This window comes from Canis lupus, chromosome 6 (genome assembly GCF_011100685.1).
Source record: "Canis lupus familiaris isolate Mischka breed German Shepherd chromosome 6, alternate assembly UU_Cfam_GSD_1.0, whole genome shotgun sequence".
Lineage (NCBI taxonomy): Eukaryota > Metazoa > Chordata > Mammalia > Carnivora > Canidae > Canis > Canis lupus.
The window spans coordinates 62,993,311-63,237,103 of NC_049227.1; the positions used below are offsets into that span (position 1 = coordinate 62,993,311).

Below are 243,793 nucleotides of genomic sequence, written 5' to 3' on the forward strand. Positions count from 1 at the left end.
TTAGGTCACTTTTCCCGTCCGCCCCCCACTGTTGACTCGTCCTCCCGGCGGGGCAGCGAGGTGCCGCGCTGCCAGACTGCGGGGTACGCCCAGGCGCCGGGGTGCGTGTCGGAGGGGGCGGCTGCTGCCACTCGGAGCCCACCCGGGAGCTGGGACGTGCAGCGGGCTCTGGGGAGAAGTCCCCAAGGGCTGGGTCCTTCCATCCCTGCAGGGAGGGAGCCCGGAGCTCGCCCTGGTCTCCCACGGCCCCTGGGCCTCCTTCTCATCACCGAGCTCCAGGCGGGCGCAGACACCCCCCCCCCCCCCCCATAGGAAGCCCCAGCCCTGCCATCCCCAGCCTCCAGCTTTCGCTAAGCTGCTCGTCCTCCCTGGAACGTGTATCCTTCACCCGGAACTTGGGAAAGGAGACCAGTAGGTAGCAGAGCAGCAGCAGCCCTTTTCAGGGCCAAATAGCTTGCCATTCTCTCCTCCTAAGAGGAGAAGCAAACGCTTACACCTGTCCATGTCAGGCAGCGTTTAGAATGCCTGCTGGATGTTGACTCCTTTAATTCTCCAATCCCCCCCACCCCCGACTAAGGCAGATCTTCTTGTTGACACGGTTTTCTATCTAAATGAAGAAGTGGAGGCCCAGAAGCGGCTGGCCCAAAGACACCCACCTAGGAGGTAGAATTGGACCCAGGCGTCTTGGTTCCAACAAGCCTTGTACTTCAACATTGTCCATACTGCCTCTTCCCCATCTCTTCATTCAGGCCTGTCTCCTTCTCCTAGAATTTTACCTTTATTTAACTCTATCACAGCCCAGCCAGATGTTCCAGGATAAACGTACCAGATAAAGAAATAGTTGATATGTCCACTGAAGCTGTGCCGACCTCTGAGAAATTGCCTGATGCACCAGCTCTTCCGGAGCAGGGGGGAAGGGATGTTGCATTTGAACAGGAAAAGGCTTCATGCAAGTAAGTTTATATAGTGGGCTTTTAAGCACCTGGGCAGGCCGGTGGAGAAGATATCCAGGACCTTTGGGGTCCTTCTGATACCTCGCAAGCCACACTGATCAAGGAGTCTCAGTATCTGACATAAGGCTTGAGCCGGTAGGAATTGCATTTGTCACAGAGATAGAGTTTTCAAGGTCACTTGGTTGATAGTTTATCAGTTTGAGCGTTCCTTATGGATTGAATATGCTATTAGCCTGATTTTTCCACTAGACATTATGAATATGATTATGTATCTAAGGGCAAATTGTTTATCCCCTTCAAACCCAGGATTTATACAGAGCTCATGGTGTGTCATGGCCCTGTGGTAGGCGGTAGTGACATTAGAAGGAGGGCTTCAACACTGACCTTCCCCCCCCCGAGGACTCGGCAGTCTGTTGCTAAAGTGGGTACAAAGTGCTGTGTGGACGCTTCTCTGCCTGGGGAGTGAGGGTGGAAATACTCTGAGTCTGAAAGGATGAGCAAGAATCTGATACAAGAGAAGACTTTGGAGACAGAGAACAGAGCCTTGACCATGCATGACGAGGATGCACCTGGTGTATCTGGACCATGGGATTCATTTGGGGAACTAGCAAGAGAAGTTAGCTCAGCCATCTGTCGTGACACTGGGATGCTGGCAGTGGTGAGCCATGTGAGGTTTTGCCTTGATTTCCTCATCTCTAAGATAATGGGGTTGCCCCAGCTCAGGGTAACATGCACTGAAGGGCTCACCGGGGTCAGCCAAGCAACAAAATGCTGTTGCAAGGATTCATGGTGGCTGACACCCGGCCTCAGCATTGGGGAATCGTGGTGACAGCGGGCACCAGCCCTGGAGGTTGGAGAGGTTGATAGGTGAAAAAGGACCAGTGTTTGCCTGTTTTCTCATTTTTTTAAAGGCTACCAAAGATGTGGATTTTTCTGTGAAGTCCTTTAATTTTTTAAATGTTGGCTATTAATTAAAACAATGTTAAAATGCCATCTAAGTTAACCCTAGGAAAATCAAAGAAGGCGGTGTTTGGGGGCTGCCAACGATCTCTGGCCTGAATAACTCTAGAACCTATCCTGCTCTAGCATTCTCTTACTCCCAACCACTCACAAAATATCAGGTGATAGCACCCTGGGTTCCCTTTAAGTGTCAAGTTGACTAGACTTTCACTTGCTTAGGAATCAGGGCTGCCACTTAACTGAGTTGTGGGAATTCATACTTTATAAACAAAACTGGAATGTGTCTTTTTCTTATTTGCCACTTTACTCACTCCCAGACACTACTGAGTTTCCTTCTTCCTTCTCCCTCTGAATTTATGTTATAAGCAGCTGGCATTGCCTTGGCAGCATGATAGGAAACGCTATTTTTTAGGGCATCTGTAACCAAGGGAACTATATCTGTTTACTTCTTCCACCTGGCCTCTGTCCACAGGAAGCCAGGCACTTCTAACCCCCTTACCTTACAGAACTTATTATTGATGATAACACAGAAATATTTCATTGGAACAGACTGGAAGGCACCTCTCCAACTCCACCCTGCAATCCATCTTCTACACATGATTAAGCAATATGATATATATTAATTATAAGTCACTATCAAATGGCTCCAAATTCAAACAATTAAGAATTAAACTTCTCCTCTTGCGTTTTATTAACAAAGCTCCCTGTCTCTTAGTTGCCCACTTAAAATCACACACACCACATTCAGGATTTAGAAAAGATTTGATTTGGGCACAGTACTTGAGCACACAGACAGATCCTACAGAAAAATTGAAGCAATTTATTATTGCCAGCTTTTTGCCGGTTCAAGGACTAACTGCAAAGGAGGATTCCGGCTAATGGCCTGATTATGTGAAATAGGACATAAGACATGTTTAATGCTCAGCAGGATGCTTGGGACATAGTAAGTGCCTAATAAATTCCAATTACTGCTACTGCTAAACCCCATCATTACCTTCACTTTTACTACAATTAGCATAGAATGAGCTAGCTTCATTCTCCAGAGAATATTCTGTATTCTTTGGACTAGCTGAACTCAAGTTATAAATGGTACATAGATGAAATGATTTTTTAAAAGTTCCATGCAGCCCAGTTCTCTGGCTTGCACTGGAGCCCCCATGACCATGTAAGAAGGCACTTGAGCTTTGCCTCATGGAATTGCAGATTGGCCTATAGGCAGTGGTGAGCCATGTGACATTATGCCTTGATTTCCTCATCTATAGAAGCTAATGGGGTTGCCCCAGCTCAGGGGTCATGCACTCAAGTGCCCCAGGGACCAGGCAGGTACAAAACACCATGCCTGAGGAGTATTGGCAGCTAACTCTTGGCCTCAGCATATGGGAGCCATGGGGATAGTTCTATCTGTGGGGCCTGGGTTTTGCCTGCCAAAGACTAGGGAGTTAGCATATGTAGATGGGTTAGTGATTTTTTTTTTTTCAAGTAGGATAACTTTTATGATTTCATCATCATAGAGTTGGGCCAGGTTTCTTTTCTTTTCTTTTCTTTTCTTTTCTTTTCTTTTCTTTTCTTTTCTTTCTTTTCTCTTCTTTTCTTTCTTTTCTTTTACATTTTTTTAAAATTTAAATTCAATCTGCCAACATATAGTATAACATCCAGTGCTCATCCCATCAAGGGCCCTTCTCAGTGCTAGGTTAGTGATTTTATCTAATGTATATGCCCTTGTTGGTTATAGTATTCCATTTTATGTCCCTTTAAATGATGAGAAAGCTGAGGCTTAGCTAGCCAAAGTCAGTAAGTGGTGCAAGGGCACACAGCCCTTAAGGGAGAGCAGAATGTCTGTCTCCAAAGGCTATTCTTTTGAGGGGGAACATGGGATTTGCCCTCCATGAAGTCCGCCTTAAAGTTTAGAAACGTGTCCTCAACTTCTTGACCTTCCCTTAACAACTGACTGTGGGTGTTACTTGAACATATTTCTTAACGTGTCTTGGAGTAATTTGGTTGTCATAATCATGGGCCCCACCTTCTTCATAGGAGTCTGGTAATGAATGAGTTAAACAATAAAAGAGGGCTCCCTCCACGAGGAGACCCTTGCCTAAGCTTGCTCCTATTTCCTCTGAAGAAAGAGAGATGTGTCAGAACAAAGGAGGAGCTCAGAGATTGAGAGATACTTCTACTGTAACTTAGTCATCACCATCTACTTAGTTACTTGAGGCACTGAGCAGCCACCTCCCACAACCGTGGGTCACCCTCACAACAGTTACTAAGCACGGAGCCCTGCAGGCACCCGCCTCGAACACCCTGTGTCTCTGAGACTTGCAGACTTGCACAAGTGTCTCTCAGCTCTGGATGTGAGGGTGGGGGTAGGGTGCCCAAGGTTCTGACAATAAGTAAAAAGCAAAGAGCACTTTGAGTCTAGACCCAGGTGTTTCTTTTAAATTTTGTACCCCCTTTCCTTTGAGTAACTTTTAGCTCTCCAAAGGGGGGAGGGACATAAAACCCTGTTTTTAAACAGCCAATCTTTCTTTTTTGGAGTTATTTCTAGCTTTTTTTTCCTTTCTTTTAAAATTGACATACAGGTGACATACAGCATTATATTCGTTTCGGGTATACAACATATACAATATATACTTGTATATTGGGAAATGATCGTCACAGTATGTCTAGTTAACACCGATCACCACACATAATTACAATTCTTTTTTTCATGTGAGGTGAACTTTGAAGATCTACTCTCCTAGCAACTTTGAAATATACAATGTGGTATTATTAAGTATAGTCACCATGCTATGTGTGACATCCCTAGGATTTACTTATTTTATAACTGGAGGCTTGTGCCTTTTACCACCTAAACAATCAATTCTTTATTTTTTGTTAAAGATTTTATTCATTTGAAGACAGGCAGACAGACATTTGAAGAGAAACAGAGAGAGAGCATGAGTTGGTGGGGGGCAGGCATTACCAGACTCCTTCGTTACCAGACTCCTGCTCAGCCTATGTTGGGCTGATCTGAGGACCCTGAGATCATGACCTAGCAGAAGGCAGACACTTACCCATCTGAGCCACCCAGGCCCCCCCTAAACAGTCAATTCTTAATGGACAAAGATAATATGCGTTCAATGCTTGAATTTCTGAGATTCTGGGAAAGGCTCCTAGGGAATTATAAAGCACAGAATATATACTGAAGCATTGCAGATCCAGAAGCTTGGTAATTCAGGTCAATCTGATAAATACGGTGTGTATGCCAGGCCTTGTGCTAGGTGGCAACACAAAGAGGAATAATATCTAGACTTTGCCATCAAGGCTCTCACAGCCTGGGGAAGATGTAGTTGTTCGTGCAGATAATACAATACGGTGACTTATGCTCTACATGAAGTGCAACCAAATTGCTTTGGGAGTACAGATGAGGGACATCTAATTTAGAGTCCCACCATTTAAAGATGTGAGGACTTGTTCAGTTTGTAAGTTTGGATGGCTGGGAGGGCTCAGGCACAGTTATGCACAGGCACTAACACACACATTCCCTTTGAAGCTGGTAATTGCAGAAAACATGTGCATCTTCTTGAGACATTAGGAAAAACACCTAAAAGTGAGAATTTTAAGATGAACCTCTCAAAATGCATTGATTACAGACAAGAGCAGCCCTTTGGGTGCTGGTGGAAATTCTCTATCACTATGGATCCTTCTTTCTGAGAAGGGAGGGAAAGGAACTGACATTTACAGGGCACTTGACAGGAACCAGATGCCTTAAGGGTTATCTCATGTAATGTTCAAGAAAATCCTCTAAGATGAACATTTTGACATCTTTCTTTTTTATTTATTTATTTATTTATTTATTTATTTATTTATTTATTTATTTATTTATGATAGGCACACAGTGAGAGAGAGAGAGAGGCAGAGACACAGGCAGAGGGAGAAGCAGGCTCCATGCTCCGGGAGCCCGACATGGGATTCGATCCCGGATATCCAGGACCGCGCCCTGGGCCAAAAGCAGGCGCCAAACCGCTGCGCCACCCAGGGATCCCTTGACATCTTTCTAAGCTTGAGAAGTGGGGGATTCAGAGAAGTTAAGCAACTTGCCCAAGACCAGGCAGTTAGAATGGGACCAAACAAGGATTCTAATCCAGTTCTGATTCCAAAGCCTGTGCCCTTTCTCCATTTCTGCTGCACTGTCCTGACTCCCTGAGTTTCCAGTCCCTTTATGAGTGTTTGCTCTTTTTTCTGTTTTCTTGTATTGCTACCGTCCCACCTTTATAGAGCCAGCCTTTTCTTTTTTCTTAGCATTTTTGGATTTATTGATGTTGAAGTCTTTGAACCACTGGTGAGTCTGGCTTCTAAAAGGAGGCACAGACTGAAGTAAATGGGGTCATTACCATCTTGTCGACATCATCACCACATCATTATAATCCGAGAGCAAGCATGGTGACATTAATCTCCACTTACATTTGCCCCCTTGCTGGGCACTGTATAGAATAATTTAGATGTGTGTGACTTCTGTTACCTAAGGACAGATGACAAGCTCCAGCGGATGTAGAGTTTAATGAGAAATAACGAAGCAAGTATTATTTGGGGATTCTGTGTTTGAAAGATAGAAGGAAAGTACAGTCAGAGCCTGCACTAGAGCGCTGCACAGTCTCTATAAAGGCAAGGTGGTAACAATAAAAGATAACAGAAAAAGAGCAAATATAGAGAGTGGAGACTCAGAAGGAAGGAAGCTAGGTGACTATATGAAGAGGGTATTGGTCCAGTGCACTGAGGCACGTGCACATTCATGTGCTCCTGTGTTGGGGAAGGTAAGGATGGAGGGTTGGAGTGAGAAGATCATAGTGAATTATGACATTCCCATGGATTCATTTCCTTTTCTTGTTATCATAATTGATCTGGATTTCACTCATCTTTCTTTTCTCTGGGCTTTCACCACTTTCTTGGTCATCATTCTGCTATTTTGAATAGAGAAATCCTTCCCTCTTAGGCCAGGAAAGGTAACCAGAAAGGGCCTACTTTCATAGCTGGGCCATCTATTTTCAAGGGCTTGCAACCCTAAAAGCTGGAGCCACAGAATGAGACAGGGGTAAGGGAAGGGTAGGAAGGGGAGCAAACTCAGGGAAGCCTTCTGAAGTGGCATAAACTGAGGATTGAGACAATTTCCACTTGAAGTCACCTCTCCACTTATGAGTCATTAACCATCTGGAACCAAGCGCAGTTAATTTAGCACCACGTTGGAAAGCTTATAACGTGAACTGCATTCCAGGGCCCGGGCATCCAGGTTTTAATCCTTTGTAAACGCCTCTCTTTTGGAACACAATTTGGTGTCAGTACATAGGAACTAAGAATTGTGCCAACTGGTGAGTCATCGCTCTCTGCTTTCTTCCAGAGCACTGTGGGAAAAGGATGGGCAGACTGGTTCAGATAAAACCCAGTCCCACCCAAACTCTCACTGAAAGCTGGAAACAAATCCATTTTTTAAGTGTTTTTAAAATCTAATTGAACTCAGAAAAGCGATAATAAGCCTCTGTTCTTTGATTTCAACTTGGATCTGAAGACTTGTTTTGTTTTTCTAAGTCTCTAGGCTATCACACTGAGTTTTAACCCTTTAGTTTGTGCTTGCCTTTTAAAGAATATTTAATAAGTGATCGCACTGTGCTAGGTTTTGGGGATACAAAGCTATGGTCCCTGACTTTGAGGGCCACACAGGCGAGAGCAGCGAGAGCATGCGTAAATAATATGTGCGTAAATACCGTGTAATAAATCCCTTCATAAAGGTACACCATCTTTTCTGGATCTCTGTCTGAACAGGGACCCATACTAAGGGTGAGGTTCTCTCATTGCACTGGACGGTGTTGCTCTTGGAACTTCCAGTACTTCCTCTGCAAACTTGGAAGAACCAAGCAATGTTTTTCTCTGCTTGAATTTAATGGACTCTGCTTATGATATAGTATCAGCAGAAACCTTGGGAGTCCTCTGACAACCTCTCATTAGTAAGGGGTTGGATATTTTTATCTTGAATGCCTTTCTACTTCCCTTTGATAAGTTATCCAGGTGTTTATAGCCTTTTGGGTAAACTTATGTCTTCTGGTGTTCTAATGATAACTAGCGGATATGTGAATTATATTTTTGGCCTTAGCTGAAATGGTGCCTGGTGAATTCTCAAGAATTCTGTTATATAGTTTTAAAGGTGAACCCAGTTATGTGAAGCTTTTTTTCCTAGGCGGTTGACCACAGTGGGAGTGGGCAAGAAGGGAGAGCATAGTAAGAGGACTGTACGCCAGGATTCTATTACATTGGTGGCATTTTAGAGAATTGTTTAATTTGATTCTACCATTGTTTGTGGTGTGCCGTCTGGTGTTATTTCCTTTCCTCTATTTACTTTGGCTTTAGTTTTCTCTTATTTGTCAAGTTTCTTAATGTGGAAGCTGAAGTTACTGATTTAAGATTTTCTTTCTATTATAAGCATTTGAGGCTATACATTTCTGTAATCTGGACTTCAACCGTATCCCGCAAATTTTGATATGTTGCTTTTATTTTCATTCAGTTCAAAGGACTTTCTAATTTCCTTTATGGGGATCCCTGGGTTGCTCAGTGGTTTGGCACCTGCCTTTGGCCCAGGGCGTGATCCTGGAGTCCCGGGATCGAATCCCACGTCGGGTTCCCTCATGGAGCCTGCTTTTCCCTCTGCCTGTGCCTCTGCCTCTCTCTCTCTCTCTCTCTCTCTATCATGAATAAATAAATAAATCTTTAAAAAAATAATTTCCTTTATGATTTCTTTTTCACTTCTGAGTTATTTAAATGTGGGTTATTTAGGATCCAGCTATTTGGATAGTTTTCAAGTATCATTCTATAATTTCTAGTTTGGTTTAATTGTGGTCAGAAAATCAACTGTATGACTGGAAATCTTTTAAATTTATCGAGATTTGTTTTATGGCCCAGAATATGGTCTATCTTGAAAAGAATACTTATGCTGTTGTGGTAGAGTGTTCTGTAAATGTTATTTAGGTTAAGTTGTCTGATAGTGATGTTCAAGTATTCTATATTCCCACTGATGTTTGTCTACCTATTCTTTGGATAATTAAAAGAGGAAGATTGAAACCTCCAACTGCAGTTATGGACTTGTCTATTTTTCCTTTTAGTTCTGTCAGTTTTTTGCTTGATATATTTTAAGCATGTTATTAAGTGCATAAACATTTAGCTTTGCTAAATACTCTTGATAAATTGACCCCTCTCTAGTTATGAAATGACTTTCTGTGATAGTTAATTTTATGTGTCAACTTGACTAACTCATGGAATATCCGGATATTTAGTCAAACATTATTCTGAGTATGTCTGTGAGGGTGTTTTTGATTAAGATCAACATTTGAATTGGTAAACAGAGTAAAGTGGATTGCTCTCCCCAGGGTGGTGGGGGGGGGGGGCGGTTCCCTCCAATCAGCTGAAGACCTAAATAGGACCAAAGACTGAGTAAGAAGAAATTCCTCCTACCTGAGTGCCTTTGAGCTGGGAACATCAGTTTTTGTCCTGTTTTGGACTGGAATTGAAACATCTGCACTTCCTGGGTCTTGAGCCTGCTGGCCTTAGGATTGGAACTGCACCATCAGCTCTCCTGGATCTCCAGCTTGCTAGCTGCCGATCTTGGGATGTGTCAGCCTCCATACTCCTAGGAACCAATTTCTTTTTTTTTTAAGGATGGGAGGGGCAGAGGGAGAGAGAGGGGGAGAGAGAGAGAATCTTAAGCAGGCTCCACACATAGCACAGAGCTCGATCTCACAACCCTGAGATCCTGACCTAAGCTGAAACCAAGATTTGTATGTGTAACCAACGGAGCCACCAGGTGCCCCTAAACTGTGTGTGTGTGTGTGTGTGTGTGTGTGTGTGTGTGTATCTCATATTGGTTCTGTCTTTTTGGAGAGCTCTAGTACATTCTCTTTAGAGAATACTATTAGGGGGTAATACTCTTCACTCTGAAATCTGCCAACTCTAGCTTTCTTTTGATTAGTGTCAGCATGTTGTATTTTTTCATCTCTTATTTTTAATCTATGTGTGTGTTTAATCTGTGTGTGTGTGTTTCTTGTTTTGCTTGTTTATCCAAAGTAACAGCCTCTGTCTTCTAATTAAGCTGTTTAGACCATTCATACTTAGTGTGATTATTGATACAATTAAGATTAATTTCCCACCTTGCTGTTTTTCATTTGTCCTCCCACCTATTCTTTATCCCTTTTCTCGACTTTTCTTCCTTTTTCAGACAGAATTTTTTTTTATAATCTTTTTTACTCCTTTTATTGGCATATGGGCTAAAACTCTCTGTTGTTTTATTTCCTGGTTGCTTCAGGGCTGACAGTATACATTTTAAATTTATCAGAGACTGCCTTCAAGTGATGTTATACTGTTTCACATACAGTATAAGTACCTTATGGCAGTGTGACACTACTTCTCCCTGAAGCTTTCCTTTTACTGTTTCTTGTGCAGGTGTGCTGGTGATAAATTGTCTCAGCTTTTGTGTATCTAAAAAAGAATTTGTCTCATTTTCTTTTTTTAACTTTTTAGTTTTGAAATAATGTAGACTCTAGAAAGTTGCAAAAAAAAATATTAGAGTCAGTCCCATGAACCTTTCACTGACATTTCTCCAGTGATGGTATTTTATAACTGTAGTACGATAAAACCGGGAAATTCACATGAGTACAGTACTGTTGACTAGACTACTGACCTTATTCAGTTTTTATCCGTTGTTTCCTGTACTTGTTTGTGTTTTTTACCTCCATATTTAAAATTATTTTTCCTGGATATTGGACTTCTATGTTGCCAATCTTTTCTTTCATTAAAAGATGTCTCCCTGCTCTGACTTGTGTTGTTTCTGATGAGATGTCTTAGGACATTCTTATCTTTATTCTTCCCTATGTATCAATGCTGTGGCTGCTTTTAAGAGTTTCCTCTTTATCACCAGTTTTAAGCAATTTGATTATGATGTGCCTTGTGCAGTTTTTTTTTTTTTAAATGTTTCTTGTGCTTGGGATTATTGGATCTATAGGTTTATAATTTTCATCAAGTTTGGAAAAATTTTTCAGCCTTATTTCCTCAAATATGTTTTGGTCTCACATCACACTCCCTCTCTGCATTTAGGAGACTCCATAGTAGGTCACTTGAAGTTTTTAGCAAGTTACTGGACTCTATTTTACTTTTAGTCTTTCTTTTCCTCTATGTGTTTTAGCCTGGATAATTTTTAATGCTATATCTCAAGTTCATTAATCTTTTATGACAGGCATATAATCTGCCATTAATCACATTTATTGTATTTTTTTACATTTATTATATTTTTCATCTCAGATATTCTATTTTCAACTCAAGAAACTTGATTTGGGTCTTTAAAATATCTCCAGGTAGCTACACAGCAGAGTTCATCTTTTTATGACCTGCTTGACCTTGTTGAATATATAGAGTATAATTATAATAACTCTTTTAATGTCCTTTGCTATGAATTCTATCATATATGTTGTTCTTGGGTCTGTTTCTACTGAATGATTTTCTCCTCAATAGAGATCATATTTTTCTGCTTATTTGAAAGCTGGGCAATTTTTGATTGGATGTCAGGCATTGTGAATTTTATCTTGTTGGGTGCTAACTGTATTTATATTCCTTAAATTATTCTTAGATTTTGTTCTGGAACATAGGCTACTTGGAAGCAATTGAATCCCTTCAAGTCTTGTTTTTAAGCTTTATTAGGGACCAGAGCAGTATTAATCTAGGCTGAATTTTTTCCCACTACTGTGGCTAAACCTTTCTGAGTACTTGAACTGCTGTGCCCTGACTTAAGTTTTTCACTCTGGTTGGTAGAAACACAAACTATTCCCAGTTCTACGTGTGTTCCAAGAATTGTTCCCTCTGCTCCTTTTATTTATTTATTTTTTTGATTTATTTTTTTTTCCCTCTGCTCCTTTTAGACAGTTCTTTCCCCAGCCTTGGATAGTTTCCTCACCTGCACGCACCATTCAGTAATTAGTTAATGACATGAAGGCTGTGCTTTTCAGATCTCTGAGGCTTCCCTAAGTACTCTGCCCTATTTTCTCTAGACACTTTGGCTTCTCTAAATACCTACCTCTTCTAAGCAACTCAGGGGGACTGCTGGACTCTGTCTGGGTCCCCCTGCCCATACTGCAGCCTGGATATTCTTTTCAGGAAGTAAGCTGAGGTAACTAAAGGTCTCAACTCTTATTTTCCTACTCTAAGCAATCACTAGACTATACTGTTTGATTCCTGTGTCTATAAATGTTTCACATATTTTCTGATTTTAGTATTTGTTGCAGGAAGGAAAGTAAATATAGTCATTTTAGCAGAAAATGGAAGTTCTGTAATTGGAATTTTGCTGAAGAAACTTTATAGGCTCCCTAGGGCTGCCGTAACAAAGTATCACAAACTGGATGACTTAAAACCACAGAAATGTGTTCTCTCATAGTTCTAGTGGCCCAAAGTCCAAAATCAAGGTGTCAGCAGTGCCATGCTCCTTCCAAAGACTCTTCCTTGCCTTTTTTAGCTTTTGGTGGTTGGCTGCAACCCTCAGTATTCCTTGGCTTTAGATACATTACTCCAATTTCTGCTTTCATCTTCACATGGCCTTCTCCCTGATGTGCTGTATCTCTGTGTCTAAATTTCGTCTTCTTATAGAGGCACCAGTCATTGGATTATAGTCCACCCCAGGCCAGTCTAATCTCACCTTAACTTGATTACGACTATGTCTTAGTTTGGGGTGCTGTAACAGAATATCGTAGACTGGGTAGCTTAAGAAAAAAAAATATTTCTCACAGTTCTGGAGGCTGGGAAGTCCAAGAGACCTAGCGAGCAACTGATGAGCACTAGTCCTGGTTTGCAGATAACTGTCTTCAGTGTGTCCTCACAGCAAAGAGAACAGAAAGGTTTTCATCTCTCTTGTGTCTCTTCTCATAAGGGCACTGATGTCATTCATGAAGGCTCTACCATCATGGTTTAATTATGTCCCATAGGCCGCATTTTCAAGGCTTCAACATGAATTTGTGGGGATGGGGGATGTAAACATTCAAGCATTCAGTCCCTAAAAATCTGCCAACACCCTACATCAAATAAGGTCACAGTCACAGGTACCAGGAGTTAGCACTTTAACATATCCTTGGAGGGGACACAATTTAACCCATAGTGGAAATATTTATTCTTCTTTGCTTTTTAAAAGCTCTCTCTTTTTTTAAAGTAAGTTGTATGCCCAATGTAGGACTTGAACTCATGACCCCAAGATCAAGAATTATATGCTCTACCAAATGAGCCAGTGAGGCATTCCCTTCTTCATTTTTTAAATTATTTTTTTACATTTTATAAAGTTTTTTAAATTTTCATTCCTGTGTATTAACATACAGTGTTATATTACTTTCAGTAGTACAAATATAGTGACTCAACATCTCTGTACACTGTCAGTGCTCATTACAGTAATTATACTCTTTAGCCCCCATCACCTATTTCACATATGCCCCACCCTATTCTCCTTCTTGATTAAAGTATATTTTAAATGAAACAAAGGTGACTGACCAATCTTTCTGGGAAACTGTTAAAATACTCTGTGTTATTATTTTATCTTTAGATATCCTCAAGTATTTATAATGGTTTCTAAATCAATTCCATATTTATCTTCCCTTAATTATGATTTCTTAATACAATGAAATTATTGCTTTAAAACTTCTCATATTGGCTTTAAAAAAATAAAGCCATTATATATTTTTTGGTCTTCTGTTTCACCCTGAACCAAAGGGATTATTAGGGATTAAAAGGGTTCAAATTGGAAATTGTAGGAATCAGCTGCTGTGATGTTATCTTAAAAATAGCTTCTTGCCTGAGGATTAAAATGTGTAGTCAATTAAATCTTCATTATTTGGAGGGATTAGAAGAAATTCTGTCAAATAGACAGACCCTTGGTTCCATTTACAATTCTTTTTAAAGGAAAGCCAGAAAGGAATCACTCACATACTCATCCAATCTCTAATAAATTTTAATTCCATGAGCTAATATAATCAATGACAGAATCATGCTCAAAATTAGAACAGGACTCATAAAGGTCTACATTCTAACGGGACTTTCCTTAGGGTGATAATAGGTATTTAATCATCCATGTGCCTATGGATCCACAGCCTTTCTGAGGTGGAAGGGAATTCTGACATTGCCATTATCATATATGTTGTATTGTTTTAATTGTCTGTTTATGTGACTTTCTCCCCCAGAAAACCTGAAGACAACAAATACCTTGATACTTAACGCAATGTAATGTAGTAGGTTTTCAGTAAATATTTGTACAAGAGATGACAACATGAAATGAGGAAGGAAGGCCCAAACAAGTGAATGAATGAATAAGGCCCAAAGAAGTTTAACATCCTGTCTGTGGCCACAGAGATGATGATAGGCTAGAATGAAAACTTGCTTTCCCAGTTCTCAAGTAATTTTCTTTACAACATTTCCTATATTTATTATCTCTTTAAATCTTAGTTCTTAAAAATAAATAAATAAATAAATAAATAAATAAATAAATAAATAAATAAATAAATAACTCTTAGTTCTTTATCCACATTTTACTAATTTTCATGAATAATAATAGATAGCACTCTTATGGTACTTACTATCTTCCTGGTATTTTTCTAAATGTTTTCAATATATTAAGTCATTTGATTTTTTTTTTAAAGACTGTATTTATTCATGAGAGACACAGAGAGAGAGGCAGAAACAAAGGCAGAGGGAGAAGCAGGCTCCCCACGGGGAACCCAATGTGGGACTTGATCTCAGGACTGCAGGACCACAACCTGAGCCGAAGGCAGACGCTCAAGCCACCCAGGTGTCCCAAGTCATTTGATTTTTATACCAACTCTACAAGATAGGCACTATTTCCCCTATATTACAGGAAACTAAAATATGGAGATGTTGAGTAATATACTCAAGGTCACATGTCTAGTAATTGCTAAAGCTGAGATTGGAACCCAGGCAGTCAAACACTGGAGTCTGAATATACACCATTGTGATACATTTCCTGAAATAAAGTCACATTGTCTTTTTTGTTAAAGTTCGGTGAGGATAAGTCAACTGATATTTAGCAATACAAAATAGCAAAATACAAATTTTATTGCACAAAGAACATATATGTTTTAATGTGTCAATTGAGTTCAAGATGCTCAATATTTTTTCCCCCTGGAAGATACAGAAGCAATAGAAAAATATAATGTTTATAAACTAATATTATTATTAAGAAATAAATTAAAGATATTCCTTGGGTAGTAGTTTGACAGGGTTTTTATAAATAATATTCAAAAAGTTATGACTGATTCTTTGTTTCTACAAGATAGTTAAGACTTACTGTTTTTAAACTTGTCTGTATAGTTCTAAGGTGAAAGTCATTCTAGTGCTATTCATTTTTTTAATTGATTACTTTAGGGTTTGCAATGTACATTGTTAAACTTATCCCATTCTTTCTTCAAATACAATTACATGGCTTCATACATACGTAAAAAACTTAAAATGGTATAATTCCATTTCCATCTCTGATCCTTGTGCTATCACATCATACATTTTACTTCTATATATGTTTTAAGCTCTGTAATGCCTGGTAATTCTTTTTACTTAAGTCAACTGTCTTTTAAAGAAATTTTAAAATGAGAAGAAAAGTACTTTATATTTACTCACATATTTATCATTTCTGACACTCATTTTTCCTTTGTGTAGATCCAATTTTCCATCTGATATGATTTTCCTTTTGCTGGAGAAACTTCCTTGAATGTAATTTTGTAGCCCAGGTGTGCTGATGATAAATTCTTTCTTTTATTTATGTAAGGCAGTTTTTATTTTGCTTTAATTTTTGAAAAATATTTTGCTTCTCCCACCCCCTTTGGCACTTTAAAGATTTTATTCCATTGGCTTTTGGCTTGCATGTTTCTGAAAAGAAATAAGTTGTCATTCTTATTTTTGTTGCCTCTAGGTAATCCGTCTTTTCTTCTGGCTGGTTTTAATATATTCTCTTTATTGTTGATCTTCAACAGTTCGGTAATCATGTGCCTTGGTGCTGTTATTTTTTTGTTTTTATCCTGCTTGAAATCATCAAATTTCTTTCTTTCTGGGGGCTTATAGTCTTTGTCAAATTTGGGAAATTTCTCACTATAACGCTTTTACATATTTATCTGTTTTCCTTTCCTCTCCTAGGACTTCAATTTCATGGCTATTAGACTGCTTGCTGTTATTTCAAAAGTCATGAAGCTTCTGTTCATTTTTTTCTTTCTTTCTTTCTTTTTAGTCTTTTTTTCAACTAGGGCTTAATTTTGGATATATTTTAAATTGCTGTACCCTCAAATTCATCATTTTTTTTCCTTCTGCCGCGTCCTATTTGTTGTTAACCTCATCAGTGAAATTTTTATTTCAGATAGTACAGTCTTCATCCCTAGAAGTTCTATTTGGTTCTTTTTTTTTTTTTTTTCTCATTAAACTTTTGTTTTAATGGGTCTCAAAATTCTGTGAGATTTTTGGTCAAGTTGTTTCCATTAAAAAGTACTGATTTTAAAAACTAATAACTTAAAACTGCCACACACGCACAAAAAAAAAAAAAAACAAATGGTCCACAAAACATTCTCCTTTCCTTCTGAAGGTTTTACGATGCATTGTTATCATTAACCAGTCTTTTACTATTAAACTTAAATGGCCAATTGACACAAACAGTTCTGAGACCGTTCTTCCACCACTGATTAAGACTGGGGTGGCAGGTATTAGGGATAATATTCATTTAGCCTTCTGAGCTTTCTGGGCAGACTTGGTGACTTTGCCAGCTCCAGCTGCCTTCTTGTCCACTGCTTTGATGACACCCACAGCAACCGTCTGTCTCATGTCACGAACAGCAAAACAGCCCAGAGGAGGATAGTCAGAGAAGCTCTCAACACACATAGGTTTGCCAGGAACCATATCAACAATGGCAGCATCCCCAGATTTCAAGAACTTGGGACCATCTTCCAGCTTCTTTCCAGAACGACGATCTATCTTTTCCTTCAGCTCAGCAAACTTGCAAGCAATGTGAGCTGTGTGACAATCCAGCACAGGTGCATATCCAGCACTGATTTGGCCTGGATGGTTCAGGATAATCACCTGAGCTGTGAAGCCAGCTGCTTCCATTGGTGGGTCATTTTTGCTGTCACCAGCCACATTGCCACGACGAACATCTTTGACAGATACGTTCTTGACATTGAAGCCCACATTGTCCCCAGGAAGAGCCTCACTCAAAGCTTCATGGTGCATTTCAACAGACTTTACTTCAGTTGTAACATTGACTGGAGCAAAGGTGACCACCATACCAGGCTTAAGAACACCAGTCTCCACTCGACCCACTGGGACAGTACCAATACCACCAATTTTGTAGACGTCTTGGAGAGGCAGACGCAAGGGCTTATCAGTTGGACGAGTTGGTGGCAGAATGCAATCCAGGGCTTCAAGCAGTGTGGTCCCGCTGGCATTCCCATCTTTACGGGTGACTTTCCATCCCTTGAACCAAGGCATGTTAGCACTTGGCTCCAGCATGTTGTCACCATTCCAACCAGAAATTGGCACAAATGCTACTGTGTCGGGGTTGTAGCCAATTTTCTTAATGTAGGTGCTGACTTCTTTAACGATTTCCTCGTATCTCTTCTGGCTGTAGGGTGGTTCAGTGGAATCCATTTTGTTAACACCAACAATTAGTTGTTTTACACCCAGTGTGTAAGCCAGAAGGGCATGCTCACGGGTCTGCCCATTCTTGGAGATACCTGCTTCAAATTCACCAACACCAGCAGCAACAATCAGGACAGCACAGTCAGCCTGAGATGTGCCTGTAATCATGTTTTTGATAAAGTCTCTGTGTCCTGGGGCATCAATGATGGTCACGTAATACTTGCTGGTCTCGAATTTCCACAGGGAGATATCAATGGTGATACCACGTTCACGTTCAGCTTTCAGTTTATCCAAGACCCAGGCATACTTGAAGGAGCCTTTTCCCATCTCAGCAGCCTCCTTCTCAAATTTTTCGATAGTTCTTTTGTCGATCCCACCACATTTGTAGATCAGATGGCCAGTAGTGGTAGACTTGCCCGAATCTACGTGTCCAATGACGACGATGTTGATGTGAGTCTTCTCCTTTCCCATTTTGGTTTAGGTTTAGCGGTGGTTTTCACGACACCTGTGTTCTGGCGGCAAACCCGTTGCGAAAAAAGTCTATTTGGTTCTTTTAAAGATATCTTCCACTTCTCATTATATTTATGTTTTCCTTAAATACTTGTACATAGTTATAATAGTTGTTTTAATGTTATCTTCTAGCATCATTATCTCTGGCGTTCTTAGGTCTGTTTCTATTGATTAGTTTTTCTCCTGATTCTGAATCACATTTTCCTGCTTCTTGTCATGTCTAGCAATTTTCTATTGGAAGCTGAGTACTATAAATATGTTGTTGAGTTTCTGTATTTTCTGTCTTTAATAGTTTAGAGTCTTTGTTTTCGGCAAGTAATTAAGTTACATGCAGATTAGTTTGATTCATTTAAGGCCTTATACTTTCTAAGGCAGGTATAGAGTTGCCTTCTACTAAGATGTGACTCTACTCTGTCTGTACCAAATGATCTAGAATGTCATTGATGTCTCTCTACTAGTCAAAATCAAAAATCAGGGATGCAGTTTAAAAGAAGCTGGTCACGATGGCCTCACTGAGAAGGTGATGGTTGACACAAATGCTTTTCTTTTGCTTTTCATTGCTGGAGCAGTGGGTGTGAATTATTCTAATAATATTGATATATGATGTCAAACTTCACAGATCATAATGTTTTATACCTTCACCAGCAGTTTGGGAGAATGCCTGTTTCACAGTATCTTTGCCCAGTGTTTCCCTGGTGTAGTGCTTGTCACATTTGCCTCACAGTATCCTTGCTAGCATTGAGTGTGATGTTTAATAAATAATGATATAGTCTCTTGGAAGGACTATCATGCAGTCATTAGGATCATGTTTTTTGAAAACTACTTAATAACCTGGGGGAAGAACTCTCAAACTAATGTCAATAAAACAAAGGTAGAATAAAAAAGTTGATATACATCAAGATCTTACTATTAAATAAAGATCATATATATTCTTTTTTTTAATTTTTTAAAATTTTTTTAATTTTTTTTAAATTTTTTTTTTTTTTATAATAGTCACAGAGAGAGAGAGAGGCAGAGACACAGGCAGAGGGAGAAGCAGGCCCCATGCACCGGGAGCCCGATGTGGGATTCGATCCCGGGTCTCCAGGATCGTGCCCTGGGCCAAAGGCAGGCGCCAAACCACTGCGCCACCCAGGGATCCCCAGATCATATATATTCTTTGTTAATAGCATTTATCCATGGATAATGGCATTGTGAGAGATTTTTATATTCTCATTTTTTTAGTATAACTTTGATACTAAAAACTACTCTAAATTGTAAGGTATCTGATAAATGGATTATTCCAAACATGGAAATACTTAAGAGCAAGAAAGTCTGCCCACATGGAAACCATATGCCCTGGGACACCTGGGTGGCTTAATGGTTGACTGTCTGCCTTTGGCTCAGGTTGTGATCCCGGGGTCCTGGGATCAAGTCTTGCATTGGGCTCCCCGTAGGGAGCCTGCTTCTCTTTCTGCCTATGTCTCTGCCTCTCTCTCTGTGTCTCTCATGGATAAATAAATACAATCTTTAAAAAAAAAAAATGCCCCCAACAAACTAGAACTGGAGTCACATCTTTTAGTACATGTATTCATCAGGAATCCTCTAATAATGAAGCTATCTGAGCTATCGAAAGGAATGTCCTGACAGGTCCTCCCACCTAACTGTGAATTTATAAAAGTTATGTAATTGGCCAACTCTCTGTTTTGGATTGGTTTTATTTGTTTTGACTAATTTGGACCAAATGCATTTTCCTTGTCTCCCATCTTACCCTTTAAAACACTGAATGAAAAAAATAAAAAAAATAAAAAAAAATAAAACACTGAATGTATGCATTTGCTAGGATTGCCATAAGAAAAGATCACAGATTAGTTGGTTGAAACGATAGAAATTTATTCTCTTACAGTTCTGGAGGCTGAAGTCCAAGATCCATGTGCTGCCAGGGTTTCTTTCTTTTTTTTTTTTTTTTTTTTTTTTCAGTTATTTATGATAGTCACAGAGAGAGAGAGAGAGAGAAGCAGAGACACAGGCAGAGGGAGAAGCAGGCTCCATGCACCGGGAGCCCGACATGGGATTCGATCCCGGGTCTCCAGGATCACGCCCTGGGCCAAAGGCAGGCGCCAAACCGCTGCGCCACCTGGGGATCCCCAGGGTTTGTTTCTTCTGAGACATCTTCCCTTAGTTTGCAGATGTCCATCTCCCTGTTCTTCATCTGATCCTTACTTTGTATGTGCCTGTGTCCAAATTTCTTCTCATAAGGACACCAGACATATTGAATTAGGGCCCACACTAATGACTTAATTTTATTTATTTATTTATTTATTTATTTATTTATTTATTTATTTATTTGTTTGTTTGTTTTTAAGATTTTATTTACTTATTTGACAGAGAGGGAGAGAGCACAAGTAGAGAGAGCGACAGGTTGGGGGAGAGGGAGAAGTGGGCTCCATGCAGGGCAGGGAGTTTGATATGGGGCTCAATCCAGAACCCTGGGATTATGACTTGAGCTCAAGGCAGACACTTAACCAACTGAGCCACCCCCAAGAGCCCCTAATGACTTCATTTTAAATTATTTACTTAATTGCATCTTTATATTTCTAAATATAGTCACTTTATGAGTACTGGGGGTTAGGACATCAACATGTGAATTTGGGGAGGACACCGTTCATCCCATGATACAGAGTAACTTTAGCTCTTCAAATTCCTTATAGAGAAAACACATTTCTTTGCTCTCTGAGCATAACCTCTAGAACCCAATGTGTGTGGTGTTGAATTCTGACTCTTTCACTTTAAGAGCTGTTTGATGTGAGACAAGATATCTAGCCTCTTTACACTTAAGTATCATCATCTCTCAAATGGGGACAATACAAGTACATACTCATAGATTTATTGTAGCGTTCAGTGATTTAATTTATGCAGATTTGAAGAACAGTGTTTGTCACAAAGCTGTATAGTTGATGCTCAATAAAGATCAGCTGTTGTTATATCAAATTGTCTTATTAATATAGTTGCCTAACACTGTATTTGACATGGGAAATATAGCGATGAACACAAAAAATACTCTTTGTCTTCACCGAGGAAGGATTTTTCCCCTGGATCTATGTGTCATTCTTATTTCTGGTGAGACGACTTGTGTTCTTCTTTTAAAACTTCTGTGTAGAAATACGTTTCTAAGGGCTACTGAACAGTCAAAGCATGCTTGATCTCTGCCCTTGCCTCATTGTGGTTTATAGATTTGAGGAGAGGTAAAGTCTGAAAAAGAAGCCTGTGGTGATAAATCCTATATTTTCTTTATGATTGTCTCCTTTTTCTCTACTCTTTAGACAACACATACACACACACACACACACACACACACAGGCACACACACACACATGCTTATAACCTCGTAGCTGTGCTGGACACATTTTGTAAACCCACGTGCCCAGATTCTGTATGTAGATAATGCTGTCTTTTGAGGTTGAGGTACCTACTCCATTAAGAAGTCCTCGTAGAATGCTTTGATGACTAAAAATGTGGATGATGTGTCTGTCCTTTGTACACCAGCTCTCTCACCCTTCTGTGGGAACATGTGCTTTAGGTACTTTTTCAAGCAAGGACTTGTGCTGATCTACCTCATACATTAATTCTGGCTGTAGTAATACTTTGGGAAAGGAATATGAGCCCAAAAATAACCACAAGGAGAAGTGTGTCATGAAAGGTCATGGCAGTGGGGCAGAGGATATTGGACAGAAGAGATCTAAAAATAGAGAGCAAGAGATCAAAGAACCAGCAGCAGTGAGGAACCTTTTTTGGCTTTGATTCACTAGAGGGGGAGGCAACACTCCCCAGAGTGCCTCTCCCCCTCCTGCCACTCGCACCCCATTTGTGGAACTGCAGGGAGTAGCAGGATGGTGAGCAGATTTTTCTCCCCTGGGAGCTGACTGCCTTTAAATCATCTTGATGAAAAGTATATTTAAATAATACTTTAAAACATGTCAAAATAAGTCACTTTTTGAAGAATTTATGTTAACTGCTATATTCCTAATATTCTGAGTAAAGTCAAAGCATTCTGATCAAGAAGATTTCATTTCAGCTGTATTCTGGACCAGATCTTTGTATTTTACCACTTGACATAGATTTCTTTATTTTATTGTCTCCCCACATTGTACCTAATGATTAATTATTTGCAAAGCCAAGCACTAAATTTTATGTGCACGCGCTACACATTGGGTAGGTGGGTTCAGGCATGTCAGATTCCAGCAGCCACTGTTTGTGTTCTGTGCGGATGGGGTGTGGGAGTATTGGCTGCAATGGAAGAAACTGATATTTTCGATATGCTGTCCAATGCTCTGCCCTTGTATATATAATACAATATATATACAATTATTTGGTGATAATGAGGTGGGTAGGTTAAGACAAGGTTGAAAAGACAGAACTCTTTTGCATGAACTTTGACAGATGATTGTATTTGTGTGTGTGAAGGGGGTGTAGTTGTTTTCTAATTTCATAAACTAGAGAATCAGAACATTTGGGGTGAGTCCCATAATCTCTCTAAAAGTCAGTTTCAACAGTAAAATGAGCTTGTTGGCACTTGGTTCAGAGACAATATATGTGTGGAGGTGCTTGCAAATTATACAGCACTGTACACATATTCCTTTTAAACCACATGGGTGTCAGGGAATCAGTCTGTGCGTTTGGGTGGAATCCACCCTTTCCTATTCAAGGAGGCTTCTTTTTATTCATTGCAAAACTATTTACTTCACTCTAGTGTGCAAGGCACTGTGCCAGGCACCTAGGTGCATTCAGAGGTGAATCATACCCAGAGCCTGCCCTCAAGGGAATTAAGGGTACAACGAGGCAGATAAACCATTGAAAAACACACTGCTTGATTTTAAGAATTTAGCTTCAAATGACTGCATAATTGAGCATAATATCACATTTTAAAAGTGATTTAGCAACCCCTTTTAAATATTTAAATAGTAATGTACATATTCATCAACATGCATTAGTCTGCTAATAGACTAATTAACATGTATGCCGCTAGTCAAGGACATTGAGAAACACGTGAAAACAGTATCTTGACTCAAGACAGGCAATTTGGGGTACTGCAGCGATTCATGATAGCTGACAGGACACTAACCCCAACTCCTGTTGAGAGATCAGGCTTCATTAGTCTCCTCAAACCAAAAGTGACCCCAAAACAATCAATTCTATATGGTCTTAAAGTCAATTTCTCCATTGGTTTGATTCGAGGCTTTCTTAGCCTGAATCCATGAGTGAAAGGCCCTTTTGTTTAACATTTTAGTTGCAGTTAACAAATCTCTGACTTTATTCTAAAAAAAAAAAAAAAAAGAAAGAAAATTGAGATTTCTCCAGGAAACTGGGATTCCTAATGTTTCTGTGAAGGAAATGTACAGTTATGATCTTGAAAATTATGTAGTTTGTTGATTTAATGAAAATAAGATATTGGGCTAATAAAATTTCCAGCTATTTGAAAACCACCACAAAATCTGACTTTTGTAAAAATCTAGCTTAAAATACATTCTCAATCAGAATTATGGCTTCAGAAATATTTTGAATAAGAATATGATAGGTCTTCTGAAAAGATAGGACATGATTCAGCTCCCTTCTAGTAGAAGAAAGCTGCTTCAGAGATCAGAAATCTCACCATTTCCTTTTCAGGATAACTATAAGGGCCTGTACCTGGGTCTGGAGTCAGCCTCTCCTTTAGGCATTAATAGGTTTAAATCAGTGTGAGAGATCTTAAATATGGTCTTTAGGAAAAAGAAGCTATTGTAAGCTCAGAAAAGAGGGATGTTTCACTTAGTGCTCAGGATAATGGTTGAAAACTATTATGAACAGGGAGATCTGTAGGTGTTATTACTTAGCTAGTGAGTTCCACAGAACAGTGGGAAGAGGGATAGAAGTACTATGTGAGCAACAAGTGGAACGTTCAAGTGAAGATGCTCGCAGTAGGCACAGAGGCCTGGGTTACAAGACATGCAAGCCCCAGCCAGAATTCTCAGAAAGTCGCTTCACACAGAGTCCCGCCAGCTGGCCCCAGCCCTCCAACCTGTGAGCCTCTGACCCAGTGCCTCAAAAAGAGAACCCAGATCTGCATCCTATTTCCAATTACAGGTCATTAGGGAAACCTATGATGCCTCAGTTGCCCATTGCCTCTCAGGAAACAGTCCCACGAGTATTGCTGCCAGTCCCTGGATTCAGTCAATCCGTGCAATGGGTATTTATCGAGCATCTACTCTCTACCATCTGCCAAGCACAAAGACTCATCTCCTACCTCTACCCTCTGATTTGTGTTTTGATAAAGTGCAGTGAGCTTCTCTAGACCTATGATGGGATACCTTCAACTGGTCATATCAATAACATAGCCCTTTGCTGGGAGCCTCTGCAGCCCCAGTGGCTTCTGGCCTCATGTTCACAGTTAAGACCCAAGTTATTCAGTGGTTCTCACCAAGCATCCTAAGTGTTTCCAGGAGACTCTAGAAACTTTCATCTTGAAGTGACCAGTGATTACTACTCTTTCAGAAGACTAATCAGCTTTCAGAATAGAAGGCAGGGTCCAGATTTATTCCCTGCTTTTCTGGTATTACTACTGTATACCAAACAACTCTAAAACTTTGTAACTTGGGCAGCCTGGATGGTTCAGTGGTTTAGTGCCGACTTCAGCCCAGGGTGTGATCCTGGGGATCCAGGATTGAGTCCCACGTTGGACTCCCTGCATGGAGCCTGCTTCTCCCTCTGCCTGTTCTCTGCCTCTCTCTCTCTCTCTCTGTCTCTCATGAATAAATAAATAAAATCTTAAAAAAAAACAACTTTGTAACTTAAAACAGTTCCCATTATACCTAAAACTAATATATTTTATGTTAACTAACTGGAATTTAAATAAAAACTTAAAAACAAACAAACAAACAAAAACAGTATCCATTAAATTATGTCTCATAGATTCTGGAAGTCAGGAATTTAGACAAGACTTCGCTGGGAGATTTTTCTGCTCCTTTTGTGATGGCTGAAGTTATTCACTGGTACTCAGCTGGCAGAGGGGCTGGTTGAGAGGACATCTTATCTGGAGGTGGAGCAAGCATCCCAATAGAACCAGGAGGAAGCTACGTGGCCTTTCCTGACCTAGCCATCGAAGCATTACCTCTGCAGCATTCTGCGGGTTGCATGTGAGTACTAAGGCCGTCTCAGATTCAAGAGGAGGGAAACGGGCTCCCTTTTTAGATGGGAGGTCACATTTTAGGAGAGCTTGGGACACATTTCTGCAGCCATCGTGGGAAAATGCAGTCTTCCACCTTAGCCTCTGTGTCTCACTTATTGCTCCCCTGCCTCTGAATACCTGATACTGGCCTAGGACTCAGTTACTATGTCTACTCAGAAGTCAGCCTTCTTCCCCCCCTTGTTTTCCTTCTATCTAATTGAAATGCCTTCCTCCAAAGAACTTCCCAAAGACTACCTACAAGACAAGGCAGAGTAAGAAGGTGCTCGGCTGGTTTGGGTCACAGAGGAAGGACTATTCATGATGAGAACAATAAGGGAAGCTTCCTTGAGGAGGTGGCCATTCTGGTGGACTTTGATAGAAAAATAGAATTTTGACAGATTGAGGGACGCCTGGGTGGCTCAGCGGTTGAGCGTCTGCCTTCGGCTCAGGGTGTGATCCTGGGCTCCTGGGATCGAGTCCCGCATCGGGCTCCCCACAGGGGCCTGCTTCTCCCTCTGCCTGTGTCTCTGCCTCTCTCTGTGTCTCTCATGAATAAATATTTTTTAAAAAATCTTTAGAAAAGAATCTTGACAGATTGAGAGCAGTGGAGAAAGGTATATCATTCCCACGTGAGCAAAACCACAGAAGTGTAGAAAGGCATTTTGTGTGAGGAGAAGCTAGGACTGCTAAAGAGTTTGAGCTTCAGATTCTATAGCTGCTGAGAGGCCAGGTTTAAAGCTGTGTTTTAGGAAGATGACTGTGACAGCAGTGTGGAGAGGTGAGATTTGGGGGTGCGGGGAACAATGGCCGGCGTGTGTAGAATAGTATCCTACAGTGTATAGTATCCTTTTGAAAGGAAAGGAGATGGCTTTCTTTCTCTCTTGATCTATGAGAGAAATAGTAATAGTGACTCTTTCACCAGAAATGAGGGCTTTAACTGTTACAGTCCATCACTATGCTTGGACTTTCTGTCAGCAAAGGCTTGCCTACATGTGATTAGATTAGATAGTTTGTAGGACTAGTCATCCCCTTGGGATTTCATCCCACTCACCCTCCACCATCCTAGTGAATCTATGCCTCAGCAGCCTTGCAAGACCTGCCATCAATTTCCCATTATCACCTCACACTCTTGCCCTAGCTAAAAAGGTCTAGACTTTTCTGCTGTTTCTCCCCTCATTCCCTCAAACTCTTGGCCAGGGCCACGAGTTTCTTATCCTTCCCTGGCATGCTGTGGCCTATCTCACGGTCACATCTCTGCATATGATTTTCTCTCTGCCTAAAGAATTCTTTCTATCACCCTTTCTCCACCAGGCAAATTCCTAGTCATCAGTTCATACCCAAATGAAACATCACCTCTGTGAAGCATGATGCACTAGGCTGCTACCTTCTGGTCTCCATGATACTCTGGCTTCTATCTTAACACCTGTCCTTTTATAGTGTCATGTGCATCTCATGTACATTTTATAGATTAAATCGAGGCCTTTGAGGGAACAGACTGTGTCTTATCCTTGTATCAGTAGCATCTCTCATAGAATTAGGTAGTCAGTAAATGTTACCTGAAGGAAGGAAAGTGGGAACTTCATTTGACTCTTGTTAATGTAAATGTTGTATATGTCAGTCTGTGTTTCTGATCTAGAAATGCAAATCCCAACACGCAATGAGCAAGTAGTTGGTACTATTCTATGCAGAACAGTGGTGTTTCGCTTTGCTCCTAAGAAGCTCAGTTTCTGTTGACATAGGTTACCGAAGTAATCTAGAAAATCAACCACAGAAAGCCAGCGGCTCCCAAAGTAGTAGAGCTCTATTCACAAACCTTGTTTATTCCTAACAAACAGTTTCCCAGAGGTATCATGAACAGCCCAGTTGCGGTACCTTTCACACCCCAGTAACTATTAAAATGGGCAATTTCTTGCCGGGTTTCAGAATTGTGGAGCAGCCCTGTGTAGTCTCCTGGATTCATCAATAACATTCTTTTCTCTGAAAGGCTGACATTCACAGGTAGTTTAGGTCATTGTCAACTTCTGTGGTCTCCTTTTAAAACCTAAGGTCACACATTCATAAAATCCTTCCTGACATAGTGAGGATAATAGTGGGGAACTCAGCTTCCACATATACTAAGCCCTAAAGAATGCTCTGTGGGCAGAGCTCAGCTTACTTGCGAGAATTTTGTTTGCACAGGGTTTCAGAGTCTGGGTAGTTTCTGAGCCAGGGTAAATGGGATGTTTTCCCTTTCCCCAAGAACCCTGCCATGAACTGCTTTATGTAACCAAGGCAGTGCTCACCAGTTGGTGGTGGCGGTGTTTTCATTCTAGCTAGCAGTGCCATGTGCGCCTTCTTAAGGCCCAGATTTACCGTGAACGCCCTCCTGGAGAACTTTGACATTCTACCCTCCTTATTACCCCTTGGGTTGTTTGCTGGGCTTATTAAACAACTGTCTATAAAGCTCTAATGCTTGGTCTCCTTCTGAGAGAAACTTTTTGATTTCATTTTATCCATTAGTTAGCACCCCCCTTCTCCCTTCCTTAATCTCACATTCAGGTGTTTTTACCTCCGAGGTGACTCATATGTGAAAATGATCATTTTAGGACACTTGGGTGGCTCAGTTGTTAAGCATCTGCCTTTGGCTCGGGTCCTGGGATCGAGTCCCTGCATTGGGCTCCCTGCTCAGCAGAGAGTCTGCTTCTCCCTCTACCCCTCCACTCAGCTCTGCTCTCTCTCTCAAATAAATAAATAAAGGCTTTTTAAAAAATGATTATTTTAAAGCATATGGATTATGGGTAATTTATCCCAATGCCAACCGATTCTCCCCTACACTGCCCTTTAAAGAAGGAGCTCCCCTGTTTCATCAAAGGATCATTAGGGATTTGAAGCGGGTGAAGTTGGTAAGGAGTGGTGAAGGGAGAGGGGACTCTGGTTTGGTCTCCCTGGCTTATGTCCTAATGTTGCCTAAGTTTCCACTTAGGCAACATTAGGTGACTGGACCCTTTCCAGGCCTCGGCGTCTCTCAGGATCAAGACCCTGTCAGAGGTTTGATACAGATGAAAATGAGGTAGCCTCTAGAAGATGTGCAAGAAAGATTGATTTCTGTCCTCTTTTCCTTGACAGGTCAGTAGGGCTGGAGAGGGCAAGAGAATCCGAAGCTTCACACTGAGGAGTTAGGAAACAGTGTCAGTTGGGTGCATCTAAAATTAGAAAATATAAATATGTAAATAGGATCCAACTGACAGTAATTTGACTTGCAATTTTTGAGGAACACATCTATTATACCAGGCAGTGCCAATTTTGTGATTCTGTAGCTACATTTATAGTCACCATTATTTTAAAGGGTCCCTTGATTCTAAAGCTTCTTTAGCATCATAAAAATTTCTATTAGAGAAACTAAAGTTCTCAAAATAAAGGTCTGCAGGTTCCAGTGAATAGAGACCCAGCCCAGATGTCAGAAATGTAAAACTTGCCTATATTTACAAAACACTACTTAATCATTCCTCCAAGGAGATGAGAAAAAGTTCACTCTGCTGACATCTTATCCATATAATTAAATGAGAAATAAGAGATTTAGCTCTTAAATATATTAATATCATCTTCTATTAAAGCTTGATCAAAGATACTCTCTGTTTCCTAACTCCTTTCTTCATCTTTGATTCCTGAAGCTTTTGCAACTTGCAAGTAGAAAATGTGAAATACAAAGAAAATGCCATCGATATGTGGCTAAATATTCAAACTTACAGAAGCAAGAGAAAAGATAACAGGTATTGATGATGGAAGCAGAGACCGAATATCTTTCATGTTCTCTACTTCAAGGTCTAAACCTCATAGAAGAGGTCTAGATGAGTGGTGTAGGCCCCAGACCAGCAACATTGGCACCACCTGGGAACTTGTTAGTCCTGTAAATTCTTCATCCTCATTCCAGATGAGAAATTCATTCTCTGAATGAGAAACTCTGAGGCAGACTCAGCAATCCTTGTTTTAACACACTCTCCAGGTGATTCTGATGATGGTAAAGTTTGAGAACCATTAGACTAGAGTAGATTTTGAAGAATAGAGGAATATAATCTTCAGAGTATCATAAAAATTTCATTCCACGCTTGAAGAGAAACAAACAAAAATTACTGAGCTGTGTGGTGCTTAGAGGAAATAGCTTTCTGGAAGCCAACACCACAACAGAATAACAGTTTGGGGAAGATTGAAAAGGTCACCTTTTATAGCCTGCCTCGTTAGTACAGAAATGTTTTAACTGCCAAAGTTGGCTTATAACCTATGAATGGTCTTGGAACTAGTTTCATGGAATAGTTATTATGTACAGAGGAGATTGATGCCCAGATATTTTTAGGGTACTCTGGGTTACACAGAATGAAAAAGGTTTCTTTGTTGAGAAGTGCTACAAAAAGAGAACATGTTTAATTTTGTGTAATCCAGTGCTCTGCAGGATGTCTCAGAGATTTTAATATGTGAAGGTGTAACCGTGGGTTCTCAAAAGAAGATACGCTCTTTTGTGTATGGATGGTTCTTGAGTTTATGGTGTTTCTCCAACTGTTGGACTGTGAAAACCTTTTTCTATGTAGTGTCCTTTGGGAGCAGACTTTACAGAATCTATTTTGAGAAATGCTGAGTTTAATTATGGAATAATAGAATTTCTTGCTTGGAGTGTATCTAGAGACCAGTCGAATCCCTTAGTTCTAAACACCTGGCTTACCTAAAGTCACAGAAACTAATTATTCTGGAGCCACTTTTAGCTTCCATTTTGTGATGTAACCAACCATTGAAGATAAGAGGATCTTTTTTTAAACATAAGATTTCAGGGATAGACATCCACTTCCTACAAGGATGACAATAAGTATAATGTTTCACATCCATCAATTAGATAGTGGCCTAACAAAGGGTAGAACCACAAGCTTTGGAGTCTGATTCCAGCTCCATTATTCACTACCAGTAAAACCAAAGGGTTGAGTTACTTAAATTCTACAAATCTGTTTCTTGTGTAAAATGGGGATAATAATTGTACCTCCCTTCAGGGTGCTAATAAGAGGCAAACAACATAATTTCTATAACATGGTTAGTACTATGCCTGCCACACTGTAAATGCTCAATAAATGTTAGCCACTATTTCATTGATTGATTAAAAATATATGTAATGGACAATCATTACAGCCCAATCCACAGAGCCTTTAGAGGATTTGTATTTTATTAAACCACAATAGACTGCATATGCATTTGGGGAGAAATATTGTATAGAGGTGCAAGGCACTTATTTACAAAGTCTGATGTGTAAATCTGCAGATTCTTTTTTTTTTTTAAGATTTTATTTATTTCAGAGACAGCATAAGCAGGGGGAGGCAGAGAGACAAGCAGACTCCCGCTGAGTGCAAAGTTCTATCCCAAGACCCCCAAATCATGACCCAAGCCAAAGTCAACTGAGCTACCCAAGTGCCCCTGAAGAGATTTTTTTTTTTTAATTTTATTTATTTATTCATGAGATACAGAGAGAGAGAGAGAGAGAGAGAGGCAGAGACACAGGCAGAGGGAGAAGCAGGCTCCTTGCAGGGAGCCCAATGTGGGACTCGATCATGGGACTCTAGGATCATGCCCTGTGCTAAAGGCAAATGCTCAACCGCTGAGCCACCCAGGCATCCCAGCCCCTGAAGATTCTTTGCAGTAACTCTACAACATTTGAGGTTTACATGTTAGGAACCAATGGCTGTGTTAACCTATTTTTGTCTAAAAATAGACTGTCTATTTTTAAAACATTTACACAGGAGAGAACCCTCTGCCTGCCTTGTTCCATTATTCTGTGTTTAAATTCCCTTGCAGTTAATTTTTTATGTGTCTCTTTGGGCATGTTCAAAACCCATTTCCTCTAATTGAATCTTCTGCGGACCTAACAGCTGGTCAGTATCTTCCTCCCCGTAACATTCTACTCAGAGGAAAACCTCTTCCTAAAGAAACCACTCTATCAATCAATTAACAATATTACATGCCCCACACTTGAACAGACACCTTGGGACAGATAGAAGACATTTGAAACCTCTGCTGTCACTTCCAGGAACTTATTATGTAGTTGAGGGAACGGATTTATTGTCTGAGAGCATTCAAGTGCTATCCTGATAGTACCGGTTGAAAATGCAGCTGATGTTCAGAAACAGGCAAAATCAGTGCAGGAGAATATTTGCAAAAGCCCCATGGAAGCAGAGTGTGTTTAGTGCAAAAATGCTGTAATCAGGAATCAGGATTTAGATTCTAATCCAGACTTTGAAATGAACTCACTGTGTGACCTATGGCTAGATCTTAACATCTCTAGATCTTCCTATCTGTAACGTGAACAATTGGAGTGGCTTCTGGCTGTTGCCACTTAAAGATGGGGACCTGTATCCCCAGTGCACATTTCCACACCGAGCGCTCACACAGCCGGAGATACAGGTACTGTTCGTAGTCCCATTTTTCAGGTAAGGGCATTAATATAACTTACAACTGCACAAGTAGTAACTGGGTCCGGTACTCTGGTCACTTTTTTCTTGATCACAATGCCAAAGTTCTCTTTGGAGGGGCTTGGAAAGGGTTTAAGCTGGACCTTCTGAAATGGGTGAGGGCAGAGATTGAGTGTCACTGTGGGTCTAACTCAGTCCCCAGAGTACATGGTAATTTATAGTACGACTTCCTACCTGACCCCAGAAAACCTATAATATGAGGTTATTTCTGTCCCCAAACATCAGTATTATTACAGAGATTAGCTGAACATGAAGTTAGTTTGCTGCTTATTCATTAACTCTTTCTTTTGCAGGCATTTTTTTTTTTGAATTCGCCATCTTTAAATTGTTTTTTTCCTAAGTTCTTAATTTCTTAAATAAAGCTCTTCCTAGCATCATGTATATAGAAAGACTGTTTTCTCCCCACCTCTTACGAGTCATTAGCCTGTAAATAATCACAGGTATAATGTCACTTCAGACTTTTAGTAAGTTTAATTGAGAGAGAGAGGGGTGGTGTGCTCAAGCAAGGGGAGGGACAGGGGAGAGGATCTCACAAAGACTCTGCACTGAGCTGGAAGTTCAAAGTGGGGTTCACATGGGGCTCTTGCGGGGGGGCGGGGGGGGGGGTGGGGCTCAGAGATCATGACCTGAACCAAAATCAAGAGTTGGACACTTAAGCAACTGAGCCACTCAGACACACCATGTTTAGCACCCCCACCCCTGCTCTTTTTTCTTTTTCTTTTTTTTTTAAGATTTTATTTATTTTTTCATGAGAGACACAGAGAGAGGCAGAGACCCAGGCAGAGGGAGAAGCTGGCTCCTCTGCAGGGAGCCTGATGCAGAACTCAATCAGGGGATTCTGGGATCACACCCTAAGCCAAAGGCAGATGCTCAACCATTGAGCCACCCAGGCATCCCCATGTTTAGCTTTTTAATATAAGAGTGACTACACTTTAATATAAGAATACACTGACTTTCATTTGCTTCTGCTCCACTAAGAGTTGAGAAATTCTTTGACTTTTTCAGTCTCTAATTAGTGTCCTTCACCTTTTGTCTCTGCTTGAATCTGACATTTTAGAGGTGGAAGAGCCAATAATAGTAATCCTGAACTTCCACCGAGCATTTATTTGTTTCAGCTACGGATCAAGGCATATATCTGATGTGCACACAAACCCCAGAAGCTGGGAACTACTGATTGTTTCCATTTTACAAATAAGGAAATCGAGATGAAAGTAATTTGTCCAAAGTCACATATTCATTGAGCAGAGTCGAGAGTCAAATTCAGAGTTTGGCATCCAAACCTAAGCCCTTAAATTTGAGATTACACTTTTGTCTCCTCCAAAGGAAAGAAGTAGGACATATGTGGGAGGATCAGTTACCTTTTCTTCTTTAGGGTGAGCTGATTTAGGTGGAGTTTATTTGAGGAATGTAGAAGATTATTTAGGCTAGGAGAAAATTAGCAGCAAGGGAAGGAAATTAAGAGAGGGAACATTTTGGGTATACATTTACTTCTCATACACGCCTCTTTCCCGAAAGGAGAGTTGTTTCCTGACTAATTTTCCTAGTGAAAGAGGTCATTCACAGCTAGGAAAAGCAGGCCCCACGGCTGGCAGGATTCAGCTGCCACTGTGATCACAGTTAGTGGTGAGTTGGAGAAATTAATAGCTTACCGTCATTTCTAATGTATTTTAATAATTGACAGAATGAAAATTGACTCTCGCCTTTAGCAGAGCAAGAAGGGCTTCAGGAAATTACTCCCTCCATTTTATCACCTCTGCTTTTGTCTTATTTTCATGCTAAAATCACATGTCTGATATTTCCTTTTCCCTTGCTAATAGCATTATTAAAGAAAAAGAATGTCAAGGCCTCTGCTTTGCTGCTTCTGTCCTCTCTGCTGTGAGAGTTGGTTCACTTTGTGGAAAGGCTCATCTTCCATTGGGAGTCCTGTCCCAGCCCCGCTTCACGCCTGTGAACGTGAAGAGCGGGGTCTGGGCTGCTGACTGAAGCAGAGGAGTGTTTGAGTGGCAGGGGAAGGGGGTTGTTGACTTTACTTAAAATATTTTTTGAAAATATCTCATATAATGTTAGGTTTTGTAGCTCTCCTAGCTCTTCTCCGACCCCCCACTTAAATAAACGTGTAGAGTTATAGTGTGTACAGAGGGAGTTAGAAAATGAACCCCACTGTTCCTATCTCCACAGGCATCTGTGAGGGTGTGACAGGGTGAATGGGCCCTTTGGGAATTCTAAGGGGAATCCTCTAGAGCCAAATTCTTCAGCAGGGCAAACTTCCATCAGCTGTGTAAATAGTGTGGCAATGTGTGGAGGCCACAGGCAGTTTCCTGATAGTCAGCTACTGTGCCCAGGTAGTTGGTTGAAAGGATTCGTGTTCCATCCTGAGGCTCGCAGGATGTGAGTTGAGTCTTGTAGTCCCTGATGAGTGGGTGGGTAGAAATTTCCTCTTCGTTTTATTCAGTGCGAAGGCAGGCAGTCTGATGAGGAGAGGTAGGGCTGGTTCCTAAAACCACACCTAACGGAAAGCTTCTCCTGGGTGTCTGGCTGAAGGAAAAACTGTGACTGCCAATGGAGGACTAAATAGGGTACCCACTGGCACTTGTTCATCCCAGCTCCAGAAATTCCTGGGACTGGTCAGAGGACATGGTGCTCTGAGGACGTCGTACTCTGAGGTTGTTTATTAAGCTGCCCTTTAGAATGTGAACTTAAATGGAATTCATGTATCTAGTTTCTTTGCCCCACACCACCTGAACGCAGGCAGCAACCCTGAAGGCTTTCCGTGTGTCAGGCAGTCCGCCCTGCGCCTGCACGTGCCTCTCCTGGGGGTTGGCCCGCAGCTGCATTCACCTGGGCTCCTCCCGGTGTGGATGTCTGGATGCTTGCCTCAGCTCCTGCATCTCAAGTCCTTTTATTTTTTTCTTTGCATACTCTGCAGTCTTCATCACTCTGACATCCAATTTTTTTGTTCAGCTTAAACAAATGGGCATGGAGACAAAACAACTAGGTACAGGTAGTCCTCTGTGTACACCTGTACATAAGGCATTCCTCAAAATAGGCACAAATCTGCAAGATGCAAATAGTAGATTTGCTTGTTGCAAGCAGCAACCAATACCAAAGAACTCAAAATGCTTTAAAAAAAAAAATCCCTAAGTATATCTTGTTTTGTTTTGTTTTGTTTTGTAAATAGCTTTTCATTGTATATTTCTAGAATTTGGTTTGTGCTTCTTAATTCTTTCCCTTCACCACTGGACGGCTGGAATACTGGCTGAAGTCCAGCTACCATCCAGTTGAGGCAAAGGTTTCTCTGCTTTTGAAGTGGCCACTGTTTTCCCACCTTCATCTTAATCCTGTTAAGTTAGTGAGACTTACCCTTCTTATCGATAGGAGCAGTATTTATTTTTCCATTGCCAGCGCCACTTTTATGGATGTATGTGGATAAAACCCATCAAGATGTTCAAATAATTACTTACACAAGTACTCTTAGGCAGAGAGGGCGTCAGGGTGCCCACACAGAACAACTGTACCATCTGTCATCCATTTTCATCATGACCAATTGTAGTGCTAAGCTTCTCCTTTCTTTAGTGTCCTCTCAACTTGCCTAACCATTCTGGGAATGACTAGAAAAGGGGATTGCATGCTGTTGTGGGTATGTTTTATTGAAGTGAACAACTTTTTGGCATTGGTGAAGCATCCAGAACCACAGGAATTGGTGAAGGATAGGTTTAGAGCCAGTTGCTTGTTGCCTGTGTGCATGATGAACAAGTCTGCCTCATATCACTCTAGGAGAAACCTGTCACCTAGGTAGCTCTCAGAATATCCTTCCTATATTATTGTTTTCTTCAAAGTAGTAGAATGTTTGAGCTGAGCTGTTGTTTTGTTGTTTTTAAAGGTTCAGTGGTTAGGCATGCATATGCATTGTTGTGACTAAGAATTTAAGAGTAACTTCAGAGACAAGGGAAAAAGTGGAAATGGGGGACTGGGATGGGGGCATCTGGATTGTTCTATGTCTTTTTTTTTTTTTTTTTTTTTCTATGTCTTTTTTTATTTTTATTTTTATTTTTATTTTTTACCACATTTACTGGCTCCTTGCGGAGACAATCTAGTGAAGTACTATATTGGACTTCATCTCTTTTTTTTAAATATTTTATTTATTTATTCATGAGAGACAAAGAGAGAGAGAGGCAGAGACATAGGCAGAGAGAGAAGCAGGCTCCCCACAGAGAACCTGATGTGGGACTCGATCCTAGGACCCCCAAGATCATGCCCTGAGCTGAAAGCAGATACTCAACTGCTGAGCTACCCAGGCGTCCCTTCATCTCTATCTTAATATCACATAAAAATAGATCTGAGAAGCAGTGTAGTAGAATCATTAACAGCATAGACTCTGAAAGATGAGAGTTTGGATCCCAATTTTACCACTTTCTAGCTGTGGGATCTTGGATGAGTTGTTTTAACTTTGCTGAGCCTCAATGTATGCCCATTGCTCAAGGTCTTTGATTAAATTTATTAAAAATTTTATTTCATAAATTTTTTGTGAGATTACCCAGTGTTACTCAACCAACATTGGTTTGTTTCAAAGATTTTCTTGGTGTGGTCTGAACACCTGTGTTTCCCCATTTCATCTTTCACAATTATTAGCCAAGTAACAGTACTAATCATGGTTAAAAAGGGAATGGAAGACCGCTGGAGGGCATGCAAGTCTACTTTGGCCTTAGACAAGGTGGGTCAGCGTATTGGTGCCATCATTTTCTCCCTGTTTGTGGATGGGTTTTCATAAATCAATACGTTGGTTGAGGGGATGGATAGAGAGAGAACTGTTTCCTTTAAAAGACTGGAAAACCGTTGATCGAGCCCTTGGATTCTCACATCTTATCACCGTTTATCTGGGTTTGTGATGTTGAAAGATTTTCAGCAGTTGAGCTATGAGGTGACATAAACTGCCTGTTTGCTCCTGACAGAAATTCCAAGCCAGTTAGCTGGAAGTAGGAGAACTTGGAAAGGAGATTTGAGAGGGTAGAGAATTCTGATTTCCTCAGAAAGCAGAGGTAACATTTTAAAATCAGATTCCTGCAAGTCCACATGCAGACTTTTAGGATTATTCACTCTTAGTGTCTTTTCAAAGGTCAGGACATACCAGCGGTTTGTCAGACTCTTCCATAAATAGTGTCATGTTTAAAAACCCCAGTTTCTCATCTGAGCTCCCTTGTAGAATTATGGACAACGTGCAGACCCTGGAGTAAAGACTCTGGATTCGACCCTAACCTCTGCCATTATTAGCTATATGACCTTGGGTGAAAAGATTCTTTTAACAATTCTGAACCTCAGTTGATCCATTCCTAAAATCTGTATATTAATACCTATATCAGGGGTACCTGGGTGGCTCAGTCGGTTGGGCATCTGGTTCTTGGTTTCATCTCAGGTCATGACCTCACGGGTCATGTGGTCAAGCCCCACATCCCTCCCCGCACTCATAGGGAGTCTGCTTGAGATTCTCTGTCTCTGCCCCTCCCCCCTAGCGTGTGTATGCTCTCGCTCTCTCAAGTAAATAAATAAATAAAAATTTTAAAAATACCTTCATCAAGGGAACCAGATGAAGGGTTTTGGGAACCAGATAAGAAAATGTGTTTAAAATTTTTTGCAAGCTCTGCCACCAAAATGAGGAATTTTAGTAGTTAGATGGTCATAGGATTCTGCTATAAGGATTCTACACAAATCTATACAAAATCATTTACCCATTTTTGAGATTATAACAATGAGGAATGCAAACAAACGCTTGCAAAATACTTTTTCTTTTTTCCTGTAACACTTTCCTGTGAAATGCCAAGGCATGGGCCAAGAGCAAGAAATATTTAGGTTTCCCACAACAATTTCCCCTCTAGGCAATGGTAAGAACAAAATGACAAAAAAATTCCACTTTAGCACACAGGGCGTTTCTTCTGTTTTTTTTTTTTTTTTTTTCCTGCTTAGAAAGATTTTATATTCTTAAAAGGAAGGTGGGTTTAACCTGAGTTCCAAAGAGGCTCCTTCCAAAAAAAGTTCTTTAAAATTAGAGAAATAAAAAGTCTATCACTTAGAAAGTACAGCTGTGTAGGCCCTTCAGATTGTGACTTGATTATGGCAGGAGAATTAACATTTCTTGAAGCACTACACTTCAGTTCTTGGCTAAGTAGTGACAAAATGCTTGGGGACCATCAGTCTTCATTTGGTCATCATGGATGATAAAGGAAAATCACTAAGTGTGCTCTGATTAGACATCCAATCAATAAGTATTTTCTAAGGGCCTATTATATGCAAGAAGTTGCTGGGTTTTATGGGGGGTGGGTTAGGAGGATGGCTTTGAGTGTAATTGTTATTTATTTATTTTTAAAAATTGTATTTATTTGAGAGAGAGCACATGCAATCAGGGTGAGGGAGAGGGACAAGCTGACTCTCCACTGATCACACAGCCTAAAACGGGGCTCAATCCCAAGACCTTGAGATCATGATCTGAGCTGAAATCAAGAGTCATAGGCTCAACCCACTGAGCCACCCAGGCACCCCTGAGGACAATTGTTTAAAGACACATGAATTAGAGTCTTGATCTCAAAAAACTTATACTTTAGTGGAGAGATAAAGTACACACAGCCCAACCACACAGTACAAAGAGTAGGTTCATGTGAGAGTGAAAGGTGCATGATAGTTCAGAAGAATAAGAGGTCATTTTCATTTAGGAAATCAGGAGAGAGTTAATAAGGAGAGATTGTTTGAGCCAGACTGCTTGGACATAAGAAGTGAGGAGGAATGCAATTTCTGGTACAGGAGAAATGAAGGTTAAGGCAAAGGAGTGGATAAATGTTAAGGAACATAAAGAGAAAAGAGATAAATAAGGCTAAACAGTTGAAGCCCAAGCCAAAGAAAAGGGGACCACAGTATATTAGAAGGAGCATTGGCTAGGTACAAACTGGAATGATATTTCCTTTATTCAAAGATTCACATTCTTTTGTCATTTTAATGTTTTTGAAATCAAGAAAAACCTTACAGTCAGCATGTACATTTAACATAATATTTCTTTATCACCTAAAAGAGGTTATTAAATGGTATAATCACAATTGATGGAACAATTTTAATATTCCTTAGTTGTAATTTTCTATTTCATATACAAACACCCACTTGATCAGCTTTTTGGAGAAATAAGAAAATGACACATGCAAAGCACTCACACAGTGTTCTCAGTAAACTGACTATTTTTATAAAAGTAGAATTAAACTAACTTTGATAGGTAATGGAGCAGTCCATAAAGATTTCAAAAAGGATAGAGGATGAATCAAAACATGACTTCAAATTCACCTTCAAAGAAGTTCAAGATCCAGTTAAGGATGGAACCCATTTAGGATACTATTTGAATAGTCTAAGCAAGAATTAATGAAGGGTCAGTCTAGGGGGGGGACCAGTGGGAGTGAATGTGACCCACACCTTGCCTTGAGAGATGCTATCAACAGGACTTGCTACCTGGTGGGGTGCATCAAAAAGAAAAGTAGTCATTTTTTTAAAAAAAGATTTTATTTATTTATTCATGAGAGACACAGAGAGAGGCAGAGACATAGGCGGATGGAGAAGTGGGCTCCTCGCAGGGATCCCGATGCAGGACTTGATCCTTGACCCTGGGATCATGCCCAGGGCAGACACTAAAACGCTGAGCCACCCAGGCATCCCAAAAAGAGAAGTAGTGATGACTGAGAAGGTTGTACTATTAACTGAGATAGAAGACATGGGATATGATAATATACTTTGTAAGAAAATATAAATTTGGGCATCTAAGTGATGAAATATTTATTTTTTCCCATAGTTGGTCTGCATGATTCCTGGCTCACAATTCCTCAAACTTTTGGGATTTCCTTCATTAAGAGAAGCAAAGGTGTCTCTTGTTAGGTTAATGAAATGACTTTTGGGGGCACCTGGTGGCTGAATCATAAACATCTGATTCTTGGTTTGGGTTCAGGTTATGATCTCAGAGTCATGAGATCAAACCCAGCTTCTGGCTCTACGCTTAGCTCAAAGTACACTTGAGATTCTCTGGCTCTCCCCTCTGCACCCCCGCCCAAGATCCCCCACTTGCCTGCTCTATTTCTCCATCTCTCTCAAATAAATAAATAAATAAATAAATAAATAAATAAATAAATAAATAAAATCGAAAGAAAGAAAGAAAGAAAGAAAGAAAGAAAGAAAGAAAGAAAGAAAGAAAGAAAGAAAGAAAGGAAAGAAAGAAATGACTTAGGACTTCACCTAAGGAGAGGGGCTGGTTGCCAGGAGAATCAACCTTGTGGTTAGAACCTTGACACTTTCGGTCCCACCCCCAATCTCTGGGGTGGAGGAAGCCTGGAGGTCCAACCTGTCACCAATGGCCAGTGATTCAATCAATCATGACAATGTAAAGAAGCCTCCACAAAAAAACAAAGAGGAGAGGGTTTGGAGAGCTTCTGGGTTGGTGAGTGCTTTGGCTCTCAGAAGAGTGTGCACCAGGAGAGAGTATGGAAGCTCCTTGCCCTTTACTTATACCTTGCCCTCCTCATCTCTTCCATCTGGCTGTTCCTGAATTATATCCTTTTATAGTAAACCTATAATCTAGTAAGTGAAATGTTTCTCCGAGTTCTGTAAGCTGCTCTAGAAAATTAATAGATCCCGTGGAAGAGTTTGTGGGAACCTCTGATTTAGAGCCAGTTGGCTGGAAGTACAGATAACAACCTGGACCTGTGATTGTCATCTGAAGTCCAAGTCAAGGGAACCTCTAATGTATATACCTGGTTGGTCAGAAACACAGGTAACCTGGGCTTGCAACTGACATCTGAAGTGGTGGAGGATGGAGAGGGGGCAGTCTTGTAGGGCTGGGCAAGATGCTATCCTGTGGAATCTGATGCTGTCTCTGGGTAGACAGTATCTGAATTGAGTCAGATTGTAAAATGCCCAGCTGTGTCCTAAGAATTGCTTGGCAGCATGGAGGGAAGCCCCTTCACCCCCACACATGCTGAAATTGGTGATCTGGAACATCTTACGGGAGACACAGCAAGTGCAGAAGCAAAGCTGATATGTTTGATTTGAGGCACATCGAACCCAGCTCCAGATGGAGACATCCAGGAGCCATTTAGAAATTCCTGATTTCGTTTTGGGAAAGAAACTAAGGATGTCATTTTAGGGTCATGTTCATTCAGGTGACAGTTGAACCCATGCATGCAGATAAGATTTTTAAATGAAGGGACTATAGAGGTAAAAGAAAAAAATTAAAGAATGGAGATGCTAGAGAAAAACAATAGGTAACACTTCATTAAAAAGGAAACAGAAACCAGAGAAAGAAGAATTTGAGCATTTGGAAAAGAACTAGAACAGGACCATGATCTTGAACCCAAAGAGAAATGGTGTTAAGCATGAGCACATATTCCCAGACAAATTGCTATAAATAGATAGCTCTTTTTTTTTCTTTTTCTTTTACTTTTTCTTTGTAATTGAGATATAATTGACATATAATACATTAGTTCCAGGTGGACAACATAATGATTCGGCATTTCATATATAATGTAGGCATGATGACTATACTGATACTGTATATTTGAAAGTTGCTAAGCAAATATATTAGAAGCTTTCATCACAAGAGATGCCTCTCTGAACACCTGAATTGTCTTTGAGTATCTCTTGGTATTTAGCTGTCATCTTTTTGCTGCTTTCACTTCTCTCCTTTTACTTCAATTTCTGAGCCCTTTTCATCTTGACCTGCTTTTCTGTGGTTGCCTTAGTAGCTTTGCGGGATCCCCCCGCCTCGCTGCTTGCCAGTGTGCTTGTGGGAAAATGCAGAGCACAAACTATCTTAGGCAGCTCCATAGGGTAATCCAACACTGATGCTTAAGAATGTCCAAGAAATGAAACTAAGCCCTGGGGAAATCATGGAGGCAGGCCCCCGGTGTTCCTCTTTTACAATCCAAGACGACCACGACGACTACTACTACTACTACTACTACTACTACTACTACTACTACTACTAATAATAATAATATCATATGGTTTAGGATCCAAGCACAAACCTATCCTGATTCACTTTAAAATTTCCTGGAAAAGATACTCTCGCCTGTCACACAGAACCTTCCAACTTCTGTTCAGCTCTTCCCATTGGGTTGATAATTCTATTTCTATGTTGTTTTATACACAGTAATCCGTTTTTTCTTTACTTTGCCATTCAGGGTCCTTTAAATGAGCACATATCCACAGAAGCCAGCTTAAATTTTGAGGAACTCACCCTATCTTATATTGAATGTATGATATACTTGCAGACGGTTGTAGCCTGTATTTGCCATAACCACCACATTTTAAATGCGATAAAGTATAATATACATCAACAGCCTGTTGGCAGTGCAGTTAGTTCCAGTGTCAGAAACTTGTAAGCATAAATTAGGTTTGGTTTTGATTTTCTGGCTAATGAGGATTGTGATGTCAACGTTCAGTGCAACACCAAACATTTGACTCTGTTAATGTGTCAGTTTTAAGTGCAAAAGCAGAATTGGCTTGGGATGCCTGGGTGGCTCAGCGGTTGAGTGTCTGCCTTTGGCTCAGGGTGTGATCCCTGGGTCCCAGAATCAAGTCCCGCATCAGGATCCCCACAGGGAGCCTCCTTCTTCCTTTGCCTGTGTCTCTGCCCCTCCCCCTGTGCCTCTCATGAGTAAATAAGTCCTTAAAAAAAACAAACAAACAGAATTGGCTTTATCAAAAAAGATAGAGACACACTTATTTTCTTGTGGTTTTGTTTGTTTTTTCCAAATTTAATAATGGGCTTGATGACCTAACAAAAATGCTCTTGTTGACTAAACCAAATAAGACTTTTGAATGAGAGCAACTGAAAGATGTCAGGCCCTAAGGATGATAATTCACTAAGTCTGGGTCAAGACTGGGGCATCTTATTTTTAAGAAGCTGCCCCAATTTTCTAATGCACACCAAATTTTGATGATCTCTGTTTTTCTAAAATAGTTCTAGAATAAGTTACAGAAAACTGAGCATAAATAGGGAACTATCTAGTCAAAAAAAATTAAATCAGCTAGGTATACTAAAATCTGCAATCCCTTATAGCTTATATAGATATGCACCAAAATAATTGAGTAAAGCCTGTAAAAGAGGGACAGGGTTTTCTGAAAATTTGTGGAAGAATGGAGAACTTTTAGAAAACTGAAAAAGAGCCAATATCATATCTAAATATTTTTGAAGGAATAGAAGAGATCCAGCCAACTGCAGGCTGTGTGTTTAATTTCCATTGCTGAAAAAATTACACAGCACTGGAAATGTTCTCATAATGTTGGTTTGGTAAGTGAGCGACTGTTCTTCAACCCAACTTAGGCGGAGCGAAAGGAAGTGGACTGAAACCAGAACGTGAGGGATTTAGGTTAGAATGTAAGTTTTATGACTGGGAGGAATATTGGAAGAACTTCCTAAGAAACATTGTGTAACCTCTCTCTCTAGAGGTCTTTAAAAATAGGATAGATTTTCATGTCTGGTTTAAATCTGGTGCTGCCCAAAGGTGAAGGAAAGCCAAAGTGCTTTATTTTATGCCTCATATATACTTTGAAGACCTTTTAAAGTCTATTTCCTCATTTTAAATACTGGAAACTAAGGATTTGTGTTATAATATGGCATCATTAATTTTTTTAAAGGTTTTATTTATTTATTCATGAGACAGAGAGAGAGAGAGGCAGAGACACAGGCAGAGGGAGAAGCAGGCTCCATGCAGGGAGCAGGATGTGGGACTCGATCCTGGGTCTCCAGGATCAGGCCCTGGGCTGAAGGCAGGCACCAAACCGCTGAGCCACCCAAGGATCCCCAGCATTATTAATCTTTGAAATATTTTTCTACCTGCAGTAAATTCTGCTTTACAAAGATACATGTATATAACTTTGTTATATATATATATATATATATATATATATATATATATATATATATATATATGATTTTCATCTCCTTTCCATGGGAGAAAAACCATGGCACATCCACTCCCATCCTACCTCCTTTTTTTCTTTTGCTTTGGTACACTGTGTTTTTGGTCACATGTATACACAACAGAGTTCAGATGACTAGTCCTGAGAACCTTTTCTGGCAGGCTTTGGCAAATCAAGTATATGCTATATAATGTATAATAATTATACACGGAGAAAAGAGGCAGAGGGCCCAGAAGCTCTTGGCAGCTGCGCTGTCTGGTTAGAAAAGGAAGCAAGTTAAAGTTTGGACATTCAGTTCTGAGACATTATTCCTGAGTCAACAGGATTTTAATTATGTATGTGGCTTAGAAGAGACATTTACGCAAGAGGAACATATTGTTGTCGAATGTGTTTATGATTTTGCTCCTGGTTCAGAATTGGAAAGAAGCCGAAAGTAATTTCTAAAGGTACATAACTGAATTGAAGAAAAACAGCATAATGATACCTCCCCTAGTGGCAGGAAAATAACCAATATCCCGGTCTTCCCTTCCTACTCCCTCGCTCAGCACACTTCCTTTTCTTTTATAGTTAATCTTTTGCAAAAAAAAAAAAAAAAAAAAAATGAAAAAAATATATATTTTCACACGACATTCATATGTTTCAAATCATACTCTTGAGATGGAAATTAAATGTGTGTTAAATATAACTTCTTTGAACATCTTTTCTCTCCTGTCATGATGTTGAGGTCGCTTCACGTGTTTGTTTACAAGTTCATTGTGTTCTTGTGTGTATTTTTTTTTTTATTTTTTTTTTATTTTTTTTTTATTTATGATAGTCAGAGAGAGAGAGAGAGGCAGAGACACAGGCAGAGGGAGAAGCAGGCTCCATGCACCGGGAGCCCGACGTGGGATTCGATCCCGGGTCTCCAGGATCACGCCCCGGGCCAAAGGCAGGCGCTAAACCGCTGTGCCACCCAGGGATCCCTCTTGTGTGTATTTTACTTTAGTTTTGGAAAAAGTTGAAGATTTACTGCACTGAAACTGAAATGCTACATGGGGAATAGGAAGATTATTCTCAGTTATGTGGGTAACTTCTCTTGTGGAGAGAGAAGAGGGAAGCAAGGGGCCTGCAGAAGGCAAAGCATTTAGCTTTTCCGAAAAGAAGCTTTGCTTCCTGTGACTCTGTTCATTGATTCATTCACTGATTGATTGATTGATTGACTTGTTCATTCAGTATTTAGTGAGCACCTACCATATGTCAATTCTATCTTTTAGGTTTATAGCGGTAGAGCTATAATTATCTTTGCTTTGTTTTAACTTTTTAACTTACCTTCTCCACTCCCATTCATGTATGCAGTAATAATAGTGACATTTTCTGCTTTTGATAGCTAACAGTTCTTGAGCAATTACCAGACATTGTCCTACAGGCATTTTATAAATTATCTTATTTAACTTTCACAGCAAGCAACCTTATCAGATAGGTCTTGTTAACAACCTCATTTAAATGGGAAGGAAAAGGAACTAAGCACAGGGAGGATAGGCATTTTGTTCAAGGTCACATATCTAATGAGTGAAACCCACGCTGTTGGAATCTGAGCCTTTTTTTTAACCCATGCTGTACTGCCTTCCAGGATTTATTCTATGATTTCTTTGACTTTGAGATTTTTCCTTAAGTGAACAGTCTCACAGCTACCTCCATGCCTCACTGAATGACCATTTCTACTTTCTGTTTTCGCCTCTTTACCTCTTGAAGATCCTTCTGCGGTTGTTTTTTTAAAAACAGTTAACTGCGTGAATTCCCAGTTTTCTTAGATTTTTCAACACATAATGAAGTCTTGATTCTCTCTTGAAGCCTTATAAAATAACCAGATCAATGGAGCACATTCGTAAAGGTTAATGTAAAATAATTTTAGGATATAAAGTGACTTTTTCCTCTGGTGTCCATATTAGAGAAAAGCAATCCTTGTTTTGAGTGCTTCAAGTAACTAAAAATACTTAAAACCCTGTAAGTTTCTTTGGGAAAGGGAAGAAAAGTGCAGAATGTATCTACATCTGTACAGTATTGGTTTCCTCCAACTTAGTAAGGGATTATAAGACAGTCTTCAGCAAACCGAGAAATGACAACTATGATTTTATAAGCATGAGAACTTGAATCGTGTTTCTTTAATCCCATATTATTCAGTTATACCTTCCAAAAAAACTTCCTTTTAAGATGAGCCAGATCTGCCAAACCAACATATCATCTTGGAGCAATGAAAGGTTTTAGGGTTTCCCCCACTGGAATCCTATTTCCAGTTGACAGATTTTGAAGTTCCCCCAGGGTTTTAGTAGATGTTATGTACCTTTTAATGTAGGGCTTGAGAAAAGCAAATGATCACTTTGTTAGAACCTGGGGGTTCCTACTTGGCTCTGCTCTGTGCACCCCAGAGTTAACATTTAAAATGGCTAGAGACATTTAAACACTAGGTTCTCTATTTCATATCCTGGCTCCACCACTTGCTAGATAGTTGTGTGATCTTGGGCTAGCTACTTAAACTCCTAGTGCCTTGGGTTTGCTTCTGTAGTATGAGAATAACATCAGTATTTATCTCATAAACTTGTTGCAAAATAAGATAATCTATGGAAAGCACAGGAAAGAGTGCCTGACCTCTAATAAATACCCAGTAAATGTTTTATTTTATCCAGCCCAATAGTGGTGAAATTGAAGGTGATGTGTTGAACTCGGTTCTTTTACATGACCTTCCTAGAACTATTTGATATGCACACTGTAATTCAGAGCTTCACAGCCCTAGAGTTTGCAGTATTTTTGGTTGCTCAAAGCAAAAAAGATTGTTTTTCCTCTATATGGACATGGGAGGTAAAAGTCACTTTATATTCTAAAATCATTTATTTTATGTTAACCTTTACACATGCTGTATTGATTTGGTCATATTACAAGGCTTTTAGAGAGAATCAAGGGTGCAAGTGGGCCGTTTTTGACATCTGGCCTCTACAGCCAGGAGATTTGGTTAGTGAGGTATGCAGACAGAGACTCTGGGATCTTTAAGAGGCAGGTAGAGCACAGTGGTGAATGGCAAGGACTCTGGACCGGAAGATGCTAGAGGGCCTGGGTCAAGCAGAGGGAAGGCGGACCTGTGATTCCCAAACTATTTCTCCAAAGTGTTAACAGTTGTAACAGGTATGACTTACAGATGGTCTAGTCAAACAAGTTCAAAAGTCCTGGGTTAAATGTGGTTAAATGGCTTTCTTTATCATAGAACCAATCAATGATCAGCCTTGGTCTGAATTCCAACCCTGTCTCTCACTTCCTGCATCACTGAGGCAGGTTGGTTAAATTTCTTCAACCTGTTGCCCCAGTTGCAAAATGGGAACCGTAATAGCACCTTCATCAGTTTGTTATGAGTGAAATGAGTTAAAGCTTGGTGCCTGGCTTATAGTAAGCTTTATGTAAGTGTCAAGTCTTATTAATGCAGTGGAGGGAGCAGAGGACTTGGTGTCAGTAAATCCCAGCTGTGGACGTTAGGCCACACAATTTAACATCTTCGAGGCACTAAAGATTGTGAAATAAAGGAGCAAAAATACTTTCTTAGCTCATTGTGAGCAGGGTAATGTACACACAGGAGATATTGAAAATGTAAAGTACAGTACAAAAAATACATGGTAGATATACCATAAATGGCAGGTATTATTATTCCCCAAGACTATTAATATCATTCACTGAAATACATGATGGGTTGATGGCATTGGAGACCTGCATAAATCAACAGAAAGCAAATTGTGTATTGGCATGTAGACTTTCCTGAACTTTTCCCCATTGCTCAGAAACGTGAGAAGCTGAAATGAATCTCTGTCAGTGTTGAATGTAGTGGATTCAGGCCTTAGGAGTCAGGGTTGGGGGAGGCCAGAGGTGCCTGGATTATGGGGCTGGAATAGTCCTGCTAATCACAAACTATTAACTGTGATATTAGCCATTACATTCAAATAAGGTTTCACTAGTCAAATAAATTGGAATGTCGTGGATGAAACATGGGTAAATAACTTTATCTTAGAACCATTCCAATACTTTCCTATGCTAAGCAGATAGTTTAATATGAATTTGGAAATAGCAGGAAAGGAATACTGTTTGCAGCAGTTCCTAAATCCATCCTTTTTTCTTTCCCCACAAAGTGTCTTGCAGGAGCTTCAGAATACACTTGGGAAGGACTGGCCTGGGCAGTCCCGAGGCCCTGGTGTCCACTTCCTTCCTTAGTTCTCCCCAAAAGCTGCTAATGGCCTGGTCTACCATTCAGGCTTTCTTGTTATCAGCAGGATTCAGCTTTGACTTGGTTCTAGCAATGAGGTGGCTGGCCTGTAATAAACCTGTGATAGGTCGAACTATATGGCGATGATGATATTTGCTTGTCTTTGATCTACTAAAATAACAGTTTCATATGGTTCAAGCTCTCAGGAGAGTGATTGCAAATGCCATCTGTGTCCACCTGATTCAGGAACCATTCCTAACAGTATCAGAAGGGTAATTAGTGTCTAGCGACTGGGTCCTTCTGCTTTGTACTATCATTGAATAAATCCTCATGGAATAGCTTTTACAGTTGACCCTTGAACAACTTGGGTTTGAAACATGCGGGTCGACTGAAAAACACAGGTTTTTTTTTTCTATAAATACGACATAGGACTGTTAATGTATTTTTTTTCTTTCTTACAATTTTCTTATGATTTTCTTTATTTTATTGTAAAAATACAGTATGTAATACATGTAATATACAAAATGTGTTCATCTATGTTATCAGTAAGGCCACGGTCAACAGTAGACTATTAGTAGTTAAGTTTTGGGGGAGTCAAACATATGTAGATTTTCAACTGTTGTGGTTGGTAGGCCCTCGTAACTTCTACATTGCTCAAGGATCAACTATATATGTCTCAGACAGTGCTATCCCTAGCAACTTATCTATAAAATATTAACTTCCTCCCTCTGATTTTACCTGGAGGGGGCTGGAGGGGAGGCCCCTGGAAGTGAGCTACGTTGCTGACTTTGGAGATGAGGCTCCCCTGAAGAGTGCTTGGCACTTGCTCCACATCAGGCTGGTTGTAAAGAGAAGACTGGACCTTGAAGGGGGCTATGAGAGAAAGTAGGTGATTAATTTAAAATTCAATATTCCGGGGCACCTGGGTGGCTCAGTGGTGTCACCTGAGCCTTTGGTGATCCCCGGGGTCCTGGGTTGGAGTCCCAGGTTCCTCTCAGAGATTACTTCTCCCTCTGCCTATGTCTTTGCCTCTCTCTGGGTGTCCCTCATGAATAAATAAATAAAATCTTTAAAATTTTTTAAAAAATATATAAAATTCAGTATTCTTCTCTCCTTTACCTCACTTTATTATTATGGAGTGCCCAGTTCATTGTGTCAGTTTGGAGATGCAACAGTGGATAGGAAGACACCCCTGCCTGCCTTCTAAACCAAGAGTCTAGGGCAGCCCGGGTGGCTCAGAGGTTCAGCACCGCTTTCAGCCCGGGGCCTGATCCTGGAGACTTGGGATCGAGTCCTACGTCAGGCTCCCTGCATGGAGGCTGCTTCTCCCTCTGCCTGTGTCTCTGCCTCTCTCTCTCTCTTTCTCTCTTTTCTCTCTCTCTCTCTCTCTCTCCCTCTGTCTCTCATGAGTGAATAAATAAAATCCTTAAAAAATAAAAAAATAAAGAGCCTAGAGGGAGGCAGAGGTCAACAGGCACTTGAGTGTGGTGGGCAAGCCAGGGGAGGCCATATGAAGAAAGCCAGGTGGGGGCTGGGGATGGAAGAGCATGTTGAGAGCTCCGTAGTCAAAGTTCTCTGCTCTGGGTGGGGAAAGAAGTTTGTACAGTGTTTCCATCCCACCTGCTGCTGAGGAGGGCTCTGGTTCAGTAAGGCAGTCCTCATAGGGTTCTTTTATAAAAAGAGTCTGTCTTGATATCCAAGGAATCACATTGTGTTATTTGGGGTTTTAACATATCTCTATGCACACCAATTTATGAACTCCGTAGGCAGCATTAAGAACAAGTACAAGGAGGGTCCATTTTAATCCACATCATGCAAAAATCTAAATTTACAGCCCAGGTATGTTAAAGAGGAATATATAGTCTATTTCAAAAATAGTCTTCTCAGTGTTTTAAGCTTACCTAAATTCTGACCAGCCTGTCAATTTTATTGACAAAAAGAGGACCTCTGTATCATTACACTAGAGTGAGTCTCCATATTCACAGATAGAGTCACCACAAAATTTAATAATTATCCACTTTTGGTAATTAATGTCTGAATTTATCTTCAAAAGTTGAACTTACAGATCAATTCTAAGGAAGCATCGAGTGCCCAGAGCTGGACTCTGCATTTATCCTCATTCTGCATATGGCCTTTTTATAATTCTAAAATGATCTAGTAGAAATCTGTTATGGTAAAACCTAGACTTTTACTCTTAATTTTGCATTCTATTAAATATCATTATCTTTCCTTTAAAAATAGAGAGGGATGGGGAGGAGTGGGAAGCCTAAAGAAAGAAGGTAGCTTAAGTTTTAAGTTTGAAAGGCCGTTAAAAAAAGAGGAATTATGTGACTATTCTCATTTTTAAAAGGTAATATCTCCAGAATGTGATAACATAAAATAATAATCATAATTAGCTTACGTCAAAAATACAGTCCTTTCATTAGCACTCACTTATTTCCTTAAATTATTTCAAATAGATGCCTGTATTATTGAATTTTAATATTTTATTTTCTTTAATAGAATTATGAAATTATTTGAAGGTCCAGGTAAAATAATATTTCTCAAACTCCACGTCATGACCCGTTAGTGGGTAGAGAAATTAATAAAATGAGTCATGATTGACATTTTATACAAATGAAGAAATAGAACAGAAAATACCAGGGGCACCTGGGTGGCTCAGTTGGTTAAGCCCCTACCTTCAGCTCAGGTCGTGAACCTAGGGTCCTGAGATTGAGCTCCCTGCTAAGGGAGGAGTGTGCTTCTCCTCCTCCCTCTGCCCCTGCCCCATGCTCATGTTCTCTCTCTCTCAAATAAATAAATACAATCTTGAAAAGAAGAAGAAGAAGAAGAAGAAGAAGAAGAAGAAGAAGAAGCAGCAGCAGCAGCAACACCAGAAATGTATCACACTTTGTAAGGGCAGGTTTTGTTTCATGAAATTTTGTTGTGTATAAACACGTATGTTTATTCATACTTATATGTGTATATAAATAGCATATAAACATATACATGTAAGTGTACTGAATCAAAATTTTATTTTATTTTTATTCATTTATTTGACAGAGAATGCGAGAGCACAAGCTGGGGGAGTGGAAGGCAGAGGGAGAAGCAGGCTCCCCGCTGAGCAGGGAGCCTGATGTGAAACTTGATTCCAGGACCCTGAGATCATGTCCTGAGCCTAAAGCAGATGCTTAACTGACTGAGGCACACAGGTGCCCCCTGAATCAAAATTTTAAATGTATTTCTTACTGCACAACATAGACAAAAAGCTTAGGAGAAATCCTGTGGTGGAGAACATTCAAAATAAAAAGTAAAAAAATAAACGACCATGGTACCCTACACACTAAGTATGATTTTAAATGCTAAATATCTATGAAAGCAATGCCTTCAGCCTTAGCAAGTTTACAGTTCTAATAAACAAAAAGGGCATTCAGGCAAAATGTATTTTCATATATGTGTCTGTGTATACGTGCATACAGACACCTACCTATAAATGGAAACGTTAAAACCTTTAAATATATTTAAAACCTTTAAACTATATTTAGAAAGAGAACTTCCTGATTCCATGAATAACTGTTGTTAATAACATAAAATCAAAGGTGCAGTTATCTGATGTTTTAACAACCTTTGCTCATTCATATACTAAGCTAAAGGCCAGTATGAAAACATTGCAGGTAGTGCTGCTTTTTTCGCTGAAAATTGATAGCTGTTTAGCACCTACCCTTTCATTAGCCTGGAACGATAGTAGGTGGTCTGTGATACATTTGGAATCTAGAAAGAAATTCTGAAACTGCATTTAATGGTTGGTCAGGGTCTTTTTCTTCATCTTAATAATGATCCCCCCTGATTTGTCTCTGATCTAAATCATCTTGCGAACATTGTAATACTGCTCTGCCCATTTTTCAGCATGGACCATGCAGGCTTCCCCGGGAACTCTCAGGACCAGAAACATTCCAGACATTCCTTAACACAACGTTCCTCAAAAGGTTGGTTTCTTAGGATCCTGCGGGAAGCACTGCCGGCTTGATTCACAGAGCCGGCTGCACAGCCTTTCAGGAGCAGATGGGCCAGACCACTGCAGCTGCCTCTCTGCTCTGAAAGACTTTCTTTGCTCAACTGGAGTCCATCAAACGCGCCTCTGGAGGGGTAAATGAGGACACTGGGATTCTCAGTAAAGAAGAATCAATCAGTGGGGCTGAGTTTCCAGCAGCACAACGAAGCTACACATAGATTGTATATCTTGGTCTGATGTGTGTTTTCTTTGGAAAGAGGAGTTTAAATTAAGTTTCCTATAGCAAAGTCTTGGCCCCCCAAATCCAAGAGTCTCAATGTTACTCTTAATGAATTCAAGAACCAGAAATTCTACACCAGAGCTCTTATTAGCTGCCTTTCTTACACAAATAATTACAGGACACACCATTTCCCTCTTTTTCCCTATTAATAATTTCCAACTCTGCCCCTCTCTCCACCCTCCCTCCCCCGTCCTCCTTATGATTCTCATACACTTCATTTGAAGCTGTCTAATGCTCTTTTTAGACCAGGACAAATTGATATCAAATGTTCCAGGGTTGAAGGCTTTTAAGAATGAAAAGACAAAAACCAAAAACCTTTTTTCTCCTACGTTCTGGCTGATGGGCCATTCACAACCAACCTAAGGGGTTCAATTTGCCTAAAATTCTCTGTCCACCACCCCCCCTTCCTCCCAACTCAACCCCTCCTCTGGGTTTCCACATTCCTTGATAATACAGCTATACCCAGTGTCTTTCTCAGAAACACAAAACCCTACTGCAACCAACCTCTTACACACAATTCTCCATGAAATATGAGTTCTTGAGGGTTACAGGCTGGGCTCACACACCTGGACCTGGGTGATCTGAGCAGAGTTTGTCCTCAGGCTCTATTCTTTCTCAAATGACCCATGAGATGCCGAACAAATTAGAGGTGCTCTATATTCAGCATGTGATTGACTGCCAATGAGATATGACTCAGAGCCCAGAGGTGCGGCACAGACCAGATGATTAAGAAGCTGAGGGATCATTTCACATTCCAAATGTATAGGATGATCGCTGGAGGAAATAGTATTAGCCTGGGGCAAAGCATTTTTCTCTCTTCATCTCTTCCCTCCACGCAGCTGTGGGCCGAGGCTCCCAGAAAAGCTTGCTAAAATGAGAGTAAGGAGGGCAGTACTTTTCCCTCTGGCATGTATAAGACTCTTGCATTTCCACGTCCTTTGTTGTCATATTTGTTAATCCCACTCCTGGTCATTCAGCCAGGAGGACTTTGGAATATTTGGCAGAATTTACGACTGCCAGCTCTGAACCAGAGAAAGGCTGGACAAATCCTGTAGGATGTCGTCATCTAAAAATAGCCCTTCGTGGGTTCCTGGGAGCAGGAAATGAAGCAGAGATAGCAAGTTCACACTGACTTTTTGAAGTCACCATGGAGCATTTACAAGGATCCCACAGACAACTAAAATTAGTTTATTCTGCACAGCATTATCTACTGCTGACTCAAGATGGTGATACAAGCAGTGTTAAACTGTGAGCTCACCAGGAAGCTCATTCCCTAAAATTATTCTCTGGCTGGGAAAGGCCCCGAGTTCACATCAGTGGTTGGAAGATGGGGCATTAATAGCAACTTGTTTCACCACTACTCAGAAGCTGTGTTTTCCGCTTGCCTCCTATTCTCTGTTTCTTGCAGCTGTAAGCCTCTGGATCAGCCTATTGACGCTCTGTGCTCAAGGGTATAGGGTGTGTGTGTGTGTGTGTGTGTGTGTGTGTGTGTGTGTATGTTGAATAGTGTTCTTTTAGTTGTGTAATACAATAATTCGGAAACAGGGAGGCTGAGTGACCTTGTAAGGACCATCTGGCAATTCACAGACACTCAAAACTGAATGTCTATAATTTCAGTCCTTTAATTTTCAAAGACTTTTAAACATACCAAGGCCTTGCCATTTCTCCTACAAGGAAAAATACAGGCCCTATGAGCTACCTTAGTGTAGGTGGTCAACTGATTAGAAGCATGTTCTGGTAGGTGTAGGCAGAAAATATGCAGACACAGGTGCTGTTGTGGTTTTTCTGTTGTGGGAATAGGTTTTCTGCTTAAGGGCAAATTTATTAGAATAAAGCTGCATCCACACTCTCTCCTGTAAGTTACTGTTTTGGTTGATTCACTCAAGAAGTCAGTTTAATAAAAAAAAGTCATACAAATCAACTGTTTAACTAAATTGGCTAATCAGTCTCGTAAAAAAGTAGCTCCAGCATTTCTATATCAGCCCATACCCAGTTATGTTCTCTCTTCATGGCTGATTTTATATTCCTTTTCATACAGATTTTTTATAATGTTCATTTCAGGACCCAAATAGATATTCTTTAGTGTATGCCAGAGTCATTTTTGTTCTAAATCATTCTATTCCTCTGTAGGTGCCCATTCTCTGCCACTGATAACTTTGCCCCATCTGTTTAATCCATTTTTTTGGTTTATTAAGTACTGGGATTATTTCTTTGGTGACAAAGCCCTCAAACTATGCATCACTGATTTTCTATTTTTGAAGCCGTGGAACTTTCCTTGTTGGGACATTGAGTGCTTCATTTCTAATTAGGCTTTCCTTCTTACTCATATTTGGCTTTGCTTTATCAATAAATTACACAACCAATAATTGGGAACAGGATTTCAGAGTATGCTGCAAACATGAGTCCCAGTGATTTGTGGGAAAGAGGGAACCTTCAGGGAGAAATGAAATTGGAACTGCACTGCAAACAAGAGGACCATCGGGCTCCATAATGTAATGGGAGGTTGTTAATTTTTTAAGCAACAGCTGGACCTTACTCAGGTTGGGATAATTCTGTTTTGTAGCCAGATGAAAGTTTTTAGTAGAAACTATCCCCTTTTGTTGGCTATTTCTTTAATTTTTATTTTTAAAAGATTTTATTTATTGAGAGAGAGAGAGAGATCACAGAGGGAGAGGGAGAAGTAGACTCCCTGCGGGGAGCCCGATGTGGGACTCGATCCCAGGACCCCGGGATCATGACCTGAGCCAAAGGCAGACACTCAACCAGAGCCACCCAAGCGCCCTGTCCAACATCCTGTTCTAAGGCCCATCTCTGTGAAGTTTTTCCCGATCCCCCCACTCCAGCTCAGAACCATGATTCCATCCTCTCACCTCCCAGGCAGTCTGTGCTAAAGGCTAATGCTTTTAGCACAGAGCCTGGGGTAAACAAAGTATTCCCCAAGTGTTCCTCAGTACTACCTCTGCTCCTTTGCAGCAGGCATCACCCTCTGCTGGAGGGGCCGAGTCATCGTTTTATCCTAATCACCAGTGATCTGCACTTTCTGGATACTTGCTAAGCATGTATTGAACAAATAATAGATTTTCAGACCTACCCAGGTATCTTTGTAGGCCTGGGCCTGACAGTCCAGTGGACACTCAGTAGGCATGGGGCTAATGAATGCTCAGTGAATGGTTAGAAACAAAAAACTCCATTGTAACGTTTGAAAGGCAGCCAAAGGTCAGTCCCTGTGTTCACAGGGTTAACTTTTCTAATCTCCTTTTAGTGCCAAGACATTAAACAACAACAGTGTTACTTCAGAGGCCCCTTCCTATGCATGCCATGCTGGTTATTTAAATAACTGGCTAACTGGCCTTCGACGGCACTTCCCGTGTGTGCAGCGGAGTAATCATAGCTAATGCTTATTGGGCTTTTGTTTGGTGCCAAGCTCTGGTCTGAGCACTTTGTGTACGCTCACTTATTTCCTGCTGCAAATTCTTCTAAAGACAAGGCATTGAGACACAATGAGGTGAAATCCCTTGCCCCGGGTAATGCTCTTGCCAAATATGGAATTCCAGCCAGAGCTGGGCCAGAGTGACAAAGTTATGGTTTGATGGCACATTTCGCCCTACTTTGTGCAAAATGCTAAAATAGGAGTAAAGGCCGGAGTCGGTAGGTCCAGCCAAGATGCTGCTGCACAGAGATTTAATGTTTCTCTCAAATATATTGGAACTTTCAGCTGCCCTCTCTCTGGTAGGTGCTCCAGGTAGAGAGGGGGAGAAGGGCCACCGAAGCAGTGGCTTGTCTTGGCAGCACAGAACATTTTTAGTTAGAGTCTCAGATCCCATATCTTTGCAAATATCTGCCCTGACCTATTGATAAGCACTGTCCTGCCTCATCTTCTCCCATGTTCCTTTGTCATCTCATCTCTCCCAGCTCTTCCCCAGGCTGTGAATTTTCCACTTCCCTACCCTCCTTCAACTGCTTGGGCCCTATAGGTCATTTGAGATGCAACTTAGATGGCACTTCTTCCAGGAAGCCCTCTCTGACTTCCCAGTCAGGGCCCCTGGACCTCTGAGTACCCCCTGCCCTGGCTTCTTGTTCTGTAGTGTGCTTGTTGGTGTAATTGTCTGCTACTACACTGTGAGCTCATCAAGGGTGGGGACCCTGTCTTAATCACTTGTATGCTGAGAGCCTAGCACAATTCTGAGTACATAGGTTGTCACATAAATGTTTGTGGAATGAACAAATAAATGAGTAAATAAAAGTGTTCCCGTGCATATCCAATACTCTCAAATATTCCATAACCCAACTACAGGGACCATGCATCTCCATGTTCAGATGCCCATGACTGGCTAGAAGGACACAGCCAAGAATAACAAGTTAGAGATGTTATTTCTTTGTCACTACATATCAGAGAAAAAAAATCCCACTGCTCTCCAACCTAAGGCTATAGGAGTAAATAATCTCCGATGGGGCGGGGTGGGGGTGGGGGGGAGAGATGCCTGAAAAATTTGTGGCTGGAAAAAAATGTTGCAAACAGCATTTTATTTTTCCCCACTGTGGGCTTATTGTGTAAATTATGTGTGAGACAAATATGTGATAGAGAGATTCAGTGGTAATTACTTGTTCTCAAATGTTTGGTTAACCACGCCTCTTAATCCTACGTACAGTAGTTTAGCACAGAATTAAATTCTGCCCTTTAGGCAGGATTAGCATTTGGAATTTCTTGTTTCTGTAGTTTAAATGTTTTTATCCCAATATTTGTACTTTTCCATTTAGAATAAATGCACTGAGTGTGTGTGGGGAAATATAAATAGCATGGAATTCTTACAATTCAACTCATCATCCTTATTGGTTTGTGGTTGATTTTTATGGATACTAATTTTTTTAAATTACTCATCTGTAATTAGTTACAGGAACAGAGAAAGAATTGCTTCTAATGAATCTAGTGTCTTCTCTTTGCCAATAATCAAGGCCTTTAATTTTATAAAGGAAAAAAATTTCTTCCAGCCTTTACTCTCAAAATGCAAAGACTTCAAGGGACAGAGTTATTTGACATAATTAGGGAGAAAGGTTTTTCCCTGTTGCCACATATAGCAGGAATGGGGTGGGGGGTTGTTGATCTAACTGAGGAAACTCTGTAGCCCCTATCAGTGGTAGTACTAATTTTTTTATTCAACCTCCATTAATGTTCACTGTGTACCTAAAATGTACTAGAAGATGCTATTTACTATATTAAAAAAACTAGGAGGGCTCTGGGGGGCTCAGCTGGTTGAGCATCTGACTCTTGGTTTCCGCTCCGGTAGTGATCTCAGGGCGGTGAGATAGAGCCCTGAGTCAGGCTGTGTGCTCAGTGGGGAATCTGCTTGAGATTCTTTCTCGCCCTCTGCCACTCCCTCTCGCTCACACTCTTGTGCACTCTCTCTCTCTCTCAAGTAAATAAATAAAGCTTTAAAAAAAAAGAAACAAAACTACGACATAGTCTCTGTCCTCAAGGAGCTTAATAAACAATTGCAATCAAACAAGACAAGTCTTAATGTGGAAGTCTACAAAAAGCCCAGCAAGGCATTAGTAGAAGAATGTGAGCCAGCGGAGGAAGTCAAGACTATGGATTCACAGAGGAGGAAACCTCTGAGCTGAGACTTACAGGAAGAGGAGCCTTCCAGGCAGCAGAGCCAGTGACTGAGCGATGGGGGAAGGCATTCTAGACACAGGGCTAAGACAACTGGAATCTCTGGGGCTTTATTATCAGTAGTATGTGGTCTGTTGACCCAACTCACAACTCACAGAGACATCGGTGTGAGGCAACTCCACTGTGAAGCCAACGTTAAACATGGCAGGAATCTGTTCAGATTGTCGGGGAGAGCAAGAGAAAGAGAGTGTTCACTCTGGCCACAGTATGGTGGAGAGACTATACGTAAGCTGCCCAGTATTTGGGCAGAGATGAGGTCAGATCAGAATGGCAGTGGTGGGAATCAGGATGTGAGCAGTGATGAGGAGGCAGGGGCAGCAGGGCCTGCTGTTTGACTAGAGGGGCCATAGGGCACCCTATGTGCTCTAAGCCACAAATCTGGACTGGCTCAAATTTTCTGTTAGTGGTCATATTCTGTCTACAACCCCCCAGTAGAAATTAGGTTGAGACTTTCACTCAAATTAATTTGAAGGCAGAAAGGGGAGTTTAGCCTAACAGAGTATTTTGATGGCATTAAATGGGATATTTCAAAATAGATTGTCTTTTTGTGGGGAGAGGTTATTTGTCCATGTTAATCTATTAAATAATTATATCCAACCCTAGAGAGGTATTTCTAACTCTTCCAACAGAGAATGAAGGGAGGCTAACTCATGGTCTCCATCAGCATTCCCCTTTTCTCTTTCAAAGCAGTTCATAAATACAGGCTTCGCACTCTCCGTTTTTAACCATGGTTCCGTGGGAGCAAACACAGGGAAGACAGTGATTGTCACAGTCAGTGTACGTCTGTGATATCGCATCGGTTTTGCTGGTAGCCTGAATCTTCTATTTAGTTATCTATTGACATTTTTCTGTGTATACGTTCACGTAAATACCAGTATCCTGTTTTCAAACTCTTCAGAATTTGGGAAAGGAAATTCGGCTCCAGTCACCTTAATCTACTCCTCCTCGCAGTCTGCTGACAAAGCCCCCTTCTTTGTGACTCATCGTAGTCCAGCTTCCTATTTGAATTGTTCCTTCTTAGAAATTTCTGGGGAGCCTGGGTGGCTCAGTCGATTAAGTGTCTGACTCTTGGTTTGGGCTCTCATCATGATCTCAGGGGCATGAGATGGAGCCCCGAGTCAGCCCATCCTGGGCATAGAGCCTGCTTAAAATTCTCTCCATCCCTCTCCCTTTGCCCCTCCCCCATCCCACTCTTGCACACATGCACATGATCTCTCTCTAAAAAAAAAAAAAATTCCTTCAGAATCTGTCTCTAAAGTCCTCTATGAAATGTCATCACTATTCCAGTTCATTACTTCTTGACAACATTAATGGACCGCCTTAAATGTACATACATGCTTTGTCTTAAGTCATCTTAAACATTGTCATACATATTTTGGGTATTTGCAAACAATATCATCCTTAACCTATTATGAGTGTTCAGTAGGTATTAACCTCAACGGATGGACAGAAAGTGGAAATACATTTTCATCTGTCTGCCCTAACTTTATGTTTACCTCTAAAACTTTAGATTTTTTTTCTATAACCCAAAATACAGGTACCATCAGGAGAGCAACTCTATTTCTGACTTCTCCATCCAGTTCTTTAAAAAAAAAAACCTTTTAAACATTTTGTATACACGGAAAAGTACGGATTGTAACAAGCCAGAACTTTAAAAGGCAAATATCCTGGGGTGCCTACCTGGCCCAGTCAGTGGACTATGCAGCTCTTGATCTTGAGGTCGTAAGTTTGAGCCCCATGCTGGGCACAGAGATTACTTTTTTTTTTTTTTCTTAAAGGCAAATATCCTGTCATATGTCTCTGATGTTGTATTTTTTTAGAAAGGAAGTATTACAGATATAGCTGGTATCCCTTTTGCAAACTTCTTTTGGTATCCATCCATTTTCCCCTTATAGAAGTACAACTAACAAGTATTTATCGTTTTTCCTTTTTTGAAAGAATGGTTATATTATACATACTTTTCTATAGCTCACTTTTCTCAAATATATCTTTTGAACATCTTACTATGTCCGTAATATGGTTCTGTCTCTCTCTCTCTCTCTTTTTAGTGGCTACATAGCAGTGGTGGTGATAGCTAACATTTGCTGAGTAGTTACTATGTGCCAAGAGTCTGTCTCATCTGTAGTTTACAAGAACCACATGTTGAGGAAGCTCCATTTTGGAGATGAGGAATCTGAGACTTAGAGGGGTGTGATGCTAAAATAATGGCCCGCAAAGACGGCAATGCCTAAATCTCGGAAAGCTGGAATGCATTACCTTACATGGCAAAAGGGACTTTGCATATGGGATTAAGGTTTAGACTTTGAGATGGGGAGGTTAGTCTGGACTGTCTAGGTGGGCCAAGTTACATGCCTTGAGTCCCTAAAAGTGGAACCTCTTCTGGTTGAGTTAGAGAGAGATATGATGACAGTAGAAGCAAGTTCAGAGAGATGGCAGTATGGGGATTCTGGGCTCTGTTGCTGTTTTTGAGATGTAGGGGGTCTATGTGCAAGGACCAGCAAGAAGACATTAGGAGCTGAGGGCAGGCCTCAGCTAACAGCAGTCAGGGAAACAGAGATCTCAGTCCTACAACCAATGCGTGGGACTGAATTCTGTCCATACCTGAACGAGCAAGGAAAGGGATTCCCTCTGAGACTCGACGAGAAGGACACTGGCACTGCCAACTCTGGTTTTAGCCCAGTGAGACCCATAGCGGAATCCTGACCCATCAAACTGTAAGGTAATACACTTGTGTTGTTTTATGCTGCCAAAATTGTGCTAATTTATTATGGCAGCAACAGAAAATAATACAAAAGGCCACAATTAGTAAATTGTTCTGAAATGGGAACTCAACTCTGGTGGTCTGACTCCAGGGTGTGTGTATAGCTATTTATTTAACCAGTCCATGTTAACAGCCATTTAGACTGGTTTCAGTTTACAGTGTGTTAGACAATGGGATAGTAGATTTCCTCTTATCTAAGTAAGTTCTACTCCTAACATGGGCCTTGAACTCATGACCCTGAGATCAAGAGTCACATGTTCTACTGACTGAGCCAGCTGGGTACCCCAATTTTCTCATATCTGTATTTTCAAACACTTTAGTTAAAATTTCTATAGGAGGGAACACCAGGGTGGCTCAGTGATTAAGTGTCTACCTTCAGCTCAGCGTGATCCCAGCGCCTTGGAATGGGGTCCCTCATTGGACTCCCTATTGGGAGCCCGCTTCTCCCTCTACCTATGTCTCTGCCCCTCTGTATCTCTCATGAATAAATAAATAGTCTTTTAAAATGAGAATTTCTATAGGAAAATGTCCTAAATGTGAAATTATTGGGTCAAAAGATAATCATGTTAAATATTTTTATAAATACTGCCAAATTGCCTTGCAAAAAGTTCCCAGTGCGGCTCTCAAGCAAGAACTGAAATTAGCAGAAAAAGAGGAACAAAAGATACAAATGGATCTAGCTCATTGGTGACCATTTCAGTAAAGCGAAAAATTGAGGTGACCACAGAACCGAAAGTCCTTTCTCCTTCATTTTAAACAGAGAACCCATAGATGTCTATTCCAAAAAGAGTCCCCCTGGCTCTTCCTTCCTTATGTGTACTGTGGGTAAATTCATTTTGTGCTTTTATTTCTGGGTCTTGCTTTGGCCTTTGAGGCAACAAAGACTGACAAAAATAAATATCCTTTTTAGTAAGTACCTCTTGGGCTACTGATCTATTTTAAAATGCTCTATTACTTCAACTGAGGCTAGATTTTTCCCTTGTGCACAATTAGATACTTGTGTTTTTTAATGAATTTATGAAACTAGTGTTTCATTAATTTTGAGTGATAGGCTTCCCCGCAGGGTCCTGGAACCCAACTTTTGGAAAAAATGACTGGATTAAAGAAAATTAGCATAGCAACCTGTGCAAGTGTGTGGGCTCTGTGACCAGCTGCTGTTTTATGGGAGTCACGGCAGCAGGCCCGTCAGGATTTAAAGGGCAGTTCCTCATGTGACTCTATGTGAGAACAAACCTCTTCACGTTGTTCACATTAAGAGATCTTCATGTGAAAAACCAAGAAGTCTTTCTTGCTGAAGATAGCTTTTACTTTCTTGGGGCATCTTAATTCCATTTTTTTATCAGGAAAGTGGTCTCTGTCACTCTTGGCCTGTACCAATGCTTTTGTTGAGCTTATAGACATGATAGCACTCTTTCTTTTTTTCCCAGGCTCTTTCTTTTGTCTCAGAACTTCCTTTTCTCTTACTATGCTGCCTTGGAGATTTTGGGTTTCTCTTAGGGCTGTGATTTTTTTTTTATCTTTGAAGTTGTGAAACTTGACTCAACTATTGATGCTTGTGTTTGCCCTTGTGCTCAACTGCTAGATCCCAAAGCCTTGTAATAAAAACATCCTGTTGGCTGTGAAATGGAAAGATGTCTAACAATAATGTTCAATTGTTTAACTTATTTATTTTGCTTCATTTTTGCCTAGGAAACCAGAATGGAAATTTTGAATTCTGATAAATGTTAGAGTATTCTAATGAATACTGCATCTCTTATTAACACTTACCATGTGCCCAACACTACTGATATTTTTGTAAATGGCTTCAAGTTCCCAGGGCCACTCTGTGGGGTAGGTACTATTGTTATCCCCAATCCACTGTTGAGGAAAATGAGGCTTTAAGCAGTAAGACAACCTGTTCAAGGCTATGTAATAGCGAATGGTAAAGCTGAGATTCAAGCACAAGCTTGTTTGACCAGTCTGGATTCTTAACCACCATCTAGAATGTTCTTTGGCATTTCAAATCATTTATAAGCAATACTTCCAAGAATGTTTTAAAACAGAAAAAATTAAACCAGAGCTAAAGAGCTACTTACTTTGTGGTGAAGTAGAAAGAACACTGGGATAGGAGTCAAAAGGCTGTGTCCTTATTAGCTGAGCAAGTCCCTGGACAAGTCAACAAGTCATTCACCAGCTCCTCCTTAGACCTTTGTTTCTCCTATCTGTAAAAGTGCCAATCTTCTAGCATCCTTAAAAACAAAACAAAACAGAACAGAATAAATAAGCAAACAAACAAACAAAAAAAACCTTACTTCTTTAATTTCCCTATTCTAAGTTAGAGGAAACCTGCCTCTCCCATATCATTTGTGACAGTTAAGGCTGGTATTGGATGAGTCAGTTGGCACAGGGCTACTTGTCCTGAAAAAGAAGGAAAAAGCAATGATTAAATGCCACCCCCCCCTCCCCCCGGCAGAGAGCGAAGCTAAGCATAATGACTCAAGTTCAAAGCCTAGAAAATCTTGGCGGAAACAGGGTGGATATATTCTTCTGTCTCCAATTTTCCCTGTATATTCATTGTTGACCATAGAAATGTGGATGAATGTGTGGTTCATCATGTAATCATCATCTCAAACTTGCTCAAGCTGTTGTGGAGTAATAATGCTACCACACTGTCTTTGTCCAGTCAGAGATGAGACCCAGCCATAGAGAAGATTTGCTAACTTTCTCAAGCATGTATCTTTATTCTATGACAAAGCTTTTTGTGTGTGTCCTGAGCTGACTTGTGTCCTCTTAAAATTAATGTTTTGATATCCTAATCCCCAGACCTCAGAATGTGACTATATTGGGAGATAGGGCCTATAAAGAGGTAATTAAGGTAAAATAGGTCATATGGGCTCTACTCCACTGTGACCAGTGTCCTTAGAAGATATATAAGATATAAGATATAAAAAGAGATTAGGACACACAAATACAGACGAAGGAGTGAACAACCATGTGAGGGTGCAGGGAGAGTGGCCATCAGCAAGCCAAGGAGAGAGGACTCAGAAGCAAATAAACCTGTTAATACCCTGCTTGCTCTGACTACTGGCCTCCAGACTGTGAGAAAAAAAAAAAATTCTGTCGTTTAAGCACCCAATGCCAATCTCTGGTATTTTGTTGTGGCAGCCCTAACAAACTAATACAGCATGTTTTTATTTATTTATTTATTTATTTATTTATTTATTTATTTATTCATTCATTCATTCATTCATTCATTCGTTTATCTATTTATTTATTTTTATTTTCTTAAAGATTTTATTTAGTTATTCATGAGACACACAGGGAGAGGCAGAGACACAGGCAGAGGGAGAAGCAGGCTCCATGCAGAGAGCCTAATGTGGGACTCGATCCCAGGACTTCAGGATCACACCCTGGGCCCAAGGCAGGTGCTAAACCGCTGAGCCACCCAAGGATCCTAATACAGTGTGTTTTATATCTGGGATTGTTTTAAGGTTTCTCCTTTACTTCTTGGAATATCTTTACCGTTATGTTTTTCTTTCTTTCCTCCTTTGCTTGAGATCGATTTTCTTGCCCTGAAAAGTCATACTTGGGTATTAAGCTTTATCCATGTCCTGGGGTGCAGAGATTTCACAAATGTTTGAAGGATCGCCAATGTTAGATTAATCTTGACTGATACTGTGTGTGTATGTGTGTGTTTTTAAAGATTTATGTATTTATTTGGGAGACAGAAAGTGCACGCAAGTAGGGGAGGGGCAAAAGGAGAGGAGAGAGAGAATCCCAAGCCAACCCAGCACTGAGCACAGATCTCAACATGGGGCTTGATCCCACGACTCATGAAATCATGACATGAGACAAAAACAAGAGCCAGGCCCTTAGCCAATTGAGCCACCCAGGCACATATTTACTGATACTTTGAATACGGCTTACCTTTCTACACCTATGTAAAATCCTTGTCACTGACTCACCTATGTGTGTCAGTTCTTAAATAGATTTTTATAATCTATAATTAGTTATAATTTTATAACTAATATGATAAAACACTGAACTATATACAACTGATTTCTTATCCCTCACCCATACCCCAGGAACTTTTCTATTTTTTTCTTACACCTTGTCTTGATAATATTGCAGTAGTAGTGCCATCCATCCAGATTCAGATACTCAGTCTAAAAACTTAAGGAATCTTTCTTGTCCTTTCTTTTCCTTGCCTCACATATCCAAATCCTTATCCACTTCTGTTCATTTGTACTTTAAAACATCTAACAGCTAATATTAAACTCTAATATTAATAGTTAACTATAATATTGAATTATAATATTTAGCTATAATAAACTATAATATTAAATTTGAATTAAAAATATCAATATGGACTCATGAATTAAAAATATATATGTATGTATATCTATCCATCCTCGTTCTGTCTACTAAAAGAATATAGAATCAATGACATCCCTTCAGCAATAAACACATTTAGAATCCACATTTTGGGGCAGCCCCGGTGGCTCAGCGGTTTAGCGCCGCCTACAGCTCAGGGTGTGATCCTGGAGACCCGGGATCGAGTCCCACGTCAGGCTCCCTGCATGGAGCCTACTTCTCCCTCTGCCTGTGTCTCTGCCTCTCTCTCTCTCTCTCCTCTCTGTGTATTCTCATGAATAAATAAATAAAATCTTTAAAAAAAAAAAAGAATCCACATTTTGGTTTCTATTCATCATCCTACTAAAAAGAACAATGATCTTTGGAGAAATGGCTGATTCTTATTGTTGTTGCACAGGAAAACTACAAGCTGGAGCTTAGGATATCTCGTTGTGCCAAAAATCAAGGAAGTGCTCCATGATTAATGGGAGCATATTAAAAGGACCCAAAAGCTAGTTTTAAAGGACTTCCACTAGACAGATTTGGACAATATGAAGATGACTGTAATTGATTACAAAACATTGAATATTTAAAAATCCATGTCTATAGTGACACCCAAAAAAGTAATGGAAAGAAGAAAAAAAAATCATTTGCGTCATTAGCAGTAACAAATCCTTACTCTGAAATTGATAGTAAAAGGGAAAGAACTAAATATTTGCCTTACTTTTATAAGAGGAATTCTATATCATCTTAGTTGATGAGGGAAAACTCATCTTTAGACCACAATGCCAAAAAAAGGAATGATGTTATTTGAAAGTCACTCTTTTGCAACTGCCAATGAAACAATTGATTCAAGCAAGGATCATCAGTGGTGAAAGAGTATTGTGGAACAGGATATTCACCCAGTGACAAGGTGTCATCACGCAGGTGGCTTACCAATTGCAAAGGAGCAATCTGGTAGTCACTGCTTTGACTATACCAATTATATGGGATAACTTTGAATTATGTTCCTTCTGACATGATGCAGATGATTTTCACAAAATCATTTATGAACTATTCTTGCCAAAAGTGTTAAAATGAATCTAATTAAGCCTTGAGACCTAACCTCAAATATATAGAAATTACAGAGAATCACAGAACAACCAAATTACAAGGAAACCCACAGAGGAATCCCGAACATGAGATATTCTTTTTTTTCTTTTTTTAATTTTATTTATTTATGAGAGACAGAGAGAGAGAGAGGCAGAGACACAGGCAGAGGGAGAAACAGGCTCCATGCAGGGAGCCCGACGTGGGACTCGATCCCGAGTCTCCAGGATCACACCCTGGGCTGAAGGCAGCGCTAAACCGCTGAGCCACCTGGGCTGCCCCAACATGAGATATTCTATAAGACAACTTTTTTTTGATTCTTCCAAAAATTCTTATCATCGGGGGGAAAGAGTAGGAAGAAGTATCGTAGATTGAAAGAGACATAGGAAAAAAAAAAGAGAGAGAGAGACATAGGAGACATAACAACCAAATACAGTACATGAACCTTGATTGACCCTTGGCTTGATCAAAACAGCTAAACATTTTGGGGACAATTGGAGAATTCCAGATGAGCTACATATTACATGATATGATATGCGATATTAGGAAATTAATATTAAATTTCTTAGATGTGATAATGACATTGTAGTGATACACAAGAAAATTATTGGTTTCAGCTCAGGTCATGACCTCAGGATGATAAGATCAAGCTCCACGTCAGACTCTGCACTGAAAACTGAACATGGAGCCTGCTTAGGATTCTCTCTCTCCCTCTGCCCCCCACCCCTTTTCCCCCTTTTGTGTGTGCTCTCTCTCTCTCTTAAAAGAACAACAACAACAACAACAAAACAATTTGGCAACATTTTTATGTCTCTGCTCCTTTTATGCCTCTGCCCCTTGCCTCCATCCCCATCACCACTCTCCTACTACAAGTCCTTATCATCTCTTTCCTGGACTATTGCGGTGGCTTCCTAAGTAGTTGCCATATTCAGTTTAAATCCCCTCCAAGCCATCTGCCAAAGATTACCTCCTGAAACTCAGCTCTTACCATTTTCCTACCCTGCTTCCCCCTCCCTCTCCCCCATATGGTAAAGTCTGAAAACACTTTGGCAAGCAAGGCCCCAAACTTGTCACACAATATTCTCATTCAATGCTTTCTCCTGCCACCTCATAGCCTGTGCTCTCCCAGGGGTCACAACCACAAATGCCTGTGGGGAGGGCTGTGAAGAAAACAATAGGGGGTATGGGGTTTGGAGTGGACTGGGGAGAAGGATCTGCCTCTAAAGGGGGTGGCTATTATTCAAGATCAGTTGAATGTGGGCCCAGTGTTGCTAAAACTTTACATTTCCTTTTTTAAAAGATTTTATTTATTTGAGAGAGAGAGAGCACATGAGCAGGGGAAGGGGCAGAGGGAGAGGAAGAAGCATACTCCCCACTGGGTAAGGAGCCCCATGCGGGACTCCATCCCAGGACACTGAGATCATGACCTGAGCCAAAGGCAGATGCTTAACCGAGTGAGCTACACAGGTGCTCCTATATCTTTGCATTTCCAGTAAGTCAAAAATAAAGGTTTGTATATGAATTCTCCTCATTTTAAACACTAACAAGTAATTTTTAAACAAACACTCTTCAGGCTGAAAAAAAAATTGTGGGCTGCAGTGGGTGACTCCTCCATGAGTGAATGTTTATTTTTTTCATACTGACCTCTGTGTCATTCTTCCAGTACTCCAGAATGTTCTCCATCCTTTTCTCTCAAAATCCTGTGAATCCTCAAAACCCAGTAAGCCAGGCCATTCACCTTCCCTTACTCCCCCAGGCAGAGCCAGTGCTCCCTCTTTAGAGTGCCTCACCATTTGTACAAACCTCCATTCTAGGATTTTTTTTTATAATTTTTTTTAATTTTTATTTATTTATGATAGTCACAGAGAGAGAGAGAGAGAGAGAGGCAGAGACACAGGCAGAGGGAGAAGCAGGCTCCATGCACCAGGAGCCCGATGTGGGATTTGATCCCGGGTCTCCAGGATCGCGCCCTGGGCCAAAGGCAGGCGCCAAACCGCTGTGCCACCCAGGGATCCCCCATTCTAGGATTTGTAATGGAATTACATGTTTAGTTGTCTGTCTTCTCCTGATGGTTCTGAACCCTCGTGATTAAAAGCCGCATTTTACTTACTGTCTCCCCAGTGCTGTTCCTGGAGTCCAATATATCTCAGCATTTGATGAGCATCTGTCGATTGAATTGCAACCTGTTAAAAGTAATGCTGTAGAAGAAATTTTGACATGGCTTCTATGGCACCCAGTTGGAATTGTACTTAAGAATGTCAATAAACCAGGGACACCTGGGTGGCTCAGTCAGTTAGGTGTCTGCCTTTGGCTCAGGTCATGATCCCAGGGTCCCCTGCATCAGCCTCCCTGCTTAGTGGGGAACCTGCTTCTCCCTCTCCATCTGCCGGTCTCCCTGCTCATGTGCTCGCTCTCTCTCTCTCTCTCTCTCTCTGTCAAATAAATAAAATCTTTATAAGCTTGGATTTGGAGTCAGACTGATCAGGATTTTAGGTAAATTTCTAATACTTGTAGTTCTATGTAACATTAGGCAAGTTACCATGTCCAACAGCCATGTTTTTTTTTAATCCAGAAAATGGAGATGATGATCACTATTATAATCCTGTTCTGGGGGGAGTCAATGATTCCTGTAGAGCATTAGCACGGTGCCTGGAACATTCTAAGCACTCTGTAAAGGTTGACAATTATGGTTATATTTGCTTGTAATGTGCTTGGTTGTGTAAGTATGATTTGAGGTTTGGATGATGGTTTCTTTGGCTCTTCTGTAACACTGTGGTGATTTAGGATAGGGTGACCCAGATTTACCCTAGCCAGGGACTATTGTCAAGGTATCATCCTTTGTTTTCTTTAATTTTACCTGTCAGCTCTATTAAATTATAGAAAGGACTTTGAGACCATTGACCTTGTCATCTACTTTTGTCACATAGAAGATCCAGTATCTGGCAGCAGAGAGCATTATCTCATAAAATAAATTAACATTTTTATCTCATAAATACACACTTATTTCATGGAATTATAGAACCATCATTACTTACTTAGGTTACAACAGCTCCCAGTGTGTCTTGGGATCTTGTACTCTGGCCACCTTCCAATCAGGTCCCACACAGAACCAAAGTGATCTTGTAACACTAGGATCACAGAATGTCATTCTGTTTTGAATTTCCCAGAGTTTCCCACTGTACTTAGAATAAAATGCAAACTCCTTACCATAGCTTTGAAAGCACTACCTCACCTGGGCTGGATTGTCTATCTGACCTCGTTTCCTGTCATTCACACTGCATAGGTCATTGCATTCCTATAAATTTGCTGTCCTCCTGCCTGGGCTGCCTTTTCCCTAGATCTTCATGTCATTCATCCCTCATATCACTTTCTCAGAGATCTTCCTTCACCTCCCTATCCAGTATTTTTCCTCTCATTAGTTTCTATCCCATTATCCTACTTTATTTTCTTCAGATTACTAGTATTTACTAGTAACTGGTATTTACTGTATTTACTGTATTTACTAGTATTTACTAGCATTTACTGTATTTACTAGTAACTGGTATTACTAGTAATATTTTATTTACTGTATTTACTAGTAACTGGTATTATTTGTTTATTCGAAACTCCATGAGATCAGGCATTTTATCTATCTTCTATTCTTATCACTGGGAACAGAGCCTGGTATATTTCATGTTCTCCATATATATTTGTCAAATCGATTGGTGAAATTTATACACAAAGCACATCTATAGAGTTCAGTAGATTTCAACTTTTTAAAACAGAAGACTCTTATTCAAACATAATATTTGGCTTTAAATTATTAATTTGTGTGTTTGTTCAGATCTTTTTTGCTGATTTCTTCACAAACAATTGGAGTCTTCACACATAACAGGTTCTTAGCAAATACTTAGCAATTTAACAAATCTTTATTCAACAAGAGCTACCACCAGGGGGAAATCTGCCCTCTGACCAGTAGCTGTAGATGGTGAGAAAATCTGGTTGGAGAAGAAACAGACCCGAACTCAGGAGACAAGGGCAGGCAGGAGGCACTGAATGTTCTGGAAGCACAGCTCCTCCAGGACTTCCCCACAGCTCTGCAGAGAGAGGCAGTAGGAAGCAAAAGAGGCAAGGCCATCATTTGGAGCACCTGGAAGCAGCAAGACAGGGTTCTTTAATGCCAGCCTGGGCTGCAGAGAAAAGCTGTTTGGCCTGGAGCTGCCCTGGGCCAGTGGCTGAAAACACTGAAGAGATGGCAGTAGGGGTGGCAGTAGCAATGGTAGTACCAAAAGAACAACATCCCAGAGAAGTCCTGACATGTAAAGCCTCCTCCCCCCAGGATTAAGCCATGAGGGATTGGGAAGGAGGCAATGAGTGCAGTGACAAGCAAGTAGCAGTGTAGAGGGCATTTGATGCTTCACCCTCTCCTGGGTGACAGGAAGGGATTCGGGGACTTGGAATTCCAGCAGTTGAGCATGTGTGATCTGGGTCAAAACTATCAGTTTCGTTGTTGTTTAGGTTTTATTTCTCTTTCGGTATCATTTCCAGGGATTAAACAAATGTATGCAGAGATGACAGAGATGTTGGAATTCACACCCAAGGACTTCAAAACAGTTCTTATAAATGTGTTTGAGAATTTATAAGAAAAAAGGACTCAGATGAGTAGAGGAAAGATCTCACTAGAGAACTGGAAATAATAAAAGAAACCCAATTAGAAACTCTAGACCTTAAAAATAAAATACCTGGAATGAAAAAAAATCACTAGATGAGCTTAACAGTAAATTGCATTCTACAGAAGAGAAAAAATAGTGAACTTGAAGACAGGGTTATATAAACTATCTAAACTGAAGCACACATAGAGCAAAAAGGCTAGAAAAAAAAATGAACAGTCTCACTGAATTGTAGTGTAAATGAGGTGGCCTGACATCTTGTGAAACTGGAGTCCCAGAAGAAGAGGAGAGGGTGATTGGGATAAAATATATATATATATTTCAAGAAAAAAAGCTGGAAAAAATACAAATTTGATGACAGATATTAACACATGAGTTTTATAAGCTCAATGAACTACAAGCAGGATAAAAATGATGAAAACCACTTCCAGGCACATCATAGTCAAATATCTGAAAACAGGGACTGAAGAGAAACATCTTAATAGTGGACAAAAGGAAAAAACTCATTCTGCACAAGACCTATGGGAGCAATAATCTGACTGCCCTACATGCTAGAAGACAATGTGATAACATTGTTAAAATGCTGAAAGAAAGAAAACCTGTTAACCTGAAATTAGAAACCCGGTGAAAAGATCCTTCGAAATAAAGGGAATAAGAAGAGAGAGCAAGAGCAAGAAAGAAAGAAGGGAGAGAGGGAGGGAGAAAGGAAGAAAGAAAGAAAGAAAAAGAAAAACATTGCCAAATAAAAGCTGAGAGAATTTGTCAATAGTAGACATGTACTTTAAGAAATGTTAATGTCTTCAGGGTGAAGGGAGTGATACCAGATGGAAACTCAGATCAACATGAAAAATGAAGAGTCTTGGAAATGGTAGATATGTGGATCAATAGAAATTTGTTTTTCCTTGCTTATTATTGAATGAGTGTCACTCTTAATTGTAGAGCCGAGTTCTTGGTAGACACTGCAGTTTTCTGGGAATCAGGAAATCTGGGGTCTGGTCCATTTCTGTGACCTTAAATAAATGCCTTAATCTCTTATCTTGGTTGGATCATGCACCAAGTAGAATTCCAATATTTGATATTTTTCTCTTTTAGGTAAGCATTCAATAAATGTTTCCTTTTATCATTGCCTCAAAAGAGCTATCTACCCATTGCTTCTCAAATTTAGCACGCATCAAATGAATCACCTGGGAATCTTGTTAAATTCAACTGCAATAGTAAAGTCATTGCGGGGTTACCTGGGTGGGTCAGTGGTTGAGCATCTGCCTTCAGCCCAGGTTGTGATCCTGGGGTCCTGGGATCGAGTCCCTGTTTCTCCCTCTGCCTGTGTCTCTGCCTCTCTCTGCATGTCTCTCATGAATAAATAAATATAATCTTTTAAAAAAATACAGTCATTGTGGTATTGGCAAAAGGACATAAAAATAGGTCAACAATATAGAGTAGAAATATATTCTTTTTTCCTCTTTTACTTCTAACCTATTATTCTTTACATTATACCTAATATCCAAGCAGCTCTCTTTTAAACTGTACATCTCTATGACAATAGAGATGTTTATATACATCTGTCTTATAAACTAATTCTTATCTTTATATTCAGTTTTATAATCTCTGTCTTTTAATTGCAGTGGCTAATTTAATTACATCTAAATATCATTATTGATGTTGAGTTGAGTTTTACATCTACTTTCTTACTATTTGTTTTCTTCCATCTGTTTGTTTTGTCCTATCTGGTTTTGTTTTGTTTTGTTTTTAATTCATTTGTTTCTCCTTTCCTTCCTCCTTTTGGATTTGTTGAGAATTTTTTTTTTTTAAGATTTATTTAGGGACACCTGGATGGCTCAGTGGTTGAACATCTGCCTTCAGCTCAGGGTGTGATCCCGGGGTCCTGGGATTGAGTCCTGCATTGGGCTCCCCGCAGGAAGCCTGCTTCTCCCTCTGCCTGTGTCTCTGTCTCTCTCTCTGTGTCTCTCATGAATAAATAAATAAATAAATCTTAAAAAAAAAAGATTTATTTATTTTAGAGTGAGTGAATGAACACAGGGGAAAGGGACAAAAGGAGAGGGAGAGGGAGAGAATCACAAGCAGACACCTTGCTGAGCAGGGAGCCTGACATAGGGCTCGATCCCACAACCCTGAGATCATGACGTGAGCCTAAATCAAGAGTTAGATGTTTAACTGACTGAGCCACCCAGGTGCCCTGAGAATTTTTAAGTACTCTATTTTATCTCCTCTGTTGGCTTAAAAGCTGTACCTCTTTTATTTTTTTATCTGATCTAGGGATTGCAACATGCGGAGTCTACTATGATTTCATATTCTATCACTACCCATGTAGAATAAAAAACTTACTAAAGTATATTTCTTATTCCCCAACTTTGCACTATAGTTATCATATGTCATACTTCCTCATATGTTAAAAGCCCCACAACTGTTAACTTTTTTTGCTTTAAATAGCCAATTATCTTTTAAAGAAATTAAATAACGTCGATATTAGAGCAGTCCTGAAAAATGTCCTAAGTTTACTCTCTGTTTGCTGTATTTTACTAATGCCATGTGTGAAGTCCTTTATAGCCTCTACCTGCTGGGTTAGGTGAAGCAGTCCTTCAGCAGAATCACCTCTGCTGGCCCAGTGGCTATTCCTCAGAATTTCTTCACAATTCACACTAGAAAAACAGGAGAGCAGGATGCCTAAAAGGAGGCTGAATGCTGGCCAGGGGATTGGGAGAATAAAGCCCTTTTAAGTCTGTATTTTAAAATCTCATTAAGCTTCACTTTTTATGAAGTATAATTTGAAGAGATAGATTTGTTTTCAGAAAGCAAGTTATGAGGCATTTGGGGGTTAGTTACCCAGAGGGATGCTGAAAATTTTGAATTGTCAGTAATTCCAGAAAGCAAAATGCAAATACTAAAGAGTAATCTGTAATTGAAATCCCTAGACAAAGGAAGGACCTTTGCTTCCTCCCAGGGTCATCTTGTATGGGAGTAAGGAGGTTTGAAGAAAATGTGTCATTGGTGATTTAATAATATTTGACTTGGGAGTTTAAATTTTTGTAATTTTAATTTTTCTTACATAGAAAACAGAGATTGCCTTAAATCTGCTGGTGACATATTTGGGTTAAAATTGCTATGAACAACATTCTATACGCTTCCTAATCCCCTCAGTAGTTGCAATGATTGTGCCTCTCCATTAAAATATATGTTTGCATTGTACTTTAAATTTATATTTCCTTTGGACATTCTCAGGTTTTGTAGGAATTGAAAGCTTGTCAAAGGTTTCTCTATGATGGGAATAGAAACCTTGCTAATATCTGAATCACACTGAGCATAAAAAAAAAAATGGGGGCCATCTTCACATTCAGTACCCTTTCCTGGCATAGAATGACAGAGTATTGGTATGAAAAGGACTGCTTTTTTTTTTTTTTTTTTTTTTTTTATTCAAAGTGTTATAAGTATCATAGTCCTTCATCTTTGGAAGTACTGTGGCTTTCAGGGTCACTGGCTGTGTGTCATATTCCCATGGAGAGCAGATTTCATCGACTGTGGTTATTTTTTGCATTCTCGGTATTGTTCATGGCTGTTTTACCTCATGAATGGTATTACACTTTTCATTTTAAAAAGGCCCTCATGTTTGTGATTACTGTGGTCAAGTTATTGGATCTGTGGCTGGCCTTGCAGCTGTCCACCGGCTTGAGCTCGCAGGAAAGTGGACATAGTTGTCAGTGTCATGATGCTATTCTGTTTGGTGAAACACAATTTCCAAACTGATGGTTATCCAAAAAACTTCTGATATAAGAATTATTATTTTTTTGTTTTGAATTCATGAAGCAGAAATACAGACTGTGAATAATGACTGTGAGTAGCCTTCTGTGAGGAATGTCCTCATTGTTAGCACCTGCAGGAAGGAAGATAGCATGTGCCATACTAGTTTTATAATATTAGTATTTGCACAGAATGATGGCAGGAAGACAAACTGGGTTTTATCCCTTACTGGTTATTGTTGGTTGATTATACTCCTGTGAGGGCTTATGATACTAGATGAAACCACGTGAAATTGCTGTTTGCATAGGTGATTGTATGGCTCTAGGAAACAAGAAATATTTTAATTAGTTTTCTCAACATCATTGTGAGTCTGCCACAAATATTTTATATTAATACATATATTTGAAAATTGAAATTTGAAAGGCAAAATTCATTTGTTCTCACCCTGGTTGTGTTTTTACTCTTTATCATTGCCTTCTTGTCTTGAGGAAATGAAGATTCTATATACAGAAAATCTGACATTTGTCATTCTGTAGCCCCTTGAGAGGTAAAACAAGTAAAAATATGAATATTACCTACTCAGTCATGGGTTAAAGGCATCTTTGGATCCTTCTAACAATAATTTAAACTTGCAGCAGCAGTTCCTTTGTGAATGTTTATGAATTCCTTTTTCTATAGAGAAGACAATTTCATCTTGGGAATATATTGCAAGTATTGAAATGTCTTTCCCCTCCCCCTGCTTCATATTTCTCCATTTGCAGTTTCATCTGTAGAAAGAAAAAAAAAGGAGCTCTGATAGCTTCTGCTGAGACTTTTCAGTAGAAAATGCATCATAAAAGAAGAAAGAAACAGCTATTTTGAAGGCCGAGTTTCTGAAATTACGCGTAGGCAAGTTAAATTTCAGATGTCATCCCTGAGAGCCGAAAGTAAACACAGTTGATTTAATCATGCTAATCAAAATGTATTTGCATTCAAGTGTTCTTATGTATCAGTACTTCTGGCTGGATTTAAATTATATTGACAGAAAACACCCATTTCCTCACATTTTCAAATACCAAGCAGGTTGTAGAACCTGGTCTACAGCATGGTTGTTTTTGGAAAAAAAATGTAATTCAGCCAAGGCTGATCTTGTTTTTCCTTTATTCTTTAAGCCAGAAGCAATTACTTTTCATTTCAGGATTAAGCGGCTGTACCATTGCCATTCGTCGCCGGGGTTCCTGGTTTCAGCATGTCTCGTTGGTTCTAAGCCAGCCCGGGGTGTTCAGGTAGCAAGCAGCTGTAGCTGGGAGTGCCTCTCCGGCCTGCATTCCTTGGCTACGAATTTTGCAGCCCTGTTTATCTGATGAAGACCTCCCCACAGAGAGTTGCTCATGACACTGTCACACAGGCCTTAATGAATGATATGGAAAGATAGTGAATATTTTTCCTCCAGGAATGCCAACCAACCCCGAATGCCAACCAGTCCCTGCACTTTGGCCACTCACTGCAAAAGCCTGGTGCTGAGATCTGATGAGACCTGTCCCACATAAATCACATCCTACCGGGATGCCTGCAAGTCCTCTCGCTGAGGCTGTCACCCAAGCCTGTTCAGAGAATCCTTAACGATTTCGTCTGCACAGACGTTGATTCTCATTTCTCTGCACTAATTATTTACTTCAGTTTATGCTTTCAATCTGTAAGTATTATCGCCATCTTCAGCACGCAAAGACCTGTCTTCCTTCTCTTGAAACCATGACTTCACTTGAGATAACTTGGGGTGGCTTTAGAGCATGACTTTCTCACTATTTCGTGTGTCTTCATTTTGCCTTCCCAAACCAGACGGTAAATTCCTTGAAAGAGGAGACCTGAAAATTGGTAATACTTTATATAGACAGAAAGTACCACCAACAACATTTGGACAAAAAGACTGTTGTTGTTCTTAGTAATCGAGAAAATTTGCCTTAATGTGTTCAGAAGACTCTAGATCATTTGCTCTAACATATGTCTCTTCTCCTTTCCCCTGCCTGCCCTCTGCTGGAACTGCTAATGAGCAATAAGAGGGTAAAAGCAGGATGCTGTGTGGGAAACAGGAAAATAGGGACTTGTCTGATTGAAAAGCAAGTTGGGTAACCATGATTTGTGAGTTCACAACCTAGATCTTTGAAGCTCCTCGTTATTTGCCCTTGGATAACTAGCAGTCTCATTACAAGACACCTTATGGGTTCTGCTGTGCTTGGGGATGTGGCTCTACCTACTGGCATGAGATGGACCAAATGACCTTGTGTGTCTTCTACTCTTCTATGCTTCTTCCATCTCTCTCTTGCAAACTTCCAATAGATGGCACATACCTAAGCCAGAGAGTGCCCAAACATGAATGCCCTCCTGTTTACCAATCCCTCAAAACCTTCACCACCCTCAGGTGTAACAGACATTTTCAAGGATCTGGCAAGATTACCAGTTTGGTAATGCAATGCAGAAGGTAAGTTTGAAACTCTAGACTGGTTTCCTGTTTCAAAGGACAGCAGGATATGACAGCTGCTGAGGCAGCCCATTTGCCCTTGGAGAGGAGAAGCAAGAGTGTCTGATCTCTAGATGACCTCTCCTTCCTGCTGGCTCAGGGATGGTGTGAGCAGTCCCACTGCCCCTCCTGCTCTTGGTCTGATGGCTACATCTTATGAAAACAGGGAGGAAAAACATGATTTTTGCTTTTGTTTTATTATTAAAAGAGGCATTCTCTGGAGAGGCAGGATCCATTAGCTGAACCCATTTCAATATCTATGGTTAATTAATTTAGGCAGCTTTAATGTGCTTTTATTATGTAGCCTTTAAAAGCAATTCTGGTAAATGTCCATCCCATAAATAGTAGCACTACTTTATATGTATGATATCCTTTTTGGAAAGGTGAGTCTGAATTATTATCCAGATATTAATTTGCACACAACACTGTCCAGACAATGCAAAAAATGCTTCCTCATAGTTTGGACATTGTTTGATACCTTTTGAAATGGGAAAAACTGTCAGATATGACACTCCATGTTTTAGGTCAGTTAATAAGTTGCCTCCCAAAGCATAACTTTGAAAATCAGTTTTCTACAATAACTGAATAATTGACTTCCCCATATAATTCTGTAAATTAAACACTAGACTTTGAAGTACTAGAAGAAATAGCACAGTTAGCCAATAAACCTTTCTTATATAACGATAGTGTTTTAATTTATTGTATGCATTAGTGTTTATTCATGGCTAAGATTTCATCAATCAGTTTCCCATTTAAAAAAAGATGTCCCTGAAAAACAACAGTGGAGAAATGCTGAGTTCCAAAAACAATGTTGTAAAAGGCAGCAGGCTTAGCATTTTGGGCACATGTTTAACTCAATTATTATAGTCAATACTCATCTGGCTCCAAGTATAAACCCATGTTTTTTAAGGATCTACCTTATGAACTGACTTTCTTGTAATGTTAGGGTTTAAATAAGAAATTATTTAAATTTCGGGATGCCTGGGTGGCTCAGTGGTCTAGTGCTGCCTGCCTTCAGCCCAGGTCCTGATCCTAGAGTCCTGGGATCAAATCCCACATCTGGCTCCATGCATCAAGCCTGATTCTCCCTCTGCCTATGTCTCTCTCTCTCTCTTTCTCTCTGTGTCTCTCATGAATAAATAAATAAAATATTTTTAAAAATTAAAAAAATGAAATTATTTAAATTTCATTAAGAGGTGTGTTGTATTTGTTCAAAATTATAACAATGTCTGATATTATTTTATTTTTTGATATTATTCTAAAATATTTATTTTGCTGCTTTGATGGGCTTCTACACTGCTTTAGGTTTTTAATTTTGTTTACAGTGGTACATTTCAATAGTTGGCTTCAGATTAAATGAATACTAGTATTTTTATTGATATTTTTATTAATTAGTTCTTTCTGAAAATACTTTGACTGAAAATTACTCCACAATAGAACACTTAAGGATCACTAGCACGATAAATATTACTTTTAAATCATTTATTCATCTCATTCATTCAACAAAATTGTATTAACACATAACAGGACTGACTTGTCTTTACATAGGATAGGCATAGGATAGGAACCCATAATATTTTTAGGGACCTGTGTAATGTTTTAATTTCTTTTAAAGTCAGAAGGAGAAAAAAAGAAATTTTAGGTCAAAGAAAATGTTTAAATATATAATACTAATGTATTCATCTTTTTACTAACATGATCATAAAATATAATTTTTAATATTTTTTATAGCAGAAGAGGTCCATGTAGGCTAAAGTTCCCAGAACCCCTGAAAGTCATAATGCAACCTATGCCAAATTTCACCTATACTAGATTCTAGAGATAAGAGGATGAGTAAGACACAATTTTTATGCCCAGAGCAGTCACAGCCTAATGAAGGAAATGGACATAAAACAGTTCACAATGTGGTTTCCTTGAAGTTGTTTGAAATAGTAGTAATAGCTTGAGGAACACAGGTGTTTTACTACAAAAAGTCATTGTTTGAAATAGTTATAGCTTGAGGAACACAAATGTTTTACTCCAAAAGGTCACTTAGCACATAGACCTGGTCTTAACCTTCTTTCAGTTAAATTTACACAAAATAGGATTTGCATATACTTTAATGATACATAGCATGACTGCACGTTTGTTCATTTTAAATACCACTGATATTGCCATCCAGATCTGTAAGTGCAAATGCTCTCATTTTACAAGGAACTTCATTAACAGGGCCACAAAGAAATGCTGGGTCCTCCATATTGCTGGTTCAATGAAGAAAATTAGAAATGTCTCCCAAGCTTAGCAAAGCTTACTTATGTCTTTTGGAATTGTACTGAGGCTTCAGAAATGGAACAGAATCTTGGCTGCACTTTCTCTTTTCATATAATTTCTCGTTTATATGAGATTCATCATTTAGTTTTTCAGTTACTGTTTCTAATGTCATAATTGGGGTAGCCAGAATGTTCTAAACCTAAATCTTCCTCACTAATATTTGGGCCCACTTCCACATTTTTTGTTGTCAGTTGGAGAACGATTTTTGATTACTTTTTATTTTTAGAGCAATTTTACCTGCATTATCTGATTATATACACAAAAGCTTTTTGAATAAGAATGGTGTCATAGGACCTTGGAAAGAGCACAGGCTCAGACAAATCTGGATGTGAATCAGAATTCCATCACTCAAGCTGTATGACCTTGGTCAATTCATTTAAGCTCATTGCATCTCAGCTTCCCCATCTATAAAATGGCAATCATTATGCACGTGTTACAAAGTTGCTATAGAACTAAAATAATGCATATTAAGCATTAGGCCAGAACTTAGAATATAGTAGGTTCTAAATAAGTAGATGCTACTATTATTTGCCATAATTAGGAATTAGGAAACTGATACACAGTCATATTGGTCAGCTTTGAGGGGCTGGAGCTCCCGGTTATTACTGGAAAATTACAGCCTTACTTTTGATCAAGCCTCACTGAGAAAGAGATTGTAGGCAAAAAAATAAAATAAAATAAAATAAATAAAAATAAAAAACCAGCACAAAAGCAAAAGGCACAGAAAAATCAGTAATACTGAAGCAACCAGATAATCAATATGTATTTATTGAGCACCTTGTAAGTATAAGGTTTTTGTGCATAAGTTGGGAGTACTTTGGGTTGCAAATAGCAAAATCCCAACTTGCTGGCATGAAAAGAATTTATTGGCTGATGTAACTCAAACACAGGATGTAGGAAACTGGTCCTGGAGATGTCTGGATTCAGTTATCAGGAACACTTTTAGGACTTACACTCTTCATTTCTGACTTGTGTTTCTGATTCTGTTTACAGATAGCTTTCTCCATGCCATGGGGAGCATGGCTCCTAGTAACTTTGGTCTCTCATCCTATTCTAGCAGCTCTTCTACCAGCAAAGAAAGAGGATTTCTTCCCTTTTGGCTCCAGCCTGAAAACCATCCCAAGGATGACTTGCGTTGCATCAACAGAGGTTCCATACTCCATCTCAAAGCAAACGCCAAGCCAGGAAGATAGGTAATATCCCAGGGTATTAGCTCATAGAATACAAACTTGAATTTATTTCTTAACATACATGTCTTTTAATGGAGAAAGTTAAAACCACTTGGGTACTGTCTCAGAAAAAGCAGAACTCTCTAAAGAAGGTGCCTGGAGGCTGGACCACAAACTGACATCCCGTTGTTTGAAAAAGTCCTGGGGGAATGCATTATTCTAACAGCTTGCTTAATGTTTTGCTTCCTGTGGAGTGGGCTGGAGGTGGAAACTCAAAGCCGACTTCTACATTGAGTTCTAGAGTAGAAGAACTTCTCTTAAAATCTCTGCTGATGTTATTTGAAACATTGAACTGTTGGGGCGCCTCGGTGACTCAGTCCATTAAATATCTGACTCTTGATTTCAGCTCAGGTCATGATCTTGGGTCCTGGAATTGAGACTTGTGTCAGGCTCTGTGCTTATCAGAGTCTGCTTAAAGATTCTCTCCCTCTGCCCCTCCCCCTACTCTCTCTCTTTCTCTCCCTCCCTCTCTCTAACTCTCTCCTCCTCAAATAAATAAATCGTTTTTAAAAAAAAAAAAAAAAAGACATTGAACTGTCCACTCATGGTTCCAGTACCTCAGTGTCCTCTCATTGTTACATTCATGGGAGGACATGATATTATATTTGAGATCTGGGGAGCTCGTGACTGGGTGTGGATGCAGTGTTTTGGCTTTTTATGCCAGCATCAGCATTTCCCCACTCATCTCATATTTCTCCAGTCAGTTGGGCCCTCCATGCAAGGTTATCTTGATTACTTTAGGTCTTTTTGGTCATAAATCTTTCTTAACTTTTTACCTCAAAATGTTGTCTCTTACCCACTTAGGTTTTCTTTTTTCTGTCTCAAAATTAGAGGTATCCCTACCTTTTGCCAGCACAAAATTCTTCCCTCTTTCACTTCCCTTAGAAACTAACTGCATCTGCTGCTTCAGCTTCTATTCACATCTTGGATTACCCCTCTGCTGAATCTTTCTCCACATTTCTCCTATGGGACTATCCCTCGAGATATCAGCAAAAGAGAGAATGTATGTGGAAGCACTCTATGGCTTTAAAGTGGAATATAAGTTTGGAATAACATTGTATCCTGTCTTTCTTCTTCACCATCCTCTCAAAAAAGTACCAGTGTAGTGCAATTTTGGGGTTTACTTTCACTATTCAACTCATTACTTAACATCCTAAAATCTGATGTCTCCTAATGTATGTTGAGGGGCCCATGTCTTTGTTGACCCTTCTGCCAGCATGTGACACATTTGCCTTTGCCTCCTCTTTTGATGTCTGTAACTCACTGCCTTGGTCCACCTTTGCCTTCTCTGACTACTCTCTCCTTTAATGCCCATCTGTTTCCTTCTACCTCTGAGTGTGAGTGGTCTCCATCATTCTGTCCTTGCTCCTTCTCGCCCCGCCCCCACCCGTCTTGTTCTCATAAATACTTCTTAAAACAAATCCTGAATCTCTCTCTTCCCCTCAACCTGTTAAATGCCCTCTGATAATTTTAATCTACTTATCTCACTAGCCCCCAAACATAAGGTATATAAAATAAACTCTCACCCTATCCTAGATATCTTCCACTCTATCTCAGCCAACAGTGTTACTTTTCTACCCAGTCACCTGGACTTGAAACCTTGGTTCCCTCTTTGATTTCTTGCTCTCTTTCCCTGAATCCATGTGAAGCCATATTTTAAGAGAACACATTTTTCTATTCACCCACCTTCATTATGTCTCTCCCTCCTTCTTTCTCTTTCTTCAGGCAGCGATAGTTCAGGCTGCTGGAATAGCAATCTATTATTTTGCTTTCAGTAAGGTTGTCCAGAAGTATTTTGTGGCTATACTTTTTTTCTCTTCCTCATTCTTGATTCTTTCCCTTTCCTAAATTAAATAACCATTCAAACTTTATTCATAGAGATCACTAAATCTTCTTCTACAAATGCCTTTCTCAAAACCTAAGTACACGCATGTTTAGAACGGCATGTTAGGTAACAGGTGTTAAGTTGACTGCTGTCTATAAGCATTGACATGAAAAAGTACATTTCATAGCTATGTGTTTTATTAATATAATTTGCATCTTCAAATCAGAAACTTCATATTAGGATAACATTTCAACCGTATCTGACTTAGAAAGCCAATGTTTTGAGGATCTAATGATGGGCTAATGAATGTGCATTCAACATATTGCTTAAGTTTTGATACATTTACAGCAATCATCAGCACCTAATTCCAGTTTATGTGTAAACTCATCAGAAACATCACCTCAGTCTCTAGGACTCGTGTCTTCTAACTTTATTTTTGCAGATCCTGTTAATTAAGAATGATTAAGGACAGCTTTATTTTTCCCAGTTTCAACATTAAAGATGTATGTTGTAGCAGTAGCATACTGTGCAGCTATAAAAAAAAAAACAAAAAACAAGAGAAGCTCTTTATGTGTTTATATGGAAAGAGCTCTGTTGTAAACCGAATGTTTGTATCCTCCCCCAAATTCATAGTTGAAGCCTTAACCACCAATGTTGTGGTATCTGGGGCGGGTGGGGGGAGGGGTAATTAGGGTTAGATGAGGTCATGAAGGTGGGTGGGATCACTGCTCTTATAATAAGAGACACTGGAAGACTTGTTATCTCTTTCTGCCTAGTGAGGACACAGTGAGAAGGTGGCCATCTGCAAGCCAGGAGGAGAAATCTCTCCAGAACCTAACCATGGCTGGCACCCTGACCTCAGCTTTCCAGTCTCCAGAAATGTGAGAAAATAAATTTCTGTTGTTTAAGCTACCTAATCTATGGGGTTTTGTTATGGCAGCCCAAGCTGATTAATACAATCTCCAAGATTTATTTTTAGGTAGGGAAAAAAAAGGGTGCCAAAATAGCATACTGTTGGGGTTGGGAAAAAAAAAAAAAGGAAGAGTCTATACTTGTACTGACTTGTATATACATTCTAAAACTCCTAGGGATAAATGAGAAACTAGTAATGTTGGTTACTTGTTCAGGGGGTATGGGAGATTGGCAGATAGAGGGCAGGGGTGGTAGAAAGGAGATATTGCAGTATATCTTTCTATATTTCTTGATGCTTGAACTATGTGAATGTGCCACTTCAAACAAGTAAATAAATAAAATTTATTAAAAAAATAATAAAGCCATTTGGAAAAACAAGATTATATTGAAATAAGGAAAATATTGATTATATTAAAAGAAAATTGCTGATTAGCAGAATAGTTATGAAAGAAGTTGGCATTTAAAGATGAAGGAATATGAGCAGTTATATTAGATCGCTTTCTTGGTCAGTTATTTAATAATTGCTGTGACTATGTAGACAGTTACGATTGTCCTTAAATGAACTTCTGATCATTTTCTTGCTTTTAACTTCCATTAAGGATTTCTTTTCCATTGGTCGTCTGGCCTATCTCTTATTCCCATCAACTCTTTTTAAAAAAATATTTTTTTTAAAGATTTTATTTATTTATTCATGAGAGACACAGAGAGAGAGAGAGAGAGAGAGAGAGAGAGAGAGGCAGAGACACAGGCAGAGGGAGAAGCAGGCTCCATGCAGGGAGCCCAACATGGGACTCGATCCTGGGTCTCCAGGATCAGGCCCTGGGCTGGAGGCAGCGCTAAACTGCTGAGCCATCCGGCTGCCCTCTTTTTTTTTTTTTTTTGAAGTAAGCTCTGCACCTAGCATGGGACTTGAACTCATGACCCTTATATCAAGAGTCATATGCTACATCGACTGCATCAGCCAGCCACCCTCTCCCCTCCATCAGTTTATTTTGAGCCGTTTTGTCATGACCCCAAAGTGCCTTTGTTTCTGTCCCCACATTTTTATAAATGTCATCTCCGGGCAGCCCGGGTGGCTCAGAGGTTTGGCGCCACCTTCGGCCTGGGGCGTGACCCTGGAGACCCAGGATCCAGTCCCGCATCAGGCTCCATGCATGGAGCCTGTTTCTCCCTCTGCCTGTGTCTCTGCCTCTCTCAATCCGTGTTTCTCATGAATAAATAAATAAAATATAAATAAATAAATAAATAAATAAATAAATAAATAAATAAATGTCATTTCCATTGCCTGGACTACCCTTCTATTTGTTCCTTTTGATGAAGCTCCCCCAAATGGAGGGGAGTGTTTTTCCTGACAACACTCTAAATTTTTGAACAGCTCTGATATTCTCTATGCACTTTTTACCTCTTGTCAAATTCAAAAAATTCAGGGCCACACAACATATTCATTTTACATCCCTAATGCTGGCATCCAATAGGCACACTTGATGGTTGAATGAATGAATAAATATACACTCTGGCTGAAATGTTAAAGACAAAGATACCATAGTAGTCCATAATATAATTCTAGCCAATGCTCAGGGAAAATGCTTCACAGGAGGGTTTGAACTCTCTGCAATGCAATTGTGTTATTCAAGTCGTGATTTCCTTATAAGAGCTGAATTGTATCAGGACAATTTCAGTGTATGTGTGGCCAAAGCAAGTGCAGAATTCTGTCAGGACGATTCTCCATGAGCCTTTTGATTTGGGGAGGAAGGTTTCAATTTTGTAGATGTTTTGTGTGTGTTTTGAAAACTCTGTTGAGCATCCCCATACTAAGGCATCTCTTTGAGGATCTTCTCTGTTTAAGAGCATTTTATTTCTAATATTTTAAAGTATAGATGACAGCTCTCAATCTAGTGGATTTTATCCTTATCTCCAGAAAACCACATTTTTTATGCTTCGTGGTAAAGTAAGTTGTGTATCTATAGAAATCACCCTGTTTAAGTGAGCCTTTGGCTGGAACCTCAGATCTATGTTTGCTTGCCAAAGAGCAAAAAGGAAAGCAGGGTGATTTCTGTCACTTCATAGTAGATACCTTTTTCTTTTTTTTATTTTTATTTTTATTTATTTATGATAGTCACAGAGAGAGAGAGAGAGAGAGAGGCAGAGACGCAGGCAGAGGGAGAAGCAGGCTCCATGCACCGGGAGCCCGACGTGGGATTCGATCCCGGGTCTCCAGGATCGCGCCCTGGGCCAAAGGCAGGCGCTAAACCACTGCGCCACCCAGGGATCCCCTAGATACCTTTTTCATGCATCTGTCTCAGAGGTGTTCTTTTAAAATATTGTAAAATGTGCAGAAAACAAATCATTAATATTTTCTAGCTGAAAGAATTCACTTGCCACTTTTCGGAGGGTTTCGGCTATGTCAATAAGGCACTAGGGAGACAGATATTAGAATGAGGCCCATTATCTTTTGTTAATTCAGTTTGCCCTGAACAAAGTAGATGAAATAAATGCTTGAACTCCAACTATTCAGACGTGCTTGTATAAACATGGCCTCATGATAATTTGTCTTCAAAGTTCATTGACTTTAACTGTCTTACTGATGCTGTGAAAATGTGTCCACTTGTATATCTAACGTATTAGTGTTTATTTTCTATAATATCTTGAGATCTAATGGACAGCATGATGAGTGTAGTTAATAAAACTGTATTGTATACTGGAAATTTGCTAAGACAGTAGATTTCCGGTGTTCTTCACAGAAAAGAAAATATGTTTGGAGATGGCTATGTCATTAATCAGGTTAACTGTAATAATTATTTTGCCATGTATATGTGTATCAAACATCATGTTGTAACCTTTGATTATATACAATCATTATTTAAAAAAAAAAAAGATTTGCAATAATTGAATGCAGAAGCTATGAGAATCCAGCTGTCCTCCATTTTGCAAAAATGTAAAATAATGCCACTCAGTACATATTTCTCATTTTGGAGACTATGGTTATTTTTTTCATAAGAAATATATTATTTGTCTTCACCTAAAAAAAATCCAAAACATTTTCTATAGTAATGAGCACCTTCAAAGCCTCAGTTCAATATACATTTGAGCACAATCCTTATACTTGTCTCAGTATAAATAGCACATTTGTTCTTAGTGACATGTGGCTAACGGCAAAACTTAAATCCAACAGAATTTCCCAGACCTTAGTTCTGATGTCGTTTCTTGCAAGGTTTGAATATAAAAATGACAGGAATGTAGAATATTTCTCCTACCCCAGAATTTTAGTATTTTGCAGTCACCAAATGTGCAAAATCTCCAGATTTTCCCTCCTCCAGGAAAGAGTGTCTCAATTAAATAATTAATTAAGCCCTTTAAAAAAACCAGCAGTTCCCTGTGGGTTGCTTTTATAATTGCCTCTACATTCAACAACTAAAGGTCTACCTAAATTAATTGTCTCACTTGTTCTCAACATAACATTTTACCTAATTCTTGCAGTTGTTTATTGTATAGCTCATGTGTCTTTCTCTGTTTGTTGTCATCAGCTGTTCAAAATCATAAGGCCCCAGAAGCTATGACCTAAGTATCCTTAATTTATTTTCTGTGGGGCCTGAACAGCATTATATGATACTAAACAGGTAATAATTATTTTTAGTGTGATGCTGATGAAGACAGGAATCTAGAGTAGGCTGATAAAATGTGAATTTAACATGAAAACAGAAACTTACTGAAGCTCCAGTGCTATTTATAGCACACAGTAGTCTATCAGCTACTGAAAGCAGTGATGAGAATGTTCAAATAGCCAACTCCCAATAGTTCATAGGGCACGTGTGTCCCTTAAATTGCTCACCTGCTTTCACCCTACAGCCATGTTTCTGTTTTTGTGACTCCAGCCAGAGGCTGAGAAGGTGCACATGAGGTCAAATAAGCGACTTTTCTAATACTGATACTTCTAGTAATAAGGTTCCTCAGAGAGAAGGTGGTTAATGATCGCTAAATCATTATTGTGAGAGATTATTGTAGAATTTAGATCTTGATGGTCAACTTGCATTAATAAATCACATTCATTGAGTGCATGGTTGGTAGAAACATGGAAAAATTCTTTTTTCTGGCAGAAGCTCTGTAGGGCAAGTCTGACTGTGGAAGATCTTAAATCCACAGGAGAAAATCAAATGGCTCATCTTGATGAACTAGCAGTGCTTGGAGGAGCAAGCCTTAAGTAGAACTGAGGAATTTAACCTTTGTTCTAGTCCTCCCTTTTGTCAGCAAGAAAACTGTCAAGGTTGATTTCAAATGAATCATCCTTGGCATTTTTTCCCCCTAAAACCGCTTATCTGTCACTTCATAGAAATTGCTACTTGTCCTCAGTGTTATGAGTACTAGCTCAGACATTGCGGACAATTGATTATACCACAGAAGTTGAAGGAAAAAAAAAATATATATATAATAATTATATATATATATACATATAATATTAAATAAATAAATAAAATTTCCCTTGAACTGGCTATGTATCAATAAACTCAGCAGTTTTAGAGTTAAGGTCTGAAACCATAGCCATTTTGTCACTTAGCCACCAGTGTTCTCCAAGAAAGATTAGGAAATGTTTGGCTTAGAGACAATCCTTAAAAAATACTGAAAAATGCATTTTTGCCAGCTGTATTAATATTACTTTTACTTAGAACATCACATTTCTTCACATTTTTAAAATGTTTGTAAGGTGTGCTTATGATAACATTTTTTCCACCTTTCAAGAAAACCCAGACCCTTAAGCACATGTGTCTTTAAGACGCAGACTTGGAGGGACACTTGGGTGGCTCAGTGGTTGAGCGTCTGCCTTTGGCCCAGGTCACGATCCTGGGGTCCTGGGATCAAGGCCCACATGAGGCTCCTCACAGGGAGCCTACTTCTCCCTCTGCCTGTGTCTCCACGTCTCTCTGTGTCTCTCATGAATAAATAAATAAAATCTTAAAAAAAAAAAAGACACAGACTTGGAGCATTTTCGCTCCTGAAGTCAGTTCGACCTACCGAGGGAAGTGTTGAACTATCTGTAATGGTTTCATTCTCCCATGCTTCTGAAGATGTAGCTGTTTTGTCATGTGATTCTCTTTCATCTTTTAATTGCTTGCAGTCCTTCTTTTGAGAACAGACAATGTGCTTTTTGAATTTAATTGAATAGCCGCTCTAGAATAATGTGACAAGGAAATGTCATATTCTTAGATTCCAGTATGTGTTAAGATGGGTATAGTCATTTCTGGAAATTCCCATATCAGATCTATGTTAACTCTTCCAGGAAATGTGACTAGGGCAGCCCAACAGGACTCTTCCCCAAGCAGAGGCGAACAGATGGAAGCTAGAAGCACCATTTTCATCCTGGCAGGATTAAGACAGGACCTAGCAAACTGAACTAGCAATATTCAGTTTTCTGGTGTTTTGATGATATTCACATGGGCTCCTCCAGAATGCCTGTTCCCATATACCATGTAGATCTAACACTGCCTGTTTTTTTTTTTTTTTAAGATTTTATTTATTTATTCATGAGAGACACATCGAGAGAGAGGCAGAGACACAGGCAGAGGGAGAAGCAGGCTCCATGCAGGGAGCCTGACATGGGACTCGGTCCCAGGACTCCAGGATCAGGCCCTGGGCCAAAGGCAGGCGCTAAACCGCTGAGCCACCCAGGGACCCCCAAACACTGCCTGTTTTGATTTGGGGCCAAACCTACTCTGCTTTCAGACTATGTAAAAATTGTAGTAATACTCAATAAGCAATTAATGGTGCAAACAGTACTCATGGTATTATTAGAGTTCAGCAAATTTGTTTAATTTAATTAGGCATTTAATTTCCTTCTGGTGTTTTTTATAAAACAAGAGGAAGGAAAAATAATCTCAGTTATTAACTACTTTAAGCTATTCAGTTACTACCTCTTGGGCTGTAGCAAACCATGAATCTTTTAAAAGCAAAACAATTTAAAGTACAGTAAAAATTATGCTTAAATTTTCAAAAGGCAATGGAAATATAATTCTTTTTAAAAGGCATATTACTTTCACCATATTTCTTAGAATAAATATTATAAAGCAGTATAAAATTATATAGAATACAGTATTATAGAGAAATATATATCCTGAAGACTATACCCCAAAATGTTAGCCCATTCTTCATCAGCTAATATTCATCCGTGTTTCCTGACAATGCCCAGCCTTTTCTCCTGATCTCTTCCTTACCAGTGACCATTTCTGATGAGCATCAAAATATTACAAGGCATACAATGTTACAAAGCTCAAGAAACATTAACAAGTTGAAGGAAGGCTACAACTGAAAGGATAATTAATCCCTAAAATTAATTAGAATGTCAGAAAGAGTTCTTGGCAAGTTAATTAGAGTCGAAACTTCTTTCTTTTCTTCTTAAAGATGCATAAAAGTGTGATTCTTTTTTTTCTATATATTTGTATCCCCTTTCCTCCTAAAATGATGTAGCTATCACAGAATGCCCACAGGGTGGAAAAAATGCTTTCCAAGGTAATCTTCCTGCTTTTGTTTTTCTTTCTGTATTTTTGAAAAAAAAAAAAATCTTTCTTTAAAGGCTTTTCTAATTGTTTTCCACTTTTGAGTTGGCAGATGACATAGTTAATTAATTTTTTCTCAGTTATAATGAATACACTAAAAGCAATTCAAGAACTGAATGGAGAATTGAAGCCCATATGTTAGGATATAAAGCATAAAATATACCCTAGGCTAGTAAATTATTGATAATCTGTGCAGCATTTTATATTGATGCATATATTGATTTGCTGGGATGTTTAAATAAATTATCAGGAAAATTTAATAAGTAGCTACATGTATGACCTGTATGAACACAAATTCCCATTTTTCTCTGGGTTTCACATAGAAGGCGAAATATATATATATTTATATAATGGAGATAGTAGTGTGAATCACAAATCACATTTAAGAATTAGATAATCTTGGCATGCGTCATTCTTAATTTACATTCAAACTATACTCATATGTGTGATACCACCAGGATGTATATTTTCTGCAGATAATGTTTCCTTAAGGTAATTTTTCATGCAGATTTCTCTGAGTCCAGGTGACTCTCATGTAAGATATTATTAGGATTGTAGGGGATGCCTTTCTAGTTATAAAAGGCTGTAAAAGAGGCCTGAAGGCAGGTGACAAATCATTGGCAAACTCCCCATTATTGGGGAAATATACTTGGTGGAGCCCTTACCTTGTATGAGGCTCTCAGCTGGGCAGTGACACTCAATTTTGTCACTTTTAAAATAAGTTAACAGGGACACGTGGGTGGCTCAGTGGTTGAACGTCTGCCTTCAGCTCAGGTTGTGATCCCAGGATCCTGGGATCGAGTCCCACATCAGGCTTCTCTCCCTCTGCCTATGTATCTGTCTCTCTCTCTGTGTCTCTCATGAATAAATAAATAAAATATTTTTTTAAAAAATGAGTTAACAATATCACCCATATCCCAGCTGTAGTACATGGATTTCTCTCTCTTTTTTTTTAAAGATTGTGTGGCTGAATAATGATGGACACTCTTTCCATCAAGAGGTAGTGTCTGTTTCTTCTCTCTTGATCTGACCAGACCTATGACAGCTTTGGCCAATGCAGGATGCCAGAAATGATGCCATGCTAGTTCCATGTGTAGCTCTTAAATAGCCCAGCAGCCTCCACTTCTCCCCTCTAGAAAGCCAACCATCAGTTAAGAAGTGAGTCTACTTTGAGACCACCATTCTGTGAGAAGCCCAAGCCACAGGGAGAGGCCTTGGAGGAAGAGACTCAGAAGACAGAGAGGCCAGGGAACACTGAGGTATTGGTGATGTAGAGAGAGAACCTTCTTGGAAGTAAATCTTGCAGCTCCAACTGCCCCAACCAAGTCCACATGGATCAGACATGAGCCACCTAGACAAGTCTTTGCCAAATTTCTGACTTACAAACCATTGGCAAAATAAAACAATTGTTTTAAGCCTCTATGTTTCAGGGCAGTTTGTTATACAGCAATAGATAACTGGAACGAAGAGTAAGAAAAATAAATTCATGATGATGAAGAGCTGAAGAAAGATGATTCAGAGGAGAAAATATGTAAAGGGTGAAATAAGGAAATGTATAACAAGCACCTCAGAAGCAAGAGTTCAGGTAATAGAAATGATGAGGCTTTCTCCATAAAAACCACTAGAAGTTTGCCAGTTACCCACTGATGCATAGTGCAGGTCTCAATTTAAAGGACCCTCTACTATAATTTTATAATGGTGCTGGCAAGAAAAAAAGTGCAGGGAGATAATCTGACACCATTTTTTACATGATTTTATTTATTTATTTATTTATTTATTTATTTATTTATTTATTTATTTTTAAAGAGTTTATTTATTCATGAAAGACACATGGAGAGAGAGGCAGAGACATAGGCAGAGGGAGAAGCATGCTCCTTGCAAGGAGCCTGATGTGGGACTTGATCCTGGATCCTGGGATCATGCTCTGAGCTGAAGGCAGACACTCAACCACTGAACCACTCAGGCCCCTCTACGTGATTTTATTTATGAGTTGTCCCTTGGGATCCCTGGGTGGCGCAGCGGTTTGGCGCCTGCCTTTGGCCCAGGGCGCGATCCTGGAGACCCGGGATCGAATCCCACATCGGGCTCCCGGTGCATAGAGCCTGCTTCTCCCTCTGCCTATGTCTCTGCCTCTCTCTCTCTGTGTGTGACTATCATGAATAAATAAATAAAATCTTTAAAAAAAAAAAAAAAAAAGAGTTGTCCCTTACATTGTCAAGCATATAGAATATACATAACCTAAATTTATTTAAAATGCAATCAAGTTTTTAACCAATATTCAATACAAGATGGTTCCCGTTTGTCAGGGGAAGTTGGGGAACAATTTGTTGTAATGAGATTTGGCCCTAGAATGGGTTTGTAAAAGTTTTACCCGACCATGAAGGGAATGAAAAAAAAGAAAAGGAGTAAATTTCATTGAAAGCCTGTTATTGTCAGGTTTTGCATATTTTCTTCTTCCTCTTCTTCTCCTTCCCCTCCTTGTTCTTCATCATCATCATCATCATCATCATCATCATCACAGAAGTGATAACATTTGTTGAGTATGAGTGATAACATATGTTGAGTACTCTAACTGTATGCTATAAAGCTTATTTACATGGATCATCTCAATCTTTGTAACACCCTAAGGTAGACATCATATTCATTTTACAAATGAAAAACTCGAAGCTCTGTGTATCAAGTTGATTGATCAGGATTGTTCGGAAGCCAGGATTTGACCAAAGGACTATTTGAATACTGACTAAACCAGTGAGGAGGACAGGGTACACATGTGCCATATTTGTTTAAGATAATTTTATTTAATCCTCTTCATACCCATCTAAGGTCAATATTACTATTCCTCTTTTGCATACAAGGGCATTAGGGTCAGAAAGGTTAGGCAAATTGTACAAGATCACACACCTGTGACAGAGCCAGGATTCAAATCCAAACCATGAACTCTACTACTGCACAGCAATTAACAGGCATTTGGAACAATAGAATCATAGACTCTTGGCCTGGTATATCCTCTTCTAAGAACCAAAAACCATTCTTATGAAGGTGGGCTGATGAGAGGCCAGAAAGGAGTATGCTATCCATTGATTTATTAAGCCATTCTCTCAACACCTGAATTGACAATTCAGCAATAAAAAGATGTCTGTCTGCCAAGAGCTTCTCAACTGGCAAGTAGTACAGTACTGTGTTGGGAGTGAAAATAGATACAGGTCCACCACATCCAGCTTAGGGGGCTCAAGGAAGTCTTCTTAGAAGGAGTAATGCTTTCACTGAGTCTTAAAGGAGGCCTAGGAGTTACCCGAGTAGGGATGGGATCAAGCACATTCCAGGTGATAGAACATCATGTGTAGAGGCCCACATAAGACAAAGGATGGGGAAGTGACCAGAATGAGGATGTGAGAGGGTGTCTTGCAGACCATGAGAAGACATTTGGACTACATTCTTAGTGTACAAGAAGCCGCTGGAGGATTTAAGCAAGGGAGTGGCATGGCTAGATTTATAATTTAGAAATACCACTCTGGATAAGAGGACTGTTGCAATAATCCAGGAGACCGATAATTATATTCTGGACTAGGTGGAGTATTTGGAGAGATATGGATAGATTTGAGCCATTTTAGGAAGATTATCTATCAGAACATAATGATTGATTAAATGCTGAGGCAAAGGAGAAAGCTAAGCTAAAGAGAATATTCAGATTACTAACCTGAGCAGCTCTCTGAGTGAATGGAAGAGGAGAAGGATTCTGGGGGGAACATGATGTGTTCCTGTGGGCATGTTGAATTTTGAGTTTTTGTGGGACAGCCAAACAGAGATGTCTTCCTAGGCGATTCCGATGCTCAGGGGAGATTGCAGGACCAGAAATGAAGGTCTGGGCATTGCGGGCATTGAGAAGGTATTTGAGTCATGGACCTAGATTAGTCCACCCACAGCAGAGAACAGGAAAAGTTGGAGGAAAAGAGAATGAGGCTAGACAACTCTGGGAAACACTAACATTTAAAAGCAGTAGGACATGGGGCACCTGAGGGACTCCGCATTGGTTGTGTCTGCCTTTGGATCAGATCATGATCCGGGGGTTCTGGGATGGAGCCCCATGTTGGGCTCCCCAGTCAGAGGGGAGTCTGTTTGTTCCTCTCCCTCTACCCCTTCCCCTGGCTCATACTCCACCCTTTCAAATAAATAAAATCTATAAAAGCAGTGGGACAAAAGAAGAAGGAGGAGGAGGAGGGGAAGGGGAGAAGAAGGAGAGTAGCAGCAGCAGCCAAGACAGAATAGTACCATTGATGCAAAAGAGGAAGCAGGAAGGAGGATTCCTAGGACATGTGTGTTCTGATGCTATGCTAAAACAGTTGTGGATGATACCACAAGAGCAAACATGACAATTCCCTGGAATCACAACACTGGCAGTTCATTGTTCTTCTATATGGAAATGAAGCAACTTCATTTCATAAAGAAATGAAGGGAGCTTATCAAAGCCCTGGAGCATGTACACACACACACACATACACACACACACACACAAATTTCAACTACAGAGAAGTGTTTTTCTTTTCTATAGCATTTAGATTACCTAAAACTTGAAAAGATTTTTCCCCACAATCTATTTCTGCCCCACATACAGTTAAGTAAGAAATAACCATACAAAATAGTTCTGGAAAGACAATGTTGCCCAAAGCTCTAAGAAACTGAAAACAAAAAGAATTATAAAATGTCAGGGCCACAGTAACCTTTGCAAATCATCATAAAACATCACAACTTGTTCGGACTCAATACATTTATGTAATATTCTGTACTGTTCAGGATACTTTGATCATCTCATTAGCCACTAACGTGGTTGTAATGAAGTAGAAGACTCTGGCATCAGTGGGTTATTACAATGCTAAGAGAAGATAATAAGCAGCATAAGAGAGGAATAGAAAGGGTTACCAAAGTTTAGAAGGGGGAAATGTTCCTTATATGGGGGTGGTAAGGAGAAGAAAAAACTGAGCTTTGAAGAGCCGAAAGTGATGATGGCATCCCTGCTCCTGAGGTAAGCACTTTATATGTTATCTCATTTGAAGGACTTGTGTGTGTTGCATGGTGGAAATGGGCAATTTACACAAAGGCAGATAGGAACTTTGGTATTCATCAAAGTGCCTGGTTCAAGAGCACAAAACTATTAATATTAGGGGTTATCATTAATTGAATACTTCCTTGTGCTGGGCACAATAAATGCTATCACATTTCTTCCTCAAAACAACCTAGAGATTAAGGTATTTTTTTTTTTAATTTTTATTTATTTATGATAGTCACAGAGAGAGAAAGAGAGGCAGAGACACAGGCAGAGAGAAGCAGGCTCCATGCACCAGGAGCCCGACGTGGGAATCGATCCTAGGTCTCCAGGATCGCGCCCTAGGCCAAAGGCAGGCGCCAAACCGCTGCGCCACCCAGGGATCCCGAGATTAAGGTATTATAACTTCCACTTTACATACAACTCTCATTTACATATAAATTTAAGTGAGTTACCCAAGGAAACTCCCTGGTGAAAAAACAAATAGGCATACTCAACCAAGAATTTTGAAGAGAATGGGTTTAAAGGTATGGACAGGGTAAAAACAATGAACAAGGGATGTTGAGGTACTCAGAGACTCCCAAAAACAGGAAGCCATTGCCACCCCCAGATGTAGATAATTTGAGGAACATCATTAAGCAAGCAGTTCAGCTGACCTGTAGCAAATTAGTTGCTTCTTTTCAGAACATAGGAGCTAGGAATTCTAACTTTGCGGCTTTCATTGACATCTTTACATTAAACACATATGTGATAGTTGTTATTTTGGATCTGTCAGTCCCTTCTGCACCTACTCTGATCAACATTTGTGATGCTAGGAAACACTTTGGGAAATTGGAGAAAGTGGATGACCCTAAACACAGCCTCCTTATACACTGAATATTGCCGAATACTCTTTCTGAAAATGCTGTTGACTTTGTGTTTTTTTGCATCTTGTTTTTTTAAAGAATATTCAATGTTATGTGCTTAAATGTGGGTTTTGAAATGTATGCTGCTTATTAGTTCCATGTAAGTAGTTATCAGAACCCAGTCAGGAGCTGGAATCACCTAAAAGGTTGCCCCCTAGAAGAAGCTATGGTTATAGAAGGGTGTGGATGTTATAGAACCATGGGAAAGTAGGAAAGGAATGAGAGGAATAAATATGTTGACCTGTCTCTCTGCTTGCATCAAATTTAATGATTGTTATGTGTAAACACTAAGGACTATTATCAGGATGCATACTTATAGTACTTACTTGATCTGTATTTCTTGCACTGGGATGGATGAGAACACCCTTGAGCTCTCATTCTCTTTTAGGATTCCCACACCCATTCCCCATTGAAAGTAAAGCTTGAATCTTCTAAAAATAGAGTACGAAAGGACTAATGCAGGAATGTCTATTTTAATCCTGAAATAATTGCTATCTAAAATTGACTCCAAATGTAGGTACCAGCAATATTATCAGTGGAAAAGTTGCCTTTGTTTTGTTTTTTGTTTTTTTTTTTTAAAGTTGCCTTTGTATCAGTGTCCATCCAGGAGAACGAAAACAGATCTAGGTATTTCAAATGGAGGAAATTTAAATAGGGAATTGGTTATAAAGATCTTAAAACGTGGGATTCCTGGTTGGCTCAGTGGTTGAGCATGGGCCTTTGGCTCAGGGCATGGTCCTGGAGTCCCAGGATCAAGTCCCAAATTGGGCTTCCTGCAGGGAGCCTCCTTCTCCCTCTATTCTCTGCCTCTCTGTGTGTGTCTCTCATGAATTAAAAAATAAAATCTTAAAAAAAAAAAACTTAAAATGTGTGGAAGAGCAAAAAGAACAATTTGACCATAATAAACCCTACATCATTGGGGCGCCTGGGTAGATCAGTTGGTTATGTGTCTGACTATTGGTTTTGGCTCAGGTCATGATCTCTAGGTCCTAAGATTGAGCCCTGCATTGGCCTCCCTGCTGATTATGAAGCATACTTGAGATTCTCTCCCTCTCCCTCTGCTCCTGCCCCTTTCCCCATGCATGTATGCTTTAAATAAATAAATATATAATAAACCCTAGATCATCATTTATGATTGCATCCCCAGTGCCTAGCACAGTACATAGCATGTAGCAAGGGTTCAATAAATATGCATAGAATCTATGATTACATTTGTGGGTCAGGTTTGGTCTGTCAATCTAGGAAAGCCATGAGTTCTGTTGGAAAGCAACCTATATGACTGTGATATTTCAGTGAATGTGGATATATGGTTTGATCTTTGGTAGGAAATCACATTCAAAGCCTTCTGTTCACAATCTGCCAATGGATATTTATTGAATATTTACTAGGTGCTAGGTACTATTCTTGGCACTTTTCCGAGCACCTTGTATGACTAACTTAACCTTCATAGTAACCCTATGATAATAGATTCATCATTTCCCATTTTACAGATGAGGATGAAACTGAGGCAAAGAGCCTTTAAGAAACAAGTCTACGATCATACAAGAAAATAGGAGAGCCATGCTTCCATCCACAGAGTTTGGCTCTAGACACTACACTCAGTCTCCACATCATTTATCTTTTCATTGCTCAAGTGAGGAAAACTTAGCCTACCTCTCTACCTTTATTTATTCTTTTTCCTGTTGTACTCTAGAGCAGAACCCTGCTAGCTGTTTCTGTGACCTGCTTCCAATTCTTTCTCGGCCCACAGAAAAGTATATTTCCCAGCTTTTCCCTATAATTATGGTAGCTGTGTGACTGAGTTCTAGCCAGAGGAATATGAGCAGGGATGATATGTATGACTTCCTGGACTGGCCCATTAAGCCTCTCACACATGCTATATGTTCTTTTCCTTTCTTTCAGCTTAAGGAAGGTGAGCATGGTGAGCTTGGATGCCATATTTTGAAGTGTTGGAGCCCCAAAATGGAAGAAGGCTGGATCCCTGTATGTTTCTGGGAGAAGAGTCAGGAACCAATCAGGAATGTCCGTGTTAGATTTTAAGTGAACAAGAGATAAACTTATACCAGTTTTATGCCACTATATTTGTTGGGGTTGTTTGTTGTAGCAACTAGAGCTATCTTAACCGATATGTGTGTGAATCAAATTGATCTTTTATCCCTGGAACATGTGTCTGGCTTTTGCACATACTTTTCCTTAGAATTCTCATTTTCTCCTTCCAATTATTCACATCCTAAAAATTTTTCAAGGCCTAAACCAAGTCCATTACTTCCAAGCAACTCTCTTCCACACCCACCAGCCACAGTGATATCTCTTTCTCTCAATTCCTTTAGCACTTTGTTGTCTGTGCCTTTCATGTGCCCTTGTCATGGCTTCATTTTGGGATGTCGTGTTTTCCCAGTGAGGTTGTAAGCTCTTCAAGGTCAAGGATCATGTTTTTATGCTTCTTGTATGTCTCTGAATTATGTAATATGGTGTTGTAGCTTGGGGATTTTCAATAAATATTTGTGGGAAAAATGAATTTATAAATGTATTAGGCTCAATAAAGTCTATATTCCTAAAAACAGTCCTTTATTACTCAAGCAGGAAGGCACGTAAACTATAATTTACTGGAGTTGGTGTTCTTTTTATTCCTTTCACCGACATATACAGTCTAACACTTTTGACATCTGCTTAGAGGAGACAGAAGGCATGCTTATCAAGTTTCAGATGACACAAAACTAGAGGTAATAAATAATGCACAAGATGACAGAATCAAAACTAGGCAAGTGGGAATGAAGCTGACAGCATTTAATAAGGATAACTACAAGATTAAAATTTTAAAAGCCAGCAGCCCAATTTCAGTATGGAAAGACATGGCTTTCACTTTTAATTAGCTGCTTGGGCTGACAGGAGCTCAGAGTGGTACACAGGACCCTACTCAAAGTTAGGCCTAGGGCACTGAGTGGCAGGCAAAATATTTAGGCTCTACAAGGGCACTGGCATGAAGTAAGGTCACTAGGTGGAGCCAATTGGAGGTGGATGGAGCCTCAACTTTGGGAAAAGGGGAGGAACAAAGTCCCATAAGTTAGCCAGGGCAAGCTCGGCTAGCTTTCAGCTGTAGCATTAATGAGAATCCCTGTCCGAGGCCACCATTAAGTGCTTTCTGAGACTAAGCTAGTACCGATAGGACAGCCTGAGTCCCCTGATAGTTTTGTCTTCGAAGTGGAACAAAAAGGGTCTTTAAAGGTTTGTTATTTTAATTTTAGCCTCATTCTCCTCTGTTAGTGTCAGAGCTATCCTTCAACTAAGACCCCTCACTTTTGAAGCTGAGAATCGCCTCGTTATCTGGCATTTACATTCAAGTCACCTTTGAGATGGGGAGAGAAAGCAGATCACATCTTTTCTGGGCTCAGCAGGGACAATCATTGCAGGATCCTCAGTTAGATCTGCGCCTAGAAATCTACATTTCCTAAAAACTGGAATCAGAATTCTGGCAAGAAGCCTGTGGCCCAGGCCTTGGCACTAGATCATCAAAAAAGTGAATACAATCTTAGGCGGTGTGAATAGAAGCCTAGCATCTGGAACAACGGTCCTGCTGTCATCTGTGCTGGTCACGACACACAGGAAGAACTGTTTCTATTCCAGTTACCATGATTTAAAGGGAAACAGGCGAACTGGTGTGTGTCAAAAGGAAAAAATCAGAATGTTGGAAACCCAATCACTGCTTACATTTTGGTGGTTGGGGCTCAAGGCCTAGAAGGGGTCAAGATGGTGGATTGGATGGGAGGGTGGTGTCGGGCAGCATAGATATGAGAACTGTCTTCGGATAATGTGAATGCAGTCTTGTGAAAGAATACTAGCTTGTGAGGTAATGCAGAATTGGGACCAGTGCGTTTGAAGCCCCAAAAAGAAGACTTTAGCCATTATAGCTCTTGAAATGTAGAATATGCTTTTTAAGTAAGAGAGGTTTAAAATGTTCAAGTAAAGATCTGATGAGTGTCATAGATGTTTTAGCTGGAATTCGGACCTTTGGGTGGGAAGTTAGAGGATTTCTAAGGTCTCATTCAAATCTAATGGTCCATGATCTAATCAAACTGTAATTTAGAAATGTGCTACAGAATCTGAGGGAAGGAGAGTTATTACCTGAGATTCTTTTGGAGTCTTTTCTTTTTTTAAATGAGACTTTTTAAAAAAAGATTCTATTTATTTAATTTATTCATGAGAGATACAGAGAGGGAGAGAAAGAGAGAGAGAGGCAGAGACACAGGCAGAGGGAGAAGCAGGCTCCACGCAGGGAGCCCGACGTGGGACTCGATCCCAGGTCTGCAGGATCACACCCCGGGCCAAAGACAGGTGCTCAACCGCTGAGCCACCCAAGTGCCCCTGATTTGGTTTTTGAAGTGGATCTTCCCCTCCAAAGAAACAGAATCCATGGATTATTTGATCTGCGATGTGAACGGTGGGAAAAATACTTAGTGCCATTAGGAAGGGAAAGGCACTCCCTGAGGTGTACAGAAAAAGAAATGTTCAACAAACACCGTGGGGAACGCCCGAGTCTGTGCAGGAGTGAAGGCAACGTCAGGGAGAAGGCTGGAAGCCCCCTTTGCTAGTGACAAGAAGTTGTGATGCCCATGACACTGCGCAAGGGGAGAGCTCCCCCAGGGCGGGGAAAACCCGCTTGGTCTCTGCCTCCCCACGTCCGCAGGCCCTGGAGACCGACACACCGGAATCCCGTTGTTTGTGACAACTTACTGCCCTTGACATACTGGGAGTTTCTACATCTCTGTTCTTTGCTCCACGTGTGTTTTTGGATTCACAGACGGGAAGACACACACACATCCTTTGCATAATCGCAAGTCCCACCTGGGGTGAGGGGTCATCTGCAGACTTGGGTAGGGAAAGCCTCTCACGCTAGGAACTGGGGGTGGTGCCGCGTGCTGCGCAGCCCGGGACCGAGAGGGCAGGCGGAGGGGTCGAGGTATTTACCCACAAACCTCCCCGGCCCCTGACCACCGGGAAGCCCTGCACTGGCTCCGCTCCAGCCGCCGCGCGGCGTCCACGCGTGCCCCGGGGTCGGTGCGCGGTGTGCGCGGTGTGCACCTGCGGCGGAACCCAGGTAACGTCGTCCGGGGCGCCCCCAGGCCCGCGCCCCCCGCCCCCCACCCCGCGCCCCGCGCGTCCCCGGGCCCCGCTCCGCGTGCGGCGCTCGCCGCGGCCGCAGCGCCCCGGGCGAGGGGGGTGGGCGCGCGGGCTGCGCGCGGGCCGGCGCCGGGGCTCTGGGCATGCTCAGTGGCTCGGGCAGGGCTCCGGGCGCGAGCCGGGCTCCCTCGGCGCCGCATTCAGCCGCTGCCGAGGGAGCCGCCGGGCGCTGCAGGCTCGGCGCGCGCTGCCCGCGGGAGGCCCGGCCGCCGCCCCCCGCCCCCGCCGCCCGCCGCCGCCCGCCCCGCCGCCCCCAGCCATGGCAGCGCTCGGCCACCCCGCCGCCTTCGGCCGGGCCACGCACGCCGTGGTGCGGGCGCTGCCCGAGTCCCTGTGCCGCCACGCGCTCCGGCGCGCCCAGGGCGACGAGGTGGACTTCGCGCGCGCCGAGCGGCAGCACCAGCTGTACGTGGGCGTGCTGGGCAGCAAGCTGGGGCTGCAGGTGGTGCGGCTGCCGGCCGACGAGAGCCTGCCCGACTGCGCCTTCGTGGAGGACGTGGCTGTGGTGTGCGAGGACACGGCCCTCATCACCCGGCCCGGGGCGCCCAGCCGGAGGAAGGAGGTAACCGCCCGCCAGCCCGCCAGCCCGCCCGGCCACGCGAGGGGCGCGGCCGGGGACGCCCCGGGCCCTCCCCCGCCGCCCGCGCCCGCCCGCCCGAGCCCCCGCCCGAGCCCCCACCCGAGCCGCCCGCCGCACCGCAGGACCGCGGGACCGGCCCCGGCTCGGCCGCTACTTCGCTCTCGGGGGACAGGTTGTGTGAGAGACAGAGAGAGACAGAGACAGAGAGAGACAGAGACAGAGAGACAGGGACAGAGAGAGACAGAGACAGAGAGACAGAGACAGAGAGAGACAGAGACAGAGAGAGACAGAGAGAGACAGGGACAGAGAGAGACAGAGACAGAGAGACAGAGACAGAGAGAGACAGAGACAGAGAGACAGGGACAGAGAGAGACAGAGACAGAGACAGAGAGACAGGGACAGAGAGACAGAGACAGACAGAGACAGAGAGAGACAGAGAGACAGAGGGGGGCGGGGAGCTCACTGCTCACGCCTCCCGCCTCCCGCTGCCGGCGCAGCTTGGGCGCCTCCCAGACGCCCCGAAGGAGCGTGGTTGTGCGACTCCGGCAGGTGGGTGGGGTGGGGACTCCGTCGCGCAGGCGTTTTTCTTTGCAAAGATGAAAGTGTTGTGAAGACCGCGCAACTCTGAGCGCCCCCGGGGAGCGGGGACCGGGAGGGTCGCGGCTCGGGCGGGGGGAGGGGCCCCCCGGGGAGGACTCCGGGGGTCGGCGCTGGCTGGTGACCCTGAGGCCCTCAGGTCCTGCCCACGGCTCCCGGGGCCGGCCCGGCCAGGTCGTCGGGTGTCGGCGCCCACAGACCTGGGGCGCCCCGAGTTACTTTTTAGGGACGGCAAGTGAGTCCGGCCCAAAGGGACGCAAGTCGGGAGGGCGGTTTGTTCCTGAGCCTTGAATACGTATTCACGAGTAGGCTGGGTGTGAAACGTTGTACCGGGTGTAGGGTGTTGCGTGTGTGCGGCTGTGCATTCAGACAGAAATGGTTGTTTCACAAATTCCATGATTTTTACTCTCTGTGTTTTTAAGCTTATAGCGATTAGAGCTTGTTGGGGTCTCGAGGCAAAGTGACTATTTTTGCAGGTTGTGAAAATGGCTGTGATGGCCAGGTTAGTGGCGAGAGAGAGAGAGAGAGAGAGAGAGAGAGAGAGAGAGAGAATGGATTTAAAATGCCATCTGGCTTGGGGTTCCCCTTATTGCCAGGCTAAAAGCCCAGGCTCAAGACTCACAGTTTCTATTGGCATCAAGTGGCATGGCAAGAAGCTGGTGGTTTCTTTCAAATTTGGACGGTTAGGGATTACCCCCACCCCCTTATTTTGTCTCTGTTCCATGCACACTGGAAACGCCTCCAAGAGCTTATAGTTAATATTTGTTTATTCCGCACAAACATCACTACTTAGTTGATCGAACCATACATGAGCTGAGAGAAAAGCATATTGCATTTGTTTCTCCCCGAGACAGTTCAGCTTTTGTTCGCCCTACCTCAGCAGAAAACAAGAAGAGTAACAGGTCCCATTCTCTTTCCCTTTTCTTTCCTTTGCCACACCTTTGGGTTGGTGAGATGGCCCCCCTGTTTTAAACTGATCAGCATATCACCAACCCTATTTGAGTACTTCCTAGTGTGTCGTAGGCCATATGGCACAACTGTGTCGTGCCTTTCAAAATGGTGCTCATTTGATGAGGGTAGTCCAGTGTCCTGTCAAGAGACTGTCGCATGTTTAATCATCCATTTCATTTTATTCCTATAATAAAACCTTCCGAATTTTGGCCTTCCTGATACTAAAGTAAGCCCTGATATTTCTCTCCTGTCAGATTTTGAGGCATACATTTTAAATTGGCTTCACTCTTATATCAATCCGGTGGCCCTCTGCCGGAGGCCAGAGGCCACTTGGTATAGTGGATAGGAACACCAGACTGCATCCAATTCTGTGACCTTGGGGAGTGTCTCTTGCCTCATTTTTCTCACCTGAAAAGTGGACATAATACCTATTTCCTAAAGCTATTGTAATAAAATTTTTAATCCATCTGAAATTTATAGGATAGGACATTTCATGAATGATGGTCATTAGTGTTTACCTAACAGTAGGTCATGGAAGATTTATTTCTTTTTGAGCAGTAGGAAGTCTACTATGTACTGATGTAGTTACGGTGATATTTCCCCTTCCCACAGTGAAGGGGAGTCATCTTCACCCCTTAGGATCCTCGCGCGCGATCTGTCCTAATCTGCTACGTAGCACTTCTTCCCAGCTTGAGCTTTCTACAGGCTCATGTTATCTCCACAAAACGCCTTTGCCATGGCACATGATCTGAATCAGCAGAGGAACAGACCTTTCAGCCAGAGAGAGAAATATGGGCAGTTGTGTTGGATGGGGTAGTCTGGAAAGCAGAGCTATGTAGGGTAACCAACACTCTTTGAAATCTGTCACATCTGCAGTTCACTGGCTTAGTCGTTGAGTGAATAAATGAATTAATGAAATGCTAACTAATATTAACAAGTTGATAATAATTACTTCAAGGACCTCTTTGGACTGTTGTATATATTTTTCATGTGACACCTGCCTCACTAACTGAAATTCCACAACAATCAAGGCATTATATTAAGATTATTTATACAATTTCTTTGCCTTCTGTCTCCTTTGTCTTTTTTATTATTTTTTTTAAGATTTTATTTATTCATCAGAGACACAGGCAGGGGGAGAAGCAGGCTCCATGCAGGGAGCCAGACGTGGGACTTGATCTGGGTCTCCAGGATCACAACCCCAGGCCGAAGGTGGCACTGAACTGCTGAGCCACCCAGGCTGCCCCAGCCTTCTGTCTCCTTATGCTGTATCCATTCTCCATGTTGTAGAGTCCAAGTCTCTAAGCTGGTTTTTCTAAAACTCAAATCTTTTTTTTTTTTTAATTTATTTATTTATTCACAAGAGACTCACAGAGTGAGTGAGAGAGGCACAGACATAGGCGGAGGGAGAAGCAGGATCCATGCAGGGACCCCGATGTAGAACTTGATCCTGGGACTCCAGGATCACACCCTGGGCAGAAGGCAGGCGCTCAATCGCTGAGCCACCCAGGCATCCCTCTAAAACTCAAATCTGATCCTTTTCTGCACTGATGAAACTTCTTGAAGAACCTCCATTAAGCTTGATACACCCATTGAGCTTCATTTGCATCTCTGACCCTACCGGAGTGCCTCCCAACCCTTTGGCTCAAGCCAAGTTCTCTCACTAAAGCTCACCATGCTCTTCTTTTGTAGGCAGATATTTCTCCTTTGTCTGGGACATTCTTCCTCTTTTCCTCTTCTCCATTTTACCTAGCTGTTCCTATTCATGCATCACGTCTCAGCTTACTATTATTAATATTATTAGCTAATCTCAATTGGGTGCTTGCCATTTGCAAAACATAGTATCAGATTTATGACCTAGATTCCATTGAATGGCCACATCAACTCTTTAAGTTCAGTACTATCATTATTCTTTTAAAATTGATAGAACTGAGGCTTAGAGAGATTCAACACCTTGGCCAAAGTTATAGGATGGAACCAGTGAAACCAGAACTTGAACTCAGTTTGTAGAACTCTAAAGCTCTAGTCACAATCATTGTGATACTGAACAAGCAAGCATGGATTGGTCCTCCTTTTATGAGCACCTGTAACTCTCTGCACTTCCTTCTATGATATATTTCATACCTTATGATAATAGTCTGTTTTACCTTTCTGTATCCTCCCACTATTATGAAAACTGTCAGGACCAGGATCACATCTGCATTCTTTAACATTTTATTCCTAAGATTTTGCATATAAGAGTCGTGCAGCATATATTTTGTTGAACAAGTGTGTCCATGAGTTTAGATCAGTCTTAGGTTTCCTTGCTTATGACATATTTGGTGTTTTGCAAGCAGAAGTTTCATTACAAGTGCAGGTGATTTATAACTGTTTTTCTTTTCCTCTGCTTTTCTCTGTCTCTGTCTCTTGTTATTTTGCTTGTTTTTTTTTTTTTTTAATAAAAATCCTGCGAAATTCCTTCTTTATCAAAACATCATGTTCTATTTGGTGACTTTTCTTCCTTGAAAGAAAGGACTGAGAACCAAACTCAAAATAGTAATCCTTCTGTGAAAGCCACAATGGGACCTCCCAATATTAATAAAATACAGGTGCTGTCTGCAGGAAGTGTAAGTTTTAGTGAAGAAAACTGTGTGTACAGAGTCAGCAAATAATGTTAATTGTCTCTTAACTCTGTGTCTTCACGAGCAGGAATATTTTAATGTTTAATACTTTAAAGACAAACTAGCTTTGAGAACCAATCATATTTTAAATGAATTCAGCTTAATTTTAGAAGGAAAAAAGTCAACTTATAAATGTCAACATCCTGTAAACAAATATCAAAGACTTCAAGAAAGACAATTAACAGAGTGTGAGGGTTGGGTTTTATTTATTTATTAAAGATTTTATTTATTTATTCATGAGAGACACACAGAGAGAGAGGCAGAGACATAGGCAGAGAGAGAAGCAGGCTCCATGCTTCTCCCCAATGTGGGACTCGATCCCGGGACTCCGGGATCAGGCCCTGGGCCAAAGGCAGGCACTTAACCACTGAGCCACCCAGATATCCCAGAATTGGGTTTAAAAAAAAATTAAAAATTTTGGATATATTAAATTCAGAAGGTTCAAGAGGATAGATAGGTGGTGAAAGTAAGTCTCCCTGCCCTTGTACCTGACTTACCCAACTCCCTTCCTTAGAGGCAAATGCTAATACCAATTTCTTGATTTTCCTTCCAGAAAGTTTTTAGTACCTAATAAATGATTAACTGACAAAGGTTTCTCAAGCAAAATTATAAAGTAAATCCTATGCCCTTTTGCCCCTCTTTCAGAGTCATTTTATCCTGTCCTAGGTACCAAGGATTAGTATGAGGGATATTCTGTCTAGGAGAAAAAAACACACAAACTCATTCTCACAAGGTAGTAATGGCCTTAATTATCCTTTCCTGGATCATTTGTATTTTTAGGGACCTCTTTAGGAAGAAGGCAATGCATAGCACAAGGTAATAAATACCAAAAGTGGAAGTAGTCATCAAGGTAGGGACATGGAGGCATAAATGAAAGGCGTGAGCAATACTTATTTAGGTAGGAATTCCCCTTTTATTGGAGCACTTAACTATTTGGACCTACATATTTTGGCCCTGGGTTTATTCTTTGGTTAGGCTAAAGGCATAACCCTGTTGAACGTAGAAGCAAGAAGAGCATCAAGATCAGGTCTAATGATTAGCTAACATGTGCCAAATTGTGTGTGTGTGTGTGTGTGTGTGTGTGTTAATTGCAAAAGATGGTATTATTATTATTATTAGCTCTATTTAAAAGAAGGAAACTGAGGCTCAGGTAACCAGAGTTAAGTAAGTTGTCCAAAGACACACAGCTAATAAATGACAAAACTGAGGTTTTTATGAAAATGTGAAGGTCATTTTTGCTTGAAGTGCTTGTAGCCAGTTGTGGTTAATCATAACAACACAATCAATACAAAATAACTACCCTAATCCCCTTTTTATGCAACTAACAATATGCAGATCTCAGTTCGATATTAACGAAGTGAATGTTTTACTTCCCTCCTCTTATAATTGAGAGTAGATTGTTTTCATTTTAGTTAAATAATAATAATCTGACTATTTACATGAAACCTCAGAATTCCATAGGCACAATTTGTGCAGAATTGTATCTTATTTACCAGCAGACTGGATGATTGCTTTTTAAAATGCACACATTTCCTCAAACTTCTTTTTAACATCAGGTGAGAAAACTGCCCTAAGCCATAATTAGAATTTACTCTTACTCTTCACCAAGATAGAAAGTAAATGTGCTGGAGGCTCTTTACATGGCAGCAGATTAACGGCTCTTGATAAATCATCACCCCCAACTGGTTAGAACAACTGCTCCCTTTCAGGATGTTTCTTTTTTGACTCTACTTGGCCCTGGAAAAAAAATGTTTGTAAATTGATATGTCTTGGAAACTAGAGTGCATCTATTAAATATGCAATCTATTCCCATGCAGTTGATCTTGAAAGCCTTGAAAATAAAGAACATAATGATGAGTAGGGAGTGACTTCTATTAGATACTGTTAGCTGAAAATGAGCTTTCTGCAGAGATTCCTAGGATCATTAGAGAATCATTATAAGACTAAGAAGGCAGAGATGGATCCCTTATAATTCAGATATGCTGGAAAATTGCTTTTGCATGTATTTAAATTCTTGTTGAGCTCAGATTTCTTCAAAATTAGTTTTATTATAGTAATGGTAGGTATCCATCCATTATTATAAGCCACAACACAGAAGTTTACTTAAGACTTTTGAACAATACCTTCTATTGCTTTTGAATCATGCATAAATTATTCATGGCCTCTTATGAATCTCAGCATAAATTTGGAGATGCATGTTTAAAAAATGAGTGCTGGTTATTGTTTATTTTATGGGCATTTGCTATTAAAATCTAGAATGACTTGAAGAAGCCTCATTTTCTAACTAGAGAGTTGGACACATGATAGAGTTCATTCCCTTACTCAAGGGGTATCATGATTAAAGGGAAAATAACTGAAATGTTTAAAAGACAAAGAAAAGTTTCATTCATATCTTATGCAGAACGTGGTGTGTTGTTCATCCCAGATAGTCAATAAATATTTATTTACCAAAGCTAAATCCCCGATGTTCCATCAAAATGCTCCCCTGACCTTTAAAGTTAGCTTTTATAGCTTTCCCTAAACTGATATTAGGTATTAAATCTGTTAGTGTTCTCAGGCGCATTTCATAAGCAGGGATTTTTCATCCAAATGGACAAGCAGGAGTAATCTCAAGCAACAAATCCCATTTAAAAATGTGTGCATGTAATGCCATCCTAGATCCCTTCATCATTGTCAAACAATTTAATAATGTACATTGTCTTCCTGAAGCTGAATGCTAAAGGAGCAGTAGCATCACATACAAAGAATAAATAACCAGACTTTAAATTCCAGTTTCTAAATGTTTAGGTCATCCAAGCAAGGTATGACCAGAAACTAGCAAGCAGAGTACAAAGATGAAAGTACATGTTATTATAGGGTTGGTTTAATTTTGCCCAACAATTCAATGTGGGCAAACCTGACTTAGTTTTTGTTAGCAAATTAAAGACAACACAACTTTTAAGCTGCTTTTGCAACTGGATGGGCTTATAGGGGTAAATTGTCATTATTGTGAAGATGCATGCATCAACATTTTGCTTGATTGCAGTGTGTGTAATTAAATAAACCTTTGCCTTAATTTAAAAATATTTTAATATTTTGATTTCTTTGTTCTCGTTTAAGAAATATTAAAGTTTTTAAATTTGCTTATGGTACTAATTATGAGAGCCATGATTGCATTAAAAATGACTGTACTTTTGAAGGTAAAGGAACAATAGTTGTATCATTACTATATGTTTGTGCATTCATGAACTGTCTGCTACATGCCAGACCCAATGTTTGGTGCTAGGGAGATATAGCTGAATTAGATACCACTGCTGCACTCAGGATCTCACAATTCACTGGGGAAACAGGCTGGTGGCAGATGCTTGCAGAACAAGGGGGCTGTTTTCATGACAGGGTTCTGAGTAGTGCGATAGAAGCTCCAGGAGGTGTGTCTTACCCACATCAGGACTTCTCAGAAGAGAATATTGAGCTAGAAGTAACCAGGAAAGGCAGAGAGGCAGCCTTCCAGAGACAGCACTATGAAATAGGTTGAGGGTGGGCAGCCCTGGTGGCCCAGCGGTTTAGCACCACCTTTAGCCCAGGGTGTGATCCTGGAGACCCTGGATCTAGACCCACATCGGGCTCCCTGCATGGAGCCTGCTTCTCCCTCTGCCTCTCTCTCTCTCTCTCTCTCTCTCTCTCTCTGTCTCATGAATAAATACATAAAAAATCTTAAAAAAAAAGTTGAGGGCAACAGTTCAGGAAAAAGTAATTTCATTAACATTGAGAAGGATGTAGGATTGAAAAAAGCCTGCCTGTGCCCTCTCAGACTCTGAGATTTTGGTTATCTAGTTCCAGGTTCACCAAGAAGACTACCTCCTTAACTATATTTCCTGTTTTGAGCCTAAGGGGATTTGATGCCCTAGCATACCCTATTCCTAATTGTCTACTCCAAATCTGAGACTTATTTCTTGAGGTTGCTAGAATGCTACTTGGCAGGGGCAGTAATTTTTCCTCTGTGGCCCCAAATTTGACACATTAGGATGTACCAGGCAAACCTGGCATCCCATAGCATATAGTTATATATAATATTATCCATGTCAATGGCAGTAAGAGAAAATTTTCCTCTTTGCTGTTGAAATGTGTTCTTTATTCACAAATCTTTCCACCTTGGCAGTAGACATTAGTGAATGTCACACTAACAATAAATCAAGGACAGCCTAAAGTAAGTATATATCTCTTATGGGTCAATTTTTTTAAGATTATATTTATTTGTTTGTGAGAGACACACAGAGAGAGGCAGAGATATAGGTAGAAGAAGAAGCAGGCTTCCCACCGGGAGCCCAGTGCAGGATTCCATGCCAGGACCCTGGGATCACGACCTGAGCCAATGGCAGACACTCAACTACTGAGCCACCCAGGTGCCCCTCATGGGTTACATTTTATGCATGCTGTGAAAGGCAACATGGTACAGGTATAGCACTGTTCTAGGAGTGGGACACTGGTTTTGATTTTTTGCAGTGATATGAATATCTAATATACTTTCCAGTTTGGAGATGCTGTACTTTCTTCCTGGATCTTAGGTCATGTTGCGATGGGACATGGAGGGTGGGAAAGGGATAAGGAGATGTGGAAAAAATTATGGGGCAATGATGATAACTTACATTTGTCAGATGGGATTAGAGTTTGATGAAGAAAAAATACTGGATTTTGTTCAACCTGAAACATTATGCTTGTCCTTACTTAACTAACCAATCATAAATTCTTGCCTTGCTAGTAACAACCCATTATGAGATAAAGTTTAATTTCCTAACTCTATTTCAAAAACTCAGCTTACTCAATGATTTATAGCATATTTGATAAGTAATTTTTGTTTAGAAAACTTAGACAAAAGCCATTGGAAGAGTATAACATCCCTAGACCCACATAATTTCTGTCATCACATGACTTTCATCAGTGTCTGCTAGTTGATGTTTCTGTGGTAAATGTGAATCAGGGATCCCTGGGTGGCGCAGCGGTTTAGCGCCTGCCTTTGGCCCAGGGCGTGATCCTGGAGACCTGGGATCGAATCCCACGTCAGGCTCCCGGTGCATGGAGCCTGCTTCTCCCTCTGCCTGTGTCTCTGCCTCTCTCTCTCTGTGTGTGACTATCATAAAATAAATAAATAAATGAATGTGAATCAATGGCTTGAACAAATGGAGAGCAAGTGAATGTGAAGTATGTACTGGAAATTGTTTTTTTAATTAGAACTAAAAGTCTTGTCTTGCTCATGGCAGTTCTTTCTTGTAAACCCTCCATACATATGTGTTGATTTCCATTCCCAGTGCTAAACTTTGAGTTTTGTTTTCAAAATTTTGACTTTTGTCTTCCCAAACTGCATAGTTATTTTTCTGAAGAAAGAGAAAGAAAGATACTCATTGAAATGTAGCCTTTCTGGAGTTAGGAGTTACTGATGTAATTGTTTTTAAAATTTGGAGATATGCTTGTGGTAAACTTACACATTTTTTGTCTGAAATTATTCAAAGAGCTGAAATTAGCTAATTTAATCTTGGTACAGTTAAAAGATAATGGAAGAAAAAGACATCCATTTTATTCTTTTAATTACTATTATTAATTCTGGGGTCATGGGGAACCATCATTTCACAAAGAAAGAATAATATAACTACACTTTGGCTTTGGGTCATATTTTAGGCCACTTGTGATATAAACATATATTCCAATTCAAGAGTTTTGTGTGGAGAAATTTAAATCTAGTGCTGTATTTTGAGGCACTCAAACCATTTTGCTCTTGCTTTTGGTATTCTTCTAACTTTCTTTATGCTATCTTAGTCCTTCATCAGGGGCCCAGGTTTTCCATCTCCCATTCTGCAGAAAATATGGTGCTGGGAGAAAGAGGGACCCTAGTTGCAAAGGGCACGGATTTTTTCATTTTTATGTTATTCTCAAACTAAACATCTCTGAAGCTTTAGGCCTCCCCTACTCTCCAGGCTTTCGCAGGCCACCCCACATACGCAGTGAATAGAGCACAGCTTCAAGACAAGGCTTTTTATGCAATTGTGTGTGTGCATGTTTTCAAAGTGCTGCTCGCCACTTTTACCATAGAGAGGTCATGAAATCAATTTAGTGGGTCATGACCGGCCCTTTTATTTTTATTGTAACAAAATCAATAGAAAATGTCAGAGTGCACTGCAGCATGATAAGATAAATAAAATGTCATGAAACTTTTTTCTTTGTATACATATGTGTTTCTATGTTTACTAATTACATGTATAAAATATGTTTCTTACTATAGGTCACTGCCAAAGAAAAGTGTGAAAACCCACTCTATCTCCTTTCAACTTGATTGTACCTCTCAGCCTCATTATGAAAATTCTCGAGTACCATGCCGGTTGTCCAGTTGGGATCTGGGAATCATGGTCAAAATCCCTAAGTGTTTCTCTATGTATATCAAGTCATGCTTGATTTCTGTTTGCCTAGGTTGGAAATGGAACCTTCTGGCTATTTAGAACCCTGTCTATTGGGGGTGGGGTGAAGCTTAATTGAGGAACAATAGGAGGAAATGTTAACTCCATCATTTGCTAGAAGCTGATTCTCCTTTGGTGACATTCTAAACCAGTTAAGGGAAGATTACATTGATTAAGACAGGCAAGCATAGTTTCCATTTGAACTGGCATCTTTTTCCTTTTTTTGCAAGTAGATTCTGTGGTGGGAATACACAATTGAATCACTGAACAAATTGCATCCAGAGGGGTTGACTTCTGCATTTTCCTACCGGCAGCCTCCAGATGGAAGCTGAGATCTGCAATGACCTCAGAAAGCCTCAGTGTCCAATGTTAGGATTTTCATTGCATTAGGGGATGGAAACTCAGGAGTTTTTTTTTTTTTTTCCTCAAGAACCCCAGAATGTGTCAAAACACAGAATGTCCTAAAACAGAATTATAATGTTTATGTCATTCTCAGACCACTCCCTAAGGGCCTAGAAGGGACCTTAAAAATCACTGGTTTCACCATTTTTCTTTCACACTCTGCAACACTAAATATGTGTAAATCCAGCCTTTACAGAAGAATGCCCAAAGGAAATTTAATTTTCTTCCCCAGGTAACCCATTTCAGCAGTATTTGTGAGCATTGGTGCTCATGAAGTATGAGTCATTGGAACTGACATACCAGTTGGGGTTCATTCTGACAAAGTGTATTTGGTGAGTAACAAGTTAGTCTGTGATTACAAGGAAACAGAGCATCTGACTTTCTGTGGTAACCCCCCCTTTGCACAGCTGAGCAGCCTAGAACTAAGAGTGGAGTGTACTCTCTCACACCTGCTCTTTTGTCCCCGTCTAAAGGAGTGTTTTGAAGATTTTGGTAAAAGAATAATATTAGAGGAAAACAGCACGGCGGTGACTGGAGAAATTGGGTGTTTGTCGGGAAATGCCTTGGAGTTGTGCATCTTGGAGCCATATTAGAAAAAAATGGATAATGCATTTGTCATGTCCATGACGGCATTTATCTTTGCGATCACTGAGTTGGATAACTGAAGCCTCTGAGTGGTTTGCAAAAAAAACTGAGGACGAATATTGCTTCTAAACTAGTCCTGAGAGAAAAGCTTCTTGGGAGGAGGAGAAAGAATAGTGATTTAGCTTAGAACATTTTTTTTGAAAGTAAATGCAGAAAAACATACAAGCTATAGCCCACTGGCCTCAGTGTGGCTGAGGGCTCAATTATGATTCGATCCACGCTCCCTGAAACATTCGGCCTGCCCTGAGGTCAGCCTAATGACTAGAAATTCTGTGAATGTAACAGCTACTGTCCCTTGGACTGTTTTAAACACACACACACACACACACACACACACACACACACACACAGTTTATACACATTCAGCATCAAGTTTGGATAAAATCAGTTTTCTAACAATGCCTTCCTTGTGAATAGTGCTTGGTAATAATGCAAGTCATCAAAACCGATTAGAGGGATTCCTGAGTTACATTATTTTGGCAGACCACTAGCCAGGAGAAATTTTTTTTTTCAGAAATATTTTTTAAAATGAATTCTGCTTTTACAGTGGGCTCTTTCAGCCTGTAATCACCTCCATGTTACCCTTCCTTCCTCTTGATTTCACCCTTTTTTGGAGCTGTCAATGGAGGAGAAAGAGTGTATGCAGTTCCTGGAGCTTTCTTACCCTTCTTTCCTTTCTTCTTGTTGAGGAGTTCCTGTAACACAATGAATTTTTCCTCTTATTCTGAATCTGGATAGTGATTTTCAAATTACCAGTTTCAACTCGTAAGTCGATCATAAAGTCCGCCTAGTGGGTCACTCTGCCTTTTGTTTGTTCTTGTAAATGAACTAGAATTGAAAATACCAGAGTACATGCATTACCCATAAGATAGCCGGTTATTGTTTCATTTATACACATACACACATACATTTTCCCTGTGTGTTGTGGATGGTGATATAAGGTGTATTTCTTGCTGTGAGACATTGCCATTGAAATCTACTTATCTAGGATACCAAGATAAAACTTAAATAAGTACTAACACTGGCTTTTATTGACATTCTTTGCTGTTTGCAGCAACAGTAGAATTTTGACATGTGTCAAAGGCACTGACTTTCATTGAACAAATAGGCAATTTGTCTCATTTTATTACCTAGTAGGAAGGTAAAGCCACTTGTTTAAATGCAGCAAAATGTAGGAGATGGAAAGGAAGAGAAGAAAAACAAACAGTGTAGATAGTGAGTTTGGGGTTCTTCCCAGGAAGTAGGCATTTTCAAATATCAAGGACTCCCTCACATAAATGCTGTAGAGTATTTCCATACACTTAGACACGGTATCTTCATTTGTAAACCAAACTAGGATGATGTATTACTATAGGCCAGGATAGCAGGTGTTGAGAAAGCACACCTATTGTTAAAAGGGCCACATTAGAACCCAGTACATTTTTACATTTTGTTGATCCCAGCCTCGCTTCCACTGATACACTGATACTCCTTTCCCCTACTCCCCCCTAATTTGCCTACCTCCATCTTCAGCTTGCCCCACTCCCTATATCCATCCTCACTTGAAGCACTTCATGCCAGATCATCTCAGGTGCCTCAATCATTGTCATTCCCAGCATATACACCTCTCACACAAAGTCTGGTACCCAGAGACACAGACTTTTAAACCGCTTCTGGAGGCTGAATGATTCCTGTGACATTACTTGGGCTGTGCTTTCTCTTTCTTTCCATTGCCTTCAGGGATGGAGAAGGACAGCTATGAATTCAAATTATCATTCCACTGCTTATTAGCTGTGTAGCCTTGAGCAAGTTGAGAATCTGTTTCATCATCTGTAAAAACTGGGATGGTTTTGACCATCTGTAACTTTATTATGTGCCTATATGCATTAACATGTTAAGGTGCCTAGTAGTACTGTGCACAGAGTAGGTCTTCTGTCAGTCATCAATCCCCCCTCTTCTGTTATTATCTGTTTTTTGTATTTCTAGAGAGCAGAAATTTAAGCCCCTGAGGTTGAGACTGTACTTTTTTCTTGCTAATTATCACCCTGGAAACTAAAGATCTCCATCCTGTTGGCTTCAGGCTTGCTGCCTGTAGCCTGCCCAGACATTAAGACTTTGCTGGCAATTGGGATTCCCATACCTCTTGTATTCTACACCCATATGCTGGCTCCACTTGAAACATGCCAAGAGGTTGGGAAGACCATTAGAACCTCTGCTTGAGCCTCAATGGGCACCTGAGCCAGTCCCACAGCACCTGTGTGTGCTGCTATTGAAGCAGGTACAGTGGGGGCACTGGCTTTCTCTCCGCTGCACTTTTTTAGGAGTAAATCATCCTCAACTGAGTCAAAAGATACTGCTCTTTCTATAATTCTTCTTCATCCCTTGATCTTCTAAGTAAATGAGTACTTAGAGAATCTCTGCCTTTAAATTTACCATTTGATCGTGAACCAGTCATTTATGAGTGTTTAAATTTGAATTCACATTTCTAATACCTTTATACATTTAATGTTTCCATTTTTAAGAACTTTAAAGGTTTTATTTTATATAGTTTTTTCTTTATTATTACTATTTTTATTGAAGTATGGTTAACACAGTATTGGTTTTAAGTAATAAAACATGACTCAGCAAATTTTATACATTATACAGTGTTTAATCACAACAATAAGTATGGTCAGGATACAACATTATTACAGTATTGTTATTATTTTTATTTTAGTATAGTTGCACACAATGTTACATTAGTTTCAGTATACAACATAGTGATTCAACAAGTCTGTATGTTATGTCATACTCACTGCAGATGTGGCTACTATCTATCATCATATAGTATTGTGATTCTATTGACTATATTCCTTATACTGTACCTTTTATCCCTGTGACTTATGCATTCCAAAGTGGAAGCCTATATATCCCACTCCCTTTTACCCATTTTGTCTTGTCTCTCTCCACTCTCCCCCATTCTGGCAACCGTAAGTTTGTTCTCTGTATTTATGAGTCATTTTCTGTTTTGGATTTTGTTGTAGTTATTGTTCATTTGTTTTTTTAGATGCCACGTATAAATGAAATAATGTATTTGTCTTACCCACCATTTGCTTCAACGTGGATGGAACTGGAGGGTATTATGCTGAGTGAAGTAAGTCAGTCGGAGAAGGACAAACATTATATGTTCTCATTCATTTGGGGAATATAAATAATAGTGAAAGGGAAAATAAGGGAAGGGAGAAGAAATGGGTGGGAAATATCAGAAAGGGAGACAGAACGTAAAGACTGCTAACTCTGGGAAACGAACTAGGGGTGGTAGAAGGGGAGGAGGGCGGGGGGTGGGAGTGAATGGGTGACGGGCACTGGGTGTTATTCTGTATGTTAGTAAATTGAACACCAATAAAAAAAAAATAATGTATTTGTCTTCATCTGACTTATTTCACTTAGCATAATACCCTCTAGGACCATCTGTATTTTCACAAATAGCAAGATCTCATTCTTTTTTATGGCAGAGTAATATTCCATTACATATATGTGTGTATATATGTATGTGTACACACACACACACCACATCTTTTTTTATCCATCTATTGATGGACAGTTGGGTTGCTTCTATATCCTATATCTTGGCTGTTGTAAAGCTATAGTAAACATAGGAGCACATGTATCTTTTTGAATTAGATGTTTCATTCTCTTTGGTTAAATAGCCAGTAGTGGAATTACTGGATTATATGGTAATTCTATTTTTAATTTTTTGAGGAACCTCCATACTGCTTTTCACAGTGCTTGCATCAGTTTACATTCCTACCAACTATGCAACAAGGATTCCTTTTTCCCCATGTCTCTGTCAATACTTGTTATTTCTTGTCTTGTTTCAACTACCATTCTGACAAGTATAAGGCAATATCTCATTGTGGTTTTGATTTACATTTCCCTGATTAGTGATGTTGAACATCTTTTCATGTATCTGCTGGTCATCTATGTGTCTTCTTTGGGAAAATGTTTGTTTGGGTCCTCTGCCCACTTTTTGATCAGATTATTTGTTATAATGGTGTTGATTTGTAGAAGTTCTTTATATTTTGGATATTAATCCCTTATCAGATATATCATCTGCAAATATCTTTTCCCATTCAGTAAGTTGCCTTTTTGTTGTTGTTGATGGTTTCCTTTGCTGTACAAAAGCTTTTAATTTTGGTCTACTCCCAATAGTTTATTTTTGCTTTTGTTTCCCTTACCTCAGGAGACATATCTATAAAAATGTTAAGACTGATGTTAAACAAATTACTGTCTATGTTTCCTTCTAGGAGTTTTATGGTTTCAGGTCTCCTGTGATTTCAGGTGCTTAATCCATACTGAGTTTATTTTTGTGTAGAGTGTAAAAAAATGATCCAGTTTTATTATTTTGCATGTAGCTGTCCAACTTTCGCAGCACCATTTGTGGAAGAGACTGTCATTTCACCATTGAATATTTTTACCTCTTGTTGTAGATTAATTGACCATACAATCATAGGTTTATTTCTGAGCTCTTTATTCTATTCCTTTGTCTATATGTCTATTTTTGTACCAGTACCATATTGTTTTGAATACTACAGCTTTGTATTAGGTCTTGAAATCTGGGATTGTGATACCTGCAACTTTGTTCTTCTTTCTCAAGATTGCCTTGGCTATTTGGTAACTTTTGTGGTCCATGCACATTTTAAGACCATTTTCACATCAGTTCTGTGAAAAGTGCTGTTAGTAATTTGAGAAGGTTTTTACTGAGTCAGTAACTGCTTTAGGTAGCATGGCCACTTCCAGTCCATGAACATGGGATATCTTTCCATTTGGGTCATCTGCAGTGTCTTTTATCAGTGTTTTATAGTTTTCAGAGTACAGGTCTTTCATCTCCTTGGTTAAGTTTATTCCTACATATTTTATTCTTTTGGGTACAATTGTAAATGGAATTGTTTTCTTTATTTCTCTTTCTGCTACTTCGTTGTTAGTGTATAGAAATGCTAACAATTTCTGTGTATTAATTTTGTTTCCTGTAACTTTACTCAATTCATGTATTACTTATGATAGTCTTTTCATGGAGTGTTTAGGGTTTTTTTATGTGTATTATCATGATCTGTAAATAGTGACAATTTAACTTCTTCCTTACCAATTTGGATGCCTTTTATTCTTTTTCTTGTCTCCTGAATCTGGGACTTCCAGTACTATGTTGAATAAAAGTGGTGAGAGTGGATATCCTTGTCTTGTTCCTGATTTTAGAGGAAAAGCTCTCAGTTTTTCACCATTGAGTGTAATATTAGCTGTGGGTTTTTCATATGCCTGAATTATGTTGAGTTATGGTTCCTCTAAATCCACCACTTTTTAAAAATCATGAATGGGTGTTGAATTTTGTCAGGTGCTTTTTCTGCATCTCTTGAGATGATCATGTGATTATTGTCCTTCATTTTGTTGATGTGATGTACTATGTTGATTGACTTGCAAATATTGAACCATCCTTGCATCCCTGGAATAACACCCACTTGATCAAGGTGAATGATTTTTTAAAATGTGTTGTTGAGTGTGGTTTCTTAATATTTTCTTGAGGATTTTTATATCCAGGTTTTATTAGGGATATTAGCCTGTAGTTTTCCTTTTGTTGACCATTTTTATCTAGGTTTCGTATCAGAGTAATGCTGGCCTCATAGAATGTATTTAGAAGCTTTCCTTGCTTTTCTACTTTTTGAAATAGAGGAAAATTGGTATTAACTCTAATTTAAATGTTTGGTAAAATTCACTTGAATATCCATCTGGTCCTGGACTTCTATTTGTTGGGAGGTTTTTTTTTATTATTATGTTTAATTTTGTTGCTAGTAGTTGTTCACATTTTCTATTTCTTTCTGATTTGGTTTTAGAATGCTGTATGTTTCTAGAGATTTATGCATTTCTGCCAGGTTGTCTAATTTGTTGGCATATAATCCTTTGTAATAGTCTCATAATCTTTTGTATTTCTGTGGTATCAATTGTTGCTTCTCCTCTCCCATTTCTAATTTTATTTATTTGGGTTCTCTCTTTTTTTCATTAAAAACTTTAAAAATTCTTTTTACATTGCAAGGTAAAATTAGACTTGGAATTGAGTCTTAGTTTCACTTTTCAATTGTATCATCTTGGGCAATTCACAAGTTTTAGTTTCTAGTAAAATATCTTTCTTCCTGATTCCCAAGGATGTTGAAGATCAAAATGTTCCAAATACTGTGATGCCTTATACAAATGTGTTTACACTGTAACACTGTTACGATAAATGATAGATTGTACATAATGGTAATAGTAACTTTAAAATTTACGGACTAGAGATTATTGGCTTTTCTTGAAAATGTCTCTGACTGATGAGATCTGACCATTGTCACTTGCACTGTGATCACTAAGCTGACAAGCCTTTGGGAGGAGGCTTGATAGAGGTTACTCTTAAAGCTTCAACTCTGAAGACCCAGATACTACTTACTAGTAAAGTGAACTCAGGCAAATAAACTTTGGGTATAGTTTTGTCACTCTGTAAAAAAAGATAACATGACTTTTATTAATTTAATTATTATTGAGTGCCTGCTTATGTAAAACTGATAAAGTAAACAAATAGGATGCCTGCCCCAATGGAAACTAACTGGGGAGGCAAACATAAAATAATCACAAATATATGTGTATTTAAAATTAGTAAGTGCTACAAAGGAAAAAAATTATTTACTTCATAAAGTTGTGAAAATAAGTTTTTCACTGGAAAGGGCCTGAATATCTGTTCTTAGATAGACCTTAAATAATAGGCAGCAAATGTTCATTAATCAAATGATAAATAACTGGTATAATATAATATTGCCAGAGATAATAAATATTACCAGTAATAAATATTACCAGTAAAGCAGTAGGTTGGCACTGACAGGGACCTGGACTAGGAAGTCTTAAAACCTTTACTTAAAAGCTGTATAGCTCAGGGCTAGCAGATGATTGCTATGGACTTCAGGATTCCCATCTGTAAGCTGGGGATAATGATGCTCTTGGCCAACTTCCATTGTGTTGAGTTTAAATGGAAAAAAAACATGAATGTGAAGGCACAGTATAAAATCATAGTTATAGGTATTATGTAGTGGCTGCCTGTGAACTGTAATCTCAGCACCTCTAGGAATTGGGCCACAGCCTGCCTTGCCACAACATCACAATACCTGGAGATGGGTCCCCCATCCCACAGTCCTCTGTAGAAGTCTTAGAACCAGCTCTTGGAATACCCTGGCCTGCCTGAGTTGGCTGTCAGACCTTTGATAGTAGAATCTATGGCAGTGGCACTGAGTATGACTAACTTTCTGCCCCATGTTAAGGGATTAACTGTTTTATGGGACTTCTGGGGATAGACCTCTAGTTAGACCCAGGAGACTAATTATATCAGAATATGCACCCTATAAAAAAGTTTGGGTGCTAGGTAGGTTTCAAGAGCACATGTGACCACCACTTACTTTGTACTATGTTTGCTGCTTTGTTTACCCTTCTTCCTCTCACCCATATAGTAACCTTCCTCTCCCTATTTCATATATGAGGAAACTGAGTAGAGGTTACATGACTTGTTTAGGGTAAAGTAGTGGAACTGAGATGGACAGCCAGGTCTTTCTGATTCCAAGGCCTGGGCATTTGGCCACTGTACCACAGAAAAGGCACAGACCGTCTTGCCAACCATTAGAGAATTTGGGTTAGTGAGACTCCATTGATGCAAACACCAAAGTCACAGGCTTGATGCCCCCAAAAGGCGGCTGTTCAGTCCATTAGTGAGGACACTAAGAATGAGACAAAGGCTTTTCTTGCAGAAGACATAGGTTCAGCTCAACAACTACCCATCCCTCTACCCCTCATCCATGAGGCTAGCTCAAAAATCTTTCATACCAGGGAGAATCACAGAGAAGCTGGCTAGCATCTTGAGCTATGCATTTCATCAGGGCTTGGTATTTGTTGGCAGGGATCCTTGCCAAATAGCTAAGCAACCCATGGAGAACCTTGACCTTCACTTATAAACACAGAAGGGCTTGCTGAGTAAGAATCTAAACAGGAATCCTAGGATGGCTCCAGCTCAAGGAAGGAAACTCCCCTGGCTCTCTAGAGTAAAAAACAAGGGTTAATTCCATCCATACACCCACACTAACTCTTGCTCAGTTTTCCCGGAGCCAAATCAAAGGAAAAATTATGTGAGTAATACATGAAAGAAATAGATTGTCACTATTTTTGACATAGATGTTAGACTTTGTATGTGTCTCATTTGGTAATATAGACCCCAGATCAACAGCACAATCAATAATACAAGCCATAATTCAAGCAAGCTGCAGATGTGTCTAATTCCTATACACCTGAGTTTTAGTTGAGGGAGCCAGGGTACATATAGAAACATGCCTGGGTCTTACTGTCTTTGTATACCTTAGAAGAGGGAGGATATGATGACATGCCTGGCTTTAGGTTCCAGCATCCCTTAACCCCATAACTAAGACACGTCTTTGATGGCTTGGTTAAGCTATTGGCTCCTTATCCTTCCTCTCTAGTTTTGCTCTTAGGACCAGTGTTATCCATATTCAAGAAAATGAATACTTTCCCACACTGTTGATCCTTTTTTGGACAGCTCTGATTTTGTTCTTATGAATATCCCTTCTTCCTTCAAGAAGACTAGAGTCATGCCCCATAGGGACTTGTCTCTGATCTGCTCTGACTTCTGGACCCTACAATGTCCATCTCTCCACCATTACCACACCTCTTTCCTAACCCTCAACCTCACCTCCCACTTATTCCTGCCACCATGCTCTCTGTATATTCATTCTGTCTACCTGCTTGGATTTCTACCTATCTATCTCTGTGTGCCTTGGTCTAGTTTTTAGGTTTATAGACCCCTTCCTGGGCAACCTACCTTCTCCTGGTTAATTCTTCCCTCTACAACAATCAACAGCGTATCATCTATCTGTATTTATTGTACATCAGCACTTTATTTTTTTTAATTTTTATTTATTTATGATAGTCACACAGAGAGAGAGAGAGAGAGGCAGAGACATAGGCAGAGGGAGAAGCAGGCTCCATGCACCGGGAGCCCGACGTGGGATTCGATCCCGGGTCTCCAGGATCGCGCCCTGGGCCAAAGGCAGGTGCCAAACCGCTGCGCCACCCAGGGATCCCTACATCAGCACTTTAAATCCATCCTTCTCATCATCTGCCTTGATCCTGTTATGAGCTCTTGGAACATTTAGGCTATTAGCAGATGGATTCAGAAGACCCCTCAGTCATAGGTCAATGGTCAATAGTCAGTAGTGGGTCAGCCTCATCATTTCAGCTGTTGGCCTTGTTCTGACATGACACTTGTTCATTTCAGATGCTCAAATTGTGCCCTGGTTCCATTAACTGTATTTATATCTTGATCTCCTTTGCTCTGATTTCTTGCCTGGATCCACAGTGAATGACTTCAAAACTGACCTCTAGTGTCCTGTATGGGAGACTTCCTTAAGCTTACTGCCAAACATTCTGGTGCCATGTTGTGCCAGCCTTCTTGTATATCTACCTGGTAAATGTTAGGCCAAACACCAGCCTGCCCTTATGCTGGGGTGGACCCATCAGACTGCTCCCTTTTGCTGGAGTCTCTGATGCCACTGCCATTCTGATTCTTCTTCCTTCTGCCCATAATTAGAATCATCCCTGATCACTGACCTTGCCCTCTTGGACCATTCTGCTGACTGGACCTCAAATCCAACACAAGCTCTTCTGTTTTAGAAGTGTCTGCTAGGTTTAATTTATTAGGAAGTTTGCGGTAAAGTGACTTGACTAGGACACACCTTTAATTCTCCTTCTCTCTTCCCACCTCCCGTAGTAATTAGCTATCAATTAAATGCTATTTTTCTGATTTGGTTTAAGAAATCAATCTGTTCTTGGAACTCTCACTAAACTGACTTTAGTACAATTTAGTAAAATGGTATTTCCTGGTAGAAAAGTAATCTTGCTGTGTTTAATTAAACATATTAAAATGTGATTATCTCAATTGTCAAAACTGTTTTTGTAGATTTCCTGTGTTTTGTGTTGTTTTCTGTAGAAGAAAAATTATTCACATTATTGTAATTCCATATAGTGCAAAAGTAGAACAAAGGAAGTGATGCAGATCCTTTAGCAGAAAGGTCATTTGAGTCATTGGAGTGTCCTGAACCATAGTGGGAACTTAGAGCCCTTGTTGATGCACAGCACATTTCTTCAGATTATGACACCACTTATTTATGTAGATGTTTTTCATGTGAATATTGGCACTGAAGGAGAGTGATAGACATTCATTTGTAAACAAAGGTGGGTGGTGTGAGGAGGAAATGAATCCCTTGTAGAACTCTGAAATAAACCAGATCCTCAGAATGTCTCACTCTTAATAATTCCTAATTCCTGACATTCTTTATCTTTTAGAACAGAGGTGATGGAGAGAATTAGGAACCAGGATTAGGAATGCTAAAAACATGAACTCTGATTGATGATCCAGGATAACAATTTCAAACTAATAGATCTTGATGTTCCCACAAGAAAGGATGATGAAGATTCTGGCTGCCAATCATAACTGGTTGATATTTACTACGGAACACAGCACTGCACTAGGTATCCATGTCTTCCTTGAGTTAGAGAAAGTGATGAATGCAGGGGTAGAGCTGGCTTGTTTTGATGATTGACTGTAAAGGAAGAGGGTAGTTTTGCAGAACAGAAATCTTTCCAGTATTTCCACTGAGGATTAGCCTGTCGAAATTCAGACAGCAAAGGCCATTATAACTTTTGGTTAACATTTTGCGTAACTCAGACTGACTAAACATACAATTCCTGGTAACTCAATTTGAATCTTTGGCAAGCTTTGGAACTAGATAGGGAGCTATCAGATTTACCTCCAGGGCTAGGACTAGCAATCATATTAGTAGGTCAATGATTTTGCATCCTAGTCAGATTATTTTAGGTTGTTGAAAAACAACAGAGACCTATCTATGTCTGCTGCAAGAATAAGAAGGAACTTGTAACAATATACCCAAACTGAACCCACAAAATCATTCAGTACATTGAAGGTCTCTTTTCCTCCTGCTTTCTCTTTTCTCTGTGGATCTGCTTTGTCTTATTCTGTTTCTGAATAATTTCAGCTTCCTTTTGGTCCAGAATTTACCTCATACCCCCCTAACCATATCAGTGTGACTCAGACTTACATTTTCTCTGTTTCCAACTCCCAAATGGGGAGTCTTATGGGCCCATACTAATTTTTTGAGCCAGGCAACCTAGTTATAGGTAGTTGGTCAGCCTGTGAATACACTTGAATTTTGTCAGACACCTAGTATTGGTTCATTCAGCTGTGTTGCACAAAGACTAGAGAAGGTTTGCTCAGAGCATCAGAGTCTGTGGACAGAACAGATTCCAGCATGTAAATAAATAGGCAACTGTTGGTGTCTCACATATGACTAGCTACCTCCTGCTATAAGTGAATCTGAACACTGAACTGTAGTGAAAAAAAAAAAATGCTCTGGATGAGGAGGCCCCCGTCTGGTCTTTTTTCCCTTTGAGTTTTGAAATTCGGTGATGATGACTGCCTTTTCTCTCCTGATGAAAGATGGCCTATCCTATAACCCTTCTTTCATGCCTCCAGGTGAAAAATAAGGCATAGTATGAAAAGCTATTGCTGCAAGGAGAGTGGTGACTGTGAAGGAAAAGAACAAATGGGAAGAGAAAAGAAGAAAGAGAAAGAGGGAAGAACTGGCTAGAAATGAGATCTTCACTGTGTATCCAGAAACAACACATCTCTATGATGCTAAGTCTTAAACTAGATGATTGGGGGTGGTGTTGAGAAGTTTGAAGGGGATGTAGAGGGAGGGAGATGGGGCCTCAGAAGTGAGATTGCAAAAGGATAGGACAAAAGGTGGACTGGAAATGGAGATGAACTACTGAGTAAGGCTGGTTTTCAGATGTTCCCTGTTTCTGAAAGCACTCCAGTAGGGCCTGGGGGGCTCAATCAGTTAAGCATCTAGCTCAGGTCATGATCTTGGGGTCCTGGGATTGAGCCCTATGTTGGGCCCCCGCATCAGGCTTCCTGCTCAGCAGGGAGTCTGCTTCTCCCTCTCCCTCTGCCCCTCCCCCTGCTCATGCTATCTCTCTCTTGCAAATAAATAAATAAATAAATAAATAAATAAATAAATAAATAAATAAATAAAAATCTTTTTAAAAAGTAAATCCGAAAACACTTTAATAGTAGATTTCATGAGGAATCTCTGGGGCAATAGAGCTCAGCATGAGTGTCTCAACTTCAAACCAGCCCCAATTAGAGATGCACCAGACAATAAGCATCTGGACATTCCAGACATCTTTACTGGGCTGTAATATTTTGGTTTGCCATTGTAACAAATGGTCAGAGTTGCAGATGACATTTAACTGTTTGGAATGATTTATTTGACCTTAGAATGTAACACGATCTTTTCATTGAGCACATATCCTTTAGGAAGGAGAAGAATCCTCTTTATTCTTTTGTGCATTTTCACTTATTTCTGACATTAACCATCTCTCCTAATTTGATGTCTTATGGTTTGGCCTTCAAAGCCACATTATCCAGCTTCCTAAATATTTGGTCTTGGGCACAGCACTCATATTGCACAAAGCAGTAATCTTTTACCTTTTTTTCTTGATGATTAAAAAAGAGTGCCTCCTGAACACCTGAACTCATTCTACTAAAGCTAGCTCAGATGTCCTCCTTCCTTGAAGCTTTCACAGACTCTTAAGAATTATTATGTCCTCTGTACTTTGGTTAGCACATGTGCTCTTTGTAGTTATTTATTTGCATGTGCTCTCCCTCACTAATCTGGACTCCTTTCCTACATCACCACTTTCTCTTTTATTCACTTCTGAGCCTTCAGCCCTGAGCACAGTAAGTGGTACACAGTAGGTGCTCAATGAATATTTCATTGCATTGAGTAGACTATGTTCTATATAGCTTAGCATGAACAATATTCTTAGGACCCATTCTGTGGGGTCATATAGTAGGTGGCAACTTTGGTGTAATAGGAAGAACACAGGAGTTGGAATCAAAGCACCTGTGTTCAAGCCCTTGCTTTGTTTTATGAGTGTGTGGCATTGGTCACAGTCTCCTTGAACGTTGATTTCTCATATGTAAAATAGAGATAATGATTCCTGCTGCTTAAGGCTTTTGTGAAGATGAAATTTTTAAAATATGTAGTCTTTTTATTGTTAAAGTGCTATATGTAAACATGAGATCATCAAAATCAACCTTCTGAAAATTCAGAAAATAATCCTCCTTAGATGTTTGACTCAAGATAGACCTTCTCCTTCCTGTTCTGCAGTAAACATGTTTTATAATTCAAAGCTATGCATTGTGAGAATAGTAAATATGAAACATCTGGTATGGTGCTTGCATAGAATAGTCACTCAATGAATGATAGCTGCCATTACTGTTTTTACTCCTATTATTATTAGGATAATACAGCATTTCCTCAACTGGTTCAGAGGGAAAGCAGTTAGGTGATCCAAGAAGGGTAATGAATCTTCAGCCCTCAAACAGTTCTGTAACTCTCTATCCCTGAACAAGCATCTGATTTCTTGCCTTATTTTCCCAAACTCTAATCTCTAATCTTCACTGTAGGATACTTTGAGCTCAGACAAGACGAGCTGTAAAAATTCAGGTGAGCATAGCTGTCCTCTTGAGCATGCACTTTAATTCTCTCATTATCAGTTTGTCAGATAGCAGGACCTCTATTGAGAATGAGAAGGCTATAAAAACATCTGCATTGATCTCCAAAGCTGATATTCTACTTTATTTGGAAGTTGAGGTGGAGATGGAAACCTTTCAAGTACTTGATGCCATTGAGCCTTGTTAATTTGTGAAAGGGTTTTGTACTTGCCCTCTTTTTTTTTTAACCATTCTTAATTTTCCAACTCTACTTTTTTGTTGGCTTCAAATGTGCTCACCAGAGTCCTGCCAGCTTTAGTTGGAAGGAATATATTTCCGAGCTTAGTTGGACATCAGTTTTTTTTGGGCCTTGCCCAGACTTTTGACAGAGAAGGTAGTGTTAAGGGGTTGATGGTGTCTAGACAGTAAAATCAGAAACTGTGTAATTTATGTTGTATTACAGACATCCACTTCCCGGATTGGAAAAAGGAAACTGGTTTTTATCTAAGGAAGTTACATTAAAAACCAAAGCCCTGGGTATTTCTGACCTATGAAAAGTTGAAGCTTGAATAGTTTTACATAACATTCTTCAGCCCCTTTAAAGACAGGAGTTATTGAGAGTATTACTGTGTTAGGCCAGAGATGGGAAACAAACTTCCAAGTTCCAGGAGACAATTCATAGAACTGTAGAGGGATCCTTTGCTGCTACTCACCACTGGTTGGACCCGTATAAGCTCAGAGTGTAACTTAGGTATTGCACATCAGTTTTAAAGGGATATAGGAAAGTTGGAGAGGAGATAGGCTATTTGCCGAAGAGGATGGAGTTGTTTGGACCTGTAAAGAAAATTGCAGATCTGACTCAGGGATTGGAAAAAAAAAAATCAAATTTTGCCTTAAAGAAAAAGCATGCTCTAGATTAGGAAAAATATAATAGATATTCAAAATGCCTCAAATCCATAATATTTTGTGTTTCTTTTCGGATTACTCAATGCTCATAAATATCAGATACTCAATATTCAATACTGTCAAAAGTAATAGAAAGACAAAATCTTAAATAGCTAGGCAAAATTTATGTGAAACTAAGGTTTTTAAAGCCCATGTTAACTTTTGCTTTGTTTCGGCCTGGATACTTATCCATCTGTTTAATTAAAACTACATTTTTTCCAGGAAAGTATAAACTCCTCTATGTAGAGTTATGAGACATCATATCAAAGGCCGCTCTCTGAACCATTCTGGAACACATGCATTTAAAATGCTGTGGTCTTATTAGCGTTATGAATTAATACTAAAATTTGCTTTTATATTATTGTTTTAAAGTTAATATTTCTTAAAATAGGAAAATTTATTATTGAACTTCATTCATTAACAAAGAATTATCTTATTATCCTTATCAGAGCCTAGATTTTCCTCTAGATTTAAATTTCAGTTTAATCAGTTTTATGAGATCTTACCAGGTCCTAATAGTCACTCAACAAGTATTAGTTAAATTGTATGTTGAATTGTTTCTAAATTTTACATAGAAAGCACTTTTTAGTGTATAGTAATTAGTCAATTAAAATTTGTTTTAAAGGGCAGATAGTTTCAGAAATTATACATTAATATTAGATATTAAATCTTAGATATCAGAAAATAGAGAAGAGCATAATGTATAATGTATTGATGGCTACATATTCACAATATGTATAATATTCAGAAATCTCTATAGCTGCTAAGGATTGTGATAAAAGTCTTTTCCACAGCATTCTAGCCCTTTGGCAGGAAGACTTGGAGGTCATAACTGCATCAGACACTTGGGAAGCTGAAACTTGCCACTCCAGTTTTGGGATGTTTAGATTGTTGGCTTCCGAGGGTGATAGTCTACACCTGCAGTTTCCATGATTCTACCACAGTGATGGGAATATAGAGGACACAGTGGAAAAATCTCAATTAATTGGCGGAATTGCCTGTTTAGAATGCATTGGTAACCAGGATCAGCTGGAACATTAGTATTCCAGCACTGCTAATTATGGTTGAATGCAATGATTGGAAAACTGCCTAAATAATAGTAATAGTCACCATTAATTAATGGTGATAACAGTACCATTAAGTACTTACTGTCAGCTCATTTAATCCTTCCAAAAACTCTATGAATTTTATTCTATTATCATAATTTTCCAGACAGACAAGTTAAAGTTAAGTAAGTTGACCAAGATCACAAACTTAGTGAAGACTGGAGTTATTTAGATTCAGATTTGGTCTGTATTGAATCCAAAACCTATCCTTTTTGGGGATCCTGGGTAGCACAGTTGGCACTGTGTCCAACTCTTGATGTCAGGGTCATGAGTTCAAACCCCACATCGGGTTCCATGCTGGGCACGGAGTCTACTTAAAAAAAAAAAAAAAACCCACCCTTTTCATTATCATCCTATTCTACAACTTTTTATTCACCTTCCCCACTAGTTTCTCATAAGAAGTTATATTTTGGCCTACCCTTGGCTCCGCAGAGCTCTCCAGATGTTATATGTCATACCTCAAAAGCAAAGGGCCTTTTGAAAATCTTCTATCATTCTAATCCTTGTTCTGGTTATTTCATGCTGCATAGCAAATGATTACAAAATTTAGTGACTTAAAGCAATGACAGAATTTAATTTGCTCATGAATCTGCAATTTGGGCAGAACTTAGAGGGGATAGCTTGTCACTGCCTTGCTTGGTGTCAGCTGGTATGACTCAAAGAATAATTATTTACAATTCTGGCAGGTGGTACTGAAAAGACTCAAACAGCTGGAGACTGCCATAACTGAGGCTCCACGGGCCCTTCTCCCCATATCTATGTGGATTTGCTTGTGATCTGCCCAGTATGATGATGTCAGAATTGCTGTGGTCCCTATATGTTGCCTCGGGACATTTAAGAGACGGTCAGAGAGAGACAAAAGGAGAGAGAAAGCCAGATGAAGCTGTATTGACTAATCTAACCAAGTCTCCGAAATCATGCAATACAACTGTTTATTAATTAGAAGCAAGCTACTAAAGGTAGCCCATATTCAAGGGAAGAGGAATTAGATTTCACCTTTTGCTGGAGGAATGTCAAAGAATTTATGAACTTGTTTATCAGGGTACCATGAGCTTTTTAAGTCTGCTCCTAACTCAGCTTCAAGCAATAGGACTAGTGCTGAGCCCAAATGTGCAAGAAGTACAAGGTGTGAGCAACATCCATCACTCCACAGTTGTTGCCTTCACCTCTTTTTGGAGCCTCTCCTTACCAGTAATAGCTCTGTGTGGCTGTAGAGCTTCTCTGTTCTCTGAGGCCTAGAACTCTCCAGCTCTCCCATTCCACACCCCTCCTCACCTCCATCACAATACCTATCTAAATGAGCAGTTCACACACAACCACAGTGAAGCCCAGAGATATACTGGGCACCACTACCAGACAGGCAGCAGAACTTCTACAATGTCAGCACCACCTGGTGCCTGAGGCAGCTCTGACTGAGATTCACAGTATGCCAGCATTGCCATAGCATATTCTCACATCACCAACCATACGTGATGGCTTTCTCATCATTTGTATTAATGAATAGCAGTTTTCCCAAGATGTTCTACCCAGACCTTCATTATCCACTTTATTATAGGGCAGTCATATGTTCCCAATAATACTAAATCAACATGAATGGCATTAATAGAAGATACCAGCTCTCATATGGCAAACACCTGTGTGATGGCATAGAAAAGAGGTGGGTTCACCTTCCTAGGAAGAGTACTGTGGTTGTAGGAACAAAGCAGGATTTTTCTTCTTTGGCTGGCTTGGTGATTTTTGTGTACTTGAGAATAAAATATAGCACCTTGGTATTTTCAAAAATCTTGCATAGCTTTTCTGAAGTTTATGAAAATGCACTCTTAGAAAATAAAACTTAAATAGTAAAAGCTAAGCTTCTTACATCTTTGGGAGATAATAGGGAATATTATTTTATATGCTAGTAAAATAAATTACTACAGTTTTGTCTGGAATATCCTCAGCCTTATTTCTCAAATATCATATTTCCATTGTGTTCTTGAAGCTAAAATAATCCGCAGGATTTACAGTGTGAAGGCCAGTGACTCTGTACCTTGTTTCCAATCATCTTATAAGTTGCACATTGGTCTGTAAAGACACCAGCCAAGTACATTTTCTGATTTTAAAATATGACGCTTTGGGTAGCTTAGGTGGCTCGGCGGTTTAGCGCCCCCTTCAGTCCAGGGCGTGATCCAGGAGACCCGGGATTGAGTCCCACGTCCGGCTCCCTGCATGGAGCCTGCTTCTCCCTCTGCCTGTGTCTTTGCCTCTCTCTCTCTCTCTTTCTGTGTCTCTCATACATACATACATACATAAATAAATAAAATCTTTAAAAAATAAATAAAATATGACACTTTATTTGGGGAGTATAGACATGGCCCTTAATTACTAATTTTGAGTTTACTTCATCATACATGAGTATTGGAGTCTTTTGCTACTTATTCTTACTTCCATAAGTAGCTGTCTCCAATCTTTGCTCTCCAGGAGGGTGCAGGCGCCTGCACCACGGATCTTGGTACATTACTACAATGCTGAATAAGTTCAGACACAGTTGACTATGACAATCACTAGTGCCTTTTATGGAGTGTTTACTGTGTGCCAGTGACATGAGAGTTCTTATCTCAATCCTTGGAGACAGTAGTTGATATTCACATTTTATAAGCAGCAAAACTAGGCTCCAAGAGATTACGTAATTTGCCCAAGATTGCACACTAGTACATAGTGAAAACTTGATCTAAACTGGGCTTTTGACCACATAGCTCTTGCTTTTAGCCTAATGCTCTACTACCACCATTGCTTTCCATTCTTTTATCATCTTTCATTACCTTACTGAAATTCAGAAAACTCTCAGTTGCCAGAGGATGCTTTTTCTTTCCAGTGGTATGGCTGTGAGGTAAATCCTTTATCTCATACACTGTGAAGTACCATGCATAGTAAAAAGAGAATCCAAATAGACATCTGAGAGCTTGTAGAGTTTCTGTTTGCATGTGGGTCAAATAAACCTCGTAGGGCTCAATGACATTGTGTTGCCATATAATGAGTATCTTTTTATAATTGAATTGAACTCATGGCAAGCATTGGAAAAGATGACCAACCCTGAATTGAGACTGTGGACCAAGGAGGAAAGACTCAGGCTGCCTCCCATTTTCTTGTGTTCAATAGTCTATTTTATGATCCAGCTAGTGTGTTGTGGGGGGAGGGCTTATGTAGAGCTCAATGAGATGATAAACTATGAGAAACGGAAAGAGCAACTCTCATGAAAGGAGTAATGCCAAGCAAGAAATGCCTTTAAAAATTAGGAACCTGGAGGGTGACGGACACTGCTTCCATCTCCCACAAAAACTACTAAAGAAAGAAAGGAGCAGAGATTCCCACATTGGTACCCAGGTAAAAAACAGTGAAAATCAGGATTCAAAGGTTTGTCTGCTGACTCTAAAATCAGTGGCAATGAGGTGGATTTGCTCCACAAAAGTTCATGGTAGTTGAGGTTTTGCTGACAATTCCCTTTTGACTTTAGCTTGCCTTGTTATTGAGCCAACTCTTATGATAAAAGGCCTACATGAGGTCAGTGTGCTAGACACTACACCATAGTCTACTGGGATTAAGGGCAGGAAAAAAATAAACAGACAAATGTAACAGTGATAAGAATTATGACTGAGAAAAATACTGAGTGCAGTGTCTAGAATAGATGGGTCCGGGAAGACTTACTGGAAGTGGTGACATCTGAGACAAGATGAGCATTTATCTGCTTTTTAAGATAATTTTATTACTTTTAGGGGTGTGTGCCTTGTGTTGTATATGTTTGTATGCATTTATCCCAAATAAATGGAAACTCTAAAAATGTCTATGGTTCTATGTTAAATAAGAGTGAGTGGTGATAGTGAACGTCCTTGCTTTGTTCCTGATCTAAGAAAGAAAAGCATTCTTTAGCACTGCTTTAACTATATCCCACAACTTTGGATGTTTTGTGTTTTCATTTTTGTTAATTTCAGTGTATTTTTCACGTTCTCCCGAGACTTCCTCTTTGACCCATTGAGGATTTAGAAGTGAGTCTTCCTCTTTGATCCATTGAGGATTTAGAAGTGTGTCATTTAGTTTCCAAGTGTTTGAAGCTTTTCCTGTTATCTTTCTGTCATTAGTTTGAAGTTTGATTCCATTGTGGTCAGAGAACACACTGTGTATTTTCAGCTCTTTTAAATTTTAAAAAAGATTTTATTTATTCATGAGAGACAGAGAGAGAGAGAGAGAGAGAGAGACGGGCAGAGACACAGGCAGAGACACAGGCAGAGGGAGAAGCAGGCTCCATGCGGGGAGCCTGACGTGGGACTCGATCCCAAGTCTCCGGGACTCGATCCCAAGTCTCCAGGATCAGGCCCTGGGCTGAAGGCGGCTCTAAACCGCTGAGCCACCCGGGCTGCCCCAGTTCTTTTAAATTTGATGAGGTTTGTTTTATGACCAAGGGTATCTTAGTATATGTTCTGTGGGCACTTGAGAAGAATGGATTTTCTGGCATTGTTGGGTGTTCTATAAATGTCGATTAGGTGCTATTGGTTGATGGTGGTGTGCTTCTATATCCTTGCTGTCTTATGTCTAGTTGTCCTATCAGTTGCTGACTTGAGAGCAAGATGTTGAGTCTCCAACTGTAACTGTTGATTTGTCAATTTCCCTTTTCAGTTGTATCAGTTTTTGTTGCACATATTTTGCTGTTCTGTGGTTTGGTGCACAGCCATTTAGGATTGCTGTCTTCTGGATGGCCCTTTCTAACATTTTGTAATGTCTGTCTCTGTCTCTGGCAGTTTTCTTTGCTCTGAAGTCTCTTTATCTGACATTAATATAGATATTCCTGTTTTCTTTTGACTGAGGTTTGCATGATATATCTTTTTCTTCCCTTTTATTTTGAACCTACTTATACCATTACATTTGAAGTAAGTTTTTAGTGGATAGCATATAGTTGTGTTACACTTTTAACCCACTTTGCCAATCTTTGACTTTTAATTGGTATATTTAGACCATTGCAGTTAATGTAATTATTGATACTTTAGAGCTATGTCAGCCATTTTATTTTTGTTTTCTGTTTGTTCATTTCTCTATGATCTTTTTCCTACTTTCTACAAATTACTTGAACAGTTGTTAGAATTTATTTTTATTTATCTGTAGTGTTTTTGGGTATATCTCTTTGTATACCTTTTATAGTGAGTGCTCTAGGAGTATGTAACATATAACTTACCACAGTCTGTTGGTTTTGGCATTTTGTCAGTTTGAGTGAAGTATAGAAACTTTACCTTCCTTTACTTCCCTTTACCTTCCTGCATTTATAATATAATTTTCTTAAATACTTCTACATACATTTAGAATCATATCAAACAGTATTTTAAGTTTTGCTTCAAATGTCAAACATTATTTAGAAAACTCAAGAAAAGAACAGTATTGAATTTATTCATATTCTTATTATCTGTTGCTCTTTCTTCTTTCCTAAAGTTTATCTTGTTTGGAATCCATTCAGCTTTTGAATATATAGGTTTATGCTTTTGCAACCTTGGAGAAGCTTTCAGCCATTATTTCTTTGAGCGCTTTTTCAACCTTACCTTCTTTCTTCTCTCCATATGGGATTCTGATGGCATGAATATTGTAACTTTTCTTACAGTCCCACAGGTTCATTTGGTTCTTCTTTGTATCTTTTTCTTTGCTGCAACTTTCAATTTTCTTGTTTCCGGCATGTTTGTAATTGCTCTTTTGAAGTATTTTGTGATAGTTGCTTTAAAATCTTTGGCTTATAATTTCTAACATTACTGTCATCTCAGTTTTGGTATCTGTTGGTTGTTGGTATCTGTTGAATTTAATTCAAATTGTGCTTTTCCTGAAATGTTCTTGGGGTGATGAGTGATTTTGAATTGAAACTTGAACCTTTTAGGTATTATATTATGAGACTCTGGATTTTATTAAACCTCTATTTTAGCTGGCTTCCTCTAACATTACTCTGGCAAGGGAAAGATGAGGGCACTGCTTAATTACTGCCAGGTAGTAGGTTTTGTATTGGCTTATTTTGTTCAACATAACCTTTTGAAATTCCTTCATGTTGTTGCCAGTATTAGTATATCATTCATTTTTATTTCTTTTTTAAAAGATTTTATTTATTTATTTATACGTGAGAGACACAGAGAGAGAGTCAGAGACATAGGTAGAGGGAGAAGCAGGCTCTCTGCAGGGAGCCCAAGGTGGGACTTGATCGCAGGACTCTAGGATCACACCCTGAGCCAAAGGCAGACACTCGACCACTGAGCCACCCAGGCATCTCTCATTTTTATTTCTGAACAATATTCCATTATATGCATAGTATGCCTGAGTATCTTTGAAAAAAAGTCACAATTTTTTTTTCATTTACCTTTTACACATTGTGTTTATCTATTATATTGAATCACTTTTGGGAGAAATGACATATTCACAATATTGAATCATACAAAGAAGACCCAAATGTATATTTAGGTCTTATTTAATACCTTTCTGCAATATTTTGTGGTTTTAGTCTCCTTAACTAGTTAATTTTTTTGGTGCTATTATAAGTGGTATTTTTTTAAATTTTATTTTCCATTTGTTTATTGCCAGTACAGTAGTCCCCCCTCTACCTGTGGTTTTGCTTTGAATGGTTTCAGTTATTCACAGCTAACCATGGTTCCAGAAGCAGATGATCCTCCTTCTGGTATATCATCAGAAGGTCAGTAGTAACTTAATGCTATGTCACACTGCCTGCATCATTCACCTCACTTCATCTCATCGTAGGCATTTTATCATCTCCCATCATCACAAGAAGAAAAGTAAGCACAGCATAATGAGATATTTTGAGAGAGAAAGAGGGAGATTTTGAGATTTTTGGGAGATAGAGATGATATTAACATAACTTTTATTATAGTATATTGCTACAATTGTTTTATTTATTACTTTTACTGTGCCTAACTTAAAAATTAAACTTTATTATATGTACATGTGTATAGGAAAAAACATAACATGTATAGGGTTCAGTATATCCAAGGTTTCAGGCATCTACCAGGGGTCTTGGAACATATCCCCCATGGATAAAGGGGGGACTACTGTATCTAAAAATACACTTGATTAACTGCATCTGCAATCTTGTATCTGCAACCTTGCTAAATTCATTTATTAATATTCTTCGTGGACTATGTACATGATCACATCATCTGAAAATTTTACTTCTTTCTCTCTAAACAATATGCTTTTTTTTCTTTCCTCCTTTGCTTGCCTAGTTGTTGAATTGACAATACCTGTGAAACTCCTTATAATTCTGTGTATTAATTAGCCTTCTCCAGGAAATTCTAATTATGTTAACAGTCTGAATGCCAGTTGTATATTGTTGCCATTATATTAAGGACAGGAATCTCTACTAATGTCAACCAAATACCTAATGGATTTTTCAGAAGTCATTGAGGGGAGGTAGATTTCATATGCAGAGGTAAAGAAAGCCTTCTCTCATCCCCTCAGCCAAGCTCAAGCCCATAGTGCTCCTCTGTCAGCTCAGGTCCCCTGCCAGGGCTTTGATGTTTTACCTCCTTATTGCAGCTCTCCTTGAAACCTCAGCCATTCCATGAAAATAAGTGGCATATATAGGAATTTAAAAACAAAAACAAAATTGAATCCTGTATTTTCTCTGTCTCTGTTTCTCTCTCTCTTATACACACACACACACACACACACACACACAGCCTGGCAGCCTGGCCCCAAACCAGTTTTGTTACATAGATTTGTATCACACAGTATAAATATCACTGTCACAGAGTGGATTCCATGGTTTGGAGTCATCTTCTTTGAACCAATAAGTTTAAGCCAGAACCAAATGGGGAATTACAAGGTCTGAAGTATTGTTTGTTTTGCCGGTTTGGGTTTGTGGGAATCAGCCCATGTCTTGATCAGTTCGTGTCCCTAATTTGCTTTTACCACATTGTGCCTTCAAGTGGCTAAAATGCCAGAATGAAAAGTGAGAAAAATTCTGTTGTTTTTATAGATGCCTTAAATACTAAACATTTGAATTAACTAATGGGTGGAAGAGGTAAACCAAATCATCAAGTAAACTAAACTTCATTTCTATTTGCTTCTGGAGTGTGTCATGTGATATTTTCCAGGGAAAGATTCACATTCTTAATTATGTTTGGTTTACAATAATATTAAAATAACCACATTTCCTGAATATAATTCAATTGTGCCATTAAGGGATATGGTGTTCCTTCATCATTCCAGTCAGGGTAAAACCCACTAGAAATAAAAATTGGCCATGAATAATCCATACAAAAAGAAAATAGATTTGACTATATTTAGAAGCCTCTATGCCAACAGAATTTATATTATCTCTGTATTCTAGTGGTTTTTTTTAGACATCTCAGAACCTTCACTTTAGGAGGGATATTGGGGGGGTCTTCTGGTTTAGTATAGGTTAGCTGAGGATCTGCTGTATATCATGCTGTATGTTAGCCCACGAGGAAAGGAAAATGGGAGATGAAGGAGCGGTCATGCCCTTAAGGAGTTCCCTGTTCAGTGGTGCTCAGTCTGGGTATCTTGAGCCTTTGCTTGATCATCCTGAATAAAGCACTGCTTTCTTTGCAGTCCAGACAAGCAGGAGTAAACAGGCAAAGCTGCTGGCTGTTTGTGTTGTCTGGGGTTACTTGTCTAGAGTTTGCTGCAGGAAGCTAGTGGGGTACAGACCATTCCCACTGCCTTCTCAGATATCCGTTCACTGACCTGGTGACCTTATCCTTCTTGAATAGTGTTTGTCTCTGAGCAAACCTCTGCACAGGCAATAATATTCTTTCCTGAACCTTGATTCTAAGAAGTCTGGAAAAGCACATGGATAAGCACTTGAAGGGCCTTAGGTGACACAAACTACTTGGGTTCTTAATATGGGTTGACAGTGTAGTGACAGCTGAGACTCAGCCGGTTAACACCTGACTGCTAAGTAGTCTATAACCTTCCATAACCAGTAAGACTGACATATAGGGTTGATGCCAAGAATGTTGTAAGGGTTGGGCCTCAGTACCTCGCATTATATTTCTTTCCCTTGTGTCCAGATCTTTGTTGGGGGTGACATATGACACCTGAAAGAGAGCCTTTCCTACCGCTTCCCTTATCTAGGATATTTGGGAGGACAGTTCACTTAGGAAATTGGTAAATATTTATGAGGTGGGAAGGGTACAAAAGAGAAAAAATGCTCAAATATCAGGGACCCACTCCTGTTATGACCTTTTCTATCCCTTCCAGTTTTTCTCACTCTCACTTCCGAAACATCCTTAGAGAGAAGATATTGCAGCATGTTTATTTGTTGTTTTCCAAGAGCAGTTGACAACAGACGGTCTTGTAAGCACACCCAGTTTAACGATCATGTAACAAAATAGATGACTATTCCTGTCTGTCCCTTTGAGCTGGCCCTGCATGGACTGGCAAGACACAAACATTTTGCACATGCCATTTCTATATAGAGGTCTCACAGCTATAAAAGTTGAATCCAAGTTACCATATGAACCAATTGGAATAAAAACCCCAAACAAAGTTCCACAACTAACTTGTTATTTTCTGAGCAGGCTCCTTGATAGCTAGAAATCTGAAGCTTCACATAAAAAAATTCAGAAATGATCAGATTTTCCAACATGCTGTAATACAGAATACCCTCTTCCCTTAACTTGCTTCCCATTGTCTCTTCCACTTTAAAAACAAAAAGAACAAAACAAAAAACAGAATCACAAGAATGATGAGCTCTTTTACACTATGGATCTGAGTAGGGTTTAAATAAGAATCGGAGACCTGTGTTCTGTTTTATGTGTGAACACACCTAGCACATACTTGTCTTTGGTAAATGTGAGATGGAAACTGACACCCACACTAACTAGCTATGATCCTGAGAAAGTTACCTAACTTCTCTGAGCCTTATTTGCCTTATTTGCCTCAGCGATAAGATGAGGAGCTAGAACTAAGATCATCTGTAACATAATAGGAAAACTTAGAAGTTTTAGCCCAAGTGGGTGTGCAAAGAAAATGTAATGTTTTTCAATACCTTTTTTCAATATCCTGTAACTTACTGATAGCCAATATTAAATTAGCAGTTGTTGTTTAAGTAAACCAGTAGCTAGTTACCAACTTACAAGTGTTTATTAGTATGTTGGGTCTCAAGCACTTCAAGGATTGCTTGAACAGTGGCTATGCAGTTGCTTAGGCAATAAATTGACATTTAATTCAATGAACATATATCCAATGCACTCAGGGGCTTCTGAGTGCATTGGCTTTATTCCAGGAGCTGCATCTTTAATCGGCATAGCACGATGATAGTTTATGAAGCCCTTTCATATGAATGGCCTCACTTGATTTTTATACCAACACGTGGAGTTGAGAGGGCAGGTATTATCACCATTTTACAGATGAGGAAATTGAGGCTCCATGATGTCACATAGAATCCTAATTTTTTTTTTAAGATTTTATTTATTTATTCATGAGAGACATGAGAGAGAGGTAGAGACATAGGCAGAAGGAGAGGCAGGCTCCCCTTGGGGAGACCAGTGTGGGACTTGATCTTGGGACTCTGGGATCACATCCTGAGCTGAAGACAGACGCTCAACCACTGAGCCACCCAGGCATCCCTAGAATCCTAATTTCAATTTATTATTCCTCAGTTCTAAGGAGATAAGGGATGGAAAAATATAGAAGGAAAACCTTTTATGAAAAATAAATATCCAATGATGATATTGACAACAACAATGATGATGATAGCAGTTAACATTTAATAAGCTCTCTATTTCAAACACTGTTCTAAGTGTAATATATGTATTAACTAATTCTCACAACAATCCCATGAAGGAGGTACTGAAATTATTCCTACTAGTGATATATAAAATGTAAAATCAACTAGGGCAGGATTTCTTTTAATCTGTTTTGTTCACAGTTATATCCTCAGCAGTTAGAATGGTGCCTAACACAAAATGGACACTCCACAAATATTTTTTGAATGAATGAAAGTTTCCGAATGTTTTGAATGAATGAAAGTTTCCGAATGTTTTGAATGAATGAATCTCTGTTTTTCCAGTAGAGAAACTAAGGCTTGGGATAATTGGGTAATTGTTCTTGACTAAGACCACTCAGCTGTTAAAAGAAAGTAGATGCAAGACTTGAATTTAGCTTAATCCAGAATTCTTTAAGACCACAAACTATCCTTTATTGAAACAACCCACCAACTATACTAAGTGTATGTGCTTTGGGGGAAGTTTTGAACTCAGAAAATCATAATAACTTTCCTTATCCTTGGATTTAGTTTCTTGCAAAGAAACATTTAATTGTTGTAAAATTCTAGATTTGGTGTATAACTCTTATGTATGGTGATCAGGCTTGGAAAGCAGTTGTTTAACTTCATATTCTGATGCTTCTGCTTAAAAAATGCATTCTCTAATTAAATGTGTGACGTTTTGTTTTTGTTGGCCAAGGCACTCATTACAAGTTAGGAAAGTCTAGCCCTGGTTTATCCATCAAAGAAAGAATGAGAGACAAGACATGTCTGAGAGATGGCGTGACTAGCCATAGAAGCTTGAAGTGAGGGGTTGTTAGTAGGGGGTGGGATGCTGGGCAGGATAACAAATTCAGGTTAGTCAGAATAAAATACTTAGGAAAAACTGAATTATTAGAAGATTGCTAGCTTGCAGAGATGAACCAGTGAAAATCTAGAAAGAAAAATAAGAAATGATGCATTACTTTTGAAAAGTATAAATCTAAAACATATAATATCAATGTGAGATTTTGGCTTCACAGTGAAAGAATTGCACTGTGAAATGTAATGCCTAACTTCACCCAGTAGTTAATGTGACTTGACAGCTCACCTGGAAATGAACTTTAAAGAAATGCCTAATTTAAAAATTACATTGTATGATCTCCATAATTGATATATTAAAAGCTTTTTAGTAGAGCATAAGTGTTTCAGTAAAAAAAAAAAAAAAGTATACTCTTTCCTTGCAAATAGCCTGTGACAATAGACTGAATGACTGTGATAATTTTCATTATTGTTTGTATAACTAATGCAGTTCTTACCTCTTATGTATTTATATTTGCTTCTTAGTCTATATTGATATACTAGAAATTAAAGCCAAAGATGGATTTCTCTTTATTTTGCAATTTTTTTCTAATTATAAAACTAATGAATTCATATTTATTGGAGAAAATTTGGAAAATATAGAAAAATTTAAATATTTTCATATCAGAGTTTAGAAATTTCCTTTAGGGAGTGGTGTTTATGTCTATGTTAAGTCCTTTAGGAACTAAAAAAAATAGTGTTTTCTAATTATACACCCATGTGAAATAAGAGAGAGATAATAATACTCATTTTTATATTTGAGAAAAAGGGGATGCTGGCTAAGGCCAAAAAAAAGAAATGGATTTTTAAAAATTATGCTCACTAGACTCTGTTTGCATCTATAGAGATCTTCTTTTTATACTTTTATCTGTATCGTATTGACCGATATCACCTTAGTTCAGATGTTGCTATACCAGTTTGTATCATCCATACTGTACCCTAGTCTCATTAGTCTCATAGTCTCTTTTCCATCTTAATCTCAGTGTGATTATTAACCTTCAAAAACAAAATAAAAGCACCAGGCCCAGTCAATTTAATTGGTGAATTCTACTTAACATTTAAGGGGAAAAATGACACCAATTCTCCATAATCTCTCCCAGAAAATGGAAGCAGGGGAAACATTTTATGAGGCTAGTATTACCTTAAAACCAAACCAGGTGAAGCCATTACAAGAAGGGAACTCTACAGGCCAATATATTTCTCTCATGAACATAGATATAATAATTCTCAACAAATATTAGCAAATTGAATCCAACAATGTAGAAAAAGAATTATACAGTATGACCAATGGTTTTTATTTCAGATATGCAATGCTGATTCAGCATTTGCAAATTACTCAGTATAATCTACCATATGAACAAGCTAAAGAAGGAAAATCCTGTGTTCATATCAGTATATGCAGAAAATGCATTTGACAAAAACCCACACCCATTCATGATGAAAACTGAACAAAAGCTAAGAATAAAGAGGAACTTCCTCAAATTAATAAAGAACATCTACAAAACAAAATGAATTCTACTGCTAACACATACTCACTGGTAACAGTGTTTTTCCCTAAGATCAGGAATAGGGCAAAGATGTTCTCTCTTACCAATGCTATCCATCAGTGTACCAAAATCTTAGTGCAATAAGACAAAAAGAGGAGATAAAATATATACAGATTGAGAAGGAAGAAATAACACTTTTTATTTGCAGATGATGTAATTATAATTATCTACATAGGAAAATCCTAAAGAATTAACTGAAACAAAAAAAATAAAGACTCCTGGAACTAATAAAGTATAGCAAAATCTTGGACATATGTTAATGCACAAAAGTTAAGTGCTTGCCCAAATACCAGTAATGAACAATTTGAATTTGAATTTGAAAAAACCACTTGTAATAACCAAAAAGATTAAGAAAACATTGAAAGGGGCAACCCGGGTGGCTCAGCGGTTTAGTGCCGCCTTCAGCCCAGGGCCTGATCCTGGACACCAGGGATTGAGTCCCACGTCAGGCTTCCTGCATGCATGGAGCCTGCTTCTCCCTCTGCCTGTGTCTCTGCCTCTCTATCTGTTTCTCAAATAAATAAATAAAATCTTAAAAAAAAAGAAAAAAGAAAACATTGAAAGGAAGAAAGATAAACTTACATATAAATCTAACAAAATACCTACAGGATCTATATGTGGAAAAACTAAAATTCTGGTGAAACAAATGAAAGAAGACCTAAATGAGAGATTCCATGTTCATGGATTAATAGACTCCACATTGTTAAGATATTATTCTCTCCTTGACCTAAATACTTGATGCATTCTCAGTCAAAATCCCAGCAAACTATTTTGTAGATTATAACAAACGGATTCCAAAGAATGTGTGGAAAGGCAACAAGAAACCTAGAATAACCAACACAATACTGAATAAGAAAAACAAAGTTGAAGGACTCACAATACCTGATTTCCAGACTTATTATAAAGCTGTAGTAGTCAGTACAGCATGGTATTCATGGAAGAATAGACACATAGATCAATAGAACCAAGTGAGAAGCCTAGAAATAGACCCATACAAATGTAGTCAACAGATCTTTGACAAAAGAGTGAAAGTTATTTGTCTTAGTGGACTGCCATGACAAATACCCACACTGTAGATTAGTTGGCTTAAACAACAGGCATCTATTGTCTTACCATTCTGGAACTGTAAGTCTGGGATCAAGGTGCCAACATGATTTAGTTCCAGTGAGGGCTCTCTTTCTGGCTTGCAGATGACCACCTTCTCACTGTACTCACATGGCTTTTCCTCAGAGTATATGTGTGGAGAGTGAGTGTGCAAGGTCTCTGCTATCTCTTTTGATAAGGGCACTAATCTCATCATAAGGGCCCTAACCCCCAATAATCTCATTTAAACCAAGTATCTCTCAAAAACCCCATCTCCAGTTACTACCACATTGCGGGTTAGAGCTTCAATGTATGAATTTTGGAGAGATGCAATTCAGTACATAGCACTATTCAATAGAGAAAGGATAATTTTTAAAATAAACAGTATGAGAATAATTGGATATCCACAAGCAAAAAAAATGAATCTAGACATAGACCTTACATTTTTCATAAATATTAACTCAAAATGTAAAACTGTAAAACTTCTTGAAAAAATATAGGAGAAAATATAAATGGCAACAAGTTTTTAAATACACCACCACAAGCAGGATTCATGAAAGAAAAATGTGATAAATAACCCTTTATTAAAACTAAAAAATTCTGCTTTGTGAAGGAAACTGTTAAGAGAATGAAAGATAAGCCACTGATGGAAGAAAATGTTTGCAAAACATGTCTGATAAAGGACTTGTGTCCAAAATATACAAAGAAATCTTAAAACTCAATATTAAGAAAACAAACAACCCATCTAAACAATAGGCAAAAGGTCTGAAAAGACTCCTTACCAAAGAAGATATACAGATGGCAAATAAACATATTGAAAAGATGTTCAATATCATTTGCCATTAGGAATTATAAATTAAAACGAGATACCACTATCCACCTATTAGAATGGCTAAAATCCAAAAAACTGACAGTACCAATTGCTGCCAAGGATATAGAACAACAGAAACATGTATTGCTAATAAGAGTGTAAAATAGCACAGCCATTTGGGCAGTTTCTTTCAAAGCTAAACATAATTTTACCGTATAACTCAGCAATCACGTTCCTAGGTATTTACCTAACTGACTTGAAAACTTATGTTCACACAAAAACCTGTGTGTAAATGTTCATGGCAGCTTTATTCATAATCACCTCAAAGTGGAGGCAACCAATTTGTCCCTATTAGGACCTTTCTATGATAGATTCATATAAAGGAATGTTAATCCACAATAAGAAGACATGAGCTATCAAGCCATGAAAAGACTTGAATGAATCTTCAGCATATATTGGTAAGTGAAAGAAGTCAGTCTGTAAGGGCTACATAATACTGTATGATTCCAATTATATGATATTCTGGAAAAGATAAGCCATGACAGTGAAAAGATGTGGTTGCCAGGGGTTCAAGGGGAAACTCCATGTGTTCGTGAAGCACAGGGGGATTTTTGGGCCAGTGAAACCATTCTGTATGACACTGTAATTATGGATATATCAAAACTCTTAGAACATTGCAATACAAAAAGTAAGCTTTAATATATGCAGACTTAAAAAAAAAACATTCAGATTGAGAGTCCCAGGATGAAAAACAATGTGATTTAAAAAAAAAAAAAAGTATTACAAGGTATGAAACAACCTCACTGAAAGAGGTAGGAGAGAGAGCTGCTGAACTATGTAACTTTGGAAATGAGTGAAATCTGTAAGATTAAAAACAAAAGAGATAGTACATAGGCACCTAAATATAGTGGACAGTATTGTTTCCCTTGGAGACCCAGGTTAACAATTCTGTTATTTCTGTACTGGAATTGAGCAATTAAGTAAATGGATGGCAGATGGTAGAAGCTGGGTTTCTCATTGTTAGAGAGTTTACTGGTAAGCAAGAAAAGCTGCAATGATCCCCATGGTAATAGATTAAAGTCAGAGACGTCAGTTTGGTAATACATTAGAGTTGGAGACATCAGTTTGAATTCATGTTTAGCATAGTATAAATACAGATGGTTGGATGTAGAAATATTTATAGATACATGTATGTACAGGGACTAATGTATGCAAATATATTTTTTGCTTCTCAGCAGAGAGGGCCAGGAAATAACAACACCCCAGCAGTAACAAGCATACTTAGTGCCCAGATCTTGGTTTCTTATAGTATTCTCCAATAAAAGGAACCAAGATTCCTTGGAGAAATATCTGATTTTAGCACTAGATCAGGAAATATGTAAGATGAATCTGGAGCAGCTTTTAGTGCCAGAAAGTAGGGAACTACTTTTAAAAATGCACACAGTGGTAGAGTATGTCAAAGGGACACAGAAGACAGTTGAAAGACTCCCAATAGCTAAAGATGGAACAATTTGAGCAATGAAGTAAATAAGGAACTATGGGATTATAACCTGAAGTATAAAATAAATATCCTTGAGTTCATGCTGATATAAATAAATGATTGAATAAATACTTGGACAAGACAAAATCTCCTATGCAGAAGAATTCCAAATAATTTATGTAGATACTCTGCCCTCAAGGAGATAGAGCAAAACTTCCCATACCTTAAGTGTGACTGCACAAACTGACTTTCTTCCAAAGGTACAATCTGCAAAGGGGAGGGGGGTAGTAACTTTAACGAGGGAAAGGCCTGACAAACACAGTCTGAGCCAGGTGATCAAGGTCCACAGCAAGTGATAAGTTATGTTGATAATATGTACTCTTGATATAATGTAGCACTTTACTTCAGCAGTCTTCCTCCCGCAGTGTCATAAACCCAGTCTAATCATGAGAGATACATCAGACAAATCCACATGGAGGGACATTCTACAAAACACCTGACCAGCACTCCTTAAAAACATCAAGGTCATCAAAAGTAAGGAAAGTCTAAAAAACTGTCACTGCCAAGAGGAGCCAAGAAAGACATGGTGACTAATTGCAATGTGGTATGGGATCTGGTGGGGGTCCTGGAACAGAAAAAAAGGTATTAGGCTAAAGCTCAGATAATCTGAATAAAGTACAGACTTCAGTAAGTAAAACCCTCTCAGTGTTGGTTCCTTAGCAATGTATCAATATATGATAACAACCCTACCATACTAATGTAAGATGTGAATTACGGGGGAAACTGGTTGCAAGGATATATGGGAAATGTCTGTATTTTTTTTTTTTTTAGATAAATCTAAAACTGACCTAAAAACAAAGTTTGTTTTTTTAAATGTTTCCCAGACTTTCTTGCTGCCACTGTTCTCAGGGTCACTGCATTGCACAACTCCAGGAAACACCATTCATATAAAATTCAGTGTGAACTGTGTTCCCTGGAGTTGTGCTAGGCTGCAACCTTTATAGCTTTTTCCTAAGAAAATGTATCCTGTTTTCCATGTGTCAGTTTATGTTTTCCACATAAAATTTTCCATCAGTTGATTATAGATCCTGCCTTCCTGGTTTCCTCAGGAGGGGAAGGTTGGGCTGGATCACTGACCAACCTTGTTCAGACAGAAGTAGTAGGAAAGCCACTTTCCCTCTTGTTTAAGCAGGCATCAACCCAGCTACATGAGAGCAGACAGGGAAGATGTAGCCAAGCTGTGGAGAGCTGATTGGCTTCTCCTATCCTGGCCTACAATGTATATTCCACACTTTCACCCACCTCTGACCTTGGTTATGGGGTAGGAAGTGTGGCCTGCTCCGACCTACTGAACCAGGATACAACCCAAATGGGCCAGGAAAGCCCAGGGAATGTCGGAATTGTGTTGAAAGTGGCAGCAGAAGCAGTTCTGAACAGAGAAGGGCTTTTCCAACATCCAAAGAAAGGCTACGTTTTCCAGCCTGCTTGAATGAGAACCTGAAAGATAGAAAATTGTGTTGACTATTTGGAAAACTCAGGCATTTAACTGAAATACATCAATGAGATATTAAATACCTAATGGGAGCGCTTCCTGGTATTTGGTTCATAAGTTGTGTTCCACCAGCTTTTTACAGCATCAAGTTCCTCCATTCTAGACCAAACTAACAGTCTTTAAGTTTCTGTTCCTAAAAATTATAAACCCTAAGTGTGTCAAATTATGTTATTTGAAACCATATAAATAATCTGAGGCCTCAGATTTCATATAAAAAGAAATTTGTCTTTTTAATAACTTCATAAAGTTCTTGTTTTACTGAAGTTGGTTGGTCCTTTTTTAATGGATCAGAAGAAAAATTAACCTTTCATGTTTTCACTTTTTTCCACACTGAAGAGGGACCTTGGACTGTTAGGACAAAAAGGGAAAATACTTTACTTGCGCCAATTTTTTTTTAACGGAGTAGGTCCAGTTGCTGAGATAAGCCTCTTGCTGAATCAAATGTATGTTTTTGTGTTTGGTCTTGGATCTTATCTGCCTGCAGCAGCAGCAAGCTTCATAACAAATGAGGTTCAAAGAGGTGAAGCTGCTGTTTCAGCCTCTTACACCAGTGTTTTCAAAGAGTTCTGTAGATTTGGTCATTCTGCTCATCCTAATCAAACTCTTTGAAAGCTTATCTTCTGCCACCATTTCCTATGGTCTTTCCGCAAAGCAACCATTATTTGCAATCATTAGTAGGATGGTATGCAGTGTGTAAATATCCTTAATAGTTAGAGTTTCTAAGATACTGTTAGAGACCATCTTTGGAAGAATCTGAGCTTGGCATGAATTTTTTTTTTTAAATTTTTGAAATCAGAGTATTTTGCAGTGATTTTGCACACATTGCAGTAGGTTTCCTAAATTTGTTTTTCAGTTCATGAGAGATAATGGCCTTTATGGTGCAAATAAGTTAAATAGATGCCTTTTGAGTACATAGATGACAGATTGTTTAATTCTTTTTGTGCTGGATAATTCTACCGGAAGATGATATTGATTACAAGAAGAAGAGTTATGTATATGAAGGTTGATAAAGAGGAACATTTTTAATGCTATAAAGTCCCTGGAATGAGATGGGATTCACAGTCTGCAACCTTGGTTTTCTTTAAAGGACCCCGCTGGCTTAAACTCTCAGAAAGTAAGATTGTAATCCTCAGTCAACTAAATCGTAAAAGTAATCAGAAGCCCTACCCTGAGGTGAAGGGCCCCTGTCAACATTTGGAGTGTCCAAGGTGGTAATGTTGCCATGATATAGGGATGGGGACTCAAATTCCTAGAACACAGGCATATTGAGCCCACTTGCCTCTCTGTGAATGGGGCTCTTGACCACAGGCCTGGCTCCCCTCTCCTCTCCTCTCCTCCCACTCATGCAGCAGAAGACTGACCCATCCCAGCCAAAGGCAGCTGTCCTTGGCTAGAGCTGGCTCTTGGCTGCACGCTGTGCTCCACACAGCCTTCTAACCTAGCCAGCTTGGCTACAGAGGCCTCAGATTTCATCTCTAAGTGCAGACAGTTCATACACGAAAATCAGATTTTCTCACCTGGTAATTTGATCATTTCTCAGTTGGTAGATTTCATCCACAAAAATTGTCTTCTAGAAAATAAAATAAAATCCAATGTTATCTTGCATGGTGTTACATATAGGAATACTACCCAGTGAAAGCTCCTGAGAGAGCTGTAGTTAAAAACAGCAGTTTAGGGGCACCTGGCTGGCTCTCTAAGAGCATGTGACTTTTGATCTCAGGGTTGTAAGTTTGAGCCCCAGATTGCGTGTAGAATTTACTTCAAAAAAGTTTTTTTAAATACCAGTTTATTATCTGATCCATCCAAATCTGACCATGCTGTTCTCAACTTGAATTTCTTTTGCAGAAGTGAAAGATACCAGTTTTTTTAAATAAAATATGTGGTAATGTGTTACTAACTTCATGAACATTCCCCTGCAGGTAATCAAGCTAACCAGATACTATTTGTAGAAGGAAGACAAAGTCACAGTCACACAAAGACTGTGATAACATGAATGACTTTCTTAAAATAAAAAATTCAGAAAAGATCTATTGTTTCTTCATACCTTGAAGTAACTTTTGTACAATATGTCCTAATATAAGTGTACTCAAAATTCAACATAGAGACATTGGGGAATTATTTTCTTTTCTCTGCCAGGTCTTTCATGATATAATTTATCTAAATAGATAATTCCTATGGTAGGATTCAGGCTGAATTTGATTTCTTTAAAAATGCACCCCCCCAAATTTTTTAATGCAGCTCATATGATTCTTTAACAACATTGAAAACGATGTTATACATTCAGAAGGGTGTTGTAATTGAGCAACTTAAAGAAAAGCAATGAAAGTATTCATACTTGTGTATTTATTATATAAATTAAGAAATCAAAATTAGGTAATCCCTTGATAACCTCTCCTCAATCACAATCAGTCCTCCCACAGAAGTAACTAACCACTCATCAGAATTTTATGTTCACCTAGTCCCTTGTTTTTCTTTATAATTTAATCACCTATGTATTTTTTTATTCAAAATAATATAGTGTTTACTTTTGTCTTTTTTTAACTTTATGTAAATAGAATCATAACTTTGTATTTTTTGGTGGCGTCTTTTGCTTAACATTACTGTGTATTATATTCTAATATATGAATATATCATTTATCCATTTTACTGTTGATTTATGTTTGAGTTGTTTTTAGTTTCTTGCTGTTATAATAAGCAGTATGGTTAGTCTTAAACATGCCTCCTAGGTCACATTTTCAAGAGATTCTCTCAAATAGCTGTGGATTGTAAGATACATTTATTTTCAGCTATACTAAGTAATGCCAGAGTTTTCCCAAAGTGATTGCGTCAATTTATGTTCTCATGAGCAATGGATGAAAGTGCTGTTGCATTTATCACATGTCCTCCAACACTTGATATTTTTTTATTTTAATTTTTTCTACTATAGTGAGTATGAGATGGTATCCCATTGTGATTTTCATTTTTATTTCCCTGATCACCAGTGAGGTTGGATATCTTTTCATATGTTTATGGGCTATTTGTGTTTTCATGCTTTCAACAAATACTGCTTGAGTACCTTCCATGTGCTAGGCACTGTTAGGGTCTTTCTTCCATCTCTGAAGTTTCTGTACCTTTTGATTGCCCATTTTTCATTGGATAGTGTTCCTTTTTCAAAAGAATTCTTTATATACTCTAGGAACATCCTTTATTGGATACATGTTTTGCAAATATTGCCTCTAAGTTTATGTCTTGCCTTTTTACTCTTGTGGTATTTTTTGATGAACATAAGATGAAGCTCATAATTTTAATGTAGTTAGATCCTTTTTCTTATATTGTTTTTAAAAGCTTTAGACTTTTGCCTTTCAAATTTAAGACCTTACTTCCATTTGAGATGTATTCTCATATATTAAATGAGGAAGAGATCCAATTACTTTCTATTTTTTCCCCATATGGAGAACGAACTCTGACATTATTAATGAGTGGTTTCTTCTTTACCTACTAATCTACAACGTCCTCTTTGTCATGAGTCATCTCCTTATGTATATGTGTGGGTTTTTTTCTGGATCCTCCTTTCTATTTCATTGTTCTATTTGTCTTTTTCTATGCCAGTTCCACTATATCACTGTATTCATTACTTATCATAAAAGGAAAAGATAATACAATTGATCATTGAACAACACAGATTTGAACTATACATGCCCACTTGTACATAGATTATTTATAATAATAAATATTATTTATAGTATGGCACTGTAAATGTATTTTATCTTCTTTATGATTTTCTTAACATTTTCTTTTCCCTAGCTTACTTTATTATAAGAATACAGTCTACAATACATACAACATACAAAATATGTGTTAAACAACTGTTTATATTATCAGTAAGGCTTCTGGTCAACAGGAATCTATTAGTAGTTAGGTTTGGGGTAGTCAAAAGTTACGTGCAGATTTTCAAACTCTACAGTGGGTCAGTGCCCCCAGCCCCCATGTTTTTTTTTTTTTTTAATTTTTTTTTATTTATTTATGATAGTTACAGAGAGAGAGAGAGAGGCAGAGACACAGGCAGAGGGAGAAGCAGGCTCCATGCACCGGGAGCCCAATGTGGGATTCGATCCCGGGTCTCCAGGATCGCGCCCTGGGCCAAAGGCAGGCGCCAAACCGCTGCGCCACCCAGGGATCCCCCCAGCCCCCATGTTATTCAAGGGTCCACTGTAGTTATTTTGCACTGTGCATAGCACACATGTGAAGCTCTACATAGATGTCATCTATTATTATTTTAGCAGGGAACACATTTTTTGGGGGGGAGAGGGACATATTTTAATATGTTGTTTTAAACGATATCTAAAACTGTAGAAAATTAGTGAACATTCAGTAGAAATACTTCTTTTTGCATTTGATCTGAGTTACCAGGCTGTCCAGAGACTTAAGAAATACACATGCTCAGTCATTGTCTTTGCGTTCTTCTGAATCATGTACAAAAAGGTAAAAGATGAACTCTCTAGATTCTCTACTGATCCTCACTCAGTCTCTTATAGGAAGACTAAATGAAGGAGGCTTTACTTGAGTAGTTTGTTTCTTTTTCAGAGTTGAGTTTTAGAAGAGAAGATAATATGAAAGAACATAGAAGCATATTCAGGAAAGACTTCCAGTGATAAATATCTAGAGCATCCAGTTTTTACACACCTTGCTTTGATTCCATATTTGACTTAATTATAAACCACCTCTGAATCTTTATAAAATAAACCCATTTGTTTGATGACGGAGAGGGAAGTGCTACATTTTAACTGTTACTGAAAGAAATGTTCTTTGCTCTGTTGGTCTTGGACTTCCACAAAATGCTTGATTCCAGATGTTAAATTGTTTTTTCAGAAGCCTTGTTAAAGTGCCAGAGCATTAGATTTTTGAAGGCATTTCCAAACCCCAGCTGATTATCACAACACACAGGAATCCAAACTTTCAAAGCTCAACTTTGGCTCTGAAGTGTATCAGCAGCTGCAAAAAATATGTGTGAAGGCACAGGTTCACAGGACTGAGGGCCAATATCCTTATATGGTAAAACTATAAGTGAATTTCCTTTACTTCCTGGTTATCAGAGATTCAGGTCAGTTGTTTAAAAGGCACTAAATTTCCGTGATCCTGTAAAAAATAATTGTAGCACAGTAATAATGGTGATAATCATTTAGCAAGGTGACATGTAGATTCCACTATGTCATATTATAGGTTTTTAAAAAATTCTTTAATCTTATTTTTCTACCAAAGCATTCAGTGATGGACTTATGTCTTACTCTAGCTCTATATTCCAGAATACATTTATAAAGTCACCTTCCTCAAATTATTTTATACATATTCATATTTGTGTTCTTCTTCAGAGGTTTGTTTCATCATTCCATAGGAAACCAATCCAAAAATGAAGATAAAGTCCTTTCCATTCACCTCATCTCCCTCCAGCTGATGGCAGAGGGATCATGTATAGATGCCTCAGCGTGACAGAGGCTAGAGAGTAAGTTTAGGAGAAAACCAAAAGGGGATGTTTGAGCTACATCTCCTAATTGTTTTTCTTTCTTTCTTTTTTTTAAAGATTTTATTTATTTATTCATGAGAGAGACAGAGAGAGGCAGAGATGTAGGCAGAAGGAGAAGCAGGCTCCCTGTGGGGAGCCCCATGTGGGACTCCATCCCTGGACTGGGATCACACCCTGAGCCCAAGGCAGATGCTCAGTTGCTGAGCCACCCAGGCGTCCCTATATCTCATAATTGTGTTCCAACAGCAGACTGATGATCTTTGTGTTCTTTTGTATCATTAAACAAATAGCATTAGAGCATTTAGCATGGTATAGTAGACTCCACAGTAAATAAATTGTCATCAGATAAAGTTTAATTAGAAATACAGTCTATAATAAATGAAAGACTACCCTAGGCCCTAAAACAAAATGTTTTCTTAATTTATTTGTTTATTTGCTTGTTTGTTTATTTAAGATTTTATTTATTCATGAGAGACACAGAGAGAGAGGCAGATACATAGGCAGAGGGAGAAGCAGGCTCCCTGCAGGGAGCCCAGTGTGGGACTTGATACCAGGAACCCGGGATTACGACCTGGGCTGAAGGCAGACTCAACCACTGAGCCACCCAGGTACTCCAACAAAATGTTTTAAATTAATTTTTAAAAAATATATTCTAATTTTCTACCACTGGCACTACACCTATAATTTGGTACATATAGGAATTAAAAAATCAGTCCAATGCCTCTTTCTCTCCCAAACTCCACAAGTCCATTCTACATTGGCGCAATCATTTAGAAGAAAACCCTGATGATATCAGTGCAGAACATTCCTCCAGGTCTGGGTGGGGTAGAAGTTCTGCATTCACCCCTTTCTAATTCCTTTTCCAGCTATTGATTGGCTTCTACAATGGTGAGGGGGCAGAGGTGTCCGCTGATCTTACTCTGATTTCTTAAGATTTCTCCCTTTCAGAGCAGAAACCAGCATGACCAGAATACTTCTAAGGAATCTTCAGCAGCAATCTCCATGGGGAGCCTCAAAGTGAGAGTGAAACACCCTCAAATGGCTCAGCAGTTGTCATCATGGCAGCTATCAAGAACTGCAGATGTCTCTTTCACAGTCTTTATATTTAGGGCCCAATAGAATTAATTGTCTGCTGTCTTGGCATCTGGATCTGGACAGATACACACCAAGCAGCCATTTTGCTAAAGACTGGGATCCAGAAATGAAAGACACAGTGATAGCACAATGTGATTATCAATACCACCACACCAGTTCCCCGCCTCCCCACCCCCATCAGAGTCCACATTTACTTTGTCAGGCAAAGGAGCATTTTACTTAAGGCAGGTCCATTATCTTTCTAATTGCTTTTCCAGTGATGCAAAGTCTTTTCTCTGTCCTATTTGACCTCAATACTTGTAGTTTGTTTTTAAAATTTTATTCTAAGCTACTTATTGCAATTGTGCCAGATGTTTAATTCATAATTCTTTGTTCTAGCTCCTCTACTTTGTGAAGGTTAACTATTTTTAAAACCATGCCAAAACAACAACAAAAACTTAAGCCTACAAGCCTATCTTTCTTTAAGCAATAATTCTATTCTAAAAAAAAAAAAAACAACCTATGTGAAAATTTAATTCAGATAATTCATAGCAATTTATTGCTCTTTCTTAGACTTCTGCCTCTTTGTCAGACTCTATCATGGACAACAGTGGCTGACTATTTTCACATGCAGTGCAGTGGTTTTTGTGATGGTGTAATAACTTGTGGGCTAGACCAAGACTGGCTGCTCAGGGTCCTGGCCAGACACTTGGTCTGAGGACCTATGAAAAATATAGTTAGATGTAGTGGGATCTAACATCATCTCAGCCCCAAAGGTGATGTTTAAAACAGCCTAACCCAACTTTTATGGTGACTCTACACTATTGTAATACCTCCCTCACTCATCAGAGTATCTGCTCCTGGTTTGGGTCCTTATTCCCTGAGGTTGTTATCCACAAAGCAGAGGGATATTTGGTTTGCTTGCTTTGGTGTTCCATTAGAGAAGCAAAGATGTAATTATTTATGAGATAAAGTTAAGTAAAATTGAGAATCAAAATATTCTTGGGATTTAAGTAATGCCTACCACTGCAAAATTATCTCTTTTGTTTACATTTATTTATTTATTCATGAGAGACACAGATGCAGTACTTGATCCTAGGACTCCCAGGATCACACCTGAGCTGAAGGCAGAGGCTCAACCACTGAGCCACTCATGCACACCTTATCTTTTAAAATGTATTCAATGTGTGCATTCTAAACTAAATCATATTTAGTACCTAAACTAAAAATATTCAATATTAATCTCCCCGTTTTCTCAAAAGGAGATACACATTATTTTTAAGTACTTTTTTTTTTAGATCTATCTACAGTTCATAGTCTACTGGTTTATATGTAAAGATAATTGTTATGATTAAATAGGCATTTAACCTGCCTAGTTAACTTGTAGCACAACAATTCAAGTAGGGAATGAAGACTAGTGAAGCAATGAACTATGACTGATAGCTTGCATTTTGGTAAAAACTTTAGCATAGGATCCTCAAAATTTGTTTTAACCAATAAGTAGCATTTCCTATCAACAGGGTTGAAAGCTCATCTGCGCATTCCAGTGATGCTGTCACAGCATGAAATGCCATCATAGAGGTGAAAGCAAACTGCTCTGGGAGCACAGAACTAAATACCTGCTGTGGAGTCAGGTAGCCCTTCACAAAAGATACAGTGTTTGACCTCGCTCTGGAATGATGAGTCAGAGTTCCAGGTGGAGAAAGGTAAAGGGTAGTTCAGGCAGGATATGAAAAAGCGTAGTGGTGTGACAGAGCGTCTCTATACAGCAATAGGAAGTTTGATGTGACCAGAACTTTAAGTGACAGGAGAAGTACTGAGAGCTTACCTATAGATGCCAAACTGAGATAGTCATGCTTCATCCTGGATTGTGGTTCAATGGACAGTAATGAAGGTGTTTGATTGGGGCAGTGATGTGATCAGATCTTGCTGTTTGGCAATACCCCTGTAGATTAGGAGTTCAAAACATGGGATTCATGGAAACGTCTTAGGGCTCCTGCAGTAGTTGACGCCAGACATGTTGAGTCTGGACTCACAGTGACTGTGGGAATGCAGAGCAGGAGATGAAGTTGGATGATATTTAGCCTTAGATTATTTGGTCTGTGAGGGCAGGGGCCATGTGTGTTTTTTTGAAGTTTGCCTCATAAAGCTCTCTACACCTGTTGTGTAATCCCCAAATTGACATGGCCCCTTTCTTGCAAGATCTCCATCCTTTCTACTTTACTACTCTAAGTTTTTACTGATTGGTCCAAATTGTTCAGTGTAGTAAACCCATTCATTGCTTCTGCTGCTGTCAAATATATAGAATTGTCATCAGTGCATTAAGTAAAAAAATTAAACCAAATATCCTACTCATTTGTACTTGTTCATGTATTTCTGTTTCATTCTCTTTATCTAGTTTATGCTGGAAGAACAGTTAGTGGAGGTACATAAATCGCCCCATTCAGAAAGGAAGGTATATTTTATGAAACACTTTTTAGCAATTTTTAAAATGAAGTAGAGGTACAAATAAGGAAACATTTGCAAGTACTTTTTTAAAAAAGTAATTTATAGAATAATGGGATAATAAAATAAACCACAAATCAAAATTATTTTATATGTATTATTTAATTATGCAGATACCCAGACAACAGTATGAAAAAATATATTCCAAATTGATAACAGTGGTTACTCCCAAGGGAAAGACTAGAAAGTGGCGGGGGGGGGGGGGGGGAGGCAGGGAATGGAATCTTTCAGTTAATCTTTATTGTCTGAATATTTTGCCACACATAACCCCTGCAAAAAAAAGAAAAGAAAAGAGGAAGGGGGAGGATGAAATAAAGTAGCCCAAAGCAGAACTCTTTCAAGACAAAAAATTCCTTTTCCTGTGCTTATGTTTGTCAAGAGCAAAAGAAACCAGGAAGTGTCTTTGTCTAGCATTGGGGAAAAAAGAATTTGATTTCATGAATAATAATAATTATTATTACTATTTTTAAAGAGAGGATGGAGGGGGCAGAGGGAGTGAGAGAATCTCAAGCAGACTTCACACCCAGCATGGAGCCGTATGTGGGGCTCCATCTCATGACCCTGAGATCATGACCTGAGCCAAAACAAAGAGTTGAATGCTTAACCCACTGAGCCACTCAAGTGCCCCAGAATGAATGATTTTTATTATTGCTGCTAAAGTTGTGATGGGTAAAATAGTACAATGAATCTAATATACAATTTTAAACTAGAAAAATCCATATTGTAAACCTGAACCTGCCTTTGAATAGCTATGAACTCAAGCAAATAATTTAAATTCCATTGTGTATTGTCTTCCAACTCTAAAGTAGGAGAAATAATACCCCTAAAAAGGATGTTGGAGGACAGAAATGACAAGTGTAGGCAAAAGAATTGAACTTTTTTGAATTTTAGGTAAGCATAAGATAGGATGCTTTGGTATAATCTCTACCTATTTACATATACTGACAGACACTGGGTATTCTGTTGCATACTGTTTACCAATTTTAAATGTGCAAATTATTGTTTAAGGTAATCTTGCATAATCCTTGAGTCAATATTACAGAAAACTAACAATCAGTTCTTTCAGTTTCAGATTTCAAAAAGCCTCCTTTCAGATTTAAATTGAATGGGCAACCATTATTTTTAGTACTTAAAAACACAGTGACATCCCCTTGGAAATCCCTAATTAGTAGTAGCTAGTGTCTAAATTAGGTGAAAATGATAATCTAAGAAAGTCTATTGATTGTTTTCAAAGCAAGATATTGTAATTCAAGCATATTTCCAGATGCCAGTGAATTGCTGGAAAGCTGCAAGTTTAACTTTCCGCTCTGATAGAGTTTTAAAAGAGGTCAGAGTACGTTTTACCATAGTGTCTAGCAATGTGAATTTGTACAGACCTTTTGGCAGACATTCCTGCACACTCAAGCTAAATCAATGAATCATCCATTGTTGGCCGGTCCCGCTCTCAGTTGCTAAGAGATTTTTCAAGCATACTGAGGCTTCATTCTACATGGTCTGAAAAACGGGCAAAATGTGTTAAATTTGTGAATGTCTCATCTTTCCTAAATCAGTAATTAAAACTTTGCCCAGGACATTAATATTTGGGGCAATGGGCAAGTCAATGGGCAGCTAAAGGACTTTTCTCCTGGCAAAAATACAGGAGAAAACTTCCCGTTCATAACTCTTCAGGGCTGTGAGTATGAAGGAAATGGAAATATTTAAAAAGAAGACGCAGACACCAAAAACAAAAATTCAACTAGTAAGGTCTAAACTCTTTTAATGAAAAATAATGTGTGTTATTATGTTTGAAATGAAGATTTTTCTTTCGTTTTTATTAAATATACTTTAATTTTCATCATTTCTCTGAGTCATGCAGACTTTATAATGTAGCATAAAATTATAAAGCTTTTATTTCATATTTTTAACACAGAAATTTAAAAAATACCATAAAAATGGAATATAGTTTTTTCAGCTTATTATTTATGAAATGTGTAAAGTTTATTATTATGTTTTATGTATATCCTTACTGATAATTGAGGTTTTAAAATATATAGTAGTTTTATTTATGTTCTTTGTGGACTTAGTGACAATTTCATATTATTGAGAATCCCATAATTTAACATAGAGGTTAAGAAGGATTCATTTGATGAGGGATCCCTGGGTGGCGCAGCGGTTTAGCGCCTGCCTTTGGCCCAGGGCGCGATCCTAGAGACCCAGGATCGAGTCCCACGTTGGGCTCCCGGTGCATGGAGCCTGCTTCTCCCTCTGCCTGTGTCTCTGCCTCTCTCTCTCACTGTGTGCCTATCATAAATAAAAAAAAAAAAGAAGAAAAAAGGATTCATTTGATGAGAGGAAAAGGATGTTCTGACTACAGATTTAAAAAGAGAAAGAGCATATCAAATCTAAACTTAAACACAAGATATTTTTTAAATTATTGGATTTGAGTTATTCCTCAGTTTCCCAGGATAGAATTCTATTCCATAAATCTCTCATAAAGACGAAGCTTTGGACATAAGTATGTGGGCTTTGAAGTTGAACAGGCCTGAGTTACAATCCTGCCACTCCTTGTTCTAAGTGGTGTGACTTTGAGCAAGTTACCTTCTTTTGGCCCCCACTTCCACACCTGTAAAATAACATTACAATGGACAACACATTAGGTTGTTATGGGACTCAAATGAGGAAACATCATAGCTCTGTCACGTAGTGGGTACTCAGTTCTCAGCTTCTCTAAAACTGTTGGAGGCTAATACCAATATGCTCTTAAATGCTCACAACCAAACCTTGTTTAAGTTGGCAACATTACTATTTGTTTTACTTCTAATTTCAACAGAGATGTATTCAGATGAGTGGATAAGAACGCCTCATGTTGGGGAGCTTGGGATAAGAGCCCATGAAGAGTCTGACACTTGGCCTTCTTTCTTGCAAAGAAAGAAAACATTTGTGATTCGTGGCTTCTTGCCTTCCCTCTCTGTATGAGATCTTCCTGTTATGAACCCCACCTTCTTTCAAGACCTCTATTCCAACTGCCATCTCCAGTTTACTCTTTACTGGTATAAAGCAAGACTTCATTGAGGGCACTTTAGTTTCAGCCAAGAACCAAGTATTTTCCCAGCCAAATGCGGAGCAGCAAATGAACTGCACCTTGGTACCAGCCCTGTTCTGTTGATCCAGAACATTGCTTTTTAAGATTTAAAGCAAACTTACGGAAAAATAAAGACTGACCCTATTTATATGCTTAAGCTTCCTGACACCTGTGTTTGTTTAGAGGAAATAACTCAGTGTCTGTACTAACAATTTGATGATGTACACCCTTTATAGAACCAAGTACGTTATTTTTATAGGCTGTTTTTTAATGTCAGGGAAAAACAATATCTTTGCCTCAGGTGTTTGAGGTGTTCCCTCTGTAGTCTTAGTTATAGTTTTAACCATATTTCTTTTAGGTAACCCTTATTATGCTTGATTGTTGACCAAATGGAAATGAACCTATTTGGCCTATCATTCAGTTATACTGAAAAGAATTGCTAGCATCTCTGCTCTCAGAATAATATAAAGTGGCAGCAGTATAGAACTGATAGAGAATCTGATAGCTCCTGCATCAGAAGAGAAGGCTTAATGTAGCTTAATAGTATCAGTGAAAGAACATGCCTGTCCTTGCCAAGAGAAGCCAAAACAGAGGTAAATTGACAGAGAGTGAGAATATAACGTTCAGGCTGTCCTAGGGCAGATTGTTGAGTTGGTTGTTCCCTGGCAAAAATGAAGCAAAACAAAACCCAAAGGAAAGAAGTTTAGGTCTAACGCATAAAGAAATTATGTTTCCCTAAAATAAAGCAAATCAATGTAAACTAACTTAAATTGCAGTGATGGCATTCAGTAAGCACTGCATGGAACAAGTCTCGTGGCTTTCCGCTAGAGTTTTACTTTGCAATTATCATTTTCATACAATTCAACTTGGGGGGGGGGGAGGGAGTAGGAGAATTTCCCTCACTTTCTAAATCATCACTCAGTAGTGTGTTATAAAACACCAAGAACGGAAAAGCCATTACGTGGAATATAAAGAAATACTTGAGTCTACAATATCATTGAACTCTTGGATTTGGTTTCAGCAGACATGCTCTGTATTCCCACAAGAGTCTGGAAAATTAACTTCTATTTTTTTCTGTCTGGAGTTGCAGTTAGTGTTATTATTTGCTCCATGGCTCAATCCGGGTCAGACTGTTCTGCAGTAACACAGGTGGATGTTAAAACAGGGAATCTGTTGAAAAGATTGCGGAGGAACTGCTTCCCTAAAGCAGTTTTGGATGGCAGTTTGATGGCAGTCAGCTATGGTAAGGACCAATGAAGCCTAGAAGTACCTTCTAGAATGTGGTCTTACAAGGTTTGTCACCTGCAATCGTTAGGCAGAAGTTTCATGTAAAATGGGTCTCTAGGACCAGGTGGCATCCTTTAAGAAGTGGATCATAGAAATGGAGGTCATTGAATTCTCTTAAAATTTGTGAATTGTGATGTTGTTCTGCATTTCTCTGATTAGCTTTATTTGTAATATACAATATGCAATTCTTAAAGGAAAATATATAGACCTTTTGTGGGGGCTTTAAAATATTCTAGAAGTTTACTGTTAAGAACTAGTTATGGAAAGATTTCTTATCCTATTAAAGGTAGCAGGAGAAATATAGTTATGATTTAAGATATAGAAATTGTTTTGTATTAAGTAAAGTGTTTTATTGTCAGCAATTACATTGTTAAAATGTGACATGTAAATTTTGCCAAGAATACGTGTATTCACTTGTAAGCAGTCACATAAGGGAAACTATATTTTATGTGTTCAGCCCACTGAATTATTTTTCTGGTAAACAACCTAACATAAAATAGACCGAAACATCAATTTATTTTAACAACTATGTTAAATTACAGATTAATGGCCCAAAATAAAATTTAAACTGATTGAATACATAATTCAGCATTAGGGGGAAAATAGATCTTTTTCCAATGGAGGATAGACTTTTTTGTTTTGTGAATAACTTATTTTCCCCTTAATAAGTTTGGGACATGCCTGAACCACAGCCAACCTTAAGAATCCTTTTGTTCAGAAATGTTCAGTGTTATATTGACTAAGGAATAACTTGGAGGTTGCAGAATAGATCAGTATTTCAATTTCTGACTTTAGACTATTTTTAAAGTGCTGAGAGTTCCAATTGAAAAATTGCAAATGCTCCAGGACACTGTGCCTGGAAATAAGATTCCTGAATAGTAGAGCTTGGGGATGTTTAGGCGGCCCTTACAGAAATGAGCCTTCAAGTACATTTTAAGTACAGTGTGTCTCGCACGTTAAGAATGGTTTTTCTCAGATTTTTCTTGGATATTACTGTTTCATTTTGTTTAGCTTCTTTTCTGCAATTCTGTTTGGTAAACCCAGGAGTTTCCATGTCCAAGGGAAAAATTTCCTCAAACTTGCTATCATCCCTCTCCAGATCAAACCCTAGCAGGCCCTAGGGAGGGTCCCAGCCCACTGCCAACACACACAGATTCCCTTCTTATCACTTGGAACAGACCCTCCTCTGTGGGCATATACACTGCTGTCTTAAGAGAGCAGATATCTGTTGAGGTTAAACTAATATTTTTGGAGCAGAAACAAGAATTCTGGGATTTTTATTGGTTAATTGTGTTTTCTAGAAATGAAGCTTTAGGTCAGCTGTATTTACCAGAAAATCCAGAAAAGCACTTTTATATCTTGGTATTTGTAACAAATTACACATTTCAGAAGAAAATATCGAACACTGTGGGAAATTCATATATACTGTCTTTTAAAAATATTTTGTCAATAAAAAACTTGGAAAGCAGTCTCATTTGTTATTAGGTGAGAGACTGAAGAGAAAAGAAATTCACACTTGGACTTGGCTGGAAAAGAGAAACAGGAGGTGAATTAAAAAAAAAACACAATCTCAAGGCACATTAAAAAAGAATTAGGTGCAAAACAGTTTATGAAAGTGTTTTCTTTCAAATAAGATAGTAATAGTGCTTCTTTTAAAAAATTTATATGTAACAATATCTGATTCTATTCTTAAATGAAAGGAATTTTAAAATAGCTCAGAAGCTGCTTCTCTTAAAATTCAAAATAAGATTATATTTTAGCCTCATTGCAACCTTTTCTTCCTTAAGGCAAATATGAACTATACTCTTCTGTATATGCCATTAAAACTGTCTTTAATATTTTGCATATATTTAGTTGTTCTTTATTGCCCCCTGGAAAGTGAATAAATCCAAATAAAAAGTTGTCAGTAATGGAAGATTTCATTTTTAGTGAATTTCAGATTTTCACAGTAGTCTTCCTTCTTTCTTAGGACCTCTCGGCTCGTGGAAAAAGGGAACATTTCTGTCATTTTATTGTTAGTGTCAACATGGCATATTATCATAGCTGCTCTTAATACTCAAAGGCAGTTTCTACACAGCATCAGAAGTTACTGATGGAAGAGTGTCAAGCTAGTGTACTCAGAAGTCTTCACTTTTCAGCCCATTGTTTTAGAGTTATGTAGATAAAGCTGTAGTCCCAGATATTTTCTTACCATGCCTTTGAAGAGTGGGTTATATCTCTGCTTAGATTTTTATATGTTTTCCATGTATGCATCATCATGCTGCAGAAGGGATAGAAGACAGGTTAGTAGGAGATATAAAATCCAAGGCAGAATCAATCACAATATGGAGAAAGGAAGAAAATACAAATAATTACCATCAGGAAGAGCCAGGAATGCAGTTAATGATATGCATGCTCCAGCTACTATTACAGATGGGTCACAGATTCTACTCTAAGCTTTCTGCCACCAGCAGTCAGAGGTGGACCTGGTAGGTGTTTCAGTCGGTGAGGACCCAAAGATACAGGCAAATCAGGTACTGAGAATTGACAGTGCTTTTACTACTAAGCTCAGAATTTCCTCTTGGGGACCCATGTGGCCATAGTGTGATGATATAAATAGCATCATCTGTCACATTTCTGTAGTAAGTGCAACTCACTGAATTCATTATTGCAGCAGGTGAACTCTCTTAATTCAGGTGTACATTTTAGAATTTCTGGAAGACTACACTATGTGTTCTTCAGGCTGTCCTCCCTGTTTTGTTTTGTTTTTTTTAAAGATTTTATTTATTCATGAGAGACAGACAGACAGAGACACAGGCAGAGGGAGAAGCAGACTCCATGCAGGGAGCCTGATGTGGGACTCGATTCCGGGTCTCCAGGATCAGGCCCTGGGCTGAAGGCGGTGCTAAACTGCTGAGCCACCCGGGCTGCCCCCTTCCTGATTATTTTTAATAAATTGTGCCAATGAGCTCACGATTTTGTTATGAAAAAGCAGCGGAGACATAGCAAAACAAAGCTAAGGTTTTCCTAAGCAAAAACTTTTGGGTCTACTCAGGCACATGGACCAAATAACAACAACAAAAATAAACAAAAGTAGGCTATCACAGCTCCACAGTTCTGTTCCTTTAACAAGGCTGACATAGATGCAACCTCAAAAAAATGCAAGGTCCTATATCTGCACCTCTTATGACCAAAATAAAATCTCAATAAAACATGTATTAAACCTGTACTGAACTTGAGTAATACTGTTTTCTTCCATTGTCTTCAAGACAAACTATTTGAAAACTGCACACCCAATCAACTAGATGATTTAATTTCTCCCAGATTATTACTTATAAGACATATAAACAATGGAATAGCTTTGGTTTTAGGGTATTTGAGTTACAGTGTTTTGGTTTGGTTTGGGTTTGGTTTTGTTTCTAGTGGGCTTGGGGAATGTTGTTTGTTGGTTTTTTTTTTTTTTTTCTGTTTTTTTCTTTTTTTTGTTATTACAGGCTGTAAGTTTGTATTATCGGGCCATTCTTAGAGATAAAATAAACCAAATCAGTAAGCTTGGCTTTCTATCTATAGCAGAAAAATAAGAATCTATTTTATCCAAATACATTATAACATCCTCTCTCTCCTAAATAAAATGTTGCACATGGAGTACAAGATGCAGGGACTCTTTATTTCTTTTCCTCATGTTTTCTTAAAGGAGTCCATTGCGCTGAACCATTCTGATCCTCTGATCCATGGCAGTAAGTTGCTAATCCTGTTGGTTAGCCGCATTTTTTAGTAGATCTGCAGGTCATTTTGCTTAAAGTAGGAAGTGGGTTCCACATTTATCTCTTTGCTCAGCCAAGCATTCCCCTGTGTTTCCTGTTTCCTTGTGGAATGTCTTGGAACAGGTGGGTGGGGTGAAGAATTGTGTGACTGGGTTTTTAAATGACATCAGCCCAGCTCATGAATCAGGTTGTGTTCAGTTCTGACTGGAAGGTAGGAAACCTTGCCAGTTCTCCAATTAGATCCTTACCAGGGGACCCAGGATAAAGCTAATATCTGATCCCCATTCTTCCTTTGTCTTTTCCTAATTAGCCATAGGATAGAGAAGAGGAGTGGGTAGTAATTGTTACCCCTAACCACTGGCAAATAAGGAAAGGACACTGAGGCAAGATTAGGCTTGACCCGACATAGAAAACTGTGTGACAGGGCACCTGGGGTGGCTCAGTGGTTTAGCGCCACCTTCAGTCCAGGGTGTGATCCTGGAGACCTGGGATCGAGTCCCATGTCAGGCTCCCTGCATGGAGCCTGCTTCTCCCTCTGCCTGTGTCTCTGCCTCTCTCTCTGTGTCTCTCTCTGTGTGTCTCTCATGAATAAATAAATAAAATATTAAAAGAAAAAACTATGTGACAGTATATTTTTTCTGTCCTTTGACTTCAGATATGAAATTTACTAGAGTTTCTTTTTTTTCTATGAAAATAAAGATATTTCTCTGAAGGTTTTTTTGATTGAAAGTTAAAAGGTCTTCTAGAAATGTCAAGTTCAATCACACGTTCTTTTGCCGTAATTGCTGAACTATGCTAGCATAACTGGTATTCTGCTCATGATGATCCTACTACCTGAAACACCCTCCTTAAGCCCTTCCTGCTTACATTTTCCTTTTGGAGGGCTAATCCCAACTTCACCTAGAACATGAGTTCTCTGAGATCAAAGAGTTCATCTTAATCATTCTTGATGATCATTAATATCATTCATCCCCTTACTTATATATTCATTCAAAAAGAAAAAAAAAAAAGCCCTAACTTGTTAGCATTTCCTATGTGGTGGATCTTGTGACAGGTCCCACAGTGACAGAGCCATCACCATGAGAGCAGAGATGCTGCCCTCACAGTCTCTGGTAAAGCCCTTCATGACAAAGGATTTCAGTTAAGTAAAGCACAGAGCACAGGGCCTCACAGCATCAGCTACTCAGCACATGCCTGTTCAGTGGATCAATCAGTAGTGATGGAAGTGGCACATAGCCCGTGTCCTGAGTTTATGGTGTGGATTATCTGGATTCTCAGGCAATAATGTAACAGATAGTAAGTAAATAACATTCAGTGAACATTTACTGTAGGTAGGGCACCATGCTGAGTATTTTACATATATCATTCATCACAACAACTGTGTCAGGTAAAACCAACTTTTAATGTCCATTTTACAAATGAGGAAACTGAGGCTCAGAGTATAAAAGTAATTTGTCCAATCAACTAGCAACTATCAGAATGAGGATTTGAATGGAGTTATTCAATTCCAAAGCTTGTGAACTTAAGCATTTTTCTGTACAACCTCTCAGGGGTTGTCTGTTTCAACTCCTTTTAGTGAATCCCAGGACCTTAACAGAGAAGCCATCTATCAGTCAGAAGACCAAATGTTCCACATTGAAAGCAGATAAAAATAGCTTCTTCAGAATCTCAGTAAAGGTGATGCTTTCTTGTTTGTCATTTTTTCAGAAAGCCATTGATTGTCCTAGAGTGGTAGTATATCTAAGCAGGACTTTCCTGAGGGCCACATCCAGCTAAGTTAAGGAGGAGATGCCTATGGATTCTTATAATGAAATTTTTGTGAATTTTAATTTATAGAATGTAATTTTACAGTTACTACGGGACCAAATGATTCTGGACAACACATTTAGAAATAGGGGGTGGGGAAGGGGGAAGTGAAACAAATTAAATATGTCGTTCCCTTTCGCCATGTGTCCAGTTTCATTTCTTAGGGAAGACAGTAAAGATGGGTTAAAATTATATAATTACTTTATATTCCACCATTCACATTATTTCTGTAGTCTCATAGTCTGTGACATTTACTCACTGTTTACATAGCTTGTATTTACAAAGCTAGTGTTCAGGAGACAGTTTTGAGGTTTTTTTCTTAACAATAGTAGCAACAGTAACAATAGCTAAAATTGTTTGCTATGTGCTGGGCTTTGTGCTAAAGCTTTTACAGGCATCATTTCATTTGATCATCTCTGCAATCCATGGAGACAGTTACCATTATAATCTCCACTTTAAAAAGATCCAAAAGTTAGAAAGGGGAAGTAATAGGTCAGGGTTAAGATTTGGAGAGGTTGAGGATTATCTCAGGGTCAAACACCTATTAAGTGGCTGATTTTATACCCAAGATGAAGTCTGGCAGATTCCAATATCCATGGAATCAATTGTTCTCCTAGCCCACCTCCTTGAGAGGCTGGCCTGACTCCTAGCTAAACCGCCATCAGGTAAGGCCTTTGCAGTCTAAATATATAAGGTTCTCAGTGTAAAATGATTTGAAGAAGAAAATAGCACATTTTTCCAACTTGATAATATTCTTTTAAAGTATACTTTAAGAGGCACTTGGGTGGCTTAGTAGATTAAGCGTCCAACTATTGATTTGGGCTCAGGTCATGCTCTCAGGGTCCTGAGATCTAGCTCTGTGTCAGACTCTGCACTCAGCCAGGCGTCAGCTTGAGTTTCTCCCTCTCTCTTTGCCCCTCTCCTTGCTCATGCTTTCTCTATAAAATAAATAAATAAAATCTTTTTTTAAGTGTTTTTTTTTTAAGATTTTATTTATTCATGAGACACGCAGAGAGAGAGGCAGAGACACAGGCCGAGGGAGAAGCAGGCTTCCAGCAAGGAACCTGATGCAGGACTGAATCCTGGACCCCAGGTTCATACCCTGAGCCAAAGGCAGATGCTCAACCGCTGAGCCACCCAGGCGTCCCTTTTTAAGTATTTTAAGATGAGATAGCCTTACTAAAAGTAAATGATTAAAGAGCACTTGTCATTAAAATTATATTTAATACCTATTTACTATTTATTTTCTTCTAAAATGTTCCTGGTTTTCTTCTCCAGGCCTAAATGCAGTATTTTTTCCCAAGCCATTCTGAATTTGGTTTTGCTTCAAGTTAGAAAAGCTCTCTGACTATAGCTGTGGATCCATGTTTTCAACTGCTCTGCTCTTTGCTGATGGTTTTGACTCCTTCAGCAAAGGCGCTCTGGCCTGCCAAGGCTCTTTTATATGGGAACTTAAATAGATATTGCAGAGAAGAATCAGCAGCAATTATGAATTGTACTTCTGGGTCTCTGTTATTTTAATATAAGACTAAATTTTCTTATTAATCACTTGCTACAGGTTTATCTTCTAAACACAGTCCAGGAACACAGTGTTGTGTAGTTACAAATGGTCTTCTTAATTAGCTTCCTAGCCCTATTTGAGTTAATAGCTATATCAGAGCATGGCGTTTTAAATAACATTTAAATAAATCCTCAAGGAGTTTTATCACACTTACTGTCTGCTCCCTTTCATGCCATTGTCACCAAAATCATCAAGAATCATTATACTTGTTCTTACACAAGTATTTTCTAGACCATCCATTTATTTGTTAAGAGGGAAGATGTTGGCTCTCACTGTTTTAATGAGAAAAAAGTCACTTGAGTTAAGAGAAATTGTAGAATGTTGTCACAGAGGTTGTCAGGGAAGTAAAGCTACAACATTTGAGTGTACAGGATTGAGGCTTTTACTTCTAGCCAGGAAGGCCTACAGGAATTTCCCTTTTGCTGTGAACAGTTAGAAAACTGGACCAGTTATGTGAAACCCTGGTTTTCAGACAGTGTACAAGAGGAAGAAAACAAATGAAGTGCGATCTACACTTGCTGCAGCTCACAGTCCAGAATCTGTTTCCAGGCCACATAGGAGAGATGGGGACAGAATAATGCTCAGTGGTCTTGCTGAGTTCAGAGGATGAAGACCAGAGTTTGGGGAGATCAAGAGTTTCAGGACAGAATACTGGAGGTGAGGATGCTTCATGAAGAGAGCTTTCTAGAAATCTGTAGAATTGCTCCTTTAGTCTTTGGCTATAAATGTATTTGTCTGTGCATGCATAAAAGCAACTACTTAAGACTAGAGAGAGAACCACAAGAAAATGGGCTAAAAAATTGCTGGAACTTAAAATAGATGGGAATAATTCATATTCCTACCAGCCAGAATGGAGAGACCTCAAAATGTGTGTGTGGGCGGGGGGGGGGGGGGGGGGGGGGGCAAGCATGAGTGACAAGATAGGCAGACAAAGGAGAGAGCCCATAGTGCAAAGGGATCTTACAGTCAGAACAGGAATATATATATGGCTGGAGAAGTCAACATGAATAATGTAATCAGTGACCAGTGGGAATATGACCATTTCAGCTATGATAGTGCCAGTGACTAAGAATCTAGGTCCATGATGAGATGGTTGTATATCCTGGAATATTCCAGCACAGGATTCTCTGTAAATGCATGGTGTGGATGTCACCCAGAAAGAAGTGGAGAAGAAAAGGAAGAACCTGAATTTAACTTAGTTTAAGATTTAAATGTTTGGGGCAGCCCCGGTGGCGCAGCGGTTTGGCGCCGCCTGCAGCCTGGGGTGTGATCCTGGAGACCCTGGGATCAAGTCCCACATCGGGCTCCCTGCATGGAGCCTGCTTCTCCCTCTGCCTGTGTCTCTGCCTCTCTCTCTCTCTGTCTATGAATGAATAAATAAAATCTTAAAAAAAAAAGATTTAAATGATTGAGAAGTTACTGGATTTGACTACATTTACCTGGACTGTTTTCTGTCTCTAGAAAATATGTTCAGTTAGCAGAAAATAAAATAATTTATATATAACAATTTGTACTCTTAAAAATGGTCTATTGCATATTACTTAATGTCATGGGGCCTGGTTCACCATCTTTTAAATAGGGAAAATAATATCGACTTCACATGCTGACTGAAGTTTCAAGGAGTAATTTGTGGGGAAATAAAAAAACTTTATACTTTTAGAAGAAAATTTCCTTTTTTTTTTTTTTTTTTTTTTAGAATAAAATTTCCAATGTGTTAGGTAAGCTAACATTCTTGGAGTTTTTTGTTCTTTTTTTTTTTTTTTAAATGTAAATTCTACACCCAACATGGGACGACCCCAACTCATGGCCCTGAGATCAAGAGTCACATGCTCTATCAACTGAGCTAGCCAGGCCCCCCCGCCCAAGCTTGATTTTAAAACCAATATGATTTCCATTGTTTTAGGAGAATTGCTCTGGCTGCAGTGTGTGTGATGACTTGAAGAAGGGAAGACCATTAAGAAGAAATCGGGAGGCTTTGTAATTGTTCAGACAACACAGAATGGGACCAACTTTAGGAAATTGCAGTGTGGTTGGGTTCAAGAGCCTTTCCAATGGTAGAAATGTGGAGAAGGGGGGGGAATTACAGGGGAGTCACAGATGACTCCAAGGTTTTAGGCTTGGTGATTAAGGGGACAAGGATGACTTTAACAGAATTCAAAAGTAAGGATGTCAGAAGGTTTTGGAGAAAGGTGAATTCAATTTAAAGCATGTTGAATATAGAATACAAGGATGCCATTCAACAAGAAAAGTCAACAGTAATGTATATAATGGTTAAAGAGGATGTGGTGTAGCTCTGGAGGCAGACTCTTGCAAAAGTTACTTAAGCTCTCAGTGCCTCGGTTTCTTTTTGTGGAGAATGGTGGTAAAATAGTATATACTTCATGGATTTGTTAGGAAGCTTGAATATAAAGTCATCCAGCAGGAACACTTAGAATGACACCATCTTTGAATGTAGCTATTGTAGCCATTGTTGACAGGAGGATGGTACCAAGGACATGAGCAAAGAGAACTGCCCATTGCCCTGGGTGACAGGAAATGTAGCTCTGAACACTTAACTAGCTGGTGACTTCGAACAAGGGGTTCAACCGGACATCAGTTTGTTCATCTGTGAAAACAAGGGATTAGGTAATTCTCTATAAGGCCTCCTATAGCTCTAATCATTGTATGATTGTGTTGAGACTGAGAGTAAACTTTGTCATAGATAAAGCATAAGGGAAATAACTTATTCACAGATAATGGAGCAGTGATGTTCATCACATTTTTGAGTACCTGTGTGTCCCTAAGACATCTTTTTTGCATTTAAAGCAAGTTAGAAATTTAGACATGTAAAGGTAAAAAGCTTTTTGAAATTTGCTTTTGGGGATTTTTTTTTAATTTAGAATTTTTTTTTTAAAGATTTTATTTCTTGGGATCCCTGGGTGGCACAGCGGTTTGGCGCCTGCCTTTGGCCCAGGGCGCGATCCTGGAGACCCGGGATCGAATCCCACGTCAGGCTCCCGGTGCATGGAGCCTGCTTCTCCCTCTGCCTGTGTCTCTGCCTCTCTCTCTCTCTCTGTGACTATCATAAATAAATAAAAATTTAAATTAAAAAAAAAAAAAGATTTTATTTCTTTATTCACAAGAGAGAGAGAGAGAGAGGCAGAAACATAGAGGGAAAAGCGGGCTCCATTCAGGAAGCCCGATGTGGGACTTGATCCTGGGACCCCAGGATCACGCCCTGAGCCAAAGGCAGACGCTCAACTGCTGAGCTACCCATGCGTCCCTTTAATTTAGAATTTTGACTGTGCATTATTCTGGTGGCTTTTCTATTTACCTGCCATTGTAAATTTTCTGCAGGGTTTCTGGTAAGTGTATGGAGCCTTCTCCTGTTATGCTTGGCTTAGTGATGTCACAGAACAGCTGTCTGGATGCTTACTTCATCTGCAAGAATAGGATATTTCATTTGCCAGGATTTTCACTTGTTAAAAAGGATCCCAGTCTCCGTAGACAGGGTATTAATTAGCTATTTTTTGATAAGCTTTCTAGAGTAGAATGTAATCCTATTCCCATTAGGTTACCAGAAATTGTTATTAATAGAAACATGCTAAGCACATAAACAAAGCTAAGTTTTGCATGTGGTGCATATGGGGGAAAGCTTATGAGGGAAAGAGCTTTAAGGAGAAGATACCAAAGGACTCCCCCTAAATAGCTTATACCTTCTCCATCATTTTGCCTTTAATAGGGGAGATTTTCTTTACCTTAATTAACTTCTTCTATCCCCTTCTTGTGGAATATGGCTGAAATACGAGGATGGAGTCCAATAAGTAATCTGTAAAAATCAGCCCAGTATAACAGTTTATACTATATATTTTCCAATTTTTCACGTGGATAACCTTCAAATATTAATGAAGAAGAGAGGTTGTCAACTTATTTAGGAAGCCAAGTATTCAGTTCTCAGATTACTCAAAAGTCTTATTGTACATGGGTGGATATGTATTGTGTGTGTATATTGGCAGGGAGGGATTATGTTTTGCCTTGTGAAAGAACCATTTAAGGAAAATCTGGCAGACATTGTGAATAGCTTTGATTTAAAATTTTTTCTTATCAGTTGAAAAATACCTGTGCCACTAACTGTGCCTTGTGTGGAAACGTCTAAAAATGTGCCTTCCTGGATAATTTCCCAGAGGGCCATGGTCTTCCAGTGCCAAGCCACATATATTCTGTGATCTTTGGTTTCATAGGATGGCAGATGCTTCTTTATTTCATGCCATGAAAAGTGAAATTCCAGCTAATATGAAAACTTTATAAATAATTTGTACTTGAGTCTAAGAAGATAATTTAAATTTGTATGTATATATAATAGTATACTAATTATTTTAAAGTTGTTTAAGTAGAAATGATTTTATATTAATAAAATTAGGTGAGAAAAGCCATTGGATTTTCTTTTAAAAATATTTTATTTATTTATTTGAGATAGAACAGAGGGAGAAGCAGACTCCCCACTGAGCAGGGAGCAGATATGGGGCTTGATCCCAGGACACTGAGATCATGACCTGAGCTATAGGCAGACACTTAATTGACTGAGGCACCCAGGCGCCCTGGCTTTTGTCTTAAAAACATTTTTACAAGGGGTGGCTGGGTGGCTCAGTTGGTTAAGTGTCCATCTTCGCCTCAGCTCAGGTCATGATCTCAGGGTCCTGGGATTGAGCCCTGTAATAGGTTCCCTGCTCAGTGGGAATCCTGCTTCTCCTTTGCCTGCCATTCCCCCAGCTTGTGTACTCTTTCTCTCTTTCTCTGTATCAAATAAATAAAATCTTAAAAAAAAAAAAAAGAAAAGAAAAATCTTTTTACTGAATCAGGAATCTTATTATAGTATAAATATAGGCCTTGGGTTCTAAGACCTGCTTTTGCCCCTACGATTCAGAAAGGTTACTTAAACCTAATAAGACTTGGTTCCCTGATCTCTATAACTGCTAAGATCTCTTCTGATTTTAATACTCCATGATTCTGTAAGTTGTATCATGTGCTACTTTCTTTTCATTTAATTCTCTAGTTCAGAAATTTATCACGCATATATCTTCATCTTGCTTTGACGTCTATTAGGTGATCAATAAATATTTGTTAAAGTAATGGTGTGTTTTGCTGCTTCTGATGGATTGTGAAATTACTGTAATTTCACAACTTTTTATATTGGGCTGTTACTCATCTTTATCTTTGTCAAATGATATTATTGCTGCTTTAACATTTACTTGCTGTCTACCATAGCTTTGTGCATGATGTAGAGTTGGTTTTTATGTGTTCTTACTAAGGTGTTTCAGAGAGGAATCTTCAGGAAAATTCTTTCCTTACACCTAATCTTGGTCACTCTAAAAAATAGAGGGTGGCTCTGTAGGTTAAGCTGCCTGACTCTTGATTTTGGCTCAGGTCACGATCTCAGGGTCCTGGGCTCCAGCCCCAGGAGCTCTGGGAGGCCCTCAGTGTGTCAGATGTGTGGCTCCACTCCCAGCTCCACACTCAGCAGAGAGTCGGTTTCATGATTCTCTCTCTCTTTCTGCCCCTCCTCTGCACTCTTGTGTGCTCTCTCTCAAATAAATAAATCTTTTTTAAAAAAGAGGTAAAAAGATAAAAAGATAGACACAAATATTTTCATAATCATAAAATAATCCAGAAAGTACATTTTACTTTTATTTGGCTTGACTCTACTTGCGAAAAAAAGCCCAAACATTCTGAAATTGGCCAGTTGCCCTATGGAAGGAAATGGTACCCCAACTCTATCATTTGGAAAAGTAGAGACAAATATTACATACCGTGAGCTTGGGGATACCTATCCTTTCCTCTGAGGCTCTTAGATGGATATACTGAAGAGAAAAAAATTACAAGAAACATTGTTTCCTGTTTAATGAAATAATTTTAAAATTATAATATTTGTTCCCTTAACCTTGATTTTTTCCATCATACATCTTCAATTAATATTTAAGTGACAATTAAACAGTTTAACTGAAGGCAGCCTGGGTGCTTTAGCGGTTTAGCGCCGGTTTAGCGCCGCCTTCAGCCCAGGGTGTGATCCTGGAGCCCTGGGATCGAGTCCCACATCGGGCTCCCTGTGTGGAGCCTGTTTCTCCCTCTGCCTGTGTCTCTGCCTCTCTCTCTATGTCTCTCATGAATAAATAAATAAAATCTTTAAAAAAATAAGTAAAATCTTAAAAAAAAAAACAGATTAACTGAGTCATCAGATAGATTCACTGAGATAGTATATTAGTTCTTTTAAAAATGCCTAATAATATAGGATATATATTCAGCTTCATATATTTTCAGTATTTAACACAAACACCACCAAGGATTAATACGCCATTTAAGCCTATATATCTCTATTTAGCCTTAATATCTCCATTTAATATGGAGAGTTAATTAGTTTTGCTAGTAAGAAGCCACCTTAGAGCATTTAATACATTTTATATTATTATTTGTTCTGAGAGACTAACTTAAGATTTATAGGGTTCAATTTTGAACCTCAGAATAAATAAAGGGAAGGGAAGCCAAAACTTCCCTGGTGTTGAGGAAAAACCCCTGCTTTCTAACTCTCTATGAATGGCAGTATTGTTCACCACAGTACGGGGAGCCGGGACCTTGCCATTCCATACTTAGGCTTGTTTTTATTTTTAAGGAATGTCGGAAAATGGTGAAAATGAATGTTTTTTCTTTTTCTTCTTTCCTTAATACCTCATGGATCCTGACCTTTTCCCTTTAAACTGGTTTAGTATGTGTTTCCTTTAAAATTGGTCACTGACCCAAAAATAAGTTTTTCTTTTTTCCATGATCTTCTCTAAAGAATTCTGTTAATAGCACACTAAACTGGATTACAAACTTACTGAATAAGTGCTTTGAATTCTAGGCAACCTTGGGATAAAGGGCACAGAAAGAGTAATACTGCATAAAACGAAATTGAGCGAGTTGGTATAAAGGAAAGGAATGCAACTGTATGGTTGATGTGATCAACATCTTCTAGTAGGTTTATTAGCAATTTAATGGAATATGGTTATTCAAGCACAATAATAGCTTCAGTTGAAATGTCTGCTCTGCTCTTTTTCCCATACACTTTGGAAGGAGTTGAATGTGACAGTTGAGCTTTCAACAAGCTTCATGAATTTTAAATCCTTTCGAGACATAAAGTGGGTTACATGGCATGTAGTCAGTGTGGACAAGGAATTGGCAGCCTCGCCGGGTGTTATGGGATATCAGGTGTCTTCAACATACTGAGGACCTGAATTCACTAGGTGCATTCTGGGTCTGCTCTGCATACCCACAAAGAACAGAGGACCTCTTTCTTTCTTTTTTTGAAGATTTTATTTATTTATTTGAGAGAGAGAGTACAAGCGGCAGAGAGAGAAGTAGGCTGTGCATTGAGCAGGGAGCCTGATGTGGGGCTCGATCCCAGGACCCCAGGATCATGACCTGAGCCAAAGGCAGCTGCTTAACCGATTAAGCCATCTAGGTGCCCCCAGAGGACCTTTCTGTCCAAAATTTAATAATTAATTATCTTGCAGTTCCAAAGTTACTTTCCCAGCAATTGCTTCAAGATTTAAACTTCATATCATCACAAAAGAAAATCTTCACTAATGTCTCAGAACAAATTATTTTTGGCAGCTGAATATTTCACTTTTTTCCCTCTCTCTCCTATCTGATCCATGTATATTTAGAGAAGAAAACCTCTGTGAATTGCAACATAGATTTGTATCCTCAGATTTTAACACATATCCTGGTTGGTCCTGAAGTATTTCTTTAAATATTTAAATGTCTTATATAGCTGTTCTCAAATTCTGTTACCACGTAAAAGTCTGAATCTTTGCTTGGGGATAGAAGTATTGAAATATTCTGGAATTCAGTATAAAGAGCTTTACTAATTGTATCTGAAACTACCTTACAACAAAAGACTATTTTCAGAAGATAATTTTTCAAGAAGTCCACTGGAAAGCAATCTCAATTTAAAGTGTGAATTCATCCTTAAATTATCTTAAAACAGGGCAGCCCGGGTAGCTCAGCGGTTTAGCACTGCCTTCAGTGCAGGGCGCGATCCTTGAGTCCTGGGATCAAGTCCCATGTCGAGCTCCCTGCATGGAGCCTGCTTCTCCCTCTGCCTGTATCTCTGCCTCTCTGTGTGTGTGTGTGTGTGTGTGTGTGTGTTTCTCATGAATAAATAAAATCTTTAAAAAAAAAGAAAATTAAAAAATATATATATCTTAAAACAGTCCCCCATATTTTTTTTTAAAGATTTTATTTATTTCTTATTTATTTATGATAGTCACACAGAGAGAGAGAGAGGCAGAGACATAGGCAGAGGGAGAAGCAGGCTCCATGCACCGGGAGCCCGACGTGGGACCCGATCCCGGGTCTCCAGGATCGCGCCCTGGGCCAAAGGCAGGCGCTAAACCGCTGCGCCACCCAGGGATCCCCAGTCCCCCATATTTTATTTAAATATAGAATGTGGGTACTGGTAGTGTAACTTAATAGCATGAGCAGAAAAACATTTCCACAAACACAGTAGGAAATTTTGGAAGTCTATACGAGAGATTATTAGCACTGGTATTTATGAATGATATTGGGGTTACAAAGTTTTTTTTCTTTTAAAGATTTTATTTATTTATCCATGAGACACAGAGAGATGCAGAGAGAAGGGCAGAAACACAAGTAGAGGGAGAAGCAGGCTCCATGCAGGGAGCCTGACGTGGGACTTGATCCTGGGTCTCCAGGATCAGGCCCTGGGCTAAAGGCAGTGCTAAACCACTGAGCCACCCGGGCTGCCCCGGTTACAAAGTTTTTAATGGTTTTATTTTTACTGATCTGTACTCTCTAATTTTTCTGCATTGAATGTATGGAATGGGGTGTGCTACCGTTATCATCGCAAGTCTAGGGAGAGTGGGTTTTACAGAGATCTCTCAGAAAGTTGATAAATATTCCCTGCAGTTGGGAAATACCCTGGGCACTGGTCTAGGAGATCTGAAGAGCAAGAAACTGGGTGACTAATGACTTAGAAACAGAGCCAAAAGAGTGCCAAGTTGTTGGGGACAGATGCACTGCCAGAGTTTGTGGAAGTGTTTGCGCGCATTAGAAATACAGGAGTAAAAGCTGGGCTGGGGTTGTTTCAAGTCCAGTCCAAGAGTAAGAGGATCCCTGCAGTGAGAGCCTGAATGGAGTGAACCACAGGTGAACCAGGGGCTAGTAACTCAAGCGAAAAAGACTCCTGCAATGTGGCTACAAGTGGTCTACTCCTCCTTACCCAGAGTCACATCAGTATTTGAATGTTTACAATAGTAGAAAGGATGCATTAATAAGCCATGTCCTCTGTGTGTAGATCTGCCTTGGGAGTTATTACTGTAGTTGTAGGTAGTAGAAGTTTTAAATGTTCAGATATTTCTCAACTTTGTCCACCAGTGACGCAACAATCATTATCCACTAACCAATCATAGCTCTTTTCTTTTGTGCACATTTCCTTTTAGTCTTTGTTAACACACTGTTTTAAAAAATGTTGCAATCTAGTTTTTAATCAGCTAAATTTATCTTTATTCTCCCTTTTTTTTTTTTATCTTTATTCTCCTTATTCTTAGAGAGATCTCTTAGTTTCTCCTTGGGTATTTATAAGGATACACTTCAATTCTTTGCACAAATACTAAATGACATTAATCACTAAAGAGACACTATGTTAAATTGTGCTCTGAAGACCTGAAAGTTAATCTACTTTTCCAAGAGAAACCAAAGCAACAAGAAAGTCTGGCTAACTATATATCAGTAAGAAATACTTAAGGAATATATTTACTATATATATGATAAATATATATAGTATAAATATATAAATATTTAGTAAATATATACTAAAATGGATTTAGCTTTGTGTTTAGCATAAACAGTACTGTGTTCACTTAGTATTTATTTCAAGATTTGAGTGTCAACTTATATGATACTAAATTTAGCTCAGATACGTTTGAAAACTTTACAAATTATACCCACTGTTAAATGAAGTGGTTTTTGCCAACAGACTGTGAGCTTTGTTAGGCTATAAGCTTTGTACATTTTATAATAAGCACATTCCTGTTGTGAAATGGAATGCGTCTGATCCATAATAAATCTGGTTGAGAGACAATGGAACTTAGCCAGCTCAGCCCTGGTTCAAGGAAAAAGACAATAAATAGGGGCAGTGACATTTAGGAGAATCTAATTTCATCATGCACTGCCTCATAAGAAGAGAATCTAGAAGGCATTAAGGCTATTGTACTTTGAGAATTACTCAGAACCAGCTACAAAGTGCCTTCCATGTTATAGAAGGGACTAGTAGCTATTCTTCAGATAAATGTTTTATTTAAAACTTAATTTATATTTGGTAATCAATCGGACACAGAAATAAAGTTTTTTTTTTTTAAGAGAAAACTGTAAGGACAAGAATGTTAACCATATTTTTCTAAAACAATTTGGGAAAGGCAAAACTCACCAGCTAGACAATAATTAGTTTTCTTTGGTAAAACGTTGACTGGAATGTTTCTATTAGGAAAATATTATCGAACTGTTCCAGTTTCATTCCAGCTGAGGATACTGAGATTCGATAACAGAGAAGAGAAATTAGTATTTTTGTTACCACTATGTTAGAATTTGGACAGCTGTCAAAAACAAGAACAGTTTCTTGAAACTAGCCGTTTTATACAACTATGGTTGGAAATAAGCCTGTACTTCATATTCATAAGCATATAAATATTCAGCTGGTGGTTTTTCACTAAATATTTTAAATAAGCTCTAGGAGAAGCAAATGTTTGAACATATGACAAAGGGTGAATATTTACAAAATCACTTGCCATGCTGCAGCCTGGAATCAGAAGGCAGCTTCTCAGAGTGGATTACTATGTCCGCTATTAACAATGAGTACAGCCTGTTACCACCACCTCTAAGGAAGGCTGTAATCACAATACACAAAAAAGTCTAGGACTAAGAAGGAAAAAAGAAAAAGCATTCACCCAAACAACAGCATTCCAAAAACCATCCTGAATTTTATGTTCAAACACTGGGCAATGTGGTACAGTTTAAAAAAAAAAAAAAAAAAGTACTAACGTGCCAGTTGTGAAGAAAGTTAGTTTCAATTGGTTAAAAAAAAAAATAAGCACAATATTTTTAAAAGATATGCAGCCTTATTCATTTTTAGCACATACAACAGTCATTTAGGATATACTAATGAAGGGTTTCTAAATTGAGATCTTTAGCAAACCTACTTGAATAAGTGAGTAAGAATGTTTTAATTAGCACAGCAAGCATCCATTTAGTCCTGTGGTGCTTTGGTACGAATTATTTTGGACTAATTGATCTAAACTGTGTTTGAAAGTTGTTCTTCCTATAGCCTTGCTAACTTTATTTGCTTAATGAACTTCACCCTGTCTCCTGTTCAAAGTGATCACAATTTCAAAATTTATAGCCTCTTAAAGAATGAAATCTTATACTACTGCCATATTTTATAGCAAAACTGAATCTAACAAGAAAACACACAGCCATTTGACAATAAGTAGCTCTTGAAGCTTTAACATATCGATTACATTCAGAAAGTTCATTACAATCCATTTATTTATTTCCAGACCTTCTATCCTGGTGGTATCTGTGCAATCATAATATATGTGCATTAAGTAGTCTTTTCCTGACAAAGGGGGTTATTCCTTCCATTGCTACAACCAGACCCTGTACTGTGCAACAGCAATCACTCAAAAATATCTCCAGGAGTCTATTTCTTGGAATACAGTAGTTAAGAAGAATTGTCAAGGCCAGATATCTCACATCACTTCCTACAGAACACAGTTTGAGGTAGTTCTAATTTCCCCTGGTTTTATATACTTTTTATGTCTTACTTCCAGTTCTGACTACACCCCAGAAGTCTAGGTTAATATTTTCAAGTGTGTTGATCTCTCCATATTGAGGATATCTAGAAGGCATTTTAAACTCAGCTTGGCTAAAACAGAACTCTTGAATTTTCTCCCTAGACTTGTTCCTTTCCTCTTCCTTTTCTGTATCAGAAATTAGTGCTATCATCCACCCCATTGCTCAAGTCAAAAATCGAAGTCATTCTTGTTTTCCTTCCTTCACTCTCACATCTAATCCACCAACAAGCCCTGCCAGCTGTCCCTCAAAACACATCCCAAATTATGCCAGGTTTTTTTTTGTTTGTTTTTGTTTTTGTCTCCACTATCATCACCTTTGTCCAAGCAACCATTATCTTTTGCTTGGACTGCAAATACCTTTTAGCTAAATTCTCTGCTTCCAGTCTTGCCTTCCAGTCCATTTTCCACAAAGCAGCCAGCCAGAATTATCTTTGTAAATTAGATGATGTCACTCTCCTTCAAATATCCAGTGGCTTCTGATAACACTTAAAATTTTAACCATTTAATGGTAGTTTACTAAGTTTTTTATGATTGATCCTCTGCCTACATCCCCAGCTTTATCGGGTTCCCTGCTATATTCATTTTCTAGTACCACACACCAGGTGGCTTAAACAACAAAAATTTATTTTCTTATAATTTTGGAGCCTAGAAGTCTGAGATCAAGGTATGGGCTAGGTTGTTTTTCCTGAAGCCTCTCTTTGGCCATCTTCTCCTTAGGTTTTTATGTGGTCTTCCCTTAGTACCTGTGTATGTCCTAATCTCTTTTCATAAGGATACCAGTCCTATTGGATTAGGACCCACTCTAAAGGCCTCACTTTAACTTAATTACCTCTTTAAAAGGCCTTATCTCCTAATTTAATCACATTCTAAAATACTGGGGGTTAGGACTTCAATATATAAATTTTGACGGGAGAAAATTCATCGCATACACTTGCCCTATTCATTTAGCCCCATATTGGTTATCTTTCTGTTCCCTGAACATATTAAGCTTGTTCCCACCTTAAGACTTTTGCACTGTCACTCATTGGAACATTCTTCTCTCTGATAGCAACAGAGTTGGTTCTCTCAGTAGACTCATACATATGTCACATGTTCTGAAAGACTATTCCTGACCTCCCAGTTGAGCCCACTCATTTTATAAGCATACGTCAGAGATATGGCATTTTCAGTTCCACATCACAATAAAGTAAGCCAACTGAATATTCTGGTTTCTCAGTACATATAAAAATTATGCTTATGTTATACTGTAGTCTAGTAAGTATGCAATAGCATTATGTCTAAAAATATGTGTATTTTAATTGAAAATTACATTATGGCTAAGAAAATAATGTTAACCACCATCTCAGCTTTCAGTGAATCTTTTTTGCTGGGGGAAGGGTCTTGCCTCACTGTCGATGTCTACTGACCGATCAGGGTGGTGTTTGTTGACGGTTGAGATGGCTGTGATATTTCTTAAAATAAGACAACACTGAAGTTTTCCATGTCCATTGACTCTTCCTTTTGCCAACAATTTCTCTGTAACATGTGATACTGTTTGAGAGCCTTTTATTGACAGAAATTTGTTCAAAATTGGAGTCAGTCCTTTCAAACCCTGCCACTGCTTTATCAACTAAGTTTATGTAAAATTAGATGTAAAAATATAAATTATGTAAAAATACAATTATGTATATCCTTTGTTGTCATTTCAACAATCTTCAGAGCACTCACACCAGGAATTGATTCCATCTCAAGAAACCACTATCTTGGGATCCCTGGGTGGCGCAGCGGTTTGGCGCCTGCCTTTGGCCCAGGGCGCGATCCTGGAGACCCGGGATCGAATCCCACATCGGGCTCCCGGTGCATGGAGCCTGCTTCTCCCTCTGCCTGTGTCTCTGCCTCTCTCTCTCTCACTGTGTGCCTATCATAAATAAATAAAAAAAAAATTAAAAAAAAAAAAAGAAACCACTATCTTTGCTCACTCATAAGAAGCAATTCCACATCCATACAAGTTTTATTATGAAATTTCAGCCATGCAGTTATATCTCTAGGCTCCACTTCTAATTCTAGTTCACTTGCTGTTTCTACCGCAACTGCTGTTACTTCCTTTACCGAAGTCTTGAGCCCCTCAAAGTCATCCATGAGAGAGAGAACTGTCTTCCAAACTCTTGTTAATGTTGATATTTTAACCTCTTTCCATGAATCACAAGTGTTCTTAATGGCATTTAAAATAGTGAATCCTTGGGATGCCTGGGTGGCTCAGCAGTTGAGCGCCTGCCTTTGGCTCAGGGCATGATCCTGGAGTCCCAGGATTGAGTCCCACATCGGGCTCCCTACATGGAGCCTGCTTCTCCCTCTGCCTGTGTCTCTGCCTCTCTCTCTCTCTCTCTCTCTCTCTCTCTCTGTGTGTGTGTGTGTGTGTGTGTATCTCTCATGAATAAATAAATAAAATCTTTTAAAAAATAAAATATTGAATCCTTTTCAGGGGATTTTCAATATACTTTGCCCAGATCCATCAGAGGGATCACTCTCTTTGGCAGCTATAGCCTTACAAAATGTATTTCTTAAATAATAAGATTTAAAAATTGAAGTTAGTTATATATCCATGGGCTCCAGAATGGATGTTTTGTTAGCAGGCATGTAAACAATCTCATTGTCCATCTCTTCCATTAGAGCTCTTGGGTGACCAGGTGTATTGTCAATAAGCAATAACTTTTTGAAGATTTTATTTATTTACTAATTTGAGAAAGGAAGAGAGTGAAAAAAACAGAGAGAGAGAGAGAAACAGAGAGACAGAGAGAGAAGCAGACCCCCTGCTGAGCAGGAAGCCCAACACAGGGCTCGATCCCAGGACCCTAGGATCATGATGTGAGCTGAAGTCAGACATTTAACCGACTGAGCCACCCAGGAAACCCCAAGCAATAGTTTTTAAAGAAATCTTTTTTTTTTGTAGGTCTCAATAGTGGGCTTAATATATTCAGTAAACCTTGTTTTATTTTTTTTTTAAACCTTGTTTTAAACAGATGTGCCATCATCTAGGCTTTATTGCTCCATTAATAGAGCATTAATAGATTTAGCATAATTCTTAAAAGCCCTAGAATTTTCAGAATGGTACATGAGCATTGGCTTCGACTTAAAATTGTCACCTGCATTAGCCCCTAACAGCAGAGTCAGAGGATGCCTGGGTGGCTCAGTGGTTGACCTTCTGCCTTCGGCTCTGGGCGTGATCCTGGGTCCAGCATTGAGTCCTGCATCAGGCCTGCTTCTCCTTCTATATCCGTCTCTGCCTCTCTTTGTGTGTCTCTCATGAATAAATAAATAAAATCTTTAAAAAACAAAACAGAGTCAGGTTGTCATTTGAAGCTTTGAAGCCAGGCATTGACTTCTCCTCTCTAGCTAAGAAAATCCTAGATAGCATCTTCTTCCAGTAGAAGGCTGTTTTGGCTACACTGAAAATCTGTTGCTTGGTGTAGCCACTTTCAGTAATGATCTTAGCTAGATCTTCTGGATAGCTTGCTGCAGCTTCTCCATCAGCACTCGCTGCTTCACCTTGCACTTCTATGTTTTGGAGAAGGCTTCTTCCCTTAAACTTCATGAACCAACCTCTGTTACTTCAGACTTTTCTTTAGCAGCTTCCTCACCTCTCTCAGCCTTCATAGAATTGAAGAGAGTTAGGACCTTGCTCTGTATTAGGCTTTGGCTTAAGGGAATGTGATCACTGGTTTGGTCTTCTACCTAGACCACTAAAACTTTCCGCATATCAACTGTTTTGCTTTCTTATCATTTGTGTGTTCACTGGAGTAACACTTTTAATTTCCTTCAAGAACTTTTTTTTGTGTTCATCACTTGACTGGTACAAGAGGTCTAGCTTTCTCCTAACTTGGCTTTTGTCATGCCTTCTTCACTAAGCTTACTTCTAACTTTTGACTTTTGATTTTGACTCTGCCTTTCACTTGAACACTTGAGGCCCTTGTAAGGTGGTTAATTGGTCTAATTTCAATATTGTTGTGTCTCAGGGACACAGAGGCCTCTGGAGAGGGAGGGAGGTGGGGAGAAGGGGAAAAGCTGGTCAGTGAAACAGTCAGAACACACAAAGTTTATCGAATAAGTTTGCCATCTTATATGGTGTGGTTTGTGGCTTCCCAAAACAATTACAGTAGTGACATTAAAGGTCGACTAATCACAGATCACCATAACAAAAAATGAAAAAGTTTGAAGTATTGTAGGAATTACAAAAATGTGATACTGAAACACAAAATGACCACATGCTATTGGTAAAATGGCACTGATGGTCTTGCTCAATGCAGCGTTGCCACAAGCCTTTAATTTATTTTAAAAAAACAAAAATGGAATAGTTGTGAAGCACAATAAAGTACCATAAAATGAGGTATGCCTGTATGTCACATTCCCTGAATTAACTCTCTATATTGTACCTACTACCTAATATTTTTTCTTTTTATTATTCATGTTCTATCTCTCCTTTTCCCCACAAGAATATATACAAGGATCTTCTCTCTTCACTGATATATTTCTAGGGCCTACAATAGTGCCAAGTGTGTTAAGAATGTTGAATAGATATTTACTGAGTGACTAGACAAATGAATAAAATTATTAAAGATGATAAAGAGAAGACAGCAGTTAGTGATTATTGTGACAAATACACCAAAGATAGTTTTCTCATTTGAAGGTCTTTTAGAAATAAAGATAAATCTGCTTACCATTGAAATGCTGTAAGAGCTGTCTAGAAGGAACCCCCCCACCCCCACCTTGTGACTATGCCTTGGCTAGATGAAGTGGATATTTATAAGTGAGACATAAGTTTATTATAACATTTCTAGAAATTATGTGTAACTTGCAGAGTTTTTCAGCTATTCATTCAGTTAGACATATGGAGAGTCTGTTGTGGCCAAGTCTTTTGTTAGTAGAATGCCCTGGGAAACATGGGAGCACACAGAAGGCATATCTAATCCAGCCAGAGCCTGCAGTTGGGATGGGCCCAGGGGTCTCTTGGAAGGCTTCTAACACAGCTTAATGTGTACAATGTATTAATTGTGTATTGGACATACAAAATATTTGTCATACTTTATGTGTTTGCCTTTATAAATGGCAGCATACAGTTTCTCTGAATTTACAGAAAATTTTGGGCACTTCAAGTTCCATGACTGATGCTTATTTTGGATGGTGTGTGCACCAAATTTTCATGCTTCTTGACTTTTGGGAAAATTACTGTAAAATTTTAGAATCTTGTCAGTTCCCTAGTTTTTAACATATTAGATTTGCAAATCTTTTAGCAGCTGACACTTATTTTTATTTGTTATTTGGTGGTAAATAATATTTCTGTTTGTTCTCTGCAGACAGAATGTCAGTGGCTGTTAGACACTCAGTACATGTATTGTGTCATTACTGTCAACAAGGAAAAGGGCCACTTGAATTAGTACATTATATGTCAGGAGAGTGACAAGACCAGCAGAGCTCCTGCCTTGTTTTTCATTTAAAAAGCTAAATGTTGCTTTCAGGCTTCTTCTGGGAAACTGTCTTGCTGTGACAGCTTTATGGAGGGCCTCTGGATTTTTTTTGTCTGTTTTTTGTTTTTTTTAGTTTGTTTTCTGTTTTTTGTTTTAGTTTAGTTGACACACAATGTTGCATTTGTTTCATGTGTACAACTTAGTGATATGACAAGTTTATACATTCTGCTGTGTTCACCACTAGTATAACTACCATCTGTCCCATTACATCACTGTTACAGTATCACTGAGTATATTCCTTATGCTCTGCCTTTTATTCCCATGATTTACTCCTTCCATAACTGGAGGCTTGTATCTCTCTCTTCCTTTCACTCATTTTGCCTGACTCCCCACCCCCTCTCCTCTGGCAACCATCAGTTCTCTGTATTATGTATGGTTCTGATTCTGCTTTTTTTTTTTTTTTTCATATTTTTAGATTCCATTTGTGAGTGGAATCATACGTATTTGTCTTTTTCAGTCTGACTTATGTCATTTAGCATAATCCTCTCTGGGCCCATCCATGTTTTCTCAGATGGCACAATCTCATCCTTTTCCATGGCATATAATATTCCATTGTGTGTGTGTGTGTGTGTGTGTGTGTGTGTGTGTGCATGCGCAAACGCGCGCATACCACATTTTCCTTATCATTCATCTATTGATGGACACTTAGGCTGCTTCTATATCTTGGCTATTATAAATAATCCTGCAATAAATATAGGGGTTTATATATCTTTTTGAGTTACAATTTTAATTTTCCCTGGGTAAATACCCAATAGTGGAATTATTAGACCATATGGTATTTCTTTTTTCTTTTCTTTTTTTTTTTAATTTATTTATGATAGTCACAGAGAAAGAGAGAGAGGCAGAGACATAGGCAGAGGGAGAAGCAGGCTCCATGCACCAGGAGCCCGATGTGGGATTCGATCCCGGGTCTCCAGGATCGCGCCCTGGGCCAAAGGCAGGCGCCAAACCGCTGCACCACCCAGGGATCCCCCATATGGTATTTCTATTTTTAATCTTTTGAAGAACCTCCATACTGTTTTCCACAGTGGCTGCACCAATTTACATCCCCACCAACAGTGCAAAAGATTCCTTTTTCTCCACATCCTCACCAACTCGTTACTTCTTGTCTTCTGGATTTTAGCCATTCTGACAGGTGTGAGGTGATATCTCACTGTTGTTTTGATCGCATTTCCCTGATGATGAGAGAAGTTGAGCATCTTTTCATGCATCTGTTAACCATCTGGATGTCTCCTTTGGAAAAATGTTTATTCAAATCCTCTGCCCCCTTTTTTTTGAAATTTTAAATTAAATTTTAATTTTTTATAAGTTTTTACTTAAACTCCACTTAGTTAACATACAGTGTAATATTAGGTTCAAGTGAACTATGTAGTGATTCAACACCTTAACACACCTGGCACTATTGTAGGCCCTAGAAATACATCACCCAGCACTCCTCACAAGTACCCTCCTTAATCCCCATCACCTATACCATCAATTTGTTCTCAATAGTTAACTCTGTTTCTTGGTCTTCCTCTGTCTATCTCTCCTTTTTTTCCTTTATTCATTTGTTTTGTTTCTTAAATTTGTTTCCTTTGTTTCTTAAATTTCACATATGAGTGGACTTATATGGTATTTGTCTTTCTCAACTAATTTTGCCTAGCATTATATTCTCTAGCTCCATCATGTCATTGCAAATGGCAAGATTTCATACTTTTTTATGGCTGAGTAATATTCTATTATACACACACACACCACATCTTCTTTATTCATTCATTAATTGATGGACAGTTGGACTATTCCATAAATTGGCTATTGTAGATATTGTAGATATTGCATGGATACTGTAGATATTGTAGATATTGCATGGATCCCTTTGATTTGGTATTTTTGTGTTCTTTGGGTAAATAATAGTAGTGTGATTGCTGAATCAAGAGTACTTTTATTTTTAACTCTTTGAGGAAACTTCATACTGTTTTCCAGAGTGGCTGCACCAGTTTCCTCTGTCCATTTTTTAATCGAATTATTTGTACTTTTTTTGGTGTTGAGTTGTATAAGTTATTTATATATTTGGGGTATTAACCCTTTTTTGAGATATATCATTTGCAAATGTCTTTTTCCATTCAGTAGGTTGTCTGTTTTATTAATGGTTTACTTTGATGTGCAAAATCTTTTTATTTTGGTGTAGTCCCAATAGTTTATTTTTGCTTTTGTTTCCCTTGCCTTAGGAGACATATCTAGAAAAATGCTACTGTGGCTAATGACAAAGAAATTACTGCCTATGTATTCTTCTAGGTTTTTTTTTTTTTTAAGATTTTATTTATTTGACAGAGAAATAGAGCCAGAGAGCACAAGCAGTGGGGAGGAGCAGAGGGAGAAGGAGAAGCAGGCTCCCCACCAAGCAGAGCCCAGTGCGGTGCTTGATCCCAGGACCCTGGGATCATGGCCTGAGCCGAAGGCAGATGCTTAACCAACTGAGCTACCTAGGTGCCCTCTTCTAGGATTTTTATGGTTTCAGGTCTCATGTTTAGGTCTTTAATCCATTTTGAGTTTATTTTTGTGTGTGGTATTAGAAAGTAGTCCAGTTTCATTCATTTGCATACAGCTGTCCTGTTTCCTGGAGGGGCCTTTGAATATCTAGAACTATCTAGATAATGAAAAGGATATTTCCCGGTTTTCTTCAGAGCTTTTTTCAATCTCTCCTGTGTATTCTGGCTCCATTGGTTTTCCTTCTGTGTTTATGTCAAATCTTTCTATTCCCATGTTCTCCAGATCTGAGTACTGGTTCAGAGATGAGAGTGTTGGAACATTAACTTCTGACTCTGACATATGGAGCTTTAACAGTTGTGCTTTATCTACAGAATCGAAGCAGTATAATACTTCCTTTTGGATTTACAAATTATTATTTGCAATCTGCTGTTTTCTATAAGCAGGATGGTATTAGTGTCAAACAGCATTTGATCAGCATTCTTACAGCCATGATAGCAGGTATTATCAGTTAAAATAACACCTTACATATTGTGTAATTTGTTGAATGGCAGTTCATGGTATATTTCTAGAGAAAGAAAAACTCTCCATTTAATAGTTGATTCAACATCAGAACTTTCTTTTTTTAAAAAAGATTTTATTTTTTTATTCATAAGGTACACAGAGAGAGAGAGAGGCAGAGACTCAGGCAGAGGGAGAAGCAGGCTCCATGCAGGGAGCTCGATGAAGGACTCAATCCTGGGACTCTGGGATCTCGCCCTGAGCTGAAGGCAGACACTCAACCGCTCAGCCACCCAGGTGTCCTTGTTATGGACTCTTTGGATACTGCTTGTCAGTTTTGTTATATAAGTCAATGAGTTGCTTTTAGCTGTAACTAACAGAAACTCAATTCAGCTTGGTAAAGGCATGAAAAATCTCATGTCAAGAATGTCAGGACTCTAGAGTTGATTGATTCATCAGCTCAACAATGTCATCAAGAGCACAGTTCTTTCCATCTTTTTGCCCTGTCATCCTTGATGATGGTTGTGTTCTCAGACCAGTACCAGTTCCAGGTACCATATCCAGACAGGCCAATATTCAAAAGAAGTGGAATTATGTTTCTTTCTATACCTCCAGGAATCAATGAACTTCCTTTCAGTGGCCAAAATTAGATTATTTGTGCCAATCCGTGGCAAGAGGGATGGAACTGGCATGACTGATTCAGACTAGGAGATACCTGAAGGGATATGGCATTATACAATGAGGTGGTGCATATAAAATCATTTAGCACAATGCTTAGCACTTAGAGTTTAATAAATTTTACATGTTATTAATGATGATTAGTCTATAGCATTAATATTGTAAAAGAGGGCCAGAGTTATGAGTAGTAAAGAGGTAGATTCCTCAGCCCTTGGGAATACTGGTTCTATGTTGAGGAGATGGAGAGAGAGAGAGGTGACAAGCACCACTTGCTTGTAGTAAGTGTATCTGGGAAGCTCATCTATAGTGCAGAGTAGTAGAATCAAGGCTCAGATCTTTAGAGAGCACACAGAGAATGTCCCTCCTCATAGGAAGAGATTAAAATAAGCTACTAGAACAGGACTCCCAGGAAAAAGAACCAAAGTAGCATTTAGATATATGGTCTAAAGTGGAATAAAGCATAAAGAGTGACTTAATGCTAAATCTCAAGAGGATTGGCCAGGAGCCTGTTAGATTCTCCTTTCTCAGATGGTGATTTATCCTGGGACCTGGGTAGGGATGAACCCAAAGTTGATGAAGTCTCCTATATTACATATGAATATGATAAAGTATGCAGAGGTTAGCACCTAAGCAGAGCCTGGTAGCTGTTTTCTCATAAGAAAATTATTGGGGGGATCCCTGGGTGGCGCAGCGGTTTAGCCCTTGCCTTTGGCCCAGGGCGCGATCCTGGAGACCTGGGATTGAGTCCCACATCGGGCTCTCTGCTTGGAGCCTGCTTCTCCCTCTGCCTATTTCTCTGCCTCTCTCTCTCTCTCTGTGACTGTCATGAATAAATAAATAAAATCTTAAAAAAAAAAAAAAAAAAAAAAAAAGAAAATTATTGGGGCACCTGGGCAGCTCAGTCGGTTAAGCATCTGCCTTTGGCTCAGGTCATGATCTCAGGCTCCTGGGATTGAGCCCTGCATTGGGCTCTCTGCTCAGCAGGAGTCTACTTCTCCCTCTCACTCTCCCTGTGTGCTCTCCCTCTCTCAAATAAATAAATAAATAAATTTTTAAAAAGAAAGAAAATTATTGGTGCTTTACATAGTGTAATTATTATCACTGTTGGCCAGTAATTAGCAATACTAAACAAAAAATGCAAAAAACCCACAAAGTATCATAAGTTAGTGTTAAGTTGACATTTATACACCTTGTTTTCTAGATACGGTTTTTCCCACTACAGCAGAATCCTTCTGTTGGTCTCTGAGGGTTTTCATCTTAAATTTTTTAATCTACTTTTGGGTTTGCTATCTCTTCCCCACACCCATATACTCAGCTTTTTGCTTCTTCTTTCTTTCTTTCTTTCTTTTTTTTTTTTTTTTTTTTAGCTTCTTGCTTCTGACTGAATTTGGTTAAACATCAGAATACTTTACTCATGAATAACTATCTGGGATGTTTTCAGTAAACTCTCTTGGAGGGAAATAGAATTACAGTTACAGTCACATTTATGAATGCCAAAAACCATTCTGAGACTACAACTTTTTGAAATCTAGAGCTGGAAATGACTTTATTTTTAAGCTCTACCCCCCTCATTTTACAAATATGGAAACCAAGATGCTAATATCCTGGTTAATTTTTAGAACTTGTCACTAGAGATAAACCAATACATTTATAAATCCATATCACTAGAGATAAACTAATAAGTTTAGAAATCCAGGAAATTGGGATGCCAGGGTGGCTCAGTGGTTGAGCATCTGCCTTCTGGCTCAGGGCATGATCCCTGAGTCCCAGGATCGAGTCCCACATCGGGCTCCCTGCATGGAGCCTGCTTCTCCTTCTGCCTATGTCTCTGCCTCTCTTTCTGTGTCTTTCATGAATAAATAAATAAAATCTTTAAAAAAGGAGAAAGAAATCAATGAGGAAAAATGCAATGGATATTTAATAGTGTGTGGGAAATATTTTATAGATCTTATTCATGCAACAGTTATTATTAAAGCTCAATAAAAGAAAAATGAATGAGGTAGTTATAAAACTTTCATACATGTTGGCCATCGTGAATATCATGAGTTCCCAGAATAATCACAGGATTAATGACATTTACTTGACTCTGTCTGATAACTTTTGAAGATGTAATGTAACAAATAGTTTCCAGTTCTGTTGACTGTTTTCCTAGTACAATAAGCCTGTAATTAATTTTTCATATATTAAGGGGAACTGTTTATGATCTGAGAATCATCCAGAAACCCTTTTATTTCTAAGGAAGACTTCCAGATGACCCACCAGCAGGAATAGATAATCATTATTAGTATTTTCATTTCTTTTTTTAAAAGATTTTATTTATTTACTCATGAGAGGCACAGAGAGAGAGAGAGAGACAGAGACACAGGCAGAGGGAGAAGCAGGCTCCAAGCAGGGAGCCTGACAGGGGACTTGATCCCGGGTCTCCAGGATCACACCCTGGGCTGAGGCGGCGCTAAACCTCCGAGCCACCTGGGCTCCCCAATATTTTCATTTCTTAATTTAAATGTTACTGCCTCAGAATAACCTTCCTTGAACCCCTGAAGCATGTAGCCTTCTTACTTCTCAAAACACATTGTTATTTTCCCACATAGCTCTTATCATAATGTTGACCGTTGCATCTTAAATATCTGTTATGCTAAGGGCACTTTGTAGCAGGGGTCATGTCTATTTTTTGATGACCATTGATCACTGTCTATTATGGTATCTAGCTCAGAACAGACACTTGATATTTACTGAATGAATGAATCTGAGAGTAAGACTGAGATGGCTCAAGGCACATTTTTTGTATTACTTTTATCATTTTCATTTCTATGAACATGTATTAGATTTATAACTTTAAAAAAACAGTACTGCAATGTGTTTTCCATATTTTAAAATATAATTACACAACATTTCAGTAAATAATGGATTAAGGAAGTTGTTGGATCTGGGACTTTAAACTCTTAATTTAAAACATTGTTTTCTTGGGAATTTCTTAGGAATATCTTAAGAACTTTTGCACCACATTCTGAACAAACAACTTGGAAATAAGCATTTAGCTCAACATTTTGCTTCTGAACAAAGACCTTTATAAATAAATGTTTAAAATAAAATATGTTCAAATTTGGGACTTTCTGTGTTAGTTTTCTATTGCTGTGTAACAGTTTACCATAAACATAGCACTTAAAAGAACACCTACTTAGTATCTTACAGATTTTGCAGATTGGAAGTAGATTTTCCAAGCTCACTCAGGTTGTAGGTTGAATATTCAATTCCTTGTGGTTGTAGGATTAAGCTCCCTGGTTTTTGCTGGCTGTTGACTCGGAGTTGCTCTTAGTTCTTAGAGGCTGCTCTGTAGGCATCCCTCAGTAGGCAGTTCCCAACATGGCTGTTTGCTTTTTTATCCAGACGAGTAGGACAACATTTCTCTGACTTCCATCTCTGACCTGTAAACTCCCTTTTAAGGGCTCACTTGATTAGGTCAGCTCCACCCGAAATAATCTCTCTTTTGATTAACTCAGATTAACTGACTAGAGACTTAATTGCATCTGTAGAATATCTTTACCTGTGCCATAAAACATGCCTAATCACAGGAGTGATATCATATTTATATGTTCTTTTACCACCCAAAGGGAGAGATTTGTGCACGACACTTACATCAGGTGGTGGTGGCAGTCTTGGGCCTCTTAGAATTCTTCCTCCATGCTTGCCGATGTGGTAGATTCTCAGAATCTTTTCCAGTTGATTGAATTGGTTTGGAATGTGTATGGTGACATGGCTTGGAGTGTATCTTCATGTCCATGTGCTTTTGTAATCATACTGTAATTAAAACATATTTGTTGACAATCTAAAAAGTTCTCTCCAAATAACTCCTCATGATCTGATCTAGAAATTGAAAGGATACAGTAGGGGCTCCCAAAATTCATTAGTTTGTACATGCTTAGGAAAACAAAATTTGGGGCCTTTAGAAACCAAACATAAGTTCACATTGCCACAGTTTGTAACCTCTTCCTCTTACCCCCATTCTTCTAGAATGTCTGAGTACACATTTTTGTTCAAATAGATAAAAGGAACATAATCTGTTTTTAAGAGTATTATAGATGCTTATAATCTTTTCTAATATTTATTTTCATTTGACTATATAAGAGATATATAAATTATCTTGTATAGGAATACAAGCTGCAGAGTAAAGTTCTCTGAGTTTAAATCTCAGTTCTGCTGGTTTAAAACCTTGAGTGAGTCACCTGCTGTGCCCCTGCTTACTCATCTCTAAAACAGAAATAATGCTTATACTTGCTTCACTGGATTATGAGGGTTATATTAGTTAAACATGAGTTCTTGAGAGTATCTGATACACAGGAAGACTACATAAGTGTTTGCTATTATCATTGCTAATTAAATTCCTTTTAAGAGTTTTGTCCTAGAATTATAGCAGAGGATTCCAATATGTTCTTATTTAGGAATTTTTAAGACTGAGTCATTTAATATGTTAAGCCTCTCCTTGATTTTTTTTGGTAGGTCTGGTTAGTTTTAGTAATTTAGTAATTTAATTAGCACGTGTGGGAAAGTTAAGGAATAAACCACTGAACAAACCTCAGGCATCCCAAAGTTGAAGGGTGGTAATTAATATGTAGGCTGTCATTGGTGAATATTCCTGATGTGGTTTATATATTCTATTCATATTACTTTGCTTTATTATATATATATATATATATATATATATATATATATATATATATATATAAAGATCAAAGATGTACTGATTAACAAAGAACACACTAAATGAAATGTGGCCTTTTGAGTGTGACCAGAGACAACACAGTGTAACTTTGATGTATCACCAAGTTTCCAGCCAGCTGTGCCTTGACATGATAGAGACATCACATCAGCTTCTTGAGTGGCTTCCTAAGCATTATCTACATGTCATACTTAACGTTAAAAGACAAAACAAGGGGCACCTGGGTGGCTCAGTCTGTTAAATGTCTGCCTTTGGCTCAGGTCATGATCCCAGGATCTTGGGATATAGCCCAGCTTCGGGCTCCCTGCTTGTCAAGGAGCCTGCTTCTCCCTCTCCCCTTCTTGTGCTCTCTGTTTCTCTTTCTCTCTCAAATAAATAAATAATATCTTAAAAAAATAAAATAAAAGGCAAAACAAAATCAGCAACAAATTGAGAAAATGAAACTATTTGACTACCAACAAAGCTATGTTGCTGCTGTTCACCTTTTAAGAGCTAGATAAGAATATGAATAGGATGACAGTATAATTTTAAAGCTCATATAATATGAGTAATAAAGGAACTTGGAACATTGAAATGGGCATTGAAAACCTAGTGGCAATAGTGTTGATAGCACAACTCCCAACACATGGCAGATCTGTGGGGGACAGAGGCATATAGGCTACAGACAAGCCAATGCCAAGGTCCTCATTTGTAATCACAACATCTGGCACCCCACTGAGCTGAAGCAGCTAAAGGAAAGCAGCTTGGCAAGCAGGTTGATGCAGACATAATGGAACTGCAGCACAAAACTGTTCATCAGGCCTTGTGAGCACCTTCACGACATCCAAAGTGAAGATGTAAAACATTCAGAGTGGTTGTTGTTGAAAATAGGCAGCAAAGGCAACTTTGGACAGGGCCAACTGAAAAATATTTGCATCTAAATAAAGAATATTGAACCAATTACGGTGCTCTTGCAGGCTACCATAAATATAACTTCCTAATAAAAGTGTGTAAGATTTTATATTTATTGTAGCATTTTGTGTTTGGGGGATATTTTGCAAGAGGAAAAGAAGAGTTGGGATCAAGTGGTATGTTTTTGTCTTTTTTTTCTTTTTGAATGGTAGCCAGAATCCCAACCAAGACTGAGTTAATTTAGAGCAAAACAATAACATCAGCAACCACTGGTTTTGAGTATAGCATGCCGGGCACTACATATTAGTTTATTTGTTACGTGATCCCTGTTAGAGGGAAAACAGTATCCAACTTGTAGATTAGGAAACCGAGGCTCAGAAAGTATAACTTGTCCCAAGTAACATACCTGATAGTGGTAAAGCCTGTACTCATATCCCCAATTCTTTCCATTCACAGTGAGAACCCAAAAGGTGTGACATAAAACGGGGTGATGATGTAAACGTGAAGAACAAATGAGGTAACAGAAATGAGGGTTGTTAAGAAGAGAGTAGAACAGAAAATGAGGGTTAAGAAGAGAGTAGAACGGAAAATGTTAAGAAAAGGGAGGGAATTCTTCAGAATGAATTATATATTTAGGAACTGTAATCATTCCGTATCATCTTGGCTGACGCCCCTTTGAGTCCTGCGGGACATCTTACCAGATAGGCCCACTTCCCACCTTGTGTCATACGTGCAGGGGGCTATTTTAAAGCAGAGATTATACAAGAAATCTACCACATAGCCTGACAGATTCCAGGAACTGGAAGGAAGTCAAACTGGCATGATTTTAATTTAAATGTGTCTTCACTTTACATTGGCTTTGCGGAAAAGATTGTAACTTTAATTCACTTGAAAGCAGATGGGATCCGTCGTGGGGGTAAAACATAAGAAATTTGTCCAAATGTAAGAAAAAGCAACAGCTTTCTTTTGTGGGTCAGTTTCATAGTACGAGTGTTTGTCATTGGGTCCATGTAAGCTGTTATTCATCAAAATGATAGAAGTCCTAACTAATATGTATTGAGCAATAACAATGTGCTAAGGGCTCCACATGTATTTCATCATCAAGAGGAGCCTAGGAAGTTGCTACTATTATAACCAACCGCCCACTTTAAAGATAGGAAAACTGAGGTCCAGAAAGTTTAAGCAGCTGTTACTGGCTAATAAGTAGCCAAGCTGAGATTTGAATCCCAGGCCCCTGATGGTAACACTACACTATGCAGACATTCCCAGGGTATGTAACTCCAGGAGCTCTACATTTTTTGACAATAGTACTCCGGGGAGGGGTGGGGAAGAAGGAAGGAAAAGGAGATGGGGAGGGAAGGAAGAAAAAAAGGAAATGATAATGACCTCAAAATTAGTACCAGCTCTTGAGAAAGACGTGTGGGTTGGATGGATAGAGGCCACAGAAGTGATTTGAACCCGCTGTGGTCAGGGAAGGGATCAGTAGCAAAAGCTGGGAGAAGCAAAGAGAGGGCAAAAAAAAAATGGGAGTACAAAGTAAAAGATTGAGACAAAGTGCAGAGTGAAAAGGGGAGGAAGAAAGGTCTTGTAAATCTCTATAGCATGAAAACAGTATTGGCATTAGGTTCTAAATGAATTAAGGTGGTTTCTCCAATTTACCCTTTTATTTTGAATTTTTTGGGCTAACTTGACCTATTCAACTCAACCTTTAGAATTAATGCTGTTTGTCTGACAGTTTCTCTCCACCCTGAGTAATGCTGAGTTCCACTATGCAAGGTTAGTGTCTCAGTAAAAGGTGGGTGTGTTGTTTGGCCTTTTTTTTTTTTTCCTCTTGAAAGTTAATTAAGTCAACATTAACCATGGCTATGTAACCGCAGAATGGGCAGTTTCTTTGAAGGCTCATGGTTTGGATCTTTTCCTGTAAAAATTCCCACTTCTATAGTTATATTTAGTGTTCTAACTGCCTGAATAACTGACTTGCAATGGGCCCGTGTATGAGGGCAATACTGGGCCTTGTTTGCAACCGAGTTTGTCTGCTTCATGGAACCAATATGCCAAGAGTTTGTGGTTCTCCATGGACATCCTCCCAGGTTCAGCCTCTCTTGTTTCTTCTCCAGAAATTTCCCTGGAGTTAGCATTGCCGATTTGATGCCATATGGTTCTACAATTCTCAGAACTATTTACTTGACATTTAACAAATTTTTAAACTTGTCCATACCCTTAACTCTGAAAGTAACATGATATCATCAATGTTTGTGTTATGGACCTATCCTGATGACTTTGTTTATAGAGATGTGACTGAATATTTAAGGAGAAAAAGAAAAGTACGGGCCTTGCGCAAAAGCCAGCTTTTTCATATTGGTGCAGCTGTTTTAACTTTTAAGAAACCACAAGCATTTTATCCTCTAAGACTTTAATTTGAAAGACACAGGACTTTTAAAGAAATACAATGTTTCTGAAGCTGGTATTTATTAGCCTCCCTACTTCTGTTCTCTTTAAACACCTAAGAATCAAATAAAATTTCTCTTTAAACTCTTAAGAATCAAGTAACATTACATATACATTTTTCAGATCAAAATGCATGTTATTGCTGTATTCCTAGTAATCTTTGAAATGTTAAATTACAATACAAGCAATAGCATCGCGCGAGAGACAAAAGGTACAGTAGCTGCATTCTAAAGATCTCTTTGCAAGCTCAGAGAATTTTCCATAGACTCAAAGGCAGATGCCAGAAGGAAATGGTTGTGTTTTCTTGGGTTCACAGTAGCCCAGAAAGCCATGGTAAATGTTATTTTGCTTCTTTTTTTATGCTACAGTAATGATTCCCCTTCTTGTTACATAGAAAAACCTATTCTGCTGGTAAAAGAGAACACTAGATATATTTATTACGACATGAAGACCATTTTGTCCATGGAAATAAGTTTTTATTGTTCTGAGTCACTCTGGTTTGTAGAATTTTTACATGAGTTCCAGGACAAGGATGAGATGATCTATTTATTTTAATTTGTATCCTCTTTTTCTTTCTTTGCATGAATGTCAGGCTTGTTGTCAGAATATTTCCATATTTTTATTACTTCAGAAGTTACTCTGCTGTAGTTGTCTCCTAAACTCTTCATTGACAATTCAGCTTGTGTCCTGGGCATGTTGTATTTTGGTTGAACTACCAGCTTTTCTCAGTGTCATGTGATCTCTTGTTTTTCCTTTCTCCCCTATTCATATTTTCTGGATGTATGTCTTCACCATGTCAAAGTTTATACAGACCTTCAGAAATATTTGAATTGTTGAACTGCTGGAAGGATGTGAATTAAACTGTGAATTTCAAAGGGCATTTGTCATGCCTTATATGTTTTCTTGCATTAAAAATAAGCCTCACTAGAAGTACTCCCTAATTCAGCCCAGAATATCTCTGTGCTTTAGACTATACCCTGGAATCTTAAAAAGACCCTGAAGTTAATTTTCAAGTATTCTTTGGTTTGACTGCAATTATTGTATTTGTTAATCACCTCTAGGGACCTAGGTTAAATTTAATTAGCAGTTTAGACCTACAGAGAAGCCTTAGATGTTGTGACATCTTAGAAAATATTTGAACAGAAAACAATGACTATCCTGTGGGCTGAGATTTCGAGTTACAGGTTATTGTCATTGATATTTCTTCCATATATTACTCAGTGTGTGTGCAGTTCTGACTTACTGACTGACTTAAGGTTTAAAATTAGATCTTGTTGGGGATCCCTGGGTGGCTCAGCAGTTTAGCACCGCCTTCAGTCCAGGGCGTGATCCTGGAGTCCTGGGATCGAGTCCCACGTCAGGCTCCCTGCTTGGAGCCTGCTTCTCCCTCTGCCTGGGTCTCTGCCTCTCTCTCTCTCTCTCTCTCTCTCTCTCTCTCTCTGTGTCTCTCATGAGTAAATAAATAAAATCTTAAAAAAAAAAAAAAAGAAAAGAAAATGATAGGATATCAATCTGAATCATTTTATTTTCAACAGGTTGACATGATGAAAGAAGCATTAGAAAAACTTCAGCTCAATCTAGTAGAGATGAAAGATGAAAATGCAACCTTAGATGGTGGAGACGTCTTATTCACAGGTATCTTCATCCTCACTCTCTCCTACTCAAAACTAAATACCTGGCTTGTGTTCACTTGTTTAACTAACTATAGGGTTGGTTGGTTGTTTTTTTTTTAATTACCAAAGTAAAAATGCTAACTGTAGGGAATTTGGAAAATACTGAAAAGCACAAAAGAAATTAAACAAAACTGACCTTTTATTCAAAGATAATCATTTCAACATTTGGGTGTGTGTCCTTTTAGTACTTTTGTATGCATGTTGTATTTGTTTATTTTTTTACAAAAATGTTATCAGCGGGTACCTATCATTTTGTAGATTGCATCTACTATATTCTACAATGTGAGTTTGTGGGTAGCATGGTTTTGCATTGTATGTTATTATATCTGGTTTGCATTTAAAAGATTCTTAACTCAAGATGCATCATTTACAAATAATTTTCTTGCCCTGACAGCAAGATGAATTTAAATAATTTCAATGCAAATTGATTTGCCTTCAATGCCAGATGAGTAATAGCAGAACTCAACAAAATATAAACAGCTAATATTATTATGGATCTAACTAGAATCAGCTTTTATAGAGGGCATAATATTGCTTGTAAAGAAACAGTAATTGTAGCGTTTAACCTTTCCAGCTCTTTATGATCGTATTATTGCTTTGCAAAAGTCATGTACTAAAATGGATCCCCAGATTCATTCTAGTTATACTGATAAGTAAGACAATTGATAATCATTTTTAATTTATAGTGAGAGTTTATTTTTCCCTCAGTGTCAGAGATTATAAATACCTGTCTCCTAGATGTAGCCCTACCAGCAAGGGCAGGTTCCCAGGGACTGGGGAAATGTAACACAGGTGGCCAACTGAAAACATGAAGCTTTTTGAGTTCTAATATTTTAGCTTATGTGAATTTTATATTGAATCCTTTGTGTATATAGAGAAAATATAGCCATCTTCATCTTAATATAAATATAATGCTTTGTAGTCCTTACATTTTTATATAATAAATGTTCTTGGAGGGGGAGAGATATTTTTCCTGTGACAACTAATTCCTTGCTCAGTGTCATGTACCTATGGGTGAAGCCACTGTGTGGCTGATCTCCAGGTGACACCACTCTTATCCCAGACTTCTGAACAGTACCCGCTGGAGTTATGCACTGCACAACCTGTGCTACTATTGTCACAGGCAAGGGCCCTGCCTCTGGGGCACGGTGTGCACACCCAGTGAGCTCTAAGAATGCAGAACCAAGGGGTCAGGGAGGCCTACGCTGCATTCTCAGCTCTGGCCATGTCCAAGCAGACTCAGGCATTCTTTTGAATCTGCCTAGTAAGTTCCCTTTAGATATTCTTTGTGTCTCCCATTGATGGCACTTTCATTCTTTTTGCAACACAGAACAACAGCCTGTTTCTCTTAGAAAATAGGCTTTTGTGAAAAGTGAGATGTGTAAATCACGCTTCTTTACAATAAAAACCCTTTTGTACTGGAACATAGCCATGTAATAAATAACTTCTTGTAAGCAGGTACAGATAATATTTGAAGTATGGTTTAAAACCAAACTGTGGGAACACCTGGGTGGCTCAGTGGTTGAGCGTCTGCCTTTGGCTTAGGTAGTGATCCTTGGGTCCTGGGATGGAGTCCCACATCGGGCTCTCCACAAGGAGTCTGCTTCTCCCTCTGCCTATGTCTCTGCCTCTCTCTTTGTGTCTCTCATAATAAATAAATACAATATTTAAAAAATAAAAATAAAACCAAGCTGTGTTCACGGCCATTTAGTTATCGTAACAGCTGAGCTGAACAGATTCCCTAAAACCTTCTCAGGTCATGACACAGCTTATGCTAGAAATCTCTTCCTTTGGTCGGAGATCTTTCCATAGCCTTTCAACCCTTATGTTTTGGCCCCAACTTCTAATTAGGTACCTAAGAACTGAGGCTTGCCTTTGACACTATCTGTAATTTCTTTTGGTAATATTTAAACCTTAAGTTAATATCTTGAAAGTTATTTTATTCAAAATTGAGATAGTCCTCGGATATTAGATCTTTATCTGCGTGGCACCTCATTCGTGCCTGATGCCTGGTCCTGCCTTCTTCTACTTCCTACTTCTCATGTTTTTTCCTTTTTGATTTAATCATGATAAAATACATATAACATGAAATTTTCCATTTTAACCATTTTTAAGTATACAATTCAAGGAGCATTAACCACATTCATGATATCGTCCAGCCATCACCACTCAATTTTTAGATTGAGCAGAGTTGGGTAAAAAACAAAATCTGTAGTACTTTCCATGCGTTCTGGGTCCTCTTTCTTCTGCAACTCAGAGCTTCATTAACAGTTTATCAGGAAATGGACAGAAGGAAAGCAACTATCCAACTCCAGTTCCACTGAGAATCTTGTGAGTCAGGTGTCAGCTACTGGCAGAAATTATTTCAATCCTATTTCTCTTAAATAGATGTCAACTTACCTCTACTTTTATTTTTTATTCTTGTGAAATATGGAGCAAATAAAAATAGTTATAAATGTCTATGTACAGTTTAAAGACCAATGATAAAATGAGCACCTGGTGCCTGCCACCTGGCTTAAAGAAATAGAATATTGCCGGGACCACAGGAGCCCTACTGCCAACCTCTAGCTTCTTTCAGCCTGAGGTAACCACTGTCCTGCATTTTGCATTAATCTTGCCTTATCTTTCTTTGAGTTTTACCTCAATCTATGCATTCCTAAATTATATGTTGTTTAGTTTTACTTGTCTTATAACTTTATATGATCAGGGTCATACTATATGAACTATTCTGCGATTTGTCTGTTTTCGATCTAACTTGCTGTAGTAGCTATAGCTTTTCATCCTTCACTGCTGTGTGGTATTCCATGGTTAAGAATATACCACAGTGTATTTATCCATTCTACTACTGATGTGTATTTGAGTGTTTTCCAGTTTTTTCAATTATTTTCAGTATTGTACATTCTTTGTATGTCTCCTGGGAATGTATATGAGTTTCTCTAAAGTAAACAGCGAGAAATGGAGTTTCAGGTGATAAACACTTTTTGCTCCAGTGAAATGTATATGATTTTCTTCTTGAAATCTATTGATGTGGTTAATTGCACTAATTTATTTTTCTGATACTTGATCAATTTTGCATCCCTAGGATGAAGTCAAACTCTATCATGATATATTCTCTCTTTACTACAGTGCTGGATTTACTTTGTTCATTTTTTTCTTAAGACTTTCATTTCTATGACCTGTAATTTTTCTTGCTTTCCTTCTCTGATTTTGGTAAAAGAGTTGTGTTAACCTTATAACATACATTAGGCAATATTTCTTATGTTTCTATTCTCAAGAATCAGTACTATTTGAATTGCGCATTCCTTGAACTTTGATAGAACTTACCTATAAACAGGCTCTGTGGGCCAAGTACTTTCTCTGTGGAGGGATTTTAAACCAATTCAATTCCTTTAATGATTGCATGAATAATTGAGGATTTTATGAGTCAGTTTTTGAGAATTCTGTTGTCTTCTAATATTTTATCTATTTTATCTAAGTTGTCAAAATGTTGGATATAAACTTCTTATCTTCTTTATATCTGTTTTAAGCTTCATGGCACTATACCTATGTCCCTTTTTCATTTGTAATGTTTATTTGTGCCTTTTCTTTTTTCTTTTGTGCCAGAGATCTGTCAATTTTATTAATCTTTCCAAAGAACCAATTTTGGACTTTGTTCAATCCTCTCTCTCTCTCTCTCACAGGTTTCTTTTCCTCTTCCTGTTTCTATCTTTAATTCCTTCCTTCAAATTTCTTTTTTTTTTTTCTGTCCTTTTTTCTTACATTTCAAGTTGGAACTTTGCCTCTTTAATATTGAACCTTTTCTCATCTAAATGCAAGTAGTTTAAGCTATGTAATTTTGCTTCCAAGTATTGCTTTAGCTAAATCCTTTGTGTTTTGATATATGTTTGTTATTATTAGTTTTAGATGTTTTCTAATTTCCATTATGACTTACTCTTTGACTCATTCATTCATGTACAATGATGTTATTTTAAAACATATCAGTCATTATTGTAAGCTACTAGGGACTCTACTCACTACTCTGATAGTTAATAAGTGAAGGAAAGTTTCAGGCATTCAACTATCTTTCCTTTATGAATTTTATTTCAAGTAGGCCAAATACTTGAGAAAGTTTTTTTTTTTTTTGAGAATTCTAGCCAGTAAATATAGATTCCTAATAAAATAATGGATCTTTGCAATGATCATCAAAGGCTATTAAAACGTTTCTATGAAAACTTGTGGGGATCTTTATAATGGAGAAATCAGGCTACTCACCATTGAATACACAGATTATTGCGTAGTATCACTGAAAATGTGGCTGTCAGTCAAGTGCCACATGATGTGATACAATAGTTCAGCCCCACCTCTGAAGTAGTCCTGTCAAAAAAAAATTTTAACAAGAATCTAATTAAGCATCTATATGAAACTATCAGTTTCCTGAAAATACAAAGTATAAAGGAACAATTTCATGTTAGATGATACACAGGAAGTAACCAGCCAAATCCAGAACACAGCGGGATCATCAATAGGATGAATGACCTAGCTTCTCCTATAAAAGAATGAGGTAAAAGGGTAAATTGATACAGAAATGACCTAAGAGACAAAACAACAACAAATTTTTTTTAACATTTTAGTTCTAAAAGTTCAATTATTTTCATCAGAAAGCCCATTTAGGGGATGTAGTCCACTATTCTACCAGAAACAGAAATCCAACTTACTTTTTTTTTTTTTAATATTTTTTTTCAACTTTTATTTATTTATGATAGTCACAGAGAGAGAGAGAGAGGCAGAGATATAGGCCGAGGGAGAAGTAGGCTCCATGCACCGGGAGCCCGATGTGGGATTCGATCCCGGGTCTCCAGGATCGCGCCCTGGGCCAAAGGCAGGCGCCAAACCGCTGCGCCACCCAGGGATCCCCCAACTTACTTTTTAAAGAGATAAGCAGTTTGCTTTTCTTTGTGCTTGGCTACCTTAGTCTTTTAAAAAGGAAATAGTGTGCACACACACCATTATAAATTTGTTTAATTTTTTAAATGTTTTTCCTAAAAATTATATGTAAATCTAATTTATAAATCTATTTTATATTAAGGAAAGAATTAAGGATTAAGGGAGAGAATTAAGGGATTTGTTTTTTTTATTTTCAGCTTTTTTAATAAAGTAGGTAATACTTTTATCAAATAAAAGATCTTTCCCTTAGTTAAGTTTTAATTTATATGTAGTGAGTTTTCTCAAGAGACAACACAGACATACCATTACCAAACAAAAAACAAAAAACCTGTGAGTCTGCCATCAAAGAGTGGCTCTGTCTGCCAAGAGCATAAACCATTGGAACTTATCATAACATCATTTGACCTATGTCTTTACCTCTTTCATAAGGACATCATGAGGATTAAAGTTGTAACATCTGTAAAGTCTATCAAGCAATTCTTTCTACATTGTTTCTATTCTTATGCTTTACCCTAATGTTCTGGATCAAGATTTGTACTGATTTCTCTGAATATTTTTTCACATTACATGTAGAATTCTTTTTCAAAGAATTGAGGGAAGTTAAGGGTCCTCATAATTACATATTGCCTATCACTACCTATTATAATTAATTGTTTGCTTGCCCCTAACTAGGGAGACCATTTGTATTTGGTGTTTTGCCTTCTGAGAAGAAAATTTATGGAATTTCAGAAAGCCAAATAAATAGAAAGTTCCATCCTCCTGAAATTTAGTACTTTGCAAATAGGCATCTCTGATGTTTTAATTTGAAACAAAAAGTAAGAGTTTTAAAGACATCTCTTTAGAGGTCAGGCCCAAAGACTAGTCAGTGCTAAACTCTCTTTACATGGATAGTTTCTTCAACCTTTACATCATTAGAAGAAAAGGAATCCAACTTCATCTCAAATGTTTAGTGTTACTCTTGTAGGGTAAAAAAAGGGAAGCCTAAAAAAAATAAAATAAAATAAAAGGGAAGCCTTACTAACTTATTGCTATTACTTAATTTTTTATTTTTTATTATACATGAATGTATTTAATCGTGTTATTTCCTAAGTGGAACATTTATTCTTTTATTGTGCTAAAATATACATATTGTAGAATTTACCATTTAACTATTTTTAAGTGTATAGTTCAGAGACATTAACTACATTCACATTATTTTGCAACCATCACCACCATCCATCTCCAGCACTTTTTCACCTTCCCAAACTAAAACTTCATACCCATTCAACACTGACTTCTCACTTCCCACTCCCCTCAGGCCCTGGCAACCACTATTCTACTTTCTACCTCTGTGAATTTGAAAGTGTTTATTTCTAAGGATAAAGCTTGAAATCAGATTTGTGTTAAGAAAGCAGGGGTCAGAGTACAAGCAGAGCTGCCTTCTGTGGTAGGAAAGAATCGTTTGATGCTTTAAGGTCATTATTTACAGATAAAGAAATAGTGGGCTGTCCCTGGTGCCATCTACTCACTATGTTCCATGACATTTATTATAGGCAGAGAATTTTTTGTGGGCCTTTCCAAAAGGACAAATCAACGAGGTGCTGAAATCTTGGCTGATACTTTTAAGGTAGGTAAAGGATAATTTATGCCTGGCATACAGTAATAAATATTCATAGATGTCACCAGCTTTGCAAAATAATTCCTAATATTTGTACATTTGCTAGAAATTTTAAGAGCTTTCAAATTCAAATTTCTCAATAAATAGGCTGCACTGGGCTACCATATCCACAAAAGACAAAGTTATAGTGAACATCTTCTATTTTCTCCCAGTGTATAATCATACAGCCACCTGGCAGGTTTCATGGCACAATGAATGACTTTTAAAAAAAATCTGGAGACCCAACTGACTCGAACATGAAATGTAGATTTTTCACACTGGAATCAAGAATCACTTGTACTCAGTACCTACTGTGTGCTGGAAACTGGGCTTGATATTGTGTGTACATCCTCTCAAAGTCCCTTTACTCTATTGATTATTAATAGATTGACTCACCAGACTGCTTAGGAAGGGATATATAGTAAAGAAACTCTTTTGCCTTGAGGATGTGAAGCTCTAGTTTGCACAGGAAATTCAGACATCCTTCCAGAGTAGCCCACTCCATGGATCAACCAGCAAAGCTAGCTATTGACACAATCACACATCTGGAAGGAGGCTCTGCATTTTCTTCTTAAAAGTAGTCTTTATTGGAGTGCCTGGCTGGCTCAGTCGGTTAAGTGTCCAACTCTTGATTTCACCTCGGGTCCTGAGATGGGGCTCTGTGTCTGCTCCATGCTGGGTGTGGAGCCTGCTTAAGATTCTCTCTCTCCCTCTATCTCTGCCCCTCCCTAGCTCCATGCATGTGCACTCTCACTCTCTTTCTTTAAAACAAAACAAAACAAAAAAAGGTAGTCTTTATTTAACTGGCAATACCAAAAACTACAGGTCCCAGTTTATCTTCCAGATATTCAGGGCCCCTGGCAACCTCCCTAGAAATAGCCCTGTTTCAGGCAGATTTAAATCAGTTTTAGAATTATTCTGCAATGACACACTGCTTATTTCTATCATACATGTAGGACTATGCGGTCTCCACAGTCCCGGTGGCTGATGCTTTGCATTTGAAGAGTTTCTGCAGCATGGCTGGGCCTAACCTAATCGCAATTGGATCCAGTGAATCTGCCCAGAAGGCTCTAAAGGTAAATACAAAACTGCGCTCCTTTGAAATGCAGCACGCAATGCCTGCCACATGGTTTTCCTAATTTTGTCTAGTGGATGGTCAGCAAGCAAGACTGGCAGGAAGACAACAGGCTGGTACTTGAACTTTCTTCGATAAACACCTTCATGACCTCACATTCATTGGGAATCAGAACACCTAAATGTAGGAAGAACTCTTCACTGGTGAACTATTCTTACTCATACACCAGGTATCCTTGAAAGGCCGTGATTCAGAATAAGAAATATTGAACACATCACAGTTATTTCCTCTGGGGAAAAGGAGGGCATGCCACTGGTAGTGCTTTTCTTAAGTAAGACAGTTGGTACACCAAGGGTTGTTGTATTATTCTTATCCTTTTGTGTGTCTGAAATAGTTCATAATAATCTTTTAGAAAGGCATGATTCAAAAGTACATAAAAACCTTAACTTCTTTGCATTTGGAATACTTAGGACAAGAATTTGTCTCATTTCACAGATGAGAACTGGAAAGCCCAGAAAAATAATGATTTGTCCAAATCACAGAGCTAGGTCAATAGTGGAAGTCATTGATAATGAAGAAAACCTTCCACTGCTATAGTACTTTATAGTCCAAAGACATTTTCCTTGTCCATAAGAGCCCTGAAAGATGATCGGAATGCTCCATCAGGGCAAAGACCATGACTGTTTTGCTCACCATTTTTCTCCTCTTTGCTTGGTCCATGCTGGGGCCCTTAATAAATATCAGATGAATGATGAATAAATGAGAGAGATGGTATTATTTCCATTTTGCAGATGAGAACTAGATCAAATGACTCATCCCAGGCCACAAGGCTAACACTAAATGGTGGGCTGGATTACTACCTTTTTCTCACAACTTACTAAAGGACCAAAGACAAAAGCTCCTCTCAGCCAAAGAGAGGAAATCTATATGCCCCAAGGCGCACAATTAATTTTTTTGCCCTTTTAAGTCTTTACTCGTCTACCTTAGTGCTAGACTTGGTCCAGTTTGTCTCAGAAGAAATCATTGCCTACCAATTGCTGAGTTTTTCCCCCTTTATTTCCTGCAGCTTCTTCAGCAAGCAATCCTGGCCTTTCCATCTTCTTTTACTCATACTGTATCTTTGACTGTATTTCTAGGACTTTTAACAATTGTTGAACCTGTCTGAGAATTTGAATTTGGTGGCTTTTTCTATGTTTCCTTTAGAGAATATCTTTTGTTCTGCTTCATCTGGAAGGCTGTGTTAACTTTCCACATATATGAAAGGTGGTGGTCTTGAAAGAAAATGTTTGATGGATGGTATCACTCAAAGGATCTAGGAGGATTATTTTTCTTCTCAGGGACTAACTGTGGTGTCTCCGTGGCAGCTGGGTTGGTTGGCACATGTCTGAAATAGAGTATAAGGGAAGGAGAGGGCTGAAGCTGGCCTCTGCTGTGCTTTTGTGTTAATTAGCAGATGGGACATCCTCTGGGTAGACAAATTACAAAAAGTAGCCCCATCTGCGATTCTGGATAGACTAGACCCCTAACTCAAATAGCTTGGTCCCTAACTCAGAAATGTCCCTAACTTAAAAAGTCTGGAGAAATTAATGCATAACAAACTAAGAGAGAATACAGTATGGTTAACTAGAAAAACATTATATGAAGTAGCCCTGACTGCTATTCCTAGGATAGGATAGAGCTCCTTGAGGACTAGATATTCAGTGAGAACCTCATGGACAAAAATGGGCTAGATGTGGATCTTAAAGGATTCCCGGTAGGGACACAGTACAGACACAGACTGAGCCAGATACGTACATGAGATTTGAACAAGCTAGTCCAACCAATAAAGAGTTTTCCTGGGGGCTCCTGGAGATATGGCTATATGGAGCAGGTGAAGTCTGAAGAGGTAGCGACTTAAAAGTGAAGAAGAAGATGAATTTATCTCCATGAAGCAGGAGTCTGAACTTCTGAACAGAAGGGTCTGTACTGCTTTAGAGATGTTGGACCACTATTCTTTTGGAAAGAAAGAAGAAAAGAATGAAGGGGGAAGACCCTGCAATCAGAAGAGAGAACGACTGATAACCTGGAAAAAGAAACCCAAGCCAAGTCCCATTGTATGCCTTGGACTTGCCACCATTTCTCCATTCATCTTTCTCATCTCCTCATCAAGTCAGGTCCCCTAGGGTCACATCTTTTAAGGGCATTCTGTGTGGACTTTATAGTCCTCCTTCCTGTAGAGTTTATTTGAGTTAGTGTTAATAATGATGTTCACTCTATACTTGAAACATTCTGTGTCAGAAGCTATAAATAATCCTCACTGACTGCAAAGGTATTCACTCTTTAGAGATCATATTTTCCATCAGCAAATGTGCTTCCTAAACCATGGGCCTGTAGAGTTGGCAAATGCCCACCTGCCATGTTTCTAGCATCAAAAAGGTTTTCTTTTTTTTTTTTTTAAAGATTTTATTTATTTATTCATAGAGACACAGAGAGAGAGAGAGAGAGAGAGAGAGAGAGAGGCAGAGACACAGGCAGAGGGAGAAGCAGGCTCCATGCAGAGAGCCTGACCTGGGACTCCATCCAGGGTCTCCAGGATCACGCCCTGGGCTGCAGGCGGCGCTAAACCGCTGCGCCACCGGGGCTGCCCCAAAAAGGTTTTCTTACTTTGTAGTGAAAGCCGAGGAACAAACTGAATGGAAGAATAATGAGATCTCCAAACAGGCATATTCTCAGGTCAGAACTAGGTGGGTTAGTGAAATTCACATTTAATGAGCTGAACTGTTTATGTATTTGAGAACAGCTTTGGCTGTTATATTAGAAAAGTCAATAAAACTGATAGTGTGGTAAGTCCTACTACTAATTTGGATATAATACTGATATAGGTAGGCAGGAAGACAAATGGATAGAGACATATAGATCATTTGCACATAGTGAACACATATAGGTTTTAATTTTTCCATTTTATAAATGAAAATACTGAAATCTGATGAAATAAAATGTTTTGAATACAATCTTCTGGAATCAGATTTCCTTAGTTTTCCTCTCCCCATTTGCCTACCCCACTCCATACTCATTCTTTTACAGTTAGAAAGCTTTTCCCAATTATTTTGCCATAGATTTGTTTCAGCTGAGCTTCCTCTTTCTCTGCCCCTCTCTCCAACTACTCACCACCTCTTCCCATTTTTTGCTGTGGTGTCCAGGATCTGACTTGTCAGGAAAGATGTGAGTTTGGTCTCGGATGTCTGTTGTTCCCTTGCAAATCTTTTGATGTCTCTGTGGAGAAACCCATGGCCACTTGGGCATCTCTTGGAAGGGCATTTAAGAGTGGAGGTGAATTGTGCCTTCCTGTGCCACACACTGAGAGCTTGAATATTTCTCACATCTGTCACTGCTTGCTGAATACTTGCCTCCTTCAGAGCCAGAAAACTACTTCTTACATATTCATGCAAAGCTGAGAGCCTAAGGGTTTCTGGAAGCCTTATTGCATTTGAAACACTTTGTAATGGGTTGCAATCGATTCTTGGTTAATGAAGTGGGATCTTATGGAGATAGTCATCATACCTGTCTAGGTTGTAGTAGATTTAATAATGTGTGCATTGTATATTTAAATGAAGTCATCAATCTAGGAAGACTTTAGCGACTCTGCTGAAAAGCCCAGAACATATTTAATACAGAGCACATTTAATACAGAGTATATTTAATGAAGGGAAGGAAGGAAGGAGGACATATTATTCCTGCAGTTTATTGTTGATACATTCAAGGTACTAGAAGCTAGGTTGATTTGAACAAATACGTAAAGACATTTAACATTAAGTCTTATCCTAGAAATACTATTATCTAAGCAAAATCCATCTTCAGACCAACCTGTCCATTCTATGGTTTTTCCCTCCACACTTCCCATCATTCTGCACATGCCTCTGGGCAACTATACCTTCATCCTGCCCTTCTAGCTATAAACAAAAATAGTGTAAGATTAATTAATTCTTACATGAGCAATAGACCTACTAGTACTCTGGCAGAAGGAATGTTTGCCTTCTCAAAGATGATAAGAGCTCCAGTTGCTGCATAGCTGGAGCTGCTGGTCATAAACATAATTTGAGCAAAAGAAGTCAATCACCAAGAAATATATATTCTATTATTTCATTCATTTAGACAGGAGACAAAACTATGCTGTCAGCAGTCAGAATAGTGGTATTTTAAGGAGTGAGGAAGTCATGATCCCCGGGGCTGCTTTGTATGTTTAATTTTTAAAGTTCACAAAAATATGTATATAATGTATTATTGGAAGTGGGCTGAGATTAATTTACAGAAATAATTTTCCAATAGTGGGGTCTCTCAGACCCCTGCTTTACCTTCTATATGATTCCTATCTTTCCTGCAGACTAACCTGTTTTTTATTTTATTAATTAAAAAAAATAGACAAACTTTGTACCCCTTGAGTAACATCTCCTCATTTCCCTCCCCCCTCAGCCCTTATACACCTGAAATATATATAAGTTTAATTGTCAGTTATACCTCCGTAAAGTTGGGGAGGCAAAGACACAGCAAAGAGTAGATTTGCACCACATCCCATCCATTTTTTCCTCGATCCATTCCAAAATCGACTTCCTTTCCAGGAACCTGGATTAATTACATGCACTCTGTCACAGGACGACAGACTCTAATTCCTACCTTCTGGAGGGACTCACTGTATTGATTTTTAACTCAATCTCTCCTTGATAGCATTCAGTCCTCTAGTCAATTGGGGGGGGGGGGAAGAAAGGAAGGAAGGAAGACAAAGGGAGGGAGGCAGAGAAGGAGGGAAGAGGTGGGGGAGTAACATTTAGCCAAAACTTTCCCCAAACTAATCAGATGAGGCAGCTCTGAGCTAGAGGGGCTGCGTTGCTAACAAGCCAGGGGACTATGCCATCTGTGAACCAGGCAGGAAGAAGAGCGCTCGCACCTTCCTAACCCTTCGCAGAAACCAGTTCTTTTCTCCTTTTGCCATCTGCAATTTTGTTTATTGGCCTCTTTTTAGATTAATAATTCTATTCTTTTGTATCACAATGAATTATTATTTTAAAATGCTTTCGACAGGAGTACTAAAAGGATGTGGTAAGAAAGAATTATGAGATCACCACTCCTTTTTTTTGTCTTTGTCATGTAAATGGAGCTGAAATCTAGTGCGTGGATTCCAGTAGAGTTGTAATTTTAAATTATGATGCTCATAATGTATCTTGATGGAAATATCTTTTGGTTTCTTATCTACTTCCTGAAATAACTAACTGCATTTGTAAGATTCCTTGAATGAGGACATGGGCTGCTTTGCAGCTAATTTAAATTGCATAGCACGAGGCATGTTTTTTTCTTTTGAATGACTAACTATATAATAGAGGTCACTCAGACAGTATTTCCTCTCATTTTGACTCAGCTTCAGCATTGATTTTATGTCCAAAAATGTCCATGTTATTTTATAGATGGTCATATAAAGGAAGAACATGGAAAAACCCTTAATATGTTTGGATTTTGTATGTTTTTTAATTGCCTGGAATTTCCTTTGATGACAACTGGAACAACAAATAGCAAAAACCAAAAGATAGAATGAGAGCTAACTAGTATCAACAGAGTGATTGAAATGGAAAAATAAAGACTCTGCATTTCTAGTTGTTGTTGTCAAAGTGAATTACAGTGTATAGCCACAAGATTTCCCACTTTGGGTCCCTACCAAATATGAAATGCATGCTGACAATCCCACTGTAGGTTTAATTTAGTCTTATTATTTGGTTGTCTGTTCCAGTTGTATTTACCAGAGCCACAAAACAATGATTTTTTTTAAATATCTACCATGCCTGAATTAAGAAATTAACAGAAAACCAAATAGTCTCTGAGTTTGTAACAACTGTTTATGCTTCTTTTCCTGGCAGCAGTTGCCTTATCTGACGATATTCCCAGAGCTGGATGCCAACAAGGCTAGGGTGGCCAAAATAAAATACTTTGGCATGATAGAGCCATAAATAATCTGAAGCTGTGAGACCAAAACAGCCATGCTGAATTTCAGTCCTAGTTCCAAGGCAGGAAGAAGGTAAAATTGGCCAAGTAGGAGAAAGGGAATAATAATAGGGTTTTTATTCTCTTGAGCTTTCAAGAAAACTTCAGAGAAAAAAGAGGAAGAAATTACATTTAAAGTACTATTTATTCTGTCCATTAAATGATGGGACATTGAAAAATATTCAACAGACTTTATGGGATGTTATAGAGGGAATTCAAGCATATGTTGGGTAACCAAACAAATGGTCTTTGAATGAGCCTTTGAATCCAAGACTCTTACTTACCCAGGGAAAGGCCTAAGTGACCTTAAATCAGTGGTTTTTAATGAGAGGCGGCATAAAACTACCTGAGTAACTTTCTGAAAACACACTACCAGGAACCTAACTCAGAAAATCCTAATGTTCTGGGTCTGGGATCACTTCTGCATTTTTGAAAAGCTCCACAGGTAATTCTGCCTCCCAGGTTTTCTGCAACTTCCAAAAGCACCTAGAATCCTGAATAATACACACCCGAAGAAGCCAACCACTATACATTATGGGTACAAAACTATGTATTTCCAAGTAGCAATAAAAATAGAGAAAATGTCATGATTAAAGCCATCAAAAGCTAAAAACTCCTTACCTTTTTGCTGCCTAGAGTTCAACATTATATAACTTAAAAAATAATAGCCAACTGGGTAATAACTTGGATGCCATCATTTAATCCATTTGATGGATGCTAAAATTCCTTATGAAAATATTCCAAGTGACCAAAAAATTGCTGTTATCATTTTCTAAGGACAGGATATTTGCATTTGACTCATGTTCTTACACCCTCTCCCCCAAAACACGCGCGTGTGTGCACACACACACGCACAGAAAAGTCTGACAGGACTGCAGGTGTGAAGATTAGTGCCAAAGAGACAAAAAGGTTGAACTTCACACCATTACTGATATTAGAGAAGAACTTAGCTTTAAATATAATCATATGTTGATTCTAGTAAAGAAGCATAGTTGTCTAAAGAGCCAAAATGGCAATGAGGGCTAAGCAGATAACTTAGAATCCTAGTTCATGGGTTGTCATTCTGGGTCTACCACCAGCTTCCCCTGTACTCAGTCTCATCCTGAACAAACAAAGATAGATCAGCCTCACTAGGAAATGAGAGCTTCCTTTCTTCTCATCAGAAATTTCAGGATGAGCAGTTAAGGTGAAGGACTGTGTCTTGAACATGTGGATGTACAAACACCTGGCAAAAAGTAGCAACCATTTAATTTAGAAGTGGAGCTTCTAAAGCCTCTCATTACTATCCCCTTTGCACAAAGTCTTCTTAAAAGGCAATAGAAAAAATAAAACAGGCGATCGAAACAGATGAGCTTGAAGCTTGAGCTTCCTGAGCATTATCCAGCAATATTCTTTATTGCTGGATACTCTATGAAAGATACTATCTCAAGCACAGGGGACCTTAAGATGAGTGGGAAACAGTCTTTGCCCTCAAGGTGCCTCCTGCTGAATTGAAGAAACAGGACAGGACATTAAAATAAATAGTGCACAGGGGGATCCCTGGGTGGCTCAGTGGTTTGGCGCCTGCCTTTGGCCCAGGGCGGGATCCTGGAGTCCTGGGATTGAGTCCCGCTTCAGGCTCCCGGCATGGAGCCTGCTTCTCCCTCTGCCTGTGTCTCTGCCCCTCTCTCTCTCTCTCTCTCTATCATAAATAAATAAATCTTAAATAAATAAATAAATAAATAAATAAATAAATAAATAAATAAATAAATAGTGCACAGTGTAACACAAGATAAATGACTAATAGATGAGGGAACTCTAGAAGAGATAGGAGTTCTGAGGAGGGAGTGATCCCAGGAGATAGGAATCCAAGTCCGAGTGGACCAGAGTGAAGAACAAGCCTGTCATAGAGGAGGAATGGTTATTACAAATAGGACAAGTGGGGGAATATCTATTTTCATAATCAATAGATGATGGCTGGAGCAAGGGCTGAGTACAGGAAAAAAAGTTAAGGTTCCGGAAATAAGTTGAGGCTGGTGCAAAGGCCAAGGAATGAGGGTTTTCTTGTCCGCAGGCTGTGGGGAGGCACTCATAATTTTTTAGCCGAGGTATAAAAGTTGAAGGTGGTATTTTAGAACAAATCTATCTGGCAGTATGCCCATAATGATTTAACAGGCATAAAGATTAGGAGTAATAAAATTAGTTAGGTGCCATCACGCAGTCCAGAAATAAAGAAGAGAAGAGTCTGGGCTAGAGAAGTAGTCGTGAAAATAGAGAGGGCCGTGCAGGAGCAGAGTTCCATTTAGAGTAGTAACAGAACACTGTGACTGAGGGATTTGAGGGGCATGGGAGAAAAAAGGAGCAGATCAGCACTTTGACAGATATTTATAGAACCCCTGTTCTGTGCTAGGCCTTGTACTAGGTCCTAGGGGACAGTGATGAACAAAATGACTTCAGAAATGACTACCAGATGGTGACTTTGGTGGAATTTTTGCAAAAGAGTTCCACTCTCCCTGTCACCATGAACTCAGTCTTCCCCATCTACACAGGAACAAACCATAGAAAATCTGTGGGCAAAAGTATGTTGCTGGATTTCGCTGACCTAGATTCACATTTTGGGAACTGAGCTAGACGGAGACATATTCAACTGACAGTGGCTCGGGTAGACATCCCCTGTCTAAGCCTGTAGGACACTAACGGGGTTGGCTCCCATTTCAGTTTCCATTGGCAGCAGTCAGTGGCTCATCCAAATTTGGAGTCTCTGTCCTTTACTCTTTTCTGTTTATTTTTTATTATCTTTATCTATTCATCCTAAAGGCACACCAAAAAAATCACTTTAACATTTGCATGCCCTCCATCTCCAACAGTGTCCTATTGTTTTTTGGCTGAATTGAGTTGGCAGAAGACTGTCCACCCCCTGCCAAAAAAAAAAAAAAAAAAAAAAAAAACCAGGATGATTATCATGTCGTGGGCTGAAAGTGTGCATCACAGCATGACCTACATGACTCTCTCGGCCATGCCAACACCAATACCCTTGATGTTGAAGGGATTAGGAAATGTATCAGTTGAGCTAGAGGGAGGATGGTTGAGTTTTGGGTTACTGTTTCTCCATGGAAATCACATGTATTAAATGCCTTAGGTGTTGATGAGTATCCTATTGCTTGGCTGAAAGTTAATAAAGCATATGGTAAAACATAGACCCTAAAGAGTGACATTTCCACTATAAATTATTTGCTAGTCTCTAGGGGAACCATCCATACTACCTCATACAATACCAGAATTTGGGCCATCCATAGAAATAATCACATGTAAGAGAAACAAATTAAATTTGCTACCACCTTCCTGCAAAACTATTCCACTAGTATTTTTACCCTGCTATTAATAATCACTTACTGGTGTGCCTGGGTGGCTCAGTTGGTTAAGCATCTGACTCTTGGGTTTGGATCGGATCCTGATCTCGTAGCTCATGAGATCGAGCCCCACGTCAGGCTCTGTGCTCAGCAGGAGTCTGCTTGGATATTCTCTCCCTCTGCTCCTTCTTCCCCTCTCACTCATTCACTCTCTCTCTCAAATAAATAAATCTTTAAAAAAAATAATCACTATCTTCCCTTGTTTTTATCTTTTAAATGTCATGTTTGTCCAGCAGTCTTCTTTTTTTTAAAGATTTTATTCATTTATTTGAGAGAGAGAAAGCACAAGCAGGAGGAACAGCAGGCAGAGGGAGACGCAGGCCCCTCACTAAGCAGGGCACAGGATGTGAGGCTCAGTCCCAGGACCCTGAGATCATGGCAGACACTTAACTGACTGAGCCACCCAGGCGTCCCACTCCAACAGTCTTTAAGAATATTTCTAAATCTGCTTTTCATTGATGGTCACTGGATGCTGCAATTGGGTCCTACTGTTACTCAAACACTGTCCATAGATGTTTAAAAAAAAGGAAGCTTTGCAGATATACTACAATGGCCATTCCCTTTTAATCTCCTTCTGAAGTGAGATTAAGTTCAAGCTATGACCACATATTCAGAGGTGACTCATCATATAGATATTCAACCAAAAAAAAAGCCAATTGGAAGCTAAGTGAAAGATGTTGAGTCTATTGCATTTTATGCACATTTTCCCCTCACTCATTTGTTTTTATATTCACACTCTGGCAAGTGATAAGAGCTCAGTATGGCTCAATATGCAACTACTAGTAGTTGTAATATCAGTAGCAGTAATAATACCTTTTAGGTGTAAAAATCATGTTAATTTAATTTGAGAAGTCTAAGTGATTTTCAAATTTTAGTGTTACCCAAGAATCACATTTGAAATACACATCACATTCCTCAGATTCCCCAGAAGAAACTCTGATTCAACAAGACTGGGATTGAGCACAGGTACCATGGCATGATTTGGTTGCAGGTAATCCATAGATCACACTGTGAGAAGCATTGGCTCTGTCTGGAATTCACCAGATAGCAGTTCCTACAGTGGCATATGATGGCAGGGGGAGAAAATTCATTCTAAAAGTAAATTGCTATGGCCTTGAACTAAAATGCCACCTACTATCATTCAGAATAATATCATACTGAGTAAAATAACTGGCACTTCAGAGAAATAGCTCTTATGTGAAAGAAAACAATGCAGAACTCCACCAGACTATTGAAATACAAATGCTTATGAAGAACTCACTTTTCTCTAAAATGCTGTGCCTTTTTAGGGGGAAATGCTTACAGAATAAAAGACACATATCATGTGTTCCATCTCTGTCTGTTGATAACACTTGTATATTAAAAACATGTATCTAAAGTGAGTTATTGCTCTAATTCTCATTAGGCACATAGGCCATCAGACTTGAATAGAAAAGTCTACATTTCTTCTACAGTCTGACATCCTATGGCTTGAAAATAAACATGTTACTAAGTTCTTCAAGTAGGACAGGGCACCTGGGAGGCTCACTCAGTTAAGCATCTGCCTTTGGCTCAGGTCATGATCTTGGAATCTCGGGATCTCAGGATCTTGGAATTAAGCCCCACATTGGGCTCGCTGCTTAGTGGGGAGTCTGCTTCCCCCTCTGCCCCACTCATGCTGGTGCTCTCTCTCTCTCTTGCTCAGTCTCTCTCAAACAAAAATCTTAAAAAAAAAAATCTTAATAAATAAATAAACTTTTCAAGTAGGAATAGTGAAAGGAGGAGGAAAATCCAGATCTCTATTTGGGTAAGAAATTTGTCTGGTCCCATTCCTGAACTTGTTAGGAAGAATTTGAAAAGGACCTCTGGAGAGCAACCAAAGCTGATCAAAGTCTGACATTCCGTGGCCAGTGTTGATTACACAGAAGGGTATGACCCAAGTGTTGATGGGCAACTTCTCTTTGCTAATTAAGTGTGTCTTACAAGAAATTGCATTAGGAGATTTTAGGAGGATTTTAAGATTATTGAATGCTGAAATGCAGTGCTAAAAAGCATTCATTCATTCAACATTCAGCAAATATGTATTGACCATCTACCACACACCAAGCACTGCTGCAAAGCACTGCACAAAGGGTGTAACTGTACCTCCCCGGAAGCTTTTAAATAATCTTTCCTTTTGGAATGACTTGGATACCTTGACTTCATTGGATTCAAACAGTATGTCAATCACCTAAGGAATCAAAATATATATAATGGCAATGTAAAAATATGTATTACTTTCTTAAACCGTTGATGAATGTCAACTGGTCTTTTTCCAACTTCTTATTCTACCCTTCCTTTTTATTGAACCTTGAGTTTCACTTTTTAAAAGATTTCATTTATTTATTTGCAAGAGCGCACATGCATGAGAGGCAGGAGGGGTAGGGGGAGATGGAGAAACAGGCCCTCACTGCTGGGTTCGATCCCGGAACCTCAGGATCAGGACCAGATCTAAAGGCAGACTCTTAACCAACGGAGCCACCCGGGTGCCTGGAACCTTGAGTTTTAAATGAGCATGTTGCCACTTTGAATAAACCCCACATTTCTCAGTTTCCTTTTTACTAAGTATAATAATGAGAACTAAGTATTGCCAATGAGATAAAAGTAGAAGTGCTAGGTATGAAATCCAGGACTTGGACTGAAAAGGAGCAATTATACCTTTTCCCCCTTCCTGAATCTTGCTGCTTGAAAAAAGGATGTGATGGTTGGCACACCAGAGCTATTTTATACCATGAAGACAAGGGTGCGCTATACCCTAAGTATAGCAGAGCAAAAAGCTAGGACTCTGGACTCCTGATGACTGTCAAGTGACTACACTGACTATGACCTCAAAACTCCTCTCACATGAGACAGAAATAAACTTTTTTGAAAGTCATTTGGGGGGGGAGGGGCAAGAGGGCAGATAGTTTCTATTATAGCCAAATTTAGTCTATTATAGCCAAATTTAGATAAAGCCTATTTGTCTGCATTAGGCATTAAGAGAAAAACTCAATTCAAGCTGCCAAAACAATGGAGATTTATTGGTCCATGTAGTTCTAAAGTCATTCAGACTTTACAGTAAGTTTGATTGATCTGCTCAATGATGCCATCAAAGAATCAGATTCTTCTGTGTCTCTTCTCCACCTAACACAGATGCATGTCAGCATAACGCTGGCTCTTAATCAGGGCAGCACAGTGACCACCAGCAGCTTCTGACGACATGCTTGCACACCTATAGTCAGGGAGGGGGACATTAACCTTCTCAGAAAAGTAAGGAAACCTCTTTCGGATCTTGTCTATTCTTATTAGTCTGAATTGGCCATCTGCCCATCTTTAAACCACCTACTATAACCAAGGGGTGAATTACACCAGAGATCCAGTTTCCTGATTGCATGGAGGCATGCTGGGGCACTGCAGCAAACTCTCAGGAGCACCATGGCCTATTTTAACATTTCAAAAATAGCACAGATATACCTGTCAGATAACATACACAGTTCTACTGTTGGCTTGTTTGGACCTAAATTAAATACTAAATAAGCAAAAGTGTTATGGTTCTTTGGGGGGTAGTGGGGGCAGTGAGGAGGGGAGTTGTATTTTGTTTATTTATTTTGGTTTTGGTGTGGTTTGGTTGGTCTCAAGACACCATGAAAATATTACTGAGACACCATTGGTTCTGTGAACCAAGAAAGGAACCTCAGGCCTATAGTCTGGTGGAATTAACTTCCCCCCATTACGTGGGCTACACAGGGCAGTGTAGATATACAAATGAGAAGTGAGGCAGTTACTAAGAAAGCAGAGAATTGGTGTGGAGGAAGGAACCACAATATTCACCAGACCCTGAGAAGAACTAAACCCTGAATCACAATTAGGGAGGGAATTGTCTTTGTTTATGAAAATACAACAGGTCCTTTGGGGTGAAAGGTGCCGTCCTTGAAAGCTTCTGAGCAGACAATACAGCAAAAGAGAAAGCAAAAATGTCCTTTGTTAGAAGCACTAGGAACATGGAGATGGAGAGAGAAGAGAAAAACAGAGTTTTTCTGAGAAGAGGCCTCAGCCACAAGACAGGCTTGTCAAGTCTTTGAAGGACACCAGCATTCAGTATTCAATTTTAAGTGTTCATATTACTGCAATATGTCGACCTGCCAAACATGAGAAAAAACTATTACCCTATGTGAATAGGGTTTTTTGAGACAATCAAAGAAAGACTGAAGTCCCTGCCTATGTTGAAAGGGTTTAGAAGAAGGATAGCACCTGTAAAATAACTATGTCTTTGAATGGATCAAATTCACTGGAAACTGGGACCAGAGATAACATGAAAATATAAACCTCCTCCCCCTCTCCCACTCTTTACTTCCAAGATTGGTAGAAATTATGGAGAGGGCACAAAATAGTCATTCTTAATCCTGTCTACATATTAGAGTTAAAAGGGGAGGGGCAAGATGTTTAAAAAGAAATACTGATGTTTTGTCTTACTCTAGACCAAGTAAATAAAAAGAAAATCTCAATGGTTGGGACCCAAAAATCTGTACTTTTTAAAAAGCTCCCTGGATGATTTTAGTCTTGTAGCTGTGGTTGAGAACCACTGGCCTAGGATATTACACAAATCAAAGAATAGAGGTACAAGACATTCTTAGTTAGATCTTGAAGAGTAGAGAGACCCCTTAAAGTGGAGGTGGAGGAGGGGGTCAGGGAGGAGTTGACATTGTTCCTTCTTGTCCCATCAAATTCTCTCCTCCAAATTAATATCAGTAAAGAAGCCTGGACTGAGTCAGGAGAGCTAAGATCTGGTCCTCATTTTGCAGTTCACTAACTTTCTATGCTTTTAGCTAAGTCAATTAACTTTTCATCTCTGAATCTCTGTAAAAGAGAAGTGGGCTCAATAATTTCCAAATTCGTGCCTCATTCTCAAACTTACAATTCTTAGTAATCTATAAAATGAGATCACTTCCTCAGCTGCTTGGAGTACTTAGTCAACATTCACTGTCTAACACTAGCAAAGACCATATCGAGAAAGAAACCAAGGTTTCTCACCAACCCCACTTCAAAACATAAAATTTGAAATGCAGAAAGCCAGGTAACTCCCCACACAAGAGCAAGCAAGGTGAAGATGTCTGTTTTCTTCATTAGCCATGGTTTGGTTGTGATCATTTACAGGGTATTTCAGTTTCTGGGAAAAGATATATGAGGACAACAGCTGTTTTCTTAAACACTTTGCACTTTCTCTTCAGGGCTCTTGATAATTCAGAGGAAGAATAGAAGAGTAAATAGTATACTTATTTGGAAACTTGATTTCTTTCTTTTTCTGGTTGTTTTTCCTTCTCCTTCCCATAAATATCTGCTCTTCTCCTAAAATATAAATAAATTTGATGACTTTCTCCTAAAAACAATGGTTTTCAACCAGAGGCAACTTTGCCCCCCAGGGGACATTTGGTAATGTCTGGAGATATTTTTGTTACAACATGCAGGAGGTGGGGGGAAATGGATGCTACTGGCATGTAGTACATAGAGACCAGGGATGCTGCTAAACAGCCTACAATGCACAGGACAGCCCTAATAACAAAGAGTTATCTAGTCTAAAATATCAACAGTGCTGAGGTTAAGAAACCCAGTCCTAAAATATGAATGAGATTTGTCAGCCTTGTTTCACAGAAATATTAATTTCTGAGCATATCATAGTTAAGGTGCTTATATCCTTGATTAGGGTCAGCAGTGACTCCTGAACATCAAGTAGCCCATGCCAGCAAGAGTGCTTTCAGAAGACAGGAATTAAATATCTATATACAGGGGCACCTGGGTGGCTCAGTCGGTTAAGCAACTGCCTTCAGTTTAGGGTCATGATTCCAAGGTCCTGGGACTGATCCCCTCTTCAGGCTCCCTGCTCAGTGGGGAGTCTGCTTCTCCCTCTCCCTCTGCTTACTGCTCCCCCGCTTGTGCTCTCTCCCTCTGTCAAATAAATAAAATCTTTTTTAAAAAATAGCTAATATAGTCCCAATATTTATTAGATTTTTGTGTAACATTTTCAGGTATTGAAACTACTTAGTATACTTGGACGAAAATGAAATAAATGTAAGAGAATCACAGAAATTGAGTAACAAGGCCACATATAATTACACCTAGAGATTTTCATTACCAGCCTTTGAGGGAAGTGGAACTGGGGCCTCTGAACTGCTATGTTCAGGTTCCTTTACTGACAAATTCAGAGGGGGTAAATAGATTTGTTCTGAGTGTGTGTGTTTTAAGAAAAGATCTGAAAAACTCATATCAAACTTTGAATAGTGGTTACCATAGGGAAAGGGAGAAGAGAGAAGAATAAGATGGAATAGAGAGGGGAGGAAGAAGACTTCAATGATTAAAAATCAGCTTTATTGAAATATAATTTCCATATAATAGCACTTTATTTCCATATAATTCACACTTTAAATGTACAATTCAAGGAGTTTTGACAAAGGTATATAGTTGTTTTAAGTCCAATAGAACTTTAACTTTTTGTAGTTTAATCTTTTGTAAGAAGCTTATGTTTTGTAATTTTGTTTATAATTTGTTTTTTTGTTTATAATTTAAAAACACCTTTTTAGAAGAATTGTCTGAAATTATATACTCCTGCCTTACCCCATTTTGTAAGGGTGGCTTACAAAGATGCATGAAAGATAGCAAAATAACCGGAAATAAAAGGATAAGATGATTTGAAAGGAAAACAATGACTTAAATTGGAGCCAAGGGGTCTCTGGTGGCTCAGTCAGTTAAGCATCTGACTCTTGATCTCTGCTCAGGTCTTGATCTCAGGGTCATGAGTTCAAGCCCCACATTTGGGCTCCATGCTGGATGCAGTCTGCTAAAAAAAAAAAAAAAAAAGAAAGAAAGAAAGAAAGAAAGAAAGAAAGAAAGAAAGAAAGAAAGAAAGAAAGAAAGAAAGAAAGAAAAGAAAAGAAAAGAAAAGAAAAGAAAAGATTAAATTGGAACCAAGTTTAAGAGTGCAAACTATGGATTCTCATTTTTTCCTTTACACATACGACAATCAGACTTGAAGCTTCCAGTTAGTGTGAAACGGGTTTCCCTTTTCACCTTCTTTTGCATGTTTGAGAGCTTTGATGAATTTAAGCTCCTATTTAGCACACTCAATTTGCCACCGTTCCTACAACTAAGAGTTCATGAGTTTCATAAACCTATTGAAAGTTAATCCTCAATTATTATATGCCCATGAGGAAGCAAAAGTTCTATGAGGCAAATTTTAAAGCTAAAATTATCCATGGCGTTAACAAAGAGGTTATAGGGCTACTTAACCTTCTATGAAGAGCCAATTTATGCTAACATCCGGGAGCCAAGTCTTATAAAACATGAAGACTCCTGTGTAGAGCAGTGGTTTGCTGGAACCAGCTTCCTACCAGCTTACGGGGCCAATTGTTAAATTTTCAGGTATTTTGCCAGCTGGTTGTTAAACACAGCCATTATTTTTTTTTTTTTTTAGATTTTATTTATTTATTCATGAGAGACACAGAGAGAGAGAGAGGCAGAGACACAGAGGGAGAAACAGACTCCTTGCAGGGAGCCTGAGGCGGGACTCAACCCCCCTAGACCTGGGATCACGACCTGAGCTAAAGGCAGATGCTCAACCACTGAGCCACCCAGATGTCCCAAACACAGCCATTATTAAAAAGTAAATTATGTGAGCTTCAAACTAAATAAATTATACTGAAAGCAAAAGTAGTAAATATTTAAAACTTATCAGTTCCTAATTCTGTCACTACATATTTCCATTCATGAGCTGTGCTCTTAAGATTCCTTACATCTGTTGTATACATGCAAGATGGTGATATTATATAATGGTGTGCCCATCCTTTATATCAGTAAAATTTATAATAAATTTATGTAGGTGTCAGTAAAATTTTTAATAAATTTATGTGGGTATATTATGCATATATTTTTCCCTACATTTACTAGCACACTACTGCCTGGAGCTAAAAATCTAAGAGTAATGAACATACATTAAAGTTTTTGGATTTTTTTTTAAACTACCTGGGCTAAGATATAATTGGAGGCCCCAGTGATGATTTTCTTCATCTTATTCCAGAAACAAAAAAACCTCTCTCTCATGAGTCTTCTCCAACCCCAAGGCAACCCTTTTGCAAATGGCCAAGTAGACTGAGCAGAAGATTTTGAATGACTCTAAAGCAAAGCAATCACAGTTATTGTCAAAGAAAATTTAAATGTGTACCCTCTTGATGAGACAGCCAAGTAATATTTGCTCCCACAGAAAAATAAGCATTAATCCACCAGTGGTGGGATCAGAGTCAGGGCTGATACCGGGCATCGTTGCAAACTGTATGTTTGACGTTTTCTCCTCTCTCAGTCTGGAGCCTGCTCCTCTGCCACTCTAAAAGCGATAGTGCCTCTTTACCCACTATCTTTGCTCTTCTTTCACCTACTTAAAGAACATGACAGCTAGCTTTAAGGAAACCAATCCATGTAGTTCAGTAGAGAACTCAGATGACCTCAGGAGTCAGATCTTCTCCATCTAAAATGCATTAAAATGCAAACTTTAAAAAATATATGCATGTCAAATAAGTTGTATATACAGGAAAAAAATCAGCCCAAAGGCTGCAAGTTAGTGAGCTCAGGGTCTAGTCTTTCAAGGGATATTGGAGAGGTGGTACTTTGGTGTGACAGGAAAAAGGTAGGCATTTGGAAGTTGACCTACCTGGACTTGAATCTTGGATTTACTGTCTTAACATGGGACCTTGGACAAATTACTGAATTTCTCTGAACCTTGGTTTTCTCATTTATAAAAATGAATTGTTGTGAGAAACAAAGAATGGAGAACTACCAGTAAAGAGAAGATAGCTCAATAAATGCTCCAGTTGTTTCTTGCTGTCAAATGACACAGGGAACCTGGAAGATCCACAAGCCCCCAGTACCCAAAGGCTTTAATTTTTGAAGGTGGGAATAGGGTGCAGGTATCTGGGGAAGCATAGCCAAGGCATGACTTCAGTATCCAAGTAGGCAATAAGATACATCCTACATACAAGGTACAAGAACAAGAATGTGGGAGATCTGTTTCTGCCACAGAGCTAGTCTTACAGGATGCATGGGCAGGGGTTAGAAGGGAGGTAAGAGCTCAGATTTTGCATTTTGGAACAGGTGCTTCTGAATTTCTTTCCTCTACACCCCTGAAATTAGAAAGCGAGGACTGTGACTCACCCAGGGACTCAACTTTGTTCCTCTTGCCTATGCCTTGCTCCTAAGCCCTCCATGGAGCACAGAGTGTTCGTCTAATAAGAGGATGAGAGCTTTATTCCCAGCTTTCCCTTCCACAGAAACCACTTTTGAGGATCCCTTCCAGAATTGGTTCATGTGATTTGTGGTTGTAATTTGAATGACAGAATTCTTTTGTTCCGATGTTCAGATGGGCCTTATGATCTGAACAAAAGTAGCAACTCCAAATATGAGAGAGATTTTATGGAGGAAATTTGTGGCAGTTAGCTTCAAAGGGAATATTTGGCATTGTAAGTTGGCTCAGATTTAACTGAAAGGAACCATGTTACTTAGTTCTTAGGATCTATATAGCCCATCAATTCAGAGAGGATGTTTAACAAACAACTTCTCTCAGATTGTGTTTATTTTGACCTGATCCATGGGAAGATCCATAAAAAATGAAAACATAATAGTCCTAGAATGTTATCCAGAGCTGTATTGACTCAGCCTTAAAAGGACTGTCTGGGCTTAATGCCTGGTATATTGTCAGCTCTCAATAAACTCTTGATGGAAGATAAATAAATGAATGAATGATTTTAAATATCCAGGAGCAACAAAAAGTGTGCTGGAGAATCATATGTCGTATACCTCAATAGAATTTATAATCTGTCCCTTTAATATTGGCCTATTTTGATATGTTGACATGAGTACATATGTATATTTCATAAATGATCAATTATGAGTGAGCCAAAAACACATTCTGAATATTTCCTAACCATCTCTAAATACCTTCCACACACCTTTCAGTATCTGACCCATAAAAGGATTTACTGTCTTGTTTGTTTCTGTGAAATAACATAGCCCAAGATTTTTTTTTTAATAATTGATGTAATACAATGAAACCATGAGTAACAAGTGGGAGAATGTAGCTGCCTTCCAGCCCTTTGAATGAGAAAATTCCCAGAAATGTTGGGAACTGCCGGAAATGCCTGGTTGTTAATGCAACTAGCCATGCAAATTCTCTTGGGCTGAAAGCCAGACGTTTCCCACTCTATTTTGTGACAGCTCCATTCTGGGGAGCAAGGCGGATTCCTCCAAACCAGCAGCTGTGTAACAGACCATGATGATTTGGCCAACATGGTTCTCAGAGCCATTTACACTCTGCCACATGCCTTCTTCTTTAAGGGGTTGCCTGTAATGGAAGAGAGGTTGACTTTCTTTTTACTGCTAGCATTCCCTTCATAGCCTTGTCCTGCCTTAAATTATAGATTGTCATCTCCTGAAGGAAGAGCCTGCAACTAAATTATCTTTGGCTGTCTTTCTCTTCCCCACCTTTCACTGTCATCCTGCCTGGCCCCAGGGGGGCCTCCATAAAGGACTGTTGGATTGAACCAAACACCACTTGTGTCCAATCCCAATAATTCTTACTGTTTTACACAAAGTGGAATAATTCCTTTGGGAAATGGCCAAAGTCAGAAACGGCATTTAGAGCAGAGACTTGACTTCTCAGATCTTTCTCTAAAGCCATGTAGAACTCATGTGTATTATCCAGAGTCTAGGGCCTCTTGGGAATTTAGAGTGTCCATAGAGAGTTTAGGTGCTTTCTCCTTTCCGTTCTGGCTTGAGACACAATGAGAAACAGGAAGTATATCCCCTGTGGTTAAAAGAACACTTTACACAGAGGTCTGGAGCAACATACCACCTCCACCCTTTTTTAGGAAAAAAATGCTGGCACATAGAACTAAACAGCCAACAGCCACATTCTCAAGATACTTGAAATGATGCTCATCCTTTAACAAAGCCTTCTGTGCATCCACAAAGAGGAAACAAAACCTAACCCCTCCCCTTTCCGTGGCTGCATCTTTGTCCTTGGGAGCCTGAGCTCTTTGAGGTGATGCCCTGCCAGGTGGGCCACGTGAGCACATCCTCACTGTGTGGGCTCCAACAACAGAGGAAAGATGTTAGAGATACAGTCTTCTGAATCTTGTTCTGTGTGTTCCTCTCTGAATGATGAGTGCCCTGTCTTGCATATATACATGGATTTCCTGAACCCAGCTATAAATAAATGGCAAGCTGTCTTACTCAGACAATAGCAGCATATACAAGAAAGGCAAACAATTACTCTCACAGGAAAAGAGAAACCTGTTCTTTGTTCCAAAACACAGAAACTCTTTGTGTCTAGAATAAGCACCTTTAGCTTTTTCAAGAAAAAACAATGTATTTTTTGTTTATTACTTATAGTTACCACTTCCTGAATCCTTTTCATTTAGAAAGACTATGCCTGACATAGCTTTTGTGTTTTCTCCTTTCCACAGTTAAACCACTCACTACTCCAAATGGGGCCTGTCCTGTTGTTGAAAGTCATTTCTTTAGGAACATTTTTTAGCCTGTCTTGAAATGATAACCATGGGCCCTTGATAAATTGATTGAAAAACTTTTCCTAAGGTGGCTTTGTTAAGACATTTATTTTAAGAGTAACTCTCAGCGGAATTTATCAGTGAATTACTTTATCTCTTCCCAGTGTTAAATTATTTCCCTGCCAAGAGTATTATAATTCCTTTCCTGACAACAGTGAGAAAAAAAAAATAAAAAAAACTGTCCTCAAACAACGCTAGGTTGGGTACTGGCTCTGATGTCAATAATTTTAAGAATATTCCCACCAGAAGCTATAAATTATAAATATAAGGTCCAGAAAAGAGAGAAACACCAATGAGGGAGGAAAAGCAGTGACTACAATTTCAAATAAATGTCATTAACTGAAGAACAAAGCAAACACAGAGGAACCAAAGTGGCAGGATTGTTCACTCAAGGAGCTGAGGATGGAGGATAGGAGGGAGGGTGGAAAGAGAGGGAGCCCAAGTAAATAAAGCACACCAGGAAAGGACATATAGTCTCCATTGTCAAAAGAAATTGGGCACTTTCTGAAGTAGGCACAACCTTGGAGATTTTAATTTGTTCCCTCACTGATAAACAAGAAGTCAGCACTGATAACACTCCTTGATAACACTTCCTCTGGAATGTACAACATTCCATGTTTCTGCTTTGTAGTCAACTACCGGACATGCATGAGTCAGACCGAAAGGTGGAGAAATTGACCAGGCTGCTCATGGGACCTTTAAAGGTACAGTCAGGCCCATCAGTGTGATCTTGCCATGCTTCTTTCTCTTTCAACTCATCTTACACTGGGAGTGATACGTGATTTCTTTACCTTTGGATAAAGAATGTAGTAAATCATCTGTAGACCATGAATTAAACTGGAAAACCAACTGGTAATTATCTAGTGCTTCTGAATGGTGGGAGCAACTAGTCTGAATGTGATGGACCAAATCATGTTGCCCACAATTCTCCCAGTTGCTCAGAAAATTAGGTCAATGGAAATACTCAATTTTCTGGATTTCATTTTCTTTGTGTCTGAGCTTGACCAGATTAACAATGGCTATACACACTATGTTTTAAGGATCTTTGTGAGGTCCTTGAATCCCTGAGGTCCTACTTAGTAACCCTCTGGCCCAGGGAACTGTCTCCTGGTGGTTTTGGAAGAAATCCTGAATTTCTCCAGTAACTTGATCTAATCCACATAAAGGATGACAGTCAGTTCTAACTGTAAATGAGCAGACTAGCTATCTTGGCCCACCTTCAATTACACACCATAATAGAGATTCAGACATAGTACATTCCCATTCTCTAGACGCAGAAAGAAACATGCTGACCAGACTGATCAAGAGTGATTGCTGAAAGTTTCATAAACCCTAACTTTCATGTTGCATTTAGAGACCGCTCCACTTATATCTGAAGAAATCCATCTGCTCATTAGGCTTCTGGACCATTTTACTAAATCATGGGTCACAGAGACATATTTTCAGTTCGATATACACGAAGTTTTTCCTTTTCTTTCTTTGTTTTAATACTTTCAGGTGCTACAAACTCTCTAGTTTACCCCAGGTCCACCACTCCCTATTGTTTTATATCCAAAATCATTTGGGTTAGGACCACAGAGTATAGTGTCTTCTTGAACAGCATAAGGAAAAACCTGGATCTGTGTCCTGCTCATCTTTGTGTCTCTCAGCCTTTGGGTACAGTGCTTGAGCTCATCCCCATTCCTGATATTTCTTTCTGTGCAAAGGATGTTACATTATCAGATTACTCCTGCCCTCTCCCAGCTTTTGACACATCCCACACTAGGAGAAGTGAATGGTTTACTTGATTGGTGAGCCGGGAAGAACTTACTATGTGCCACCCTTAATATTCTCTTTGGAATGAATTTTCTACAGGGGACATGCAGTCTCTTTCACTTTCCCTGCTGTGAATCTCACTGTCCAATGCTGCCACCGCTGAGTGGGCAAGAGTACCTAATCCTGAAGTCTAGTAATATGAAGCACATTTCTATGCAAATATTGAAGGGTAAAGGGAGACCTGGTTAGAAAGGTAGATTCAACCAGATTATGGAAAAGATTTTGTTATAACTTTATGGCGTAACATTTCAGCAAATTCCTTAAAATGTATGGATATTGCTAAAGAATGGGAAAAGTCTACATGGCTAAGCCCAAAAATATTTGGATTTTTTGTTTGTCTGATTTTGGTGTTTGGATATTTTTGTAGTAAAGGGGTGGTTGTTTTGGTGTTTGGATATTTTTGTAGTAAGGGGATTTTTGTTTTGTGTTGGGGAGATGAGGATAAGGCATCGAATTTTAAATTTTGTGCGAGTTCATTTTTGTAAAATTTTAAAGTTATTACATACTAAGGCACTAAAAAACCCATCATTTGATTAATAGACCTGTTAAATCAGTAGTGGGGTTTTTAAAAATTTTTATTTTGTTTTTTTTATTTTGCCAAGTGTGGTCTGAGACCATCTGCTTTAGAATTATCTGGAGAGCTTTAGAATACAAATTTCTATACCTCACTTCATAGCTGCCAGATCAGAATCCCTGGGGGTGAAGCCTAGGAATATGAGTTTAACAGTCTTCTCAGCTGATTTTTATGCTTATTGTATTAAGGGCGTCACATGCCAACAGATAGGTTAATTCAATTTAAGTATATCTACATGAGGAAGTGTGTGTGTGTGTGTGTGTGTGTGTGTGTGTGTGTGAGATTATTGCTAAATCAGATTATCGACCAGAATGATTACCACTACAGTCCTTTTTTCCTATAGACCAGGGCAGCCCTGCTTACTCAGCCAAGGATGTCATTAAAACCCCAGCTGGGCCTTTTGTATATGTGCCCATTTCATGTGTCATTGATATGTCTTAGCAAGAAAAACTATAAAAATTATACTTTTAAAACCTTTTTAAAATCACAAACACACACTTTCAGAAAAGCAATAAGAAGAAACCTTGCAGGTCTTCCAAAGAATCGTAGCTTCATGGAGTTTTCCTCTTGGGAATCTAAATGACTAGAGGAAATAGGAATTTCACAGGAACATTCTTAGGCATCCGTTGCAAGCTTATACCCACACACTGCCTTCCTTCTGTTTGAAAGTGTGAGGAAATGCTCTACTTAAGCTGCTTTGTTTCTCTTTTTAGATCATGCAACAGATGAGTGACCACCGCTATGACAAACTCACTGTGCCTGATGACATGGCCGCAAACTGTATATACCTAAATATTCCCAGCAAAGGCCACGTCTTGCTACATCGAACCCCAGAAGAATATCCAGAAAGTGCAAAGGTAAAAAAACATCCTTCCTGGCCACTGCAGCTGAGTAGGCCTCCATGACAGTCTTCCTGCCTGGGGATTTTTTTCATGATGGAGTGACAAATAACAGAGACTTCCTTTCCTCTATACATGTCAAATCATTACGAAAGCAGAAGGGATAATATACTTTAGGGCGTGAGGAAAATTTATTTAACTCACTCTTCTCATTCACATCATTGATCACTAATACATGCACAGTAATTGAAGTGATGCCCGGTATTCAAAGCTTTTCAGATAAGTACTTAGGTCTCCCAAGTTTGTGCTACCTCTCTGATTACATATATCTTCCCTCACTTAGATACTCATTAAGCATAGAAACCTACAATTAGACAGTCAACTGTGTCATTGTTTTCTGACAAATCTGAGCTGTCCTTCATCAGAAGGTCATTTGTTTTTTTTACAGCAGAGAAGTATGAATGACCCAAAGAGGTAGGTGCTCATTGTCAGGACTGAAAAAAAAATGGGGAGGGGGGTGCCTTTGGCTGCATGTCCCTGGTAGTGAAGGATCAAAAGGAGCAAAAAGAAGATATACTTGCCATCAGGCACCTGTCCCTCTAAGAGCCTCTGCATTTGTGTGCCAACAGGAGAGTTGTCTCTAGATATGGAATTCTTTCCTGGTCTAAGATGTCCCTTGTCTTCTAGGGCATCCTGCCAGTCTCTTCTGCACACGCAAACACAGCAGTGCTCATCCATAGACAGACACTCCAAATGTCCTTATCTCTTTTAGGCACTTCAGCATCTTCATCGCTACCCAGGGGAATCAGATATTTACACTCAACATTACAGAAGAGCCTTTAATAAGCACTGATCTTTTTTTAATGGCTTAAAAATTTGTATCTTTAAAAATTTTAGAAAATATTTTAGCCACCTTTCAAATTCGCGGTATCGTACAATTACTAGGCATATCCTCTGAATCAGTCAGCTTCTTAGCAGATAAAAAGAAAAGTGTGGGGAGATACATAGATGATTTCTCTATGTCCATGACTAAAAGTGTGAACCTGAGGAAAAAAAGAGGATCCCTGACCCCAGGATGGAGCTTAACCAGCTCTCAGATGAATAGAGGGTCTCATACTTTATTGTGCATCAGGATTGTTAAACATACAGGTTCCTAGACCTTCACCCTAGAATCTACGATTTCAACAACCACCTAGGTCACAGAACTCGCTTGGAGATACACAGCTCTGGATCGTTAGGGCTTCTCCAGCCACACTGATCATCTGACAACCAGATGATGGTTAACTGCTTCTGGATTCAGCCCTGTGTCTATCAACAGTAACAATGATAACATCCACATTCACCAAGGCTTCCCCAGTGCCAGGCACTGGGCCAAGCATACTGTGTGCATTATCTTACTTATTCCTTATAGCAGCCCTATGAGGGCACTCTTGTTACTCTGATATGACCGAGTAGTAATCCAGGGCTAAGAGGGGACATGGCACTTGGCTGAAATCACACTTTAGGTGGTGAGTTGACAAAACTGGGTTTGGAGCCCAACTCTGACCCCAGGACTCTTAATTAAACACTGTACTGAATTTTAAGGAACAAAGTGCTTCCTAAAGAGGCATGGTAGATTGTATTTTTAGACAATGTGTTTCAAGTGATTTTGTATTTTTTTAAAAAGTGCTTAATTTGATCATCAGAGAAAAATCTGTGGACTGTTAATTCGAAGTTTTGACACATGCTTTCGATTAGTGTCAAAAGATGCTATAAAATTCACACCTGTAATTTAAAAGCAATTTTGACCTGAAATCCTTCCCTTAAATTCTATTTTGTCAAGTTTTTCCAGGGGTGTTGGTAAGGAAAGAAACCTTAAAGTACAGTTGAGAGGGTTTAAAGTGTGAAGAGGGAGAGTAATATTCACTGGCTTTCATGTATCATTCAATCTCCCAGTGACAACAGCCAGACTGAAGGCCTCTCTAGTAACAACCACATTTTTGACACATCTTTGGCTTTGAGGTTAAAGCATAAAGTTAGTGGTTAACCAGTGCTGCTCACTCCATTGGTATGGGCACGTGTGGTGTAGATCACATGCACATCTTGAGGTTAAATGGTTGAGAAGCCTAAACTCACAAGCCAAATTATTCTCACACTAGGTGAAGGGGTGGGGGCGGGGCTTAGACAGAGGCGGAAACATAATCCTTCTGCTTTACCTTTCCTTGATTCCTGCTGCAGGTTTATGAAAAGCTGAAGGACCATATGCTGATCCCCGTGAGCCATTCTGAACTGGAAAAGGTGGACGGGCTGCTCACATGCAGCTCGATTTTAATTAACAAGAAGGTAGACTCCTGAGTGGAAGTCCCTCCCTTGTAGCCGGCAGTACTGCACTCACAAGGCCGATTACTGTACCACTCTTGTGTTCATTGACAATCTACTGTGCCACTGTGCTACTAACTCTGGTTTACAAAAGTCTAATTATAAGTTTGCTTCGTTATGCACCTTCCCCTCCCTCCCCTCCCAGTGGTACCTAAACTGTGGGTTTTGCTAAATGAATTAAGCAATCTAGAAAATATAGAGCTAATGAATTACTGAACTGTGATTAATATTAGTAAAGAAACACTCATTTTAGTGTTTGTATTATCAGTGTGAATTTATAGGTGCTGTTTAGTTGCCAGTATATGCTAAAGAATGTCTTCTTGATCAGTCAGATTGGCCAGGGTTTTGGTTTTGTTTTTTTTTTTTTCCTCTGTATAATTAATCATCTTTGGTTCCTATGAAATTCCCTGGTCCCTGGATTCTCCATCTTTCCTTCTTTTTTTTTTCATCTGAACTCTGGAAAGTTTGTTTCCTCTTACTTTCTTTTGCCTTTTCCCATTTCTATTACCTTGGGTAAAATCTATGGTCTTCCTTCTGGCTACCTTCCTACAGGTCCCTCCTCTCTGCCACATTAGCCTCCTCTGGCCCATGGCTACATCTTCAGCCACCACCTTCACCCTCCCCAAGAAGGGTAAATGAGTCCCCCAGGAGAACTGTGAACAAAATCTGGGAGAGAGTTAACTATGCAGAGGAATATCCTGACAGAAGTTGCCCCAAAGATCTAAATCCCAGAAGAAGTAGGGCACCACACCTCAGAAGGTAAATTCAGCTCCAGAGGGTTACTGAGGATTGTAGATCAAAAAGCTTGGAAACACCCATGGGTGTATCTCAGAAAGTCTTTAAGTCACATTCCATGAATTTTTGCTTCACTGCTGACCATTTATGGACCTTGGGGAATAGTCTTATTTTTTTCCTTATGTCTATTCCCACCCCCATTCATTGGGATTCACCCTGCTTCCAGCCTTCTACCCCCTGCAATTATCCGGGTCTAGCAAAGTTACTTCTTTCAAAAGAAACATTACATCTAAAAATGATTATTGATGATCTAGTGAGAGCCAGATGGAGCATGTTCAGGAAGTGATCAGTTTGGTGCTTGAAACCACAGACAATGGACAATTCTACTTTGAAATATCTATGAATATATACTGTGGAATTCAAGTAAAACTTCTTTCCTCTCTGTTTTTTAAATTACACAACCTGAAATTGATGCTGGCCTCTTACAAAGAACAATGCCGCACTGAACGGAGAGATCATTGTCTTTTACTTACACCTGAAAGAATCAGCCTTTTAGCAGGCCAGGGAAATGGTACTTTCCAAGGAATGGTGACTGATCCAGGCATGTTATCAAACTTCCTAGTCATCTCCACCTTTCCTGAATTGCCTGTAGCTTGTTGTTCGAGATTAACAATCAGGGAGATTAAGAAATACGACTTCAAGTCTTGCTGTGCTTACCTATGTGGTTTTTTTTTTTTTAAGATGTATTAATTTATTTGAGAGAGAGAGAGAAAGAGAGAGAGTGCATACACATGGATGGGGGGAGGGTCAGAAAGAGAAAATCTCAAGCAGACTCCCCACTGAGTGTGGAAACTCTGGAGGGAGGGGGTGGGGGTAGCCAGGGGTTGATCTCAAAACGAGCCAAAATCAGGAGTCAGATGCTTAACTGACTGAGCCACCTTACCTATATATTTCTGACCAAACACTTCTTATGTCTGGTGACCAAGATAGAATTCCCTCCATTCATATATCCCCTTAGTAAATGAAAGTGATAAGCCTCTGGGAAAACCAAAACACCCTTAACCACTACCATCTTTTTCATTTATTTGATGACTTTTATGCCAGAATATGAAGAAATTCCTTCTCCTCCTTTTTGCTTAACTTTACGTTCATTTCACATACAGATATCTTAGTTCTAGCATCCTGTGAATGAACGATATCTTGGTCACTTATTTCGAATTGCTTCATCATGGGTAAATAGTATGTTTTTAACAGAGAGAAAACGAATGTTGCTCACATGCTCAAGGTTATAAGGAAAAATTGTCTTCCACATTTATGGCTGCCCTTTTGGGTTAAATCTGGCCATGTGCTGGCAAAAACAGAACTTCTCCCTGGGGGAGTCTAGCATCTCAGAAACCACCTTGTGAGAGTTAACCCAATCAGCCACCTTAGGCTTACTATTAAAGCTAAGTAGCATATAATTTTCAATATCTTTACTTCTATCATCCAGATTGAAGAACTGTATTATTGAGTCAATTGCAAATGAATAGATTTTTCTCTTGAACAATTTGTTCTACAGAAGGCTGTTTTTCACTTTTCCTTTCCTTTGCTTCTTTTCCTCTTCACTGACTCTGTCTCAAGAAATCACTTTAGAATCTATGTGCCTCCTCCCCAGAATTGTATTCTTTGCTACGTCACTGACTAGACTGTCTTCTTTGGACTCCTTATGTGATGTGACGACGTGAAAACCCCAAATATCTGCAGCATAGTAGTAGTATTTTTTTGATGTTCTCATCAGCATAACATTATATTTGCAGAGGAAAGATGACCCCATTATATAGGTTCTCCTCTAGTCTATTGTGATTTATAAGGATAAACTAACAGAAGCTGCTCTTTGACCTTGTAAAGACATTAGAAATTGTATTAAAGTAAGGAAAAGTTAGGTCAGAATTACTTGGTTAGTAAGATTCAATCTAACAAGGGCAATATAAAGAAAGTACATTATTTAGCATTACTTCTTCAACTATAATGGATTGCTATAGAAATCAACAGGCAGATCTCCAATGTGTATGGATTGCTCTTTAAGCTACTGTGAACAGGTTACTAAGGCTATCTCTTCATCTCTAAGGGTGAAATAGTCTATAGATGAATAATATGACTTATATAGAGTTGCATGTTAGTCTTTGTGATTATTTACTCGTTAACATTCTACAGAACTCAGCCATGATTTCAACATTGTGTTAGATTTGTGCATTTTGTTTTACTGACCATCACATTCTAGCCAATGTATGGTTATCCACTCTGTGTGCCAAAACCAGTCATGCCTTTCACGGCCCTTTAGTCCAGAGAAGTTCTGCACTGATTTTAGTCTCTTGCTGTCCTGATCCTACAAGTATACCAATCACGATGGAATAAAGTGTGAATTGTACTGTGACCAACAGCATGTGTCTCTTTTTTGCAACAGGAACCGCTGTAGTTAACAAAATCACTATTGCTTTGCTGTCAGAGATGGGAAGCTTTCTTTGTTGTCCCATGATTAGAAATCCTGTACCTGTAAATCAACTGCCATCAACAGTTTGGATTAAAATGATATTTGAAGTGATACTTCATACTTCAGGCACTTAAAGTATGCGTGACACCCATGCTGGGAGTTCTTGATTTCACATGTGGTCCTCCTTAGAGGCTTCCTTTGTTCCCTTTCACTCCTAATGATTAGCACATCATATGGCTCAGTCATGGAAACAGTGGAATGGTTTTTTCCTTGTTCATGCAAAAGTTTGGTTGTGGGATTTGTTTGTTTGTTTGTTTTACAATAAGCATCTTTTAGGAAATTTGAAGATTTTTTTTTTTAATTTTTATTTTATTTATTTATGATAGTCACAGAGAGAGAGAGAGAGAGAGAGAGAGGCAGAGACATAAGCAGGCTCCATGCACCGGGAGCCCGATGTGGGATTTGATCCTGGGTCTCCAGGATCGCGCCCTGGGCCAAAGGCAGGCGCTAAACCGCTGCGCCACCCAGGGATCCCAGGAAATTTGAAGATTTTTTAATGAGTCTTTTTTATCTCCAACAGTTTTTTTCAAGCTGAAAACAGCTTTACAGTTTTCCTTTTCTGATTGTAAAAATAACTGCTCACCATTAAAATAAAATTTGAATAATGCTGAAGAAACTATAAAAACAGAAGTAAAGGAAAAAATTACCCAAAATTTCATCACCGATCAATGCCATTATTAACATTGTGAAGATGATCCACACATCTATGAATAGATATACAAATGTGGAATAATTTTACATAATCATGCTGTTCTATAGCTTGCTTCTTTCACTTAGCAATAGATTGCAGGCATCACTCTATGTCAATAAATAGAGATCTACATCATCAATTTTAACAGCCCTGAATATTCCATGATACAGTTGTCAAAGCAGCTCTTTCTAATTTATATGGAGTGTTATATCACAGATGTTCAGTATGCCCATGTTGCTAGTAGCCTGGGGTCTTCAAGCTGTCAAAAATGTGCTGCTTATGAGGTTTCACACATACCCAGAGTTAATTCAATCTGGTGTCTTCTATGGTAAGTGAATGGTACATGAAAATGCTCACTAGAAGCACACACTAGGATTAAAATTCCTTGAAGAGGTTGTTGATGTACTCATACCTTCTCAGTGATGTGCATTGATTAGTTCTCCCTTATTCAGACCAGCTTTGAAAGGGACACAGAAGCTAAAAAAAAAAAAAAAATGCCAACTACCACCCCTACATACCTGCCCTGGGCCCTCTAGGCAATGGAACCTCCCACCTAAGTGTCAGAGTACTTACTCTTCACAGAAGAAAATGGAGACACTTTTTAAAGGAAGAGTTGGCAGGGCTTCCCTGAATGATCTTTCTCCCAGCCTTCCAGAAGGTAAGAATGTGAAAAATCCCCTCTTGTGACAAGACAAGCTGGAAGTGGGACTTTTGCTGAATGAATAATGCTGGTCAACAATAGTTTGAGGCAAGAGAGCACATGTTTAACAAGTGCCCAAACTGCCAGGCTCTGGGGTACAGCTCCTGTCTTTCCAGAGCTGGCAGTCTGGGACAAGGAAGAAAGACTATGCCAGATCACAAATTATTATGACACAAGAGAAGGTAAGGTAAGAACTAAAAAGAAGAGTGTCATGGTGGTTCCCAAGAAGAGGAGACCTGATGGCAGAGCTGGAATTTGATCTGGGCTTAGAAGAACAGTCCTGGCTTCAGGAGACCAAGATAGTATGTCAGGCCTTTGAGGCTGAGGAAACAGCATGAGCAAAGGCATGAAGGTTGGAGAACGTAGTTTACACCTCAGAATTGTCCATCATGGATCAGTTAACGCTACTAGACCCTTATGGTACAATGGTGACAGGACCTACTTTCCTGGAACTTACATCCACAGAGGAAGACAGGCAAACAAGCTATGGCATGTGTAGTGAACATTGTGGAAGGATAATAGGGTACTCAGGACAGATGACAGGGGCAAGCAAGTGCATTTGTTTGGCTGAAACATGGGGAAATGTAAGAGTACAGCGAGACCATGTAGGTTGGGATGTCAATAGTCTTGCCTGCGAAGACAGGATATTAGGACTGAGTTCAGCAGTCTGTGAAGATCTCCTGAAGGCAGGAAGTAATATTATTGGAGCTTAATATGGCAGCCTTGTATAGGATGATGGGAACTGAGACTGGCATTTCTCTAAGTTTAATTTCTCTTAGTTTAATTTGTCTTTTAAACATCTCTTTTCGGGATGCCTGGGTGGCTCAGCGGTTGAGTCTGCCTTTGGCTCGAGGTGTGATCCCGGAGTCCTGGGATCGAGTTCCGCATTGGGCTTCCTGCAGGAAGCCTGCTTCTCCCTCTCTCTGCCTATGTCTCTGCCTCTCTCTCCCCCTCTGTCCCTCATGAATAAATAAATAAAATATTTAAAAATAAAAAATTAAACATCTCTTTTCATCACCAAAATGGAGCCTGAAAGCTGGGCAATTATCTCTCTATACATATTTTTTTTCTCTCCTGAAAAACAAATTAATAACACCTTTCCCTCCCAACTCCAAAGGGACATTTTCAAAACAAATGAGATAAAAGGACTGATGAGTTCTTTGGAAGAAAAGTATAATGTAAATATCATTATCATCATCATTATCCTCATTAACTCCTATCACAGCAAGTCAGGATCCCATCAAAATGTCATCTTCTATTTGAAACATCAATCACCATTCCAGAAATAACTCAAGATTTTCATCATTGATGCCTCTAAGCTAGCCTGACAGCTTCCATGACGAATTCACAGGTTTCCTTGGTAGCCGACACGGCTGTTCTGAAGACATACTTGGATTAGGGAACTGTGGGTAAGTCGGAATGTTCCCTGTCTCCCCTCCCCCTCCAAACACTCATTTCTAACTCAGTGAAAGCTGGCCACTTAGAGCACAAGATAACTGGGGTTATCAGCCTTTTAGGAGAATGTGTAAGAGCCAAATATGTTACTGTCACTATAAATAAATAAAAGATCCAAACCAGTATGCTAGCTAGCCTCTTGGTAAAATATAGTTTGGGCTGGCTTGTGACATAAATGCCTAAAAGGAATGATGGGTCTCTAGGTCTTAGGAAGCCCCCTCTATTTATAAATAGAATGTTTAGTCATCTGTCTATGGATACAAGGAAAGAACTTAAATGAATTAACACAGACCTAAGAAGGTAGCTTGCTTTTTCCTATGCTTAACCTTAAAAGTATTTTTTTTTAAAGCTCCTGCTCATGGACAAGGAAATTTATTGATTAGCTAAGAAGGACTTTGGGACAGAACTCAGAGGACAGCGCTCAAAATTAAATTAGGAAACCGTGTGCTACATGTTGAAACTTCCCACTGTCCCTCTAAGGTACAAAGACTACATATTTCACATTGAGGCAGAAAGAGTTCAGAGACCAAAAAAGTTCTGATTCTAAGCAAGAGCCAAGCTATGCAGAAATGTTACCTCTTCTACCTCTGGAAAGAGCTTTTGGAATTAACAGATTCATGGATCCAAGAGGCTTCAAATTCCAGGGCAGGAGATGAACAGAGTCATCTGTTTTGTTTACATGAGACCTATGTGAGCATATGAGGTGCCCTAGAGTTAATGCTAGGACAGCAACATGGGGCTTGCTTCCTTTCTAGGCTTGATTATAATTGGGGGAGACCAAAAGATCATTGTTATCATGGAAGAATGGTATCAAGGAGTTTATCTGATAGGAAATAGAATTCATCCCTTAGATCAAAAAAGCTTTTAATGATCATCTGTGTCAAAGATATGGATGTTCGGGGTACAAACAAGGGATGGCGACACCCAGAAACCAGCTGTCAGCAGCACCCCTAGGCCCAGCATGACAAGGATCGAAAATCATGCTACTGCATCTGAGACAGAGAAAGAAGGACCACAGCTCCAGCCAGAGACCAGGTTCCAGAGCAGGGAGACATACCTCTGCCTCTCTCTTCTCACTCTGCCTCTCTCTTCTCACTCTCTCATCTGCTTGTGCTCCCCTTTGACTGAAGACAATAGCCAGATGGCTAGTGGGGGAGCTCAGGCAACGCCTCCTTCAGAGGTGAGCCTCCTGAGCCATGGAGCTGGCGGAGAAGGGCAGAAAAAGGATCTGGAGAGGATAGAGCATAACCAGCACGATGCCACTATGAAAATGAGCTCTTCGCCCTTCAGAGAGTGGCCATCGCCAACTCTCTCAGGGTTGGCATGTAAATCATAGATCTTGGCAAATTCCTTAGGCACATGCCACTTCTGTGGTCTGGTTCTCCCTCTCTGAATATCAGACAGTGATTGGAGCAGAGTCAACAGTAGGACCTGAGTCTGCCCCTCCTGAGGGTGAGAGAACATCACATTCCAGACCCGTGAGTCCTGGACCTCTTTAGTAAGCACTATGTTAATTCTAAAATTAGAGCAGTCTCTTGGGCACCGGGTGTTCAAAAACAGCTAGGTGCCTTTTTACAGCATTCTCATGACCTGCAGGTGACATAAAGTTGTTTAGGATTCCACGGAACCTATTTTCTCTGTTTCCCCTTTCCTTTGTGCACACAGCCAATCCTGCTAGGCACAAGCTGTGTTTGGTTTTCCACAGTTATGTTGTTCATGGGGATAATATTCAGTCTAAATTAACAGCAGTTGGTTCTCCATTGCTGGAGGTGTTCACGCAGAGGCTAAAGGACCACAAGCAAGAATGGCTGTGGAAAGATTAACCGGTAAAATACAGGTATCATCTAATGTCCCCTACCGTCCTGCAATTCTGTGCTTAGGTATTTGTGCTGTTCTGATCCTGGGTGATTTCCTTCCCACTCTGGGCCCCATCCCCAGACTCTCGAATATATGAACATTGTTCTTCTCTATCAAACAACAATAATAAGAGTCCCACTTCTAGCATGATCACAGAAGAGATCTGTGGACTGACTCCCTGCCAAAGCTGATGAACATTTTTTTTTTTTTTTGGATGAGTCATTTTTTCTAGGTGTACTCACCTGGAAAAGACAGGTGACAAAGAGACAAAATTGTGAGGTATTTATGTTGTACAGATGGTAATTGGATATACATACACATAATGGAATGATTTCCCAATCAAGTTAATTAACACATCTATTACCTTTATATAGATAATATTTTTTAGTGAAATATTCAAGGTCAACTCTTTTAGTGAGTATCAAGCATACAATACGGTATTATTGACTACAGTTCCCAATCTGTACAGATTTTTTTTTTTTTTTTGATGTACAGTTGACACAGAAGACTTTTTTTTGTTGTTTTCTAAGGAACATTTAAAGCCTCCGGAAATGGTTGTAAGTGCATGCATCAAATGAAGAAACAGTTAAAATCTACTAAACGTGTTAAGATTAGTGAGAATCTGTGGTATTTGCCCCTTTTTCCTACCCTCCCTACTCAGTCTCACTCCAGACAGAGCTAAGAGAACAGAGTCCTTTCTCCCCAAAGGTAAGAGGAGAGACCTCTCCATAGTTCATCCAGCCCTGGCCACCCGTTGTGGAGACTAAATACTGGGCAAGTGTGTCTGGTAAGTAGGGCTCCCCTCTTCCACCCAAGCCTCACTTGTACAGGGTAGAGGCTCTACTTTGAGCACTGTACCAAGAGGAATGTGGGGCCCTGAACACCATTACTCTGGTTCATGGGATGGGGGTTCTAGCCAGAAGAGGCAAACCAAAAAGACCTGAGGCTACAGTCTCCCCTCTAACTAACTCTCACCAGCTATAGCAAAGACATCCCTTACAGAGGAGCTCACCTTGTCCCTGCCCCCAGCTACAGAGCCAAGCCTCAGAGATTTTGCCCAGGGGGAGTAGCTGGCTACAGAACAAAGAGCTCCAAAATCCTCGCCAAAGAACTGACTTCATTTGCAACAGAGTGTAAAGAAGTTCGAGTCTAAAGGTGCTCTCAAAAACAGAGGAGGTTGAAATGAAAAGCAATCAGGAGAAGATTGGTAGATTAGGCTAAACTTTAGGCAACCAGCTTGGAAAAGGAAAAAGTAAAACTACTCCAGTTCACAGATAACACAATCTTATATGTATAAAATCCTGAGGAATACACTAAAAAATGATTAGATCTAATACAAAGAGTACAACAGCAAGATTTTAGGATACAAGACCAATATCAAAAAATCAATTGCATCTCTATGTGTTTGCAATGAATAGCCTGACAATGAAATTAAGAAAAACAATTCCACTTACAATAGCATCAGAAAGAATGAAATACTTAGAAATAAATTTAATAGAAGTGCAACACTTATACTCTTTTGAAAATGACAAAACATTAGAGAACCAAATAAATGGGAAAAAATCTCCCATATTCATTGATTAGAAGACTTAATAGTATTAAAATGGTGATACTCTCCAAATTGATCTGCAGATTCAATGCAAAACCTATTAGAATCCCAGCGGTCTTCTTTGTAGAAATTGATGAACTGATTCTAAAATTTGTATGAAATTACAAGGAGCCCCCAATAACCAAAACAATACTGAAAAAGAAAAAGTTGGAGGACTCACACTTCACAATTGCAAACTTCAAAGGAAACAGTAATCAAAATAGTGTGGTACTGGCATAAGGATAGACCTATAGATCAGTAGAATAGAATTGAGAGTCCAGAAATAACTCTTATGTTTTTATAGTCAACTGATTTTCAGCTAGGGTGTGAAAGAATATTTAATGGAGGAGAGGATAGTCTCCTCAACAAATACTGTCGGGACAACTGCATACCCACCTCAAAAGAATGAAGTCAGACTCTTCCCTCATACCATATACAAAAATTAACTCAAGGGGCACCTGGGTGGCTCAGCTGGTTAAGCATATGTCTTCAGTCCAGGTCATGATCACAAGGGTCTGGGCTCCCTCCTCAGCGGTGAGTCTGCCTCTCCCTCTACCCCTCTAATCCTGCTCATGCTCTCTCTCAAATAAATAAATAGAATTTTTAAAAAATAAATTAACTCAAAAGGGGTCAGATATCTAAAGGTAAGAGGAAAAACATAAAGTCTTAGAAGAAAGCATAGGAGCAAGTCTTCATGACCTTGATTTTGGCAATGGATTCTTAGATATGACACCAAAAGCACAAGCAACAAAAGAAAAAAAAAAAGACTGGACTTCCTCAAAATTGAAAACTTTGTGCTTCAAGGGACACCATCAAGAAAGTTAAAAGACAATTCACCAAATGGGAGAAAATATCTGTAAGTCATATATCTGATAAGGTTATCACATTTAGGATATATAAAGAACTCTTATAACTCAATAATAAAAAAGACAAATAACCCAGTTTTAGCCTGGGGAAAGGATCTCAAAAGGCATTTCTCTACAGAAATTACACTGATGACCACATGAGCATGAAACATCATTAGTTATCAGGGGTGTGCGAATCAACATCACAAGGAGATACCACTTCATATCCATTAGAATGAGGAGAATCAAAAAGTCAGATAATAAAAGTATTGACGAGAAAAAAAAATAAAAATTAAATTAAAAAAATAAAAGTATTGACGAGGATCAGAGAATCAGAGCCCTCATACACTGCTAAAGGAAATGTAAAACACAGCCTCTTTGGAAGACAGTCTGACAGTCTTAACACACCATATGACCCAGCAGTTCCATTCCTAGGTATATACCCAAGAGAAATGAATGCCTATGTCCACGCAAAAAACCTATACGTGAACGCTTGTAGCAGCGTTATTGAAAATAACCAAAGGGTAGAAACAACCCCAATGTACACCAAATGCTGAGTGGATAAACAAAACATGTTAGCTCCATGCCATGGAGTATATTTGAGCCATAAAAGGAATGGAATATTGATACTTGCTACAACTGGAATGAACCTTGAAAACATTATGCGAAGGGAAAGGAGCCAGTCACCAAAGACCACATGCTATATGATTCCATGTATGTGAAATTCCAGAATAGGCAAATCTGTAGAGACAGAAGGGAGATTACTGGCTGCTCCGGCGTAAGAGGTGGGGGAGAGGAGGGTTGGGGGAGAAAATAGAGGGAGTGACAGCTTAGGAATAGAGTGTTTATTTTTGCCAGAATGAAAATATTCTCAAATCCGTTGTGGTGGTGGCCGCAAACATCTGTGAATATGCTTAAAACCCCTGAGTTCTACACTTTAAATGGGTGAATTGTTTGGTATACGAATTATATCTCAATAAAACCATTTTTCAAATAACGATAATAATACTCTTTGTCCT

At 39.1% G+C, this 243,793-nt stretch overlaps 1 protein-coding gene and 1 long non-coding RNA gene across 4 annotated transcripts; one reads left to right on the forward strand and one right to left on the reverse strand.

The window, feature by feature from the left end:
* The first annotated feature begins 100,667 nt into the window (after positions 1 to 100,667).
* DDAH1 (dimethylarginine dimethylaminohydrolase 1) lies at positions 100,668 to 235,521 on the forward strand. 3 transcript variants are annotated; one of them, XM_038541499.1, is made up of 6 exons: positions 100,668 to 100,798; positions 198,018 to 198,117; positions 204,611 to 204,684; positions 205,671 to 205,790; positions 229,890 to 230,033; positions 232,233 to 235,521. In XM_038541499.1, the coding sequence occupies exons 2-6, from the start codon at positions 198,024 to 198,026 to the stop codon at positions 232,347 to 232,349; spliced, it is 549 nt and encodes a 182-aa protein (XP_038397427.1). In that variant the 5' UTR covers positions 100,668 to 100,798; positions 198,018 to 198,023; the 3' UTR covers positions 232,350 to 235,521. The 3 variants fall into 3 exon arrangements, with proteins under 3 accessions (XP_038397427.1, XP_038397426.1, XP_038397428.1); XM_038541498.1 differs by lacking the exon at positions 100,668 to 100,798 and adding an exon at positions 101,141 to 101,443; XM_038541500.1 differs by lacking the exon at positions 100,668 to 100,798 and adding an exon at positions 101,955 to 102,010.
* On the reverse strand, positions 173,108 to 202,522 carry LOC119872282. Its single transcript, XR_005361334.1, has 3 exons — positions 202,407 to 202,522; positions 192,063 to 192,224; positions 173,108 to 173,235 (listed from the first exon to the last, which is right to left on the reverse strand). It is a non-coding gene; the product is annotated as an uncharacterized LOC119872282 (long non-coding RNA).
* Positions 235,522 to 243,793: the final 8,272 nt, after the last annotated feature.

Coding starts and splice junctions, on each gene's coding strand:
- DDAH1 (XM_038541498.1), top strand. CDS start 101,141: ATGGCAGCGCTCGGCCACCCCGCCGCCTTCGGCCGGGCCACGCACGCC. Junction 198,118..204,610: donor TGGAGACGTCTTATTCACAG/GTATCTTCATCC, acceptor CATTTATTATAG/GCAGAGAATTTTTTGTGGGC. Junction 230,034..232,232: donor AATATCCAGAAAGTGCAAAG/GTAAAAAAACAT, acceptor TTCCTGCTGCAG/GTTTATGAAAAGCTGAAGGA.